Below are 233,248 nucleotides of genomic sequence, written 5' to 3'. Positions count from 1 at the left end.
CCTCACAAGCCACGCCCACAAAAGGTCCTCAGCTCTCCAGCCTTGTCCCGGTCCTCATCCCGGAGCAGACATCCCGGATCACAGCCTGGCTCCATCCTCCTGTCAGCGCTGTCTCCTCCCCATCCCATGTGTTTCTGTCCTCTCAGTGCTGGCCCGGCGCCATCCCAGAAAAGGCTCCGCCCTATCCTAGGGAAAGCCCCGCCCCTTCCAGGGAAGGCTCCTCCCTATCCTAGAGTTGGCCCAGTCTCGCCACCACGCCCCAGAAGACCTGGGGTCATCCCCTTGGCTCCGCGGCTGAGGCGGGCCGAAGCGCAGGCCCCGCCCCATCAACACAGGCTCCGCCTCCTCCGCGCGCCGGCTCCGCCCAGTCCGGCTTCCCAGACTCGGGAGGCTGCGGCGGGACGCGGGGCGTCATGGCGGCCTCGGAGCGCCGCGCCTTCGCTCACAAGATCAACAGGTAGCGAGAATGGCCGCGGTCACGGCCGTTCTGGGAGGGACGGGCGAATGCTGGGGGCTGGCGGGCAGTGGGGGGCGTGCCGGGCTCCCCGAGGACTTCCCGGAGGAGGAAGCGCATCCCAGGTCGGTGCGGGCCGGGCTCGAGAGTGCTAGGCTGCATTCCAACCCTCCTGCGGTCTTTCCCTCCGCCATCCTGAGGAAATTCGCACCCCTCCCCCGCCCAGGGTCCCGGGACCCAGCTGTCTGGGAAGAAGAGGGAGCTGCTGGAGCTGGGGGACAGCTGGGGACAGCCTCTCAGTCTCCTGCCTCAGCCTCTCCCAGCACCGGCTGGGCGTGGAAGGGGGGCGCTGGGGACAGAACCAGCTGGTGGGCAGACAGGGGAGGGGATAGGCGACAGATGCTGGGGGATCCCTTTCCGTGGCCACTGGGTTGTGAGAGAGGCTCAAATCTGGGATAGGCTAGTAATCCTCTCTGGTACCCGATCCACTGGAGACCTGTCTGACCACCCACTCTGTGGGTCCCACCCTGATGGAGACACGAGAAAGTTGCCCGATTCTTGGATTTTCCTACGGTGGGACAAGCATAGATGTGTCAGTGGTGTGATGGGGGAATCTATAAGACAGGAAGTAGGGGTAGGATCGCAATGGTCCACCAGGTATAGTTAAACACAGACCTAAAGGAGAGAAGCTCTCCTGCCCATCATTCAGGGAAGAAGCAAGTGTGAAGGCCCTGGGGCCACAGAGCGACCAATAGGAGCAGATTTTATAGGGCCTTGTAGACCAGAAGGACGACTTTGCCTGTGACCCCAAGTAAAGTAAGAGCCATAGAGAGTTCTGGGCAGAGGAGGGTTGTGACTTAGGGCAGAACAGTTGGGCAGTTCTGTTTCCCCCTAGTACCTAAGTCCTAAGTTGCTCCTAAGTCCTTATGCCTTTGGCTCAAGTGAGAAAGATAGGTCTTGTGCAGGGCCATAGCTGTACAGCCCAGGGTAAGATCCTGGGTCTTAATGCAGTAAGGAAGCCCAAGACTTCCCAAGCAGCCGGTAGACAAGTCAACGCTTTTGCACACAGACCTGAATGTGTAATTCACCTATCCACTGAGTTCGCCCATGAATCCCAGTTGAACCAAACATCAGTGGACTGGATGGAGTCTTGGTTTTACTCTGTTGTGTTTTGTTAGTCTGAGATTGGGTCACGCAGCCCACGCTGACCTCACATGCACGATGTAGCCAAGACCGGCTGTGAACTCCTGGTCCTCTGACCCAGTGCTGGGCATACAGGCGTGCGCTGCCACACTCAGTTTCTATAGTAGCCACATCTGCTGCTTTATTTTGTTTTGAGAAAGGTTCTCACCCTCACCCTAGCCTGGAACTGACTGTATGATCCAAAGTGGCTTCAAAATCCCAGCAATCCTACCTTAGCTTTCTGAGTGCTGGGGATGACTACGTTTTAAAATTACATATCTTTCATTTTACTGTGTGTATACATGTGTATACCTGTGTGTGTGTGTGTGTGTGTGTGTGTGTGTGAGAGAGAGAGAGAGAGAGGATGCTTGTGGGAGCCTTTTCTTTCTACTTGTGGTTTCCTGGGATTATACTCAGGTCATCAGCTAGTTACTACTGAGCCATCTTGCCAGCCTCCCTTGATCTTCTTTGAGGCAGGGTCACTCATTGGGACCTGAAACTGGAGTGCTAGAACTGTTCAGGGAGACCTTGGGGATCCTCCAGTTTGTTATGTGAGTGTTGGAGATCTGGAATATATGCCCGATCAGACACATCAGAAGAGGATACTTGATCCCATTACAGATGGTTATGAGCCACCATCTGGTTGCTGGGAATTGAACTCAAGAAGACTGGAAGAACAGTCAGTGCTTTTTTTTTTTTTTTTTTTAATGAATTATTTATTATATGTGAGTACTGTGGCTGACTTCAGACACACCAGAAGAGGGCATTGATCCCATTACAGATGGTTGTGAGCCATCATGTAGTTGCTGGGATTTGAACTCAGGACCTCTGAAAGAGCAGTCAGTGCTCTTAACCGCTCTCCAGCCCCAGGTTCTGCCTTGTCATCCTGCCCATTATAACCATAGGCCCGGTTAACCTTGCCTGGTGGGATGAGCTCCACAGTTGCTACAGTATCTCTTGCTGCACTTGCCACCTGATCTGTGGAAACCCAGTCAATTCAACTCAGTGTGTTGCCTCTGTTAAGAAATACAGATGTGTGTGTACACAGTATCACAGCGCAGGTGAGAGGTCGGAGGTCAACTTGAGGGTGATGCTTTCTTCCCCCTTTGCAGAGGTCAGAGCCAGGTTATCACACTTGGTGGTGAATGCCCTTACCTGCTGAGCCATTTTGCAGACCATCTCTGTTCTTAGAAATGTCTTCTGCCAGCAATGGTGGTGTATGCCTTTAATCCCAACACTGGGGAGGCAGAGGCAGGTGGATCTCTAAATCTGAGGTCAGCCTGGTCTAAAGATCACGTTCCAGGATGGCCAGGACTACACAGAACCCCATGGGGGGAGGTGTTGTCTATCAGGACACATCTGGGGGAGAAATATCAGCATAATGGTGCATGCCTGTTATTCTAGCATGGGAGGGAGGAGGGTTGTGAACGCAAGCCCAGCCTGGGTTACATAGTGAAAGTTGGGCCAGCCTAGACTGTACAAGACCCTCTCTCAAAAGATGTTTGGGGGTTAGCAAGATAACAAAGTCAGTAACAGCCTTACAAGCATGAGGCCCAGAGTTTAGTACCTGACACCAGAGTATAAGCCAGCTAGGACTAGCAGTAACCCTGGGGCTCTGGGAGGATGGAGAATGGGGACTTCCGGCAGCAGAGGCTGGAGAATGGTGGCTTCTGGGAGCTTGAGGATGGGGAATGGTAGCTTCTGGGAACTCGATGACCGGCAGCGTGTCCTGGTGGAGAGCCCCAGGCCAGTCTCAGACAGTAAGATGGATGGTTCCTGAGTCGACCTCTGACCTCCATCTGCACATACACATCTGCACGCACACACACACACACACACACACACACACACACACACACACACACACACACACACACTGCATGAACTTCTACCCAGTTACTCCCTAGTAATGGGGCACAAGGCCACTGTAGGAATTTAGAACGAGTACTCAGCATCTCCCGTGACTGGGGTTGCAGATCCGTCACTGTTTTCCAAGGCCAATAGCAGTGTCCCACCCTCCCTAGCGTTTTCTACAGCCAAAGAGAACAGCTGGGCTGGGGCCACATCCTGGCCCTGTCCTGGCATCTTTTAAAAAATAATAAACCCACCAGCTCTGAGTGCCTCAGGCTTCAGGGGAGTCTGCTTGGAGGTTTGAATCTGAGCACAGAACCTTCACTTTCACTTTAATTTACTGTGGCTGGAGAGCTGGCTCGGGCTCAGGTAAGCTGACCCAGGTTCGGTTCCCAGCACCCACAGGTTGTCTCACAATCATCCATAACTTCAGTTCCAGCAGATCGCACACCCTTCGCTCTTCCAAGCTCCAAGGGCACCAGGCATACATATGGCGCCCGTACATCCACGCAGGCACAGCGCTCAACCACTTAAAATAAACAACAAATCTATGTTTACTTGTGTTGCTAGGGTCAGTGAGAGGGCCCAGCAGGTGAGGGGCTTGCCACCAAGTCTGACATCCTGAGTTTGATTCCCAGTCGTGGGAGGAGGAAAACAACTCTTGTCAATTGTCTTTTCCTTGGTTTTGGTTTTGCTCCTGTAAACCAGGGGCTTCAGGCATGCAAAGCAAGCAGGTGACTGGTGCTACCCTCCAGAAACAACGTCAGCTGGTTTATTTTGCATGTGGAAGGGGCATGCAATGACACGCATGTGTGTGGGGGTGTCACAGTGGGACCCCAAATTCAGGTTTTTGGCTGTTTGATTTTTAAGACAGACTAGGACTGGGGTGGCTCGTTGTCAGAGCTCTTGATTAGTAAGTGTGAGGAGGGGTCCCCAGCACCCCAGAAACTTACTGAGAAAAGAGTTACTCAGGCCCACAAAAGATGTCCTACCTGCTCAAAGGCACACAGCATCAGGGTGCCTTTCCAGTGCAGCTCATGTGGGTTGGTCAGTCCATGGGGAAGGCTGGGATTCCATCCTGTGCCACAGAGGATCCCTCTCCCACCCTCAGCTGTCCCTGGAGGGAGCAGCTCCCTAGAAGCTGGTGTGAACCAAGGCAATTTCTCTCCCACAACCACTGTCTGCATGTTTCCCCGAAGGGTTCTTGAGGTGGAAGGCTGAAGTTAGGGGTTGGAGGGCAGGGTTGAGGTGCGGCTTGTGCTGGAGCCCCTGCCGTGAATCCTCCAGTGAGGGGGTGTGCCTCAGCCACAGGAGGCCAGAGGTCATCCTCAGCAAAGTAGCCTATTGAACAGCTAGAACCACCGCCTCATTGGCGTCCTCATCCTAGACTCCCCGAGAACGCACACTTATAGAATGCTTACTGAATGTCAGTAGGGAGGTCCTCTGGTCTCCCCTGACCCCTCTGAGGTCAGGGCAGCTGTGAGTGGGTAAACAGGCTGGGAGGCAGGAGCGTTGTGCCAGACCTGGGGGTGCTGGATTGGTGTGCGTGGAGAAGCCATGAAATATGGGGGGAGCATGAGTCCCTCTGGACCTTGATGGGTCTAGGAAGGAGACGATGGGGGAGGAACCTGTCACTCCCTCCGGCCTGGCACAGTGATATTTCCCTGTCCGTGTTTGGTGTAGGGACAGATTGGGAGTGCAGAGGGGCCTGCATCCTGTATCACCTATTTGTTTAGTTGTGCGGTGCTGCCCATGGAACTCAGGGTCAGCCCACTGCCACAGCGCTACACCCAGCTCACTGTTGTTCTTAGTCTGTTTACGTTTGTGTGTGTGTGTGTGTGTGTGTGTGTGTGTGTCCCAAAGTAAGGGGACCCCTTTGGGAACTCAGTTCTCTCTCTCTGCCGTGTGAATCTGGGGTGTTCCTGCTCAGGGGTCAGGGCAGTGCTTTATACCTGGGAGCCTCTTTTATTGTTTTTTTTTTTTTTCTTTTTGTTTTTAAGCCCTTGTTTTTATTTTTCCTTTCATCACCGGAGGTCTCTCCTACAAATAAAACTACCCTCATTCCCCCACCACACCATTCTGAGTTTCCTTGTTTCCCACACCCCCTTCCTGTCTTCCCAGGACTGTGGCTGCTGAGGTCCGGAAGCAGGTGTCCCGGGAACGCAGCGGCTCGCCCCACTCCAGCCGACGCTCCAGTAGTTCCCTGGGGGTGAGTCCCTGTGCAGTGGCTGACAGTCGAGGGGTACACGCTGCTCTGACGCTGCTAGGACCAGTGGCCAGGGAGGAGGGGGTCCTTGTGACATTCACACATCTGCACAGATGCAGGGATGTGTGTGTGTTCCAAGGGTGGCCAGGGGGTGACACCAGCTTCCTGGACCACCCAGATGGGGCTCCAGGCTGGTGGCTGGAAGAGACGTCCTGCCTCAGGGGAAGGGGTGGGGCCTCAGGAACTATCCCAGCCATTCCTTTTACCCTCAGAGTCTTTCCAGACACGAGGGTGTGATTTCCTTCCTGGAGTCCTTGGAGGGAGGCGGCAGGCCCCTAGCCAGCCTGCTGTGGAAAGTCTGAGTTCACCGGCTCCCATAGACCCTCCACAGCCTCGGAGGCTCCCACCACCTCCACTGCAGGCTAATGTCAGCTGGGAGCATATGTCCAGCCTCTCACCGGGGCGCCATGGCCACTGTACTCCAATCAGGTCCCTCTGACGGAGGTCATCGAACCCCTGGACTTTGAGGATGTGCTTCTGAGCCGGCCACCTGAAGTAGAGCCCGGTCCCCTCAGGGACTTGATAGAGTTTCCAGCTGATGACCTAGAACTACTGAAGCAACCCCGAGAATGCCGGACCACAGAATCTGGGGTGCCAGAGGATGGGTGCGTTCTGCACACACACACCAACCCCACTCCCATATTCCCAGGTTCACCTTCAGGCTCTAACACCTGTGTGGCCTTGGGCAAATCACTGTCCCTCTCTGAGCCTTCATTTCTGCATCTTTGAGTAAAAGTATCTTTGTTGTTGTTTGTGGATGTATGTGTGTAGTGTGTGTGTGTGCATTGTATGTATACAGCGTGTGCGTGTGTGTATGTGTGTGTGTATGTATTGTATGTGTTCAGTCGATAGGTGTGCAGATTCATGCATGCACCTGAGCAGAGAACAAAGGTCACCTTCAGGGATTTTCCTCTTTCTTGTTTTTCCTAATATATTGAGGCAGAGCCTCTCACTTGAATCCAGAGCTCGCCAAGTTGGCTAGCTTTGCTAGCTGGCTTGCCATAGGGGTTCCCCGCTTCTGCTTCTGAGTTTGGGATCGGCGTGGGCCACCATGCCCACCTGCTTGGCAGGTGCGGAGGTCTGAAAGGTGGTCTTCATGCCTGCGTGGCAAGCACACCACTGGCCTATCTCTCCAGCGACAGCTTTCCACTTTTTAAAGACTTATTTTATTTCACACGGATGGGTGTTCCACCTGCTGTAATTCTGTGTATCACCCATGTACCTGGAGTTGCCAGTGGTTGTGAGCCACCATGTTGATGCTGGGGACTGAACCTGGGTCCTCTGTAGGAGCAGCCAGTGCTGTTGACCGCTGAGCCGTGTCTACAGCCTCTTGTGTTTTTTTTTTTTTTTTTTTTTAAAGATTTATTTATTTATTATATATAAGTACACTGTCTTCAGATACACCAGAAGAGGGCATCAGATCTCTTTACAGATGGTTATGAGCCACCATGTGGTCGCTGGGAATTGAACTCATGACCTCTGGAAGAGCAGTCGGGTGCTCTTAACCACTGAGCCATCTCTCCAGCCCCAGCCTCTTGGTTTTGAGGCAGGGTCTCATATAGCCCAGACTAAGTCCTGAACATCCGGTTCCCCACCCCTGGGATGACAGTGTGAGGCCCCCTGGTTTATGCAGTGCTGAGACTGGAACCCAGGCCGCGGGATACATGAAGCCAGCCACCAAGCTGCCTCCTCACAGTCTCACACTGTGTCCCAGCCTGGTCTGTAACTCACAGAAATCCTCCTGCCTCAGCGTCCTGAGGTCTGGTAGCTATAGTCCTTTTCTCCTAGGCCTTTGGAAATGTTCACCCTGCCTCTGTTTACCCTGCTTGTATTTTGCTGTAGAAAGTTGGACGCCCAGGTGAGGGCTGCGGTGGAGATGTACTCAGAGGACTGGGTCATTGTACGCAGAAGGTGGGTCTTACCCAGAGCAGCTCAGGGGAGGAGAAGGAGGGTGGAAGGGCTGCACTGTTTGTGGTTTGTTCCTCTGTTTATCCACCCACTATCCCTTTTGCGAGCAGTTGGACATCTTTAGACAAAGGTAAAAGGGGGCGGTTCATCATTCTTCAGAGTCCCCAGCTCCACCCCCTGCTTAGCCCCACCTCCTGCTTAGCCCCGCCCCACTTCCTGCTAGGTACCAGCACCTGAGTACAGCATACAGTCCCATCACTACAGAGACACAGCGAGAGCGGCAGAAAGGCCTCACCTGCCAGGTCTTCGAGCAGGATACCCCTGGGGATGAGAGGACAGGTCTCGAGGATGTGGTAAGGGGCCGCTGAGTGACTGGGGTCACTGAAGGTCAGCCTTGATCCCAGTGAGTGAAGTAAGCTCCATTCAGGAGTGGAAAGCGTCACAATAGTGCACATTTACTGAGTGCTTAGTGTATACTGATGGCTGTCTGATTGTTCTCCTTTCATCCTGTGAGTGGGGCCACAGCCATTATTCTTCTTCACAGGCAGAGAAACTGAGGCACAGCAAAGCTACTAATGCTTATATTTTCATAGTCAGCATTTACTGAACACTTACTGTATACCAATAACCACTGGTTATTACTAGTGTGAATTCCTTTGTTGCTGTAGGATGTATTTCGGGATGTATGGCTTTAGCTCAATGGGAAAGTGTTTGTGTGGATGCTAGGCACAGATTTTATCCTCAGCTGGGGTAGGGGCCAGGAAGGGAGATAAAGAATAGAGAAGGAAACGAGATACAGGAGGGGAAGAAACTGAGGCTGGTAGACAGGGCAGAGACTCAGTCACAGGGCTGAACTGGATTTGAGTCAGGGCTGTGAGCAGAGTTGACTGTAGGAGGTCCTAGGTTAGCCACACGCTTGGCTCTTCCCTGGCAATGGTGAACAGAGTCTCAGAGAAGGCTGATTGGTCCAGCCCAGGGGCCTTACTGGGAGCTAATCCTTGGAGCTGGCCAGTGTGGCCATTTTGAGCTTAGCCTAAAGACAGAGACGTTATTAGATGTGTTCTGATTGGCCAGAGGAGAGTCTCCTGTGAGATGGGGTAGCCTCCTATAGCAGAGGTAAAGAGCTCTCTACATAGAAATACTCCAGAAGTTTCTGGAGAGGCCAGCCAGGCCCCCAGATGGCCCCTGTAGTGGTGACCCCCACCTGGCTTGCCCCTCAGCTTCTGTCCATATAGACTAGATGTGTACGTGAACACACTCAGGAGAACAGGTGCATGCAGTTGGTGATCAGTACTTGCACATTCTCTCCTGCAGGATGACTCCCAGCACTGTTCTGGCTCCCCAGAGGACACCCCTCGAAGCAGTGGAGCCTCAGGTGTCTTCAGCCTGAGGAACCTGGCTGCAGACTCCCTACTGCCCACACTGCTTGAGCGGGCAGCCCCGGAGGATGTGGACCGGCGCAATGAAGCCCTTAGGAGGCAGCACCGGGCCCCCGCCCTGCTCACCTTGTACCCGGCACCTGATGAGGTAGGTGCTCTTTGGCTGGCTCACTGTCCCCAGACCAGAATCCAGCCATCGTTTATTGGCTGCTTCCTGTATACCCATCTTCAGTTAGTGACACTTTGTGGATCCTCGTTTGTCTGACCTTCACTTATTGAGCACCAAATGCTTGTCTCTACAGTTCTCCAGCCTTATACCCACTACACCTACTGTCTTCTTCTCCACTGAACCAGCCAGCGTGCTGACCACCTACCATACCTGCCTCCTTGTCTCTGCATTTGTCTAACGCATACTCTTATGTTTTGTTTAACCATTTATTGAGTGCTGGCTGTATACATGTATATTTATTTAGTCACTATTTACTGGGTATGTAGTGAATGGAGATATTCCTCGGCTATGAAGTTATTCCCCTATAAACGTATTTGAAGTTCAAAGTACATAAGTCAGAAATGCATTCACGCTTGCACAGTGCCTCATACTTATCGTCCCAGCACTTAGGAGGTAAAAGGATCAGACGTTCAAAGTCAGCCCTGGCTCTATAGTGAGTTTAAGGCCAACCAGAACTACATGAAACTGTCTCTGAAAAAAGAAAGAAAGAAAGAGAGAGAGAGAGAGAGAAGAAAGGAAGGAAGCAAGGAAGGAAGGAAGAAAAGAAAACCGTGAGGTGGAAAACCTCTCTTATACTGGTGTGGACCGTCTCGTGTGTTGTATAGAAACTGTCCTGAAGTGAAGTGTGGCTGCTTGGTTACACACCCATAAATCCTCGCAAAGTCACACACTTGGAGACCTAACTGCTAAAAATCAGAGACTTTGTGTACATGTTTGTCCAACCAGCCTTTAGTGAGTGCTTTCCTTAAATGCTGATATTTATCCAAACAAATCTGTTGGCGCTTACTGTATACGATTGAACCAGCAAAGCTGTATGGCTGATACCAGGATTGTAGCTGAGCTGGGCGGAGAAAACATTCCAGGCAGAGATAACATACAGAAAGGCTCAGCAGCAAGTCATTGAATGAAGCTCCACCAGGCTTGGGGAATGGGGCTGGAGCTGGGGTTGGGTGCAGCCCATCTTGGGCTGGGCATCCTAGAGCCTCCCTGAAGGATACATCCCAGAGCCCCCCACCCGCCTTGCAGGATGAAGCTGTAGAACGCTGCAGCCACCCGGAGCCACCCCGAGAGCACTTTGGGCAGAGGATCCTGGTGAAATGTCTGTCACTCAAGTGAGTCAGAGGGTAGCCCTGTGGGTTTCCCTACTGTGAGGGCACCATGGGCTTTTTCTTCCCCTGTCAATAGGCAAAGGTGCCTACATATGCTGCCTCTGCTTCAGCACATGCTGACCCCGACACACACACACACACACACACACACACACTCATTCACACACACACACTCAGCCAGCCCGCTCACTAATAGTCTGGTCCTCCAAGCTGTGCCTGTGCTTCTCTGGGTCCCAAGACCTCCTCCAAGTCTGCGATCCACTCGTGCGTGGTCCTGTGTCCTGTGAGCATTTGCTGAGCGACTACGTGAGCGCATAGCTTTCCCAGCTTCTGGGACTGAGGGCTGGAATGGAGTTCTGTTTCCTGCTCTGATCCAGACAGAAATGGGGTCCAGGAGGGGCCAGGCCAGGCTCTGAGTGCACTTCCTGTTCAGTTCCATTCCCACGCTCTTTGGGCTGACGCTGATGAGCCTTGGACTGGCTGGGTGGTAGCCAGGCTCCGCCCTTCCATCCACCCTGTGTCTCAGCAGGAGGGTGGGCAGACCAGAGACAGACTCTGAGTTTTACAAGTGTTATGATCTCAAGCAGGATTCCCATGTTGTTCTGTGCCTCAGTTTCCCTCCTACACTCATCTGACAGGAGGGGGAAGATATAAGTTAGTATAGGCCTGGGGCTGCCTAAAACAGTGGGGTCCCGGGTGTAGTTCAGAATTCCACCATTTCGGTGATAGAATGTTGCATGCACGAAGCCCTGGGTCCATCCACAGCACTGTGGAGACAGGGTGTGATCCAGCACTTGAGAGTCAGAGCAGCAGAATTAGGAATTTGAGGTCATTCTTGGGTACAAAGGGAGCTAGAAGCCAGCCTGGGCTAAATCAGACCCTGTCCCAAAGGGGAAAGGAAAGAAAGAAAGAAAGAAAGAAAGAAAGAAAGAAAGAAAGAAAGAAAGAAAGAAAGAAAGAAAGAGAGAGAGAAAAAAGAAAGAAGCAGGCAGGCACAGAGTGTGTGACTAACAGCTCTCAAGAGCTGGCCCCCATTTCCCGTAGGTTTGAGATTGAAATCGAGCCCATCTTTGGCACCTTGGCCCTATATGATGTGCGGGAGAAGAAAAAGGTAGGTGCTCCTCCTCCTCCTCCTCCTCTTTTCCTCCTCCTCCTTTCTTCTCACTCCCTCCTCCCTCCTTCCCTATCTCTTTTCAGTCACCCTCCTCCTTCCTCCCTCTTTCTCCTCCCTCCTCCCTCTTCTCCTTCTCCCTCCCTCTCCCTCATCCTTCTCCCTTCTCTCTCTCCCTCCTCCCTCTCCCTCATCCTTCTCCCTCCTCCCTCTCCCTCCCTCCCCCTCTCCCCCTCCCTCTCCCTCATCCTTCTCCCTCCTCCTCCCTCTCCCTCATCCTTCTCCCTCCTCCCTCTCCCTCTCCCTCCTCTCTCTCCCTCCCCCTCCTCCCTCTCCCTCCTCCTTCTCCCTCTCCCTCCTCCCTCACCCTTCTCCCTCCTCCCTCCTCCCTCTCCCTCCTCCCTCCCCCTCTTCCCTCTCCCTCCCCCTCCTCCTCTTCAGTCTTTCTCTCTTATTCCTTGATGGGGTGGCTATGAAGCAGTGTCTCTCAGCTAGCTGCCTCTCATATCCCCAGATTTCAGAAAACTTCTACTTTGACCTAAACTCGGACTCCGTTAAGGGGCTGCTCCGGGCCCATGGCACCCACCCGGCCATCTCCACCTTGGCGCGCTCTGCCATCTTCTCCGTGACCTACCCCTCTCCTGACATCTTCCTGGTTGTCAAGGTGCCTACTGGGGCCCTGCAAAGGGGTGATGATCAGAGCCAGAGTTCAGTGGGACAGCACTTGAAGGCTGAGGCAGGGGGATTGTGAGTTTGAGGTTGCTTGGGCTGCTTATAGAAACTTTGTCTTAAAAGCAAGCAGGAACAGTTGAGTCTTCCTCTGTGGATGGGGTAGGAAAGGTGAACTGGTGCATTCTGGGATTTCTTCAGTCAAGTTAGGTTTCAACAATGGAACAGCTCAAGTACTCTCAGGCCAGCCTGCTGTACTGAGCAGCTGAATCAGATCCTGTCCCAAAAGGGAAAGGTCCTTGAGGTCTAGCTCCTCAACCTGAAGGTTGCAGTGGTCATCATTTTATAGGTGGGGAAACTGAGGCACAGAACAGTTGCTTGGGGTTCCACAGCTCCTAAGGTGTTCATGACTGGAGTTCCGGCCCTGGGGTGCAGGGTCATGGCTTTAGTGTGAACTGACAGAAACATAGCATGTGCCATGGCCAAAGGCATCTCAGCCTAGCTGCCAGGGAGGCCACAGCTTCTGCTGCCAGGAGGAACACCGTGGGGAGAAAGGAATGCACTTCAGGTTACACCTCTCAGGTTGTACTCCATGAAGGGAAGTCAGGTTACACACCTGGAGCCAAGCCTGAGGCAGAGGCCGAGGGGCAGGCAGTGTTGCTGCCGGCTGTGCCAACCTGCCTTCTTACACGGCCCAGGACGACACCACCCACAGTGATGCCTCCCACATCATTCAGTCAAGAAATGCCTCACAGATGAGATTATAGGCCCAGTTGAAGAGAGGTGTTTTCTCCAGTAGAGTTCCCTCTTTCCAGATATCCCTGGCTGGTATCAGACTGACAAAAAGCAGAACAAAGTCTGAGTCCTGTGAGACTCAGTTTCAAAACAAAAATGGAGCCCAGTGTGGCCCGGCAGTCGAGGACCTTCCTAGAATGCTCCAGTGAGGGCCTGGGCGTGTGGCTGGGTAAAGTGCTTAGCCAGCGTTTCGGAGGCCCCGTCCCCAGTATAAGAAAGAAAAAGAGACCAGGCAGTGGTTGCACATACACTTGGGAAGCAGAGGCAGGCGGGCCGAACTTAGTGGGTTGAGGCCTTCCCCGTCTTACAAAGCCAGTCTGAGGCCAGGTGGGAGGACTACACAGTGTGGACATGCCTCAAAACAAGACGTGAACGGTGAGGGGGTGGTGAGGGAGCAAAGTAGAAACTGGAGAGATGCCTTAGCAGTTGAAATCACCCTGTGTTCAACTTCCAGCACCCATGCTGGGAGGATCCAGTGCCCTCTTCTGGCCGCCATGGGCACTGTGCTTACACATGCACAATTAAAAACAAAAATAAAATCTGTTACAGAGAAAAAGAGCTGGTGTAGTGGCATACACCTTCAGTCCCAACACTGAGAAGGCAGAGGCAGGTGGATATCTGTGACTTTGAGGCAGGCCTGGTCTGTGTAGAGAGTTCCACAACAGCCAGACCTAGGTAGTGAAAGCCTGTCCAAAAAAAAAAAGAAAAAGAAAAAAAGAGAGAGAGACAGACAGAGACTGACAGACAAGCAGACAGACACACACATACACAGAGGGGGAGAGATGGGAATGTAGAGAAAGCATGAACGGCTTACAGTGGGCTGCAGGGAAGAGGCTGAGACACATCAGAAAGTGGAGCTGCTGGCAGAATACGGGAATCAATCCCAAGGACCGTGGGAGCCATGCCAACTGTCAGTGTGGCCAAGCGCCTAGGTAGTGATGGGGATTTGCTAGAAGGCAGGAGTCCTAGGTTCATCCCTAGTCTTGAATGAAGTAGGTGTGGGTCGAGGAGGGTCCAGAAGACTGAAAGGGAGCTAGAGGAGTCCCCCTCTCTGGGCCCTTCTACCCTGCAGCTGGAAAAAGTGCTGCAGCAGGGCGACATCAGCGAGTGCTGCGAACCCTACATGGTGATGAAGGAGGCAGACACGGTGAAGGTATGTGTGGGTGAGCGGGACATGGTGGGAGCGCAGGTCCTGAGGGTGCCACACAAGGGAGGGCCTCTCAGCTGGGGGGCGTGTGCGTCTCCCCCACAGAACAAAGAGAAGCTGGAGAAGCTGCGCCTGGCCGCGGAGCAGTTCTGCACCAGGCTGGGCCGCTACCGCATGCCCTTCGCCTGGACGGCCGTGCACCTGGCTAACATCGTGAGCAGCGTCGGGCCACAGGACCGGGATTCCGACTCCGAGGGCGGTGAGGGCGTGCGCTGCTTGCTGGCTCACCTCGGCATTCACCCGTCGCCCTCCCTCTGCCATCAGCACTCTGATCTCTAATTCCTGTTCTGCTCCGCCACCACGCTGTTTCTCCTAGAACGCAGACCCACTTGGGCCGAACGCCGCCGTCGGGGGCCCCAGGATCGAAGCTATAGTGGGGACGATGCCTGCAGCTTCTCCAGCTTCCGCCCGGCCACGTTAACTGTCACCAACTTTTTTAAACAGGTGACCTTGGTATAGGACAAAGGCCTTGGGAGGAAAGGAACACGGGTTTTTTTCCTGTCTTGGGAACTTTCAGCCCCCTTACCTTGGGAACTCTGTATCTGGCAGGAGGCAGAACGGCTCAGTGATGAAGACCTTTTCAAGTTTTTGGCGGACATGCGGCGACCATCGTCCCTGCTGAGGCGATTGCGACCTGTGACTGGTGTGTGGCAGTCCTATAAAGCAGAGCTGTTGCTCACATAGTCATTCAGCAACCATACTGAGGATAATGGGTACTGGAGACCCAACCCCGGGGCATGGATAGGCAGTGGAAGGAACAGGGCAGCTACTGGGCTTTAGTTCCTGATGGGTGTAGCCCGCAGAGGCCTTCAGGAGACAGGCAGAGCCCCCGCAGAAGTAAAAGCCAAGTCCTTTCTCCCCAGCTCAGCTCAAGATTGACATCTCCCCTGCACCCGAGAACCTACACTTCTGCCTGTCCCCTGAGTTACTTCATGTCAAGCCCTACCCTGACCCCAGGGGACGGCCCACCAAGGAGATCCTGGAGTTCCCTGCCCGTGAGGTCTACGCCCCCCATACCTGTTACAGGTACAGCCTGTGGGTTGGGTGGGGCCCCATTTATCCTGTGTGTGCACACGTGCACAATTATGCTTGTGTATTCTCGTGTGTGGGGAGGTGCTCAGGCACATGAGTGTGTCTAAGAGTGGATGAAAGTCAGAGAGCCGTCTTGAGTGCTGTGCTGCTCCTCAGGCGTTGTCCGCCTGGTCTTAAAACCCTTTCTATCACCTCTCTTCATTTTATTTGAGGGAAGGTACAGCATGCAGTCGGAGGAAAACTTGCAGCGTCAATTGTTTTCTACTGTATGGGTTTGAGAATGGGACTCACATTACCAAGTTGGTGGCGATGCCTTTGCCTCTGAATTTTCTCAGGATCCCTTCCTTTTTTCTTTAACTTTTACTGTCATTATTATTATTATTTGTTGAGACAGGGTCTCACCATGTAGCTCTGGCTGTCCTAGAACTTACTGTGTTGACCAGGCTGGCTTCGGACTCATTACCTATGCCAAGACCTGGGATTAAAGGTGTGCATTGCCATGCCTGGCTTTTATTATTTTTAATTGTCTGTGTGTCTGTGTGTGGGGGCACATGCACCTGTGTGTGACAACATGCACCTGTGTGCGAGTACAAGCACCTGTGTGTGAGTACATGCACCTGTGTGTGAGTACAAGCACCTGTGTGTGAGTACATGCACCTGTGTTTGAGTACATCCACCTGTGTGTGGGTACATGCACCTGTGTTTGAGTACATCCACCTGTGTGTGGGTACATGCACCTGTGTTTGAGTACAAGCACCTGTGTTTGAGTACAAGCACCTGTGTGTGGGTACATGCACCTGTGTTTGAGTACACCCACCTGTGTGTAAGTACATGCACCTGTGTGTGAGTACATGCACCTGTGTGTGAGTATTCACACCTGTGTAGGGTGCATGCACCTGTATGAGGTATTGAGTAGACCAGAGGCTTAGGATCCCCAGGTTGCAGGTGGTTGTGAGCCACCTGATAGGAGTGATGGGAATCAAATATGGGTCCTCTACAAGAGCAGGGTGTGCTTTTAACTAGAGCCTTCTTCTCTCCAGCTCCCAGTATTTTTATTCTCAGAAAGTCTGTCACAGCCTGGAACTTGCCAAGGCTGGCTAAGATCCACCTGTCTCTGCCTCCATGAGCTCCTGATCCTCCTGCCTCTGCCTTTCTAATGCTGAGATGGCAGATGTGCACCACTCCGTCTGTGACTGTGGTTCTGTAGTTGGGACCCAGGGCTGTGCATGCTGGGCAGGTGCTATGTTGACTAAGCACCCGCCCAGACGCCCGGTGCTTGCAGAAACAGGCATGGACACTATGTTCATAGATTGCCTCTTTTTTATTGTGGGGTGTGGGGCATAAGGGAGCTCATGTCCTTCTCCAGCCTTCTCCACGGGGGTGTCTTCTGCCTTCCATCCCGCCTGCTTGCTTCTGTCTCTGCTCTGCCAGGAAGCGGGGTGCACCGGCCAAGTCTAGCTGATGGGCAGCCAGCTCTGTCGGCCCTGCTCATAGGCCCGGTGGAGCGCATTCAGTGTTCCCTGCAGCACAACTGGTCCTCAGTGGCATCCAGGTAGTCTCAGGCTGGGAGGGCGGCCATGTGGAGTCTAGGGAGGGAGACAGAGCTCAGTCAAGGCCAGCGTTGGGTGGAGGTGCCCTTCAGTGGGCCTAGGCCACATCCACTAGCCTCCCCAGAGTAAACCCACCAGGCTCACCTCTGCTGGATCTGCCGCAGCCACTGTTGCTGCTCTGCCATCTCACGCTGCTGTCGCTGCACGTGGCCAGTGAGAGCCCACAAGAGGTGGTTCTGCTTATCGGCTCGATCCTGTGGGTAGCATAGCGACTTTAGCCGGGAAGTCTGGGTCCACTCCCATCTCCTGACCACTACAGGTTTCTCTGCCATGTGACCCAGCAAACGTCCAAGACCCTCTGCCTCAGTTTCCCTATTTGTAAGGTGTGTCTAAGATAGGACTTGCTTCGTATAGTTTGTAGATGCATGTCAAACACTACTGATTGGGTTCTTACTTCATGGCACCAGAAGCCAGAGCAATAAGCATCCATTGAGCACTTACTGTATCCATCCCTCTGCCTCTGAAACTCACCTTTGCTCTGAAATGACAGTCACTACTCTTACTTTACTTCAAAGTTTATCTAGCGTGTGTGCATGCCATAGCACAAATGTTGGAAGTCAGGACAACTGTTGGGAGCAGGTTCTTGCCTTCCCCCCTAGGGAGCCTGGGGCTCGGTCTCAGGCCATTGGCCTTGTCAGCCTGTACCTGTGAACTACCTTGCTGATCCTGCATTCATTCATTTACTTCTTCTGAGATTGGGTCTCATGTACCCCAAGCCTAACTCAGATGTCTGTCTAGCCAGAAACCACCCTGGACTCCTAACCCCACCCTTTATCCCCAAGTGCTGGGGTTGCGGGTGTAGCCCCCGTGCCCAGTTATCTTTCTGTTCTTTTTGAGACAGGATATCACCAGGTAGGCAGCTGGCCTAACTTTGTAGCCAAGGCTGGCTTTAACCTTCTCTTTCTCCTGCCCCTGCCTCTGGAGTTCTAGAACCACAGGCGAGCACCGCCATGTCTGGTTCTTACCCTTGCTTGCAAAGGTCACTTCCAGAAGGTCACTGAGGCTGGAACCACATATACAACTGGAGGGTCCTCTAGCCCAGGGTTCAGTGGTGGCTTCTTTCTGGGGAGCAGGGTTGTGCCCCTGGGAGCCCCTTACCTTTAAGTTCTCAAATTCTTGGTGGGCTTGGCCCAGCCAGGCACCTCTCAGCTGCACTTGTAGTCTCCGTACACTGTTCCGCAGAGCGTGCTGGGCCCGGGCCACTTCCCTCAGCGATCGGGCTGTGGCTTCTGCTCGAAGGTGTAAAGTGTCCTCTTCCGCCTGCTCAACAGATGGTGTGGCTTCAGTGAGGTCACTAGGTCAGCTTTGCTCACCCAGCACGTCACTTTCCTTTGTTCCGGGCTTAACTTTTCCTCAGACTCTTGTCCGCCCAGCAACACCCCAGCTCTCGTACTCACCTGAATCTCCGACAAGCTGGTGCGAAGCTCCCGTGTTGCATCCCGGCCCTGATTGACCTCTCTTCCCAGAAATTCCAGTGCTTGGTCAAAGAGGCCCAGGTTGCGCCCAGCTTCTGTCAGGCGAGCCTCCGTGGCTTTGTACACACCATTGAGGGCCTGACCTAGCTGTAGGGCCCCGTGAAAGAGCAGGGTCAACTCTTCATATTGGGCCGGCTCTGGACCACCGAGAGGGGCCACTGGGGCAGGTCGCACTGCCGTTGCTATGGCCCATAAGAGGCAGAGAGTAGGCACAACCATGGTGGACAGTCTCGGGGGTGTGACTCCTGTGCTGCTGTGGCCACCTTTTATTTCCACAGGCTGCCATTAACCCGCCCTGGTCAATGGTTAACCAGCCTCTGTTGCACAAGGGCCTGGCAGAGGCTCAGCCATTGCATCAGGCTGATGTCTAAGCAGGCCATGCTGGAATCACGCTGCTGGAACTCAGGGCCAGCTGTGTGTGGGGGTAGCTCAGACAAGGATCTCGGCGCCAGGGTCTGTATGACTGTAGCGCTCCGCCTTGAGCCTCAGTTTCCCATCTAAGTGCAGACACGGCCTCCATGAACCATGGCTCCCTTCACACCCGACACAGCAGGTCCAGTGTTGCTGGGCCACCCACAGGGCCATCGAGGGGCTCCAGCCCCATGGAGGTTTGGGTCTTGTGATTCCCATTTACGTGGACTCCAGACACTGTGTTATCTGCCCTCCGTGTCTCCTTCCTGCAAACAGCTACTTTCAGGGGCACTGGGTGTGGCTGATAGCCTTGGGGGGAGGGGACCGAGAGTGACTTGATGCCTCCTTCCAAGGTCACTGAGCCTGACTCCCTGCATAGTCTGTGATCCCTGCTAGTTTCGATTTAACTTCCTAGAAGACTCAGGGCAAGTACGGCACCCCCATTTTCCCTACCTAGGGGTCCCATGTGTAGTACTAAGCATTTGTTGAACACCTACTATGCGCACTCCAAAAGAACAGCCATTGCTTTCCTTGTAATTGGAACATTGCACTCTGGAGGCTGAGGCAGAAGGAACACGAATTCAAGGCCAGCCTGGGCTACAGAACTAGATCCTCTCTTATTTGGAGAAAACAAGGGCTGAGGTGAAGCTCAGAGGTAGGAGGCTTGCCCGGCACTCAGCATTCACAGAAAATGGCCGTGGAGTTGTCATTTGAGTCCAGTGCTTGGAATGGAATTTGACACCCAGAGGGTGCCACATGCGTGTTCTGTGGTGACTGTCGTTGTTTTCAGTTGTTGGGACTGTGTTTCAAAGGCAGGGCAAATTCTCCCATTAAACAGCTGGAGCAACTGAGGCCTACGGGGTTAGGGTTTGTGCAGTTACAGTTAGGGAAAAGAGGCAGCACCAGGACTGCAGCCCCAGGTTCTGGTCCTCTCTGTATCTGAAAGACAGACGCCATATATAACACCAGTGGGCCAAGGTGCTAGTGTGGGCTGGGGAGGCCAGTCACGCCACCTGGCTACTGGTAGGAGCACCTTTTGTAAGGGTTTATTTACTGTTTTAATATTTATTTATTGTCTGGGGGCAGGATTGAGCACAGATGTCCATAGAGGTCAGAGGCATCAGGTCCCCTGGAGCAGGCTGCTGTGGTGCTGTGAACTGAACTCGGATCCTCTCTAAGAGCAGTGCCCTAACTGCCGAGCCACCTTTCCAGCCCCTGGGCTACCACTGTAGACCTCCGGCCCTCGGGGCTGGCCGGGGCTTGGTTGGTAGAGTGCTTGCCTAGTGTGCACAAAGCCGGGAGCTCCACCCCTAGTACCTGATATGCCAGGAATAGTGGGACATCCCTGTCACCCCAGCACTTTGGAAGTGGAGACAGGAAATCGAGACTTTAAAGTCTTCCTTGGCCAAACAGCAAACTCAGATTTGCCCTGGGCAACAGGAGACCCTGTCTGGAATGTTCGTTGTTTGGCTTTTGTTTGTTCTGAGATAGGATTTCCCTTCATATCTTTGGCTGGCCTAGAACTTGCTATGTAGACCAGGATGACCTTGAATTAGAAAATAAAAACCGAAACCCAGAAAACCCCTGGCCCTCAGAAGCATCTGAGCCTGGCCTTGTCCCGCCCTGAGTCTGGATGTGTGCATCCAGAGGCTTCACCTACCGCTGTCTGTTTGTCACCTGAGGTCACAGCCCACCCTGTTTCACATGTGTGCCCATGCCTCACGACCATCTCTCCCATGACTGTGTCCCCAGCCCTCTAAAGGGCCCTCCATGCCTCCAATCCCTCCTCTTCCAGGAACCTGCTCTTCGTGTACCCGCACAGTCTCAATTTCAGCAGTCGCCAGGGCTCTGTGCGTAACCTGGCCGTGCGCATCCAGTACATGGCAGGGGAAGACCAGAGCCAGGCCTTGCCGGTCAGTGCGGGGACCCTGCGGTGGAGGGAGGGCCTGGAGCAGCCATGGCTTTCCCCAGGGGTTCCCTCATGTCCCCATCCCCACAGGTCATCTTTGGGAAATCTAGCTGCAGCGAGTTCGCCCGAGAGGCCTTCACACCGGTGGTCTATCATAACAAGTGAGCATGCAGGATTGGGTTCCGGAGGCATGGGCCGACCTTGGAGACTCCGAGGGGGTCGGGGTGTCCAAGCGTAGGGAGGGTAAGCATGAGCAGGAAGAGCAGAGGCTGAAGTTTCCGTGTGCAGATGAGGTAAGTTGAGGCAGAGCGTCATCCCGTAAAAGATCCCTAGCTGACCCCCAGCCCCTGGCCCTGTCTTACCAGGTCTCCTGAATTCTACGAGGAGTTCAAGCTACGACTTCCTGCCTGCGTGACCGAGAACCATCACCTCTTTTTTACCTTCTACCATGTTAGCTGCCAGCCCCGGCCAGGAACAGCCCTGGAGACGCCTGTGGGCTTCACTGTGAGCCACAGCTACCCCAGAGCTTCCTCCCTGCCCCGCCCCCAGGTCCCCCAGGTCCCCCAGTCCCCCAGGTCTCCAGCCGCACCTGACCCTCGTCCATTCTTTGTCTCCCCAGTGGATTCCTCTGTTACAACATGGCCGCCTGAGGACTGGCCCCTTCTGCCTGCCCGTGTCCGTGGACCAGCCTCCCCCCAGCTATTCAGTCCTGACCCCAGATGTATGTGCCTTCATTGCCCTTGGCCTCAGCAGCCTCCTGCCTACCTCCCTTCAGTGCCCCTGAGAGCCTTGCTGGCCACAATGGGTGCCTGTGGGTCCCCTGGCCTCCTGCTACCCCAACAAGAATGTCTGTGGGCGGGCTACTGCATGCCGTGTGTTGCTATACTCCAGATTCTCCCTCTCCTCTCTTTCTCTTTCCACCATGGTCCCCCAGCCTCTCTATTCCTTCCCGTGTGATTTTATTTTTATTTTATTCTTCTATTATTTTTGGGGTCATCCTCATGTGCCATGGGACCTGTGTGAAAGTCAGAGATGGGTTTTGTGGGGTCCGTCCTCTCTGCCTGCCATGCAAGTTCTGGCTTAGAGTCAGCCGTAAGCTTTTACCCACTGGAACATCCTGACAAGGTCACACATAGCCTAGGCAGGCCTGGGATTCTGTATAGTCAAGGATGCCCTTGACCTCCTACCCTTGCCCTGTCTCGAGTGTTAGGATGACTGGTGGGTACCACCATGCCTGGCTCTCCTGCTGCCATTTTGTCCACTCCATCTACCCCAGTACAAGGCTGCCACCATCCCTTTTCCCTTCTACCAGCTGATGAACAAGTCCTGTGGTCCCAAGCTCCTTCTTTTAATGCCCTTCTACACCATTGCTTTTCCTGGTCAATGATCACCCTGTGAACATACTCCGTTTTCTGTGGGTCTCCATTCCACCCCTAGGCTTCTCCCTTCATCCACTGGGAATGGATTCAGGGACAGGGTACCCCGTTGCTCCCTTAGGCCAGGCTCCTCTCCTGGCCGTGGTGTCGCAATGGCTAGTGCCATGGCCACGGCCTGCCTTGGTGGCCTGATGCATGGGGGAGGGTCAGCCTATGTCCACTGTGCCTCTCCCTCCCACAGGTAGCACTGCCGGGCATGCGCTGGGTGGACGGTCACAAGGGCGTGTTCAGTGTGGAGCTCACAGCTGTGTCGTCTGTGCACCCCCAGGTACGGGGTGGGATGAGAACCCAGGCTCCCTGGCCTCTTCCCCTCCTGCTCACCCTGGAATTGAGCAAGACTTACTTGCAGCTGGCTGGAAAAGGTCTGGCCTCCAGCCATTAGACGTGACTTTAGTCCATCTGACCCAGACTGCTGACTAGGGGAGGGGAGACACTCCATTCTGCCTCCAGCTCTCTGCTCACTTCGTGCCCTCCTCTCTACTTAGGACCCCCACTTGGACAAGTTCTTCACCCTGGTGCATGTTCTAGAGGAAGGGATCTTTCCATTCCGGCTCAAGGAGACGGTGCTGAGCGAGGGCACCATGGAGCAGGAGCTGCGGGCCAGCCTGGCAGCCCTGCGCCTTGCCAGCCCGGAGCCCCTTGTGGCCTTTTCCCACCACGTCCTAGACAAGCTTGTCCGCTTGGTTGTGCGGCCACCGGTCATTTGTGGCCAGATGGGTGAGTTGCTGCCGTCTCTCCCCAACCCTGAGTTTCTTCCCATAGTTCATCGTCCTCTCACCTCAGTTTCCCCATATGAAGGTGACCCCAGTGCAGGTCCTTTAAGATCCTAGATGGACCTGTGAGCCCTTATGTTCCCTTCCCTCCTCTGGAAAATGAATGGGGACCCGACAGGCCTTGGGCTGTGGAACTTGACCTTTGTCCTGTCCGACAGTGAACCTAGGTCGAGGGGCCTTTGAAGCTATGGCTCATGTCGCCAGCCTTGTGCACCGGAACCTGGAGGCCGTCCAAGATTCCCGTGGTCACTGCCCACTGCTGGCTGCCTATGTCCACTATGCCTTTCGCCTTCCTGGCGGTGACCTCGGCCTGCCGGGGGGTGAGTGTTGATGGAGAACACTGGGCCACAGGAAATATTATGAGAAGAGCACACTGAGAACAGAGAAGGACATGCACGAAGGGGATGGAGCAGCAGTCACCTCATGGTGATTCACCTCATGTTCACCTCGTGAGGACAGAGAGCCCACTGCTCTTCAAAGTTGCACACCGTGACTTTGAGCAGTCACTAGATTGGGATTGGCTCAGTGGCATGCCTGAGGCACTGGGTTTAAATCCCAGCACCAGAAAGAATTAGCGGAAGGGGCAGAAAGGGACCGGAAAGGAGTCCGGGAGGAACTGGGCTGAGCTAAGCTCCTGGAAGCTGAAGGGTTGAGCCTGCGCAGGGCCTGGGTTTCATCCCCAGAATGGAAGAGGAGAAAGTTAGCTTTTTCCTGTTTGTACATAACGGATGACAGCTGTGAACACAGACACCAGGCTCTGTCCCAGAGTCTTCCCCAAGTCAAATGAAGCAGTAGCCATGTTCAGTTCCTGACTTCACCCAGGGCTGCGCTTTGGGAAGGGACTGGTGTCGTCATAGCAGGTGTTGGGCTAGCAGGCTCCCTCTCTCCACAGAGGTCCCTCCAGCAACTGTACAGGCTGCCACACTGGCCCGAGGCGCTGGCCGCCCCGCCAGCCTCTACCTGGCACGGTCTAAGAGCATCAGCAGCAGCAACCCTGACCTGGCTGTGGTCCCCGGCTCTGTGGACGATGAGGTGTCCCGCATCCTAGCCAGCAAGGTAGGGCAAGCCTCACAGGCCTGGCTGCAGGCTCGGTGCCGATGTAGGAAGGACCACCTGGAAGTCACTGCTCAGAAGGTGGAGTCCCAGCTGCGAGGCCAGATGGAGGCTCTCATAGCTGCAGGGCCCGTCGGGTGTTCTGCACTGACCAGCTGACTAGAGAATGGCGGGACGAGGCAACAGAGTGTACAGTGTACATGATTCAGCAGGTGTGCATGCACACATGCAGCCTGTGCACACTAATATGGAGGAGTGTGTACATGTCCCTTGCACAGATGTACACAGATGCATATGCATGTGTGGCTTATGTGTATATAATCAGTGATGTGTGCACACTGCACATACACATATAACCCATGCACACACATGTATGCACTTAGCCCATGCACAAAGAAGTACATACGCACGGGCCTCATGCCCACACACATATATGACTACACATGTACATGCTCTCCATGCATAGATCCTCAGGGGTTTGAACGCATGTGTAGTCCAGGTAGTTATACACAGCATAAGCACACTGCACTTGCCCAGGCATGTGCATGGCACATATGTGCTTCGGGGCGGTGTCCACACTGCTCTCCTGTACCTCCTTCCCTGTGCTTGGCCCAGGGCGTCATCCCTTCTCTCTGTGTCTTCAGGGTGTCGATCGCTCACACTCCTGGGTGAATTCTGCTTATGCTCCGGGAGGCAGCAAGGCTGTGCTGCGGAGGGTGCCCCCATACTGTGGGGCTGACCCCAGACAGGTGCTCTCACTACCCACCTCACGTGTGTGTCACCGCCTTTGCATGAGTCCCCCACACCCTCAGCTGCAGTGAACTAATCCCTGGGGGCTGCCTGAGGGACAGCGAGGACCCCACATGACTGTCTGGGGCTGCCACACAGGCCTCTGCATGGTTTGGGGTGTGGCTCAGTGGCAGAGTTCTTCCACAGCAGACATGAGGTTCTGGGTTCTACCCCCAGCACCACCAAGAAGTAAAATTAAGATTAAGAAGGGAAGCCGGGTGTGGTGGTGCACACCTTTAATCCCAGCATTTGGGAGGCAGGGGCAGGCAGAGCCCTGAATTTAAGGCAAGCCTGGTCTACATGGTGAGTTGGAGGCCAGCCAGGGCTACACAGTGAGACCCTGATTTAACAAACAAAAAACAGTGAGAGAAAAAACATAGACCTAGCCCCACAAGAGTCAGAAGACCCTGGGGTAGTGTATAAATGGATATAAATCACATGTAAATCTACCCACCTATAACTTCACTGCCCTGCATGGCTGTCCCCACCCTAACCCATCTCTGTTTTAGGGGACTTCTAACCATCCCCTGGCTTACAGAATTCTTAGAAGGGTGGTGAAGCCCTGGACCCCTGTAGCTCCCCAACTGTTCACATACAGTGGTTCCCTAACTTTGCCCTTTCCAGGGACCTAGTATGGGGAGGGGCTTTGCCTGCAGTGGGCCTGGCTCCAGCCTGCCCTGGTTTAGGCCTTGCCCTCTGCCCCAGCTGACTGGCCGCCTCTGAGTCTCCTGTTCTAAGATGAAGTTAGGTAGCACACCAAATTTTCAGCTGCCTGCCTGTAATCTCAACACTTGGGTGGTAGAGGCAGGAGTTCAAGGTCATCCCGTGCTACATAGGAGTTTCAAGGCAGCCTGGACTACATCGTATCTTGTCTCAGCAAAACAAAGCAAACAACAAAACGCTCAGTAAAGTGCTCAGCACCATGGTCTGAAGCCTGGGCATCAGACTCGGTGCAGTCTCCTTAGGAAGAGCAATCCCTGGGCCGCAGTCCGCATCCCCGAAATAGACACCCGTCCATCAAGTGAGCAGGCTCAGAAGTGCTGGTAGAGTTGCAGTCGACAGGCGGAAGCTGGAGCTCAGCGAGTAGAGTGCCAGCCTAGCGTGCACAGAGCCCTGGGTTCCATCCCTAGCACCACACAAAGCAAGCATGGTGGCACATGCCTGTAACCTTAGCCTTTGGAGACAGAGGCAGGTGGGTCAGTGGTTCAAAGTCATCCGTGGCTACATAGGGAGTTTGAGGTCAGCCTAGAAAACGTGAGCTTCTGTCCCAAAAGAAAAAATGATTGGAATGAAGTTCAGTGGTAAATCATATGGCTTCGTGGTTGGTCCATATTGGGCTAGCAATGGGACTCAGGACTCTGAGCAAGCTAGGCAACTGCTCTCCCAGCCCACACCCAGCATTTAAGTCTACACGTCAGATGTGTTTTATGTGCATGGGTGTTTTACCTGTGTCCCTATCTATGCTGCACTTGCCTGGTGCCCTCTAAAGTCAGAAGAGGGCATCAGATCCCCTGGAACTGGAGTTACAGACAGTTGTAAGTCACCATGTAGATGGTGGGAACTGAACCTAAGTCCTCTGCAACAGCAGCCAGTGCTCTTAACTGCTGAGCCGCATCTCCAGCTCCAACCCCTAGCATTTTCATCAGGGTTGCCCTCAATTTCCTGAAGGGTCAGTTAGGACTTAGTGGAGAGCCAAGAGGAGGTGCCGAGGTAGAAGCAAGGTGCTGTCCCTGGCAGGAAGTGGTCTTTATAGTGTGTGGCTAGACCCAGACATGCCGAGTAGCCAGTGTGTGCTGGGCCCCGGAGCCTGCAGGGCACTCAGGTGCCAGTGGCAAAGCCAGCCCCACCATTGAGTCTCTTCTCCTGACCAGGAAGCCAGGCAAGGGACATGAATCCGTTTCATAGAGAGGGTTGCTGAGGCCCTGTGAGGCCCTGGCGAGGCTGGGGCAGGAGGCCAGGCCTGTTGTCCAGGGTGCTTAGCACATACCATCTTCACTGTCTTACCTTCCTTCCGTGCTGTCTGCTGTCTACGCGCCTCCTCCATGCCCACCTGTGGTCCAGCCCTCCATTTAACTCTTGAGCTCATCCGTCCACCATGTGCCTTCCCCTGTCTGCAGTGGCGCCCTGACTTTTGGCCCCGCCAGCCAGAGCCCATCCCCTCCCCGACCCCTCTCCCCACTCAGGCTCTGCTGTGCCCTCTGCACTCACCCATGTCCGCTCACCCCACCCCATCACCATCTTCACTGATAGTCTCGACTCCCTCTCTCCCACTTGCACCCTCTTTTCTCTCCCCAAGCCCTGTGCTGGGGGGCAGAGCCCGGAGCCTTGCACACGGAAGGCAAGTGCTCTGTGCCAGGCGCAACCCCAGCCCTTGTTTTCATTGTTTGTTCTGTTTGGTTGTTGTGTTTTGAGACAAAGTCTTGCTCTGTAGCCCACAATGGCCTGGAAGTCACACCCTTCCTGCCTCTGCCTCCAGAGTGCGAGGTGACAGGTGTGCCCACCACATCCAGCCCCGTCTCCACTCAACACATCTGATTTTAACTGCTTCTGTAGCTCGTCCCCACCGCTCCGTGTCCTCCCTCGGCGCCCTGGTCATCCACGCACCTGTGCATAGAGGCCCGCACCTCTTGCATCTGCCCTTGTTGCTCACGTGCACCCCTCTCCCAATCAGCTCAGGACATTTTCTATTGCTAGAACAACGTACTCAAGACCGGGTCATAACAACAATAACTATTTACTTCACGACCCCAGAGCACAGGCCTGTCTTGCTGTATTTTGTGGTGAAGGATGGTCCATGGTGTCAGGCAGTGAGCTAACTCTTCTCCCCCTTCCCCACTTTCGTCTCCCTCCCTCTTCTCTGCTGTCCTCTCTTCCTTCTTTCCTTCTTCCCTCCCTCTCTCCCTGCTTCTTTCCTCCCTCCCTCCTTCCTTCCTTCCTTCCTCTTTGCTTTATTGTGAGACAAGGTCTCCCTTGACCTGGAACTCACAGTCCTCAGCGTCTTCAGAGGTTGTGGGTGCATTCTCCTTGCTTGCCTTTCTCTTCTGAAAGGTCCCACCCTCATACCTCACCTAATGCTAGCCTCCTACAAAGGCAACCACCAAATGCCATCATGGCCAGCCTGGGCTACATGAGTCTCTGTCTCAAAAAAAACCAAACACAAAATCTCTAATCCGTGAACAAGGTTTCTGGAGATGTATTCAAACCATAGCAGCTTCCTCCTGTGTTCATGCTGATCCAGACCCATCGCTCCTTCCCGTGCCCATGTGGACCGATCCTCCCTCCCTCCATGTTCTTCCTGTGCCCCATCCACATGACTAACTCACTTCGCCATTCCATGCTCTCCATCCCATCCTGTCCTAGGCCATCGACCGCAACTCTAGCCGGGCCTCCTCTTACCTTGAGGCCTCTTCCTCGGCCCTGCCAGCCCCTCAGCCGAGACACACTGTGCAGAAGGTAGAGGGAACAGTAGGGTGGCTGATCTGATGTCTGCCCCACTGCCCCATGGGAAAGGGGTCCAGCGCTCCTCCCCACATCCAGAGCCCAGCAGGGACTGGAATCCACCCTCATCCCATCCTGCATGGCCTCCCGCTGCTCTGACCCCCAACCAGGCTTCGGGCTGCATCCCCCAAGGGATGCCTTCCTAAGGGGTGTGTGGGTGGGGTGGCTTGTGGCTCTTGGTGACCCTAGCCCTACCCACAGCTGCTGCACGAGGAGCTGGCTCTGCAGTGGGTGGTGAGTGGCAGCGCGGTTCGCGAGCTGGTCCTGCAGCACGCCTGGTTCTTCTTCCAGCTCATGGTGAGGACAGCCCCGTCCTGGGAGACCCTTGAGAAAAAGAGCCTTGGAAACTGCAGCGGGAAACCCTAAGAAATGGCCCTGCCCACAGTCCTCAGTGCACCCGCTGGAGTCAGGACCCCATAAGCCCTCTGTTCTAAAGTTCCGCCCTTTCTGCCAAATCCAGATCACCCTTCTGCTACAACTACTTAGCTCAGAGCCACCCACACCCACTTCCTTGCCTGTAGAACCCCACCTGTGGGCACCAGGTTTCCCTCAAGCCCCATCAGTGTATCTGAAGCTCCTCCCACAGCCCTGAAGCACCGCCCACGTGACAGCCCTGCCCACTTGCCTCACTCCCAGGTAAAAAGTATGGAGCTACACTTGCTCCTGGGCCAGCGCCTGGACACTCCCCGGAAGCTGCGCTTCCCTGGGCGCTTCCTGGATGACATCGCGGCCCTGGTGGCTTCTGTGGGCCTGGAAGTCATCACCCGAGTCCATAAGGTGAGGAGGGCTCGAGGCCTCTTAGAGAAGCATGACCAATGCTGTGGTCAAGAATGCAGCGGGCCGCGTGGATCTGTTCATCCATGTCCTCTTCCTAGAGCACCTATGGTATTCATGACCCTGGCCGAATGTAGAAACATAGCCATAAGTAAAACAGATCAGGTTCTTGCCTTTGCAAAGCAGCTTCTTTAGAGGGAGAACTGGAAGATGAAATGGGTGAGGCCTGGGAGCTCCAGGCAGGAGGAGTGTTGAGCGCAAAGATCCTGAGGCAGGTTCGCAGCTGGGCAGTGAGCATGGCTGGAGTGGAACAATCCAGGGACAAATACAAGTTGGCAAGAACCTGGAGGGTGTGGGGCACATCCTTAGCACAGTACAAGTATACAGTAGGAGCATAATAAATAGATGTTGCATTTCTGAGACCCTGATGATGGTCGAGGCTCTAGGATCACCAATTCCAGTCCCCACAGGGATTAGGCAAGCAGCAGTCATGATCAGAGTGTTCTTAGGGAAGCATTTATTGATCGCCTGCTGTGTGCTTCCATCAGGATCCTTAAATCTTACCAGTCATCCATGAAGAATTAATGTTATCTCCACTTCACTGAGAGGGAAACTGAGGCAGAGCCTGGTGCCATACCACTGGAGAGGAAGAAGCAAAAGGGTTTGAATCCTAGTCACTTTTGTAGAGTTGTATGGAGGCCAGAGAGTAACTGTCTCCTCACACAGAAACAACCATTGCGCTGCTCCGTCCAACCCAGGCCCTGCAGAGGCAGCTCCTAGTTTCTTCCTTCTCGTTTTTTCATTTTGCCTTTTTGAGACAGGGTTTCTCTGTGTAGCCTAGGCTGTCCTGGAGCTTGTTCTGTAGCCCAGGCTGGCCTCAGTCCATCTGCCTTCACCACTGCCCCAGCCCCTGCCTCTGGAGTGTTGGAATTGAAGGCATTGACCACCGTTACCCAGCAACTCTCCTGGATTTTAAAGAGAAATGTCACCTGGAGATTTGATAGGAATATTTCAGATTTGGAAAATCCGGCCCAAGTTACACAATCCCATTGACCTCTTGGCTGGTCCAGAGGTCCCAATCTTGGTGTCCTTGGAGTAGTCCCAGGCACTGACATTAGTGTCACTGGTGATGGCACTACCCATTACATTAGTTCACTCCTTTAGCATGTAGTGAGCACAACTGTGTCTGGATCCATATTCAGGGCAGCCCCAGCCAGGCGTGGCGGTGCACGCCTGTGCTCCCTGCACTTGGAGATCAAGACAAGACAGTCACAAGTCTGAGGATGGCCTGGGCTTTCTATGTAATGTCAACTTGTCACTTGTGTCCCTAAGACTCTTGGACAGCAGCCAGGACAATGTGTTTTCTTCACTGCTTTGCACACAGTAGGTGCTCAATAGATGCTCGTTAAAGGTTTGATGACCGTGTCCAGTCGAGCACATTAATTTGCTGGAAGACATGATAGGCATTTAAACAGAACCGAAGTGTTTCTCTGCACATAAGTAGGCTGTGGGGCTTCCAGAGTTTGGCCCAGGCTCTCCCAGATCAGCCGGGGTTTCAAACAATGAAAGAGGGCTTTTCACCTCCTCTCTAATTTCATTGACCAGAATGTGGTCAACTAGCTCTCAGCTGCAAGGGAGCCTGGGAAATATATTCTGTTGAGCTCTGAAGTCAGGATGTAGAGGGTGAGTTACTCAGCTGTGGGTGGGAGGAGAAAGAGAAATGGATTACGGGGCTGGACGTGACATAGTAGTGCAGGCCTTTGATCCTAGCCCTGGGAGGCAGAGTCAGGTAGATCTCTGAGCGTGAAACCACCCTGGTTTACACAGAGAGTTCTAGAACAGCTAAGGCTGCACAGTGAGAACCTGTGAGGTGAACGTCTTGTGAGCGGGTGGAGGGGAGGACGCAGTCAGGAAGAGGACCTGGATCACAGAGCCAGGGCGTAAGGACCTCATGCAGAGGTGGCCTTGTGAGCCAGGCTGGACACTGTGAATATGGACTGACGGTCCCTGTGTCTCCAGGACATGGAGCTAGCTGAACGCCTCAACGCTAGCTTGGCCTTCTTCCTCAGTGATCTCCTGTCCATAGCGGACCGAGGCTACATCTTCAGCCTGGTACGCGCTCACTACAAGCAGGTAGGTGTGCGTGGCAGAGGGGGTGGGGGCGGGGCGGATGACGTGCCACGGGACCTGTGCGGTGTGAGCACGGTGATGCCGATGCCACCGGGACATTGCCTCCCTTGCAGGTGGCCACTCGGCTCCAGTCTGCCCCCAACCCAGCTGCACTGCTCACACTACGAATGGACTTCACCCGCATCCTGTGTAGCCACGAGCACTACGTGACCCTTAACCTCCCCTGTTGCCCCCTGTCACCTCCAGCCTCCCCCTCCCCCTCGGTGTCCTCCACTACCTCCCAGGTAGGCGCCCTTCCCCCGCCCCAGCCCTCTTCCTTTCACCTTAAGTGACACACCTTCAACCTGTTAGCTCCACCCCTGTTCTATTCTTTGTGGGCTGCTGGCCTGGTGGAGCCTTAACCTTTGACCTTTGACCTCTGAGTCTTCACCCATGTCTTCTCAGAGATTTCCTAGGAAAAATGGCCCCTTCTGGTCCCAAATTCAATTCCTAGACTTGCATTCAATGTGCTGTTTCTCAGCCCTTTGAGTTCTGACTCCACGCCCTCCTACTTCGTGGATGGGTTACCCTGACCTCTCACCTCTGACCTTTGAAGATGTATTAATTTTTATTTTATGTTTATAACTTTCATCACATACGCCTAGTGCCAGTGGAGGTCAGAGAGGGCACTGGATGGTTGTAACCACCATGCGGATACTGGGAAATGAGCCCGGGTCCTCTGGAAGAGCCGCCAGTGCTCTCAACTGCTGAGCCGTCTCATATCTCCAGTTCCTGACCTCTGACCTTTAACCCTATGCCCACCAACATGACTATTGCACTGACATTGTCAGCACACAATAAGTGAGCAGAATAATATCGTGATGACACTGTCGTGAGGTGTTTTCAGTTTACATTCGTGTTTATTTAATGGGAGGCATGTGATGGTGCAGTGGTCAGAACAACTTTCAGGATCCCATCTTCTCCATCCACCACGTGTGCCCTGGGGCTCAAATTCAGGCAGTTAGGCTGGATGAAGGAAGAGAGGCTTTCATGGCTGAGCCCCTGGCCGGCCCCTTCTGAGGCACTTTTAGGAGAGGAAAATGGGAAATACGCAGATTTTGGATCTATGTCTCTCCCATCTCAACCAGTCATCTCCAGTATCTTGATGCTATTTCCATGGTAGCCATGGTGGTGACCTTTCACCTCTGATCCTTGACCTGGGCATCCACTCTACCATCTGCAGAGCTCTACCTTCTCCAGCCAGGCCCCTGACCCGAAGGTGATCAGCATGTTCGAGCTGAGTGGGCCGTTCAGGCAGCAGCATTTCCTGTCCGGACTCCTGCTGACAGAGCTGGCCCTGGCCCTGGATCCAGAAGCTGAGGGGTGAGCACGGGGCCTGGGCATAGCCCAGGGACAGTGGCATGGGCCAGGAGCCATGTCTGCACCATGCTGAGCACCCGTCACTCCACAGGGCATCCCTTCTGCACAAGAAGGCCATTACTGCTGTGCACAACCTGCTGTGCAGCCACGATGTTGACTCCCGCTACGCAGACGCTACCGTGAAGGCCAAGGTGGCCGAGCTGTACCTGCCTCTGCTCTCCCTCGCAAGGGACACCCTGCCACGGCTGCACGGCTTTGCCGGTTAGAGGGCTGGGGAAGATGGGGTTTCATGGCCAGATCATGGGGTGTGTGTTAGCCTTAGGGCGAGCAGCCTAGGCCAGACTCCCCATGGCACCCGCATCAAGCCAGTCTCACCGGGAAAGTGAAGCAGTGTTGGTATCCATTATGCTAGAGAACCACGCATTTAGAGAACTATCCTGATATTGGCAGCCCACGTCCAGAGGCCTCCTGATGACGTGTGTTATTCTCTGAGGGGAAGGTGAGGGCTCAGTGGGAAACAGCAGGCAAGAGAACTATGCTCTCACCCATTCATAGCTGCGAGCGGCCCTGCACAGCTCCCTCCTGGGGACAGCCTAGGGTACTGCTTGTGTGGCAGGACCTGTCAGTTCAGGCCTCTCACTAGTGTTTTCCTGCCTATACTTCTCTCTCTCCTCGGCCTCCAGTGACGATGTATGTTAGCGAGTATAACATGCCTGCTGTTTTCAAATGCTTTCTGTTCTCTGTCCTCTGCCTCATCTGGGCAACAGTCTGTTGGTCTGTGTTTAAACTCACCAACTCTTCAATCAACACAATCTATTTAGTTCTTTGTTTCTTCATTTTCTGTTGTGTGTATGTACGCACATGTGTGTAAAATGCATGTGTGTGTATGTGTGCACACTAGTGTATATGTGTGTGCCTGTGTGTGTATGTATGTGTGCACGCTAGTGTATATGTGTGTGCCTGTGTATGTATGTATGTGTGCATGCTAGTGTATATGTATGTGTATGTATGCACGCTAATGTATATGTGTGCATATGTATGTGTGCGTGTGTGTATATGTGTGTATGTATGCATGCTAGTGTATATGTATGTATGTGTATGTGTGCATACTACTGTATATGTGTGTGTATGTGTGCATGTGTGCACGATAGTGTATATGTGTGCGTGTGTGTGTATGTGTGTGCATGTGTATGTGTATATATGTGCACGATAGTGTATATGTGTGTGCGTGTGTGTGCATGTGTATGTGCCCACATGAATGAGCATGTACACAGGCACACTGCATATGCATATGTATGTGTGCACATTAGTAAATATGTGTGCATGCATACTAGTGTATGTGTGTGCATGTGTATGTGTGCACATGGGTGAGCATGCACATGAGCATGCACACAGGCACACTGCATGTGAAGTCCCAAGGTTGATTGATGGCAGGAGTCAGCCTTGACCACTCTGCACTGGGGCGGGTCCTCTTCAGTCAGACTTGGAGCTTGCTGACAAGGACCTGGCCATCTTGCTCTGACTGGAACTACAAATGTGTTTTCAGTGTATGTCTGGCATTCTGTGAGCGCTGGGCTCCTGAACGCCATTCCTCATGCATACCTGGCAAAGGCTTAGCTATGAGCCACCTCCCAGCCAAAATTCTTAATTTCAGACACTAATTTTTTAACTTGTAAAATGTCCAATTTGATTTAATTTTTTCATACTTTCAATTTTATTTCTTTTATTTTTGTCTTTTTTATATTCTTTCATGAGTATGACTTCTGCCTGTGTGTATGTCCATGTACCATGTGCCGGCCTGGTGCCCACAGAGGCAGAGGATGTGTGGGTGCTGGGAACGGAACACGAGTCCTTGGGAGGAGCATTCTGTGCTCTTCACCACTGAGCCATCTTCCTGCTCACTCACACTCTTCTCTGTGCTACTTGGAATGTCCGTGCCACTTGCCCATTTCTCCCTGTCTCCTCACATGTCTTGTAGCTTTGTGCTTTCCTTGGACATGTATGTATCTGAGAGAACCATGGCTGGAGTGGTGCTGCCCTCCCATGAGGGTGCACTTTTTAGTGTCCGGGCACATGGACATCTCCTATCTCCTCAATCAAGCTGGAACCTGGTGCGGCCAGAATTTCACTTAGGTTCATTCTCTCTTCTGTCTGTCTGGGCAGCCAACTGTGTCATAGCACACACACAGAAAACCAGCACTCAGGAGCCTGAGACACACTCCCAAGCCCTCACTGGGAGATTTTGTTGTTGTTTTTCAAGACGGGGTTTCTCTGTGTAGCCCTGGCTGTCCTGGAGCTCACTCTGTAGACCAGGTGGGCCTTGAACTCAGAGATCTGCCTGCCTCTGCCTCTGCCTCTGCCTCCCAAGGGCTGGAAATAAAGCATGTGCCACTGCTCCTGCCCAAAGTGAGGTGCTCACCAGCGCCTCATTCTTGCCATCTGTTCTGCTCACAGAGGGCTCGGGGCAGCGGTCAAGGCTGGCTTCCATGCTGGACTCAGACACAGAAGGTGAAGGGGACATCGGAGGCACCATCAACCCATCTGTGGCCATGGCCATCGCTGGGGGACCTCTGGCTCCTGGCTCTCGGACCAGCATCTCTCAGGGACCTTCAACAGTAAGTCCAAGGCTCATGCCATAGATACCTTTGAAGGAAGCCCGTGTCCCTGGCTGGGACTGGAGCTCGGTTGCTAGCGTGCTCGCCTGGCGTGCACCGAGTCCTGGGTTCTGTCCCTAGCAGCACGTGGATTGGTACACACGTGTGATCTAAGCCCTGGGGAGGTGGAGGTGGGAGGATCTGAAGTTTAACGTCATCTTCAGACTACGTCAAGAGTTTGACACCAGCCTGTGTCCCAAACAAAACAAAAGAGAAAGGAACGCGTGTCATAAGATACAGTTGGCCACCGTTCCCCTTCTATAAGGAAAATAGAAATGGATTCTGTTCCCTCTCTGCACCCAGGCAGCTCGTTCAGGCTGTCCCCTCTCTGCTGAGTCCAGCCGGACCTTACTGGTGTGTGTGCTGTGGGTCTTGAAAAATGCAGAGCCTGCACTCCTGCAGCGCTGGGCTGCCGACCTGGCCCTGCCCCAGCTGGGACGCCTCCTCGACTTACTCTACCTCTGTCTGGCTGCCTTCGAGTACAAGGTGTGACTGGGCGGGTGAGCCTGGGGTGGGCGAGCGCAGCATTCCTCTAGAGCCCACTGCAGCGGAGCCTAGGGAAGGGGCAGACTGTCTGGACACGGGCTTCTGTGAAATGAGGCTGAAGGGTGGACTGTGTCTATCCTCAGCTCTCGAGTAAGGTGTCACATGACTTCATCACCAGACTGTTGCCCTGGAGATGTGCTCAGTTATAGTGTGTTGGGCTAGCATGTATAAGGTTCATTCCCAGCATAGAAGAGAATGAGAAGCAGCGGTGGGGAGTCCACATAAGCCTCTTGTACCTAGCACTTGGGTGGAGGAGCAGGAGCAGGAGTTCAAGATCATTCTTGGCCACATAGTGAGTTCAAGACCAGCCTGGACTCCTGGAGGCTCTGTCTTAAAAATAAGGAAGTTAGAGAGGGAAGGAAGGAGCAAAGAAAGGCAAGCTACAAGGGAGTCTGGAGGCATGGTTTTTGGCTTTGTGGTTATTGGAGGAAGTGAGGAAGGAAGGGAGGAAGGAAGGAAGGATGTTGGGAAGGGAGGAAGAGAATTTAGAGGTGGTGAGATTTTGGAGAGGAGACTGAGCTGTGCTTCTGGCAAAAGGCCCCGGAGATAGGAATTGCCCAAGGCGGAGGTGGGAGGCCTAGGCTGCCTCGGGTCCCAGCAGAAGGAACACGTCACCCAGTTCTCTGCTTCCCCAGGGGAAAAAAGCCTTCGAGCGGATCAACAGCCTCACGTTCAAGAAGTCCCTGGACATGAAAGCCCGGCTGGAGGAGGCCATCCTGGGCACCATCGGAGCTCGGCAGGAGATGGTGCGGCGGAGCCGGGGTGAGCTGACTGTGGAGAGCCGTGCGGCGGTCCCCGTCTGTAAACCCAGCACTCGGGGGATGGAGGCAGGAAACCAGTTCAGGGCCAGGCCTCAGATGTAGGAGAGAAACAGTTCCTATCTCCCTGTCCTGTACATGGATGCGTGTGCTTCCCGTCTGTCTGCACAAGCTGTTTGTGTAGCTGTGGTTTCTGCTGGGCAACCCTGTCCTTAACTCAGTCCCACCCTGCTTAGCCCTCATGGGGGTCTTCCTGCCGGGTGTGTTTCCTTGTGCTGACTTACGGTTGTCTGTCTCCACCCATCTACGAACGGACATTCGGACATTCGCGCGTGGCAGAGAGAAGTCCATTTGGAAACCAAGAGAATGTTCGCTGGCGTAAGAGCGTCACACACTGGAGACAGACCTCAGACCGCGTGGACAAGTAGGTTGAGTAGTAGATGAGTGTCGCTTGTTGCCACGATGAGCTGCCAGAGTGTCTTAGTCAGGGTCTCAGTGCTGCGGCAGACACCGTGACCAAGGCAGCTCTCATAAGGGAAGCTTCTACACTTGACCCCCAAGAGCATAGGAGACCTCAAAGCCCACCCCCACAGTGACACACTTTCTCCAGCAAGGCCACACTTCCTAATAGCGCCACTCCCCATGGGACAAGCATGCACACATTTGAGTCTATCCACCACACTGAGGCAGCCACTATAAACAAAGAAGGGTTTTCTCACAGGGGTGGTGCCGCAGACCTGTATCTGAGTGCAGATAGCGGGTTCAAGGGCATACAGAGCCACACAGTGAGAACCCATCTCCAGAGGAAAAGAAAAAGAGAGAAAGTTGTCCCACAAAACCTCCCTTAGTCCCTTCGTAGGACACGCTCCTAATAACCAAAGACTGAGGAATAGCTAGTTAGTCCCGACCTCTCTTTTCTCTCTTTAAATGGGTCTAGGGATATCAATCCACAGATCTCACCGCTGAGCCATGCTGCCAGCCCCTCACTGGGGGATTCTAGGCAGGGAAGGATGGAGGGGCTCTACCACTGAGCCACTCCGCCCCTACACGCAAGATCCTTTGGGAACGCACTCTGACCATGACATGTGGGCAAGGAATTCCTTGATTTAGACCGGTTTCTGGAGAGCTGCTCCCTCCAGGGACAGCTGAGGATGGGAGAGCATTCCCCTGTGTCACTGGATCAGACTTGAGTGACGTCACAGGCTCTCCCCTGCCCTCCAGGACCAAGGATGAAGTGGAACATGAAGCTCTGGTGGACGGAAACCTGGCAACGGAGGCCAGCCTGGTGGTTCTGGACATGTTGGAGATCATTGTGCAGGTGCGGCCTGTCCAGTGTCTGTCCTGACCTCCCACTTCCTCATGGAGGCCTAGGATCTCTGACCCCATAATCCCCCAGCTTCCCAGACCCCGTTCCATCCCTAGTCTCTTAACGCATGAATTTCTAACACATGAAGACAGTGATGCTGTCAGAGGCCCGTGAGAGCATCCTGGGTGCCGTGCTGAAAGTTGTCCTCTACAGTCTTGGGAGCGCCCAGAGTGCCCTCTTCCTACAGCATGGCCTGGCCACCCAGCGGGCACTGGTCTCCAAGGTGAGCACTCCTAAACTACAGCCATGGTTCACAGAGATGACGGTAGCTCATTTATTGAGCACCTACTATGTGCTGGACAGGGTCATGACACAAGGGCACCACAGCTGCAGTTCTGAGCTGAGACGTGAGCATGGCATGGTGGCTCACACCTGTCACTGCAGCCCTTGGGAAGTGGAGGCAAGAGGACCTGAAGTTTCAGGACTTCCTTGTACATAGCAAGTGTAAGGCCAGCCCAGACTGCCTAGGATACTGTTGCGAAATAAGAACAACCAAAAAGGAAAAAAGAAAACTCTTGCAAAAATATAAACAGTGACCTGGCTTTGGGAGGTAGAACCAGGAGTTCAGGGACAGTCCTGGCTCTACAGGGGGTGTAAACGGCAGCCTAAGCCACATAAAAGACCGTCTCAAAAAGCAGGATGAGATGGGCCAGCAAGGTCGCACGGCAGGTAAAGGCATGCAAGTCTGACAACCCGAGACCTGGCAGCCACAGTAGAAGAGAACTTATTCTCAAAAGCTGTCCTCTGACCTCTACAGACAGGTGGTGGCATAAAAGCACAAGGGGAGAACTCTGGAGGAAGTCACCCAGTGTCACCTCCTGGCTGTCACATGCACGTGACATACACCCATACACATTCTCTCTCTCTCTCCCCCCTCCCCCCCTCTCCCCCCCCCACACACAAATAATTAATTAAAATGAAACTATAGACCATAGGTCAAAATGGCCAAGTCACTTGACAGGGTCAAAGCAAGGGCCTAAACCCAAATCTTACCATTGGCCAAAAGTGTGGCAGCCTGCCCCGCCCGGGCTCCATCTGGGAGCTGCTAGACCCTCCCACCTAGGAGGACTGAACGGCATCTTTCTGGGTCCTGGGGACAGTTTCCGGAGCTGCTTTTCGAGGAAGACACGGAGCTTTGTGCCGACCTCTGCCTGAGGCTTCTGCGACACTGTGGCAGCCGCATCAGCACCATCCGCACGCACGCCAGCGCCTCGCTCTACCTGCTTATGCGCCAGAACTTCGAAATTGGCCATGTATGGGGGGCACCGTCCCCACAAAGCCCATCCAGGACTCCAGTTTCGGGGGCAGGGTGGAGCATTGCCACAGGATGGAGGGGTGATCAGCATGTATCACCCAGTGTCACAGGCCAGGAGGAGGGATCCGAATGTGGGGAGCGTGGATGGGCAGAGGTAGCCACTTATGGCAGCTGAGAGGTCAGCAGGTCTAAAGGATCCTGGTGTGAGCCTGAGCCCTGAGGCTCTCAGGGCAACGCTACCTCCCTGTTCCATCAGAACTTTGCCCGTGTGAAGATGCTGGTGACCATGTCCCTGTCGTCTCTCGTGGGGACAACTCAGAACTTTAGCGAAGAGCATTTGAGAAGATCCCTCAAAACCATTCTGACCTACGCAGAGGAGGACCTAGGGCTGAGGGACAGCACCTTCGCTGAGCAGGTGATGCCAATGGTGGCCTCCCCCGCCGTGGACAGTGTGTGGCTCGCCTTGTGTCCTTTTGTTTGTCTGTTTATTCTATTTATTGGCATTTGTATTTAAAACTGGTATTATGGGGCAAGGTCTCACGCTGTAGCCCAGGTGGGCCACAGACTCACAGCAATCCTCCTGTCTCTGTTACCTGAGTGCTGGGATTCTATGGAAGATCCACCAAGACAAGCCTAAGTGTGTGTGTGTGTGTGTGTGTGTGTGTGTGTGTGTGTGTGTGTGTGTGTGTGTGTGTGTGTGTGTTTGAGATAAGTTTTCTCCCTCCCCTTCTCTTCCCATGACCCCCAAGTCAAGGAGGCCTAGATCCCATTATGTAGCTGAGGCTGGCCTTGAACCTGTGACTCTCCTGCCCCTGTCTTCCATGTTCTGAGTAACTGGAATCTCCATCCCTCCAACTTCTTTGTCTTCTTGTGGACGTCTCAATCTTAGCCAAGGCTGACCTGGAACTCATTCTGTGGCAGTGATCCTCCCCAGAGTTGGTACTGCATGGAGTGCTTGTGTGTACATCCAGCCTGTTGCTCTCCTGGCAACACAGTCACTGTGCCTATGCATGTGTACTTGTATGCACATGCATGTGGAGGGCAGAGGTCAACTGGGTGTCTTCCTCGGTCTCTTGCCACCTTTTTTGTTGTGGCAGTGGGGCTTGTTTTTTTCAGATAAGTCCTTCTATGTACCTCTGGCTGTCTAGCTGTCTTGAATCTTACTATATAGACCAGGCTATCCCCAAACTCACACAGATGGGCTTTCATCTTCCCGGGTGCTGTGGTTAAAGCATGTGCAGTTCTACTGGACCTGGAGCTCACTGGCACAGCTAGTCTGTCTGCCCAATGGTACCCACCCCGCCTTCCCCGCCCCCAACACTAGGATTGTAGCCAAGCCTCACCACGCTTGGCTTTTTGCTTGGGGACTAGGGATCAAGCTCAGGTCATTAGGCTGGCACAGGAAGCACTTTGCCCACTGAGCCGTCTCCCCAGGCCCTCTCCCCCATCCAGCCCTGACCCCGTTGCCCTTGCTGACCCTGGGCATCCCCGTCCTGTAGGTTCAGGACCTCATGTTCAACCTGCACATGATCCTGACAGACACTGTGAAGATGAAGGAGCACCAGGAGGACCCCGAGATGCTCATGGATCTCATGTACAGGTGAGGGCCAGAGCCAGGCCGAGGCGGGCAGGGAGAGCGGGCGAGCACAGAGGCTGAGGGGCACAGGAGAACAGACAGAGACGCACATGCATGCACTAGAGCGCACGCCCAGGGCAGTCAACTTCTAAGGAGAAAAGCTTGGTCCAGGAAGTTGGCTCAGTAAAGATCCAGGCCTGCCACCAAGGCTGAGGCCCTGAGTTCCAGCCCCAGGGCCCACATGGCGGAAGGAGAGAGCCAAACCCCTCAGGTTGTCTTCACACCTCCATACATGCACTATAACAGCACATACGTGCCCTCCTCTCCACACATATGTTCTACATACACGGGAGATAAAACAAGTGTTAAACAGGACCAGAGAGAGGGGTGGGGGGAGGGAATGGGACACAAGCTCATGGTCCTGGAGGTTTTGATCTGTAGCAGTAGGCCTGTAGCTGCTTTGGGCCTGTGAGTGGGCTCCACACTGCTGCAGGAGCTTGTGGTCCACAGAAGCCACTCAGCTCATGGTGAGGAGGCTAGGAGGCAGGAAGAGGTGGTCCCACAGTGAGTGGAAGTGAAGAAAATAGGGAAATGAGTAGTGCCCATGACTCTGACGCAGCTGTGCATCTGTAACAGTTCATCTCTAACAGTGCTGAGAAGCCCTGCTGAGTGCTGGCCACCCCAGCACTCGGGCGCTGGGAGCAGGAGGAGGAGAGGTTTAAGGTCATTCTTGGCTACATCGGGAGTTGGGGAGGGTTCCAGTTTGTTTTTGTTTGTTTGCTTGTTTGTTTTGTTTTTAATTTTGTAGATGGGGTTTCTCAGTGTAGCTTTGGCTGTCCTGGAGCTCACTCTGTAGACCAGGTTAGCCTTGAACTCAGAGATCAGCCTGCCTCTGCCTCCTGAGTGCCGGGATTAAAGGTGTACAGTACCAAGCCGGCTTTCTACTGCTGTGACAGACACTATGAAGAGATTTGGGGAGAAAAGGTTTATGTGGTGCTTATGTCCCAATCACATTATCACAGAGGAAGGAAGTCAGGGCAAGAACCGAAACAGTGGCCAAGGAGGAGCACTGCTTACTGGCTTGCCCAGACCACCTGCCCAGGGGGGTCGTCACTCAGAGTGGGCTGGGCTGTCAGCCATTAATTAGGACAGCACCCCAAAGACTTGCCTACAGATGTTAGGGCTTGTTAGATGGACAGACAGGTAAATGGGTGCAGGGGAGGGTCGAGGCTGGACAAACAGAGACAGGTGCTCACCCCCCTGCTGTCCTGGACTCCAGAATTGCCCGGGGCTACCAAGGCTCTCCAGACCTGCGGCTGACATGGCTGCAGAACATGGCCAGCAAACATGCAGAGCTGGGCAATCATGCAGAGGCCGCCCAGTGCATGGTCCACGCCGCTGCCCTGGTGGCCGAATACCTGGCCCTCCTCGAGGACAGTCGCCACCTGCCTGTGGGCTGTGTGTCCTTCCAGGTGAGTACTCAGGGTGCGTGGGAGGTAGAGGAAGGCCCATCTGGGTGAAAGGTGGCTCTGATGCCACCTCCTCTGCTTCCCAGAATGTCTCGTCCAATGTGCTGGAGGAATCTGCCATCTCTGATGACATCCTGTCGCCTGACGAGGAGGGCTTCTGCTCTGGGAAGAACTTTACGGACCTGGGTCTGGTGGGGCTGCTGGAGCAGGCAGCCGCCTACTTCACCATGGTGAGGGCCAGGGCTTCAGGACACAAGCTAGGACAATGTGGCACTGACAGACAGCTCGCCAAACACTTTCCCGGCCAGGGATTCAGAGTGGGGAGTAAGAGGCAGGCATGCAGTGCATTTGGGACACTGAGGCAGTAGGATTGGAGTCTGTTCTCCCCCAAACAGAACAAAATTCCCCTGGGCCAGGGCAGGGGCTGGAGCCAGGGCTAGGGCTTGGCCCGGGCTGGCATGCCCTGGGTTCTGTCCCCAGCCCCCCATAAACCAAGCATGATGTTGCACACCTATGATCCTAGCACTCACTAGGTAGAGGCAGGAGGATAAGTTCCAGGACTCCACTACATAGCAAGTTCTAGGCCACTCTGGGTTATTGGGAGTCCCTGTCAAAAGAAAGAGGGAAGGAGGACATTCAAAGGAAAGAAAAGAAACAAAGTGAGAAGAAAAACTGAAAGCCGGGCTTTTGCTCAACAGCAGTGGTATGCAGGATGCTCGCCTAACATGGAGCTCAGTCCCATAGGCAGGATGCTTGCCTAACATGGAGCTCAGTGCCCAGCACCACCATGGGGTGGGCTAGAGGTCAGAAACCGTCAACCTGTGGGTGCCTTGAAAATGTGGGGCTAGGAGATGGCTCAATTGCTAATATGCTTGTCAGTCAAGCATGAGTTTGGGTCCCCAGAAAAAGCCGTGCATGACAGTGGAAGCACTGGGAGACAGTGAGGATTCCGAGGGCTTGCTGGCCGGCTAGTCTCCCTCAAATGGCAAGCTTTAAGCTCAGTGAGGGACCCTGTTCGGAAAATAAGGTGGAGTGCAGCAGAGGAAGACACCAGAGCCCAACCTCTGGCCTCCACATACCCTTGCCGTTGAGCTGAAGCCCAGGTTTTGTTTTTTCTTCTCTGTATGCACATCCCCCCAAAGAGCCGGGGTGTGGCTGAGCTGGGAGAGCAGTGGCCTAGCAGGCATAAGCCCTAGGTTCCATCCTCGTACTTCATGAACCCGGCACAGTGGTACACACCTCTGCCCACACTCAGGAGGTAGAGGCAGGAGGATCAGAAGTTCAAGGTCAGCCTGGGCTCACAGAACCAACCTGTTCAAAATGAGAGGAAAGCAGAGAACTGGGGCCTCAGAACCACTGCCGCCTTTCTCTTCATAACCCCTCTCAAGTGGGCCTGTGTGCTTTCTTCCTTTCTCTGTTCTTTCTTCTTTCTTTCTTTCTTTCTTTCTTCCTCTCTTTCTTTCTTCCTCTCTTTCTTTCTTTCTTTCTTTCTTCCTTCTTTCTTTCTTCCTCTCTTTCTTTCTTCCTCTCTTTCTTTCTTTCTTTCTTTCTTTCTTTCTTTCTGTTCTAGGACTTTCAAGGGCACATAAAAGAAGACAGGATTTTGTTTCTGTTTGCTTTTTCCAGCCTTACTCTAGCTATGAAGCCAGCCTCCGGCCTCACTACTGGGCCTTCTTGGACAGTTACTGTTTCTGGGAATGCTGTCTTGGCCAGTTAAGACGAGCTGGGGTCAGCCCAGTGGAGCACCAGGTTAGCCAGGGGCAGCTCTGGGTTCCATCCCAGTGCCACATAACCTGTGTGAGGTGGTTCACACCTGACATCCCAGTCACTTGGGAGTTTGAGGAAGGCTCAGGAGTCCAGGTCATCCTGAGGCTGAGTAGTGAGTTTGAGACCAGCCTGGGCTACATGAGACCCTGTCTCAAACGGAAGGGCAAAGCAACGCAGCACAGTGACCCAGCACTTGCCTGGAGGGGCTCCATCCTACAGAAAAACAAAGTATCAGAGGGGCTACATCCTACAGAAAAACAAAGTATCAAATCCGAGGCCTCAAACAAACCCAACGCCCATGCTTAACAAGACTGGGAAGATCCCCTTTCTTGACAAAATCTTAGAAGCTCCAGCTTCCTGCAGATCCCAGCTCTTGGCCCTGAGCCCCACAGGTGCCTTCCCACACCACCTCTGAAAGCCTTCGGAAACTGGGCACACTGGCACTGCCCACAGAGGCGGGGGCAGGACAGCGCTTAGCAGTAGAGCACATGGGGTAGCGTGTGGGGTGACGGATGGATGCACACACTTATTTGTCTTTCCTTTTAAAATTTTTATTTATTTATGTGGGGGTGGGGTATGCAGTGTGCCTTGGCTCACTATAAAGGTCAGAGACAACATGCCCAAATTGGTCCCCTACCCCCTCACCATGTGGGCTCTGGGAATCAAACTCAGGTCATCAGGCTTGGTGAGCATCCTTACCCACTGAGCCATGCTGTGCTGTGTACAATTTTCAGGTCCCAGTCAAACTGAGTGGGAAGTATAAAATCTGGCCGTGTGTCTTGTTGGGGAGGGGTGCTTTTCAAGTTTTTGTACCAGGTTTTCATGCCAACCCATAATGCACTTTGAGTATATCTCCTTCTCCCATTTTTTCCCCCTTTTCATTTTTGAGAGAAAGGCTTACAATAGCCCAGGCATTCCTCAGGCCCCCTATACAGTGGAGGATGGCCTTGAACTCTCGGTCCTCCACCTTCAGACCACAGGGCTTGCAGGCTTGGCCACCAGACATGGTACTTGCCTTCCTTTTTTTTTTTTTTTTTTTTGGTTCTTTTTTTCGGAGCTGGGGACCGAACCCAGGGCCTTGTGCTTCCTAGGCAAGCGCTCTACCACTGAGCTAAATCCCCAACCCCTGCACTTGCCTTCTTATCCTCTTCCCCCAATATGCACAGCCTCCCCCATTGTCAACACCCAGCGCTGGCTTGTATGTTGGTTCCAATCGATAAAGCTCCATGGACAGACACAATATTGCCCCACCCCCATCCCCACGCAGTCCAGAGTTCAAAGCCAGGATCAGTCTGGGTTCTATACATAGTCTGAAGGCTTTAGCCCACATGCCGCAACACATTGTCCAGAGGCCACTTCCTCAGTCTCTCAATCTGAAAAAGCCTCAAGCAGGAAAATCAGTTACCATTTTTCCTCCTTCCTGGGATTAAAACTACTCCTCCTCTTCCTCCTCCTCTCCCTCTTCTTCCTCTTCCTCCTCCCCTCCCCCTCCTCAGTGTAGTGGTTGGATAGAACCCAGGGTTTTTTGCATGCTGCCAAAGTACTCTACAAACGTGTGTGTGTGTGTGTGTGTGTGTGTGTGTGTATGTGTATGGTGTTGTGTGTATGGTGTATGTGTGTGTGTGTGTGTGTGTGTGTGTGGTATGTGTGTATGGTGTGTGTGTGGTATGTATGTATGGTGTATGTGTGGTGTTTGTGTGTGTATGTGTGTGCACGAGAATGTGTGTGTGTGTGTGTGTGGTGTGTATGGTATGTGGTGTGTGTGGTATGTGTGTATGGTGTGTGTGTGTGGTATTTGTGTTGGTGTGTGTGTGCAGTGTTTGTGTGTGTGTGTGTGGTGTGGTGTGTGTGTGCGGTGTGTGTGTGTGTGTGTGTGTATGTGTGTGTGGTGTGTGTGTGTATGTGTGTGTGTATGTGTGTGTGTGGTGTGTGTGTATGGTGTGTGTATGGTGTGTGTGGTGTGTGTGTGTATGGTGTGTGTGTGTATAGTGTGGTGTGTGTGTATGGTGTGTGTGCCTGTGTGCACGCACATGCATGTGTGTGCAGTGTGGTCAGAGGACAAGCTGCAGGAGTCAGTCCTCTCCTTCTACCATGTGGATTCCCGGGATTGAACTTAGGTCCTCAGGCTTAGTGGCAAGCGCCTTTTTCTGAGGCCCTACTTTCCTTTCTGTTGCTGTGATAAACACCAGGACCAAAAACAGCCTGGGGTGGAAAGGGTTTATTTTACCTTAAACTTCCAGGGAACAGCCTATCTCTGAGGGACCTCAGACAGGAACCTGGAACTGGGAGCTACTACGTTGACTAAACCATAGCTCACTGCTTCCTACATCAGACGGGAATCACAAAAAAATGTCCTAAGGAGGTGTTTTCTCAACCCAAAGTTCCTTCTCAGATTACCTTAGCTTGTGTCAAACCTAAGCAGCCCACCACGGTGCCTTGAACATCTCTTATTTACGACAGTCTCAGTACATGGATCGATCGATTATCTATCTATCTATCTATCTATCTATCTATCTATCTACCCTACATATCTTCTTTCTTTCCTTCTTTCTTTCTTTCTTTCTTTCTTTCTTCCTTTCTTTCCTTCTGTTGTTGGGGGTTTGGGAGACGTCTCTCTACATAGCCCTGTCTGTCCTGGAACTCCCTTTGTAGGCCAGGCTTCAAACTCAGAGGTCTGCCTGCCTCTGCCTCCCCAAATACTGGGATTAAAGGCGTGTGCCACCACAGCCCAGCTGAAATATTTTTAATTAAAAAATGATTTATTTTTGGGTTGGGGATTTAGCTCAGTGGTAGAGTGCTCACCTAGCAAGCACAAGGCCCTGGGTTCGGTCCCCAGCTCCGAAAAAAAGAAAAAAAAAAGATTTATTTTTACTTTACGTGTTTGAGTGGTTGCATGATGTATGTGTGGGAACCATCTATGTGCCTGGTACCTGTGGAGGTCAGAAGAGGGTACTGGATTCCCTGTAATGGAGTTATAGATGGTTGTGAGCCACCATGTGGGTGCTAGGAACCAAGCCCAGGTCCTCTGCAAGAGAAGCCAGTGCCCTTAACCACTGAGCCACCTCTCCACTCCTGGCTTTTTATTTTTTCTTTTCTTTTTTTTTTAAGATTTATTTTATGTATATGCGTGCACTGTCACTGTCTTCAGACACACCAGAAGAGGGCATCAGATCCATTACAGATGGTTGTGAGCCACCATGTGGTTGCTGGGAATTGAACTCAGGACCTCTGGAAGAGCAGTCAGTGCTCTTTTTTTTTTTTTTTTTTTTTTTTTTCCTTTTCTTTTTTTCGGAGCTGGGGACCGAACCCAGGGCCTTGCGCTTGTTAGGCAAGTGCTCTACCACTGAGCTAAATCCCCAACCCCCGAAGTCAGTGCTCTTAACCACTGAGCCATCTCTCTCCAACCGTATTTTTTATTTTCTTAAAACTAACTGTGTGGGAGGTGATGTAGCTCAGTGGCGGAGCCTCTTCCACAGTCTTAACCACCACAAACCTGGCCTCTCTTCCCACCTAGGAGGAGCTAGTGCAGAAGCCACAGCTCTTGGGCCTTAGTAGATGTTTGGGAGAAAGTGTGGAGGCCCCAGTGGGGTTCCTAACGAAGAAGACATGTCCTTTCTGGGGTAGGGGTTGTCAGGGTATTGGGAGATGGTGGGGAGGGGCAACCTGGGGTTCAGGGTAGCACAGAATGTTTGGGGGCTCCTTACTCACTTCTCCTATTCCCCAGGGGGGTCTGTATGAAGCAGTGAACGAGGTCTACAAAAACCTCATCCCCATCCTTGAAGCCCACCGAGACTACAAGAAGCTGGCCGCAGTGCATGGGAAGCTACAAGAGGCCTTCACCAAGATCATGCACCAGGTGGGCCTAGGCCCTGCTGGGTCGGGATAGGCGCTCTCCAGCCCCCCCACCCCCACCCCCGCTCCCCTAATCTTGTCTCCTCTTCCCACAGAGCTCTGGCTGGGAGGTGAGTCTGAGGGAATCCTGATCCCTGGTGAACGGTGGTCAACAAACACTAGGGGGCGCCAGAACGGCATGGCACCCCTCCGCAGGGGCCTGGGCTCAGTGGGTGATGACGCACAGCCCCCTACTTACTCCCTTCCCCCAAGTCCCCCCCATCTCAAGGGCACTGTGAGTCACCCAGCTGGGAGCTCTCCAGAGACACCCCTCCCTCCCTCGGGTAGGACTAGCTCAGTCACCACCAGGGCTGGGGGTGGGGGAGGAGTGGGGCTAGCTCTCCCCCTGTCTGATGCTTTTCCTCTGTCACTGTCTTAGGGCTCCCTCGCTTTCTCTCCATCCCAGTCTCCCCAACTCCCGGCTCTGCCTGCCCGGGACAACTGCTCCTCATCTCTGTTAGGGTGCTCCCCACCAATCCCTCCTTCTCCTTTCTATTTTTAGGCATCTCTCAGTTGAGGGAGAATTTTCTGGCCAAAGATGGCAGGAACCCAGAGCCCTAGGCAGGCTGGGTGGGGGCAAGTGGGTAGGTCCCCGCCTCTCCTGCATCCTAGGTCTCCCTCTCCCTCTATAGAATGATTCTCATAGGGTGGTATAAGCAGGACCCTGGGGGGTACCTCTGACCCCAGACCTCTGACCTCTGACCTCTCCAATGACTGCATCTCTCTCTCTCTACCATCCCTCCGTTCTTGTGTCTGGCCACACAACGTCTGCCCCACCCTATCTGGATCGGCCTTGGTGAGTGAACTTGGAATGATCCCACCTCCTTCCCCATGGGTTGGGGGATGGTTTCTAGGGGTGAAAGGTCTTCCTTCCATATATGGGGCTATTAGCAAAGAGGAGAATGTTCTAGAACTAGAGCCCAGCATCCCAGGACAGGAGGCTGGTCAGTCACAGAGCACCTGCTGGACCTGGGTGCCATGGGTACCGAGGTACAAGCGAGCAACTCCGCCCAAATTTGGTATTGGAGCGCTGCTGATGAGTCAGCAGACGCTACAGAAACTCAAGTTTATGTTAAGCAAGGATGCTGATAGAAGACTGGCGGAGTTCAGAGGCTGAGACAGGAGGATAGCCTAGTCTACATAGTGAGTTCCAGGTCAGCCAGGGTTATGGAGAGAGATCCTATCTCAAATAAATAAACAAACAAACATTTTTTAAGTAAAAAAAATAAGTGGCTGTGGTCTTGGCACGGCCATAGGGCCCCAAGCTAATGCCTTGCAGAGAGGAGCTGGGGTGTTAGGTGTTAGGGGGTAGCCATGGAGTGCTTACCTAACATGTGGGTGGCTCTGGGTTCCCCTGTCATGTTCGTCTGTCTCACTGTCTCTGAGATCTCCGACAGGCTCCTGAGGTTCTTGGGATGCCCCACCCCAATCTTCTTTCCCTCTGTATCCCACCCTGAGTGTGTCTGGGGCAGAGGCCATCTGCAGAGATGCTCCCTGCCAACACCACTGGCCTCTCTCAGCCCAGCGTGTGTTTGGGACATACTTCCGAGTGGGCTTCTATGGTGCACGATTTGGTGACCTGGATGAACAAGAGTTTGTGTACAAGGAACCGTCGATCACAAAGCTGGCAGAGATCTCACACCGGCTAGAGGCACGTCCTGGCACTGGGAGGTGGGACAGGCCATGCGGGTTACAGTGGGGGCTGCCCTAACCGACCACGAGTCAACCCTGTGTCTCTAGGAGTTCTATACGGAGCGGTTCGGGGATGATGTGGTGGAGATCATCAAAGATTCCAACCCAGTAGATAAGCTCAAGCTGGACCCACAGAAGGTGAGAGACACTGTGCAGACCCTGTGTGCAGGGTGGGGCAAGTCCTGATTCTCGGGAGGGTCCTGTACATCCAGTTCCAGGAAAGATCTGGACCTGTAGGTCCAAAGCCTTTAGACCTGAAGGGCCTGGGCCTCTGGCTGGAGCGGTGTCAGGTGGACACCCACTCCCAGCCTCATGCATGGACCCGGTACTCCAGGCCTACATCCAGATAACGTACGTGGAGCCGCACTTTGACACTTACGAGCTCAAGGACCGGGTGACCTACTTTGACCGAAACTATGGGCTTCGGGCCTTCCTCTTCTGCACACCCTTCACGCCGGATGGGCGCGCGCACGGAGAGTTGGCAGAGCAGCACAAACGCAAGACGCTGCTGAGCACAGAGCACGCCTTTCCCTACATCAAGACACGCATCCGGGTGTGCCACCGTGAGGAGGTGGGGCCCCAGACCTGGGCAAGGGTAGTGGGGAGGGCTTCACGTGTGGGAGGGGAGGAGATGATTGGGGGGCTCGAGGTCCAGTCCAGGGGGAGACTTTTCCAGGGAGGAAAAGGCAAAGAAGCCTCACACACAGTGCAGGGACTCTGGATTCAGGAAGAGAGAGAGGGGGACTTAGCAGAATGGGCTTGGGAAATAAAAGGACCCCAGGCTGAGGCTCCAGATGCAAACCTCTACCACCAGGCCTGGAGAAGTGTGGAAATCTCAACTGTAGAGGCCCTAGGCTCAAGGGCAAACAGCTAGTGAACCAGACCAGAAACCCCAACTAGGTCGAGACCCACCAGGTAGCACAAATCCCCCAGCACTGTTCACAGCCTGGGACCTTCCCGGCCCCACAGTTTCAGCTCTTTTGGGCTGGCTTGGAATAGGACGTTGCAAGCCCCAGCATGTGCACCCAGACATGCAGACAGTAGTACTCACAGTACACACCCCACTGACCCCCACAGACAGTGCTGACACCAGTGGAGGTGGCCATTGAAGACATGCAGAAGAAGACACGGGAGCTGGCCTTTGCCACCGAGCAGGATCCTCCAGATGCCAAGATGCTGCAGATGGTTCTGCAGGGCTCCGTGGGACCCACTGTAAACCAGGCATGGCTGGCATTGCGGGGGCGGGGGCGGGGGCGGGAATGCTGGCCACCATGGGCCTCCAGTTGCCCTCATGAATCTTCTCACCCAGTAGGGTCCCTTGGAAGTAGCCCAGGTATTTTTGTCAGAGATCCCAGAAGATCCCAAGCTCTTCCGACATCACAACAAACTACGGCTCTGCTTCAAGGATTTCTGCAAAAAGTACACTGGCTCTTATAACCCTGCCACCCTGACTCTCCTGTGCCCATCCTGACTCTATGTTTAAATTCACCGTCCCTGTTGTGGGTCTGTGCATGATTGCCTCCAGACCCCTCACATGCATACCCTGAAGGAGTCCCCGGCCCCTCTTCTTGCTCTCTCTTGAGTGCCAGTCTCCAGTAGCCTCCTCTTCACCCCTCAGGTGTGAGGATGCACTAAGAAAGAACAAGGCCCTGATTGGACCAGACCAGAAGGAGTACCACCGGGAACTGGAACGCCACTACAGCCGCCTCCGGGAGGCACTGCAGCCTCTGCTCACGCAGCGTCTGCCCCAGCTGTTGGCACCAAGTTCCACCAGCCTCAGGTGCCCACCGTGGGGGCTGCCACACACACACATACATGTGCACTGTGTGTGGTGTCCGAACTGGGTCACGACATTTCATCTATCCTGGTTTTCGGTTATTGCATTTGGTTTAGTGGGGTGGGGCATGTACGGGTCAGTGCATGGAGATCACAAGACAGATTGCAGCCACAGTTCCTTCCACTAAGTAGGTCCCAGGGATTGAACTCAGGTCAAGGCTTGGTAGCAAGTACCTTGACCCACTGAACCATCCTGTCTACTCTCCCCACCCACTCCTGATAGAAACAGACTCCTAGGCTATACACGGGGTTAGTGCCCTGCCACTGAGCCATGTACCCAGCTTTCGGCTGGCCGTCTGAGACTCAGTTTCCACACCTATGAAATAGACGTGATTCCAGCACACTGTGAACCTTCTGGTGGTGGAAAGTAATACAAGTGACTAAAGGTGCTTGCAGCCAAGCTCCAATACCTGGGTTTGAGTCCCCTGAAACAAAAGGTAGAAGGAAAGAACCAGTTCTATTAAGTTATCTTCTGACATCTACGTTTGTGTGCGTGCATGCACACGCGCACGCACACACACACACACACACAGAGAGAGAGAGAGAGAGAGAGAGAGAGAGAGAGAGAGAGAGAGAGAGAGAACAGAAAAAGAGTCTACCCTTCTTGGATGGGATGGGATGTGTGCTGCTAGATGAGGAAGTGGGAAGATTGGAGCTGGGGGTCCTGCAGTCCTGCTAACCTGCCTTCTGCCTCCAGGAACTCCATCAACAGATCAAGTTTCCGGAAGACTGATCTCTGATGAAACACAGCTAAAAGCCACACCCAGAAGACCAGCACCTACACCTCAGCTGCCTGTGCCTTTCTGGAGTCACACCTGCTCCCTCATCCATGGGGTGACCACAAAGTCCTTGGAGCTGGGCCCTCTGTCTGTCTGCACTGATGGATTTCTAAGCTTTGTTTTTATTTGTTTGTTTTTTAATTTAAAGTGAGTTTTATATACAACCTGTGTGGTGTGCTGACAGTTGACACGGTTCCTGCCCTGGGGGTGTTGATGTTCATTCAGTCAGAGAAGAGAACACACACACACAATGTAACATGTCCATGGGAAAGAGTGCTCTGTGTGTGTGTGTGTGTGTGTGTGTGTGTGTGTGTGCGTGTGTGCTTGTGGTCACGTGTGTACACCTGTGGTGAGGGCTTGCATGAGTGCATTTTTCTGTCTCTACGTTATACTCTACTTATAGATCAGCCTGGCCTTGAACTCACAAAGATCCATCCACCTCTCGGCCTTTTCTTACTAAGTGAGGGAGAGATTAAAGGGGTGTGCTGGGCCCCTCACCTCATTTGTGTTGTATTTTTCTTACATTTATTTATTTATTTGTATCTATATGTCTGTGTGTGCATTGTGCCATGGCACACATGAGGAGGTCAGGGGACAGTTTGCAGAAGTCAGTTCTCTCCTTCCACTGTGTAGATCCCAGGGATTGAACTCATACCCTCAGGCCTGGCAGCCGGCTCCTTTATCCCATGAGCCTCTCCTTGGTTGTCCGCTTATTTTTTGAGACAGGACTCCTTGAACCTGGAGTTCATAGATCCAGCTAGGGTCACTGCCGGTAAACCCCAGAGAGCACCCAGAATTGGGCCCAACTCTTATGTAGATGCTGGAATTCGAACTTAAGTCCTGATTCACACAGGCAAGCAATTTACCCACTGAGTCACAAGTGCCTTGTGCTAAGTGGATTCCAAGAAGCTCTTTTTCTTTTTCTTTTTTTTTTTTACTGTTGTTTGTTTTGAGACAGACTCTCCTAGTCCAGAATCGCTGTAGTAGAAGGTGGCCTCCTAGTACTGGCCCCACGACTTTGATGTGCTAGCCATTGTGTCTTCAGAAAGTCCTGTGCAAACATCAGTTCATCTCTGGGCTAGGGTGTAGCTTAGCAGCAGCGAGTCCTGGGGTCCATCCCCAACCCCGCAAAGTCAATAAGCCACGCCCTGTGATTTGTGTCAGCTCTTGAGTAGAATGAAGGGAATTTTCTGAACACACTTATCAGGTAGATCATGTGATTGACCCCATTCTGCTGATGGAGAAACTGAGGCCCAGCTTCAATTTCAGGAGATAGGGATGGGCTGCAATCTCGGAGCTTGGGCCGTCTGTCACGCTATGGTGCACCCGGCCTGCAGCTGGAAGACTTCCAGCTGCCGGCGGCCAACGGGGGAGGGGTGACCTCCAGTCCTGGCCACCGCACCGCCCCGGAGCTGGGCCGCGGCCAGCTCCGCCCCCTGCAGCGCCCAGCTGCGAAGGGCGGGCACCAGGCTTGTAGAAGCAGGGACCCTGCCCGGAGGGCTTGTGGCCAGGAGCCGACTGAGACCCTAGGACGCGCTCAGGCCGCAGCGAAAGCGCGTGCACCCCTGCGACCACCCTTCAACTTCGCCCCCAGCCCCCGCGGCCCAGGCGCCTGGGAGGCTGGAGGGGCGTGGCTTTCTGCTGGGGGCGTGGCTACCGCGCTGGCTCCACAGGCTTGCGGCGACTGAGGCGGAGCGGGCAAGACGCTTGGGACGGCGGAGGCTGCAGCGCGCCAGGCGAGTGGGACCGAGGGCTGATCGGGGTGGCCTGGGGTCTGGGCTTCTCTAGAGGGACTATCGGGATTTCTAACCCACCTCCAACCCTAGGCTGCGAGCTCGCTCACTCTCTCTTAGCTGGTCCCTGCCAAGTCTTAACCATCTGCGCCCAAACTTTGCAAACCGGAGCGTCTGGGTCCCCGCGCTCCTGTCCCCTCCCCAGCCCTGACCTGGGCCCTGCTTCCCTTGCCCCTAACCCACCACTCTCCTTTTATCATTCCCTGCCTCGCTTCCTCTTCTCCGCCTCTTTCGTCTAACTCTGTCCCCTTCCCTTCCCAAGTCCCCGCTCTCGCAGCTCCCGGTGGCCGGACCAGGCCCCTCAACGGCGGGAAGGCATCCGGCGTCCGGCCGAGCTGGGCCTGGCTGCTGGGCGGGTGTGGGGATCAGCAGATGTTTGCCATTAGACTGGGACCCCACAGGCCCCGCCCCCTCCCCGCCCGGGGCGGGGTCCTCCTCACCCCTAACTTTGGGGGCGGAGAGAGTGAGGCAGGAAAACCCCCAGATTCACCCAGGCTGGTGGGGAGGTGCACTGTGGGGAGACCCTGTGGCCCTTCTCTGAAAACTCCCACCTGTTGATTCTCACAGCCTCCTTCCGCCTCTCTCATCCAGGGATCTTGTGGAGAGGGGGGGCCTCCTCTTCCGACTCCCGCCACAGAGTTACCAGCCTGAGCTTAGATAACTGCAGACCCTTAGACCTCAATCGCTGCGTCTGGAGAATAAAATGTGTGGAGTCTGGGGGCACCTTGGGCGAATCTGCCCTGTTTTAGGCTCAAGTCACAGAGATCTGCCTGCCTCTGCTTCCCAAGTGCTGGGATTAAAGGCATGCGGCGCTACACTCAGTTTGCAAGATCTTTTCCCAAAAACATAAGCAGGGTTGGGGATGGAGAACGTGGGGTGTGAAGCCTGGGGTTTCAGCCCACAATATATAGCTGAGTGTAGTGGTGACACCAGCAAGGCCAGAACATGGAAAGTAGAGGCAGGAGGATAAGATTTCAAAGTCATCCCCAGCCACATAGTGAATTTGAGGCTAGCCTGGGCTACAGGGGACTGCCTCAAATAACAAAATAAAACAGTGTGATAATTATTCATTTTATTCATTCCACCTTGGTGCCCCTATCCCAAGTTGCCCCAATTCTGTTCCCTCTTTCTATGTCTCAAATCCTCAGAATATATTTTGGACAGAATATATTTCCTGTCCTTGGAGGGACTGAGACTCCAGGCAGACGCAGAGCCAATTTTAACTACAACTGGGAACTGCATTTCAGGTACTCAAGCCAGCAAAGCAAGCGGAGCCGTGGACAGACACAAACTGGAGGGACAGAGATATGGATGGGAACTGAAGCAGGGGAAAGGAGCATCCTAGGCCTGCCTTGATGCCCAGCAGGTGTCCCACCTAATCCATCCTCCCAGGTACCCACTGCCCTGACACCCACAGCTTAGAATGGTTCACTCTAGAGAGTGAGATGGGTGGAGGTGTCTGCAGCAAAGTGGCTGCAGGGCAGATAACAGAAAGGACCGACCTTGGCTAACCTCCAGGACTGAAGTGGGCCCTGCAGAAGTCTTGATTACAGCCCTCCTGCAGCCTGTTGGCACCCCCCTTTACTTCCACCTCTATGACTTTATAGTCTTCCACCCTACTCTATCCCTACTGTACCCCCCCAAAACCCGGACACATCCTGAGGGGGCAGGAAGTTCTATGTAGCTGGGCAGTGAAACTGTTTATTTTTAGAGAAAATTGTTTCCATAAAGAGGAAGGCTTCTCAGAACTTTTACCCTCACCACTTTTCGGACCCTCCACCGGCCTGGCCTGACTCTCTGCTTTGAGGTCGCTGAGGGGTCCCACCTCCATGTTCTGTCTCTCGCTCCCCCTGCCCTGCAATCCCCCCTGTGTCCCTGTTAGCACCCCCAGCCCTCCCCCCTCTTACCCTGCTCTCTCTGTGCACTTTCTAAGCTGGGCCAAGGGGAGGGGGCACAGGAAGGGTGGGGCCACCTGCCCTGGGGGCCTTGTGGAGGCTTTGGGAACTGCTGGAGCCTGTCCAGGGCTGGACAGATGTGCACACAGGGAGGTTTGGTTTCTTTGTTCTGGGGCTTTCTACAGTCAGGCAGGGGTAGGAAGGGGAGCTTGAGTGCTCAAGTATGTGAGAGGTGCCTGACCCGTACCTACGGGGGTACCAGGCCATCTTGTGAAGGGTGGGTGGCTTCTCCTTCCTTTTCCCTGAAGACTGCCCACCCCTCTGCAGGTCAGCCTCAGCTGTCCGCAGGCGTTGGGGAGACTCGGTTCCCTGAGTGACATCTGAGGAGCAACTGCAGAGAGAGGATGGCCCAGGTCCTGCATGTGCCCGCCCCATTCCCAGGTCAGGGGCAGCTGGGGGGGGGGTTTGAATGGGGAGGACGCTCTGACAATCTGGGTGTGGGGTTGGAGGGGCAGCCATAATATGAGGGCCTCAAGTGGGGCAACAGCTCAGACTGTGTGGCTTGACTGGGAAGGACAACTCTAACTGTGACAGTCTGAGGGAGGGGACAGCACTAATGTGAGGTCTGAGTGAGAGAAGGACACCTTTGTCCTTGGCATCGATGGTTGGTATGGCCAGACAAGCTTTCTTGATCTCCGATGGGCCGCCAACGCTGGCAAATGCCACTTGTGTCCCTGGGCTATCAGCTGGGCAGAAAAGGGAGCAGCAGTATTTAAAGGCCTCGGCTTTCCCCAACTCCAGGAACCCCTGGCCAAGCCTCCTCAGCGGCCTTCCCCAACAAGGAGCCAGACCCGCCATACTCGGTGGAGACGCCCTATGGCTACCGCCTGGACCTGGACTTTCTTAAGTACGTGGATGACATTGAGAAGGGCCACACACTGCGCAGGGTGGCGGTGCAGCGCCGGCCACGCCTGGGCTCCCTGCCACGTGGCCCGGGCTCCTGGTGGACGTCCACAGAGTCGCTGTGCTCTGATGCCAGTGGGGACAGCCGGCACTCGGCCTACTCCTACTGTGGCCGCGGCTTCTACCCACAGTACGGAGCCTTGGAGACCCGCAGCGGCACCAACCCACGCGTGGAACGCACGCTGCTGGATGCGCGGCGCCGACTGGAGGACCAGGCGGCTGCCCCATCATCGGGTGGCCTGGGCTCTCTGACGCCCAGCGCTGCGGGCTCCACCAGCTCCCTGGCAGGCGTGGGCCTGCTGCCTCCCACACCTCGCAGCTCTGGCTTGTCCACCCCAGTGGCACCCAGCGCTGGTCACCTGGCCCACGTGCGCGAACAGATGGCTGGAGCCCTGCGCAAGCTGCGCCAGCTGGAGGAGCAGGTCAAGCTGATCCCCGTGCTCCAGGTCAAGCTGTCGGTGCTCCAGGAGGAAAAGAGACAGCTCACCGTGCAGCTCAAGAGCCAGAAGTTTCTAGGCCACCCCTCAGGGACAAGGAGCCGGAGCGAGCTCTGCCTGGACCTTCCGGAGGCCCCCGACGACCCTGCTGTGCTAGAGACCCGCTCGGTGGGCACCTGGGTTCGAGAGAGGGATTTGGGCATTCCAGATGGTGAAGCTGCTCTGGTAGCTAAAGTGGCCGTGTTGGAGACCCAGCTCAAAAAAGCGCTGCAGGAGCTGCGGGCGGCTCAAACCCAGCAGGTCGACCTCCAGCCCCAAGCCTGGCCACCACCAGACACCCAGGTCCGCGTGGACACCGTGCGAGTTGTGGAGGGTCCCCGGGAAGTGGAGGTGGCAGCCAGCACGGCAGCCGGGGCTCCTGCACAGCGAGCTCAGAGTCTGGAACCCTATGGAGCAGGGCTGAAGGCCCTGGCCACATCTGGGGGGACGGAGAACACCCTCGTGTTCCGAAGTCATGAGGTGGTGGAGACCATGTGCCCCCTGCCCACAGCTTCCACCAGCAACGTGCACACAGCCAAGAAGATCAGTATTACAGAACGGAATTGCACTGGTGCGGCCAGGATGGCAGGTGAGTGACGAAGCAGGGGAGTCCGAAGAGGACCCCCTCCTCATCCTAACCTTCAGAGCCTCTCAGAGTGAGAGGGTTCCAGGATGGGTCTCGGAGCTGTAGGCATTGGGCAGAGAAAGTTGGTGTCTTGGGCCTGGGGAGGTGGCCCAGTTGGTAATGTGCTTGCTATGTAAGACCCTGAATTCTGATCTCAGGCCCCTGTGTAAAAATGCCAGGTGGGTTCATCCCTACTTGCAATCCCATCAGGGAGACGGAGGCAGGAAGATAATGGGGGCCAGATTGGGTTATTTGGTGAGTTCTAGCCTGTGGTAGACCTTGTCTGAGACAACGAGACAGCCCAGTGAGATGGCTCAGTGGGGACGCTGAGCCAGGTGACCTGCGTTGTTCTGTCCCTGGAGTCCACATGGCGGGAAAGCAAACCTCACTCCTGCAAGTTGTCCTTTGAGCTCCACAGGTGCGCTGTGCCACACGTGTGCCCCAGCCCCATAAAAAGATAGACATACCGGAGGAACACCACCATCTGTTTACCTCTGAACTAAACACGTATGCAGACACAGTGCACGCACACACATGCATACATTCACATTCACACTCATGCATGCACACGCATGCATGCATGTCTGCACAATCCACACCTACGCATGTACACTCACGCCTGCGTGCACAGAGAAACATCTAGCACACTGTCTTGTTGTGTTGGGGTGTAAAAAAAAAGAAAAAATCCAGTAAACATGAGCTGTTTGGAGGAGGTTCTCCAAGGCTGTTGGTTTCATAGAAAGTTCCCTCTTTTGAGTGAAGAGCTGGCAGGAATCAAGACACTAGAAAGAGGGTCTTGGGTTGGGGATTTAGCTCAGCGGTAGAGCGCTTGCCTAGCGAGCACAAGGCCCTGGGTTCGGTCCCCAGCTCCGAAAAAAAAGAAAAAAGAAAAAAAAAAAAAAAAAAGAAAGAGGGTCTTGTTTGGGTTTCTGAGGGACAGCCTCGGGCATATCCGGGTGCAGGTGCTCAGGGGGTTCTGTGGTACCTCTAACTCACTGTTCTCTGGGGCCTTCAGATGAATGAGTCTGGAAGGGAGGTGCTCCCTTCCCTCCACAGGTCACACAACACCAGATAAAAATCCCAGGGGTGGCCCTCGATGTCGGAACAACCATTGAGCCTTGAGGGTAAAAGGGACCCTACCTACCCAAGCCCAGTGGCCTTCGGAAGAGGAAGGGGGTGTACCCGGAGGAAGTGCTGAGTCCTCATGCCAGGAAGGGCATATACTGATCGTTAGCTGCCCAGAAGCTGCCAGAGTGATTCACAGGATTAGTGACAGCTGTTCTGTCTTGGCACAGGCCTGGGGTGCCAGCCGCTGTGTTAAGTGTCTCACCAAGGGAGGCTGAGGAAGATGGCCCACAGCCAGATACCCCGGTGCCATCACTGTGTGACCCTAGCTGAACAACACCGCCTCTCTGGGCCTCCATTTTCTTCCCTGTGGCTCGCTCTAATACAGATACACCCTTCCAGAACCCTTGGCAGTGAATGCATACAGTAAGCGCTCAAGCAGTGCCTCTTGCTGCTTCTGCTGACAGTTAGCAGGTTGACCTGATTTGTTTCCTTCAGGTTGCTTGGTTTTGAGTTTTCGTTCCCTTTGGGGGTATGCGACATTTGAGTGCTTGGTTTTGAGTTTTCTTACCCTCTGGGGCTATGTGGCATTTCAGACAGTCTTGCTGTGTTGCGAACTCCAGCCTTGAGCCCTTCCCTTCCCTTTTCTCTCCATCTAACCCCCATCCCTCTCCCAAATGCTGTGCCTCGGCTGGCTTACAGGGCATTTAATCCATGCCCAACTTCAGCTCTGCTTATAGTTGGGGAAACTGAGGCTTAGGGCCAGGAATCACCTAAGGCCCATGGAACCCTGCATCTCCCCCCAGATCCCGGTCATGTTGGCCGCAGCCCTGCTGACTCTAACGGGCACTGGCTGCAGGGCGAGGGCCCAGCTGTGCTTCCCTGTTGTTCCGGCCAGCTACGGAAACCACCACTCTGTTCTGTGTCCATCCAAACACCCAGCCCTGAGGTTCTGGCCCCTGGCCAGAGGCCCGCCCAGCACAGCCTTGGAATCTTTGAGAGGCACCCTCCATTCCAGACATGCCTCCCAGGGCAGTCATGGGGCCTTCTGCTCACAGGACATAGAGACAAAGCCATGTTCACTGCCTGTGGAAAGCTGCCACCCCGGAAGTCCTCCCTCGTGTCTCACTGCACTCCCTGTTGCTGCATCTTGGCCTCGATTAGATAGAGCGGGAGTATGTTCATTTATTTCATCTTGTTCTGAGGATACTTAGTGCTTATTGTCACAGGTACTAAGAACACAGCAAGAGATCATTCCTACCAATGTCCCTGCTCAGGGCCTACAAGATGGCTCAGCAGGTAAAGGTGCTTGCTGCCAAGGCTGATCTTGGACCCACATTTTGTTTGTTTGTTTATTTTTGAGGACAGGGTCTCACTGTATGTCTCACTGGTTGGCCTAGAGCTTGCCACAGAGACCACGCTGGCCTCTAGTTCACAGATACCTACCTGCCTCTGTCTCCCGAATTCTGGGAGTGAAGGCCCACAGCACCGTGCCTGACCCAGAGACTTACATATTGGAAAGAACCAACAACCAACACAAGCTGTCCTCTGATCTTCACACAGACACCAAACCGTGCCTCACACCCTCTCTCCCCCCACTAAGTAAATAAATACATAAATAATACTTTATTTTTAGAGACAGGGGCCTCGTTATGTAGACAAGGCTACTCTCAAATTCACAGAAATCCACTTAGCTCTGACTCCAGAGTATTGGAATTAAAGATGTGTACACCGGCATGCACAGAAATAAGTGTAATTAAAAGGAAGGAAAAAAATCTTCAGAAAATATACAAGAGACAAAGTATCCACATGAGAAATAATGTACTCAGATCAAACCCGAGGGAAACGGGCAGGGCTGGTGACAGCCCTATGGGGACATGGCCGCCCCGTGCCCTCCTCTGTAATTCTGAGCATGCCTTTTAAGCTCTGCGTGGTCTATGCGGTAGCATCCAAACCTCTTCAAACTGCAACACTGTCTGTAAATCAGGTGTCCTGACAGATCACTGTGCGGGGCTGTGGCCCCGTTGGTAGAGCCCCTGCCTAGAATCCCCCAGTGAGGGGGTGAGCGTGGCCCAGTGGTAGACAGTCGGCTCCCGGCTCTCTAGTGTCCTTTGAATATATTCAGGTGTGGTAACACAAGTCCTGCACTCAGGAAGCTGAAATGGGAATCACCTCAGCTTCAAGGCCAGCCTGGGCTACAGAGTGAGTCTCAAAACAGCAAATGCTAAAATAGGAGGTGATGGAGAAGATCAGGCCTTGTGGGCAAAGAGGCGATGAGAGGCTCCAGGCCAGCACACAGGCTCTGGGATCAAGACGAGTTTGGGCTGATGAATGATCTAGAAGGGGGAAGACAAAGAGTTGAGGTGCTGGGGGAATCTAAGCCTCCAAGGGTGAGTGCCACAGACTCCTGAGCTGGGACAGCACTGTCAGAAATGAAATATGGTGTTCAGATGACATCACCACATCATGTCCGCCGAGGTTGGTAGGCCTGGTGATAAATCATGGAGCACTCCTTGGAGGAATAGGCAGGTGTGTGTGTGTGTGTGTGTGTGTGTGTGTGTGTGTGTGTGTGTGTGTCCGTCCTCTTTAGCATCCAGTGAGAGTTGTGTTTCTCAGCAGAGCTGGAATTTACTTTCTCCAGCTAAAGATTTGGGGAAGTCCCCACCTCCACAAACACAGACACATCCCCAGGTTTGAGAGAGGTAGGACTGAAAGACTTGGAGTCAGTCGCACGCACGCACGCACGCACGCACGCACGCACGCACGCACGCACGCACGCACGCACGCACGCACTAAAACAAATCTTACAGCCAAGTGTGGTGGCAACACTCCTCTAATCCCAGCATTCTGAAGGCAGAGACAAGTAGGTCTTTGAGTTTGAGGCTAGCCTGGTCTATGTAGTGAGCGCCAGGACAGCCACAAGGCCCTGACTCGAGCAACGAAAATGTGATTTCTTTGTAGGATTGGAAAGTACAGAAAAATCTGGAATATCAGAAACCTAGGCATAGCTGCTTTCTAGATTTTTGTTTGTTCTGTTTTTCTGAGATAGGGTCCCACTCTAGTTGGGCTAGCCTGGAACTCATGGTCACACTGCGGCCTCAGCTTCTGTGAGTGTTGGGATTATAGGCGTGAGTGACCAGTACAGCTCCTGCCCTTGGCTGCCACATCAGCATTCCACCTTGGGCCATGCTCCAACCCCGCTTCTGAATTTTTATTTTTATTTTTATTAATTTAGAGGCAGTGTCTCAGGTAGCCCAGGATAACCTTGAACTCCTGATCCCCAGTCCTCTTCCCCTTGAGTGTTATGCCGCCATGCCTGGTTCATAGGGTGCTGGGGATGGTACCCAGGGCTTAGAGCAGGCTCACACATGCTCTCCCGCCCCAGCCTCAGTCCTGTGTTTATTTTGTAGGAGTGTGTGTTTGAGACAGTTGGGTTTCGTAGCCCAGGCTGCCCTTGTTGCCTGCCTCCATCTGGCTTGCCAAAGCTGGGACCTAGGGCATAGCCAGTCTGAATCTTTCAAATGCATAAAAGAAAAACATGTTTTTAATATCTGGCACCACAGAGCTGGTGGAAATTATTGTTTTGATTGATTTTGTTTATTTTTTCAGCTGCCGTGGGACCCAGGGCCTGGTGCATCCTGGGAAGCATCTGCTCTTGGGCCAGGCCCTGACCCTGCACTTATTACGTTTTTCCTTGATTTTCCCTGGCCACATGAAAAGGCACTGAGCACAGTAGCACGTGAGCCTGCCAAGCGCATTCCTGCACTTAGGAGACTGAGGCAGGAGGATTGTTGTGAGTTCTAGGTAGTTCTAGGGTGACATAGCAAGATGCCACCTTGATAAAGAGAGAAGGGAAAGGAAAAGAAAGAAAATTGAGAGTAAACACAGTCTTGGGCCATCTTGGCTAGAGTGTGCTTGTCGAGTTGGAGGCAGAAGGATCAATGGTTAAAGGGTGCGAAAAATAAGAAAGAAAGCTTTGTAGTGGGGGCACACGCCTTCAACCCCAGCACTCAGGACGCAGAGGCAGGCAGATAGCTGAGTTTGGGCCAGCCTGGTCTACAGAGTGAGTTCCAGGATAGCCTGGGCTACACAGAAAAACCCTGTCATGCAGAAAACACAGAAAGATAAAGAAGGGGAGTTGTTCTTTTCACTTTTCCTGTGTGCACTGTGTTTTAAGAGAGAATTAAAGGGCAGCTTGGGGTACGTAAGACCCTGCCTCAGAAATACAAATAAAGAAAGACCCAGGCTGGAGAGGTGTCTGCAGTTAGGAGGCTGCTCTCACAGAGGAACTGTTGCTTCTCGGCACCCACATCAGGAGGCTCACAAATACCTGTGACTCCCAATCCCTTGGAGCCTCCCCAGGCACGCTCTTGATTAAAAATAAATCTTAGAAAACACAGATAGAGCTGTCTAACGGCACGGTTTGTGTAGTCCTACTGGGTCCAGCTCACCCACTTTTGAATTTCAGCCTTCATCCCAATCATTATGTATGGTGTTTATTCTTCTTCTGTTTTGTCTTTTAGTTTTCTGAAACAGGGACTTCCCCATGTTCTGAAAGCCACCCCCAGCCTCCAACTCCCGGTCTTCCTTCATCTGCCTCCCGGGCACTGGGGTCACAGATGTCCCTGCCATGCTTGGTCAACATGTTTTACCCCCTTTTGAATTACTTACAAACGTATTTATTTGTTCCGGGCGTGTGCGCGGGAGTGTGTGGATGTCCGAGCACAGCTTTGGGGAGACATGTGTCTCCTACAGTGTGGGTCCCAGCATCAAACTCAAGCCGGCCACTTAGCAGCAAGCTCCCTTCTTCACTGACCCATCTCACCCGCCCCGTCTTCTGCTTTTTGAAGATGATGTTCCTCTGTGCTTTCCTGGCTAGCTACCAAGCAATCCTCCTGCCTCACCCTCTCCATTCCCTGGGCCCTCAGGCATGCGCCACCACCCTGGGACTTCCCTACCCCTTTTAATTGCTTTGCTGCACCCCACCTTCAGCAGCCAGTTTAGATATTCCCTGTCCTTGAGAAACATGCCCTATGCCTGCCGATTTCCTTAAATGGTCTTGTGTTTCAGAAAAACAAGATTCTCTCTCTCTGTTTCTTGTTTTTTTCCACTTAAATTTTTTTTCCCCTCCAGTTCTGGGACAGGGCTGTGGACATCTTGCTAGCCAGGCGAGAGCCACACTGCCGAGTGCCCGCTCCCGTTTCCAATTTCATTATTTAATTACAGTCTATTACCTTTGCGGGGAGGGGGCGGGGTATGTGTGTGGCGGTTAGAGGGCATTTTGGGGGGATCCGTTCTCTTCCACATTGTGGGCCCTGAGGATCAAACTCAGGTCCTCAGGCTTGACAGCAAGCTCCCTTACCGGCTGAGCCACCTCACCAGCCCTGCGTCTAACTCCCCACAGGTCTGGGGATCCGAATTCAGGCTGTGGCTAACCTGCTGAGTCATCACACGAGCCCCTCTGTTTGCTTTGAGATAAAGTCTTACAGTTATGCAGGCTAGCCTCAAACTCACCTGAGCTGGGGCAGGCCTTTGACCCGTGTTCTCCCGGACAACTCCCAGGCGGCAGGGAGACAGGCCTGGAGAAAGGGGGCGGGGGACGCTGAGCATTGCGTGTGGCAGTCAGTGCACAGCTTTGAGGTGGAATGTTTTTTTTTTTTTTTTTTTTTTTTTTCGGAGCTGGGGACCGAACCCAGGGCCTTGCGCTTGCTAGGCAAGCGCTCTACCACTGAGCTAAATCCCCAACCCCGAGGTGGAATGTTTTATCTGCTCCGTTTGCTCCCCCGCTGGCCGAGTTCGGGTTCTGAGGGGTCCATAGCTGCCCTGGGATCATGGACACAAGGCTGTGCCAAGGTTTGGGGATTTGAACTCTGATCCTAAGGCTTGCACTGCAGGTGCTGTGCCATCTCCCCAGCCCTGGGGATTTTAAAAAACTGTTACATTTTTATTTATTGGGGGAAGGGGCATGTCAGAGGCTAACGTTCAGGGGTCAGGTTTGACAGCAAATACCTTTACCCTATGAGCTCTCTTGCTGGCCCTAGAAAAGATTTTTTCCTACTGATATTTTTTGACCTGAAGCTGTTTGAGTGCACGGGTGCAGAGCATGGAGACACTTAGGTCTGCTGTTGCTGCTGCTGTTTTTGTTTTGCTTTGCTTTGATTTCTCCAGAACAGGGTTTCTCTGCGTAGTCCTGGTTGTCCTGGAACTCGCTATGTAGACCAGGCTAGCCTTGAACTCAGAGATCTGCCTGCCTCTGCCTCTCAAGTGCTATAACTAAAGTCGTCCATCACCATGTCCAGCCATTAACTGACGCATTTCAACATGTGAACACCCTGCTGGGGTTGGAAGGAAGCTTTGAAGCCTGGTTGGTTTGTTTGTCGTCTTCCTCTTCTTCACACAGGCCGTTGCACATAAATAGCGCATATACATATGGGCCACACTCGTCCATGTGCCTTCTGCCTCACAATCCTAGCCTTAGAGCCTGGCGTTACAGGAATGAGCCAGCACACAGATGGCGTCTGAGGGTTGTCGCTGTCCCTGTTTTTATCCTTAAGGTGCATGGTGTGTGTGGAGGAGGCAAGTTTGTCTACCAAAGGCATGCTACTGTCAGATGCCGGTCCCCTCACCGTCTTCTCTTGTTTGTTGCTGGTTCCCCAAGCTAGCCCAAGGGCTTCCAGGGGTTCTCCATCTCCATCTTGCCATAGGAACCCTGGAATTGCAGGCTTCCACCACTGTGTCCAGCTTATGCATGGTGAACTCCTGTCATCAGACAAGTTCCCTTACCCCATGAGCTGTCCTGCCAGCCCCCAGCCCCCAGCATTTAAAATCTGGAGCTCTAAGCCAGGCACATTGGGGCCTCCCTGCCATCCCAGCACCCCAGACTGAGGCAGGAGGCTCTTCAGCACAAGGCCAGCCTGGGCTATAGAGAAAGACCCACAAAACCACAACAGCCAAGTGCCTGAGGATGTAACTCGGTTGATAGAATGCAGACTCAGAATCCTGGGCGTGATGGGTTCTATCCCAGATCTTGGGAAGTAGAGGCAGTGAGTTCAAGGCCAGTCTGGGCCACATGAAACTCTTGTTTCAAAAAAGACAATGAGCAAGCTAGGGCCACAGCTCAGTTAAGAATATAGTAATCCTTGGGGTTGGGGATTTAGCTCAGTGGTAGAGCACTTGCCTAGCAAGCGCAAGGCCCTGGGTTCGGTCCTCAGCTCCGAAAAAAAAAGAAAAAGAAAAAGAAAAAAAAAAAGAATATAGTAATCGTGTACACAACTCAGACTCCGTCCCCAGGACCGCAAAACAATAATAATAAGTGAATAACTGAGAAGTTAGACGCGCCCAGCACTGGCTCCTGGCTCCAAAAGTCAATTCAGTTCTCTGTCGGCTGGGGTCGCCACACCCTGGACTAGACACATTTGTAGCCAAGTGTCCCACCCCACCCTGTCCTGTCCACACTCAGCCTGTGAGGAGAAAGCACTTTAAGTTCTTTGCAGAACTTGAGTAGCGCCCAGGAACTTCAGGAAGCAATGACTTGCTTCTGATTTTAAAAAACAAAAAGGTTAGTGGCGGTGCCGTGGCTCCTACCTTTAATCCTAGTACTTGGAAACTAGGGCGACCCTGAGTTTCAGGCCAGCCAGGGTTACACAGTGAGACCCTCTCTCCAAAACATTGAAGTTTTTTTAAAAAATGTAACCATCAAAGAGACCTTCAACTCTTGGCCCCTCCGCAGAGCTGCACCCATAGCTGGAAGTGGGTGCCGTAAGGAAGGAGGGACTAAGAGCTGCAGCAGGATGAGGAGGGCCACAGGCAGCAAGATGAAGTGGAACCTCACTGAGTCCACACTCGAGGCCTGGGTACTGCGCGTCCTTGGAGACTGGGCCCAAGAAGTCACTTGTGTCAGCGCAGTGGCCATCTCAATACTCGTGAGGCAGAGGCCATACACTCCTTGATTTTGGTGCCAGCCTGGTCACATAGTGAGTTCTAGGCCGCCAAGGCTGAGAGATGGCTCAGTGGTTAGTAGCACTGGCTGCTCTTGCAAAGGTCCAGGTTCAATTCCCAGCACCCACATGGTGGCTCACACCATCCGACTCCACAGAACTAATGGTTGTCCTTTCTCTTTTGTGCAGCCGCCAGGATGCACACGGTGCACAGACACATACATGCACAGGCATACATTCTGGCAAAACACTAGAAAAATCTTTTTTTTTTTCTTTTTTCTTTTTTTCGGGGTTGGGGACCGAACCCAGGACCTTGCGCTTCCTAGGCAAGCACTCTACCACTGAGCTAAATCCCCAACCCCTAGAAAAACCTTTAATACTTAGAATAAATGGTGTGTGGAGTAAATGTGCCCCCGTAGTGTGTGTCACATGTGTGTGGGAACCTGCGTGGAGAGCGCAGTGCTTCTTCACGTAAGTCAACTGGCCAGCCATGTCCGGCGGCAAATGCCTTTATCCTCTTGCTGGTAAAGCTCTCTAATGGCCACTCCGGCAGCAGGAAGGGCATTTACATGATCTGCAGTTGATCTGTTTCAGAGCTTTCTTTTTAATTGAGACAGTCTTGTTACATAGCCTTAACTGCCCTGGAGCTTGCTGTGTAGACCAAGCTGACGTCCGTCTCCCAGAGAGCCTCTGCCTCTGCCTCTCTGGTGCCGGGTTAGAGGCCTGCGCCACCGCACCCAACCTACTCTGCTTTTATGTTTTCCAAGTAAAATTTCAGCAGCGTGGGGTATTGATTTGATCGGTCGATTGATGGGGCTGTGGAGATTGGAATCCAAGGTCTCACATGCTAGACAAGTGATCTACCACCAAGCCACACCCAGCCCCTCACTGGGGATTCTAGGCAAGCACTCACTACCAAACTATGTCCTGAGTCCCCATTTTTAAATTAGTTTATAAATGCAAACTTTTCAAAGGTGTGGTGGGACATGCCCCTAACCCTAGCACTGAGGAGGCAGAGGCAGGGGGATCAAATCCAAGGAGCTACGGAATGAGATGTGGGCCAGTGTAAGCTCGACAGGGAGCTGGTCTTGGAGATATGAACTTAAGTTGTAGTTTTTAAATGTTCTAATGGCTCCTGTCCCCTTTTCCTGGTAACTAGAGTGACACCTGCTTGGTATCAAGCAGGTCAAGATAGTCTCCCTCAGATGGCTTAGGCAAGCAAGACACTGTGTGTGTGTGTGTGTGTGTGTGTGTGTGTGTGTGTGTGTGTGTGTGTGTGTGTGTTTTCTTTAAAGAACCTACTAAAGTCAAAAGCTATGCATACATGTATGTGCACACATTTTCACACACTCACAGAGTCTTACATACATGCGCATGTGTGCACACATACACAGATCCAATCATATACCCACAACCACACATACTCACATTCATTCACACAGTCACTCACATACAATCACACACACACACACACACACACACACACACACACACACACACACACACACACACAGATAAACACCAGGAAGGAATGGGGTTGCACACCTCGGAGCCCTGCACTTGGGCAATGGAGACAGAAGAATTCCTACAAGTTCTAGCCAGCCCAGGCTACATAGTAACGCCATGAGTTAAAAGATGCTTTTTAGGGGGTGGGGATGATCCCGGGCACAGAGATGTTTAAGCCTATTGCCTAGGGCACACATCTCTTACATATGAAGTTTGCATCTCTCCTGACCACCACACTCTTGCTGCAATTGCATTTTTTTCTCTAGAAAACACTCAGGGTGACACAGAGTGTGAGAATTGAGTCTGAAGGCAGGACTGTGCGGCCCCCGAGAGCTCTGTCACCCGCAGGATGCCACTGGACAATTCTGTATTGTGTTGCCTAGGATTTCAGTTCCCTGGGCCTTGGTTTCCTCCCTCTATGGCTGTGGGAGTCAGAGGATGCCTCTGGTAGTTCTCACATGCATCTAACTTGGATTTTTTAATATTTATTTATTTATTATGTATACAGTGTTCTCTCTGCATGTATTCCTACACACCAGAAAAGGGGACCAGATCCCATTACAGATGGTTGTAAGCTACCATGTGGGTGATTGGATTTGAACTCAGGACCTCTAGAACTCACTTAGTACAACAAGCTGTCCTGGAACTGCTCAGTAGACCAGGCTGAGCCATCTCTCCACACCAGCCAACTCTTGTTTCTTTACTGTTTGTTTGTTTTTGAAAGATGTATTTACTTATATGTCTATGGAAAATGAGTGCTTTATCTGCATGTACGCCTGCATGCCAGAAGAGGATATCTCATTACAGATGGCTGTGAAATACCATGTAGTTGCTGGGAATTGAACTCAGGACCTCTGGAAGAGCAGCCGTGCTCTTTATCTTTATCTTTTTTTTTTCGGAACTGGGGACCGAACCCAGGGCCTTGCGTTTGCTAGGCAAGCGCTCTACCACTGAGCTAAAGCCCCAACCCCGCAGCCGTGCTCTTAACTGCTGCTGTCTCTCCAGCCACCCCCCCGTTTGTTTGTTTTTTGAGACTGGATCTACTCTCTAACCCAGACTATCCTCCCATTTGTAGTAATCCTCCTGCCTCCATACCTGAGTGCTGGAATTACATGTATACACCACCAGCCCACCCAGTTTGCATGGTGCTGGGGATAGACCCAGAAATTCAAGAGTGCTAGGCAAGCCCATCAAGCCCAGCATTGTGCTTTTTAGAGATAACAGCTTACTCTGTAGCTCAGGCTAGCCCTCCTGCCTCTACCCAATGACAATAGGCCTGGACCAGCACATTAGGCCTTTTTCATTTTTCTGATCTTCTGAGATGCCACCTCTTGTCATCCCAGACCCTCCACCGTCTCCTGCAGAGCCTTCTCCCTCTAGTCCACGCCCTGCTGCAGAGCCTGAGAACCCTGCCCCAGCTGCCGAGGACACCACGGATAGGGAGCTCACCAGGCCTGCAGCATCGCAGGACTCACAAGCGGCCGAGGGAGCAGGTAAGCAGACATCTGTGAGGGACACAGGACCCCAGTCATCCTCAGTGGACTCGGGATCACAGGCCACTTACGCCACATGGCCTCTCTTAGGTGGAGCCTCCGTGGGAGTCCAGTCAACCTTGAAGAGGAAAGAGGTCCCTGCAGACCCTGACGTCCACCAGAGGAACCTCCAGTTTGTGGGTGTCAATGGCGGGTGAGTGGATCTCCAGTGCCCGCTGACTCCAAGTCGTTCATACTGTAGCACGGATGGGTAGGAACCGGGCCCTGAGCTTGCTGCTGTGAGAGCCACGCTCAGCCTGGTCCTCACTGTTGATGCCTTCATAAAAGCATAAGGTGAGGAAACTGAGGTAAAGGAATATATGCACCTTGCTGGGACCTGATCTGTGGCTCTGGAGCCTATGTAGGTCTAGTGGGGGCTGTGACGGGTGCCGCGTGCCACGGTTAGAAATGGAGACCATGGGCTCTGGAATCCCCCAGTGAGGGGCTGGAGTGTGGATTTCAGACAAGTACTTACCTAACAAGTGACTTGCTTTACCCCCAATATAAAATGTGGAGAAACCGAGGACCAGAGAGGTCACACCAATCCCTCCTACACCATCCCCATCGGTGTCCTTCCTGTCCACCCTTAGGTATGAGTCCTCCTCGGAAGACTCCAGCACAGCAGAGAACTCCGAACACGAGAGCACAGAGAACGAGGCCCCAGAGCCTCCGGCGAGGGTTCTGAGCACAGCTGAAGGCCCTCAGCTCAGGCCTCCGGGGCCTGCAGTGGGCAAGACCAGTCGGGAGGAGCGTCAGCTCTCTCAGGAATCCCAGCGTGTGCCTGAAGCCAAGGTGGCCCCAGGACCTGACCCCGAGGAGGAGATTCGGTCAGTTCTCTGGGTCGGATGGCATCAGACAGGGTGATGGGTAGCTGGTCTGCTGCCTGGGACCCAGCTCTGCAGGCCTCCTCCTCTCAGGGATTCCTGTCAGTCACTCACTATGAGCATCTCACCTGACCTTCTGAACGTTTTTCTTGTCCTTTTGAGACTGTCTCACTTTGTAGCCCTGGCTGGCCTGGAACTCACTAAGCAGACTATGTGAGCCTCAAACTCAGAGCTCTGCCTGCCTCTGCCTCATGGGTACACATGGGTGCCTCATATGTGTGCACATGTGTTTGGGGATGTATGTGGGTATGTATGCGTGGGAAGACTCCTGGTCAGTGTTGCTTCTTTATCTTTCATTTTATGTGTGTATGTGAGATGTGCATATGAGTACCGTGTGTGCATGTGTGTGCATGTGTGTGCACATGGGACCATGCCTTTGTGTCTGTGTGTGATGTGGGTGCACGTGTTTGTGTAGGTATATGTGCACATGTGTGTGCATGGGAATGCCCCCAAGACTGGCATTCGGTGTCTTTGGCCATCACTCTGCACTGTATCGATTCAGTCGGTATCTCTCCCTGACCCCGGCTTACTGTGCAACGCAGTTAGCTTGCTGGCTTGTTCTGCAGATCGCCTGTGGAAGACATAGGCGTGCTGGGCTTGCAGCTCCTTGCCACATACCCACCCAGAATTTCTGTGGGTTCTAGGAATGTGGATTCCTGCAAGGCCTTGTCTACTGAGCCATCTTCCCAACCCCTCCCTTTTAATTTTGAGATATAAGGTATTATTAAGTTGCCCAGGCTAACCTTGAACTCACTCTGTAGCACAGGATACCTTGAATTTGTAGTCCTACTACCTCCAGTTCCTGTGTGTTAGGATTACAGACAGGTGTAACCAGCCTAGTTTATGGGGTGCTGGGGCTGGAACCCAGGGCCTCAGGCCTATTAGGCAGTCTAACAACTGAACTTCATCTCATGCCCATTTCCAACCCTCAAGTCCACCAGCCATGGCATTGAACATGCTCTCAGGAGCTATCCTGAGACACATGAGACCATGTCTCAAAAACAGGGAGAGGGCTCAGAGGGTGGTTCACCAGTTAAAAGCATGAACTGCTCTTCCAGAGGACCTGGGTTCAATTCTCCGCATCCATATGTGTTGTGAGACAAAACTTTCTCTGGGAAGACACATTAAACGGCAGCAAGGGAGCCCATGACAGATATACCACCAAAGTCCAATTTGGTCAACCAGTGAGTTTTATTGGGGTTACTTACAGGAATATGGGGAGGTTACTTAAAGGGTCAGAAATGACTCAGAGACAGCTGCATCAGCAAGGTGCACCCCAGCATGAACGACAGCTCACAAAGCTGGGAAACTGGAACACACTTCATAGCTTGCAGGCAGCTCAACAGTTTGGAGAGTGTCTGTTCTGAGTTACTCTGGTCTAAACCTCCTCTAGGCAGCTTGGCTGGTCTGAGAGTCTTCTCCACAGCTCGGCTTCCCTTCCTCTGTTGGGACTCTCAGCTTTCATTGTTTACTGTGGAAGGAAGAGGCCTAGTGAAGTTGGTCGGTTTCAGGGACTTCCTGAAGCTACTCTGAGTTGTTTATTTCCTGCTTAAGGAGCATCCTTCAGAATGGTATGCTTTAGTCTTGGAGGAAACTGTTAACCCACAATGTGATAGCTCACAATCATGTGTAACTCCAGTTCCAGGAGATCCAAACCCTCTTCTGGCCTCTTCCAATAGGGCACACATGGTGCACGGACAGACATGCAGACAAAATACTCATACACATAAAATAACAATGAATAAATCTTTTTTTAGTTTATAATCTGATAACATTTCTCCCTTTCTCCTCCCATGTATGCTATTCTGTTCTCTTTCAAATTCTTGGCCTCTATTTTCTTTTTACTAATTGTTACTGCGTGCATCTAGGCATATACCTATATATTCCTAAAGTTCAGTCTGTGTGATGCTACCTGTATGTGTATTTTCAGGATCGACCAAAACTAAATCTTTTAAAAGATAATGATGATGACACCTTTAATCCCAGAGCTTGGGAGGCAGAGGCGAACAGATCTCTGAGTTCCAGGGCAGCCAGGGCTACATAGAAAAACACTGTTTAAAAGAAAAAATCCAGGGGTTGGGGATTTAGCTCAGTGGTAGACCGCTTGCCTAACAAGCGCAAGGCCATGGGTTCGGTCCCCAGCGCCCAAAAAAAAAAAAAAGAAAGAAAGAAAAAAGAAAAAAAAATCCAAAACAGTGATGACTATGGTGGTAGTGGTGAGGAGGAGGAAGAAGATGATAAAATGAGGGCCCCCCCTGTCGGGTAGCTCCTTACTGCCTATAACTGCAGCTCCAGGGACTGCTACCCTATCACCTCCACAGGAGCCTGCAGTAAGGTACACAGACACACAGATAGCAACATACAGTTTTTAGATTTTTGCTTTAGTTAGGGTTTTACTACTGTGAACAGACACCGTGACCAAGGCAACTCTTTTAAGGACAACATTTCATTGGGGCTGGCTTATAGGTTCAGAGGTTCAGTCCATTGTCATCAATGGCGGGAGCATGGCAATGTCCAGGCAGGAATGGTGTAGGAGGAGCTGAGAGTTCTACATCTTCAAACTGAAGGCCACTAGGAGAAGACCCAACTCCCAGGCAGCTAGGACGAGGGTCTTAAAGCCCACACCCACAGTGACACACCTACTCCAACAAGCCCACACCTCCCAATAGTGCCACTCCCTGGGCTAAGCATATTCAATCCATGACAGATATGTTTATTTTACTTATGCATAAGAGTGTTTTGCCTGCGTATAAGTATGTGGACCACATGCATGCTTGGTGCCCACAGACGTCAAAAAGGGATTCCTGGGACTGGAGTTACAAACAGTTCTGAGCCTCCCTGTGAGTGCTAGGAACCAAACCCAGGCCTTTTAAAAAGTGCTTTTAATTACTGAGCCATCTCTCCACCCCCTTAAACATAAAAGTAAATAAAGGAGCTGGAGAGATGGCTCAGCAGCTGTGAGCACTGCCTGCTCTTCCAGAGGACCCAGGTTCAATTCCCATCACCCACATGGTAGTTCACAGCTGTTTGTAACATTAGTCCAGGGGATCTGACATCCTCACACAGACCTATGTACAGGCAAAACACCGATGCACGTTAAAATAAATTTTAAAAAATTATTTAAAAAAATTCCAGGCAGTGATGATGCATACCTTTAATCTCAGGAGGCAGAGGCAGGCAGATCTCTGAGTTCGAGGCCAGCCTGGTCTACAGAGCAAGTTCTAAAACAGCCAGAGCTACACAGAGAAACCCTGTCTCAAAAAACAAAAACAAAAACATAAAATAAATAAAGAGCTCTAAAAGATTAACAAATGAGTAAACTTTCAGAAAGTAAAGCAACGTAAGTTCACTCCTGTCTGTTTCTGGCAGGATGGATCTGAGCCCTGACCTCATATCAGCATGCTTGGCCCTGGAGAAATACTTGGAGAACCCCAATGCCCTCACGGAGCGAGAACTGGTACGAAGGACCCTGGGCACACTCTCATACCACACCGCAATGCAGGATGTCTCTGCACCTACTTAGAGGCGATCCAGACACAAGGGTGTAGCTTGGTGGTGGGTGGGGCTTCAGTGGGTGGGGCTGAGTCCCAAGATTGTGGTGGGGTCCACTGCTACCCGGAGACACCTGGCTTCATGTTCTTGTTTTTGGGATGTTCAGGAGATACTTTCGTTTTAGGAGCTGTGTTAGAGTCTGTGGGGGCAAGCAAACATTTTAGGGGCTGTCTCTAATTAACTTAGAATGTAGGCAAGCATACACTACATTCCAGAGTCCTACCCTCTAGCACGTCACTGTCACTGTGGCTGAGTCAAGGACAACATTGTTTTGTTTGTTTGTTTTCATTTTGCTCATTTTGAGGCATCATTTAGCCCAGGCTGGCCTTGAACTACTTGTGGCTGAGGATGACCCTGAACTCCTGATCCTGCCTCCGACTCCCAAGTGCTAGGATTATACGTCCACGCCACCTCACTGAATTTGTTTGTTTTCTGAGACAGGGTTTTCTCACTAGGGTAGCTGGATGTCTGTGTATGCCTGGCCTGAAACTCCTGTGTAAGTCAGGCTGGCCTTGAACTCACAGAGATCCTCCTGCCTCTTCTTCACGTGTTTGTGTTCAGACAAGTTCTCAGTGTGTAGCCCCGATTTGACTTGAACTCTGGATTTTCTTTCCTTGGACTCCTGAGTGCTGGGATTAGATAGGCGCTACCTTGGCCAGTCACAGGAGCTGCTGGATGGGGACTCCCTCTTCTGTTCTTGTATCTTTGTGTAGAAGGGGCTGGGGATCCCAATCCTCACTCCGTCCTCCTGCCATCTCTATGCAGAAAGTGGCCTATACCACGGTGCTTCAGGAGTGGCTGCGCCTGGCCTGCCGCAGTGATGCACACCCTGAGCTTGTACGGCGACATCTGGTCACCTTCAGGGCCATGTCTGCCCGGCTGCTGGACTATGTGGTCAACATCGCTGACAGCAATGGTAACACTGCCCTGCACTACTCCGTGTCACATGCCAACTTCCCTGTGGTTCGGCAGTTGCTGGACAGCGGTAAGCCTCCAGGGAGGACCAGCCTGATGGTCTGATGGGGGAGGCATAGGTTCCCAAGCTCATGAGAGAGTGGTTGCCTTCCTGTTCTAAAAGTCCCTGCTCCCTTCACAGTCTGATGGAGGGTTGGCGGTCAGGGATTGCAGTGTCCCAGTCTGATGGGGAGGCACCATGTTTTCCATGTCTGAGGGAGCTTCCACTCACTTGATGTAATAGAAGCAATGCACCTTCTAAGTTGGATGGGGCAGAGTGTCCCCTTCATTGACTGATGAAGGAGGCTTTGCCCTGATGAAGATACTCTGTCTCCTAGAGGATTGTAGCCAGTCGGGTGGAACTCAGTCTTCTTAGCAGTACAATGAATTCCCACTAGACACTACGAACGGTACCTGTGTAATGGATACTTTCACTGTTATGGATACTCTGTTTCCAAAGCCCTTGTGTGAGGGAAGGCCTAGGCCTCTGGGCTGGGGATTAGGCAGTAGACATAGTATTCAGTCAGACAAGAAGAAACCTGTCTTCCCTGGTCTGATGGAGTAGACAGAAGCTCCCAGTCTGAGGGAGACAGAGCCTGCTTAGAGAGCGCCAGGATACAAAGACTGGTTATAAAAAGAAAGAAAAGAAAAATCTGGCAGCTGAGGAGATGGGCAGTAGAGAAAGTGCTTTTCCTGTCAGCATGGCCATGGTTCCGTCCCCAGTGCCCAAGAAAAGAAAACAAAAAGCAAATCTAGGCACGCGGTGGAGTCAGGTGCCTATAACATGACCCTTGGAAGGGAGGAGGTGGAGACCAGAGAGTCGCTGGAGTTTGCTAGCTGCCAGCAACAATTCAGTGACAGATCTCCTGTCAAGAATAAGGTGGAGAGCAGTGAAGGAAGGTGCCTGTCACCCTGTCACTGACCTCTGACCTACACACGCGCACACACACACACACACACACACACACACACACACAGAGGCAGCTAGATGGCTGAGTGGGTGATAACACTCCTGACAACCTGAGTTCGATCCCTGGTCCCACACAGTGGCTGGAGAGAGACAGCTGTTGCAAGCTGTCCCCTGATTTCCACAAGATGTCAGGGCAGGTACTCCCGCCCCAACTAACTAAATAGAGGTAAGAGGTAGATTAGACAGCTGCAGAGATGGTTCAATGGTTAGAAGTGGGTACTGCTCTTCCAGTGTAGCTCCCAGCACCTACAACTGTCTATAATCTACCTACGACACCCTCTTAGGGACTCCAGGGACGCTCGGACTCTGGTGCACATATATGTGCATATACACAGACACACAAGTTGAAACATAGTAAATCTCTTTTTAAAATAATATATATATTTTTTTTTAAGAGAGACCAGACAAACAAAACGAAACATAAACGGAGGTACCTGGCTCCCAGAGACACTGTGGTTTCCACAGCGCATGAACAGTCCACAGAGACCTACTCAGCTATGCCTAGACAGAGGGAGGGGCACAATCCCCAATGCTCGCCCTGGCGGGCGAACCTTTAGTCTGATGGCAGAGGCTCATGCCCACCCCACCCCTCCCCTCCCCACACAGGCGTGTGTCAGGTGGACAAGCTGAACCGTGCTGGCTACAGCCCGATAATGCTCACTGCTTTGGCCACCCTGAAGACCCAGGATGACATTGACACCATCCTTCAACTCTTCCGCCTTGGGAATGTCAACGCCAAAGCCAGCCAGGTATGAGCCTGCAGTGGGCCTTTATTTACCTAATTCATTTACTGGGAATGGGCGAAGGCCTGGGGACTCTTTTTGAGACTCGCAGGTGGGCCCCAGGTCATCAGACTTGATGGCAAGTGCCTTTATCCACAGAGCCACCTCACCTGCTCCCTAACCTCCTTTATTGACTCCAGGCTGAGGGCCAAGCCTGGTCTATTATTAGGTATTGAGACTCAAAGCAGCAGGATTATTTCTTCAAGACTGGAGGCAAGGAGTTGATGTCTGAACCTGATTGATTCAGCCTTAGAGCAAGCTCCAAATAACTGGCATATGGTGTGTGTGTGTGTGTGTGTGTGTGTGTGTGTGTGTGTGTGTGTGTGTGTGCATGTGTGTGTGTGTGTTTGGTCCAGAGGACCAGCATTTTAAGACATGTTTCTCACTAAATCTAGGGCTCACACAGACTGGCTATCTAAGATCCCCCTGCCTCTGTCTCCCTGGTACTGGGATCACAGGCTACATCCCTGTGCATGGGCTTTCTCTGGATGGAACTTGGGTCTATTACCTACTTGCTACAAGATCTCTTCACCTCTCTTTTTGAAACAGTGTCTGTTACAGAGTACCCCAGGGTGGCCTCGAACTCACAGAAATCCGCCTGCCTCTGACTCCTTAGTGCTGGGATTAAAGGCATGAGCCATGTGCCTGGCCCCTATTTACCTCTATTTATTTATTTATTTATTTGGTTGCTTGCTTTGGTTTTTTGAAACAATGTTTCTCTGTGTAGCCCTGTCTGGTTTGGAACTCACTCTGTAGTCCAAACTGACCTTAAATTCTAAAGAGATCCCCCTGCCTCTGCCTTCTGAGTGCAGGGACTATAGGCACAAGTCACCACGTTCTGCTAAACCTTATTATTTATTATTGTTGGAAGACTAGTGATTGAGCCCCACACATGTGAGGTAAATGCCACGCTATCTACAGGGCCCACCTCCCTATTCTTCCTCTGTTGTTTTTTTTAAGATTTATTTATTATTTATTTTTTGTTTGTTTTGTTTATGTAGCCCTAGCTGCTATGTAGACCAGGCTAGCCTACAATTCAGAGATCCCCCTGCCTCTGCCTCAAGTGCTGGCATTAAAGATGGCGCACACGCTGTCTGTGTTTTGCCTGCTTGTATGTGCCCCTAAGAGGGCATCGGATCCCCTGGGACTAGAGCAGCAGGTGATTGAGAACCACAGTGTGGGTGCAGGGGACCAAACCTCTGCCAGAGCAATGGGCGCTCTGAGCCCCTGAGCCACCTCTCCGGCCCACAGCTCTCTTCTTACGTGTAATTTGAGGAAAGATTCCACTGAGTTACCCAGGCTGGCCTGAACTGTGCCAACAGACCCTGAGCATGAGGCCCTGTGGTACCAGACCCCCACCCCTTCACGTCCCTTCCCCTCTTCCCTTCACCGTCTCTGTCTACAGAGGTGACACGTGCCTGTAATCTCAGCACGTGACAGAGGCAGTAACACAGGGGTCAGTGTCATCTTCAGCCACATCAGGTTCTGGGCCAGCCTGGCCTATGTGAAACCCGATATTAAATAATATTAATAATAATATTGATGATGAAGAAGGCCCTGCACTCACTAGTACACTCTCTATCCCAGGACCCTGCTTGCTCTGGACTTACTGGGCACGCCTTATTATTTATTTTTTTTTTGGTTTTTTTTTTTTTTTTTCGAGCTGGGGACCGAACCCAGGGGCTTCCTAGGCAAACGCTCTACCACTGAGCTAAATCCCCAACCCCTGGGCACGTCTTATAAATGGAGTTACAGTCCCCTAAATGTGAATCAAAGCGTTAAACCTCTGAACTGTCAGCAGACTAAGACAAAAGTGTCACGGGTTCCAGTCCATTCTGGGGGCTCTGCAGTGAGGCTCTGTGACACCAAAATAGACACACACACACACACACACTGTCTGTGATTTCTTTTTTTTTTTTTTTTTTTTTTTTTGCGTCTTTAAATTTTTTTGTTGGTTCCATCAATATTCTGAATAACGTTTCTTGTCATGGCTGAGTAGTATCCTGATGTATGACTTGACGAGGTTTGCTTTGTCTCTTCATCCTGTGGTGATCACCAGTTTGTTTGTTTTTTTTTTTCTTTTTTTCGGAGCTGGGAACCGAACCCAGGGCTTTGCGCTTGTTAGGCAAGTGCTCTACCGCTGAGCTAAATCCCCAACCCCGATCACCAATTTTTTAACCACTTGGGTGTAACTACTATGTAGAAATATCTCTGCTGGATATGTTTTTTTTTTGTTTACTTTTTTATTCACCTTTGACAAGTTTTTACATAATTGTCCACCTATGAGTTGGGAGCTCGTGGTAGGTGACTAGAACCAGGCTAGCCCTTCTGAAGAAGACCAGTCTATACTGAGACCTGACGGAAGAGAAGGAGCCAGGAGAAGGTGGGCCCAGTCTGTGCACCCAGTCAATGTCAGAGGGGAGCCGCGGGACATCCGGGAACATCAAGAGCAGAGGTATGATGCCACCGGGCCTCTGTACTACAGCCCTATTCTGTTGTCTCAGGCAGGACAGACGGCCCTGATGCTGGCGGTCAGCCACGGGCGGGTGGATGTGGTGAAAGCGCTGTTGGCCTGTGAGGTGGATGTTAACATGCAGGATGAGGACGGCTCCACGGCCCTGATGTGTGCGTGTGAGCACGGACACAAGGAGATCACCGGGCTCCTGCTGGCTGTGCCTAGCTGTGACATCTCACTGACCGACCGCGTGAGTCCCCACCCGGTGCTCCCTGGTGCTCCCTGGGAGGGTGGCTGCTCCTCGGTGCCCCCGGTGCTCCCCAGGAGGGTGGCTGCTCCCTGGTGCTCCCTGGTCCCCGGTGCTCCCCAGGAGGGTGGCTGCTCCCTGGTGCTCCCCGGTGCTCCCCGGGAGGGTGGCTGCTCCCCGGTGCTCCCTGGTGCTCCCTGGTGCTCCCCGGGAGGGTGGCTGCTCCCGGGCCTTCTTTAGAGCTGTATGTGTTTTACAGGACGGAAGCACAGCGCTGATGGTAGCCCTCGATGCTGGGCAGAGCGAGATCGCATCTATGCTGTACTCACGCATGAACATCAAGTGCTCCGTGAGTCCTCTTCCCGGCACAAGAGGGTGGGATTCCAAGAAGCTTTGGGGTCAGATGAGCTAGGCAGGTTCCACCCCAGCCAGTGCTAAAGAGTTAAGTTTGAGGCCAGCCTGGGCAGCTAGGTAAGACTTAATCTCAAAATGAAGAAAGAGGAGGGCTGGAGCTCAGTGTAGAGCCCTTACCCAGAATCCCCCAGTGAGGGGCTGTGGTATAACTTAGAACCCTCCGCATTAGCATTCGATTGCCTCAAACAGTATTTTGGGTTTTGTTTGCTTTTCAAGGTAAGTATACGTGAGTGTATTACGATCCTCCTCCAGCTGGGTTGTGAGTTTGGGCAAGCCTGGACTACATTGTCAGATCCTATCATATATGTGGAGGGGAAGTGGGCCACTGCCTCAGTAAACCAAGTGGCTGGGATCCCGTGACAGACTTTCTCAAACCCCTCCAATCTCCAGAGCCTCCACTCTTGCCCTTCCACAGCTTGGATTGCCTTTCTCCGAAGGGCGCCCTGCTTGACCTGGTGCAGGGGTCAGGGAAGAATTCTCCCTCTCTTGTCCCCGGGCTCCACTTTGATTCCTTCCCATGCAAGGACAGGGTGACAGCCTGTCGCTGTATCTGCTGTGTTGGAAGGCAGGGGCTGCCCTCTTTCCCTTAGCATCCGCAGCAGATCGCCTCAGAGGGATTTGAAAGTATGCCAAGCAAGAATTCTGCCTCTCCTCACTTACAGTTCGCTCCCATGTCAGACTACGAGAGTCCGGCTTCGTCTTCAGCTGAAGAGTGAATACAGGGAACCAGTGAGTCCCCAGGACCCACCAGCCACAAGCCATGGCAAACCGTCCGTCCTCAATCCCTGTCCCTTTCTGCCTTGGCATTCCTCAGCCCCGTTCTCCACAGCAAACCCCCTGCACTTCCCTAAGGGAGCTCTGACATCTACCATACTCCAGCCTTTCCCAGCACCGTGGGTTCAAAGCCAGAAAGCCAAGCTACGTTCTCCTCCCAGTTGGCGCCAGTGGGCGACGCCCGGGTGTGGGTTTCTTATGAAGAACAGAGAGAACAATCAGCCGGCAATTATGGGAGGAGTGGGGGCAAGAGGGGAAAATACTGTATTCTGGAGTCATTGTTAGGGGATGGGAGGGGCCAGAATTCAGTTGCTAAATTTGAATGTCACTGGAATGTTACAGTGTCCTTTGTCTCTACACTACAGCAGGTCCCCACAAAGCCCGCTCAACACCCTTTGTCACCTCTTTTCATTGTCTAGTGTACAATAGGGTTTGTCCACTGCCCTCCACCTCTAGACGGTTTCTTTAGGGCCAGGGGTGTCTCTCAAAATAAGACTCTGTCATCACTTAGCCATCTGCCTCCCGCCAGAAAGCAGTGTTTTCCTTTCGCTGTCACACACACACACACACACACACACACACGCATGCACACACGGGGCTTGTCACCCTGCAGCTGATGTTCTTGCTGTGACTTGGAAATGACTACTTACAAGGAGAGGTTATGCAGACCTCCCTATTCCCCACAGGGAGGGCTTGGGACAGGAGAATGCTCCTAGAAAACCTTTCAAACCTACATACAGACACAAAAAGAAAAAAATTTCGGAGCGGCTCCCAGCATCCCAGGCAGAGCCTCCCTCCTCAGAGCGTAAACAGAGGATGTGATACTGACCAAGAACAGGCTCTCGCTCGGAAGCCCATGTGTTCCTGATTAAGAGCTGGCTGGCCTCAGAGCACTCCCAGAACTAAGCTTAAAGTGCCAGGCTTTGCCGAAATCCAAAGGGACAAATGAGTAGTTTTATGTTTGTGTGTTTGTTTTTAATGCCCTAGAGCTCCTGCTGGTGACAGGGTACAGACAGGCTGCACTTTTCTCTTACTGGGTTTCCTTTCTGTCCCCAGAATCTCAGCGTGGTTCATAGGGCGGTTGGATCTTGTTGTTTTTCCCTGTTTCTTTTCTCTTCCGTAAAGAAAGAAAAAGGAAATGACTTCTCGATGTGCCTTGTGATGGGGAGGACATGTCCTCTCAAGTCTCCCTGTGTTATCCAGGTCACAGCTGGACCCACTGGGCCTTGGAGCCAAACCTCAGGAGGGCAGAGTTGAGGCTCATGAACTAAAGGAAAGTGTTCGTTTCTCCTCTAGACAAGTAGGTCTCTTGGTTTGATGGAGTCTTACTCCGCTTGACTTTTGTAGAAGGGGTTTGACTAAGGCATAGAGGCTTGGTTGGCATGAGAAAATAAGATGGATGGGTGGATGGATGGACGGATGGGTGGATGGATGGATGGATGGACGGGTGGGTGGACAGACGGATGGATGGGTGGGTGGACAGATGGACGGATGGGTGAGAGTGGATGAACGGAAGGATGGATGGATGGGTGGGTGGACAGATGGATGGACGGACAGACGGATGGGTGGGTGGACAGACAGATGGATGAACAGACGGATGGATGGATGGATGGATGGATGGATGGATGGATGGATGGATGAGTGGGTGGATGAATGGATGAGTGGCTGGATACATGACTAGAAAGATGGCAACTTAATGGATGGGTAGATGAGTCTGTGGACAGATGAATGAGGGGTGGTTGAATGAATAAATGAGCAATGGATGAGAGACTAGGCAGGGCTGGTGGACGGATGTCATGATGGAGTCTTTGCACGTGTATAAAACAGAAAACCAAACTGTAGGACAGCTGCTGGTGTCTCCGGACGCTCACAGCCTAGGGTACATTTATAAGGCTGTGCTCTGAGCTGAGCCCCGAGTTCCAGCCTTGTAGCCAGCAAGGGAGTTTATTTAAGGTTCTGGAAGCATCAGCTATGACCCCAAAGCACACGCTCCTCAGAAAAGCCCCTGTCTGTTTCTGCCACTGCTGCTTTCTGTGTCTCTGTGTGGGGGCCACCAGGGCCAAACACCGGTCTCTCCTCTCCTTTCCTGTATACTCAAGTTGTATTTCTACTCCGTGACCACGGTACGTCCATGAAGACAGTGTTACACGTAAATGAAGTATTCTTTTCTTGTAATCATGTTTTAGAAAGTAAAGGGACTTAATAAAGCTGCAAACAAGCGTTGCGTGTCTATTTTTCCCCCTGTTTTTAGGCTAGCCTTGAACTTCTCATCCTTCTGCCCTCTCTTCCCTTCTCATATACTTGATGTTGGCAGTATAAACCGATGTGCTGTGCTTGCTAGGCTAACTGAACCACAGCCCCACCCTCTGCATTGTGTTGTCTCTTCCCATACTTTGTGTGTTGTGGCTCTGGGAATTGTGCACCCAGACAAGTGCGGTGCCACTGAGCCACGCCCCCAGCTCTTTTTTTTTTTTTTTTTTTTTTAATTCTGGGATAAAGGGAGTTTATGGGGAAAGGGAGAGGAGGGAGGAAGACCTGGGGAGGGGTGGACAGTCTTCCTGCCTACCCTCAGCTATCTACTGAGTACCAGGGAAGCCTGGTCTATTGGGGACCCTGTCTCAAAAGACAGAACAAACAACAGAAATGTAAATAAATCCTGGTATTTATGTAAAAATATTCCAAGATTTGAAAAAAAAATATCTGAAGTTCATAACATTCGTCTCCACGAAGACCTTGCCGTTCCTGTGGTGGTGGTGATGGTGTTTTGTTTTTGAGGCACGGTCTCGTGAACCCCACTACAAAGGTAAGGATGACCTTGAACTCCTGATCCTTCTGCTTCCGTCTCCCAAGTGCGGGGTTATAGGGCTGCACCTCCACGCCGGGCTTTCTTCCCTCTGAGGATGAAAGCCCGGGCCTTGAGCATTCTAGGCAAGCACTGTGCTTGCTCAGTGCCAGCCGCAGCCTGAATCTCCTGTTGCTTAACTTGTGCTTTTGCGCAGCAGTTGTGTGCACAGGGGACAGTGCCACGCACGTGGCAGGAAGCCTCTGGGGACCCACAGTCCAGCCTTCTCCAAGCAGCAAGACCTTCTACCAGCTCCACTGAATTCTGAGAACGGATACTCAGGCCCTCCAAAAGGGCAGCATGCCACACGGTCTTAACCACTGAGCCATCTCTCCAGCCCCTCTATTGATTCATTTATTTTGGTTACTCTAAACAGGGTCTCATAGTCCGCGCTGGCCTGGAACTGCTGCCCCTCCTGCCTCAGTCCCAAGCATAGGCTTACAGGCTAGCCTGGACCACCAGCTGTGGATTCCGGGCTCCTGCTGATTAGTGTTTTTGGTTTTTGGTTTATTTTGTTTCATTTTGTTTTTCAAGACAGGGCTTTTCAATGTAACCCTGGATGTCCTGGAACTCAACTCTGTAGTCCTTGAAGTCAAAGAGATCCTCCTGCCTCTACCTGCTGACTACTCTAGGTACTCACAGAAGAAGGCATGAGGGGACCTGCTCAGTCCCCTTACTCCCTTGGGATATGATCTCTCACTGAACCTTGGAGCTAGGTGGCAACCAGGAAGACCCAGTGAGACTCTTTCCTCAGTATCTGCATTATATGGTACAACCATGTCTGGCTCCCTCATTGGTACTGGAGATTTGAACTCAGGTCCTTGTGCTTGCACATTGAGTCCTCACCCAGAGCCCTAGTATTTTACCTTGAAGTCCAGGATGACCTTGAACTGCTCCCACCTCTGAGCTCTGGAACTTCAGGTCTGTACCACCACAGTTTGTTAAGAACCTTTAGATTTATTTAGTTTATTGGTGCGTGAGTGCTTTGTCTGTGTGCATCACACGTGTGTGAGCAGGGAATTGAACTCAAGTCCTCTTCAAGAACAACCAAGCTGGGGTTGGGGATTTAGCTCAGTGGTAGAGTGCTTGCCTAGCAAGCCCAAGGCCCTGGGTTCGGTCCCCAGCTCCAGAAAAAAGAAAAGAAAAAGAAAAAAGAAAAAAGATGCCAACTCTGGTGTGCTCAGGTCTTTGGTAAGAACAAGTGCTTTTAACCACTGAGCCATCTCTCTCTAGCCTATAAAATTTTTATGAAACGGAGAAAAAAATCCACATGTATATATAATTGGACACAGTCCACATATCATTGAATTGACTTTCATTTTTCTTTTGGTGCTGAAAGCGAGCAACACACAAGGCCTCACACAAGCTAGATATGGGCTCTACCCAGAGACCCAGTTCCATCACCTGCACCATTTCGAAGTACCTAGTTCAGTGGCACTTAGCTCGTTCACTGTGTTGTGTAACCATCTCCAAAACTACTCAGCTTGCAAAATCAAAACTCTGTCCCCACTGAACACTAACCCCATACCCCAGGCCCAGCCACTGAAGCCACAGCATCTAAGGGCCTCCAGGTGTGTGTCTGTGTGTCTGTGTGTCTGTGTGTCTGTGTCTGTGTGTGTCTCTGTGTGTGTGTGTCTATGTGTCTCTGTGTGTGTGTCTGTGTGTCTCTGTGTGTGTGTGTCTATGTGTCTCTGTGTGTGTGTCTCTCTGTGTGTGTCTGTGTGTCTGTGTGTGTGTGTCTGTGTCTGTGTGTGTATATGTGTGTGTGCCTTTGTGTGTGTGTCTGTGTATGTCTGTGTGTGTGTCTATGTGTCTCTGTGTGTGTGTATCTGTGTGTGTGTGTCTGTGTGTGTGTATGTGTGTGTGTGTCTGTGTGTCTGTGTGTCTGTGTGTGTGTCTGTGTGTGTGTCTGTGTGTGTCTGTGTGTGTGTCTATGTGTCTCTGTGTGTGTGTCTATGTGTGTGTGTGTCTATGTGTCTGTGTGTGTGTGTGTGTGTCTGTGTGTGTGTGTATGTGTGTCTGTGTGACTGTGTGTCTGTGTATGTCTGTGTGTGTCTATGTGTCTCTGTGTGTGTGTCTATGTGTGTGTGTGTCTGTGTGTGTGTATGTGTGTCTGTGTCTGTGTGTCTCTGTGTGTGTCTGTGTCACCTCAGAGATTGACATAGGTGTTTGCAGAGACATTTATTTCAACCTCTTCTCTACTTCTATCTTGAGACACCGTCTCCTACTGAGCAGGAAGCTCTCTGTTTCGGTAGAACTGAATGAACAAGCTGCCTGTCTCCCACCCCTGGCATTTGGGGTGCAGGTCTTTGTTTCTTGCTTGGTTATTTGTTTGTTGAGACAGAATTTCTCTGTGTAATCCTGGCTGTCATAGAGCTCAGGTTAGCCTCAAACTCACAGGTATTCTCCTGCCTTTGCTGTTTTCCTGCCTCAGCCATTTCTGAGGCATTCACACTGGGGTCTCTTTATTTAGACTGGAGCTTGGACTCACCACTGACCCTGACACAGCAGAACGGGAGGTTGAAGCCCCAAGTCCAGTTTCAAACAAGCATTTATAGGGGCTACAGAGGCGAGCAAACAAATTAAGGGGGTCTCTAGCCTGTCACACATTTGATTGCCCTTTAAAATAATTGGCTGGTGCTGGGAGCCAAACCATAAACTTTACCTCTGCTTTCCTCCTGATTGGTAGTTGTCAGGGAGTGACTTGGAGGTGCAGGCTTGTTAGTTAACTTGAATTCAACCTTAGGTCAGGTTGGAGTCTGAACCCAAGATGGAGTTGGTTTGGTCTCTCACCTTTATTTATTCCACAAGAGCTGGGATTAAAGGCATGCATGTCCGCTCTGCCTGGATTTGATATGGGGCTGGAGATTTGAACTTGGGTCCTCCTGCCTGCACACCATACACGTTTTCCACTGAGCCACCTCTTTAGTCCTTGTGCTGTTTCTATTGTCCCTTTAAGATTCTTTCTCTGTGTGTGCATGTGTCTGCATATGCAGGTCTCCGTGGAGGCCAGAAGAGGGGAAGGGATCCCTTGGAGCTGGAGTTACAAGTGTCTGTGACCCACCCAACAAGGGAGCTGGGACTTGAACCCCAAGCTCCTGATTGAACAAAAAGTGCTCTTAACCACTGAGCCATCTCTCCAGCACTTTCTGTTCTGTTTGTTGTTTGCTGTTTTATTGGTTTGGGTTTGGTTTTGAGACAGGGTCTCACTATGTAATCCTGCCTGGCCTCAAACTCCCAACGAAAACCAAGCTGACCTTGAACTCACAGAGATCTGCCTGAGCTTCCTAGCTGAGATTAAGTAAACGTGTACCACGGTGGCTGGCCTTTTATTCTGGTTGTCTCCTTGTTTTTTGAGAGCGGGTCCTGTGTAGCCCAAGCTAACACTGAACTTATGAAGTAACTGAGGATGCCCTTGAACTCCTAATACTCCTGCCTGTACCTCCCAAGTGTTGGGATTGCAGATCTGTCTGTGCCACCACTCCCAAATCATGCAGCACTAGGGAGTGTCCTGCGTGCCAGGTAAGCTCTCTACAAACATCCCACACCTCCTGTTTTGAAACAGGATCTCCTATAGCTCAAGTTGTCTTCAACTCAGCTCCTAGCTGAGGCTGATCTTGAGTCTGATTTCACTCGGACCCAGGGTCGGAGCTCAGTACTAAGCAAGTGCTCTGTTGTTCCCCACACCTCAGCCATGTTTCTCTGTCTGCTAAGGCACCTGCACTGCGTCCAGTTCTCCCTCTACACTTTGCGGCCTCAATGGGTGGGCGTCAGCCCTTCGGTGTCCCCAGTAATCAGTACTTTCCTTCCCAGGTCTTTTCGGCTGTGTGCCTCTTGCTGGACAGAAGCTCTGGCCAGGACTGGGAGGTGGCACACCCTTTGCTCCTAGATGGGAGGTGGGTGGCACTTTGGGCACTTATGTCTGCTAGGTCTTGCTCAATCCCAGTAGTTACCTCCTGACCCTCCCCTGCTGATAAGAACAGGCTATCTTTAGCCCCAGGGTTTAGAAAGATCTGCTAGGAAGCTGCCAAGGTCACAGGCACGAGTTGCATAGCTAGAAACTGAACTCTGGGTCCCCACCCCCAGTGCCTTCACTCAGGCCACCTGGGTGCTAAGCTAGCACTTTCTCACTGACCCAAGGCCTGGGCTCCCTTTAAAAAAAAAAAAAAAAAAAAAAAAAACTTGCACTGTTATGCAATTTACTGACTTCAAAGAAGGTGGTTGGCCTGACAGAGTCACCCAGCAGCAGCCAAGTGGAGATGAGGCAGTTTCTACTGTGAGAGCTCAGGGGCCCAGCTCTCATCCAACCAGATCAAGCCAACTGCCCTCCCTGCCCACCCCTCCACCATCGTTCCCCAATTTTCACATTCTCTTGTTTTTGTTTATTTGATCGCTTCAGATTTTCAAAAATCCTCTTTATTATTAGTGGGGAGGTGGGTGCAGGGTGCCACTGAGGCATATGCAGGTCAGAGAGCAGATTATGGGAGTCAGTACCGGTCTGTCTGGGTGTGGGCATTTAAGGAGACAGGGTTCAAGCAGTAGTTCAGGCTGATCTGGAACTCTGAACTGGAGGCTGGAATCCCATGAATGGCAAGTTCTCTTCCTTAGCCTCCAGAGTGCTACGGGGCCAGGGATGAGCCCCATACTTATCTTCGGGGTTCGTTGCTTGTGGTGCAGGCTGGCCTGGGATTCCCCTCCATCCTCAGCTCCCACCACCCGAGTACTAGCATGCATGCTAGACTCCTCCTTAAAGATTTTATTTTAGGGGTTATTGGCTTATTTTATTTTTCAAAAAAAAAAAAAAGATTTTATTTTATTATTGGCTTATTTTATTTTCTGAGACAGATCTGTTCATATAATCCTGGCTCTCCTAGAGCTCTATCTGTAGACCAGGCTGGCCTCAACTCAGAGATCTGCCCGCCTCTGCCTATCCAGTGCTGGGATTAAAAGTGCACACTACCACACCAAGCCCCTATTGAAACATTTCAAAAATACAGAAGGAGGAGCCTGGGAAATGTAGCTGTGATAAGCAGCATTGGCTGTTCTCGTAATGAGATGAGGGTTTGGTTCGAGCACCCACATGATAGCTCCCAACCATCCGTATCTAGTTCCAAGTGGTCAGACGCCCTTTTATGACCTCTGCTGGCACCAGGCAAGTACCTGGTTCACATACATAGATGTAGGCAAAACTCTTTCCCGTACACATAAAATAAAGATAAATAAGTCTAAAACAATATAGAAACGTGACGATCGTGGTGGCACGAGCCTGTAACCTAACCACTAGGAGCAGAGGTAGATGGACCTCTAAGCTTGGTCTACAACAAAGAGCTTCAGGACAGCCAGGACGACACAGTCTCAACAAGCTCACACATATCCCAACTTGCTTTCCCACACCCCCACTTCCACATACCCCCCAAAAAAACCCTAATAAATCCCGTTTTTATGTGTAGTTAAAATATTTCTAAAGTGAACTTTAAAAAAAAAAAACCTCAAGCAAAGACAAAAGCCATCCGCTGCTTCGCCCCTAAAGCAGTGCCTGCTACCTGCAAACTTCTCTAGGATCACACAACTTTCCAGTCTACGCATGCGCAACAGACTCTTACTGAAGCAGCCTCTTCCCGAGCTCAGAGCGGGAGAATTGACGCACGCGTACTGGGCCAAACGCGGACTGGCCACTCGTGGCACGCCCTCCCTACGATGATTGGTCCTCACACCTGAGTGACAGAAGGCGTTTCGCCTGTTCTCCACAAAATGGCCGCTCCTTCCGAAGCGCTCTGTCCACTCGCTGATTGAGTCCTGCAGAAGACGGACGTAGGAACGATCCAATGAGTCTTAGGCTCTCTGGGAAGGGGGCAGGGGCCACGGTGAGACAAATTTGCGCGGGTTCGGACTAGGCGGTCAGTCATGGCGGCTTTCCGTGACATGGAGGAGGTGAGCTACGGGCTACTGAGCCTGCTGGCGGCCAACCGCGCCGAGGCGCAGCAGCGGCGGCTGCTCGGGCGTCATGAGCAGATGGTGGAGCGGCTGCTGGAGATGCAGGACGGCGCCGACCAGCAGCTTCGGGGTGAGGGCCGGGGCCCAGCGCTCCAGCCCTGGGGGACTTCTCGGTTGGAGCTAGCACTCCTGGACCTCAGTTTCCCCACCTGACATTAGCCATCGCCCAGAGGCGTCCAGATAAGTGGTAGAGCTCATAATGCGCGACTCTACACGATCTTACTCCGTAGCTCAGGAAGGTTTGGAAGTCAATTACGATCCATCCCTCAACCCCACCCTTGCTCTCCACTCTTGAGGGTCTTCCGAGGGGGAGCGTCGGTTTCTCCACTCGTGAAACCGTTGTCATGATAGTGGATGTCATCTAGGGACTTAGAAGTAAATCTAGGAGTTAGCGGGGCCCGACCCTTTATGAACTTTCCAAGACTCAGTCTTAAATGTAGTTCTGGCTAGTGTAGCACTCTATAGCTGAGAAATTCAAAGAACCTTTACTGTCAGCTCATCAGTGCCGTGGTTACAGGTGTGAGCAGTCTCCCATCTCAGTGTCCTTCACTGTCAGAGGTTGGGAACTTTTTTAAAAATGTTCATGCCTTCCCAATAGATTGTTGTGAACAGAGCCTGCTGTAAGCTTGGCCTTGGGTGACTGCAGGGAAAAGCCCTTGGAGGCTGGCATCCTACTAGAGAGGAGACAGGATAAACATTTACACTGCAGTGATGGATTGAGGAGACAAGTCCTTTCTGTTATGAGGAGTGGTGACATGGCAGGACTGGGCAGGGCTTTCTGCAAAGATAGTGGGGAAACCTGGAGGAGTTGAGGTAGCAGGGATATGGTAAGGGTTTTAAAACATTTGCTGCCAGGCGGTGGTGGTGCACCCCTTTAACCCCAGCAGGCTCAGGACAGACAGAAGAGGTTTTTTTTGTTTTTTTTTTTTGTTCTTTTATTTTTCGGAGCTGGGGACCGAACCCAGGGCCTTGCGCTTGCTAGGCAAGCGCTCTACCACTGAGCTAAATCCCCAACCCCTTTTTTTATTTTTATTTTTAAAGAGTATTTATTTTAATTTATATACTGCAGTTGTCTTCAGACGCACACTAAAAGAGGGCATCAGATCCCATTCCAGATGGCTTGGCTGTGAGCCACCATGTGGTTGTTGGAGACTTGAACTCAGGACCTCTGGAAGAACAGTCAGTGCTCTTAACCACTGAGCCATCTCTCCAGAGAATTCTGTCTTAAATAAATAAGGACAGACAGAAGAGCTCTGTCTCAGGCAGACAGACAGACAGGCATGCTGTGAAGAGCTAGAGAGTCATGACTCAGCAGTTAAGAGCACATACAGTTCTGGTCTGTATAGCAAACCCCAGGCCATGCAGGCTGCACACGAGTCCCACCTGCAAGTAAGGGAGGGGAACCCATAGTTTTATCCAGGATACTTGGTGAACATCACCCAGACATTCACCTTATACAGAACAGAACAGCCATGCAAGAGAGCTGGGAGGGGGTGGCCAGAGAAGGGGTGGGAGGTCACATCTGCACTGGAGGTCCTTCCTCGGCCCTGCTCAAAAACTGCCAGGAACAGGGGCATAAAGGAAGTGTTTCGCCAGTGCCCGAGACAGCAGCCCAGAGGGGAAAGTGCCTGAGATACCAGCTGGAGCTCAGCAACTAAGAGAGCACAGTTCTTCCAGAGAACCTGAGTTTTTCCCAGCGCCCATGTCAGGCAGTTCCCAACCACCTGGGACTTCATTTTCACAGAGATGTGACACTTCTGGTCTCTGTGGACATCATGCACACATATGCATACAGCTAAGAGTAAGGATTAAAATAAGCTTTTGAAAACCCAAGCAAGAGGGGCAATGGCTGTGGTTCAGTTGGTGGAGCGGTTGACTGGCATGCATGAAGCCCTGGGTTCCATGCCCAGAGCTGCATTAGACAGGCATGGTGGAAGGGACCTGTCAAACCAGTGTTCCAGAGACGAGCAAGAGGGTCAGGAATGAGACTGGAAGGAATTCAAAGCAGCCTAGTGACAAACACAAGACCCATGTCAAAGGAACAAAAGTACAACAGGAAGTGCTAGGACTTGGAGCAAGCAGTAATAATGGAGTAAGATCTGGGGGCCGTTGAGATGGCTCAGTGGGCAGAGGCCCTTGTTGCCGAGCCTGGCCATCTTAAGTCTGATTCCTCAGAGCCGTGCAGGGATCGCGCTGACTCCTGCAACTCGGCCTCTGATCTCTACACGCAAACATGCTGCTTTTTATTTGAACAAGTCTTGGTGCTTGAACATATAATCATAAATTTTGAGATACCGGAGCAAGAGGCTGCTGAGAATTCAAGGCTAAGCTCAGTTACGTAGAATTTCTGGCCAGTATCGGCTACAGAGAAATCCTATGTCACCCTCCCCCGGTTCTGCCCCACACAATTTTTTTTGAGAGGGGTTCTTGCCTAGCATGTGTGAGGGAGGCTCTAAATTCAAACCCAGTGCCATAAAATAATTAAAACTAAGTAGCTCAATGGCTATACATTGTGACCTTCTGTAGAGTAACTTGGGAGAATAAGACAGATGGATTCTTTGAGTCCAAGAGTTTGTTTGTGGCCAACTTGGACATCATAGTGAAATCCTCATCTCATCATTCAACCTTCCTCTCCAAAAACCATAAAAATTATAACAAAAGCTGGTGAGAGAGCTGTACACTGTACACGGACCCTCCCAGCATTTGGGAGATAAGAGGCCAATCTGGGCTACCTAAGACTACTTCCCAAACAAAAGACATCAAGTGCTGCTTTGATGGGCAAAATGCCTGCCTAGCACCCAGAAAGTCTTGGCTTCCACCGCCAGCACCACACAGAATGGGCATGGTGGATAACTTAGGGGCGCCCCCCTCCCTCTACCAAGTGGGTCCCAGAAATGGAACTCAGCACCTTGTCTGCTGTTACTGAGTCGCTGGGGGCCTTGGCACAGGGTCTCTGAGTTTCTCCTAAGCCGGAGAACTCTGCACCCTCCTGCCTCTGCCTCCTGAGTCCTGGGTTACACTCTCAGTATTGCCTGTGTTAGGCAGAGCAGGGGCTGGGCCCAGAGGCTGGGGAGTGCTGGGGCGGGGAGCAGAGTTCTCCTGGGCAGAAGACAGAACCAGAAAGACACCCGCTTCTGTCCCATTGCAGAGACTCTGGCTGTGGAGGAGGAAGTGGCTCAGAGCCTCCTTGAATTGAAGGAACGTACGCGCCTGGGAGGCACCGAGCTCCAGCAGCTGGAAGTGGAGCTCCAGAAGGCCAGCCAGGAGGATTCCTGTCTGCAGGCCAGGCTCTGATATCCTTTACTGTGCCCAGCAGCCTCTGTCAGAGTGCACTTGGGTTAGGCTGCAGCTCAGTGCTGAAACCCCTGCCTGGGATCCCCTGAGATCCTGCCTGAGAGATGGGAGTGTGGCTCAGTGGTAAAGCCCTTCCTAGACTCCCCCAGTGAGGGGCTGGGATGTGCTCGGGTAGAGCCTGCCTAGCATCAGGTCTTGAGGTGATTGTCCTAGCTCTCAGCCTTGCCCTTAACTGACTGCACTCAGCTCACCGCAGAGCTGCAGGAGCTCAGGGAGATGGAGGAGGATCTCCAGCGACAGGAGAGAGACGTGGATGAAGACAACACTGTCACCATCCCCTCTGCAGTGTATGTGGCGCAGCTCTACCACCAAATTAGTAAAATAGAGTGGGATTATGAGTGCGAGCCCGGGATGGTCAAGGGCAGTATCCTTTGAGAAGTCGGTGTGGGCTTGGGGGAGCACCTGGGGAAAATGGGTACACCCTCCTCCTTTCTCCATGCCCACCCCAGCACTTCGAAGGCAGAGGTTGGTGATCTCACGGGAGATTGAGGTGGCCTGGTCAACTAGCTAGAGTAAGTTCCGGGACAGCCGGAGCTACACAGAGAAAGCCTATCTCCAGAAAACAAAAACAAAGGAGAGAGAGACAGAGACAGAGAGACAGTAAGCACAGACTTCTGGACATCTGTGCCCAGGAGTAGAAAGTGGGCTCGTGAAGAGATATTGATCCGTTGTACTCATGGGGTGTTATTCCCCACATCCAAATGCAGACAGTGTCTCAACAGATGACGGGTAGAGGGAGTCCGGTTTATCTGTGGCTACAATAGTTTTCAGCTTTTAGGGCCGTGTACATGGAAGATGTGAATGTAGTAGCTTTGCTCAGCATATAGGTGACCTGGAACCTATGTGAGCTCCAGACCAGCCACAAGTCCTTGGTGGACCTCCCAGTTCTGTCTCAAGTGCTGGGACTGTAGGTGTTTGCCATCACATCCAGCAACTAGACCATTTTTAATTAAAAAGAAGTTGCGGGGGGGGAGTTTGGGGATTTAGCTCAGTGGTAGAGCGCTTGCCTGGCAAGCGCAAGGCCCTGGGTTGGTCCCAGCTCTGGGAAAAAAAAAAAAAAAAAAAAAAGGGGGGGGAGGAAAAATCCATGGCCAGGGGGGGGGGGTTTGGGGCGGGGTCGGAAACACAAGGGGGTTCGGTCCCCAGCGAAAAAAAAAAAAAAAAAAAAAAAAAAAAAAAAACTGATGCCAAAAAAATAAAAAAAAAAAAAAAAAAAAAAAAAAAAAAAAAAAAAAAAAAAAATCAAAAAAACTTTAAAAAAAAAAAAAAAAAAAGAAGTGGGGTAGCTAGGCAGAGGGATCAGTGAGTAGGGGCTCTTGCCCCGAGCCTGATGATTGGAATTCAATCTCCGGGACCCACTTGGTAGGAGAACACCAGCTACACATTGTCCTTAGCGCACAGGGACACTGACGTGTTTGCACTCAACACACCCACAGAAACAAACAAACATAAAAAGGCACCAGCCTGGTACCCAGCACTTGGGAAGCCGAGGCAGGAGGAATCACAGTTCAAGGTTAGTGACAAGCTGGGAAGACTGGATATACTTTCCTTTCATCTTGCCCTCAGTTCACCACGGCCCCAGCGTGGCCCAGCCTATCCATTTGGACAGTGCACAGCTCTCACAGAAGTTCATCAGCGACTACCTCTGGAGCCTGGTGGACACCGCATGGTAGCCAGAGCCTTGACCTTGCATAGGATTGAGGTTGAAGGGGCCAAGAAAGGGATCACTGTAAAATTAAATTCTATATGTAAACGAGTTCGTCAATCTATTCGCTTGCTTTGAGACAGTGTCTCGTTGAGCCCAGGCCGGCCTGGGACGTCTTCCTTTTTTTTTTTTTTATTACATTAAAAAATCATTACTAGGGTTGGGGATTTAGCTCAGTGGTAGAGCGCTTGCCTAGGAAGCGCAAGGCCCTGGGTTCGATCCCCAGTTCCGAAAAAAAAAGAACCAAAAAAAAAAAAAAAAAAATCATTACTTTTACTGTATGAATGTTTTGCCTGCATGTATGACTGTTAGCTATGTGTTCCAATGAGGTCAGAAGAGGGCATCAGATCCCCTGAAACTGGAGTTGTGCGAGGTTGTGAGCTCCCATGTGGGTGCTGAGAATCAAACCTGGGTCTTCTGCAAGAGCAGCCAGTGCTCTTAACAGCCGAAACGTCTCTCCAGCCCCTGTCCACCTTCTTTCTTTGAGGCAGGGTTTGAACTCCCAAGGATCTGCTTTCTCCACCTCCCCAAGCAGTTTACCCAAGTTTTGGGTTTGGCCTCAGGTCCTCCTGTGTCAGCAGTCAGCTAGCAGCTACCTCACCCCTCTTCCCCATTTATGAGGTCCTGACACCAAGTTCTTCACTGGGAGATTGGGCCCAACTCCTGAGCCACATCTAGAGCCCGGTCACTCCACCTCACCTAGTGACAGCTGTCTGAAGTCTTAGCTTTTGGGGACACCATCCCTGACCTCACTGGATTCTGGGAGTGTCCTGACAACAGGAAGTGTCCTGAGCTGTGACTGAGTGTCCTGGGGGAAGGTCACACCACTAACGGCTACTGGACTAGCATTAGCCCACATTGCCTGCTGAGTCACTGCTGTGGACTCGTCTTTTCATACCAGTGTGGAACAGTTGCAGGATAGAGCGCTCACCCAGCCCGGGCGTTCTTTCCTCTGGCTCTACACAGTGACCTGCAGACCTGGTGCCTGGCAGAGACGGCCATGGGGTTCAGGGCTGCCAAATAGCCAAGCCAGGGGACTGGAGGTGGCTCATGGATAAAGGTGCTTGCCACCAAGTCTGATGGCCTGAGGCCTCATAGGACCCTAGGGCCCATATTTGCCCTTACCTAAACAGCACCTGCTCTCTTCCAGGGGACCTGGGTTCAGTTCCTACCACCCATAGAGTTCAGTGCCTTTAAGCGAAACACTCAAAGTACACAAATCTTAACAACAAAAAAACCCAACAGCAGCAGGAACCAACAATGAGGCTTCACTCTGGTCCCTGTGGAGAGGAACTACCTTGCTTTGCACAGGAATGGTGAGTGCCTGGCTGCTTGAACCCCTGAACCTCCTAGCAGTTGGACCTGCCTGTGTCTACCCTGCTCCCTTCACTGGAGGAGCACCAGGGGCTGACTCCAGGGCCCAGTGAGTGAGGATTGTGTCCCAGCGTCCTGGAGAGCCCCCAGCTCTCTGCATGCCTAGGCTCTGAGTCACTACCTAGCACTGGCTGGCTGCCCGGGAGATCCTGGGGCCAGGCCACAGCCTCCTGCCCAAATTCCTACCCACAGCCTGGCTTGCTCTTTCTAAGAGAACCAGACAATAATTTTTAGGACCAGCCAGAAGGAAGAGCAATCATGAGTCTAGTTTACAGATGAGGTAAACTGAGGGACAGTTCCGCCTGGCCATTTCCCTAAAGTCCCAAGACATCATATGAAGTTCAGGGGTTGAGCCATTCACCTGTGCTCTACTGCCACCAATGGGCAGTGGCACCTACAGCCAGGTGCCCCCTGAGGTACATAATGTCTTCCTCTGAGGTGTCACCAGGATGAGGTGGTTTGTCAGGACAGTGGTGAGAGCACCCAACGGGTAGCCAGCCTATTTTTCCAGTCTTTCTATCTCCTCTTTCTGTCTGGGTCAGCTGTGGTTAGAGCGTCTCCACCAGGCAGCCTCACTAAGCAGGAAGGATGCATAGGCCAAGGAACTGAGCAGGAGGGCCCAGGGGCAGCCAAATTGGAAGGCCGTCTCCTGACTCAAGAGCTGGGCTGGTGTTGGGGACAGAGGATCCGTTGTGGGTTATGGACATGACCACACTTGGGGACTGAAGCCTACAGGTGACTCACCTCAACCTGTGACCCGCTTTGTTGTTCGGGCCGCTCTCACCTCGGTCTCAGGACCTCTTAACAGCCCTTTTTACTGTGTATGGAGAGACACAGTATGGAGGGAGGTAAGTGCAGGCCATAGGGTGTGTTCATGCTTGTGCAGAGTGAGAGGGTCAGTTTTCTCACCTTGATGAGGATTCCAGGGATCAAACTCAGATCATCAGGTTTGTGTGACAAGCTCCCTCAGAGCCATAGCCCAGTCCCCCAGTGGCTGAAAGTCCTGCCCACTCAGAGCTATGCCTGGCTGCACATTGTCTGGAAAATGAAACTAAACCTGGGCTGGAGATTGTCTCAGGTTTCGCACCTGGTAGCTGTCTGAGCTCCCAGGTGTGGGTGGGGGGAGGGAGGGAGGGGGAGGGGAGTGGGAGGCTCTCAGTCTCCACCAAGGGATGAGGCCATGGATGAGGCCATCACACCCAGGGATAAGGAGTTGCAGGGGATAAAATGCTGTGGGAGGTAGAGGTCTAAAGGGCCTCAGCACGGGGACAAGGGTGGGAGGGTGGAGGTGGTGACACAGAATAACAGCATCTAAGCTGAGAGAAGGCCAAGCGTTGCCGCCAAGCAACCTCAGAAGGCACCTTGATCAATCTGGGTCTGCAGTCCACAGTATAGGGGAAGATTTTCCAGATGGCCAGCGGCTTGTCTGAGTAAGAGACTGATCTAATCAAACCCCAAGTTTCTCCCATATACTCCCTAAGACAGCCAGGCCAAAGAGAGGGTCAGGGAGGGAGGCAGGAAGGGGAGGGTGTTGTTCCTCCAGGGCAGGTAGCAAATGCCAATAGGGGTGTCAGACAAGACACGGGAAGTGTAGGGAAACTTTCCCAGGTAGGCTAACTGGGGGTGATGTTCCTGAGAACTTAATCTCAGAAAACCACACTGGGGGGAGGTGGAGCAGCATGCTGAGCAGAGCCTCCCCCCCCCCACCGCCTCCCTCCCGCTGGGCTCCAAGCTGACTCACCACAGACAGCTGTGGTCTGTGATACTATGAGTTGGACGACAGCCTGGGGGGCTGGTGGTCAGCGGGGAACAGCAGTCTATGTGTCAGAAATCAGCTTCTGCTCGGCATTCTTGTCCTGGACAGAACTGAGTCCACAGAGACAAGACAAGCAAGACCACCCTTACTTGCCCACCCTGGGTCAGATAGATACTGCACACATTGGGGTACCCATCCAGGTCTTTCACTGATCGCCTTTCTGAGCCCAGAGAACTTCAGGCAAAGACAGGAAAGGAGAACCCTGACTCAAGTGTCTCCCTTCCCCTTGTTAGGCAGGCACTGCACAGTGAGTTAAACGCCAGCCCTTCCTTCGTGCATGTTGGTATGTAAGGTGTTTGTCTTTGAGACACGGTCATCGACCCCAGGTTGGTCTTAAACTCACTATGTAGGGAAGGATGGCTTTGAACTCCTGATCTTCCTGCCTCCACCCCCCGCCCCCTAGTGATAGGGTGACAGGTATGAGTGAGCATGTTTGGCTTTTTTGGGGCCCTGAGGGGAAAAAAAAAACTGAAGCCAAGGATCAGAAACCCCATCACCAGGTTGGAGAGATGGCTCAGCGGTTAAGAGCACTGACTGGGGGGCTGGGGATTTAGCTCAGTGGTAGAGCGCTTACCTAGGAAGCACAAGGCCCTGGGTTGGTCCCCAGCTCCGAGGGAAAAAAAAAAAAAAAAAGAGCACTGACTGGGGTTGGGGATTTAGCTCAGTGGTAGAGCGCTTGCCTAGCAAGCGCAAGGCCCTGGGTTGGTCCCCAGCTCCAAAAAAAAAAAAAAAAAAAAAAAAAAAAAAAAAAAGAGCACTGACTGCTCTTGCAGAGGTCCTGAGTTCAATTCCCAGCAACCACATGGTGGCTCACGACCATCTGTAATGGGATTTGATGTCCCTTTCTGTTGTGTCTGAAGACAACTACAGTGTGCTCGTATACATGAAATAAATAAAATAAATCTTTAAAAGAAAGAAAGAAAGAAACTCTAACTCCAATGAGTGGTGGAACGCGACTTTAATCCCACACTCTGGAGGTAGAGGTAGGCAGATCCCAAGTTTGAGGCCAGCCTGGTCTACAGAGCGAGTTCTGAGACAGCCAAAGCCAACAGAAAAACCCTGTCTTTGGAAGAAGAAAAAGTCAGCCTATCGCCTTCCATGACGACGCCCCATGGGAGCCCCACACCTGCTCTCCAGTGTGTGTTAAATCCCAAGCCATGGGAATCCGCCATGCTGTGTGTCACACGTGCCAGCAACAGGACTCGGTGCAGCAGCCCTTGAAGGCCTGTGCAGTGCAGTCAGAGGCTTTCCAGGCCACTTCTCAGCGTTCTCTCCCACAGGCGGTTTGGCCCTAGCCCCAAACAAAGGGCAGAAGGAATGGCAGATGCGCCATCCTGTGGTTGGAGAGGAGATGACAGGTCTGGGCAGAGGTCCCACCACAATCTGGCAGAAGGTGGGATTACCCAGCAAAGCTAAGGCTCTGAAGTGCACAGGGTCACACAGAAAATTACAGCAGAGCCGGGGGCTGAGCCAGTTGCTTCTCTAGTGCGTCTCCATTGCCGTTCCATTTCCCAGACTCTTTCCCGGAGTTTCTCTTACTGGGCTCAACAACGGGACTAGAGTGGGAGATGGGTAGAGGTCCTTTTCCTCCTCCACTCGCTCCAGCAAGATTTCCTAAGGATGCAGCGTGTTTCCCTGCAGCAGTTCACTCCGGGTGTTGGCATTTAGTCTAGGCTCCGCCCCACAGTTGCCTAGCAACAGCCAGGCGTGCCTGACTCATTATAAGAGGGTCCGCTCGCTCGCTCTTGTTCTCTCCTCTTGCCCTCTCCCCCAACCCTTCTCCCCATTCCCCTCCCTCTCCATGTGCTCATGACCGGCTTCTACGCCTCTCTCCTCTCTCCTTCACACCTTCACCACTAACACTTGGAAGGCAGAGGCAGGTGAGTTTAGTCTGCGTTCTCTCTTCGGATGAAATAAACCAAGTCAAGCCTAATTAAAGTTTATATAGCAGGTTGGTCGGATCCTCTTCTCTGGCAGGTTGACTGATGTCCCAGGCGGAGGTCAGGGAAGTCCCCTTGCAGACAAGCAAGGGTGGGGCAGAGAAAAAGGTGCACAAGACATTCAAGAGCCGCTGGGGAAGAGGAAGCCCCGCCCCTGGGCTGGAAAGTTCAGGGTAGAGTGTGGGGTTATGCCAGCCATGCCCTGTAACAGGTAGGGACCGAGGGATGCTGGGAGAACCTGGAGGCCAGGTCTGCTTTGGTTTATATAGGCACCTCAGCCACTTGTCCTGGGTCTCAAACCCAACGTGGGCTACACTGTGAGATCCTGCCTCAAAAACTACCAAACGGGCTGGAGAGATGGCTCAGCCGTTAAGAGCGCTGACTGCTCTTCCAGAGGTCCTGAGTTCAATTCCCAGCAACCACATGGTGGCTCACAACCATCTGTAATGAGGTCTGATGCCCTCTTCTGGCCTGTAGGCGTACATGCAGGCAGAAAGCTGTATGATGCATACATAATAAATATTAAAAAAAAAAACCAACAACAACATGACAGCTTTGACTGACAGGCTCAGCAGCTGAGGACGCTCCCTTTGTAACCAGGGCCACACTGCACACTCCAGCACAGCTTAGCAAGATGGGGGTCCTCTGAACACTTGTAACCCCAACTCTGAGCAGAGCAGAGCCAGGCAGGACCTTGTTGACTTTAGACAAAGCTGAGGGAGCCTGCGGTTCAGCCCCTGTCTCAAAGGAATAGTTGGGAGTTTTGGGACACCCAATGCCCATTTTTGGCATCCACAGAGAGGCATGTGATCTGCATATGCATGTGCACATCTGCTTACAGACAGACAGACAGACAGACAGACAGACAGACAGACACACACACACACACACACACGAGTAAAAGTGTTCTTGGCACAAGCCTGAGTTCCTGAACCTGGGTGAACATAGAGAAGTGACTTCACAAAGCTGTCCTCCAAGCCTCCAGACGCCTCCTCTGAATGCCACACCTCCCATGTACGCACACATCAAGATGACAAAGTTTTCAAAAAGGAATTTAATCCATCACAGCAAGACATTCTCAGCCTATAAAAACATCCGAACAAGGGTTTCAAAGCAGTTCCCACCCCCAAAGCAACACACACAGGACAGGCCTGAGATCAGTTCATTCAAATAATCTTTGTACGCAGAGCATCCCAGAGTATCACCCCAGCCTAACCTGGAGAAACGTCACCGACAAGTGCAGCAGTCAGGGTCAGCAAAATAAATAGAGTTAATATATATGTGTGCTATCCTTGAATATACAGTGAAGACCGGGCCCGGTGCCATAGCACAGAGCTCCTTACAAGTGTCCTAGTGGCTGGACAGTGGGCACCCCAGGTACCCAAGCAAGGGTCACCCGTGTGACAAATCCACAGCCATTTCTAAGTATTCTTCCAAGTTCCCCCAAATAGCCTGGATTATGGGATTTCTTTTGGTTTTTAGATATATGAGGTCTCACTATGTAGCCCAGGCTGGCTTGGATCTCAGTTGTGTGTCTGCCTCTGCTTCTTGTGGATTAAAGCAAAGTGCTACCACACCTGGCTGGCTGATTAGGGCTGAAAAACCATGCATGTCTGTCTGTCTGTCGTCCGTCCGTCTCTGTCCATGTCCCTCCCTCCCTCCTTTCCTTTATGTCAGCCAGGCTGGCCTATTCTGGCAACCCACCTGCCTTAGGCTCCCAGTGCTGACAGGTATACCCCACCACGCCCAGCCAAGCCAGGAAAGAGAGTCTCTTGTGAGAAAGACGCGTTGAGTCACTGTTACCAGAGGAGCGGAACAACTCTGCAGTTCAATCAGAAACTGCCAGGCAGAGGTTTAACGTAAACAAACAAACAAACAAACAAACAAACGAGGCCCTGAGATCTGCCCAGCACCGGAGAAGGCAATGGGTGCTTGGGGCCTGGCAATTGTCTTCTGTAGTGAGTGATTCGGGGCCACCTCTGGCCGGAGGTTCCATCCAACACACCACCAAACAGTGCAACCTAGGAGTACAGACGCGGGCCACGTGGGTGCCCAACGGGAAAAGTGCGCAGAGAGACGTGAAGTGCAAATCTCCCATGGACAGCAGGGGCTGGGCACGAGGCAGAGGTCTCCATGGCCACCCCTGAGCAGGACACTTACACGGCACAGGCCAGGACTCCTGAGCAAGGCAAGCAGATGTCTCAGGCACTTCATAAATATTAAGGGGGAATGGCGGCTCAGGCTTGTCCCTCCAGGAACGGGTGACGTTTTGGCAAAGGCATGAGGAGGCATCAGTCATTGGCAGCTGCTGACCCCAAGATCAGTACCAAATGCCACAAGTCACTTTCCTGGCTTCTGCCGGGGGTGGCAGAGTCAGGCTCTCGGGGTGAAAGTCAATGCAGGTAGTCCTGAGTTTAGGGATTGGCTAAGGTCCCTGGGACCCTGTCACTAGTACCTGCTGTCTCATATTCAGAACAACACCCTCCTTCTGGGTGGGTCTCTTCTTCCTCGGCGTTAGTGTTGAAAAGAGGAGAATTCCAAAGCTGCTGGGGCAGCCTCTTTGTCTTCCAAGGAAAGAAAGATCGGAATAAAAAAAAAAAAAAATACCAGGCAGAATTCCCATCTGGAGCATGGCCAGTAGCCTTTTCTGTCCCCAGACAATAAATATATAAAACAGGACCCGGGGCAGACAGGCCGCTGGGCTTGGCCCCAGCCCAGTTTTGCTCTTATCTTGCTTTGAGCAACACAGAGACCACTGAGGTGGAAGGACCAGTGCAGGGCGGGGAGGTGTGAGAAAGTGTCCTTCCTGCCTAAGGGTGGCAGCGGATCCCGGAAAGAGATGGCTTCCCCCAGCTGTTCATGCCACATCATCCTCCAGGCTGACCATCTGTCTCTGTCAGCAAACCGGAAACACAGGAAGCAGTCAGACCAACGGGACTACACACACGGCCAGAACCCACCCTTCCCTCCTGCTTCAGAGTCCCCCACCTTCTGTCCCCTGCACAGCCACCAGAAGTGGCTGAACACCTAAGACTAGGTAAATGCTCTTGTGAAGAACTTGCCTAAGGTGTGTGTAGGGTGTTTGGTCTACACTAAAGTCGCATGTGTGCCTGAAGTCTAGGAAGGCCAGAAGGTATCGGATCCTCTGGAACTGGAGTTGTAGACAGTTGTGGGCCACCATGTGACGGGACTTGAACCCAGGTCCTCTGGGAGAGCAGTCAGTGTTCTTAACCACTGAGCCATCTCTCCAGCCCTTCCCTCGTGCTTCTTGATTAAGCACATTATGCCCAATCTTACCACAATTTGAAATCTTTGCAGTGGACTGATGCCTCTGTTATCCAACCCCCACTGAGGAGACCTCTCCCGCTCCACGCCCACAGAAGATGGAGAATGGACTCCATGCTACCCTGTCTCCTGGGAGTCGTGCCCTAAGCCCTCACAGGGGTCCCTAGGCAGATCCCACCACTGAGCTGTGCACGCCCCTGGTTTAGGCTTCCTCTGCTGCTTCCACCCCACCTAACTCCTGTCCTTGTTTGATGTCTCCTCTCCCCCCACAGAAGGGTGCACTCACCGAGGGGTAGGTGTAGCCATCCTGGCTTCGGCAAATGTGGATCTCGTCCTCCGTGGTCTTCTGGTAGACTGGGTTGTCAAAGTTTATGCTGTTAATGTTCCTCAGCCGCCAGTTCCTCCACAGGAGGATGGCCCCGAAGACAAGGAGGGCCACCAGTGCTGCGGGGGGGGGGAGAGGGCTTGGTCAGGGGCGCCCAGGAGACCCTGTGCCAGCAAAACCACCGGGAATTGCCATCCTGGTCCCTTATGTGAGAGGGATGTGCTCTGAATGTAAAATTCTACTCGCCTATCACACAAAGAAAAAACCAAGGGAGGGTGGTGGTATAGCAGCCACCGGAAGCCTGGCACCTCAGGAGGATGAGGCAGGAGGATGCCGGCTTCTGAACCAGCCTGGGCTCCGTAGCCTGACCCTGGTTCTATCTTCTCAGATTCTCTGTCAACTTCGCTCTGTTTGTTCTGTTTTTTGAGACAAGGTCTCACTGTGTAGCCCTGGCTGTCCTGAGACTCACTCTGTAGACCAGGCTGGCCTCAAACTCATTGACCCTCTTCCGCTGCCTCCTGTGTGCTGAGATTTAAGGCACGGAGCGCCATGATTTTTATTTTCACACAGAATCACAATTATTTTTTGAGACAGAAACCCACTGTCTACCTCCCTTGCTGGTCTAAAAGTCTGTATGCTGGTCTCAAAACAACCTCAGTTCTGTTAAAGTTGTGTGCATCCACCAGGGGCACTCGATCTATTTGTAATGAATGAAAAGGGGGATTAGAGGCCTGCAGGGCACCCCGCAGGCAGGGCACCCCGCAGGCAGGGCACCCCCGCAGAACAGTGCTGCGGCCCAGTTGGCTAAGCATGGAGTCAGGAGCCCTCGCAAGGTCAGCAGTGCAGACAACACTTACCAATGGGGAGGAAGATGGACAAGAACCCCACACCGTGCCGCTGCACCGCATCCCCTCTGCCAGCCATGTCACCTTGGACTGCAGTAAGGAGAAGGATAAAGTGAGGAAGCTCAAAGACAGACATCAGAGAGGGGGTGTGGCAGGACATGTCACACGGTAGAGTGCCTGACATGTCTATTGTCCTGCTAAAGTTCTGGGGGACCTAGGGGTGTTACCAAGGTTCCTACATGTGGACTGAATCTGGCAGAAGCCGGCCTCCAGTGTCCACAGGGGACAGTTCCGGGATCCCTAGGGATGCCAGACATTTGCACAAAAACTCCCCACACAAACACTTATCACAGTGGGACCAGCAAGAAGGCTCAGTGAGTAAAGGAGCTTGCTGCCCAGCTTGCCGCCCTGAGTTTGATCCCAAGACCCACAAGGAAGAAGGACAGAATAGACTGCCACAAGTTGTGCTTTGACACCACAGGCAGAGTGGCCAATTCCCCAACCTCACTAAATACATCACTGTAATTTTAAAAGGTCAATCAAACGAAGGGTGGGCCTGATTGTGCTGTTACCTTGGGAGGACACTGTCACCGACTCTGCTGTGCTGAGCTCTGGGGTATCCCCAGGCTGCCTAGAGGCGCTGGTAGCTGAGGGATCCTCCTTGTGCCTGGTAGCTGAGGGATCCTCCTTGCGCTTCAGCGACACAGCAGCTGATGTGGTGACCACAGGCCCAACGGTGGATGTCCCCTGGGTGGTCGGTACAGTGTCGACTTCTGATGGGGCAATAAGTGTGTCGTGAGTACCAGGGACCGGGTGCCACCGACACCTCTGCTCTGGGCGGAACGCATGTCACCAAGTTCCTCGGCATCAGGAATTGAGTGAGAGCAACGGGTCAGCACCTGGTGATCCTGCTCCTTGTGTCAGTCCTGAGGTTTATTCCAGGAGGACCTCAAACCTGTGATTCCCCTGCCTCAGTCTCCAGATTATCCTGTTCTTGCAAAGGTTGAGTATACCAAGGTTGACCAAGTCCCCAAGATGGTGAGGATGACCCCAAAAATCCATGCTGGAAACCTAACCACGCAAGTCTTACTGCTGAGAGATTTTATTTTATTATCTTTGTTTGTTTCTGAGACACGGCCACACCATAGAGCCCTGGCTGTCCTAGAACTCACTGTATAGACCGGGCTGGCCTCAGAGATCTGCCTGCCTCTGCTGCTGCATGCTGGGATTTAAGGTCATCGGCAGTCAGAACAAAGCCCGGTAGTCAGTCTTTCCTTCCACCAAGCAGGTTCGAAGGGATCAAATGTGGGCAAACACTTCATTCAGGAGCTGTCTCGAGGGCTCCTCGTGTCTGTCAGGAGCTGTCTGTCTGTCTCAGGGGCCCCTCCTGGGTATGATACTTGGCGGTGAAACCTTGTGGAGGTGATTAAGAGTGAATAAGGCCAGCCTGGCAGTGGTGACACACACCATTCTGAGTGCGAGGCCAGCCTGGGCTAAAGAATAAGTTCCAGGACAGCAAGGGCTACCCAGAGGAACCCTGTCTTTTTTTTTTTTTTTTTTAAAGATTTATTTATTTTTTTTAGAGTTTTTTTTGAATTGTACCCTTGCACACCAGAAGAGGGCATCAGATCCCATTACAGATGGTTGTGAACCACCATGTGGTTGCTGGGATTTGAACTCAGGACCTCTGGAAGAGCAGGCAGTGCTCTTAACCTTGAGCCATCTCTCCAGCCCAGGAACCTTGTCTTAAAAAAACACAATGACAACAAAAAAGTAGACAAGGTGGTGAGGGTGGGCCCGAGGACAATGCAGACGGGAGGCATTACAAGACCGAGGTCTGGGAGTGTGGTTGTGGCACAGCGCTTGCCCGGCATGCCGTGTGCTGGGTTCAGTTACAGCAATGCATAAACCCGGGACAGTGAGCATCTCTGCAATTCCAGCACTCAGGCGATCAGAAAAGATCTTCCTCAGGCTACATAGTACTTGAGACCAGCCTGGGCTATGTGAAGGAAAGAGAGGGCCTGAGTTCAATCCCTAGCCCACATGACAGAGGGAGAACTGACTCCTATGAGTTGTCCTGACACATGCAACCATGCCTTTCTACCAAAAATAATTGTCCTTTAAATCAACGAGAGCAACTGTCTCCCAGATGCTGGAATCACGCTCTGAAACCTCTAATGTCCAAAACCAGGAGCCACATAAACTATGCTTTATAAATTAGCCAGCCTCAGGCAGTCTGATCTAGCAACAGAAAACAGACAACTCCAAACTGAGCCCTTCTCAGATGATATCAGCAAAAAGGGGTCTTCTTACTCCATACCCTGCTGAAGTCAGACTACGTCCACACAGAGCTTAGAGACAACTGGACCCCAGAGGGAACCTTGGTCTAAGGGTACTTAGAGAACCTCATTCATGGGTCCCAAGACAGTTCGTGTCTGGTCAGCCTTGGCAGGCCCATGCACGCACACCTCTGGGGACTTGTCCCCTACCTGGGAGGCAGCTCCTCATGTCCTTGGCCAGCAGCATACCATCAGGGCAAGCGCAGGTGAACTTGGGTGAGTGGGCACTGATCTGAGGGGCAGGCAGGCACATGTACTGGCAGCCACCATTGGGGAGAGCCGTTGCCTCACACCAGTTTACCCCTGGGAGGAAGAAGAGAGAAGTTCATAGAGAACGAACCGATAATGTCTGACGACTGGGATAGTCTAGAAAAATTCTAGAGCAATGGACATTTTTATTACCGGGTACAGGAAGGGTGTTGAACCCATCTTCAAATAAGCCAAATGAATGTAAGTTCTGGGATCATGGCAGAGAAACTTGTCTGAGTGCAGGGGTAGAGCTCACCTCTAGGCTGGGTGACGTTGTGGAACAGGACAATGTCCTCCGGGGACATGAGGTTTTTAGCCACCAAATTCACATCTGAACCCGTGAGGCGATTGGCACTGAAAATGGCTTCATTTAAGACATCTGTCCAATACACTTTGTCCTACACAGGTGGTATATATGGAAGAGAACAGCCCGTTACCCCCTGCAGTAGCACACACCACCATTCACCCCCCCAAATCTCTGGGGTTCTCAGAAGCAAGGCTGGCTGTGGTAGAAACGCAGAGAAACAAACATAAAGTCTCCCATTCTAACCATTTCCTATGTATATGCTGTATGTGCATACATGTGTTCATGTGCTTTTGCACATGTGTGTGGGGTACATGTGAAGGCCACAGTTGAGGTCAGGTGTCTTTCTCAGTCAATTTCAGCCTTTATATATATATATATATATATATATATATATATATTTTTTTTTTTTTTTTTTTTTGAGTCAGATTTTCTTCAGAACTAGCTCTGCAGACCAGGCTGGTCTCAAATTCAGAGATCTGCCTGCATCTGCTTCCCGGAGTACTGGGATTGAAAGTGTGCACCACCACCCAGCTCCTCCACGGTAATTTTGAGACAGTCCTCAGTGACCTGGCTCACTGAGGCCACACTGGCTGGCTGGTGAGCACTGGCATTTTCCAGTCTCGTCAAGAACTCTGGGTTCCACTCCTAGCACCACAAAATAAATAAAAATAAACAAAACAGTTCCACGAAGTAGCTGTAATTCTAATACCCCTCTCTAGAGCTCTAGGCAAGAGCTTTTACCCAGTCTTGGCTTGAACGGACAAGACAAACCTATGGCGGGACCAAACTCCCTCACAGTCCCGGGGTTCACCTCATAGATGGCCAAGGAGAAGGGGTGAGCTAGCTGCTTCTCATCCTCCAAAATGGTTTTCCGACCACCCCCATTGACATCGATGCTGGAGATGGAGTGGAGTTTGGAATCAACCCAATAGAGGCGGCCACTGGGAAGATCTAAAACAGATAAAGAAATACGGAAAGGCCAGAGTCAGAATAAGATTATTCAATTCGCCTAAATATTCCAGTATGTTCTTGAAGATTCTTAAATGTTCCAGAAAGTTTCAAAACATGCCAGAGAAAATTCAGGGCACTCCATTAGTGTACAGGGTACAGCTTTGGGGGTGCTCTCTACCTACGGATGAACCTGAAGGCCACACTGTAGCTTCTGCCTTAACCCAGTAACCCCTCCAGCGGTACAGGAAGGGGGTACTGCCAACCAGGTATTCTCAATTATGTACTTTGTTCTCTTCATTGTGCCCACCCCAGCAGGCTAGACCACCCCTCAGATGATTACCTAGTGTGATGCCATTTGGCCACTGGATGTCCTCGGTCACCAGAGAGTAGATGTCTACACCATTCAAGCCCCCTTTCTTGATCTTGGCAGGTGTCCCCCAATCTGTCCAGTACATGAAGCTGGAAAAGACAACAGGAGATGAGGCCTCTCGGGTGGCAGGCTCCCGCTAATGTCGACAAGAGTTGGTTCTCAATGTGGAACCACACCTCTTTGTTCGTGACTAATGAGGATCGAACCCAGAGCCTCAGGCTTACAAGGCAGCCACATTTTCTCTTCACACTCCACCCTTCTACCAACTACAGCTTCTCCGGGGTTCTCACAGGCCAGGGCTGCCACCTGGATGGTCAGCCCCTCTCTGGAAGGCCAGAGTTAAGCCAGACGTGGTAATGCACACCAGTAACCCCAGTCCTTTCAGAGGTACTAGAACAACGCAAAATACAAGGTATGCATGAAGCAGACACACTATGAAACTACTCCCATGTGGACACGGATGTGGCCATAAAGGGGCAGAACATACGAGGCGGAGGTGGGAGGTGGGGTGAGCCTCCCAACAGATACTGTCCAGAGATGCTCTGTGTGGGGGGCCTTGAGCAGTCAGCAGAGAGATCTTATAGACCCGTCTGATCTCCGTGGTCGGCGGGAGGAGGAGGGATTCTGTATATCGTGCGTGCGTGTGATGTAAGTGGACCACAGAACAGGGTCTCAGCGATGCCCTCCGATGGGCCAGCAAGATGACTTGGCCACTCAAGGCACCGCTGTCAAGCCTGACAACCTGCGTTCAATCTCTGGAACTTACAAGAGAAAGGCGAGAAGTGACTCCTGAAAGTTCTTTAGAAGCCTGTCCTAGCCTGGGACATTTGGGTACAAAATTAAGTGGCTAGCATCAAAAGTTGTGCACCACTGAGCCCAGTTTGTTTGTTTCTTTCTCACACTGGGGGTGGAGCCCAGAGCCTCCTGCAAGTTAGGAAGGTCCACCAGCACTGTGCGCCACCGCCAGGCCAGGACACTGTTTTTGACAATGTCAACTCACTAGTTGGTTTCCAGCACGTTTTAACTTAGACCCTCCTCCTCCTCTGTGGCTGGAATGCATGACCACGCGTGCTTTTCTGTGCTTCTGAGGCAGAACCCACATCCCCATCACCTTCATTTTATTTAACATTTATTTACCCATCGTATGAATGCACACATGTGTGTACTCACGCACCACTTTGGGGGGCGGCGGGGTGTCCCCGGGATTAAACACAGGTTGTCAGGATTGAAGGCTTTTTTAATCCACTGAGCTAGGCTTGGCTTTCTTTTTAAGATTTTATTTTGCAAGGCAGTGGTGGTCACACCTTTTATCCCAGCACTTGCGAGGCAGAGGCAGGCAGATCGCTGAGTTTGAGGCCACCCTGATCTACAGAGCTAGTTTTAAGACAGCCAGGCCTACAGAGAAACCCTGTCTCTCTGTAGCCACCACATTCACACACACACACACACACACACACACACACACACACACACACACACACACACACGAAAAGATTTTTTTTTCCAGAGCTGGGGACCAAACCCAGGGCCTTATGCTTGCCTAGCAAGCGCTCTAAATCCCCAACACCCAAGATTTCTTTTTTTCTTTTTTTTTTTTTTTGGTTCATTTTTTGGAGCTGGGGACCGAACCCAGGGCCTTACGCTTGCTAGGCAAGCGCTCTACCACTGAGCTAAATCCCCAACACCCAAGATTTCATTTTTAATTATGTTTATGTATCTGTGTACCTGTGTGCCATGCCTGATGAGGCCAGAGGCATCAGCCCCACCCCCACCCCATCCATCCCTTGCTAAGCCTCTTCTTTGATTTTTATTTTATTTTATTTTATTTTATTTTTCTGAGATAGGCGTTCTCTTTGTAACCTGAGCTAGCCTGTAACTCAGCCTCCTCAGGGCTGGGATTTCAGGTTGGAGGCCCCGTGCTGCTTCCTGGGTCTTTCACTGACACCCCCGGCCTCCACTTCACTGTCATCTCTGCAGCTTGGGGGACCATCTCACATTCCCCTGAGGCCAGCTCTGGCTGGACCCCACCGTGGGCCATCCTCTCGTTCAGCTGAGGACACTCACCCATGCACAGGGTCCACTACGATGGCTCTGGGTCTGGACCCTTTCTCTCGGAACAGAGTTCTCCTCCTGACACCCTTGGTGTCGGCCACGGAAACGGTGCCCGGAACTGAATCCGTCCAGTAGATGTTGCCATGGATCCAGTCTACCGCCAGCCCGTCAGGGGCGTGCAGGTCCCCACTGATGATGGCATCATAGGACAAGCTGGGGCCCTGGTCCATCACGGCGCTGAGGCGGAGGAAAGGGGTCTCATCAGAGTCTGGGGTCTGGGCCTCACTAGGGGACGGGGTGTCCAAAGGGTGATGGGGCTCACCTGTAGATCTTTTTCTGGGACAGGTCCGACCAGTAAATTCTATTGTTGGCCACCTCAGTGTCCAGCGCCACCACATTCTTCAGGTTGGGGATCAGGCTGATATACTCGCTGCGGTCCAGGGTCATCTTCCGTACCTCATGGCGGTTGGTGAAGAGCAGAAACCCTACGGAACCTGGAAAGCCACACAGGACAACGGTGAGGGGATGGACGCCAAGGCTTCGCCGATGCCAAGCAAGAACTCCGCCTACCGTGTCCCTGGAACCCGTTTCTCTAGTCAGAGTAACTAGGGAGGTTAAAGAGGCTCAGGTCACACTTTGTACCTCTTCCCGTCTGTCCGGATGTGAAGCGGGATAGGCAGAGTTTGAGCAAGGATAAATATGGGTGAAGGCCCCGTGTTTCCAGGTCCCCACTGTGCAGCTCCCCACCAGCCAGAATCCTAGAGAGCTACCATTCCCAACTAGGGAGAGGCTTAACCGTTCTGAACCCCAAAAAGGAGCACCCATCCCCACCTCGGCCTCCCAGTGCTCACCCACAGCCTTGCAGACCCTGGTGTGAGGGTCCATGTGGAAGCCGGCCCGACACTCGCACTTGAAGCTGCCCTCCAGGTTCACACAGAGCTGGCTGCAGGTGTCTGGCTCCTGACACTCGTCAATGTCTGTGTATCAACAGAGAAAGGGTTTTCTCTAGGGGAGAGGAGCCCTTTCTACGGGGCGACAGGAGAACAAAACATGTGTCCTCCAGTGGCTGAGGGAACGCATGCTCATGAGGGAGGCACGGGTTCGATGGGTGGCTGGATGAACCGCAGACCCACCTTCACACTGGTGGCCGTCCACCAGCCGGAAGCCGCTGGGACATAGGCACTCATAGCCAATCTTGAGGTCCTTGCAGATGTGGGAACAGCCACCATTGTTGTCCAAGCACTCGTTGGTCTCTGCGCGAGGTTGGGAAAGCACCTTAGACTAGAACAGCCACTGGAAACACTATGACATTGCAATGTCTCTGCAAAGCACTCCGAAGATCATTCATTACTTTTATTTTTAATCATGTGTATGAGTGTGTCCGCATATGGTTATGAGAACATGAATGCGGATGTCCTCAGAAGCCAGAGGCACTGGAGGCCAGGAGATGGATCCTCTGTAGTTAGTTATTCTGAGCCTCCTGACTTAGCTGCCGAGAACTGAACGTGAGTCATCTGGAAGAACAGCCAGCGCTTTTAACTGCTGGGCCATCTCCAGCCCAAGAACATATAGTGCGAGGGCTCTGAATCAGGTCCTCATCTCCCGGTGCCCCTCCCCTCATGCCTGTCCTGTCCTGCCCTGGATGACAGGAAGTGGGCCTTGTGAATGCTGTGGGGGTGCTGGCTGGGCTCACGGTCCCACGGTGACTACATGCTGATGCCATGCTGGGCTCCCCAAACACCCCACTCTGCCCAGCTCCCCAACACTCACTGCACTCCTTGATGGGCTCATCCGACCAGTCTCGACAGTCCCGGGCGGAGTTGCACACCTTGTCCAACCTGATGCACTCCCCACTGTGGCACTTGAATTTGTCAGGGCCATCGCACTGTGTCACTGAGAGAAGCAAAGAGAACGGTCAGGAGGGCCTGAGCCACGGGCTTTGCCTGCTCTCTCTAAGATAACCCTTCAGAGCTGGAATACGGGACTCCCTGGCACAACCCCTGCCTCCCAGTGAGGGTCTGGGAGCAGGTGACGGGCAGGTCTGCCCGAAATCTCACTTTGTAGCCTTACTGGCCTTGAATAGTGTCCAGGACACTGGAATTTAAGGAGACCCTCCTGCCTCAGCTCCCAAACACTGGGATCACAGAGTTGTCCCACCATGACTGTGGTAAGGAATTTCCCGATAGTGTTTTGTTTTCTCTCTCTGTGTACAGGAGAGCCAGGGCCTTGTGTGGGTAGACAAGGGCTCTGTCACTGAGCCAAGCCCCTGGGTACAGGTCGCTGGGGGCTCGGCCGGCAGCTGGGAAGTTAATGTTTAACAGAACAGAGTTTGTTTAGACTCTGCACGATCAAACAAGTCTTGGAGAGGGAGTTCAGCGATGGCTGCAGACATGTGAATTTTTGGTCAAATTGGGCTTCTTAGGTTGAATCGGGTTTCTTAGCAAGAGGTCTCAGTATGGTCCAGGCTGGCCACAGCTTTGTGTGCTTCCTGCCTCAGGCTCCGGACTGCTCGGATCATAGGCCTGTACCACCATGCCCAGCATGGCACCGTGCAGACACCATGCCCAGCATGGCACCGTGCAGTTAAAAAGCAACAAGTAACTCTTATCCTAGCAATGGGAAGCCCTGAGTTCAACGCAAAAGAACAAACAGCAGGGCTGGAGAGATGGCTCAGTGGTTAAGAGCACTGACTGCTCTTCCAGAGGTCCTGAGTTCAAATCTCAGCAACCACATGGTGGTTTGCAACCATCTGTAATGAGACCTGATGCGTCTGGTGTGTCTGAAGACAGTACTCATATACATTAAATAAATAAATCTTAAAAAAAAAAAAAAAAAAAAGCAAAACCTAACATTAAAAAGAAAAAGTGTTGGTGTTTGTTTGGAGTGAGAGCTGCTCTCAAATTCAGTGTGTAAGCAAGGCCAGCCTTGACCTCCTGCCTGCACCTCCCAAATGCTGGGGTTACAGACGTGTGCCACCACCCTAACCCTAACCCTAACCCTAACCCTAAGAGGCAAGGGCTCGACCAATGGCTCAGCCCAGACTACATCATTTATGTTATGAGCATTTCTTCCAACTTGCAGGTCAGTGAGGTGGGAAAAGTGTCACTAGGCCGGATGACGCGAGTTTGATCTTGGGAAACTCATGGTAGCAGGAAGGAAATAGCTCTCCTCAGCTCTGGAATGTTCTTTTCACGGAATGGGACTGTATGTACATCACTAGGGTCTCAAGGGGAAAACAGCTTCTACCGGGAATGTGGCTCCTTTGGTAGAAGCTGATATGTAGCAGGCAGGAAGCCCTGGGTTTGATCCCTTGCATAAACTGAACCTAACAGTGGACGTCCATGATCCCAGCACTCGGGAGCTGGGGGCAGGAAGATAATGAATTCAAGACTAGCCTCAGCTACATAAGACCAGCCTGGACTACATGAGAGCCCGTCTCGGAAATAAACAAATAGAAGTACCGAAGCAGGGGATCCCATATTGCAATCCAGCTAAGTAGAAGGAGGTTCAGAGGGGGGCAAGTAACAGGCGGAGCTCTGTGAGTTCGAGGCCAGCCCGCTCTACAGAGCAAGTTCCAGGACAGCCAGGACCTCACAGAGAAACCCTGTCTCGAAAAACAAACAAACAAAAAGAAAATACGCTTCCTAGGGGCCTGACCCCACTCCCTCACCAAGACCAACAGTACCCCCAACTTTACAGCAAGGCACTGAGAAGGGGGAGGAGGAAGAGGAGCCAGCGAGGAACCAAGTTTACCATTGATGCAGCCAAGCTCGTCGCTCATGTCTTTGCAGTCATGTTCACGGTCACACTGGCGGCTACCGTGAATACAGGAGCCATCTGCACACTGGAATTCGTCAGGTCGGCAGGTGGTCACCGCTGTGGAGGACAGGGTGACCGTCACAAGAAGCACGGATAAGCTGCTCTGCTTAACTGCAGCTATGGGGCTGGCAAGCAAAAGCAATTGCCAGCAAGCCCAAAGGCTGAGCCAATCTCTGGAGTCTTCACAGTGGATGGTGAGGACTCACAGCTGCCCTATGACCTCTGTATGTGTTCCCACACACATGTATCATGTACACTAATAATTTTATCTTTAAATAAATCACGCAGGGGGTTGAAACCTGGGACTCATGAATGTGTGGCATGGTGGTTTGAAGGAGAACAGTCCTGATTGGCTCCTAAGTTTAAAAATCCTTGGCCCCCAGTTGGTGGAACTGTTTGGGAAGGATTAGCAGGTGTGGCCTTATTGGAGGAGGTGTGTCCCTGGGAACAGGCTGTGAGAGTTCAAAGGAATCTCACCCTTCCCAGTTAGCACTGTCTCTGCCTCACGCTTGTGGATCAGATGTAAGCTCTCAACTACAGCTATGACATCATGACCGCCTGCCTGCTGCCATGCTCCCACCATGGCGGTCATGAACTCACCCCCGAAACTGTAAACCTCACCAAACTCTCTCTCCTCTATTGCCTTGGTCACTGCCCGTAGCCACAGAAAACTAAGACACTTAGTAAGTGAGCCACAGACTTGGCCCTCTTAAAATTCATTGTTCCAAAGAAAGAAAAAAAAAAATATATTTTTTTTGTTCTTTTTTTTCGGAGCTGGGGACCGAACCCAGGGCCTTGCGCTTCCTAGGCAAGCGCTCTACCACTGAGCTAAATCCCCAACCCCAATATATATTTTTTTAACTCATCTTTGGTTGGTTTTTTAAAACAAAATTATTTCCTTTGGTTTTTGGAGACAGGTTCTCTCTACAAGGCCCTGGCTTTCCTGGAATTCAGTGTGTAGACTAGGCTGGCCTTCAACTCACAGAGATCAACCTGCGTCTAAAGGTGTGTGCCACCAGACCCAGCCCTTATCTTTGGTTAATTTTTAAAATTTTATTGCAGGGCTGGAGAGATGGCTCAGTGGTTAAGAGAACCAACTCCTCTTCCAGAGGTCCTGAGTTCAAATCCCAGCAACCACATGGTGGCTCACAACCATCTGTAATGAGATCTGATGCCCTCTTCTGGTGTGTCTGAAGACAGGTACAGTGTACTTAGATAAATAAAATAATTAAAAAAAAAAATTTTATTGCACAGTATGTGCTCCCGTATTCTGGCTGGCTCCTCCTCCTCCTCCTCCTCCTCCCTCCTCCTCCTCCTCCCCCGAGTCTGGGTCTCTCAATGAACTGGGAGCCAGGCTGGTAGCCAGCTCCGGTCTCCACATCCCACAAGCACTGGAATCACAGGCTCGAGCATGGCTGTCTGCAGGAGATTTGAACTCAGGACTTCATGCTCTGGAGACAGGTGCTCTACCCACCCAAACAGCCCCTTACCCAAAACAAAACTTCCTCTCTGGGCAGTCTGGCTATTTCTAAGCCCCAAAGCTCCGCATACAGGGCCTGGAGAGCCATCATCCATCCCTCCTTCCCAGGGCCTTACCGCAGTTCTCCTCGTCCGACTTGTCCTTGCAGTCGGCCGCACCGTCACAGACCCAGCTGCGATGGATACACTCACTACTGCCACAGTGGAACTCGAGGGAGGAGCAGGGGCTGCTGACCGCCTCAGCGGCCGTGTCTCGGCCCCCGCAGTTCTGCGGCCACTCATCGGAGCCATCGTCACAGTCCCGGTCCCCGTCGCAGGCCCACAGGCTGGGGATGCACGAAGAGGAGTTGCAGCGGAAGTGAGCAGGACCACAAGTGGTGGCCGCACAGTGGGCCTCGTCAGAGCCGTCCAGGCAATCCCAGTCTTGGTCACACACAAACTGCCGGGAGATGCACTTGCCATCCTGGCAGCGGAACTCGTCCAGGGAGCACGTCTTGGGGGCTGTGGGGGGTGCACAGGGAGGAGAGCGCCCTGTCATGCTACGGCTCACACCACCACACACCAGCCCTATTCGCAGACAGGACCCTGTGCCTCAAAAAAACATGGTGGTAGTAGGCAAATGCCCAGGAAGCTACAACACACCTGTCTCTGCCTCAGTTTCCTTGTTCATACGGTCAAGTATCAAGCCACTCCTGTACCAACGAGCCCCTCATTGGGGTGGAGATTCTAGGCAGGGGTTGATCCACATCTTAGCACTTTAGGTTGTGCTGTGAACTGCTTACCTTGCTAAATATATAAATCCCACTCTATTGAGGGTATGTAGGTATGGGGAAACCCACATTACATGGAGATAACATTCAGGGTTTGGCACTCTCACGTCCCAAGTCTGCACTGTGGATCGGCACATAAGAGGTATGACATCATGACGCACAGCTGATAAACACGTTGGCGGCTAGTACGTCAGCTCTGACTGGACTCCGAACACAGCTCAGCCTTCCCGCCAACGTGGGCACTTAAGGCAGGGAGGCAGCCTACAAGTGGGCTCCCTGGTGACAGTCATCAGAGCTTCCCCCTCCATAAATGCTTCTGATGTCCACGGAGGAGGCGTCATCTCTCAAGGTGGGATTTAAGCCATAGGAGCAAGCACACCCCAGAACTCAGGTGGAGTCCACTCGGGAGCGACTGTTACATCCCGGGGCCCCTAGGGGACTCTTTAGTGCAAGATGGGCCAGCGTGCACGCGCGCGCGCACACACACACACACACACACACACACACACACACACACACACACACGCCACATCCAGGGGGGGCTGAGCGTCACTTACAGCAGTCTAGTTCATCCGAGCCATTTTCACAGTCGGTCCGCCCATCACATCTCCAGGAGTCAGGAATGCATCGGCTGACGCGGCCTCCACAGCTGAGCTCATCGGATCGACAGGTGATAGACACTAGGGATAAAGAGGAGCCATCACTCAAAAGAAACACGATTTAGTTAGGCCAGGTCCATCTCGTGTGTGTGTGTGTGTGTGTGTGTGTGTGTGTGTGTGTGTGTGTGTGTGTGTGGCAGTCACAGGACATATGGGACATTCTTTCCTTCTACCATATGAATTCCAGGGATCAAACTCATATCATGAAGGCTGACCCCAAGCGCCTGCTCTCATCTTAACAGCCCCTAAAAGCAATTCCACACAGCACTGTTAACGGACTGTTGTGCCTGCAAGGCACAGCACGAGGCCGGGTGTGAAACCTTCCGAATCCATCATCACAGCATACGAAATGCTTTGGATTCTGGATATTTGGATTAGGGATGGTCACTCTGAGCCTTCTTCAAATTGAGGATTGAACTTAGGGTTGCTGGACTGCTCTGGCAGGATACAAACTAGGAGAGCGCTGGGGGAAAGAGCCCCTGACTAGAACGTGAAGGGCCATGGGCTCTGTCTCTACAAACACCCACAGTCGGAGGCGACTTACTGCATGTCTCAGGGGACTCATCGGAGCCATCCGGGCACTCGCGGCTGCCGTCACATACCCACTTGCTGACGATGCATTTTCCGTCTCTACACTGGAACTCGTTCTTGCCACACGAATCTTCTGCTGCAAGAGCAAAAGGGAAGGAAGGGTGTGGTCATCAGCACAGCAAAGATGGCCACATCAGCTAACCGGGGAAGGCAGCAGAGGTGGCCAATGTACCCGAGAGGGCAGCTGAGGATCAACAAATAAACACAAAGAGGAAATCCGTTGGGTGTTAGGACCGACTTCTGGGCTGTTGAATAAAGTATGAAAACGTATCGGGCTTAATTGGTTATTTTTAAAACTTATTTTGAGACGGGTTTCCACCGTGCAGTTTTGGCCGGCCTTGAACTTTATATACAACAGGATGGCTTTGGTCTCACAGGGATCTGCCTGCCTCTGCCTCCTGAGTGCTGAGATTAAAGTACGGCTCGCCTGACCCCCTGATATGCTGGTACAGTCGAGGCACAAAAGTTGTACCAAGTAAACAGCTATCAGATCCTCATGAGAGGGAACCTGTGTCTGACACGCCACCATGGCCGAGAACCTGAGATTAGAAAGGGATGGAACTAGCGGGAGAAGCAAGTACATTCTGCTAAAGGAACCCAACAGCAGAATGACCCCCGAGAGGATTTGTATATGCTCAGCCCAGGGAGTGGCACTATTAGAAGGTGTGGCCTTGTTGGCGTGCGTGTGTGGCTTTAATACCTTCCTCCTAGCTGCCCGAGAATCAGACTTCTAGCAGCCTTCGGATGAAGATGTAGAACTCCCAGCTCCTCCTGCACCATGCCTGCCTGGATGCTGCCATGTTCCCGCCTTGATGCTAATGGACTGAACCTCTGAACCTGTAAGCCAGCCCCACTGAAATGTCCTTATGAGACTCGCCCTAGTCATGGTGTCTGTTCACAGCACCCCTAATGACATTCCGCTACACTCAGAGATCAGTGCCTTGCTCAGCCATCAGCAAAGAAGCGCCCTCCTGCAGTGGATGGGAGCACACACAGAGACTCACAGCCGTGTTGGGATGACCCACAACCACTGCATTTATTGGCTATGAAAGAGTATGTCCCTGTGCTGCTAACTGTTAATTGCTGGGTAAGTGGAACACTTAGTACTAAATAGGACTAAATCTCTCGCCTCAGGGCTCAGGGAACCCTTCTGCCGAATGAGGAGGCGGAACAGACAGTTGCGAGAGCCAGAGGGTTGGAGGAGACGGATAAAGCAAGGCCTTCCAGATACAGCCGGACTGACACACGTGAACTCACAAACACTGTGGCAGCACACGCAGATCAACACAGGTCCAAGCCTGACAGGGTTCCAGTCCTGAGAGGGTAGCTGGACGTGAGAGCCCGGCCCTAACTCAGAAGCTATCTATGGACCTTTCTCCGTTTTTTCCCCTTAACTTTACTGGTCTTTTGTTTGTATTTTATTGTTCCGATTAATGGTGTGTTTTTATAGACTTCGCAAGTATGTGTCTTGAATGGGCGTGCTTCTTTTGCTTTCTTTTTCTTTCCTGCTCCTTTTGTTTTATTCTTATTTATTTATTTATAATATTTACTTTGTGTGTGTGTGTGTGTGTGTGTGTGTGTGTGTGTGTGTACACTGTAGCTGTCTTCAGACAGCACCAGAAGAGGGCATCAGATCCCATTACAGATGGTTGTGAGTCACCATGTGGTTGCTGGGAATTGAACTCAGGACCTCTGGAAGAGCAGTCGTCGGTGCTCTTAGCCACTGAGCCATCTCTCCAGCCCTCTTTTTAAGTTTTAATGTTATTTATTTATTTACATCCCAAACGGTATCCTTTCCCAGTCTCTCACCTCCCAGACTCCCTCCCCCAAACCCCTTCCCCTTCTCCTCTGAGAGGGCAGGGCCCCACCCTAGTGCTCGAATTCTCTGCAATGTTAGGAGCATCCTCTCCTGGTTTTGTTGTTTTCTGAAAGAGTTTCTCTGTGTAGCTCTTTGGCTGTCCTGAAACTGACCAGACTGGCCTTGAACTCAGAGACCCATGTGCGTCTGCCGCCACCCGGTGAGCCACTCACCACTGTCGAGCTTCAAGAATCTGAAACTTCATTAACTGAAATTCCACACTCCAGGGGTCCCCTCTGCTGTTCCCGTGACCCCCTCTCAAGTCCCAGTACCCTGCTTGGCTACACTGTAATTCTTTCTGTGTTTTGTTTTGTTTTCCTTTAAACAGTGTAGCACTGAGTACCTCCGGCTGGCCTGGGCCTCTCAAGGCTGTGAGTAGCAGGAGCTGCGGACCTGAACAGGTGACTCACTCACCCAGCATCTGGCCAGGAAAGGAAGTGACTCATCCGCTTCTCTCTGATGGCAGATGGTGCTGAGCAAGGCCACTAGAATTCCAGGAGTGGCTGCATCATTACCAAAGGAAGTTCAGAGGGGCACTGGCAGAGAGGAGTCACCCCATCAGCCGAAAGCCTGGTGACTGATCAACACTCCACTTGAATGACACACAAACCGGGATGTGGGTGTGGAAATACCAGCCGTACCCAAAGCCAGTAGGGCTCTGGTGGCAGAGACCTTCCCAGCGCGTACAAAGCCAGGTTAACATCCCCAGCAATGCATCAACCTGGCAAGGGGTACAACCCTGCTCTGCCTGTCACTCAGGAGCTGGAGGCAGGAGTATCACCACCATTTTGAAAGCAACCAAAGTTCCATGGTGAGACCCTGACTCTAGAATAAAAAACAAACAAAAAATTACAAATGTCTGAGGGTGCACGCCCTAGACTAACGGCAAATTGAACGTCAGCCTGGGTTGCACAGGATAGACCCTATCTCAAGCAAACAAAAGAAATAAAGAATGTGGGGTTGGGGATTTAGCTCAGCGGTAGAGCGCTTACCCTAGCAAGCACAAGGCCCTGGGTTCGGTCCCCAGCTCGGGAAAAAAAAAAAAAAAAAAAAAAAAAGAAATAAAGAAGGCCTGTAGGGTGGCTCAGTGGTTAAGGACTGGCCACCACTCATCTGAGCTTGATGAATGGAGATCCCGCTCTGTCCCTTGTCCCCTGAAGCCCATACATACACAAAACAGAGAAACGGATGTCTTGTAAAGATTTAAAAGCAAGCCAGGTGTGGTATGCCCACCTTTAACCCCAGCACTTGGGAGGCAGGATCTCTGTGCGTTCCAGGGCAGCCAGGGTGATGGACAAACGAATCAAGTAAAGGCCAGTCAACACGCACACACTCTGGAGCCTTGGCCTCAGCTCTCGAACGTCATGAATGACGAATCCTGAACAAGGCCACAGAAACTGCAGAGGGGGGCAGTAGTGCAGCTGTGGAGTTTTGGTTTCTTTGAAAAACACAGAAATAGTCTAGGAATATGTTTCACTTTAATCCCATGGAGTTCCTTGGAGCAAGTCCCCCCCATCCTTTTTTCTCTTCTATCTAGTGTTAGGGGGTTTTAAGGGTGGAGAAGGGTGGAAAAAAAGAACGCACAAAGTAGCAAATGCCAGCTACAGGAATTGCTCCATCCTGCTTCCCTCACACGGATAAGGTGCTCAGTGCTTTCTAGGTGCCCCCTCTCTCTCCTGATGGAATGACAGGGGTGTGAGCGCCAAGCTAAGGACAGATGTCATGCAAAAAAAACAAAATAAGCCGTGGCTGGCGCCGCACACTTTTAATCCCAGCATTTGGGAGGCAGAGGCAGGAGGATCTCCGTGAGTTTGAGGCCAGCCTAGTCTACAGAGTGAGTTCCAGGACAGCCAGGGCTACGCAGAGAATCTCTGTCTCAAAAGGCAAAAGGAAACAAAAAGATAATAAACCAAAAATAAAGGAAGTTAAAATACCATCAACAAGGGGTTGGGGATTTAGCTCAGTAGTAGAGCGCTTGCCTAGCGAGTGCAAGGCCCTGGGTTCGGTCCCCAGCTCCGAAAAAAAGAAAAAAAAAATACCGTCAACAAAAGTGCTTGTCTAACACACAGGGTACTTTGGGCTCCACCCACACCAATGAACAGCAAGCCAGGTGTGTTAGCTTTCACCTGTAATCCCAGCATTCCAGAGGCTGGGGCAGGAGGGCTACAGTGAGTTCAAGACCAGCCTGAGCTACACGGTAACTTCCATGCCAGCTGGGCTATATAGGGGGACCCTTCTAAAATATAACAGTGGGTCATGCTGGGGATGTTTCCAAGTGAGAAGTAGGGAGTATGCAGGGATTAATGTAGGGAAAGCCCTCTACTAGGAGGCAGTGACTGGGTCCGGCTAATGCACAAAAGGGCACAGCCTCACACAGAATATTTCATTTATGTAAACCTTGGGCTCACAGGTTCTGCACACACTCTGCCATCCTTAAAGCTCTGTTAGGTCTTGACCCCAGGTTACACTTTGGACAATTTAAACAAGAGGCAGGAGACCACAAATCTAGTCCCTTGGGCAGGTGAGAGTTACAAGCAAAAACACTGCCAGAATTGTTTTGAAATACAGTGTTCTTTTCTAAAGGCTGTCATCCTGGGTCATCTTGCCCAACTGCCAAAATTCTCCTTCTGATAAAGACTTAACGGTGGACCAGGACTTAATGACAGTTGTCACCCCGAGTCCCACCTAGAGCTGTCCATCAGAGGTGTGTTTTTTGATGTCGGGAGGGGCCTAATGGCTGGCTCTAAGTCAGGGCTGTCTCCTGTTGTTATGGGAACGAAGCCCAACTGGAGGTCAATCCTGGTGAACAAACATTTACAAAAGTGTTTTCATAGCAACCCTAAACATGAGGGGCGGCACCAGTAGTTCCAACCCACCAACGCACCGGCTGTGCCCATTCTACCGTGGGTAATGCCATCGGCTAAGCAGGGTGTGAGTAAAATAAATCCTCCGTAGCATCCACGGTGGCTCAGGAGCAAAAGTGCTCGCCGGCCTCCTCGCCAGCAAGCCTAACATGAGTTAGGGACCGCCAACCCCTGCCGTCTCCATAAGCAACCAAAGCTGATTTGCCCCACATGCCCAGAGGGTGCAGATGCTGCTGACAGAATTAACGCATCAAAAGCTTGGTCAAAGGAGCCAAGCATAGAGGTGGCCAGAGTCTTATCAGGACCAAGCAGGGAGATAAGAACCCTGAGCGGTCAGAGTCAGGAGCATTGCCCTCCGGGTTTGTAATTTCAGGGATGCTCAGGTAAGAGGCTCCCAGGGCTCAGGAGTCAGAGGCAGGGCGCTACCCTGTACAGTGAGACTCTACTTAAAAAAAAAAAAAAAAGGCCAGCCTGGGCTACATAGTGAATTCAAGGACAGCCTGGGCTACAGAGTGAGATACTGTCTCTCCAAAAATAAATAAACAAAAAGAACAAGAGGGAAAAAAAATCCAACCCTATCCAGTGGTTTACCAGTTTTACTCAGCAAGGAATGTGACAGACAAATGAAGCTGAAGCACCACTGTGGGCAAACAGGGCGTGCTACAGACGTCTGGCATATCCGACACCCCTCACACGACTGCGGGCTCTGTGTGTGTGGAGGCCAGAGTTCCCAGTCGAATGTTTTCCTCAGTGTTCCTCCTCCTCACCCTTCACCCGGAGCTCACCCTCAAGTCCAGGGATCCTCCAGAGTGGTCATTTCAGGCTGCCCCACACATGGCCATGTCACCAACTGACTGAGCCACCACCCCAGCCCCCAGATCTGCTCTTGAGCCATCTAAAGATGTGTGCACAACAGATCTTAAAACAGACAAACCGTCCAGTTAATGCACTGAAGCTTAACCTAGAGCAAGCCGTAGTGTGGCTGCCCGGAGCATGAGAGCGACAGGGATGCAAGAATCTGGCCAGGCCAGCACCCGGCGAGGCCAGCACGGGCCCCTCTGGCCTTCCTGTGAGACGGGAAACTTCAGCTCTTGCTCAAGACTTTGTAAAATGATTTTCTCCTTTTTGTTAAAGAGAGCAATGACAGGTGAAATGGAAGCTGAGCAGGGTATCTGGTCTACCCTTGTTTGCAATTATAGCAGGATGGCTGAGTGTTTGCCTCAGTGTTCAATTACAGCGCTCTCTCTCTCTCTCTCTCTCTCTCTCTCTCTCTCTCTCTCTCTCTAGAGGTTCACTTCACTGTATAGCCCTGGCTGTCCTACAACTCACAGGGCCCCACCTGCCTCTGACTTTCCGGTGTTGGGATTAAAGGTGTGCCCCAGGATGCCCAGCTCCGCCAGGCTGTCTCAAGGAAGCATCCCCAGGATTGACAGTCACACACAGCTAGCTAACTCCTTCCAAGCTCCTGCCTGGATCCCATGCATGGCCCCAGGTTCTATCCATGGTATCCCCAAATCTAGGTGCTGTGGCACATACCTGTCACCCTAACACTCCCAAACTGAGGAAGAAGAATTAGGAGCTTAAAGTCATTCTAAACCGTATATATAGTGACTTATAGGCCATCCTAGGCTACATGAGACCCTGTCTATAAAGTAAGGGAGAGGTGGAGCATTTGTCCCAGTGTGCAAGGATCTGAGTTTAATCCCCAGTGCTGCAAAGAAGTCGTGGGTGAGATTATAACACCATCTAACTTCCTGTCCAAATTCCAGCACTTCTCCTAAAACTAAAGTCCACTTGATGGGGCAGCCCAATTCAACACATTCAGAGAGTGGGAACAAACCAGGCCAGCAACAGTCCTCGCCAGATCCCTGGCTCTCCTTGACTGATGGTCCCGGCCACCAGGGTCTGGGTTGCCAGAGGCACAACTATGAAGCTGACCAGAGAAGTGTGGACAAGGTAGTGAGTGACTCACACGGGGGAACCGGGGCGGCCGGGATGTGTAGCCCCACCCGACCCCGGAGACTCACGCAAGCCACGCCCCTGCACCTCATCTTCTTCTTCTATTGGGCGAGGGGAGTGGCTCGAGTCTCGCCTGTTCCGGCTTTACCCAATAGGAGCTCGGGGGTGCGGTGGGAGGTGGGGTTAGGGCGGAGTTTTCGGGCACCCGGCAGCAACGGGGTTTGAGCGCATCTGTGTAGACCCCTCAAGTCTATACCTACGACTAGTGACCCCAAAGTTGAACAGCTGAGCCTGTCTCTCCCTAGTCCTTTAAAACGAATGATGGGAGCCCTCCTCTTGGACTCCCTCACACATAGCTCTGAAGAACACCGCTAACTCGAGAGAGCACCTACTCGTCTCCCCCCAAACCTACTCTGACTCCCTACAACTCTGGCATCCTATTTCCAGAACAGCTCCCTCCAGCCACGTGGGAAGGACATCATCCCAAGTTCGCATGAGTGATTCTATTTCTCGTCCAAAAAGAAAACCACTCGGGGCTCCCCGAGTTCAGAGCGGCTGGCCCTGGCCCTCGGCAGGCTCCTGGAATAAGCCTTACCTGCAACTCCAGCAGCAGCCAGGAGCAGGGCGATGGCCCAGCGTAGCATCAGATCCGCGGTGCTCATCCTCAGCCTCTGCGTCGCGTCCCCACTCGGATCACAGACCCGAAATGTTCCCGCTGCAAACACAGGATCACGGGTCCCACGGTGTCTCGGCTGCGAAACCTGGGTCGCAAGCCCCACGGTATGCGGGCTGCAATCCCACGCCGCACTGGGTCAACTGGTGACTGACTACCCGCGCAGAGCCAGAGTCATTCTCAGCCCTAGGGATGAGGTTTCCAGAGGGGGAGGAGTCTGCAGTGGGGTGATTTTCAAAAATCTACTCCTCACTGTGCGGGGAGGAGCTTGGAACGGCCGATGTGACATAGGCTCTTTAACCCCTGAAGCTCCCTTAGCCTTGGGAAGTTCCTCGAGTTCCTCCTTCAGAATTTCACCAGTTCCCAGATGCTTAGCTGTGGACTCAGCTGTCTCACTGTTCAAAGGACGACCCACATCCTTCCACACCCTGGGTCGCCTTCTGACGTTTTCCTTTCCACCTCCAAAGGAAAACAGAAGTATGGGACCCCCAGCCCCCAACTCGTGCGCGCGCGCATACACACAGACTCCTTGCAGCATTTGCTCTCCTTTCTACTCTCCTTTCTAGGAACGGGCACATAGATTTTTGACCCAAGTACAGTTGCAGGTTTTAGATGGTTATTCGGATCCGACCATAAATAGCACTCAGAGAGGAATGTAAGTAAAATCAACCAGAAGTGCTACCAAAACGTGACGTGCAGATGGGCGAGTTGGGTCAGTGGGTAAAGGCGCAAGGGCCTCAGATTCCAAACCTAGCTCCCAGCAAAAGACACCGGGGCTAGTGAGCTGGCTTAGTGCACACAGCCGAGCCTGAGGACCTGAGTTCAAACCCGAGGACCCACAGGAGAGGCGAGAACTCTTTCTGTGACCTGAGAACAGGGCAGGCTGGACTGGGTTGGTAGAGTATCTTAGTGGGTTCCATCCCCAGCATCACATCAACCGGGCCTGTTGTCACAAGTGTGTGGTCTCAGCACTCTTAGGGCGGAGGCTAGCCTTGGCTACACAGATAGTTGAAGACAGAAACCAAAAAGATGTAAGAAGCTTCTTTTGTGAGTTGATTTCTCTCATTTTTTATTTTTGAGACAGGGTCACTCTATTATCTAGCTCTGGCTATCCTGGAACCCACTATGAAGGCCAGGCTGGCCTCGAACACAGAGCGATCCATCTGCCTGTCAAGGCATGTGCCACCACCTGCCCAGTTTATCTCTTCCTCTCCTGGGTTTTGGGGGGCTTGTGTGTGTGTTCACATGTATATGTGTAGGCCAGAGTTCAGTGTCAGGTGTTCACCTCAGTTGCCTTCCACCTAATTAAAAACCATCGTATTGTATTGTGTGTGTGTGCTCATGTGCTCATGCCTGGCAGAAGTCAACAGGTCAGTTTTCTCCTTCCACGGTGGTCTCAGTCCCAGCCTAACTCGCATGGCCACACGTGGCAGCTCCCTCACTTGGCAACAGGAGACTCACTATTAATAACCCACAACTCCTGGGTTCAGTGATCTCTTTTCTTGGCCTCCTGAGCAGCTGGGACTGCAGCATGGAGCAGTTTGGGACTCCCCACCCCTGCTGTGCCCTCCTTAGAGTCACTGGGAAGGAATCTCTTCCCAGAAGTCGAGCTGTGTGCTGGGCTGGGCAGAGCTGGTCAGCACCTTCCATGAGGTCTTGGAAGGGCTGCTTCTCTGCAGTGCTCTGGCCAGAGCTGGTCCTAGCCAGTTTCCTCAGATCCACACCTGCCTGCCAGATCTCCAAGCCTCTGCTTGTCCCCGCTGCTGGGTAATGGCCTCAAGTCAGATACTGGAAACAACCCACGCTGCTCCCAGCTAAAAGAGCTGTAACTTCCTGATGGCTATGGGGTGTGTGTGTGCGTGCGTGCATGCGTGCGTGCGTGCGTGCGTGCGTGTGTGTGTGTGTGTGTGTGTGTGGTGTGCATTCTGTATGTGTATGTATGTGGTATGTGTGTATGCTATGTGTGTGGTGTATGTGTATGGTGTGTATGTGTGTATTTGTATGGTTTGTGTGTGTATGGTGTGTGTTGTAGGGTGTGTATGTGTGTGTGTAGTATATGTGTGTGCTATATGTGTGTATGTGTGTAGTGTGCATGTGTGTCCCAGACCATCCTAATGTGCTCACTGTTGGAATAAAGCAGTCTCAGCCTGTCCGGATTGGAATAAAGCAGTCCCAGCCTGTCGGGGTTGGAATAAAGCAGTCTCAGCCTGTCGGGGTTGGAATAAAGCAGTCTCAGCCTGTCGGGGTTGGAATCTGCATCTCTGACTCATTTCTCCTTCACCTGCCACCTGTGCTCTCTCCTGAACCGCCCTGGGCAGCAGTTGCTCCAGAAAGTTTCTGCTTCTGTTTTTCTTCCATTCGCTTTCCCATTACTAGCTTGAGAGAGTCTGAACGTGACCAGAAGTGTTTGGTGCCGTTTTCCACCCCGAAGCCACACCAGGAATGGATCTGGCAGTCATATTTTCTGAGGTCCTCCACCTTTCACCTCCTTCCCTCCACCCCATCCCTTTCCTCTTCCTCCTATTCCCCTCCACCCCATCCCTTTCCTCTTCCTCCTATTCCCCTCCCCCTCATCATCCCCCTTCTTCCTCCTTCTCAACTCTAGAAAACACCTGCCCTTTTCTGCCCAGAGCAAGGAATGCACATCATTTGGATTTTAATTATTTGGTTTGAATTGTGTGTGTGTGTGTGTGTGTGTGTGTGTGTGTGTGTGTGTGTGTGTGTGTGTGTTCGCACGGGCCTGTGCACGAGGCAGCCAGAATTCTACACCAAACTTTCCTTGTTATCTGTCCACCTTATCTTTAAAGTTAGTCTAAACCCAGAACTCACTGATTGGATAAACTAAATGACTGGCTAGAAGCCACAAGAATGCCTTGATCTCTGCAGGTGCACACCTCCCACCCCACCCCGCCCCACCCCGCCCCACCCTGCCCCACCCCACCCCACCTGGCTCTTTTCTCTGGGCGATGTGTGTCCAGCCCAGGTCCCCAAGCTTGCACAGCAGACACTATACCAAACAGAGCCATCTTTGCTGCTAGTTTTGTCAATTGGACAAAAGCTAAAATCATCTGAGAGGAGGGAACATTAACTGAGAAAAATGCCTTCGTAAGAACCAGCTATAAAGCATTTTCTTTTTCTTTTTTTTTTTTTTCCTTCTTTTTCTTTTTTTCCGAGGTGGGGACCGAACCCAGGACCTTGCGCTTGCTAGTCAAGCGCTCTACCACTAAGCAAAATCCCCAACCCCAAGCATTTTCTTAATTCGAGATTGATGGGGAAGGTCCAGCCGACTGTGGGTGGGGCCATCCCCGGCCTGGGGTTCCGGGTTCTATAAGAGCCATGAGGCGCAAGTCACTAAACAGCGCCCCTCCCCAGCTTCTGCTTCCACTCTTGCATCAGCTCCTCCCTGGGTTCCCACCCAGGGTGAGTTCCTGCTTTGGCTTCCCTCCCAAAGCTGTCTTTGTTACTCCCCTCCTTTCATCTGTTTTTTTTTTTTTTTTCTTTTTTTTTTTCCGGAGCTGGGGACCTAACCTGGGGCCTTGCGCTTGCACAGGCAAGCGCTCTACCGCTGAGCTAAATCCCCAACCCCTTTCATCTGTTTTATGACAACAATAGTAACCCTAAGACCGTCATCGGTCTAGTCCCAGGGTTTTTGTGTTTTTGCTATGTTTTTGTGGTGGTGGTGTTGTTCTTTTGTTTTTTGAAAGAGTCTCTATGTAACCAGACTGACCTGGAACTCACAGAGGTTCCCCTGCCTCTGCCTCCCAAGTGCTAGATCATGCCTGGACCAGTTTTGATTTTTTTTTTCTTTCTTTTTTTTGGAGCTGGGGACCGAACCCAGGGCCTTGCGCTTCCTAGGCAAGCGCTCTACCACTGAGCTAAATCCCCAACCCCTTGATTTTTTTTTAAGACAGGAATTTACAATGTAACCTAGTCTAGCCTCAAACTAACTATGGATCCAAGGTCGGCTTAAATTCCTGATGCTCCAGTTTCAACCTCCAGGGAGCCAAGATGCTAGGCATGCACTACCAACCCCAGTTACTGGGGGGTTAGGGATGGAACAGGGACTTTCAGCAAGCTAGACAAGCCTCTAGCGGCAGTCTATTTGTCCTTTCTTTCTTTTTTTTTTTTTTTAAAGAATTATTTATTTATTTTTTATGTATGAGTACACTGTAGCTGTCGTCAGACACACCAGAAGAGGGCATCGGATCCCACTACAGATGGTTGTGAGCCACCATGTGGTTGCTGGGGATTGAACTCAGGACCTCTGGAAGAGCAGTCAGTGCTCTTAACCATTGAGCCATCTCTCCAGCCCCTATTTGTCCTTTCATGCCGTGTGTGTATGTGTGTGTGTGTGTGTGTGTGTGTGTGTGTGTGTGTGTGTGTTTCCCTTGTTTATGAAACAAGGTTTCCTCAGGCTGCAGAAAACTTTCCCCTTCCCTTCCCTGTTCCTGAGATCACAGGTCACAGAAATTATCAAACCCCTCTCTTCCTGTGCAGGACCTGCTTGAAAGAATTATTAATGACTAAAGGGTATTCTATTTTTTATTTTTTCGTTGAAATAAAAAAGTATAGTGTGTTCAAACTTTGGGTGTCACTGACAAAGACTTGGTTTGTATGGTCTGGGAAAACTTTCTCCGAGTTTAGCAGGTTAACATAGTAAGAAAAGAGCAGGCCAGATGGCTCAGCTGGGTAAAGGTGTTTGCCACCTGGTCTTAAGACCAGAGTCTGATCCGGGGACCTTCACAATGGAAGGAGAGAACTAACTCTTACCTCCACACACACTGTGGCTAGAGCCCTACACCTCCGTACTTGATTAACTAAACGTGATTCTGAAAATAAGTCAGGCTGTGGTGGCACACGCCTTCATTCCCAGCCCTGGGAGGCAGAAGCAGAAGAATCTCTGAATTAGAAGCTTGCCTGGTCTACATACATCTACAGAGTGAGTTCCAGGTCAGCCAGGGCTACACGGAGAAACATTGTATCAAAAAAACAACAAAAAACAAATCAAAGAAGAAAGAAAGAAAAGGAAGGAAGGAAGGAAGAAAACGTTTGTGTGTTGGGGGAGGAGGGGTATACCTTTAATCTCAACAAATGGGAGGTAGAGGAAGGCAGGTCTCTGAATTTGAGGCCATCCAGGTCTAAATAGAGAGTTCCAGACCAGCCAGGACCACATAGAGAGACTGACCGGCTGGAGAGACAGCTCAGTGAGCACTGGCTGCTCTTCAGAGGACCCTGGCTGAGTTTCCAGTAACCACAGGGCAGTTCACAACTGCCTAAAACTCCAGGTCTGGGGGATGTGGTCTCCAGGAGCACATATACATGATACAGTGACCCACACACAAAATAAACATTTAAAGAGGGGTGCTAGTGACACACGCCTTTAGTCCCAGAACTTTGGAGGGAAAGGCAAGAGGATCTCTGTGATTTTGAGGCCAGCCTGGTCTAGACCAAAGTGAGTTCCAGGACAGTGACTCTCTGTCTTAAAATTAAACAAACAACTACAATTTTAAAGATTTTTTTTTGTTTTGTTTTTGAGACAAATTGGTTGGTTTTTTCTGTTTGTTTTGTTTTGTTTTTGTTTTTGTGTAGCCCTGGCTGACCTGAAACTCACTCTGTGGATCAGGCTGGCCTGGAACTCAGAGATTCACCTGCTTCCTTCCGTCCTGGGATTAAAGATGTGTACCACAAACCACCCAATTTAAAGATTTATTTTAAAAACAATTTCGGGGGGTTGGGGATTTAGCTCAGTGGTAGAGCGCTTGCCTAGCAAGCACAAGGGCCTGGGTTTGGTCCACAGCTACGAAGAAAAGAAAAAAGAAAAAACAAAAACAATTTTGGTACTGGCAAAATAGAACCAAAATATATTATATGCCTAAAATCTCAAATAGTTAAAATATTATTTAATTAAGAAATAAAAAAGGGGGGTTGGGGATTTGGCTCAGTGGTAGAGTGCTTGCCTAGGAAGCGCAAGGCCCTGGGTTCGGTCCCCAGCTCCGAAAAAAAGAATTAAAAAAAAAAAAAAGAAATAAAAAAGGGCTGGAGAGATGGTTCAGTGGTTAAGAGCACTGACTGCTCTTCCAGAGGATCTGAGTTCAATTCCCAGCAACCCCATGGTGGCTCACAACCATCTTTAATGGGATCTGATGCCCTCTTCCGGTGTGTCTGAAGACAGCAAAGTGTACTCATATAAATAAAATAAATAAATCTTTAAAAAAGAAAGAAGAGAAGCCAGGCATGGTGACGTGTACCTTTAATTCCAACACAGAGGCTGCTTTATTTTTTATTTTTTTTCTTTTTTGGTTCTTTTTTTCGGAGCTGGGGACCGAACCCAGGGCCTTGTGCTTCTTAGGTAAGCGCTCTACCGCTGAGCTAAATCCCCAGCCCAGAGGCTGCTTTATTTTTTAATTTTATCTTTTTGAGGCAGGGTTCCTCCCTGTATTGCTGCTTGCTCTGTAACTCCTAAAGCACTCGCTGCTTCTTTCTTCTGGTGTGGGATTAAGCACCACATCTCCACGCTAGTCCTCTCCTTGTGTTCTATGAAATAGTCTCTCCCCAGCCTGGGGCGTCAGTGAGGCTGGCTGGTCAGTTTGCCCCAGAGATCTACATGTGCACCTCCATTGAGCGGGGCGCTGGTGTGCTACACCGTCAACTGGGTGTATTTATATCTAGGCCCAAGGGCTTGTATGGTCATACTCTACCCCCTGAGCTGTCTCCTTAGCTCCTTGCTTGCTTTTCTAAGACAGGATCTTCGTGTGCTGTGTGTGTGAGGGATATTCCTGTGTATATGTGAGGCTGTACACACTTGTGTACCCACAGAAGCCAGAAGAAGATACTAAGTGTCCTGTTCTGTCTGGTTTTCTGAAAGAGTTCCAGTACAGCAGTGGCTACAGAGAAATCCTATCTTAAAAAATAAAAAAGGGGGCTGGAGAGATGGCTCAGTGATTAAGAGCACTGACTGCTCTTCCAGAGGTCCTGAGTTCAAATCCCAGCAACCACATGGTAGCTCACAACCATCTGTAATGAGATCTGATGCCCTCTTCTGGTGTGTCTGAAGACAGCTGCAGTGTACTCATAATAAATAAATAAATAAATAAATAAATAAATAAATAAATAAATAAATAAATCTTTAAAAAAAGAAGGAAAGGGGGTTGGGGATTTAGCTCAGCGGTAGAGCGCTTGCCTAGCAAGCGCAAGGCCCTGGGTTTGGTCCCCAGCTCCAAAAAAAAGAAAAAAAAAAAAAAAAAAAGAAAGAAAGAAAGAAAGAAAAGAAAGTGGCCTTTTCTGATGCTCTCCCCTTTACTTTCTCGAGACAGATCTTAACTAAGCTTGGGGCTAGGCTGGTAGGCAGCAATTCTCCTGCCTCAGCTCCCACATTACTCTGTGTGTGTGTGTGTGTGTGTGTGTGTGTGTGTGTGTGTGTGTGTCTGCCTTTTCACACGGGTGGTGGGTATTTGAACTCATGATGGCACAGCATGCACTCTGACCCATTGAGCCATCTACCTAGCCCCAAGACGGGTTCCTCCTAAGTAGCTCGAGATGGTTTCAAAGTCCACAACCCTGCTCAGCCTGCCCCGTGCTAGGGTGACGGGTGCATGGTGCCATGTTTAGCTCTCTTTTTAAATTTCTTCTTGGGCTAGGTGTGGTGGCACATGCAGAAGCAAGTGGAGGCCAGCCCGGTCTACAGAGTGAGTTCCAGTACAGCCAGGGCTACATAGAAAAACACTGACTCAAAACAAAAACAAAAAAGTAAATAAAAATAAACCAAAAATCTGAAAAAAGTAATATAAATAATTTTTTATTCTAAGTGGTGGGATTAAAGGCTTCGTCCACTACAACCATCTATGATTCTTCATATTTAAATTTTTTTTATGAGGGTTGGAGAGATGTCTCAGCAGTTAAGAGCACTGGCTGCTCTTCCAGAGGACCGGGGTTCAATTCCCAGCACCCACATAGCAGCTGACAACTGTCTGTAGCTCCAGTTCCAGAAAATCCAACACCCTCACACAGATATACATGCAGGCGAAACACCAATTCACATAAAATAAATAAAAACTATTTTATGTGTATGATTATCTTGGCTGAATGTGGGTGTGCCTGCTGGGTATATGCCTGGTGCCCTCATAGGTCAGAAAAGGGTAGTAGGTCTCCTGGAGCGGGAGTTGTAAACAGTTGTGGGTGCTGGGTATTGAACCTGGGTCTTCGGGAAGAGCAGCCAGTGCTCTTAACTGCTGAGTCAGCTCTCCCGCCTGTTTTTAGTGGGCTTCCTTTCTATGCATCCCAGCCTGGCTTTGGAGGCTGAAGCAATACTGCAGCTTCAGACTTCTGAGCGGCCACCTCGGATGACAATGTAACAAGTTGCTCATGGTTATTACTGTGTGTGAAGAAGCAAACGCCACAGCATGTGGGGGGTCAGGGAACAGCTTTATGAAGTTGGCGCCTTTTCTCCTTCCATTTTATGTGGGTTCCAGGGACCAAGGCTTGTGCGGCAGCACCTTGATCTGTGGAACATGGACGCAAAAGCAGCTGTGAGCTGATGGGGGCCTGGCCTCACAGAGGTGAGGTCAAAGGGGAGAGATGACTCAGAGTCAGGCCAGGCCCCAGGGTCCTGGCTTTCTTCTGCATTTCTGCCTCTGCGGAGATAAGGATTTTTCCCCCTTAGGATAGAGGGCGGGGGAGGAACTTCCTGGGACCTGAGAGGTCAGGGAGCGTTAGCTGGAGGGAGAAGTGAGGGACTCTTTCTGCCTGGATGTGGGCAAAGGCGGTTTGAGGAAAGAAGGGTTTACTCTGGCTCACTGTTGAGGCGAGTCTGGGAGAGGACATGATGGCAGGAACGTGAGGTAAATGCTGCTTCTCAGTCGCCTTTTCCTTTCTATTCAGTCCAGGACCCCAACTCACAGGATGGTGCCACCCACGTTAGGGTGGCATGTTCACCTCAGTGAACCTAATCTAGAAACACCCTCATAAGCACACCCAGAGATTTGTCTCCAAGGCGAGATTTAGACTGTCAGGTTGTCTGCCTCAGTGGAGAAGGCTGAAGGGAAATCAAGACTTCATGCTTCTGTGTCCTAAGCCCTGACCTTGCTGGGAAGAGGTGAACAAACACCAAACCTCAGCCCCCAACATGGCTGACAACAGATCAAAGAAAAGATGCTACCCAAGTCCACCCATGGGGGTGGGGGGGGGTGGGGGTAGAGATGGGGGTGGGGTGGGGCAGGGGGTGGAGATGGGGGTGGGGGGTGGGTGATGGAGATGGGGTGGGGGTGGAGATGGGGGGGGGTGGGATGGGGTGGGGGTGGGTGCAGTGGGGTGGGGGTGGAGATGGGGGTGGGGGTGGGTGGGGGTGGGGGGGTGGGGGGTGGAGATGGGGTGGGGTGGGTGGCAGTGGGGTGGGGTGGAGATGGGGGGTGGGGGTGGGGCAGGGGTGGAGATGGGGGTGGGGTGGGGCGGGGGTGGAGATGGGGTGGGGGTGGCTTCAATCTAGACTAAGGTGGGAGCCATGGAGGGTTCCCCACAGAAGAGAAACTGGCAGGGTACTGGCTTGGTGCCTCCTGTGGTCTCTGGGGAACACAGTGGGAGTGGGAGCCTAAGGAAGAAGTGAATGGCTGGCTAGGTGGGAGATGCTGTGGTCAGAGTAGGAAGCTGACAGAACTCAGACACTAGTGGGTCAGATGTTGCTTTAATAACTCCCTGTGGCCTGTGAGTGCCCTGGGCTGGAGACTTTGGAACCCTAGAGGTGGATACCTATTTGCCGCATGCTACTGGTGATGGGCTAGAGGGCCAGGAGGATGTCAGGCTGTGTGCGGAGTCCTATACAGGCCATGCTGTATATGGTCACGCATGGCCAGTGGGACTGAGAAGGTTGAAGCTAGCCAAACCCAGGACATGAGAATGGTTATGTGTGTGTCTGGGGGTGGAGGTCCCAGCCATGTTCCTGCATGGACGTCAGAGGACAACTCTGGAGTGTCTGTCTGTCCTCACCCTTCACCACTCAGTTCTGTCTTGGCAGCAATTGCCTTCACCCACCTTGGTTAGCTTGGCACTAATGCCCTGGAGTGTGATGGTTCTGGGTGCCCACCAGATGGTCTAACGCTAGAGGCCAATGCTCAGTTCTTATCTAGAGTCCCATAGATAAAACGCAAAGAGGACAAATGAGTCCAAAGCAGAGAGAGAGGGAAGGAGGGAGGGAGAGAGAGAGAGAGATCCTGGGAAGCATATGAAAGTCAAGGTCACCAGAGCCTACCCAACAAAGATTCATGGGTAGGTTGCCATTTTGATTTTTTTGTTTTTTTGTTCCCCCTGAGACAGGGTTTCTCTGGCTATCCTTGGAATAATTCATTCTGTAGACGAGGCTGGCCTCAAACTCAGATCATCCTGCTTTTGCCTCCCAAGTGCTGGAATTAAAGGGGTGCACCATTACCGCCTGGCTTGTTTGGTGTTTTTAAAGGTTTATTTTGCGGGGCTGGAGAGATGGCTCAGTGGTTAAGAGCACTGACTGCTCTTCTAGAGGTCCTGAGTTCTATTTCCAGCAACCACATGGTGGCTCACAACCGTCTGTAATGGGATCAGAAGCCCTCTTCTGGTGTGTCTGAGAACAGCTACAGTATTCTTATATATAATAAATGAAAAATTCTTTAAAAAACAAGATTTATTTTGCTCTCTCTTTCTCTCTCTCTTGTTTCGTGTGTGTGTGTGTGTGTGTGTGTGTGTGTGTGTGTGTGTGTGTGTGTCCTTGAGCATAAGAACAACAATGCCAAGCAACCAGAGCTCCAGGGACTAAGCCACTACCCAAAGACTATACATGGACTGACCCTGGGCTCCAGCTGCATATGTAGCAGAGGATGGCCTTGTTGGGTCACCAGTGGAACGGGAAGCCCTTGGACACCCCCCCCCCCGTGTAGGGGGGAGGGAGATGGGATAGGGAGCTTATGTATGGGAAACCTGGAAAGGGAATAACATTTGAAATGTAAATTAAAAAAAAATCAAAAAAAAAAAAGCAAGCAAATAGAAGACTCCCAACCCCCCCAAACAAACAAAAACAAAACGTCAGAACTGGCTTGTAACCAGCCTAGGCTACTGAGACCTTGTCTCAAAAATGAAAAAGGAACAGGAGAGACAGGCTCAGTAGTTAAGAACACTCTTTCTTTCTTTCTTCTTTTAAAAATTTACTTATTTAATGTATATGAGTACACTGTAGCTGTCTTCAGACACACCAGAAGAGGGCATCAGCAGATCTCATTACAGATGGTTGTGAGCCACCATGTGGCTGCTAGGAATTGAACTCAGGACCTCTGGAGGAGCAGTCAGTGCTTCTCTTTTTTTTTTTTTTCGGAGCTGGGGACCGAACCCAGGGCCTTACGCTTGCCAGGCAAGCGCTCTACCACTGAGCTAAATCCCCAACCCTTGCAGTCAGTGCTTCTCAACCGCTGAGCCTTCTCTCCAGCCCCAACTTTTATTACTTCTTTTTTTTTTTTTTTTTTTTTTTTTTGGTTCTTTTTTTTTTTTTTTGGAGCTGGAGATCAACCCAGCGCTTCCTAGGCAAGCGCTCCACTGAGCTAAATCCCCAACCCCTCTTTTATTACTTCTAAAGAAATATATTTTTGGTGTCTTCTCAATGTTCCCCACTCTTCTCTGCTTACATGGACCAAGGTGTATAGAGATCAGAATACAACCTGTGGGAACCAGTTTTCTTTTCCCACCATGTGGGTCCCAGAGATTGACCTCAGGTGGTCAAAGTTGGCAGCAAGCCTCTTTACCTGTCTTAGCTATCTTGCCAGCCCCATTACTGTCTTTGAGACAGGGTCTCACTATGGAGTCCTGGCTGGCTTGGAACTATGTAACCCAGGCTAGCTTCAAACTCACAGAGATCCACCTGCCTCTGCCTTCTGAGTGATGGCTTTAGAGTCACCTTGTCAGGCCCAGAGTGCTTTCCCCCCCTTTTTAAATAATAATTTTTCTTGTTTTTATAATGTGTATGGATGTTTTGTCCGCATGGATGTCTGCAGGGTTTCTCTGTGTAGCCCTGGCTGTCCTGAACTTGCTTACTCTGTTGACAGGGCTGGCCTCAAACTCATGACATTCACCTGCCTGTGCCTCCTAAGTGCTGGGATTAAAGGTGCGTGCCACCACAGCTGGGCTGAGAATTTTGCTTTAATCAAAGACTTGTGTTGGGTGTGTGTGTGTGTGATGAGGCCGATGGGTATCAGAGGACAGGTTTACGTAATGCTGGAGTGGATCCCGGGTTTTCATGCAGGAAGATGAATGCTTTAAACACTGGATGGCACACCGGCCTTGCTGACCTGCACTGAGCAGTTTGTTGCTTCTGTGACAGTGCTGAAACCTGCTGGGATTCAAGGGAAGAAGGAACTGGAGACTTCCCTACAGTTTGGATGTGAGTTTTGGTGGAGTATGTGTCATCGGTGAAATGGACAGTCCCTCAGACTCTGGAATCTGGAAGGCTCAGGCACTGAGTGGGGCCAGCATAGAGGAGGAAAAGGCCACCATTGGGCAGCAGGGGTGGGGCAGGGAGGGCCTGTCACCAACTTCAGGCAAAGGGCAGCTTAGGACTAGTACCCTGACCTGTCATCCCACATGGCCCATGTCCCTGTGACACCTGGCTGTGCACATGGTGCTCAATCCAAAGTATGCTGGCCTGTGTTGGGTCACTCCACTTTTCCCTAAGCCCAATTCCAGCTTCTTGTCTCTCAGATGAGAAAGGACTTACGTCCTGGCACCGCAGAACGGCCATTCAGTTGTCCAGTCAGCAGCACAGCTGGACGTACGGCTGTTTATAGTCAAATTCAGACACAGGAGCTGCTTCCTGACACTGAAGCAGCGCTCCAGCCTGCCTGCCTTCCTTTCCTTTCTGGTTTTTCTAGCCAGGGTTTCTCTGTCTAACCCAGGCTGTCCTGGCACTCAGCTCTGTAGATCAGGCTGGCCTTAGACTCAGAGATCTGCCTGTGTCTGCCTCCTGGGCGCTGGGACTAAAGGCCTGCACCACGAGTTCCACCAGCTCTCTCCTGACAGCAGAGATCAAAGGTCACATAGAACCTGTTAATTTTGGACTTTTTTGCTGTTTATAATGAAGTATATTATTATAACCACTCTTTGGCCTACTTTACCTTCCCTGTAAAGGACTCACTTTTACATGCATGCACATATGTATGGACGTATGTATTTAACTCGTGTAGAGGAGAAACTTAAGCGAGTCAATTGTCCCCTCACCAACTGGGCAGCCCTGGGGACCAAACCCTGGTGTCAGTGTGCTGTCTCTTCACACCAGCTTGCCCCACTAAACTAGAATTAAAAAACCATTCACTTACTCATTTTACTTTATGGGAGTTACTCTCCATGTGTACCATGTGCATGCCTGGGGCCCAGGGCCAGAGGCTTCAGTTCTCATGAAACTCGAGTTAGAGGCAGTGGTGAGCTGTCATGTGAGCTCTACAAATGACCTGGGTCCTCTGTGGGAAACGCAAATGCTCTTAGCTACAGAGCCCTCTCTCCAATCCAAGACCCGTATTTTACATTCCGTTAGAGATTGTGTTCATAGTTCAAGAACACCCAGACCAACTCATATACATTAAATAAAAACAAATAAAGTTTTTTTGAATTGTGGTCTAGCAAGCTGGCATAAAGGCACAGAACAGCTGACAATAGATTCAACCTGACTCCTTCCTCTACTTGGACTCTGCAAATCAAACTCAATCTGTGAGGCTTGGCAGTAAGCACGTACCTGCTGGGACAAGTTCTCATCATAGTCCTGGCTGTTCACACACTTGCTGTGTGCAGTAAGTGACCCTTGAATGCAGAGATCTGCCCACCTCTGCAGGACTGAAAGTGTGCGTCACCAAGACTGGCTCTGGGGCTCACTTTTGGTTTATGGCTTTGCTATGTGTATCTTATATACTATGTGCACGCACTGTCCAGAGGCCAGAAGTGGGCACTGGATCCCCCAGGCCTGGAGTTACAGATGGTTGTGAGCCTGTGTGGGTGTTGGGAATTGAACCTGGATCCTCTGGAAGAGCACCCAGTGACTGCTGAGCCGCCACTCCAGTCCCTATTAACGCTTTATTTTTTCACCCAAGACAGTTTCTCTGTGTAGCCCAGGCTGTCCTGGAACTTACTGTGTAGACCAGATCGGCCTTGGACCCAGAGATCTGCCTGCTTCTGCCTCCTGAGTGCTGGGATTTAAGCTAGGACTCATTTTTAAACTGGTTTCTCAATCCAGAATACTACAGAACAAAAGAATTGGCAAATTGTTTCTCTAAACATTCACGATAATTATTCCAGAGCATTCAAATCAGCGCTAGCCAGGTGTGGTACAGGCCTGTAATCTCGCAGCATTTGGGATCATCATGAGATATCAGCCAGCTGCAGCTACATACAAGGACACCCTGGGCTGCATGCTGGCCTCAGAACAATTTAAAGCAGCCAGAACACGGAGGCCTGCTGGTCTACACAGTTCCAGGACAGCCAGGGCTACACAGAGAATCCCTATCTCAAAAAACTAAATAAATGAATAAATCCACCTGCCTCTGCTTCCTGAGACTAAAGGTGTGCTGGGATCAAAGACGTGCCTGTACTGAATTAGTTCCCCAGAACTAATTCTTCATTAACTTTTTTGAGACAGGGCCTATGTATGAATTCTATGAGTCCTGGAATTCACTACACAGGCCTTGAAATCAGAGACCTTTCAGTCTCTGCAGCCACTGGTGCTCTTGGATTTTTCCCTCCCAGAAAGTCTCCTGTGAGGTGTGTTGTACAGTGTGTCTCTGTGGTACTCCTTGGTCCCAGACTTCCAGGGCCTTTCCCTTCCGAGCTGTAAGACTCTGGGAAAAACCTCCCACTCTGGAGTGGAGCAGAACACTTCCCTTGGGGCACGGATGGGCAGAATGAGCAGTAATGGAGCCGGAAGGCAAAAGGGCTGCAGCCAGAACCAAGGCAAGTCTTCCTTTAAAAGAACACAACTTTTTGGATGGGAGAAATGGCTCAGTGGTTAAGAGCACCGACTGCTGTCGCTGTCACAAAGGACCACCGTTTGGTTCCCAGCACCCACACCAAGTCACGTGTGCTTCCAGTTCCAGATCCAATGCCCTCTCTCGATCTCTGCAGGCTCTAGAAACATACTTGGTGCACATATATACACGCAGGCAAAACTTCACACATAACATGTCCAACACACACACACACACACACACACACACACACACACACACACACACACACACACACACACTCTCAAATGTGAAGGCATGTGCATGGCGTTAAGAGGTCAATAGTGGGTGTGGGCTCTGGTTCACTTGACGCAGGGTCTCGTCACTGCCTGGCATGCTAGGTGGAGAGCCAGGGGTTCTTCCCTGTGTCTCCCTCTTAGCACAGGACTGCTGGACTACATCAGAGCCTGAGCTTGCGCTGGTGACTTTGTGCTAGAGGCACTTTCACCTGTGGTGGGACTTCCCCAAATGACGGACAGACAGCCTCCGTGTGTGTGTGTGTGTGTGTGTGTGTGTGTGTGTGTGTGTGTGTGTGTGTGTGTGTGTGTGTGTGTGTGTGTGTGTACACACGTACATTTGCACATGAAGGCCAGAGGTGGATGTTAGGCATAATTTTTTATTGCTTTCCATCCTATACTGAGGTGGAGGCTCTCACTTGGATCCACAGCTTACTGACTGTGGATGTGTGAGTGGTAGGGATGCAAATCCCAACCTGTACCCCTGGCAAGGCCAGTACTTTGCCATTAAGCTAGGCCCAGTTCCTAAAGGTCTTTCTTCTCTGAGGCCCCAGGCCCTAATACTGACAGCAAGGAGTCCAGAGAGGCCAGTGATGGTTTGTCATTGGTTTAATTTATTACTGTCTGACTCCAGTGACACTGACATACCCGCGGGGCCTGTGAGCCTCCCGGAGAGTCGGCCCTGTCCAGTAAGATACAGTACAAGGAGTGGACGGCACGCGCATGCATCCACACTGAGCTACAGTGACTGGGGCCTGGGGAGGTGGATGGTGCTCCCAGGAGGTCCCCTCTCTAGACAGTTAATGCTGGTAGAGACTCGAGGCCAGACCAGGGCCAACAGACAGGCCTATACTTCTCTGCCTAAAAATGTGGAAGGTTGCATGTGTACAGTTCTCCAAGTTCGAAACTACATCTGGTGCTACCCATCACTGCTAAGGGCTACTCCATCTTGGCCGGGACGAGCGCCTCAGGGTCAGAACTCAGGAATGTCTGGTTCAGTCTTCCTCGCTGCCACTTCCTGAGCGGTCCTGAAAGAACAGGGCATATATCGTTTGTGAGTAGGGTGCTGCCTAGGTGCTCTCCGATGCCACAGTGTTTTCAATGTTGTGGAAGGACCTTGGATCTTAAGGGATAAATTCTCTTAAGGCTGCAAAAAGAAAGCTGCATCAAAACTTGGACCCTGCTTTGTGCCATGATAGTTCGGTTACCACTGGGCCTGTTCTATGGGACAAACAGGCTTGGGGGTGAAGGACGGGCCACCATGGAACGCCACAAGAGGCAGCCAGCTCATTACAGCCATTCTTGAGAATGAACATGTTGTCTTCTGACTGCCACTTTGGTATCTGTCTAATAGAGCTCAGATTGGCCTCGCACTTGCTAGGCAACCAAGGGTGGTCATTACCTCCTGATCTTCTTGTTCTCCCTCCCGAGTCCTGGGACCAGAGGTGCTCAGGTGCTCACCACTATGCCCACAGCTGCTATTGTAGTACACTTTATTTTGAGGGCTGGAGAGACTGCTCAGTAGTTAAGAACTGGCTGTCCTTATAAAGGACATGAATTCCTTCCCAAAAACCCACACAGTGGCTCCCAACACCCTGGAACTCTAGTTCTAGGGGGTCCAATGCTCTTTTCTTGCCTCTATGATCACTAGGCACACATCCATACATGCAGGCAAAATATCTATATACAAAGACAACAGTTAAACCCCAAATAAATAAACAAGAAAGCCCTTAAAAGAAAAATTAAGAATCTCTATATAGCCCTGGCTGGCCTGGAACTTGCTATGTGTACCATGCCGGGTCTAAAACACAGACAGTTCCCTGCCTCTGCCTCTGACTGCTGTGAATGAAGGTGTTGGACTATGATGGTCATACTTGGCTTATTTTATTTTATTTTTACTTATGTAGTGTATGGACATATGTCTGTGTGCATGCAGTGCCAAGGAAGTCAGAGGCCCGGGATATCCTGGTGCCTGAGTTACAGGCAGTTGTGAACCACCCACGTGAGCGCTGGGAACTGAACTCTGATCTTCCACAAAAGCAGTAATGCTCTTAAGGACTGAGCCATCTCTCTAGCCCCTCCCCATTTTTGTAAAATTATTTTGATGTGTGTATTTTTTTTGCATGTATGTTGTGTGTCATGTGTGCCTGGTGTCCACAGAAGCCTTAAGAGGGTACTGGACCCCCGGGACAGGAATTATAGATGACTATGAGTCTCTACGTGTGTGCTGGGAATTGAACCTGGGTTCTGTGGATGAGCAGCCAGTGCTTTAACCCCGAGCCATTTCTGCAGCCCTCTTTATTTTTAATTCACTGGTCTTTTGTGTAAACTGCCCCATATAAGACAGAGCAGAAGCCTGTGGACCCAGCCTGTGTCCCATGGCAGAGTAGAGCAGAAGGCTTCTAGTATCCGGTGGCCCTGCCTTCCTCAGACACAGACACAGACCCATCCTGTCCTGTCCTGACTAGCTACTCTGCTGGCTGCACCAGGAACCCAGAGCCTAGGTTACAGAACGCCGAGCCTCAGTTTACCCATCTTTAGAGTGGCCTGGATCTGGGACTGGCTAGGGTGAGGATGGCTGCAGTGCTCTTACCTCCTCCTGCTCCTCATCACTGTCATCGTCACTCACGACAGGCTTGGCCCGGGACCCCCGGCTTGGCCGCCGCCTGCCCCCCTTCAGTCGGTCCTGGGCCTTCTCCTTTCGACCCAGCTTGATCTTTACCTTGACAGAGCGAGCTGTGGGGCGGTAAGGAAGCCAACTGTTAAGTAAGGCACTGGTGGAGGCATCTTGGTCAGTGGTGGCTCCTGCAGCAGCTCTGCCCTTCCCCCTTACTCACACTCAGACTCAGAGCCTTCCTCCTCGCCCTCCTCCTCCTCCTCGCTTTCCTCGCCTTCACTGTCATCCTCCTTCTCGATTTTCTGCCGCACGCTGGTGAAGACAGACTGCAGGACGATGGAGTCCTCGTAGATCTGCAAGGACACGGGGCCTGTGACCCTCCTGGAGCTGCTGCTCAGCTGGGCCACCCCACAACCTTCCCCAGATGAAAAAACGCCCTGAAGAGGGGAGGGGCTGGGAGGGCTGTGCTGGCCGGTTTCCCTCATTCGGTCTACTTTTCAAGGACCTGATGTCTACAAAGAGAAATGGTGCTAGAAACATGAAATCCTGTGGGCATGGTGTTTGCTTGACCCAACAAAGCAAAACCAATCTCCTGGAAGCCACCCCTCCCAGATGTGAGAGGAATATGCCAGAAGCAGGATGGGGACCACTGCCAGCTACTTAGTCACAGAAAGGACACCTAGTACAGGGTGCCTTTCAAGAGCGTTGAGAGAACTAGAGATAACACAACTGCAACGTGGGCTAGAGAGGAAGCTCAGCAGCACTAAGCTCCCGCAGAGGCTGCAGGCTGCATTCTCATCACCCACTCAGTGGTCCACAGCTCCCTGTAACACTCCACTGCAGCCCACCCCTCTCCTGCCTCTGTAGACGCCAGTCACACATGTAGTGCAGAGACCCTGCTGGGCAGCAATGTGTGGCCCCTAGACTACTCCTCTCGGCAATAGTGCAGCAGCCCAAACTGTGCAAGTTAAGCACACAAACCCCACTAGTTGCAGAGGAATGAGAGTCGTGTGGATGCTCACCAAGGAGCCCTCGAGGTTGAAGGTCTGAGCATTCTGGCACAGCAACATCACGTCCTTCTCCAGGTCATTGAGGCTGCGGTACTTGTGGTTTCGGATGCGTTCCTGTGGGGAGAGAAGGAGGGAGGGAGGCCTAACTCTGGGCACCATGGCCTCCTGCCCACCCATGTTGTCACTTTGACCTGGCCGTCCTCCCACAGCCCCAGATTCTCAGCACCCACGCACCTTGATCTTCTTGAAGTCCACAGGTTTCCGGATGAGCTCATAGTACTCAGGAAGTTCCTTGCGAGAGGGGAGCTGAATGAACACCTCACTGAGCTGACGTCCACTACTGCTGCAAGGTGACATAGTGTGTGTCACTCCCGGGCATTAGTCCATCACCCCAGAGACACACTGTACTACTACACAAGGGCAGAGGATGCGAATTTAAAGACCTGGTAGTTCCTCATCTTTCTGAGAAAGTGTTTTACTATGCAGAACAGACTGGGCTCAAACTCAAGAGAGCAGCCTGTCTCCATCCAACTGCCGGGATTGAAGGCAAGCACTCCACGTTTGCTCTGGGAGTTACTTGAGTATCTGAGGTCTTTTGACTGTTAGTACATCCCTGACAGATAACAAGGTCCACTGGTAGCATGTGTGTGAAGTCCAGTGACATCTCTAAGTCCAGCCGTGGAAGCAGTGCACACTGCCATCCTCAGGAGGGTGCGCATACCCAGGCCACTCTTCTTACCATCAACAGTTTTACTCTGTAGACCAGGCTGGCCTTGAGTTCACAGAGACCCACCTGTCTCTGCCTCCTGAGTGCTGGGATAAAAGGCTTCTGCCACCACAGCCATCCCATCCAACTTTCTTTCTTTTTTGTTCTGTTTCCTGTACTACGGAAACCACACTTGCTTGAACATGAAGAACATGACAGGTATCTTCCTGACGTCACAATGACCAGGGACGCCACGGAGCCAGGGTATTGGGAACAAACCCCAAGATGGAAGAGGATGAACACAGCTGTGTCCTAGGCTCTCCACAGGGACAGCTGCTACTTCCCACAAGGATGGAGTGTGTTTGGGGCTACCCTGGCAGCCGTCCTGGCCTGTTCCCACAGTCCTCACCTTAATGGTTCCTATGGTAAGCAATGTAAGCAGGCTTTGCACCTAAGGAGCGGGTAGAGCCACCACCAGCAGAGCAAGCGAACCAGGCTTCCTAGGCTCTATGAGTGGCTGGTGCAAGGGGCCAGGGTGTACCTGTCCCCTGGTCAGTCACCTGACCTACAATCGTCCAGCACCTCAAAGACCCCAAATGGCAGGACAAGCAGTGAATAGAGAAGAGGAAGCCATGCCCACTGGGGTCAAGAGGCTGGGCTCTGAGGGCAGGAGGGGTCCTTGCGGCACTGAGTCCTGACTCTCGTCCTTTCTCAGGTGGCCCAGGGTGGACTCTGACTGGCTGTGTAGTCGAGAATGACCTCGACCTTCACTCTCCCTCTTCTTTAAAGTCCTAAAGTCTGCCGGGTGCTGGGGGCACACATTTTTAGTTCCAGCACTTGGGAGGCAGAGACCGCTGGATCTCTGAGTCTGGGGATAGCCTAGTCTACAGAGTGAGTTCTACAACACCCAGGGCTATCCAGAGCCTGCTCCAAAATACCAAACCAACCACAAAAAACAAAGTATTTCCCTAAATTCAAAACAGGCTGAGGTCATGGTGTACACCCTTCATTTTAATGCTTGAGAGGCAGAGGCAGAGGCAGAGGCAGAGGCAGAGGCAGAGGCAGAGGCAGAGGCAGAGGCAGAGGAGAGGACTCCTGTGAGTTTTGAGGCTAGCATGGTCTACATAGGCAGTTTCAAGCCAGCCAGCCAGTGCAACATAGTGACACCTTATCTCAAAAATCCAACCAACCGAATATCATGTTCCAGTGGACTCCATACTATTAGTCTATGGTCAGCACAAATTGGTCTTGGTGGATTATAAAGAAAAAAAGGGGAAAAAGTTAGGAGGTAGAGGCAGACAATGAGTTAGTGTGAGAAGTAGGCAGTGAATATAATAAAAATCCAGAAAGGGCTGGGGATTTAGCTCAGTGGCAGAGCGCTTGCCTAGGAAGTGCAAGGCCCTGGGTTCGGTCCCCAGCTCTGAAAAAAAGAACCAAAAAAAAAAAAAAAAAAAAAAAAAAAATCCAGAAAAGTACATATACATTTTCAAGGGAAATTCTAAATGGCTGGACCTGATAGAACTCATCAGCAGAGTGTTTGCCTAAGACCCTGGGTTCCACCCCAGCACCACAAAAAAACAAAACAAAAAACCCCAAAAAAACCAAAACCAAAATCAAAACAAACAGACAAAAAACAAAACAAACCAAGCAAAATGACCTAGCAGACCATTCACCAGGCCCCATCCTGGTATTCTCAACACAGCTCATTTCTGGAAACGGTGACATGGGAGTTTTGCGGGCTTGTCATGGAGGCTCTGACTCTGAGGCCATGAGGGACAGGCCAGTCAAGTGCCTGCTACAGGCTGCTTCTGACCTTGTGCTCTTCTCCGTTTACGTAGGCCACAAGGCCCCGAGGTGGACGAGGGAGCCCCTTGGCCACAGATCTGACAGACAGAGGTTTTGTTCCTGCCTGGCACACCCTCGGAGCGGCTGCCACTGCACCCCAGCATCTGCTCACGTCTGTGCTAGCACTGTGCTGAGAAAGCTAACGTGCTTGAGTGGCATCAGCATCTCTCTGCTCTTCACTGTGGATGTGACAGGACTACATCCTGTCTTGAGTTTCCTCTCTACGAGGACAGAACGTCTCTGAACTGTGAGGAAAGGTAAACTCTTTCTTCCTCAGTTTCCTCTTGACAGGGCATTCTATCACAACGACAGAAATGAAACCAGTGGTGACAAAAGCTGCTGCAGCCATTATCCTGGAATTCCATGGGAGTGGCTATCCACCTAACCTTCCCATTATTAATACAGTTTCCCTCATGCTGTAGTAACCCCAAACTGTAAAATTATTTCGTTGCTACTTCAGCAATGCAATTTTGCTACTGTTATGAACTGCAATGTAAGTACCTGGTATGTGGTTCCCAAAGGGTCACGACCCACAGGTTGGGAACCAGTGATCTAGAGAAACCTGCCTGGCACACCCTCGGAGCGACTTAGTATGCTCTGCCCAGCACTTGGTGACATCTTTCATGGCTAAGTCCTGTTGTCAACCTGACATTTACTGCCATCTATCTGATCCTAGAACTCTGGCTGTACACAGGAGCAACGCTGACCAAGTTCTGGGTCTTCTAAAGATTTTTTTGTTTCTCTAAATACCCTTGTCTGGCCTGCAACTCACTATGTAGCCCAGGCTGGCCTCAAAATTTCAGAGTTCTTCCTGTCCACGAAGCCCATTTCTTCTAGAAAGTTCCAAAGCAGCGGCTGGAGGTCATGGCTGACAGTGCATGCTGGGCCATTCATGTCTGTGCTATCACACGGTGCTCAGCGCCACCTTGCCTCCTGAGATGAGTGGTGAAGGATGCTGATGGCAGTTGTATTTGGATAGAAAATTCTGGGTTGAACAAGTCAAGCTGCAGTCAGCTAAGGCGCTGAGATGGTAAGGAGCTCTGGCACAGCAGATGCCGTCAGTACTTTGGGGCTTTCACACTGTGATGCAATGCTACACCAGTTCCCTCCCAGTCCTCAGGCTCATCTGCCAAGTGTCACCCAGTGAGAGGTGAACACACCACAGCCTGTCATACTTCAACAGCCTCCCAAGCCCTTTCAGATGTAACCTCCCTGAGCCGGCTGGCCCAGAGTGCTCCAAACTCCACTCACACATTTCTCGTGACGTTGGTGCTGAACCAGCCTTACATATATAAATCAATGCTTAGGCACAGAGCTACACCCAAAGGCCTATAATCCTGACATCCCTGTGTCCCAGAGTGGCTCTGGATAATGGGATTGGCTCAGATTGGTCTCTTCAAGCGCTCTGAGGCCTGCCCAGTCTAGCCTCCTTCCACTGATGTAGCTTCACAGGTGACATGTCCTGCTACTGCTAACAGGCACCAGGACTGTGTCTATTCAGTATTAAGAAGTCAGCAGTTGGGGTTGGGGATTTAGCTCAGTGGTAGAGCGCTTGCCTAGGAAGCCCAAGGCCCTGGGTTCGATCCCCAGCTCAAAAAAAAAAAAAAAAAAAAAAAAAAAGTCAGCAGTTGGGGCTGGAGAGATGGCTCAGTGATTAAGAGCACTGATTGCTCTTCCCGAGGTCTTGAGTTCAAATCCCAGCAACCACATGGTGGCTCACAACCATCTGTAATGATAAACAATGCCCTGCCCTCATCTGGTGTGTCTGAAGACAGCTACAGTGTACTCACATACATAGAATAAATCTTAAAAAAAAAAAAAAACAGGGGTTGGGGATTTGGCTCAGTGGTAGAGTGCTTGCCTAGCAACCGCAAGGCCCTGCAAGGCCCTGGGTTCGGTCCCCAGCTCCAAAAAAAAAAAGGGGTTGGGGATTTAGCTCAGTGGCAGAGCGCTTGCCTAGGAAGCGCAAGGCCCTGGGGTCGGTCCCCAGCTCCCAAAAAAAAAAAGAACCAAAAAAAAAAAAAAAAAAGCCAGCAGTCGAGGCCTGGTGTGGTAGCACACACCTTTAATTCTACTACTTCCAGGGCTTGGGAGGGTCTCAGGAATTTACGAGGCCAGCCTGGTCTACATCATAATGAAAGCCTGCCTCAAAAACAAACAGACAAACAAACCGCTAGATAGTGGTGATGAACACCTTTAACCCCACTGGTCTACTGAGAGAGTTTCAGGACAGCCAGGGATACGTAAAGAAACCGTATCAAGAAAAAACAAGAAGCCAGCAGCTGTGGACACTCAGGTTTAGGGGCCCGGTTTTCTGCAACACTGATGGTTGAGCATGTGTTCATTCAAGCTCTGCTCTGGATTGGGTATGATGTGGCTAGTTGTCAGGGCAATGGAGATACCATGAGGACGACACATATTAGGGAAGAAGCCCTTGGTCACAGGAAACTCTCCCAGGCACTCAGCTGGCAGCGGATGGATGGGCCAGCACCCTTTCCCAGTCATGGTCAGAACCTGGCTTTGCTCAGGGGCTGGAGGGGGCTTGTTTGACACGCTCATTTTAAACCCTTTCCTTCTCTTTACATTACGGTGTTTGGGCTGAACAGATCTTAAGTCATTTATAGGGCCTTACTGTCCTGTTGCAGGAGCATCGCATAGAGACATGTGTACTTGGAGAATGTCCCCACCACTCTTCACATCACCAAGTTAGAACTGGTCACCCTGACACGATGTTCTCCCCAGTTGTGAGCATTTCCACCCTGTCTGCCTGCTTGTGTCCCCATGCGCAGCAGCAGGCTTCAGAGTCACATACTCACTGCTGTTCACAACTTAGTCATGTGAACAAAGTCTGATGAGATAGGCACAAAGGAGCAAAGACAGACCCAGGTGGCTGAGGGGCCTGCATTGTCCTTGCAAACCAACTTATAACAAAGACAATCTACTGTAGAACTAACTCCCTGCAGACTCTGTGCCTACCCACGCCCTTTGTGGATGAGCTCTGACAAATGCTTCTGTGGATGAGAACAGAAGGGAATGGAACCTGAAACTCTCAGGGCCTGGATGGTGTGACCAAGCTATGAGAACCCGCTGTCAGCCGGGACACAGGAGTGAGGGTGGCGGCCATAGCTTCCTGGTTGGGTTTCACTGCTTTAGTAATAGCTAATGACCTGGGGGCAACAGTTAGGGACAGAGTCACTGCTGTTTCCTCATGCACTCTGCTAGAGCAGAGACTACCTCCACTCACTCCCTGTCGTGTTTCATCACAACAGAAAGGGATGCAATCTAGAGTCCAGGGTTCAATTACTGAGGCCCTGCCAGAGAAGTCCTTGAATTGGTTTACAAGCCCCCTTGGGAGTCAGCAGCCTGGATGGGGCCCCTAACTGTGTTGCCACCACATGGACAGGGCATTCCTCCACACCAGCTCAGCTGTTAGAAATAGTTACTGTCAAAGTCTGTTCCTTTCTTTCTTTTTTTTTTTTTTTTTTTAAAGGTTTTTTTTTTATTAAATTACCCTGTAGCTGCCTTCAGACACACCAGAAGAGGGCATCAGATCTCATTACAGATGGTTGTGAGCCACCATGTGGTTGCTGGGATTTGAACTCAGGACGTTGGGAAGAACAGTCAGTGCTCTTAACCACTGAGCCTCCAGCCTTTTTTTTTTTTTTTTTTTGAGGACAAGGTTTTCTATGTGGCCCTGGTTATCCTGAAACTTACTCTCTGTAAACCAGGCTGCTGAATTCAAGTGATCCATCTACTATCCCTTCCTTCTGAGTGCTGGGATTAAAGGCATGCACCACCAAATCACCAATTCTTTGATCACGTGACAGAATCTCATGTGCCCCAGACTATCCTGGAATTAACTTCTGATCCAACTGCATTTACTTCCTGGATGTATGTTGGGGCAATGGTTGTGCACTTCCAGTGCTGGGATGGAACCCAGGCCATGTGTACACTAGGCAAACATTCTGGCATCAATGCACAGACCAGTCCTGGAAACAAAGTTCTTATGGTCTTATGTTGGTCAACAATAGGATCTGAGCCTAAGGTTTAATAAGCCTGGGAGACCCTATGTGGAGTCCAGTGCTGCACCAGACACAATTTCCAACACCTCCATTTGGTGAAGAGATCCTGAATATGGCACTAGAGGAGCCAGGCTGAAATGGAACAGGTGACTACAGGTTCAACAGGTCCATAGTAATGGCAAGAAATCATCTGGGGTCTAGGGAGTAGATGCAAGTGGACAGCAAGCTAGCTGAGGCTAGAGGCAGATGGAGGATGCCCAAGGACTGTCTGCAGTACTGGGTAGTCTTGGCCCAGACTGAATTTGTCAGCAAACAATCCATTTGTAGCAACCTCAGTGTCAAAGGACACCTCAACCTTCATTCTGAGGCATCAGGGGGTGGTGGGTATTTTGGTATAGGAGAACAAATGGGATGGAGAGTTTGGGGTAATGATGTGGAGATCATGCCTCAGAAGGGTGGCTTACACAGCACATGCAGAGGGATGGAATGGGATGGGAGGTCTTCCCAGGGATACAGATGCTGCTGACTCTAGGAGACAGCCAGGAGGCAAAGGGTCTAGCACCCCAGACTCAGCACAGCTCCCCGTCATAGTCCTGCCTGCCTGTGAGCTATGGACTCATCATTGCTCTCATCCTCAGCTGCCTGCTTTCCTTGGTGTGTAAATGTCTGACCCAGGGCAAGAACCTGAAGATGAAATCTGTCTCATAACCAGAACAGGTGGAGCTTTAAGTAGATTCAAAGGTGAGCCTTAGGTGGAGAGACAAGGAACTAGGTCAGGGCGCCCCAACTGAGTTGCACAGTGAACTCTGCCTGTGGCCTGGCCTGCAGCTCGCTCCGCCTTCCTCTGGTCAAAGTCTGCTGCAGCTTCTGGGCCAGGTGCTAAGCAGATGGATTTGGCCACAGACTTGGAACCACCTAGCAGCATGCCCAGATGTCATTCAAAGGTTGACAGGGTGAAAAGCCCAGGGCAAATTTAATTTGCCCATCTGTCCTGAGGGTTGTCTCATGGCCCCTTTACTTGGGAGAGCAGATTTGATTGTAGGAGTACCTCAGGCACAGGGCCACAGCTTGTCTGCAGGCATCTTCTCCCTTCCCCCAGCAGTGCCTCTCTCTGCTAAAAAACATCTGCCTGCTGCCTCTATACACTGAGCACAGGCTAGAAGACACTGGGGTCTGCTGAGAAGCCACAGGCAGTGCTAAAATCTCTGGTTTATTCCTGGGCCTCAAACTTCTCCCTACTCAGCGGTCTGACCACTCAGCTTGTTTCCTCATTTGGAAACGGAGGCATAGGGTTAGAACATAATTCTAAAATTTACAACTTTCAACCTTCCAGAAGGTAGAGACAGATACGCTCCGCCTGGCAGTGTGGATGCTTGTCCACCACCTTGGAGTGTCAAGTACTGACACCATCCATGCCCTGTTGTCCTACAACGGCATGGCAAAGGGTACAACTTGAGTCATCATGACTTCAGTACAATGGGAACAAGGGCTCTGGAAGGTCTGCAACCTGGGGACAGTTGAGGGGTCCAAAGACCTTGTTTGCCTGGGCCAGTTGGCCATGATGGCGCCCTCTAGTTCTCTGAAATCTGTTCCTATGCATTTGAAAGGTTCTCTTGGTGCCCTTGTTTTAGGACAAGGTATATACCCCAACTCCTGAGTCCATTCTGAATGTTTGTTTGTTTGTTTGTTTTAAAGATTTATTTATTTATATGAGTGCTCTACCTGCATGTGTGCCTGCATGACAGAAGGAGACATCAGATCTCATTACAGATGGTTGTGAGCCACCATGTGGTTGCTGGGATTTGAACTCAGGACCTCTGGATGAGCAGTCAGTGCTCTTAAATGCTGAGCCGTCTCTCCATGTTTTGATTTCAAAGTAAAACCTTCTATCCCACCTCACTTGCACAATATGGCCTTTGGCTGGGGATGGTGCTCAGGGCTACGTGTGCATGGCACAGCTTTACTCTTGGGCTAGCAGCTCTCTAACATGGACAGAAGACTGCGACTGCAGAGAGAGCAGCTCCGCTTCAAATAGGTGGGTAGCCAGAACCCTTATAGATCTCAGTGAGTTCAAGGCCAGTCTGGTCTACAGAGTGAGCTCCAGGGCAGCTAGGGCTATGCAGAGAAACCCTGTGGGGTAGGGTTGCGGGTGGGGAGGAGAGAAGCAGTTCCAGGTTTAACTAGGCTTGCTGCATATCTGAGTAGATGGCTTTCGGAAGCAATCTGAAAAGATCCCAATCTGTAACCCCAATGGTTAGAAGGCCGAGGCAGTTGGACTGCCTTAAAGTTGAGACCAATTTAGGCTATAAATAAAGCAAGTGCTTGCCTCAAAAACAATAAAGGGGATTGGGGGAGGGGCTGGAGAGATGGCTCAGAGGTTAAGAGCACTGTCTGCTCTTCCAGAGGTCCTGAGTTCAATTCCTAGCATTCACATGATGACTCACAACCATCTGTAATGGGGGATCTGATGCCCTCTTCTGGCCTGCAGGACTATATACAGGCAGAAGACTATATACATAATAAATAAATCTTAAAAAAAAAAAAAAGGAAAACAACAAAAGGTCCAAATGTTTTTCTTGAATATTTCATTTGATGGTGCAGAGTGACCCAGGTTCAAAATTCCCAGCACCTACATGGTGGCTCACAATCACCTATAACTCCAGTTCTAGATGATCTTATACATTCTTCTGGTCTCCGCCAGGCACACACATGGTGCACAGACATACATGCAGGCAAACATTCATGTACATTAAAAAAACAAATAAAAAACCAAAAGTTTGATGCTCACCAAGGTTATACAGCCAGCTCCTGTCTAAAATAAGAAGCAAAACTGAAGTTTGATGCTACAGTGTTATTTTCCCCATGTTCTCTCTAGCTACCTTACAACAAGGTAAGCCTCACTGGACCTGGCTTGTGAATACTGCCTGCCATGTCAGAAGCCAGTGCTGGCTCAGAACCTTCTGGATGACGCATATGGCCTCTGTCCTCAGGTGCTGCAATGTGATCTATGAGCCCTTGAAATGCCACTCTGGGTAGGAGGTAGGGCTGTGATTTAAGCTGGTGCGTCTGGGTCAGGCTGACCAGCAGAGGCGGTGGATACAGAGGTCAGTCATGGGAGTGGCCAGCTGTGAGTACATAAGAGAGTCCCAAGCAAACCCCTGGTGCCCAGGCATCCTTGACTGTATCACCAACATTTGCATGGGAACACCAGGAAGGGGGAGAAGTGAGAAGATCCTCCTTGAGCAATTGCAAGCAGGACTTCCTGGAAGCTGCTGCTACTGAGGACAAGGTACCATTGCTCCGTGACCTTCCGTTTATTATCAGAATTATGGATGTTCTGTTAGCTATGTCCCTTGGCCATTTTCATCACCACCTCTCTACCACAATGAAGCCAGACTTTTACTTAAGTTTGCTTCGCTTGCCTTCCAAGTAGCAAATTTAGTTGTGTCAAAAGTATGTACAAAATGAGTCACTGTTGTACCTAAACATCATTTTTAAAATTTTTAACAAAGTAAGGTAGGTATCTGACCAGAAAAATGAGGCAAGGCTGTCTTTCCTCAGGTGACATGTGACTGTGGCTATCAGAAACCCATGCTAGAGTGACAGGACCTGATTCCAACAAAACCAAAGCTCATCACCCCCTCAGAGACTTCCTGTGATGATCCTTCGCTCTGTAGAGTATGGCTTCCTTGATACTGTCCATTTTAGTTCATTTTAGTTAAGGTCACACAGAAACCAAGTATCAAGCCCCAAGACATCTGGTCCCCCAGGGTTCAATATGAGCACAGTCACTGTCCCACTAGGTGCACAGCATCAGCTCTCACTTTTACTACATAGGAGTCTGGGCCCTGCAATAGAGCCATCTTGAGAAACCAACTTGGAGAGAGAGTGTTCACCTTTCTAACTGCACTGTGATCACGTCCTCTGTGATCTGCAGACTGTTCTGTTCATGCTGGGTGAGTCATCTGTTACATCCTGGACAATGACATGAGGTGAAGGACGCATTTTCAGTAGGGTACAGAATGCACAAATGACAAAACGGCTCCTCTGAAAGTAACCGGGGCCGTGGCATTTGGTTCTTCATGGTGAAAGCAACAAATCTTTCACAGGTACTGCTCCAGATACACCACATCCAGTGAGTGCACACACTGTCGATGACCTGCTCACATCCAGGAAGAAAGGTTCAGCACTCAGGCCCCACAGGAGGGCACTGCAGCTCACTGCCTAGCACAGTGGATGGGTCCGGAACGTCACCCACGCTGAAGTACAGTGCTCTGTAGGTAAAGGCCTGCTAGACATCAGCAGTAGCTGTGCCCAGAACTCTCACACAGAGGATATTACAGCGGCCAGGACTTCACTCCCCGTCCAAGCCTTCCTGTCCAGAAGAAGGAAACCCTGCTGCCGTGGACATGGGCTGGGCTCTTGGGTTGAGCTCGGCTCAGGGTGAAGCACAGTTGCTGCACAACCTTGCCATCAACTGCCAAAATTTTGGATATCTTGAATGTCTTTCAATTCTTTAATTAAAAAGTTAATGTAATGGCTCAGTATGTTGTTTTTTTTTTTTTTTTTTTTTGTTCTTTTTTTTTCGAGCTGGGGATCGAACCCAGGGCCTTGCGCTTCCTAGGCAAGCGCTCTACCACTGAGCTAAATCCCCAACCCCTCAGTATGTTTTTAAACACTTATTGTGTGGGAGCTTACAGCACAAGTACACACATGGAAGTCAGAAGACAACTTGTCAACCCTTGTCTACCATGTGGATCCCAGGTAGCAAGTTCAGGCCACTGGGCTTGGTGGCAAGTGCCTTTACCCATCAAGGTATTGTTTTGTTGTTTTCTGAGACAGGTTTTCACTATGTAGTTCAGACTGGCCTCAAACTTGTGATCATCCTGCCTCAGCCTTACCCCCAACTCCAAGACTGGGCACCAGCACACGGAAGTCACTCTGGCTTCGGTGTGCACTTCCTGAGATTGTGCTGTGTGCAGGAATCCTGACACTCCTTCCCATGGTGGCTGGGTCACAAGGAACCCCCTCAGGAGGTATGTCTGCATGCCTCTTACCCATGTTTATATCAACTCATCTTTTCACAGGACGGCAAGAATCTGCATTATCGAAAAGGCTCATCATGTGGGGACCTGATTTTCTGAACTCTAGCTTCCCAGCCATTAATGATAGATGGATTCTGGATCCCATTGAAGGGACAATGGAAGATGGAAGGGTCTTTGCTGGTGGTTTCTTTTAAACTACTGTTTTACCCTTAAGAGTTTTACAACTGTCATCTATTTTTAAAGGAAAAGATGCTCATGATATGTAAGAGGGGTCAGGGGTTGTCTTCTCAAGTGGCTATCCCAAACCTCAGGAGGGCTCACTTCAAAAGCCATCTCGTTTTCCCTCTGACCTTCAAGTTTCCCTCACTTTAGTTTGTTTCTCTAAAGAACACTGTAGGAAAGGGCAAACACGTGAAAGAACACAGCCATACTCACAAAGACGTAATGGAACAAATAAGCCAGAGGCCAGTTATTTCCAATGGATTTTTACAACTCTACCTCTAAAACAAGTATTGAAAGAAAGAAGTCACTCTCCCAACAGAGTAGTCCCCCACCTACTTTCTGTGTGGAATCTGCCTGAGGTGAAAGCAGCAAATTGGAGTTGACACTTGTTTTTAAACCACTCTTGCTACATTTTCAGCTGAGGATCTGTGCCAGAACGGACTTGAGGCAGGGAACAAGTGGGTCCTGGGGGTCAACTGCAGGCCACCAGTCTTGGTGGCAGGCAACAGAGCTATTTACTTTCCAATTTGCACTCACTGGTTTAGGTACCATAACCACCCTAAAACTGTTTCACTTGCTGACTCTTCCCAGATGTATGTGCCAAGACTCACAACTTGCTATAACTCTTTTCTCTGGATGACAAAACCCTTTCATAATTTGCTTACTGAGTCACAGAAAATTGTCACCATAAAAACTCCATTAAGGGGCAAGCCTCAGCCAATGTGTGCTGGAAAGGTAAACTAAGACAGCAAGCACTGGAAAGGTGAGCAAATCACAGGTTTCGTGCTTCCCACCTTAGGCTAGTCAAGGCCTGTGTGGGAACCACTCAGCATCACTCACAGTGTGATGCCAGCTTTGATGCCTCATGTGTGGCCACTCCAGGAGTAAGTAGAACATGGTGAGATCCACAAACCCTCAACTTCTAAATGACCCTTGACACAGGGAGAGAAAGAACTACAGAAGTGCAGCAGCAAGAACAAAGGCAGCAGTCATTGTCTACACAGCCACAACTAAGCACCCATCACCATACCAACAGTTGCATCTGCTGCTACTGCTGCTGCAGGGCACGCTCCTTCAGACCAGTCCCTCCTCAGACAGAGCACCTGTCACATGCTACCTTTGCTGATACCTACACAGTGCCTCTTTATTCTGCCACCTGCTCTTTGCCTGTCACGGTGGAAGATACTGTGGGCACCCCTGCTTCAGACCATAAGCCACCCTAGGACAGGCAGGAAAACACAGACCTTCAGTGTGGCTGAGTACCAGGTCTTGCTCTCTGCTTCTCAATCACCCCCAGGAACCCTTCCGCCACTGCCTCAGCTTACCTGTCTTTGTACTTGATCACAGCATCCACGATCTTCTTCATCTTCTTGGTGAGGTTAGGTGGGTTTGGGGACAGCTTCTCGGCAGGTGGCCGCCCACGTTTCTTCTGCTTTTTGCTCTCCTCGTCCTTGTCACGGCTGCGGGTGCTGGTGGTCGGGGTGGAGGAGCCGGCCTCGCTGTCTCGCTTACGCTTACGTGAAGATTTCTTCTGCCGGACCTCCTCTTCGATCTCCTCCAGCGTGCCCTCCTCGATAGCCTTCAGGGTCAATAGTGGTAAAATAGGACAGCCAGCACCCAGGTCGACAAAGAGAGGCCGCGATACACACTCTTGGGGCCCGGCTAGGGAGGGAGGAAGCCCCACACTGACATCCTTCCAGCATGGCTGGCTCAGGACACAATATCTACTGGGAATCCTGACTTCTTTCCTGAAGGTAGGAAAGGCTGGTGCTCCTTTACTTTGATGCTCCACCCAGCGCCCATTCAGAAGACTGACCACACAGGATCATAAATGGGCCAGGTAAAAGCCCAGCCACATCAATACAGACACCCAGAAGACCTTGCTCCAGGCTCTGTCACCATCTAAAATTCATTTATATTCATGGACTGATTGACTGATTGTGTGTGTGTGTGTGTGTGTGTGTGTGTGTGTGTGTGTGTGTGTACATGTGTACACATGTAGTCGTAGGAGTGGAGGTCCTATGGAAACTGATTCTATCGTGTAGCCCCTAGAGACTGAATTCAGGTCAGACATGGTGGTAACAGCCTTCAACTGCTGAGCTACCCCACTAGTGCCCCAGCTAGTTTTTGAAATTGTGATGAGCTGTTTTAGATGTTGATTAGGATGGAGTTACAAGTGCCCACAGAGCCTAGCAGCCATCACTCTCAGCACCCTTACTCAGGCCAGTATGTGAGCCTCAGTGCAGCTTACACAGCTCAAGCTCACGGTGTTAAATGTTATCTCCTGTCACTTCTACTAATATTATTGCTGCTTATTTATTTGTTTTGATTCAGGGTTTCATGTAGCTCAGGCAGGTCTTGAACACCTGATCTGCCTGCCTCAATGTTCCCACTTCTGGGTAAGGCATGCAGCATCACGTCCATTCTTGTCCTTCTCTACAATGTCATTGTCTTCCTTTTCTCACTCTTTGTGGTGCTGAGGATGGGATTCAGGTGACAGGTAGCAGCTTGGCAGTGTCCTGATGCACAGCCCGTCTGCTGTGGATTGTTCAGTCCCATAGCTAGCTGCACTAATTTAATTCCAACCAGTCCTTGAACACTTTAAAGTGTTTGTGTGTGTAAGATTTATTTATGGGGTCTGGGGAGAAGGCTCAGTAGTTAAGAGCTGGCTCCTCTTCAATTTCTAGCATCCACATGGCAGCTCCCAGTGGTCTATAATCTCAATTCCAGAGGACCTGACACCCTTACACAGACATACAGAGGAAAACACCAATGCACATTAAAAGAAAGAAGACATTAAAAAAAGAAAGAAAAAAAAAAAGATTTATACTACTCTTTTGTGTGTGTGTGAGAGAGAGAGAGATCCTATAGAGACCAAAACAGGGAGTCATTAGACTGCCTGGAGCTGGAGTTAATGGTAGTTATGATATGGGTGCAGGGAGCTGTAGTGGGTAACTCTGAAAGAATCAAAGCCCTTATCACTGAGCCACCTCTCCAGCCTTGTCCTGCTGCAGTGCTGTGAGTAAGACCCAACTCCTTACACAGGCTTGCCAAGGCCCTGGCCCCAGTTACAAGCTCCACACCCTTCCATTGCTGCTAGAGCTGGGGAGACTGTCAGCCGACTCTCCTGAAATCAGCTTCCTCATGGTGAAAGTACTGAGGTGAAGGACACATTAAACAACAATAGTTAACTTAAAAGAATCCTCTAAGAGAACTTGGGATCAGGGGAGGAGCCTAGATACAAAACACCTAGCAGTTCAATGTTTCACACCTAAGGCTCTCAAGACAGTCACACAACACGTATGGTCTGGCCAAATCTCACCAGAAAGTGACAACTGAGCTTCAAGCTGAAGCAGGATAGAGAGGGGCAGCATCTGGATCAAGAAAGCAGCATTCGGGACATGTAGTAGTAGAAGAGACACAACTGTGGGCTCCTCTGCACACACAGGAATAAGCAACTGTTCCCCAAATTCATATTTACCAAGAACTGCAAAAAGTGCGTGCCTTATATAGACATGAGGTCCGTGTCATCAGTTGCTGATTTTGTTTTGGCAGGAGCAGTACTGACTGAATTCTGGACCTCAAACATGCTGTCCTAACACAGAGCAGCAGCTCCAGCTCTTGTTTTATAATTTAATTACATGTGGGAATCAGATCTCCTGGAGCTGGAGATGGAGGTGGTTGAGGGCCGCCTGATGTGAGTGTTGGTAACTGAACTTGGGTCCCTCTGTAAGAGCAGGACATCCTCTTAACCACTAAGTCATTTCTCATGCCCTCCAGCCTCTTATAAGATTGTGTGTGTGTGTGTGTGTGTGTGTGTGTGTGTCTGTCTGTCTGTCTGTCTTGGGGAGGGTAGCTATTAGTAAGAGCTGTTGGAGCCACAGAAACTAAAAGAGCCAAGGATATTGTCCAGGGTCTCTGAGGGAACAGGACCCTGCTGGCAAATTGCCTTCAGTATCCTGGTTCTCCGCAAATGTTTCATAATTACGTTGAGTGGCCCAATCATGGTACTTTATCTAAGCAGTCTGAGAAAGAGAAGACAGGCCTGGGTAGTGGTCAGGTGAGCTAGAATATCTGGGCACCCAGAATGACCAGCCTGAAGAGTGTCACTAATCACATGTCCACTAGCACGATGGGAGAGGACCAGCTTTAGAGGTTTCATTAATGTAAACTAAATGTTTTAAAAAGCAAGGTCTCCAGTAATCCAGGGCAGCCTTGAATTTTAGATCTCGTACCTCTTCCTCACAAGTGCTAGGGTAATAGGCATGTGCTACTATACCATACCTGACTTTATAACCGTAAATTTATTACAATTTAAGATGTGCTCCCTGTGAAAAACGTTCTCTTCAGCAAATGCTGCCAGGACAGCTGGATGTGCACATATAGCATTCATTTTAGACCCCATTCTCATACTATAGAAAACGTAAAACAAATCACAGAACTTAATGTATGAAATAAAATATGAGGACTGGGAGATATCTCAGCAGGAAAGCCACTGCTGTGCAAGCTGAGGACCTGAATTTAGCTCTCTAGTACTCACATAAACGCCAGGAATGGTGGCCTGCATCCTTAGCCCTGGCATGGGTATAAAGAGATGTCCTGAGCTGGAGAGATGGCTCAGTGGTTAAGAACACTGACTGCTCTTCCAGAGGTCCTGAGTTTTATTCCCAGCACCCACATGGTGGCTCACAACCATCTGAAATGAGATCTGATGCCCTCTTCTGGTGTGTCTGAAGACAGCAACAATGTATAAATAAATAAATAAGAAAGAAAGAGAGAGAGAGAAAGAAAGAAAGAAAGAGAGAGATGTCCTTGAGTTTAATGTCCAACCAGTTTAGCCAATAGTTAACACCAAAAGGGCCAGAGAGAAGGCTCAGTGGTTGAAAGCACACGCTGCTCTTCCAGAGGGCCTGGGTTCTATTTCCCACACGACCATCTCTAACTCTAGTTTCAGGAGGTCTGAAGCCCTCTTCTGGCCTCTGCAGGCACAGATATACAGGCAGGCAAAGCCCCCACATACCTAAAGTAAGTCTCTAGGGAAAAAAATACCACGAGACACTTGTGAAGTAATATTTTTTTAAAGATGTATTTTTTTTAAATAAGATATTTTTTTAAAATTATTTATTTATGTAGATGAGTACACTGCAGCTGTCTTCAGACACACCAGAAGAGGGCATCAGATCCCATTACAGATGGTTGTGAGCCACCATGTGGTTGCTAGGAATTGAACCCAGGTCCTTTGCAACAAGTCTTGTTGGTTAACATTCAGCCAATTCTCTAGCCCCGAAGTGTTCTACTTTTAAAAGAAGTAAAACTACAAAACAAAAGGCAAAGCCAGGCCACTGGGGCACATCTGTAGTCCCAACACTGGGAGAGGGAGGCAGGAAGATCACCATGAGTTTGAAGACAGCCTTGGGAACATAACTATCAGGCCAGCTAGGGCTGAAACAGCAGACTACCCCATAAAGTATAAAGGAAATCAAGACAGAAAATAGGGATAAATCTTTGTACCTAGAATTTGGCAAGATTTTTGTTTTTGTTTTTTTTTTTCCTGAAGCTGGGGACTGAACAGGGCCTTGCACTTGCTAGGGCAAGCGCTCTACCACTGAGCTAAATCCCCAACCCCGAATTTGGCAAGTTTTAAATATGCACCAAAGCATAAATAAGATAAATAGCACCAGGATGGCTCATAAGAGCTCACCACCAAGCCCCAGATGGCATGATGGAAGAGAACAGTCTCCTGCAAATCCTCTGACTTCCACATGGCATGGTATGTGTGCTGGCACTCATATCCAAATACGTACATACAAACCGGTCATAAATAACTTTAAGGGGAGGGGCAGGAGAGTGACTCAGGGGTTAATAGCTCAGACTACTTCTGCAGCGAATCTATTTCAATTCTTAGCATCCATGTCAGGTGGCTCAGAACCTCTACCCCTGCCCTGCAACTCCATCTTCAGGGGTCAGATGCCCTCTTCTAAACTTACTGGCTGTGAGCATGGACAAACGCACACAAATAAAAAACAAAATAAATATAAACAATATATAAATAATATAATAAAGAAAAAGGAAGAGGAGATTAAAAGGGAAACAGAGGGCTAAAGAGATGGCTCAGTGGTTAAGAGCACTGACTGCTCTCCCAGAGGTCCTGATTTCAAATCCCAGCAACCACAGGGTGGCTCACAACCATCTGTAATGAGATTTGATGCCCTCTTCTGGTGTGTCTGAAGACAGCGACAGTGTACTCATATACATTAAATAACTCTTTAAAAAAAAAAAAAAAAAAGGAAAGCAGAGAAGGGGGATCAACCTCTAAGTGTATTTATGATAAGCAACTTTAAAGATATATTGGGGCTGGCAAATTGGCTAAGCAAAGGTAGCTTGTCGCGAATCTGATGACCTGAGTTTGGTCTTCATGATGTACATAGTAAAAGGTCAGACGTGCCTCTTATCAAGTTGTTCTTTGACCTCCACATATGCCATGGCTTGGATGCACCGCTCCACAGCCCCCACATATGCACATTTCAAATAAATAGAAACATAATTTAAAATTTTTAAAAAGAGAAAGTAAGCACTACTGTGTGTTTATAGTTCCAGCTACTCATGAGACTGAGGAGTAGCTGAGCCCAGGAGCTGGAAACTAAAATGGGCAATGCAGTAAGACTATCTTCTCAAAGGAACACAAACAAACTTTTCCAGAAGATACAGGAATGGGTAAGAAACACAAAAAACACACAGCCAAGGCAAGCTGTGACAGACATTAGTGAGGACCGGCACCCATGTGGCTGGCCATTTGTTCTACTGATACCACTCCCAGGTACCCATAAGGCAAGCACCCACGGTCACTGTACATCACCCAAGACAGTCCCTCAAAGGAGGCAGCCCAAACACCCACCACCTGGTGAACAGAAAGATAACGAAGTGCTCTCCAGAACGCTGCATTAAGGTGCTATGCTCACAACGGTTACGTGAGTGGAAGGGTAGCGTGTTGCTCGTGTGTAATGAGAGGACTTGGACGGGTGGGTAGAACACAGCACGAGAAGAAGGCTGGAGAGATAGCGCAGTGGTTAAGAGCACTGACTGCTCTTTCAAAGGTACTGAGTTCAATTCCTAGCAACCACATGGTGGCTCACAACCACCTGTAATGGAATCTGATGCCTTCTTCTGGTGCTGACAGTGTGCTCACATATATGTAATAAATAAATCTTTAAAAAAATTTGAAAAAAAAAAAAAAGGACAGCCTGGGCTACACAAAACATGAAAGTATGCCAATTGGTCAACTAAAAACATCTAAGTAGTGCTCACTGTTGGCACACACACCAAAACTGGAATAAAGAGGCTTAGTATGGCCCCGGCCAAGGATGACACACAAATCTGCGAATATTCCATATTTAAAAACAAAACTTGCTAAGGGCACTAGTGGCCACCAGTGTAATACAACAGAGGAGTGACAGAAGCAAGCAGGAAGAGTGGGGCTTTGGGGGATGATGCGGCTGCTCTAACCTGACAGGAAGGCTGCCTGACTCTAGCAATGGACCTTCAAAGGGATCTATGAGTGACATGGACATCCCACCTCAGAAACCTGTACACAAAACTCAGCAATGTGACGACTTGAATAAAGCCTCCTAGTGCTTTGTAAATGCAAATCAGGGGACAAGTCCTTTAGGCGTGCCTTACCACACAAAGGACTATCTTCCTGGAGTTCCTGTCCTAGGTTCTGGAGAATTCTGAGGAGTGCCCCTTCCAAGCCCCTTTCTTTGACTTCATAGCAGGTTCTTTTCTTTGACAAGGTCTTGTCATGTAACCCAGGTTGGCCTTGAACTCTTGCCTCAACCTCAGAATTAGAGACTTCACTATCACACTGGCTTCTCTGGTGTGCTCTAGATGAGGCTCTTCTGAGCTCCCAGGACTACCTGGCCACACAGCAGGACCACACAGATCACCCTTGGATTGCCACCTGCCTTCTTATAATAGCTACTTCTGGGCTGTGCTCACAACATGACCTTAGGGCTAGATTAGGGATCACTAACGCCAATGCAGGCCCTGATGTCAGACCTCAGGTATTCTTCAGCTGTGACCTCACTCACCATCTGCAATGCTGGCTGGACAGCTGCTATGTGCTCTCCCCTCTGTGTGCCTAGGGGCAGGCAGCTTAGCTGTAAGCAGGGACCTGAAACCTCAGTCCTCTCCAAAGCCAGGCTGGGAGCCTAGCTCCTTGCTACCCCCAGGGGAATTTGCTGATCATTTTTATAAGGCTCTCTCATCAGTTAACCTCGTAAAAAGGTAAGCACCTACTAAGAGAGCTCACAAGAGCTGGTAGCATACTAATTGCTGGCTCCTTCTAGTGACAGCTATAGAGATAGAAACTAATCATCCTATGTCCTGTTGAAAGCCATTCAGTGGTGGATACAGCCTACAGTCAACAATGTGGGAGGGTATCAGTTTGGATGACCCAACAAGGCCAGCCTCTACTCCCAACCATGCCTGGCACAGTCTGCGGCGCACAGCCCTCTCAGGCATGTACCTTGAGCCACTGCTTCTCTGTCAGTGAGTCGCTGTAGTCTACCTCCTTGCGGTGGCGAGAACCACGGCCGAACATCTTTTCCTCTTCCTCTTCACATGTCAGCCGCTCTACCTCTGCATCATCCTTGATGATCCAGGATGGAAGCTCATCCTCTTCCATCAGGCGTGGCTTCCGCTTGGGGTTGCGGGCTTCTTCACGCCGGCGGTCCAAGTCCATGCGCTATGATGTGGGTGGTGGGCAGAGGGTAGAATGCAGTTAGCACAGTAAACAAGAGCCCTCAGAATGGGCCTCGCAGGGACGCTAGGTGATGAAGAGTTACACAGCAGTGCTTCACTCTGGGGACCGTGGAACACAAGAATGTCCACAGGGCAGCCTTAGTGGAAAATACCAGGCCTTCTGAGCTCAGATGGAACTGAAAAAGCTCCATCTAAATTTCACACTAGCACCTAGCAGCATGGGGGAATATCTGTAGCCCAGGCCCTAGATAGCCCCTCAACTCCTCTATAAAGAGAGAGAGCCTTTGGGCAAGCAGCCCAGATTCTACAGAAATGGCAGTGTGGTATCCCTCGCTATCCCTACAACATGAGGGTCAGCTGGAGGCTTTAGGAAGCTGTTTGAAGAGGAACATCAGCTCCAGTAGCCACAGAAATGCCATTATCATCACTGTCTGTGTGGTCCCAGTCCCGGTGCTCACCATGAAGAGGTCAAACTCTTCTTCGTGCCGGGCAATCATCTGGTTGACGGTCTCATCATCAGGCACCTCATCTTCCTCCTACAAGATTGCAAAGCTTTAGTCTGACTGTGGTGGGGCTGGGTTGGGTGGTGGCCAGGCTCGAAGGCGAGCGGCGGAATCCGTCCAAAGATGAGCTGATGAGCTGGAGGTCCCAGGCTGGCTGCGGTGGAGGAGCCCACGCGTCAGCAAGAGGCACACACATTCGCACAAGCACACGCACGTTTCGTGGGGTCAGGCCCTTGCTGGCCAGTCTCAGCAAGAAGCTGAGTTGAGTGGGCGTGGAGACTGAACTACCCCTCTCACCTTTAGAGGTGGCTCCTCCAAGTCGGGGTTGACGCCCGCTGGCGGAGGGGCAGTGTGGGCGAAGCTGGCACTGCCGCTGCCCGTGCTGCAGTGTCTGCTCTGTGGATAAATACAGGACTTCAGTCTCCAGGGCTGTCAATGCGGCCGTCTGTCACCAGCAGTTTAGAAAAAAACCCACTTCAAAGGGAAAGCAAGTCGCATCCTCTTTCTGCTCAGCCCCACCTCCCTTTACTCCAAAGGACGCAAAAAAATAAAATAAAAACCAAAAACCAAAACAAAAACCAAGAGTGCAAAAAGGTACAAAACCGAAAACGAAAGCCTCATGCATCCACCACTCACGCTGGGCCAGGCTGGCACCATGCTCACCTCGTCCTGCTCCTCGTGCTCCAGGATGGCCTGCAGGAAGGCACGCCTCTCATGGCTGGAAGACTTCTGGTCAAACATGCCTGCCTGGATGACCTTCTGATCCACATTGAGTTTGTATTTAGCAGCAGCCAGTATCTTCTCTTCCACACTGTTGACGGTGCACAGGCGAAGCACACGCACCTCATTCTGCTGCCCAATCCGATGGGCACGATCCTGTGCTTGCAGGTCCTTGAGAGAGGAGGTGGGTCAGTCTAGGGATTCTAGACATCTACCTTAGCCTTGGCCTGCAGCTTCATAAGCCAGGAACCCCAAGTGGACCTGTGACTTGTCCCTAGGAGCCTGGAGGGGACTTGTACCCATAACAGACATCTGCTTTCCTGGGACCCAACGAACCCCCCACCCCTCTTGTATTTTAGTTTGTGTGTGTGTGTGTGTGTGTGTGTGTGTGTGTGTGTGTGTGTGTGTGTGTGTAAGTACCCACTGGGCACAGAACAGGGTGTTAGAGAACCTGGAACTGGAGCTGCTGGGTGCATCTTGGTGCTCTGCACGTGTATCTGCTGAGTCACCTCTCCAGCCCGGGATACTTTTTTTTTTTTTTTTTTTTTTTTTTGAAAACTCCTAGGGCAACACTCTAGGGAGCCATTGTCACAGCTCCACAGCATGGCCATGTCCCAGCTGTGGACTTTGGTACTGCTGTGCATCTGGGCCCAAGCCAAACACTTATGAACCTACTACTGATCACAGAAGCTCTCTCAGCTTCAGTACAGATGGAGCAGATGGGTGTGAGGAGGATGGAATACGGAATAGAGCAGTCAGTTCCTGACAGTGTGGCAGTGAGGCTGCCAATGGAATTTCTGCCATTTCTAGCATAGACTGTCTGAAATTCTCTTTGGGCCAGGAGCTGTGTAGGCAGGCTGAGTGTCAACAATGTTCCTCAACTTGAGACTCATACCTGATCATAGGAACAAAAGGACTTGTTTGACAGTTGGTCTGAGTACATCAGGATGCCTGCTGTCATGGCTGGCACTGATGTTGTGCTCCTGCTGGCCCTGCACTGGCCTCTGCTTGACTGCTATTACCTAACCACCTCTTAGGAAATGGCCCATCAGTAGCATCTGGGCAGGAACTACACTGATATTCATTACAGTGACCACCTAGGCCACTGGCCATCAAATGGATAATTACTACTAGATGTGCCAGGCTGGAGCAAGGACATGCCAGAGATTGTCAGTGTGAGTGGCCAGCTGCACGTAAGTGGTCAGCATGTGAAGATAATTCCTCACTACTGTGGCAGTCACTTATTTTAGTTAGAGCTGATCTGACAAGCAGTGTCTCTCAGTCTTCATAACGTTGAGACCCTTTCATACAGTTCTTCATGTTGTGGTAACCCCCAACCATAACATTACATTTGTTGCTACTTTAGAACATTAATTTTAATACCGTCATGAATTATACTGTAAATGTCTGTGTTTTCTGATGGTCTTAGGTGGCCCCCAAGGTGTTGCAACTCACAGGTTGAGAAACCGTTGGCCTAGAGGGACCTTGTAAAAGTGCCCTAAGAGCGAAAAACTAAGTTTCTTTGAGACTAATGGTCATTGAATAAACAGAAACACTTGCCCATTAGGCTGGAAGAAAAAAATGTCTCGGATCTGCTAGACTCTGGAACACCTTGAAGCAGAGGAACAGTCAAATAGCTTTCTTTACTATTGTCTCCTCTGGAGAGGTGGTGGGCAAGGAATGATTGCTAAATGGGACAGGAACATACCAGTACACAGCAAACACGTCATCAGTGTGTGGCTGGCTGATGCAGAATGATGGTCAGAGTGGGGACCAGCTCACCTTGTGTCTTAGCATGTGCTTTACAAACGAAACCCATACAGTATAACCAAATGAGACAGTGCAAATCTGCTACTCAGCTTCAAACTGCTAAATGTACGAGTCAGCACACCACAACAGCTTTGGCAGAGGGGCCTTAGGGCAAATGTGGCCGGGAACCAAGAAGAGGTAATAAACAGAGCTTGCAAGGGCCTGGTTCTGCTGAGTAGGAGTGTGTGGGACTTAGGACAGGTCTGGAAGGGCTGCACCCCCATGACGAGTAATCATCAACACTGTAGACTAGCTTGTTTGCTACTTTTTTCTCAGCTGTGAAATCCAAGAACCATGTTATTGTAACGTTAAGGATGGAGCCTGGAGCCTCATGTGGGTGAGACAAAGGCTCTATCCCTGAGTTGGCTACTGCCCACATATACCAAGAAATAAAAAGACAATCATTGGAAAAATAGCTCCTCAAACCAGGGTGAGGTCACTTTCACTTTGAAAAGACGGAGGGAAACATGACCACTGTGGAACGCGGTCATGAATGTACTTCTCATGGCTCCCAGGACAGTGAGAACATCAAGGAGGAAGTAGACACTAAGACAGGAGATGTCTCCTCTCCTCTGCCAGTGCATTTACCTGGTGAGGATTCCAGTCACTGTCAAAGATGATCACAGTGTCAGCTGACTGCAGATTCAGGCCCAGCCCCCCAGCACGGGTACTGAGTAGGAAAATGAAATACTCAGAGCCAGGCTCATTAAAGGTTTTCAACAGCATGCCCCGGTCTTCTGCTTTTGTGGTTCCTGATAGGCACAGGAGAAGAGGGTTAGAAGGGTGACAGGGATGGGAGATCCAAAGGAGCTTGTGTCCTGGCATCAGGGATGGTGTCGCAGGTCTCAAGCACCAGAGATGTACTTTACGGAGTGTAAAGGGTTAACCAGACAGTGACCTGGAGGTACAGCTTGTCTTTACTGAATGCTACCACGATCAGGAGATTAAAAAGGGGTAGGGGTGGGTCACAGACCAGCTATCTCTGTATGACACAAGGCACTGGAAGAAGATGATGCTGGCAGACTCCTGGGCTGCCATCTCTAGGTGCAATGCTTCCTGACACTTGTTCACTCTGTCCTACATGAGGAGAAACACCACACAGCTAATAAGGCTGATGACATACTCTGACGAGGAGCACAGTACGTCAGCATCAGTGGCCTAGCATGATGAAATGATGAAATGAACCACTAGCTACAGGGCTGGCACTCACCCTTAGCTCTCTTGCAGTAAGGTTGCCTAGTTTTAAGAAAAATCTATACAGAAGAGCTATAACCAGCACCACCTTCCCTGGGCTCCTGGCTCACAGAGGGTAATAGGCCTACATCTCATACTTGCCACACTGTGTTCTGTGACCTATTGCCCTGCTCCTGGAGCAGCTATGCCATCAGTCTCCTTAGTGACACATGCAATACACACAGCAGAAACCAAATAGATAAAAGTCCTTAGGCTCCTTCTCGAGCAGACAGGGACCTGCATAAAGTAGGACCTGGTACTCACAAGGACAGGAGAGGCAGCTGAAGAGGTCCAGCCATTTGAACCTCAACAGTGTTTGGCCAGCACTGAGATATGTGAACATATAGAACAAGATATTGGTTTAGCGGGGTTGGGGATTTAGCTCAGTGGTAGAGTGCTTGCCTAGCAAGCACAAGGCCCTGGGTTCAGTCCCCAGCTCTGGGAAAAAAAAAAAAAAAAAAGATATTGGTTTAGCAAAGGTGGCCCTGGAGCATTCTAAGGAGAGGCTAGGGCCAGAGGGATGTATAGGAGTTCTGGTCAGCATGTTCTAGAAGCTCCACAGAATCAGACAAAAAGATAAAGCAATCAAGCACAGATTGTTAGTCCCTGAAACATCTTTAAGATGCAGTATAAAATTAAAAGGTTCAGGGCTAGAGAGATGGCTCAGCGGTGAAGAGCACTGACTGCTCTTCTAGAGGTCCTGAGTTCAAATCCCAGCAACCACATGGTGGCTCACAACCATCTGTAATGAGGTCTGATGCCCTCTTCTGGTGTGTCTGAAGACAGTTACAATGTACTAATATATAATAAGTAAATAAATCTTAAAAAAAAATGAAAAAGTCCAGGGTACAGGGAGATGGGTCAGAGGCAGAGGTCTAGAGTAAGACACACCTAGCAAGCCCAATACAGGCTCTGCAAGGAAAACAGAAAGCTGCTAAGTCTCGTTGGTTCTGAGGTCCTTAACAATGTTGGCAATGGGACACTAACTTCAGGGCTTCCTCGATCACTTGTTCTGTTAACAATGCTGGCCCCCTGAAGTATCTTTTGGAGAGCAAGGAAGGTGGAAAGACATACTGTGGCAATTGGTACACAGAGCCTCTGGGGCAGCTCAGGACCTTGCCTGCAAGCAGGTCAGGGTCCTGTTGCAACTGATCGTCATTCAGCTCTGGGCCAAGCCTGTTAAGAGGCCTTGGCAAAGCAGTGCAGGGCAACAGGTGGCTGGGAGCTGAGTGAAAGATTGGTATTTCTGTTGCTAACACTGGGCAGTGGTAGAGCCACTGTAAGGATGAGGCCAAGAACGGAGGAGAGCTGCATGTGGGTGCATCTCTACTGGACAGAGAACTCTCCAAGGTTCCCTTTTAGCAGGGTTCTTATGTTCGTGGCCATGTGACAACGATGTATGTAACTGAAGCTGAAACGGCACTGTCAGAACCCATAACACATACTCCAGCACTCCAGCGAAGACGAGCAAACAGGAGACTAAACACCTTCAGTTCAGGCCTCCCCCAGGTTCTCCTCCTTGTTCCAGGAAGCTAGGATGTTCTCAGATTCAGTGTATATACCGGACTCCATTCCAGATAACCAGGTCAGGAAGGAAGACCTCATACACACTGTCGTCTACTCACCGTCAAGCCTGAGGTATTTGAAGCCACGGTATGCAAAGTAGTCTTCCATGATGGTCATGAGGGAGGTCATTTGGCAGAAGAGTAGCACTTTATGGTTTGTTGCACGGAGTTTGGGTAGAATTCTATCAAGAAGTTCAAATTTCCCTGAGGCACGGTATAGGTCCAATCTAGTCCATGGAGGGAAGAAGAGAAACATTGAGTCCCTCCGTCACAGGCCTGTGAGGTTACAGATATGTGTGCTACATCTAGGATGCTGGGCAAACCTAAGGAAAGAAGTGGCTTCCCAAGCAGACCTGCCCACAGCTACACGCAGCTGAGGTCACTCCTGGCAAGGGGTAGTGCCAGGGACCACATATCTACATGCCATCTCACCAGATCACACGGAGAATAAAAATGTGAGATCAGACATGATGCCCAGTGGGCTGGGGAGTTAAGTATTTGTCCCGTAAGCTTACTGACCTGAGTTCAGGCCCTAAAACCTATGTAAAGGGAGAAAGAAATGACTCCACAAAGGAACAGTGCTGAGGCGAAGCTGCTCTGAGGATGGTGGGTCTACCTGCCACCATATGGTTAGGACAGCTCACGCTAGGAACGGACTATGGTAAAGAATCTGCATAGGATAGTGAAGCACTTGTCAAGGACAGAGAGTGAGGCCCTGGGCCCAATCTCCAATGCAGCAAAAAGCACTGCCACCATCTAATCATGTCCTTCCAGATCTAACTGAAGGGCTGGAGATGAGGCCTAACCAGGAATGTCAGAAAAAGGCACACGGGGATATTCTAGAGATGGCATCTAAGGTCAGCACCATGAGCTGGTATCCGAGCACGTGAAGGGCTGAGACACAAGGGCTCCAACTGTTTCAGGAGGAAGATGACACAGTTACATAAAAGCCTAGGTTACACATTGTGACCATGTCCCACCCAAGCGAAAGAAGTGAAGCCTGCATTGAAGCTGCAGGAAAGGTGGTCCCAGGGCATCAAGTGTAGAGTGGGTGGACTGAGGCTCAGGCAGAACAGAAGCTGCCTGGCATTACACTATGGGCAGTGGAGCTAAGGTCTGGAGGCCTCGGCTAGCAGATAAATGCTAACCATACCAACCAAGACTACAACCCCCTCAGCAGACTGCTACCCATTCTCAGAGCTGGGAAGCTTCTCACCCTTGCACGATGCCACCGGTGAACCCCAGGTGCTCAGAGAAGGACTCCTGCAACAGGACAAGAGATGGATCAGTGCCAAGGCAGGAAGGAACTGCCCAGTCAACCCATTGTCCAGACAGCTACTGCAGAGGACTGAGAGGTCACCCTGGTAGTTATCTGTGGCCTACAGTGGCACAGAGTACAGATGTGGATGTCCAGCTTGGACTCAGTGCACCAATGCCAACCCACATGTTTTTGCTGTGAAGGGTAGGAAGAAGGCTATGTGACATTAGGCACCAATGTGAACATCTCCGACTACCCTGAAATGGAAGGCTAAGGCATCAGAGGTCTTGAATGACCTTGAAACTGTACACTAAGAATACAAACATATGCTTGCTTTTGGGGAGCAAAAGACTGAGGTATGGACTTGACTGATGTCGTCTATGCAGCACTTCATAACCTGGGGTAGGAAGCCCTGACAGACATTTGTGACCTCAGCTCTGGGAATATTTCCCCAAGGAGGCGCCCCCAAACCCACAGAAAAGACCTACAAGGTGACTTGTTTAAAGAAATGTTTATCATGTATACAGTGTTCTGTCTACATGTATGTCTGTAGGCCAGATCTCATTACAAATGGTCATGAGCTACCATGAGGTTGCTGGGAATTGAACTCAGGACCTCTAGAAGAAAAGCAGGTTCTCTTAACCTTTGAGCCATTTCTTCAGGCCAGAGGTGACTCTTGAGCAAACAGTTTTAGAGACTTTCATTTTCAGTCTCATGATGGGTCTGCTAAGCACCAGTGAACTGGGCCCACTCCAAATCTGAACATGTGTTTCCTTGTCAAAGGCCTAGGTAACGCTGCCCAGTGCTGACGGATGTGCATCCCCCCCTTCCCCGCCTAAATACTAGCAAAAGGAAATTTTAACAGATACAGATGTAAAGACAGTGGCTAGTAAAAATACCTTAACCCTTTTTAGTTAGCATGTTTCAAGACCGGTTTCCCTTTCTCTGTGTGGCCCTGGCTGTCCTAGAACTTTTTCTGTAGAGCAGGTTGGCCTTTAACTCAGAGATTCACCTGCCTCTGCCTCCTGGACCATGCCTGCTGCCTTTTTTGTTGTTTTGTTGATATGGGGTCTACCTACTTAGCCTTGGCTGTCCTGGAACTCAAAGAGGTCCACCCTGGTCTGCCTCCTGAGTGCTGGGACTAAAGTAGTAGTTCACTATGCCCAGCTCCTTAGCCATTCTTTTTTTTTTTTTTTTTTTTTTTTTTAAGATTTATTCACTTATTATATAAGTACACTGTAGCTGTCTTCAGATACACCAGAAGAGGGCATCAGATCTCTTTACAGATGGTTGTGAGCCACCATGTGGTTGCTGGGAATTGAACTCAGGACCTCTGGAAGAGTAGTCGGGTACTCTTTTCTTTTTTTTTTTTTTTTCGGAGCTGGGGACCGAACCCAGGGCCTTGCGCTCGCTAGGCAAGCGCTCTACCGCTGAGCCAAATCCCCAACCCAAGTAGTCGGGTACTCTTAACCGCTGAGCCATCCCTCTAGCCCCTCCTTATCCATTCTTAAGAACATCTCAAGGACTGAGGAGACTGATACCTTTGTCCCTCAAGGCCCTGCTGTACTCATGATGACCTGAGTTGGATTCCTGGCACTTAGGTAGAAGCCAAGCTTGCTGACGGATGTGGAGAAAAACAGATCTGTGGAGCTCATTCGCCATCATGTCTAAAAAGTTAATGAGCTCCAAGTTCAACAAAAGATACTATCTACAAAACGTAGGCAGAAGTTAGGAGAGGGTATCAACCTCTGGCCTACACATATGTGCACACACACATATGTGCACACACATGCCCGCAGGCATCAGGGACAAGCGGCCCAGCTCTGCCACCAGGAGCCAGGTCACTGGGCTGTGGCCTTACCTCAATGTGCTGGAACATGTAGGGGTGGTTGCAGATCTTGCGCAGCTGCATGATAGTGTTCATCAGCGTCTTGGTGCCACCTTTGCCCTGCAGAAGCACAAGAGATGGTCCAAAATGGAGTCCTGCCTTTGGGGCAAGATGGAGGTGAGCAGGGGACTGGGCAGGGTGGTGGTTATCTTTGTGACAGTTGGGAGAGGCAGGTGTCTCTGAGAAGTCCTAAGAGACAAGCTGGCACAGGGATGAACGTAAGCAAATGTGGCAGCCAGGGGAGGGCAAGCACACCCACTCTCTGCGGCTACACAAGGAAGGGTGTGGTGGTCTGTACCAGAACAGAAGCAAAGAGCACAGTGCTCAATGCACGGTAAGAAAGGGGCTGAACAACAGAGGCACACTGAAGGCTATGGCTGGGTGCTGGGTACAGACTGCAGGGACAGGCCCAGGCCTGCTTAAAGGAGGTGAAGGATAACACTCTTGAGTGCTCCCAGTAATAGCAAGAGGAAGGGCAAAGAGGCCATGACGGATAAGGTGGCTCTTCAGCTGCTGGGTAAGTGGAGCTCCAACTCTGGATCAGTTAGCCCTATGTCTCCTGCTGTCACGAGGAAGGCAGTTTCTCAAACAAGGGAACTCCAGAAAGCAGCCCAATAAGCATCCTCAAACCAGCATTCCAGACATGGCTGTCTGAATGCCCGAGGGTCCAGGGCCAGGTGTGGTCTCCTGGGAAGAGTGCGCACTCCTCTGAATCCCTGCTGTTCTTGATTTACCCTCCTCCTCTCAGACAATCGTCAAATAGGGGAGAGGAACCTGGAACCAACCTTCTTGTCCTTCTCAGAGCCGTCAGTCAACAGCACACCTTTGGCCTGCATGTGACGGTAGAGCACACGCTGCAGGGCTGACATGTCACATTTGATGACATATTCTACCTGCGGGGAAAAGAACATTCTCAGGCCATATAAGCTTAGACTGGGCTGCCTGTGCCAAGTGGGTGGAGTCTTGTGACCAGCTCTCTGATTAGGACATTGGGGTATGAGGGAGGAGCTCTCAAAGTGGGGAGATCTGGGAAGAAGAAGAGATTCTGAGCTACAGTGGGCTACATTCTGGAAGGCTTTCCAAGGCTTGTCAGAAAACAGATGGTGAAGTGAGCCAGAGAGGCAAGCCAAGTGTGGGTGCACAGAGCAGCGGGTGCACACCACTGACACTGCTCGGCAGATCCAACCTGAGCCCTAGCCTCTATCTGGGGACAGGAATCTGGGCAAGGACACAGCAAGTGTGAGTGTGACAGGGCTCAGCTCTGCACCAGGCCCTGGCTTGGCTGCACTGTGGTGTCAGTCACCAATCCCATTCTGTGGAGCAGGTCCAGGGAAGGATCAACTGATTGTGCTCAACCTGGGAACAGCCCTGCAAATGGCACCTGTGGCTTCTGCCAACACCAACCTTCTCAGGGAGCTGGGCTTCAACTTCCTTCTTGAGACGCCGCAGCAGGAAGGGCCGTAGCACCTTGTGTAGACGACGAATAATGAGGATGGTCTCCTCCTCATTCAGGTCCACCTGGGAGCCAGACAGTAAGTAAATCGTTACTACTTCCTCCAAGAGAGGGAGGCAGGCATGGAAGTGCAACTGAGTCATGGACAGCAGCTATTATCACTTGGTACCTGTGTGCCCTCTGGAGAAGAGGAAGATCCTCACCCTTGGGAAACTGAAAATCTGCTGCCTTCTGTGTAATTTATGAACTACCTAGGGCTGGAGAGATGGCTCAGTGGTTAAGGGCACTGACTGCTCTTCCAGAGGCCCTGAGTTCAAATCCCAGCAACCACATGGTGGCTCACAACCATCTGTAATGAGATCTGATGCCCTCTTCTGGCATGTCCGAAGACAGCAACAGTGTACTCATAAATAATAAATAAATAAATTAAAAAAAAAAAAAAAAAGACATGCCTAATGGCCAGGTACCATGCTTACATTATGCCTGAGCCCCACTCCAAGAACACATATGACAGTTGGCTGCTGGGTCTCTCCTATGTATTACCAATTTGGTACTTACAACCACAGCATCAGCTGACTAAAGTCAGGCAACGTGGGGCATTATAAGCTTGTCTGATCAATGCCAAAGAATGCTGTGACACCAGGGGCCACACCTTCGTCTCTCAGCCTCAGAAGAATTATTGCCTAAGAAACACTGCTTATCCAGGGCACTGCTCTCCGGCTTCAAGGCTACATTCCTCAGCATTTAAAATGGTTTTTCTTTCCTTATTTGTGTTTGGGGGTGGAGACACCCAGAGGAGTCACAGCTGGTTCAGATTCTACTTTGTGTGTCCTGGGACTCAAACTGAAGACATCAGGATCGGTGGTAAGTGCTTTTAGCTGCTGAGCTGGCTTGTTAGCCAGGGATCTACTTATTACTGTTGACTGGTTGGTTTTTCCATGCAGGTTTTCACTGTATGCAGCCCTGGCTGGCCTCAAACTCTGAGATCTGCCTGCTCTGTGTCATCAAGCCCAACCCCTAGAACTCCACTGAAGTGAAAACCAGGAAGGAGAGGCAACTAAGATGGCATAGGCCTGAGCTCTTCAGCTGTGCTCTGGTCACCCCTTTTAGAGCTTCGGCCTAGAGGAAGAGAAACAAATATATAGCTTTGTTCTGTAGCTCTGGGAATGGAGCCTCAGAGAAGAGCCTCCTTCGTTATATGGGTTGAAAAACAAACAAACAAACAAACAAACAAACAAACAAAAAACCCCAGAAATGATGGCCCTTTTACAAGGGCTGTTTGCCTCAGCATGTTTCCAGGGAGGACGGGGAACTTGTGGATAAGAGCAATGGATACCTTTCTAAGACCTGAGGAGGCATGAAGGGGAACAAATACCAAGGCTCAAAGGCTGTTTAACCCCTTCACAATGCATATGGCTTGCTTCAAAACCCACCAACACCAGTACTGTGGACTAGAAGCTCAGATTCTTCACCAGGGAGACCTCACACAATATGGAGAACATGGCCTTGGACAGAGTCCCACCACATAGCACCTGTACAAGATGATAACTGAAGAGCTCTTTTTTTTTTTTTTTTCCTTTTTTTAGGAGCTGGGGACTGACTCCTAGGCAAGCGCTCTACCGCTGAGCTAAATCCCCAACCCCCTGAAGAGCTCTTTATAATAAACAATGTCATAGCCTGGCCTCACAGATATATTAACTAAACTTTCTCAGCCCTTGACACTCACAATGGCGAGACCTGCTCCTTGTGAAGGATCCCTAGTTCCCACAGAGACATCTGGTTTCTGCCCTGCTGAAGTCTGGGGTGCTGCTTGCTCTGACAGCACACTCTGCTGCTATGTGGCCAGTGGGCACTCATGGTCAGTCCCAGGGTGGCTGAGCCTGGAATGGCTCCTCAGAGGCCACTTTCCACCCCAAACAAACTCACCTTCTCTCCAGTCATGGCAAAGGGTGCATTGAACCACTGTTCGAAGGTGCTGCAGCTCTTGAAGATAGTGGGGAGCAGGAAGTTCAGCAGTGCCCAGAGCTCAGGGAGCTTGTTCTGCAGTGGCGTGCCTGTGAGAAGCAGGCGCCGAGGGGCCACGTAGTGTGTATTAAGGACCTGTGTCAACTTGCAGTGGTGGTTCTTCATGCGGTGGCCTTCATCCACAATCATGTACTTCCAGCGGATCTGCAAGGCCAAGAAAAGGTGGTGAAAGGAGGTAGCAGGCCTGCAAAGTGAGCAGCATGTCCAGCAGAACCACCAGACACACACTCCCTAACACATGGAGACAGATGGGTGAGGAGCTGAGCTACAGCTACGCTGGCTTTCCAAACAACAGGAAATAGTGCTCAGCACCTCGTCCCCAGGGAGGCACCTGGAACATTGGCCACAAGCAGCCATGCTTATGTAGCAGGTGGCATACAAGCAATCTGAATATGACTTCCAGGAAGGGGCAGTGCCAGGCTTTTCCTCCCCAGAGTCTGCCAGTGACCCCAACGACAAGGAGAACAATGTTAGGCTTCAGGTAGAGCCCCAAGGAGAATTCTCAGTCAGTTCTCCTAAGGCCATAAGGACTTCCATCTCTCAGAACAGGCATTTATGTCGATGTGAATCACTGCCAGCAAGCAAGGGTGTTTTCAGGGCCCCATGCGTGGCTCGGGGTGGATGTGGTTTTGTACTGCAGTAGAAGTCGTGTCATGTAGATGGATGGCCTATATGTAAAGACTATGCTGGGCCAACTCCTTGGACCTCTGTACACTCATCTGTCAGCCTAGGCCCTGCAGTGAGTGCACACATTATAGGCACTGTGCAGGAAAATGTCACCATGGGAGAGGGCCTGATCCTCAAGTGACCTCTTTAACTAACACTCCGTTGGAACACCAGCCAGGGGGCCCAGTCCTGCCCCTCAGCTTCCATCCCAGTCCACGACAGGAAAACAAGCATGGGCAGAGGAATTGGGTAACTTCATGCTACTTACAGCTCTCAACAGCATCAGGCAAGGCCATGGCCTCCATGGACAGGGGCCCCATTCCAGCCCAGCACCCACTCACTGCTCATTGTCAATTGCTTCCCCAAGAGTCCTCCAGAACCCAGTCAATGTTCTTTGGGCCCAACTCCAGGGAGAGGCCCACCATAACATACAAAGCCTTGCCTCAATCTGATAGGTCACTCATGATCAGGAGACACTGTGAAGAGTCTCTCTGCACAGAGGTCCTGGGAGATGGGTGAGGGACACTTATTCAGGTCCTGTGGGGGATCCCAACCTGAACTGGGGCCCACTCAGGATGCTGAAGGAGCCAGGGCATAGCCTTCCTTATACAAGTGCATACCAGCTATGTTTTTTTATACATGTAGACAAAATACTGAGGCTATGCAAGGGGCTATGACATAGGTAAGACATCAGGCATTGAGATCTGTAGACAGCCTGAGCCCTAGGCCTGCTGTGTTTTCATGAGGACACCTACCTTGGCCAGGATATGTTTGTCTTTGATGATATACTCGTAGGTGGTCAGTAAGACATTGAACTTGCCACTGCGAAGCTGGGGGACGAAAGCTCGTCTGGCAGCTGGAGAGCCCTGTAGAGACAGGATGTAAAGAGTTTTGACTTGGGGCTGGGGATTTGGCTCAGTGGTAGAGCGCTTGCCTAGCAAGCGCAAGGCCCTGGGTTCGGTCCCCAGCTCTGGAAAAAAAAAAAGAAAAGAAAAAAAAAAAAAGTTTTGACTTATGAATAGTACTCTTGAAGGATACAGCTGTGTCTTGCCAGAGGCAGCCCAGGATGATGCTGGGCAAGGCTGTTAGCATGCGCTGACCAAGCCACATAGAACACCAGCTGCAGCAGAGTAGTGGGCACAGGACACCCTGGGAAACTGCTGCCTACACCATCCTTAGCCACATTCCTAGGCTCTGATCAACTTCCCTCTTCCTAGGTCCCAAACCATTACCCTGGAAGATAGGGCCCCTCTTTCACCTGGCCAACAGCCAACATACTCACTTTGGCCTTCTCACTGCCTGATCCTTCCTCATTTCTAGTCTCCAGTCTCCTCCATGACTACTTTCTAGACACATCAAGCTCTTGCACATAGCAACAATGTCCTTATATCACAGGCACAGGATAAAGAGCCTGAGGCAGAAGTAAATGGTGGTATGTATGCACTGGTGGACTGGTACCCTGTCCACCTCAGTTTCCAGTGCCCATACCAAGGGCTGCAAGCCCCTTCCTAATGCATTGAGCATCTATCTGCGTTGGGCCTGATGTTTGGCACAAGCCTGGCTAGGTACTCAGGACACCAGAATCATGTCACCAATGGTCTATGTTCACTCTGTCCTCATACAGAAATGGGTTTAAACCACAGTTCTAGTGAAGACAATCCTCCAGTAAACACGTCCATGTCTGTTATGTATATTAAGATATATACTGTTGAGACAATGCTCACAAATAAAACATTTGATTTTGACTTAAAATAAAAAGTATGCCTCAAAATAAGAAACTACCCATTCTACGTTACTACTAAGACCCCTTGTGCACCAAATAAGCACCAGGCCTAGGAGCCTTGTGCCTCTAACACACCCTGGCTTCTCTTTTCATGCACCTTCCCCTCCTTTGGTCAAGACTGTCTGCTAACAAGTTGGAGGGCACTTCTTTAGCCTGTGACATACCTTGTAGGAAACCTTCACCACAGAGGGGGCCCACTTGTCAAATTCATATGCCCAGTTTGACAGCGTCCTGAAGGGAAAGGAAGGGATAGTCAAGTTCTACACTAGGCAATAGTGAAGCCAACAGGCCTGGTCTTTAGAACTGCCACAGTAAACTCCATGTGTCCAACGGGAGCTTTGTGCACAGGAGTGGAGAGGGTTGCAAGTGGCAGCAGCCAAAGAGGAAAGACACCCTGCTCCAGGTGGGAAGAACTGACACACACACAGATATGCACTGGGAGAGCTGGCCCAGGGCAGAGCCAGGAGTGGGTCTTAGGCAGCCAGCCCTAGTGGGGATTCACAGGCACCTTGGTGAGTGAATATGTAAGACACTACAGATGTGCTAAGCCATGTGGCTGGCCTCCCAGTGCCAGCGAGGGATTTAACACATGGGAATACAGGGGACAGGGTGATCCTGTAACCACCTGAGACTGAAAATGGAAGCTACAGATGACCCAGAAGGAATAGAAGAGGAGAACAAGAGGTAAGCAGGGGCCAAGACCTTTCTCAGGACAGGTCTTGAGGACCTTGGAGAACCCTGGAGCTGCGAAGGGCAGAGAAGCAGCCATAGCTCAAGATAGAGCTTCCTCCCCACTCTTGATTTTCTTCCCAGAAACTCCACTCCTAGACTTTCTGGCTACTGCTTAGCAGAGTCCCACCTAATGGTAGTTCAAGTTGCTGACATCACACTGGCAAAGGTTAACGTAGATCCTTTACTCTGCCATCCTGGCGACCAGGGGAGATGACAGAGACAGTATAGTCACCTTGAACCCATAAGGCAAGTAACCTACAGATGGCTGTCACTAAGAGGAAACGAGAACACTTAAAGGCGTTGGTGGCACATGCCTTTAATCCCAGCACTCAAGGGGCAGACACAGGCAGATCTGAGTTGGAGGCCAACCTGGTCTACAGAGTGAGTTCCAGATCAGCCAGGGCCACACAAAAAAATTCCGTCTTTAAAAAGAAAAAAATTAATTAAAAAAGGAAAGAAAAAAAGAAAATAACAGAATGCTTCAGGAGCTTGGATGCCTAAAAGCACTGGGAGCTCCTGGCCCTAGACTATGCCCAGCTCTGGAGCTGCCCCTCAGGGAGTAGCAGCAGAGGCCTGGCTGAGCACTTGGTATTATTGCCATTGCAGAGAAGGAAGGCTTGAGGGATACAGAAGACTTGCAGCAAGCCGGCATGTCATGTTTAGCTTGGGGATCAGGGCAGGTACAAGACTATAAGGCAGGCAAAGAACTCACATGGGAACAGCAGAGCCGCAGGCAGGATAGGAAAGCTGGGTATTGAACACTAAGACTCCCTAGGGTATAGGGAGTGCTTCTAGCCAGGAGGGGTGGGATGGACAGCATGAACATGTCTGGACGGGAATCATGAGAAGAGGCTGTAGGTCGGCCCAGTGTTTGAATGAGCTCACATATTTGAATATTTGGCCTCAATAGCCGGAACTGTTGGGGAAGGACTAGGAGATGTGGTCTGTTGAAATAATGTTGTATTTCAAAAGCCACCCTATTTCCAGTGTCGTTCTGTGCCCTGTGTTTGTGGATTAGTATATGAGCTCTCAGGTGTTCCTGCCACTATGCTGTTGCTCTGCCACCATAAACTCTAACCCCCTACAGTCCTAAGCCAGTTCATAAGTTGCCTTGGTCATGGTGCTTTGTCACAGCAACAGTAATTAAGTAACTAAGACAGGTTCTCTGTACAAGCTGTGAGCTTCAGACAAAGCAGCCAGCCTAGGAATCAAATGCTTGTAGTGACACAAGAGACTGTTGCTGAGGACACCAGGAGACAGACAGCCAAACCAGACGAAGGTGTCTGATCTCCTCCTTTACCTACAGTTCCATGCAGCTGGAAGTGGTCTCATTTAGTTATTGGGAACTGAACTCTGGTCCCGAGTCTTCTCTCTATCCTCTTCTTTCGTGTTTCTTGCAAAGGGGCCTCATTCTATATTCCAGACATGCTTGGAACATCTTGCTGCCCAGGTTGGCCTCAATCCTGTAGAAAGCCTTCTGCCTCAGCCTCATGAGTACACAGTATAGTTTCTAACACTGGGCTCCTTAGGGAATGAACTGATCCAGAATTGGGGCAGGAACTGGAAAGAGGTGCCAGGGGAAATCAGCTGGACAAAAGCAAGAAGTGCTCTAACTTCAGGCGGAACTTGGATAGGGATGGCAGCTAAGAGCCCAAATTAGATCAATGGGAAAATGTGTGGAATGCTAAAAGGGAAGGACTTCATCCACAGCCCCAAGCACTCAATACAACAACACAGTAGAAAAAACCACAAGCACCCAGCAGTGAACCTGCCGGAGTAGCATGTCAGAGTTGCTATGGGCATGATGTGGACACAGAAGGAGAAAGAGGGTACTTCACTTCCACAGCTACAGGACTACAGCTCTATAGTCATGAGCAAACCTTAAGAATGGAGCAGGAGCTTGAGAAATATACGTCAGCACCGGCCTGGAACGTGGTGCAGGCCTGGAACGTGGTGCAGCAGCAGAACACTGGCCTAGCATTCCAAAACCCTGACTCCATACCCAACACCAAACATAAAATAGTGAAGAGGCTTTCAGAAAGTTGAGGCAGAATCTTGACCTCAAGGCCACCCAGGGATAAATACAGGTAACAATCAAAATGTGTCAAAGTCAAAATTATGGCAATAAGGAGGACCACCCATGAGAAGCTGCAGGCCATAAAGGAGCCATAACAGCCACTAAGCCTGGGCAGGGCAATGAACACAGTGCAAAGCTAGTGGAAGTAGCTGAGAGTAAGGTGCATTGGTCCCTCAACTGTGCTGCATCTAAGGAACAAAAGATAAACCACGGGCAAGAAGGAACCATGGTGGCTGCGATGTGTACAGTAACAGAAGAAATTGGGCATTAGCTAGAGCTGGGAGGCCACCACTAAACACTTAAAGGGGAATCCAAGCCAGGAATGGTGGTACACACCTGTAATTCTAGCACTTGCAGGCAGAAGTAGGGTTCAAGGCCAGCCTGGTCTACAAAGCAAGTTCCAGGACAGCTAACGCTATATCAAAACAAAACAACCCCAAACAACAAAAAACCAGGAAGACAGAAACAACTAACCTGGACCCATGGGGCTCTGAGAGACTGAATCACTAAGCAAAGAACATACTGGGCCTAGACCTTCCCACACAGAGGTATTGGATATACAGCTTGGTTTTCGTGTGGGTACTGAAAAACTGGGGTCGGGGCTAGCCCAAAAGCGCCTGCATGTGGGATCTGCTCTGGCTGGACTGCCTTGTCTGGTCTCAGTGGTAGAGGATGTGCCCAGCCTTGCAGAGACTTGAATGCCAGGATGGGGGTATCCCCAAGGTGGCACTGGCACTCAGAGAAGGGGATGGGGCTTGGGGAAAAAGTGAGGGTAGGGGGTGATAGAGGGCAGTGAGTGGGATGTAAAGTGAGTAAGTAAAAAATAAATTTTAAAAAAAGAAAAGGAAATTCTCAGTTTATAGGCTTTTGTTGACTCATGGAGAGGGTGGAACACAACCCCAAGAGACTTCAGATAAACCATAACCTTGAAACAAATGTCGTGCCTAGGCCTCAGATGTGACAAGCTTGCAAAGACTGAGATTTGGGACTAATGGCTCTGGTAGTGAGCTTAGAGACTGCTCTAGGATGAGGCCCAGGCACAGAGACAGCAGGAACAGATAACCCCTAAGCAAGAAACTGACTCGGCCAGAATTATAACCTGGGTTATACCAATGAGAGCCAGCATGGGGAGGGCTGAGGTAGATGAACTTTTTTTTTTTTTTTTTAAATCCAACAGATTTCCAGAACTGCTGAAAGTAAGAGGCCACTGGAACCAAGAAGTAGTGGATACTCTGCGAGATGCCACACACACACAAGTGTGGGCACCTGTGCTATGTATACCAAGCTGAAATATGACACAAGAGGACATTGGGCCCTATGCAGGGCACAATGACTACAAGAGAATACAACAGTCTTTGCTTAACAGAGCCAAAAGTAGCCCTACCAACTGCCCCAGTAGGGCTATTAAAGGAGCCATTAAAGAAATCGGTAAGAGTGACTCATAGAATATGAGTGAGCTCCACACTCCTGCTCCTCCAAGGTAGAGGCAGACAGCAATGGGTTGATGTGTCTCCCAAATGCAGACACGACTGAAGCAAGGTCTCATCCTTAAGAAACAACCAAGTAAAGACAGACAGATGGTAGCCACGATGTGAAGACCATGTGAAAAGAAATGGAAGGTGGTCACAGAGAGGCTCTAGACTAACCCTATGCCACACTCTATAGACAATCCACTTCTGTCCTGCAGGAAAAAGAAACCCATGTAGCAACCAGGCTGGGAATGGAGTTGTGCTCATACATACGAGAGAGGAACGATGATGAGGAAGGGCCCATTGATGCGCTTGTGCTCCATGAGGTACGTGATGAGTGCAATGGTTTGGATGGTCTTTCCCAGCCCCATCTCATCAGCCAGGATGCCGTTCAGGTTGTTGTTGTACAGGGACACCAGCCACTCCAGACCCTTGATCTGAAAGGGCAAAAGGGTCAGGACCAAGTTCACACAACCAATATGCTACCTGTGGCTACCCTACAAGCTACTATGCCTGGACTACCCTATTTTTCCTGGTGTGCTTATGCCCAGCCACACTTACTATGAAAACACTGGGGACCATGCTAAGAATGACTTTATATGGGGTTGGGGATTTAGCTCAGAGGTAGAGCACTTGCCTAGCAAGCGCAAGGCCCTGGGTTCGGTCCTCAGCTCCGGGAAAAAAAAAATAAAATAAAAGGGCTAAGAATGACTTTATATAACATTTTTGTTTTACTTGCTTATTTTTTAATGAAAGTCATGTAAATAGCATTACTATCACCTGACCATAATGTAAAAGCAATCAAAAGACTACGGCTACATGTTTCATGACATGTTCCCAGCAGCAACACCTTTAAACTGCTACCGTCCGCATGTCCCGCCTCTCCACCTCTGCCAGCTGGAACACGCTCCCTGTTTTCTTGCCTTTGCTACAGATTGTATCTCTTCTGCACCATGTTCTGTACGCATACAAACAGTAGCCCAATCCTCACTGCACATTCAGTCACTCACAAAACTCTCTCAATTCCAGATCTTCTCCGAGTGTCTGAAGATATGGCTGGTGGCCTCACTATTACATGCTGGCTCAGACCAAAGCATAACATGGTAGAAGTCACAGAAACCACACAAATGAGATGCCACCTCAGAAACGGACCTATTTTTTACTAAATATATTTTAATTGTTTTAGACTAATTTATCTCATTATTCTGTCTGAGTATTTGGCCTCTAGGTGCCACAGGTGTGTCTGGTGCCCATGGAGGACGTAAGAAGGCATTAGATAGGACACTCTTAGACTGCAATTAGAGATTTAAGCCACCACAGTGGGTGCTGAGAATCAAACCCAGGCTTAAGAAAAGCTTTAGTGCACAGATTAAGCAGAGGAAAGAGAGCTCAGAAGACAGGCGTGTTAGGCAAGAAGACCTGAATGGCTCTCAAGTATAGGGTCACCTAAAACGCCTGTTTTTAGTGAGTATAATGTACAGGTCATGTATGCCTGTACATATGTATGTGGAGGCTAGATATTCTTTATCAGTGTTCCTTGATTACTCCCAATTTCTTCAACATTTACTGAGGCAGGATCTCTCATTCAGAGCTCTATAATCTGGTTAAGTCTAGCTAGCCAGCTTGCCTGGAGATGCTGTCTTCACCTCGAGTGCTAGGATTAACCGAAGTCATATCACCGCCTCGCTTCCACGTGAGCTCTAGAGATCTGAACTACGGCTCTCTCTGTCTGTGTCTGTCTGTCTGTCTGTCTGTCTGTCTGTCTGTCTGTCTGTCTATCTATCTATCTATCTATCTATCTATCTATCTATCTATCTATCTATGTGAGACAGGGTTTCTGTATAGCTCTGGCCATCCTGGAACTCGCTGTATATACCGGGCTGTCCTGGAACTCAAGAGATCCGCCTACCTCTGCCTCTTGAGTGCTGAAATTAAAAGTGTGCACCACCACTGCCCAGCTCAGATTTCTTTTTTTAATGGAGGACTTTCCAAAGCGTGGGAGCTTTCCAACTGAATATAACAAGGAAAGAAAGTTTGTACATTCTCTTTACAGAGTCCTCAAGAGAAGAGACAGGACTGTAAGACATGGAAAAAGGACATTTCCCAGTCAATCTGGGAGCAGAGCCATGTGTGGTCTTTTCACCCTCATAGAAAACCCTCCCATGGGAAGGACCATTCCTCTGCTCCCAGAAGGAAGTCAGAGTTCCAGGTAATTTCAGATCTAACTCATGTTGCAAAGTATCTCTGAGGCCCATGCCTGTACAGAGAGGCTGTGTGAGGGTGCCCAAGTCCTCTGTGCATACAATGCCCCCGTGCCTGGCACCTGGCAGCTTACTCAGGTTTTAATGCCTTCTGGTGGCCAGCATAGCTGACCACAGCTGCTTTACATAAGGCAACTATCTGGGTGTAGTGTCATACACCTTTTATCAGGCAGAGACAGATGAATCTTTGCTGAGTTTGAGGCCAGTTTGGTCTACATAGCAAGTTTGAAGCCATTCTAGAATACACAGTGAAGACCCTGTCTCAGAGGAGACAAATCCAAAACCAAAACCAGATGGGAAAATTGTGGCTCTTCAGGAAAAGTAAGTGTTGCCTAAGTCCAACCACCAGCCATCCAGCCTCCCAACTGCCTCTTGTCTTACCTGGTACTGTTTGAGGACACCGTTGACCATGAGGGCTGACTGCTTATCTACTCTCTCTGTCACTGCATGGGCCACAGCATAGTAGGACTGCAGACCACGAGCAAGGGCCTGGGATACACCGTACTCATCGTCCACATCCTGCTTGGCATTCCTGGAGGGAACACATGTGGTATGAGGACACAGACACTGTCTGAGACAATGTACTGCCACTAGCTTGCATTGGCGACCTCTGCCTGTGACTTATAAACTGCAGAGGACATATGGGAATCACAGCACAGGGGGCAGTCGATTCTAACCCGAGAAGGACCAGACGATCATCCCTGAGACCACACGGGCCCCAAGCCCATCAACAAGGGCTAGTGTGGGTCCTGTCACTGCCCGTGACAGAATGCACTGGTGTTAAATGAGCAGCTGCTCACCTAGCACTGAGCTGCACAGACACCAGCACTGTTCTTACACTGGACACGTCTGAGACACAGCCTAAGCTCACTTGGCTGCTGTTTTTTAAGATTATCTTGATCTTGAGACATGGTCTCAATTTGAATCTGCCATTCTCGTGTGAGCTGGTTCTTTGCTTCTTCCATGTGAGCTTGGGGGACCAAATTCAGGTTATCAGGCTTGGCATCAGCCACCACTGCCAGCAGAGCCAGCTCACTGGCCTTCACTTCCTACTTTGTTCTCTAAAGCCAGGGTCTCACTCTTGTAGCAGTGAATGGTCTAGAACCAGCCACATAGACCACAGGCCTTGAATCCTGCCTCTGCCTCCTAAGCACTGGAATTACAGGAATCTACTTCATTCCTGGCTCAATAATTGTTTTTCTTTTTCTTTTTTTAAAGATCTGATTTTTAATTATGTGTCTGTGTGGCAGAGGGGACTGTGTTTATGAGGAAAGATTTCTTCAAAGGTCAAAAGGTAGTATTGAGCTACCATTACAGACAATTGTGAACCAGTTAGTACTGGGACTAGGAACCAAAACCAGGCCCTCTGCAAGTGTGGCATATACTGAGCCATCTCTCTAGACCCTTACTTTCTTTTTTCCCAGACAGGGTTTCTTGGTGTAGCCCTGACTGTCCTGAAACTCACTCTGTAGACCACGCTGGCCTCGAACTCAGAAATCTGCCTGGCTCTGACTCCCAAATGCTGGGATTAAAGGTGTGCACAATTACCGCCCAGCAAAACCTCTCTTTTCCTCACAATTATAAATTTAGTGGTGTATAAGGGATATATACATGGTGTTTTGAGGATTGGCAGTGTCTTTACAAGAGAAGCCATCTCAACGGCTATTTATTTCCCACGTAAAAAGTCATTTAAACTGTGTGGCATGGTTGCATTCACATAGAACTCCTGCATTCAGGAAGTAAAATAATTTCAGGAGTGAAACCAGCCTTGGCTGTAGGATGAGATCAATCTTAAAATTAAAAATAAGGGTTGGGGATTTAGCTCAGTGGTAGCGCTTGCCTCAGCAAAAAAGCGCAAAAAGGCCCTGGGTTCGGTCCCCAGCTCTGAAAAAAAAAAAAAAAAAAAAGAAAAAGAAAATTAAGTCAGGCATAGGGGCACATGTCTATGATCTCAGCACTCAAATATTTGCTGATATGTATGTATGTGTACTATGTGTCTGTCTGGTAGCCATGGAAGTCAGAGGGTCCCCTGGAGCTAGAGTTATAGGTGGCTGGAGTCACCAGGTAGGTGCTGGGAACTGATTCCAGGGTTCCAGGGCCTCAGCAAAGGCAGCAAGTGCTCTTAACCTTATTAAACTATCTCTCTAGACCCTGAGATTGAATATTTCTTTTTATTTTATTGCTGTTCTTTGAGAGAGGGTTTCTCTGTATAGCCCTGATGTCCTGGAACTCACTCTATAGACTAGGCTGACATTGGACTGCTGGGATTAAAGGCATGGGCCACCACCAGGTTGAACATTCTTATCTGAAATTCTTATGTGTTAGAGATTTTGGAGTTTTTCAGTTGGTAGAGTATCCACAGTGATCCTCATTTCACAATTCCCAATCAGAAAATAATAACTGCTGTGAAAACTGAAACATTTGGAATTTGGAGTATTTCAGATTTAAGTAACTCAAGTCTTTTATCTTATTTCTCTATAATGGTCTCCCATCAACTTCTTAGCACAAAGATTAAATCAACACATTAATTTTGAGTTGTGGTTTCCAGAGCAAAATGTCTGCATGCACAGCACCTGGGGTGAGCAGAGAACAAAGAGCAGACAGAGCATGCGGCTCTAATACTGCCGTACAAGATGGGAGCAACTGTCTACATCTGCAGATGCTTGGTGAGAACCACGCACACCACAATGCTTGGATGTATGTGTGCAAACAAAAAGGAAAAAGAATGCAGCTACTCTCTCTGGAAGTGGACACAGTACCAGACACAGGTTTCTTGGAGGAAACAGTGGGAGGTCCCTGGGAACAAGGGCAGATGGGCGGATCTGTGTTGTTGGCTGTACTTCAAAAGCTTATGATGAGCAAGGAATCATTTTCTATGTCAATCACTACAGAGACTAATGATGGCTTTAGGAAACAAATATGGCCCTTTGGTGGCTGTGTCAGTACTGAGAATGCCACCTAGGGAGAGGACAATAATCTCAAGTCTGAAGCCATCTGGGACTGTACAGTAAGACAGACACAAAGCACAAAGAGCAGTGAGTGGCTGGGGCTTTGGCCACTTGTTCTGGTGCCACTTAAGAGAGCTTCAGATGAGGACACATGGGGACCCCTTACTCAATAATGTGTCGAGCGTCCACCTCAGAGACATCATCGCTGTCTGGGTCTGGAATCTTCTTCTTTTCTTCCACAGGCAGTGTAGGGGGCTGTGCGGGCTGAGGCTGCTCCTCTTCCTCCTCCTACCAAGAGAGGTGCCATGTCACCTTGGTTCCCTAGTGTTTCCTAGCAGTCCCAGGGAAGAGCCGCTCGCTCCCAGTGCAGTGGTGTCTGCCTCTTACTGTGCTTCCCATTGAATTGCCCCATGCATGCCTTGAGCCTCCCTAGCAGACTGCACAGTCTTGGCAAGGGCGTCTTAGGCCATCTCTGTAGCTGCTGATCTCCAAGGCAGCCGCCACACCTTTGCACTCTACCAACTCAAACAGCTCTCAGTTTCACAGCTGACGTCGCTAAGACGCTTGCTTTTGCTCATCTAGAGACAACAGGCATCTTAGCTTACACAGCCTTTCCCGTAAACTGACCGAAGGTTATTTCCTCAAAGGGCCTCCGTGTGTTTACTGAGCAGGTGATCGTGCTCAACAAATACACAGTAATGATTTCTCAGTACTGAGCACTCTTGTTCGCCTATATGAACCTTGCAGGTCCATCATAGATTCTTGTCAACTATCACAGAATTGCTAGAGAGATTTTAAAATTCTGTATGTAACTGCCACATGCCTCTAACCCCGGCTTATCAGAGACCTGAGGAACACAGATTATAATTTGAGTAATCAAGACAATGTAGTTGGATCTTGTCTTGAATAAAAGTTAAGAACCAGGGATACAGCTCAGTGAGAAAGTGCATGTGGCAAGGTTCAACCCCAATGGTACAAGATGTGTTTTTCATAGCTATTTGTTAAACAGTTCTAATCAAACTCTGACAAAGCTTTCCCTGCACCGTGCAACACAATTCCAGATCACTGTGAACAAGGAGGTCACTCCCATCAACAAATGCAGAGAAGCAGCAGCTATTTAATGAATTACAGCATGGCTAGAATTAGACAGGCATGGGACAGACACTGAAGATCCTCTTTCTAGAAGATAAAACTCAACAAAATTGAGAAAAATGACTACTCAAGCTGCAAGAGATAGGGAGAGCACAGCACATTCATCTTGGAAATGCTGCTATCTTCTGGGAAAAAGCAGACTGCAGTTGATTTATCTAGAGGCACTCCAGTCCAGCCACCCACAGTGTGAAGTCTATTGTGTTGGGAGCCATGGAAGCAGACAAGGCTGGCAGGTTCTGTAACCAGTCTAGCAGAAATAAAGCTCTTCTCAAAGCAAAACACTGGTTTCTATATTTGACTATTGAAACAATAGACTCCAAAGAAATGGCGATTTTCCCAGAAATCTCATGCTAGAAGGAAACAGTACCAGCCACAAGATCAACTTGTCTCTCAGAAAGAGATCTAAAACAATTCTAATAATTGACTGATCACCTGACAGGATGAGACTAAAACCCATGCAATGACGGGTCAGTGGGATAGGACCACACCTTGATAGGCTCTGATCGATAAGCACAACTTTGGTCCTTTAAACTCTGGTCGCACGTCAGGATCCTGGAGACAGATTTGAGGGGGTTCCTAGTTCTGTTGTCCCTCTTCTGAATGTGGCCACATTGAATAAATCCTCCTCTCCTTTTCAGTTTTAACATGGTTCTTTTAATTGGCATATTGAGAATGGGAGGCCAGAACCAACTTGAAGTACAGGTTATGACACCAAGTTGAGAACATTTCAAACATTTGGCAGCAGTGGTGGCCCTGCCTACCTCAGGGCAAAAAACGATATCAATCTCAGCCAAGTAGTACATGCTACTACTACTATTAGTGAAGATAGACTGGGGGAGCTGTACACATGCAGAGAACAAAAGGGCCCTGCGAATACACTATCTTAGGCAGACATGAAAACAGCCTTTATCTGGAACGAACTTCCTTGTACAGAGCCACAACAGGACACACATGGCTCACTGGCTTGGCTGTTAGCCTATTTTCTGCCACATTGTTAAAGGATCCATCACTCTTAAGTGGCAGCTAAATAGGGTCTTTTCATAGGGAACCAGGGCTGAACTAGGAAGATAAACTGAGCCAAGTCAAAAGTGGCAATGCCCACCATGAAGAGAAAGGAGAGTCCCTAGGAAGAACTCAAGGTGCCACTCCTTTGACATCTGCCACTCTGCTGCTTAGCCTGGGACAACCTGGCAGCAACTAGAGACACCATGGGAAAAGATACCATCTGAGGTGATAGCAGACTGGCCTGTGGCCATGTCTGTGGGTGTGTTTTCTTGATTACTGATTGATGTGGGAAGGCTCAGCCATTGTGGGTCATGTCACCCGGAGGACAGGTGGCATGGAGGTGGTGCTGAACAGTAGCCTGGAAGCAAGCCAGTAAACAGGGATCCTGCTTCAGTCCTCTGAGCTCCCACCCTGAATTCCCTCAGTAATGGGTTGTGGCCTAGGAGTTGTAAGATCAAATAAACCCTTTCCTCCTCAACTTGCTTAGGTCATGGTGTTTGCTACAGCAACACAGAATTCTAACTAAGACAGCTATAGTCCTAGATGGGGAGGGGTCATAAACCTTCAAAAGAGCTAACTGGGAGATCTCCGAGTTTGAGGCCAGTCTGGTCTAAATACACAGTTCTAAGCCATCCAGGGATACATAGTGAAACCCTATTTCAAAAAAACAAAATAAAATAGAATAAACAAAGAACTAAATAAGAAAGAAAGAAAGAAAGGAAGGAAGGAAGGAAGGAAGGAAGGAAGGAAGGAAGGAAGAAAGAAAGAAAGAAAGGAAGAAAGGAAGAAAGAAAGAAAAGGGCACTCAGCTGCTTCTGCCTCTTCGGATGTTGAAGGTGTTCCAAGCAGGAGTATCCATAATGTGTGTACAGAGCTATTGAGGAGTTCAAGTCAATGAACACGGAATCACAAAGCACAACCAGATTATCTGTCCACAGACACAGTGGATGCACAGCAAGAAGAATAAATATCAAGACAGCTTTGTGTGGATTCTACTGAAAAACCAAAGACAGATAATAGATAATCTATAAGGCAAAAGAGATAAACAAAACTATCAAGTAACAAAGAAGGTAGTAACAGGTGACTGAAATCTCATCTGAAACAACAGGCCAATACGGAAGGTGCAAAAAGTCCTGAGTAGTTAAGAGCATATACTGCTGCCCTTGCAGAAGAACCAGGTTTGCTTCCCAGCACCCATGCCACACAGCTCACAATGGCCTGTAGCTTCAGCTCCAGGGGATGAGCTATCCTCTTTTGGCTTCTGCAGGTAGCTGCACTCGTGCCTGGACGTAAGAGACAAACAAGCATACAGAGAAACAAAACCAAACTGAAGTAAAAGGGCCATAAGGTTAGATTCACGTGTTAAAACTGCCAAAAGGGGAGGAGAGGGACAAAGAAAGAGGAACATTAACTAAGTCTGACACATTCAACTAAAACTGTTCTCCCAAAATACAAAAATACCCCAGAAAAACAGACCGAGGAGCACCTGTTGCTGGTAGACATACGGACTTTTATGACTTTTTCACTTACTACTCTCTATACTAACATCTTCCAAATGGTTCAGAGTACATAATGCATTAAGTTGAAGAATCTCAATGTCAGCACTCAGGAAGTGGAGGAAGGATGATCCTGGGTTCATAATCATTGGGGGTGTCGTACTCCCTGTGGCTAAACCATTAGGACCCTATCTCAAACATCCAACTGAGCTGGCAGTGGTGCACACGTCTTTAATTCCCGCACTTAGGAGGCAGAGGCAGGCGGATCTCTGTGAGTCTAAGACATGATCACAGAGTGAAGACAGAAAAACCCTGTCTCTAAAAACAAACAAGCAAACAAAACCAACTTTAAAATATGTAATGGAGGGCTGGAGAGGGTCTTGAGTTCAATTCCCAGTAACCACATGGTAGCTCACAGCCATCTGTAATGGGATCTGATGCCCTCTTCTGGTGTGTCTGAAGACAGCGACAGTGTACTTATATACAAAAAATAAATACATTTAAAAAAATACGCAACGGAGTAAGATGCTTACTGTATCTATGTGATCATAAAGAAATTACTACCTAAATGTATAGCCCCAACAAACATTTACAGAAAAGGTAAGTCAGCAAACTGAAGAACAAAACCCACCATACCAAACCAAACACAGCAAAAATCATTTTAACAGAAAAAGACTGTACATGGGAAAGGATGAAAAGAAGGAAAAAAAAAAAAAAAAGGAAAAAAAGAAAGGAAGGGAGACAGGGTAAAGCCACACTTCTGGCTGGAGGATTGCTATGAGGTCAAGGCAGCCTGGAATACAGAGCAAAAGTGCCTCAAATGCTCACCTCTGCACACATTCATGCGCAGAAAAATGAAGGAAAAACAAATTAATAACCAATAGCACAGTGGCATTGTAAATGCTACACTATCCTATAATCCAAGTATTATTTCTGGAGTCCAGGGCAAGAGAGGTCTGACTCCTGAAAGATATCCTCACATCTCCTCACTGCACACACGCCTACCCTCACTCACTCACTCACACATACACACACACACACATGTGATAACAGACTTTAGAAGAAGTTTTAAAAGAGTATTTCAGATTGGACGACCACAAAATTAAATTAAAATATTAGGATTCTAGGTTTGGATCCCCTCTGTACATCATGTGTACACTTTCGTTTTCAATAAAACACTCCTGAGTGCCAAATTTATTTATTTATATATAAAATAGTGGCTGGAGCTAGGGCTCAGTGGTATAAAAGAGTACTTCCCTTGATTATGTGAGACCCTAATTTCAACACCTAATTAAAAAAAACAAACAAAAACAAAAATGACAAAACAACAACAAAAAACCCCCCACAAAAACCAAAAGCCAAAAAACACTGGAGCAGGTGGATCTCTGAGTTCAAGACCAGCTTGGGCAACAAAGTCAGTTCCAGGACAGTGAGAGTTACATAGTAAAAAGAACTTGTCTCAAAAATATCAAAACAAAACACACAAACACCCCCCAGCGACAAATAAACAAACAACAAACCAAACTCATTAAATTTACTTAGTTCACTACTGCTTTTCTAGCAAGTACACTGCTCAGGTTTTGGGGGGGAGGGTTAAAAAAGTAACATTTATGAAGCCAGGTGTCATGGCACACAACTATAACTACTAATGCTTGGGAGGCCTACGCAGGAAGATTTAGAGTTTGAGGCCATCCGGGCCTAACAGTTCAAGGCAAGCCTGAGTGATATATAGTAAGGAAAAAAAATCTCAGAACCAAAGTTTATGAGATGTAGCCTAAGCATGAATAGTGCAAAACATATAGGTTTTGGGCTTAAGGAGATGGCTCATCTGTTAATAAGAGCACATGCTGCTCTTCCAAAGGATGTGAGTATAAATCCCAGTACCTATGTCAGGAGCTCATAACTGCCTGCAACTACAGCTTCAATGGACTCAATACCCTTTTCTGGCCCCTGCTGACAGCAGCCAACATAAGATATACACACATGAATAAAATCAGTAAGTTTAAAACCAACATCATTTAGGTTTAAACACTATTCATATCCAAAACCAAAAGCCTTATGTACTGGCTAGTTTTGTATATCAACTTGATACAAGCTGGAGTTATCACAGAAAAGGGAGCCTCACTTGTGGACATGCCTTTATGAGATCCATCTGTAAGGCATTTTCTCAATTACTGATCATGGTGGGAGGACCCAACCCACTGTGGGTGGTGCCATCCCTGGGCTGGTGGTTCTTGGTGCTATAAGAAAGCAAGCTGAGTAAGCCAGGAGAAGCAAGCCAATTAAGTAACATCCCTCCATGGCCTCTGCAACAGCTCCTGCTTCCTGACCTGCTTGAGTTCTAGTCCTGACTTCCTTTGGTGATGACTAGCAACTTGGAACTGTAAGCTGAATAAACCTTTCCTCCCCAACTTGCTTCTTGGTCATGATGTTTGTGCAGGAATAGAAACCCTGACAAGACAAATTGGTACCAGAAGTGGGGCATTCCTGTGACAACTTGACCATGTTTTGGGGAGGACTGTGGAAGAACTTTGGATTTTGAGCTAAAGAGCTATTGGGATGTTAAGAGCTTCTGTAGGAGCTTGGAAGATAAGTTGAGAACAGTGCAGAAGATGGAAGCCTGGCTTGTGAAATTTCAGAGAAAAGATTAAAGACTCTTATCAGGGTCATGTTTTTCATTGTGATGATTCTGTGGTTTTGGTTATCTGGGGCTGAAGAATCAGCTGTGATTAACAAGATACCAGAACTACTAAAATGACTATTGATGCTGGTCAGCTGGAAATTAGCAGTGATTAAGAAAAGACCAGCATCATTGAGGTGAAATCTTCTGAGAAGTGTTTGAGAGCACAAAGAGGCTATGTTCCAGAGATAGCCAAGGTTGTACCTTGTACTGTGGCTGGACTTGGCAATGTGTAAGAGTCACTCGGGTGGTAACTAGTTTTGAAGGCACGAAGGGATCATGAATAGCAGCTGAGGCTCAGCACTGTGAGAGGCCATGGAAGGCCATTGGTGAAGGTGCACCCTCAGTTGCAATTGATGGCCCAGGACTGACTGAAGGGGTCATGCAAAGGAGTTGAGGCTTGGCACCATGAAGAGAGCCTGTGAGAGGCTATTGGGGAAGCCTAGTTGCAGCGGAAGACAGCATTTTGGAGATGCTAGTACCATGAGATGACCACCAAGAACAACAGCAGCAGTGGAGTACAGGCATCTGAAGCCTAGAAGACAAGGTGTGTGCTACAAAGGGTAGAGCTGGAGAAGTGAACCAAGCTCTTGGAGGAGCCTAGAAGATCCTGAATGGATCCTAGACATTGGATGGTTGGAGTTTGATTTTGCTTTAGATTGTGACACTGCCCTGATATTTTTCCCTCTTGGAAGTTAGAAAGTATTTTAGTGGAGTCCACAGATAAGAGACTTTGAATTTTAAAAAGACTTTGAATTTTAAAATGGATTGACTGTGTGACTCTTAAAGTTATTTAGATCTTGGGGATGAATAAGAAAGTAAGAGTTGAGGCTTAATAATGATGTATTTGTGTATCAAGTTGACAAGGAGTCAATTGTACTGGCTGGTTTTGTGTGTCAACTTGACACAAGCTGGAGTTATCACAGAAAAAGGAGCCTCAGTTGTGGAAATGCCTTTAAGATCCAGCTGTAAGGCATTTTCTCAATTACTGATCAAGGTAGGAGAACCCAGCCCACAGTGGGTGGTGCCGTCCCTGGGCTTGTGGTCTTGGGTTCTATAAGAGAGCAAACTGAGCAGGCCAGGGGAAGCAAGCCAGTAAGTAACATCCCTCCATGGCCTCTGCAACAGCTCCTGCTTCCTGACCTGCTTGAGTTCTAGTCCTGACTTCTTTGGTGATGACCAGCAACTTGGACGTGTAAGCTGAATAAGCCCTTTCCTCCTCAACTTGCTTTTTGGTCATGATGTTTGTACAGGAAAAGAAACCCTGACTAAGACACCTTACTTCAATAATTTAAGCCTAGATCAATCAACGAAATGAGACAAATCACTAAAGTACCAAAATCAAGAATACCGGAGTGATCACTATGACCCTACAAAAAGATAAAACAATAAGAAATCACAGAACACATGTTGGGAGCTGGGGAGATGGCTACGTGAGTGAACCACCTGCAAACAAGTGTGAGGACCTGAGTTCAATCCCCAGAAGCAACATACCACCAGGTGCAGTATTGTATGTCTGTAATCCCAGTGATTCCATGGTGAGATAGGAGGCAGAGAAAGAAGAATCCCTAGAAGCTTGTGGGCCAGCTTGCCTGAAGTATGGCAGTAAACAGAGCCCCAGGCTCATCAAGTCATCAAGGTAGAAGTAAGAAAGGACATCTCAGGCTGTCCTCTGATTTCTATACACACACACACACACACACACACACACACACGAGTGAGAACCAAGCAGACTGGGAGAGGATATTTACAAATTACACACTGGGTCAGAGGGGTGCATCGAGAATAAGTAAGGGCTGAGAGCTCCTTAGGACAGCAGCCCAATTAAGACCAGGCAAGACTCGAACAGACCTCCACTGAGGAAGATGCTGGATGGCGCACATGTGCACATGAAGATGCTTGACAAACTACTTACTAGGATAATGCAGATGAAAACCAAATGAGATGCCACCACACATCCACTAAAATGGCCATAAGCAAAAGAACAGACAATACCAAGTGTTGGTGAGAACGTGAAGAAACTGGAGCCTGTGAAATGGTAACAGCCACTTTGGAGAACATTTGGGCAGTCTTAGAAAGTAAACATAAACTTACCACGTGACCCAGCAATTCCACGCCTAGGCATCTACCCAAGAAAAATGAAAACATATGTCCAGACAAACCATGTTTCCAAATGTTCACAACATAATTATTCATAGTAAAACCAGAAATAACAGTGTCAACTGATGGTGGACAGGTAAACAAAATGTGGTATATTAATACAATGGAACACAAAGCGGCAATAAAAAGGAGTTCTTAATACGTACAACGCATGAAAGAACCTCAATAACATGCCACGCACTGGCGCTCTGACTCATCTGCACATGTCTACAATGGCTAACGTGGAGATGGGAAGCAGAGTGGTGAGTGGTGTGGGGTGCACTGCTGCAGTCCTAGTACTCCTGACTCGAGTTAGAGGACACTGAGTTTGAAGCTAGCCTGGACTATACAGAAAGACTCATCCAACAAGAAATAAAAACAAACCAGAACACCAGTTGTGTGGCTTCCTGGGTGCACAGGGGAGGGGCAGCAGACAGCCACTGACAGCTTACAGGTTACTTTCTGGTTGACTACCACATCCTAACACTGGTGTGAGGGGCTGATCTATGTGAGCTAAGAAACATCTACACTTTCCAGTTTAGATTTCAATGAAGCTGTTTAAATTAGAACAAAGCGTTCTCTGCAGGGCATGGCAAGGAGCAGGTATAACTCTAGCATTCAGAAGGATAGGAGGATGCATGTCTGAGCTTCAAGCCAGAATGTGCAAAACAGCAAGACTCTATCTGAAACAAACAGGTTAAATATACATAAAACTGACTCTTAAGGAGAGAGGTGGCCTTAAGACTCCAGTGGTCATAAAAACCACAAGTCCTCTTTCTAAAGCAGAACTCAACAGGGAAGGCTTGAGTAGATGGCATTCCATCAGCCTAATGTGGGGAGAGGAAGGGGAACGCAGAGCCCAGGGAGAAAGGGATGCAGGCAGGAGCCATCAAGAGGCACGAGCAAGAGAACACTGGGTGGCGGCCGCATATACAGGGCACGCATTCATGACTTAAATCACAGCACTGATGAAGAATGGGCAAAAGCAGCAGAATATTCAGAGGAGGGATGCTCAGCGCCTGAAATGTGGCCAGTGCAACTGAGGAAATGACTGAAACTCGACTGTCCTAAATGGGAACAGCCCACGAGTCAGCAGAGCTCTGAAGCACCACTTCCAGGCAAGCCCCGGGCCTTGGCTGTCCTGCCAGACCATGCCCAGCCAGCACACAGGGCACAAGGGCACAGCCCACAGCGTGACAGCCACAAACAAGGTGGAAACCCCAAAACAGTTACGATAAAGTGGCCTCTTACCTCCTCCTCCTCTTCAGAGCCACTTTCTTCACTATCTGATCTGGGAGCTACTTCATACCTAGGAAAAACAGCAGTCTTTGGATGCAGCTCTGCCTGCACGCAGTAGCTTGCCTTTCTCTAGAACCTGGTGTGCCACCCAAATGCAAGTACCACTGCCCAATGCCAAGTCCCATGGAGGAGGCATTTAACTTACCCTGGGTTCATCTCAAGCCAGGCTTCCAGCTGCCCAGCCTTTGGGGCATCTGTGCCAGTGAGGATCTTGCCACTCTCCACATGGATCACCTTCACAGGGAGGTCACTCATCTGGCTGGTCTCATCCAGAGGCTGAAAGAGAATGACTGCCATGAGCCAAGACTCCCCAACTCCCACCCTGCCACCCAAATGCAGAGATCACCAGGAAGAGACTGGTCTGAGCCACAGCATCAGAAGACGAGGGGAGAAGATGAGACGCAGCATGCACATCACTCTACCAAGGTAAAGAGAACCAAAGCACGGTACTTTCTCTACCCAAGAATTCGGATTAAAATGCTCGGGCTGAGTCTCAGTTATCTTGTATTTTTTTTTTAAAGATTTATTCATTTATTATATATGAGTACACTGTAGCTGTCTTCAGACACACCAGAAGAGGGCATCGGATCCCTTTACAGATGGTTGTGAGCCACCACGTGGTTGCTGGGAATTGAACTCATGACCTCTGGAAGAGCAGTCAGGTGCTCTTAACCGCTGAGCCATCTCTCCAGCCCAGTTATTTTGTATTTAAAAAAAAATTTTTTTTTGCTTGTATATATTTCTGTTTATTAAGTGTGTGCCTGGTGCCCCAAGAGGAACCCCAGAAGAGGGCATCGGATCCCCTAAAACTTGAATTATAGACAGTCGGTAGCTGCCACATGCATGCTGGGAATTAAGTCCAAGTCCTCTAAAGATCAGTCAATGCTCTCAACTGCTAAGCCATCTCTCTAGCCCCTCATCTCAATTTTCCACAGCCACACAACTATAACTGAAGAGTGTGTGAGGCTGGGGACCAAGAACTTAGAAGAGTGAATGCTACAATGCTGACTCAGCCCCATTCCCTAAAGCTCACTTCTCTGAGGCAAGACTGCTGCCTCAGACCCCCACATGGCTTAGAAAAGCGGCTGTGCTTCAGGCACAATGGCTGAGACAGGGTGCCAGCCTCAGCTAGACAGTAAGACTTTGTCTCAAATGATAAAAATAAACAAAATACTATAAACTCCACAGTGGCTTTGTGCTATAATATAGCAATCCACATTCTTTTACAATAATTCAAGAGAACACCTAGTTCTGGTTAGTGTTTTGTCAATACAACAGAAGCTACAGTCATCTGAGAAGAGAACTCAATGAGAAAATGCCTCCCTGGTATGTCCTATGGGCAAGCCTGTGAGCATGGTCGGCGCTGATGACTGATAGAGGAAGCCCACTGCGGACGGTGCCAGTCTTGGGCACCATGACAAAGTAGGCTTCCTCCAGGCTTTGCATCGCTTGCTTCACCCGAGCGCTTGCCTTAAATTGCTGTCTTAGCTCCCTTGGTTATGTGTATGTAACCTGAGATGAAATGACCATTTCCCTCTCCAACTTGCTTTTGGTTGTGATGTTTTATCAAAGTGATTGAAACCTTTAGATAATATCCCATTTAAATCCCCCGGAATGGCTAGTTCCAGAACTGTCACCACAGTATGCTTGGGGCCAGCCTAAGATACGAGTCTGCCACTGCTGATGGCTTCCTGAAATGCTTGGGAGGAAGCACTTGCCTCAGAGAACAGGACTAAGACAAGTCCCCTGGGGCCGTAATGGAAGCAAGACTGATGATGCCTGTGGGGTTAGCTTAGCTCAGCTGTACACCATGTGCTTAAGAGTGTACAAAGCTCCAACTTCCATTCCTGGCAGAAACCTAAAAGCTAGGGAAAGGACACAGCAATTTTTCATGCTTTTTCCTTTTCCCTGTCATGAGAACATAGACAGCATGTGCGATGCTTCAAAACTCAGGAAGAGGGGGTTGGGGATTTAGCTCAGTGGTAGAGCGCTTGCCTAGGAAGCGCAGGGCCCTGGGTTGGTCCCCAGCTCCGGAAAAAAAAAAAAAAAAAAAAAAAAAAAAAAAAACTCAGGAAGAGAGTCCTCTCCCAAGCACCCAGCACTCAGGCACCTGAATTTTGCTGTTTCTATCTCTAGAACTGTACAGAATGCTGCTCATGCCCCCAGTAGTAACCAACAGTACTTGGCTACTGCAGCCTGAGCTGAGCAAGACATCAACTATATAGGGCACAACACACTCATAACAGAACAGGGCAAAAGACCCTGAAAGGACGTGGATATAAAAGGCTGACGTGGTATCAAAGTTCATGAAGTGGACATGGGCATGGGGCATGCCTGTCATCCTAGCCCTCAGGAGGCTGAGGAAGGCCGGAGGTTGTGAGTTCAGGGCCAGACTAGACTATATAACAAGAATCTTATATTAAAAACAACAGCCAGGCACAGTGATGTATGCCCTTAATCCCAGTATTGGGAGGTGGTGACAGGTGGAGCTCTGTAAATTTGAGGTCAGTCTGGTCTACATCAAGTTCTGAAATAGCTCCACACAGAAAAACCCTATCATAAAATGGGCGGCGCGGGGGGGCGGGGGGGCCCTGGAGAGATGGCTCAGTGGTTAAAAGAACCGGCTGGTCTTCCAGAGGACCTGGGTTCAATTCCCCGCACCCACATGGCAGCTTACAACTGTCTGTAACTCCAGTTCCAGGGAACCAACAATCTTCTTTTTTTTTTTTTTTTTTGGAGCTGGGACCCGAACAGGGCCTTGCACTTTAGGCAGCGCGCTCCACCACTGAGCTAAATCCCCAACCCCGGGAACCAACAATCTAACAGAGACATACATGCATGCAAAACAATGCTGCACACTGAATAGATCAGAAACAAACAAGCAAACAAAGAAGCCACTCAGGGGCCAGAGAGATGGCTCAGTAGTTAAGAGTACTGTTGGGGTTGGGGATTTAGCTCAGTGGTAGAGCGCTTGCCTAGGAAGCACAAGGCCCTGGGTTGATCCCCAGCTCGAAAAAAAAGAACAAAAAAAAAAAAAAAAAGAGTACTGTTGATCTTGTAGGATCACTTCCCAGCACCCACATGGCAGCTTACAACCATCCATTATTCCAAGGACATGACATCTTCTCTGGACTCTGGGGAATAAGGCACGCACATGGTACAAAGAGATATGCATAGGCAAAACACTCAAAAATATTAAGGAAATAATTAATTAATTAAAACGGTTTGTCAACACGGTGGCCAGGAGGCAGAAGCAGGCAGATTTCTATAAGATTGAGACCTAGTCTATCTACATAATGAGTTTCATGAGTAACCAGGCATGGTTACTCAGTGGACCTTGTCTCAAAAGGACTAATTAATTGGTTAATTAAAAATTTTAATTAAAAAAGGGAAGAGCAATACAGTAGTCTACCCATACCTGTACTGCCATAACACTGTAGTGGAAGACAAGGGGATCAGATATTCAAGGTCATCTTTGGCCAAATAGAGATTGCAGGGTGAGCCTAGGCTATTGAGAACCAGCTTTGGGTTAGGGATTTAGCTCAGTAGTAGAGCACTTGCCTCGCAAGCACAAGGCCCAGGGTTCAGTCCTCAGCTCCGGAAAAAAAAGAAAGACAAAATAACAAAGAGATCCAACTTCAACAGAAGATAAGGGTAGAGTGGTTGCTTCACAAGCACCTGAGTTTGATGTACAACAAAAGCCAGGCCACTAGTGATGTCAGTACTGGGGGCAGACACAGGGGCTCTCAGGGACCTGCTGGCCAATCTCCAGCCAAGCTGTTGTGTTCTAGGTTATAAAAATATTGTCTCAAAGGAAGTGGATTGGGTTTCTTAGGACAAAACTCAAAAGTTGCCTTTTAGCCTACACATGTACACACACCTGCAAACTGACATATATACGTGAAACAGAAAAAACAAACAAAAGAATCCAAAATGAACATTACGCAGAGGTCCTCAGTGAGGCATTTTCCTGAAATTAGCCTACCATTGCATTGAACATGCAAGTACAGTGAAACAAAAGGTTCTTCTATTACATCTTCATAGAGAGCTTGCCCAAACACCCAGGAATGAAAAGCATCCAAATTTGTCTGTGGAGGAGGCCCCAAAGCCTAGGACAGTGGTTCTCAACCTGGGGTTCGAACGATCCTTTTACAGAGCTGCCCACAACCATTAGGAAACAGAGATATTTACATCGCAATTCGTAACTGTTGCAAAACTACAATTAAAATGAACCAACAAAAATATTATTATGGTCAGGGGTTAACTACAACATAATGAACCGTATCAAGGGGTCACAGCATTAGGAAGGTTGAGAACCACTAGAGAAACCTAGAATGTTAATCACACGGGCTTATTGATTCAAGGGAAGGAATGAAAAATCTTATCAGCACAGAAGCTGAAGCAAATACTCTCTCTCGCCTGCTGACCTTTGCACTGTCTGTGTGACCAGAGACTTTTCAAGCATCGGGCCCTCCCCCAAACCCTTATGAATTTATTTTTCTCAGTCAATCAATAGAACCTATCTTTATGGACTTTACAAGTAGTTCTGATGTAATCACGTCTGATCTGCCTCAGGAGACTTATGTATGCTTTGTTGTACATGTGGGACTGAGTTAAATTGTTAAATTATCCCCAGAATAACTTTGCTGTGCTGTGCTGTGTTGTGCTTAAATATGCCTAAAATAAACCACTGAGGTCAGACTCCTGAAGTTTGAACCAACATGGACTACTGAGACGTGTTGAGAGCCAAACTGCCTTCTTGTCCCCTGCTCATCACTCTGCTGGCTGTGAAGGTCAGAGAGCCCTGCATGTCTACATGGCCCAACAGTGTGCTTGACTAAAGAGTATTTTGAGTTTTACCACCAAACACATGCCTTTCTAATAACTGGGGAATAGCAACTTCTCAGGGAACAGAACAGTAGGCATGTATGGGATCTAACTTAGAAAGGTATGAACTAGCAGAAATCCTGGGGCCTGCATAGAAAACACAGGAGGCAATACACTAGTTGTGAGGCAGGGTTTCTATCTGAGAAGGACTTCAAGGTTCCTTTCAAACAATGTTTTATACTTCTGTAATTATCTTTTGAAAAACAGGATACTGCTATATGCCCTTGAACTTAGGGTGAACTTTCACTTTTGACCTCACATGCTACATTTCCCGGCAGATGTCACCACGTCTGCCTTCTGCTGTTTCTTTTGTCACTGAGTGCTGGAATGTAGTAGTAGACAGGCACCTCCTTACTACGCAGAAGGTGATGGGTTTGACCCATAGCCAGTCACTACCATCTCCCCAACACACATATAATGAGTGCACTGAATAAGACTGTGTGTCTTGAGGAAGTGAAAAAAGTAAGTATAGTGTCCGCTCTCCAAGTAGACAACACTGCCTGCTGACTTTCTGCAAGAGCATACTAATAAAAGCCCACGAGTAAACTGACTGAATGACAAAAATCAGGAGGAAGGCACAAGTGAGAGGTCAGACAAGAGACTCTGAAACACACTCCCAACCAAAGGTCTGGGAGCAAAGGCTGAGGCGTAGCTGAGACTTCCCACAAGAGCATTGCACAGGCCTGCAGAATGGATGTCCCGTGTGCCCTAGAACTAAACAAATATATAAATCCATGACAGCTGCTGGAAGTGGACTACTGATCATCTGAGCACAACACACGGCTGCAGTCCCAGCTGCCTAGGAAGTGCCTAATGCACATTTGAGTGCAGGCATGTGCACAGACACAAAAATATAATTAAAACACAAAAAACCAACTAAGTGGATCCATCCACAGTGTCCACACTTGTAAGTCCATTATGGGAGGTGGAAGCAAGACAATCAGAAGTCCCAGGTCAGCCCTGGGCTGGCAAAATGACTTATTGGGTAAATGTATGTGAATGCCACCCCAGAAAGAAAGAGAAAACCTTCATCACTGCCCCCACTACATAAAAATGTGATTTAAAATATTTTTAAAGAAACAAACCAAAAGAAACACATATCACAGGGCCAGCTAGCATTTCTGTAAGAAATACCCTATATCTCACCTCACCGTCGGGTCCAATGGCAGGTGTCTGCCCTTCAGCATTTTCTGCCTTCTGCAAATAAAGAGAGCAAGGTCAGACTGACCCTACAGGCCCAGGCCACTAAGTGTGCAGCCAAGCCAATTCCAAGGGGCGCCTGTGCTTAGTCAGGCCCAACGAACCTTCTTTTTCTTTTTCTTCTTCTTCTCCTTGGCTACCTGGGCAGCTTTGTGCTGCCGCACCAGCTCTGTGAGGTTGGCCACATACTCATCTGTCTGCTGCAGGAGGTAGGCCAGGCGCTTGTCCTTCTTCTGGTCAATGAGCTTGCGGTAGCCCTCCTCGTCTTCAGCCTACAAAACCAAGGCAGGGTGAAACCCAGTCTTGTGGGGGTGTGTGTGAGGACTGCAGAAGCTCACTCATGACTACTACTGTACCACTGCCCAACACCATGCTGAATCTCCAGGGCACTGCCAGACAATGCAGGTCTTGTCATGAGCCATTCACACAGGGCAGCAGTGGCTTTACTCCTAGCACTCAAGAGGCAGATGAATCTCAGTGAGTTCGAGAGCAGCCTCAGTCTGGTCTACAGAGCGAGTTCCAGGACAGCCAGAGCTACACAGAGAAATCCTGTCTCAAAAACAAACAAACCCAAAGGGAATTCTAGACTCTCTCTCTCTCTCTAAAAACGTGTCACAAATCTCAACCTTTGTACCTGATCTGGGCCCTGTCACCAAGAATCTCAACCCCCTCTTTCTACTTGATCTGGGCCCATCTCCACAAACCTCAGCCTTGAATTCCTTATATCCTTTTACGAACAAATAAAAGCTGGAGCTGAGCAGAATGTGTGCCTGTAATCCCAGCACCTGGGAAGCAGCAGCGGGTGAATCTTAAAGGAGTTTAAGCAGAACCTGGCTTATACAGCGGTTAGCCAGGTATACTGAAACCCTGTCTCAACTAAAGCAAAACCTACTACACAACAGATGCATTCCCTGGGCACTCGTTCAGTAATCTAGTCCTCTCTTGATGGCCTGCAAAGTCCCACCTGATGCAACCTTGCAAGCTCTAGGACCCAGTGTCCTGTTGTCCAGCACCATGAGGTCTAAGGCCCCAGAGGCCACTGGCTATACCTTGCATTGGTGTCCCACTTCCTTGCCCTTCTCTCCTTCTCGGACTCTCTTCTCCCTCCCATGCTCTGCCCTGTGCAATGAACTCACCCCCAGCTTCTATCCAAGTCAGTCTAACATGCCTAGTCCTAGGCCTGCCACATCCTTCCTACCCAATTATACTAGATCTGTTTTGTTGTTTTGTTCCTTCAAGGGCAAATAGGAGCTCCAGGAAGATAGGGATTATTCTGCTCCCTCTGGGTCTCCACTATACCTGCTAGGGGCAAACCCAGAGCGGGTAACAGTATCTGTCCAGTTAGCAACTCCCCCAAGATGAAATGCCAGTGAGATTCATCTGGATAGTCTTCATTGTACGTTCTGTGGCGCTCATGAGGCCCAGAGCAGAAGGGAGTCAGAGCTGGCCTACATTTATAGCCAGAGGAATAAAGGTGAAGGCCCAGACCCCCACCTCCCAAATCCATGTGTCACTTCCTTTAGCTCCACGTCTAAGCCAAGCATCGAGCATCTATGTACAACCCTGGGGTGAATAACCCAGCATTTGCCACATCCAGCACATACAAGGGATCAAGAGCAAGAAAACTGGTGTGTACCATAAGCCTCCGCATTCGTTCCTTCTCGATGCGCTCATTTTCTTTCTTTTGCTCCCGCTCAGTGTTGGCATGGTAGGTGGCCACAGCCTTGGTGAGTTTCTGGAGTTTGCCTGTGACTGATCTGTGATACTCCCTGAAGTCCTTGGCATGCTGCAGAATGCTGTTGAGGTACTCCTGCAGAGAGACGATATTGAGGGCTGAGGCAAAACTGCACCCACAGCTGTTTACAGACAAAGGAGCACTGGGAACCCACTCAATGGCAAGGCATTCCCTAGCATATACAGTTCCTCAAGGGAAAAGGGCACTGTCCACATAATGAGGCTACCGTGTCACCTTTGTTCATGACAAACTCTGCTGCTAGCCCCTGTGCAATGACAAGGGCCCTGGATACAACAGTTGGAGTACCAAGTGAGCCTGTCCTTTTTTGTTGGGGAAGAATGAAAGACAAGGTCTCACTATATAATTCTGGCTGTCCTGGAATTCACTGTGTGGACCAGACTAGCCTCAAACTCAGAGATCTGCTGCCTCAGTCTCTTGGGTGCTGGGGTCAAAGGTGTACGCCATTTCACCTGGCTCAAGTGAACCACTCTTGCCAGAGGCAACTTGACCCTATCAATCAAGTTCTAAACATGTTTCCTATTCCCACCCTGTGTATAGCTGTGCCCCTTCGAGGAACTTATCCTGACATAGCAGTGACTCCAGGACTGCCAGGGTAATTTTTAATTATGAAATGTAAAAAACTAGCCCCAAGGCTGGGTGTGGGGTGGTACACACCTATACTCCTAGCACTTGGGAGGTAGAGGCAGGAGGATCACTGAGTTCCAAGCCATCCTGAGCTAAGAGTGAGAACCTGCCTCAAGAAAGTAAAGAAGTTATGGTGTGTCCCAAACAGGGGTATAGTGACAACATTTATAGTATTTAATGGTAAATACTGCATAGATGAATCATAGATCAATGTATTTGAATTCTAGTGAAATGGTAGGCAGTTAACTTTCCAGAATCACCCTAAGAGCTCTGGTATTTAACGATTCATTAGTATGCACATACATAAAGAAAATGGAATGGTAACTACCAAAATGTTAACCATGATTAATACTGAGCATTGATTTTTGTGTTTTCTTATGTGTGGAGCTAGAAATTAAGCCTATGACTGTGTGGTGTGTGGTGGGCAAGTATTCCATCAATGAAATACATCTTGGGGGTTGGGAATTTAGCTCAGTGGTAGAGCGCTTGCCTCTTAAGCGCAAGGCCCTGGGTTCGGTCCTCCGCTCCGAAAAAAAGAATGGAAATACATCTTGGGCTCAGGCTGCCCGTAGACCTGTATTTCTGCCTTCGTTTCAGAATAAATACACCACATCCTGGAATAAACAGTCATTGTTTTTAAAATGTGTAAACTGTACATGAGCAACCGAGCCCAGCATGGCGATGCCTGTAATCCTAGCCTGCAGGACGTTGAGGTACAAGGATTATGGGGTCTGAGGACAGTCTGGGTTATACAGAGAGGACCACAACCGTCAGAGCTCCTTACCAAGACTCTGTTTCAGAAAACAAAAAACACAAACACACAAGGCTGGAAGATGCCTGAGTGGTTAAGTGCATCTTTTGCTCTTGCAGAGAACGTGGGTTCAATTCCCAGCATCTACATAGTAGCTAACCACCATCTTTAACTCCAACTCCAGGGAATATGATGCTATTGTCTTCTGACCTTGTACTGGGCATGCAGGTGAGGTGCAAGTAAAAAATAAACAAAACAAATGAATACATGAGCAGACTGAGTCATGAACAAGCCTATCTGACAACAGACTTTCATGTCCTTGATGGACTTTGTAAAAATCGAAGTCTCTTGTGGTTTCCCCTTGCTCAGAGCAAAAGCCCAAACATTGTCTGTGGCTCACTTTGCCAACTACCTCGTCCTCACTTCTAGATGACACATGGGAGCATGTTCCAGCCCCAGCCCCTCCTCAGCACTGCACCCTTGCTCAAGTCTCTCTGCTCTGCCCCTCACAGAAACCTCACTGAGCTCCATCTGTCCAAGGTGGATTCCTCTTTAAAGTCCCCGCTCCTCTTCTCCCACCTCTTGAAGCTGCCTGATATGATCCCTGCTCCTCTTCTCTTACCGTTTGGTCTGTGCACTGGCACACTGCTGTGCCCAGGACACTCTGGCTTGCAGGGAGACTCAGCAGAGTACACCCTGCAAGGCAAACACACCTGGTGCTTCTGACGACGCTTGCGTTCCTGTTCAATCTTCTGCTGCTTCTCCAGCTTCTCAGTGATGCGGGCCTCCCGCAGTGACTGCCGTTTGCTGCGCTTATAAGCCTTGGCATTGAGGGCTGTCTCTAGGGCTGTGTCTCTTCGCATGCACACCACCACCTCCTGGCGCAGCTTTTGGGGTGGAAAATGAGACACTGGCATTAAGGCATGATGGGTTTGTGCTGTCTGTGGAGATGCTCAGAGTGATGAGCACATGCTGGGCAGATGAGCCTACAACAAACTGTCTGGGATGCAGAGGATGCTTGGGAGACAGCAGGTAGAACAAGCGAGGAACAGAACATAAGAGATCAGGACTTTTCTACACCCACACATACAGTTCCTGAGGGGATGTGTAAAAGCATAGTACCCTCAGGAAGAGACTCACCAGGCCTTAGCTGCCAACTGCAACCTCAGGAGCCCATACCCATGTAGGCACAGACTATGCATGGCTGGGTCTTACCAAAGCATGAGCCATGACAGTAAACTAACTCTCCCAGAGTCCTGACTGCTCCAACCATGCAGGTATCCCAGATAACACCCCTCAAAGCACTCTTGGAGCCCAGCATCCCCACTGACCCAGGCCAACAGACCCACCTGCCTCTGGAAGTTCAGCAACCTAAGGGCCTTGAGTTCGATGGTTGCTTTGGTTCGAAGGTCCCCAGCCAGGGACCCAGGGAGGTTTTCAAGTTCCTGAATTCTGTGTGCGATTCGAGCCTGCAGCCTGGGCAAAGATAGGGAAAGAAAGGTGGTGAGGACTATTTGTCTACAAGAAGTCACCTGGTCTCTATCTTTAAAGCCAGAGTCTATAAACAGTCTGTCCTTCAAAGGAGGGGACTCTTCAAAAAAAGGACATCAGTTACCACACAGAACCTCACAAGCGGCTTCAGAGTGCTTTTGAGAACAGGCCTGCTGGGACCACAGCGAGCCTGAGACTTGACAACTCTCCCGGCTAGATTTTATTGTCAAGATGACACAACCCTGAATCATCTGGAAAGAGGGGACCTCAAATGCAAAAGTTGCTTGAGCAGATGGCCAGCCCAATGTGGAAGCATGAAAAAAATTTTTTTCTTTTCCGAGACAGGATTTCTCTACGTAGCCCTGGCTGTCCTGGAACTTGCTTATAAGAACAGGCTGGCCTCAAACTCATGAAGATCCACCTGCCTCTGCTTCCTGAGAGCTGGGACCAAAGGCATACACCGCCGTGCCTTGCCCTGACAGCACGATTCTGAGAAAGGTAGCTCTGAACTACATAGAAAAGCTGGCTGTGCATGAGCTGGAGAACAAGAGCAGTGTTCCTCCCCAGCCTGTGCTTCAGGTCCTGACTTGAGTTACTTCCCTCAGTAATGGACTGTTATCTGGAAATCCATGGGGAGATAAACCCTTTCCTCTCTAGACTGCTTTGGTGTTTCACCACAGCAATAGAAAAGTAAACTAGAACAGTGATTTAGCCAGGTGCTAATCCCTAAGGGCAGTGAGAGTTGGCCTATGCCATTAGGCAGCCCAGCTTCAGCATGAGACCCAGGGCTATGGAAATCTGCAAAGCCCACGGGCAGCATCAATGTGTTATCTACAGGTTAACCCTCCCAGTAACCTATGTGGAAAAAGTTCCCTACTTTACCTTCCTATAGTTATTTATGGAGCACCTACTGTGTGCCAAGGCAGTTTCTCATATGGAATCTTTGTTCTCTTGTGGCTCACATCCCATTAGAAAGGATACAGCAGTAAGCACTGGCAGCAATGCAGAGCACAAGTACAAGGCAGAGAGGGAGTGGGTCCAGGGACCACAGAAATGGCCACCACCTCACTTGATGGCTAGAAGGTGTGGCGCAGCCTGTGCAAAGGCTCTAGAAGGACTGAGCCCAAGAAGACCACACAGAGCATTCCCTGTACCGTGAATCAACACTGGCAGTGTAGCACTTGGGTGCTCACCTGTACTCCCGCTCCTGTAGGATCTCCACAGGGTCCAGGCCCCGGGGCTTCTGGATGGGGGTGATGCGGCTCTGCTTCTGGTGCAATGGCACCAATGGAGCAGGCTGGGCTGGCTGCCCTGGGGACTGTGTTTGTGGTGGCATTACAGGTGAGGCAGCAGGCGGGACAGCAGGAGGTGCAGGTGAAGGGCGGCCTGTTGGTTGCGGGGGAATCAGCTTCTGTGGGGTGCTTGTGGGGGCAGCAGCATTGGCCATGGGTCCTGGAGAGGCAAGTGGAGTATGCTGCTTGACCTCTGGGCCCCCAGGACTGCCCTTCCAGCCACCTCTCACATAGGCCAGAACCCAGACACTCCTACCCTCCAGGTCAGTTCTCCCATAGCTCTGCCCTAACCACAAGTGTTTGGATGTTCTGTCTGGCTTCACAGCGACAGCGGGCCCCCATCTTTCTTCTATGCAAGCTCACCCCTCCCCTTTAGCAGCTTCACCTCTGACGTTTCAATTGCCCTTGGTCAATGGCAGTCTAAAAATATTAAATGGAAAATTCCAGGAACAAATGATTACTGTCTTAATAGTGTGCTGTTCTGAATAATTACACTCAAATTCTACTTCTGCATAGTGTAACTGCTTCCTCACAGCAGCATCGCAAGGGCAGGTTCGGTGCACACTGTCCTCAGACCGTTTCTGCTTAATCTATCTTGGCCGATGAGGTTTTTTTTTGTTTGTTTTTTTTCTTTTTTTCGGAGCTGGGGACTGAACCTAGGGCCTTGTGCTTGCTAGGCAAGCACTCTACCACTGAGCTAAATCCCCAACCGGGCCGATGAGTTTTATCATTACTTCTTGTTACTCTGCTTGATAAACAGTGTATGAAGGAAACAAACGGCATGCGTGGGGTTTGCTGCTTTCTGCATGTCACGTATCTACTGAGGGTCTTGGATAGTTTCTCTCTCAGAGAATGACTCTAGTTCACATCCAAACAAAGCAGATTTCAATAAGTAATGATTCACCTCAGACCAAGAAGATAGTCAAGGTCCACTGTTACAACTCAAATGAAGACCTTGAAATATCCAAATGAACTTTCCAGAAATACGTCTCAGAGGACATGGCCAAGGTCACATGCAGTTAGCAAAGTTGGCAGGATACTGAACTATTTTGCCCTCTATCTACCTCCACTGGGGATGTTCTCTAGAGAAAGGGACATGCTAGACCCCATCTCCCCAAGCTCAGGAGCCCCTTATCCTGAGTAAGCTTGCCTGTAGTCACAGCTATAACCAGCCATCTCCTTGAGCCCCATAGTAGACACATCCCCTGCAGGAGACTGCAGGATTCCTACCCATAGGACAAGGAAGATAAGAAGTACCCTGCGGACCCCAGCTGAACCCCAGAGAATTCCACCGAAAAATCCGAGGTTTCTGGGGTGAAAAACTGTAGCCTAGGGCTGGAGAGATGGCTCAGTGGTTAAGAGCATGGACTGCTCTTCCAGAGGTCCTGAGTTCAAATTCCAGCAACCACATGGTGACTTACAACCATCTTTAATGAGATCCGATGCCCTCTTCTGGTGTGTCTGAAGTGACGAATATATGATAAATAAATAAATCTTAAAATAACAAAACAAAAAACCCAAAACAAACTAATGAACAAACAAACAAACAAAACAAAAAACTGTAGCCTAATTTCTGGAGTCCTGCATAGTTCAGGTTCATGACAAGAAGTAGAGCATGTCACCAATAGAAAAGAAACTTACCTTCAGGCCATGGCTTGGGAGGACCTCCAGGAGGCTGACCAGGCATCCCGGGGGGCACACCTGAGGGTCCTGGAGGAGGCATGTTGGGCCCTCCCATACCTATATTAAAGGAAAGAAAGCACCATAAATACAACTATGTTCAAACCTGCTGGCCTACTCCCATATCAGCTCAGGGAACATACCCACCCACCACAATAATTATTGGCCAGAGTGATGAATAAATGGCATTTAGGTAGACATAACCGCCCACCCCCAACCCATCACAGCAGTCCTAGGTACCACTAGCTGGGAGCCAAGGTTGCCTGCTATTATCATACACATTAAGCATTCTCCCCACTCCAGGGGCAGGGATATAGGTCTTACCATGGGGTCTACTGTAATTCGGAGGGGCTGGTCCTGGACCTGGGCCAGGGCCAGGGCCAGGGCCGGGTCCAGGTCCTGTGGCAGACACTGAAGGTGGAGGTAGTGTTGGCATCTGCTGCTGCATTCCAGGCATCGGCCGCTTGCCTTGAACGGCCATCTGCAGGTGGTCGGGCAATGGCTGGCCCCTGGCCAACATCTTATAGGCCATTATCTGAGCTCTGAGTTGATGCAGCTGGTTCTGGTTAAATGGGGTTGGGCCTCTGTTTTGCTGCCCCAAGGCCTGGGGGTCAGAACCATCTAGTGGGGCCCCTCCTGGCCCAGAGGACATCTGAGGGCCTGAAGATGGGCCGCTGGCCGGGACAGGACTGGAGGCATGTTCAGAGCCACCTAAGGGTGAGGGGTAACCTGCAGGGAAAGACTAGTTCAGTGGTCACTCAGCAGCATGCATCTATAACAGCTAAATCACATCACATCACCTGGCATCCCTGGAGAGGTAACTAGGCAACATCATTCTCCTGAGTCAAACAAGAAGCACCCAGAGGTAGGTGGCTGACTCAGAGCCTCAGCCCAGCAGCTAATGTGGTCATGACACAAGCTAATGAGCTTGGATACATGCTTCAGTGGGGTACAGTTAATCAATTCAAAAGGTAAAAACTGCAAACCAGGCCCCATCAAGCCTGCCCTCTGTCCAGGTCAACTTCTCCATTGTCATTCCTATGAATCCCAGGACCCAGTACCTTACTTACTGCCCCTAGTGACAGGGGGGACTCAACAAGTCATCTACAGTATCAATCATCCCCATGTAGAAAAGCCAACTTGCCTAAAGCAGTGGCCTAAGGCACCACTGGAGTTGCTAGCCCCAGCTCCATCATGCTAATCCCTGACCTCAAACAACATGCTGACCAATCATTTCTGTCCCACCTGTTCAGTATTCGAGACTGCTCCAAGGCAAGAGGGCTATATAGAGAACTAGCCACACGTCACCAGGGAGGCCAACCCATAGCTCAGTTGTACTTGAAATCTCCACTAAAGAAAGCAGATTCTGAGCTCCAGGCACATGAACATGAAACAAAAACCAGCCCAGACTGTACCTTGAGAATGCTGGTCCATGGGACTAGGCGGAGGTCCCATACCTGTGTGGGCTCCTGATCGCATGCCCATCCCTTTCATTTGGTTGTATCGTGGGTCATCAGGCATGCCCTTCTCGTGCATGGACTCCATAGGCTGTAAGATGTACAAGGACACAGGTCAGCCAAGGACAAGAGGCAGCTGCGCAAAGCTCAAGAGGCAAAGCTGAGAAAGAAGACCACAGAGGTCCACCCAAGGGGGCCAGAGGGCTAGCTCTGAGGCACACTCACCATACCTTCTGGGTGTCAGGACAAACACAAAACCAAACTACTGGAAAAGGTAACTACTTAGGCAGTGGAGACATGGAGCTGTCTTTCAAGCCAGTGAGAACCACAAAGAAAGATGTCCTGGTCTCTTGCACTTTGTGCCAAGGAGACTTGCTGCAAACCTAGGGCTGAAGCCCTCACCCTTGGAGACTATAAATCAAGCAGACTACAAAAAGGTCCGCTGCATATTTAGACTGGACTACAGTGAGACTCCCCACTGTCCTCAAGGCCTCAGCAGCTGCCAGCTTAGGAAGGAAGGATGCAGAACTGTCCCACCACTGAGACAGCACAATGTTAGCAGGATGCTGGCATATGGCACCTGTGAGAGTAGGCATGACTCCCAGGGAAACGGCTAGCGCGGCCACTGGGAGAGATTACCTAAGACCCTTCTGTGAGCTAGGACTGGTTATCAAGCATTGTGCTCAGCAAAAACTCACAGGCCAGCATGTGATGAAGGAGAGTGACACCAAAGCCACACTTAGTATAGCTGTAACAAAGGAAGCTGAGACAGGGGCATGAGGGCAGCTTCCTGTGGGGCCACTACTCTGTGCAGGCTCCCCAAGACTGTTTATGGTGAGCAACAGGGTTGCCTACAGCATAGAAGAGGCTCGGTGAGGTGTTATCCACCAGGACTCCAGTACATAGATTTCTAGATACATGGTAGGTGTCCAATGGGCAGTAGCATGTGTGAGCAATGCTAGGATAAGGAACACAGGTAAAAGAGATGTAGTTTGTGGCACATGGAGGACCCTGTAAACCAGACAGTGGGCTCATACATGTGACCCAGAGCTTCCTTTATAGGAAAGGAGCAAGATAAATGCTCTAAGATGACAGAACAGTTCGGGAACTGGGAAGCCAGAGATGGAGGTGTCTCAGAAGCAGAGTACAAGGACAACCCAGGCAGAGGAATGAGAGAGGCGTGTGAGGGAGCGCCTTCCTCATTTGTGGATAGGGAACACAACCTAAACTTGGAAGTCTGCAGGGGTAGGAAGCAAACACAGGAGCAACCCTGCAGGGAAGAGGAACAACTGACAGCGCCACTATGGTAAACCCTCCTGCTGTCTTCAACTACATCTTCTTACACCCCAGCCTCTGTGGGCCCAGACAAATGTTGACATTACTCCCGGCCAGTCCTAAGAGGAAGACCAAGGCCTCAGGACAGGAGAGATGCTTGGCAGGCTGAATACTCTCCATGTGTGTAGGCCACCAGTACAGCCAGAAGAGCCTCCTTGGAGGAACTTGGGAATTCCTTATAACAAGAGAAGGTACAAGGAGTATGGAGAATGTAGGGTGGAATGGCTGCTCAGCCTCCTGGCTCAGGAGAACAGCCTGATCCCTTTGTTCAGAGGAATACACTATAGGGTAGGAATCTGAACCAATCCAAGTCACCTCCATAAAGATCTCTCCTCTAATGTAGGGAGGCTCCTGCAGCTTTGTATGAGACAAAAAGGCAAGTCTCAGGAACGGAGTACAGGAATGAGATCACGGGATGCCTACCTTGTGCATTTGATGCATGTTGTCCTGGGGGTACCCTCCAGGCCCCTGGGTGGGCATGGGATGTCCTGCTGAAGGAGGTCCTGGGCTTGGCCCCATCATGCTGTGGGCAGAACCTGGTGAGGGGCCAGGGCTAGGACCCAGCATTGCACCAGGTGAAGGACCAGGGCCTGGGGAAGGACCAGGCCGAGGGGTTCCACCCAGGGGTGGGTCTGGAGTAGACATCTTTTCAGAAGCTACAGGCAGTGGTCTCCTGTTGGAAAGAAATTCTGGTCATTCTAGAATCTGGGACATGGGTTTGGTTATGTCAAGAACAGCAAAGAAGGGCCCAAAGGCCAGTCAGTTCACCCAGCCCACAGTGCCCCATCTTGCAGGCCTTATAACAAACTTTTGTTCCAAACCTTTTATTCTTCTTGGAGAAAACAATGCTACCTCAGGAAAAGAAATCAGCTCAGAAAGCAGAAGATGACGGTGCAGGCCCACCACTCCAGTAATAGGGAGGCAGAGGATCTTTTTTTTTTTTTTTTTTCTTCTTCTTCTTCCTTTTTTTTGGAGCTGGGGACCGAACCCAGGGCCTTGCACTCACTAGGCAAGCGCTCTACCACTGAGCTAAATCCCCAACCCCGCAGAGGATCTTTTAATTTGAGTTCAGCCTGGTCTACACAAGTTCCAGGCCAGTGAGGACTACATAGAGAGACCCTGTCTCACTCCCTACCACCATCACTGAATTACTTCTGGGTATTGACCCAGCCTTATCTAAATATCACATGGTAGTTAAAGTAACAGACTGGTGAAACTGACCTCATGGGTGTGGTCAATGACCATGCTTGGAAGCTACACTGTGGTCAGAGGGAGAATATCCTCCCATTACCTCCAAGATCAACTAGGTCCTCAGGGGACTGTGGGCAACTCTCAAATCGTCCTTTAACTGTGTAGTCAGCTGTTCTCTTGTTCATGAAGGTCATGGAGACAGGACTAACAGACACAGACAGACAGACAAAGACAGACACGCACAGAGACAGACACAAGACAGACAGACAGACAGACACACACACACACACACACACACACACACAATATCAGTGAGCTCTAATCAGTGTCCAGTCCACAAAGAAGGTCAATGTGAAGAGAAACTCCCTCCATACTTCCAAGAAAAGCCGCAGTCAAGCCCTTTAACTTGTCTTTACAGAGATAGACAACTGGTAAAAGAAAGGCTGGAGGAGTCAAAGGTTCTCTTAGGAATCGTGACCTTAACTGGCCTTGTCAGTTAAGAAAGAAAATGAGTCCAGGCATGATGGCACACACTTTTAAATCTAGCAGTGGAAGGCAGAGGCAAGTGGATCTCTGTGAGTTTGAAACCATCTGGTCTACACAGACTTACTTCCAGACCAGCCAGGTCTCAAACAACAAACAAAAGAACAAAAACAAGAATGAGGACAAGAAGAAACAAAGAAAGAAAAGAAAAAGAGAAAAATCTGCCTATATATAAGACTTTAGACCTTGATTCACTGAAGCATCTACCTACAGCCAAGAGACAAGTTGGCTATTCTTTTAACCTAAAAGTTAAATGATAGCTAAACTACTTACCTCTCCTGCTCTAGAAGTCATCTGGGAGGAAGGAACATCACATGGTTCTAGCCCCTAACACACAGCTATCAAAGTCTCTGAAAGCCTATCTTGAATCATTACTCTAGATCACCTTAGGAACCCCAGAAAAACCAGGAGCCAATGGATGGTAAGGCTACTATGAGCCCATCAAAAGATTCTAATGGGGAGGAGAGTGTGTTTAACAAGGTGGAAGCAAGGGGCCAGAAGTTCAAGGTCAACCTTGACTACATAGTGATCTCCAGGTTCATCCTGGGTTACATACAGTATCTCAAAAACAAAAATAAGCCTGGTGTGGTGGCTCATACCCTTAATCATAACACTTAGAAGGCAAACAGGAACATGTGAGTTCAAAGCTAGCTGGTCTACATAGAGAGTTTCTGAACAGCCAGGGCAACACAGAGACCTCATCTCAAAACAAAATAACAAGTAAAAAAGACAGACAGACAGACAGACAGCAAGCACGAGAGCGCTCAACCAACCAATTGGATCAGTGGACTCCCCCAGGGTGAGGACATGGATGAGACCTACCCTTCTCCAGGCCATCTTTCTGATCACAATACAAAGAGCTGAGGAATAGAGTGTTAGTCTGCCCTTCAAATCCCTTAAGGCTTACTGACCTTAAGAGAAAGACCAAGACTCAAACATGAAATTCTACTCCATAAATTCAACAGAAATAAACTCTTGAGCTGAAGAGATAGCTCAGTGGTTAAGAGCACTGGCTGCTCTTTCAGAGGTCCTTAGTTTAATTCCCAGCAACCACATGGTGGCTCACAACCATCTGTAATGGGCTCTGATGCCCTTTGCTGGAGTGTCTGAAGACAGCAACAGGGTGTGCACATACATAAAATAAATAAAATGTTTAAAAAAAGAAAAAAAAAAGAAAAGAAAAGAAGTAAACTCTTAGCAAATGACACAGCCTTTCCAGAGAAGGCCATGACATGAAGATACCATTAAAATTTGGGGCTGGGAGCAGCTTACTGGTTAAAGTACCTGTCCTACACATAGGAATCCAAGCTTTGATCCTCAGCACTCTTGAACAAGCTGAACACAACAGTGCCCATTTATAACCCTAGCAATAGGAGTACTGCTGGCTGGTCAGTCTAGCGGGGTCACACGTTCCAGATTCAGTAGGAGACTGCCTTAAAGAACAAGGGAACAACTAAGGAAAGAGAGCACCTCTACACACACACACACACACACACACCAACCACACAGAGAGCTACAGCAAGAGCCTATCTCAAAAATGGGGGTTGGGGTGAAGGGACTGGCAAAATGATTCAACAGGTAAGGGCACTGGCTGCCAAGCCTAATCTGAGTTCAAATTACAGGACCCACACGGTAAAAGAAGAAAACTGAGTTTTACAGACTGTCTTCTTCCAGACGTGTGCCATGACAACACACAAGCCCAGGGACTAGCACATACTCAAATAAAGGAATGTATGTTGTGTGTGGAAGCCAGAGGATAACCTTGGGTATCTGACATTTGAGACAGGATCTACGTACACAGTACATAGATTAAAAAAAACACACACAAAAAAATAAAAATAGAATATAAAGGGCTGAAGAAACGGCTCTGCGGTTATGGATGTTTGCTGCTCAAGTGGGTGTGGTAGCTCATGTCCTTCATCTCAGCACTCAGGTGGCACAGGCAGATGGATCTCTGTGAGCTCAAGATCAGCCTGGTCTACATAGCAGGTTCCAGGATAGCCAGAGGTACACAATAGAGACCCAGTCTCAAAAAAAGATAAAAAAAGGAAAAAATAAAGAAAAAAAGGGGGGGCTGGCTACAGAAATGCAGAAATGGCTCACAGGTTAAGAGCTCTGACTGCTCTTCCAGAGGTCCTGAGTGCAATTCCCAGTAACAACATGGTTCATAACCATCTATATAATGAGATCTGGTGCCCTCTTCTGGCTGCAGGCATACATGCAGGCAGAACACTGTCTATAAAATAAATAAATTTTTATAAAAGAAAAAAAAGTGATAGCTGCTCCTCTGTAAGACCTGAGTTTTGTTCGCAGCACCCACACTGGGTGGCTGACAGCCCTGTAACTGCAGCTCTAGAGTATCCGATATCCTATCCTGGCTTCCACGGGCATTCAACTCAAGCGCGTGCACATACACATACAATGAGAAATAAAAAAACAAATATATATTTGTGTGTGTGTGTTTATATATGTACGTACACACACACACACGCACACACACACACACACACACACACACACACACACACTTTTTTTTGTAATGTTTTTAGACAAGGTCTTACTATACAGATCAGACCATCCTGGAACTCAAGCAATCCACCTGGATTAAAATCATATGCCATGGGGTTGGGGATTTAGCTCAGTGGTAGAGCGCTTGCCTAGCAAGCGCAAGGCCCTGGGTTCGGTCCCCAGCTCCGAAAAAAGAAAAGAAAAAAAAAATCATATGCCATGATACCCATTCTATACAGTAGTAGAATCAATATCTCTCTCTCTCTCTCTCTCTCTCTCTCTCTCTCTCTCTCTCTCGGGGCTCAATGTGTGATTGAGTGGAATAGCACATGAATAGCATACATGAAGTCCTAGGTTTACCCCAGGACAATAAAAGATCTCTCAAAGGTGAATGGCATTTCTAATGACACCCAAGATTATCCTCTAGCCTCCACATGCACATACATGCCCTTATGCTAAACCATAAAGAGAACTGTGAGGGCTCATGAGATGGCTCACACACATATACATAATACAAACATATGTGTACTCAACAACAACAAAAAAATTAATCCATGGGAAAGTAATTTCTTTGTAGCTATCCAGTCCAAAAGCATTATAACAACTCTGTAGTCTGAGACAGGGTCTGAGATACAATTCCCATATCTAAATCACTTTCCTGATGATGTCATAATATATTCTTTTTTTTTTTTTTTTCTCGGAGCTGAGGACCGAACCCAGGGCCTTGCGCTTGCTAGGCAAGCGTTCTACCACTGAGCTAAATCCCCAACCCCCATAATATATTCTTATCACTAAGAAATACAGAAACAAAAAACAGAAATCAAAAGTCATTTGTGATCCCAAACCTTGCCTTCATTTGGTTGAAGAAAACACTGTATCTCAGGCAGAGAAATCAGATCAGGGTATGGTGGCGCAGGCCTATCATGTTACCACAATCCCAAGGATTGACCACTGTAGTGGGAGAAGGGGCTGGTGGTTCCTCAGGGTATCTAGGCCAAAAAGCTGCCTGGGCCTCCTGGAGTACCCTTCAAAACAGTATTTCTCAGCACTTAATGGGCCTGCTTTTCTACAGTTTATTTCCCTATAGCTGATTTTATCAATTAAGTCTTCAAAACAGGAACGTGAAACCCTGCTAGGCCAGCCAGGGCTACATGGTAAGACTGTCTCTCAAAGACAAAGAAGCCCACTGGCTATGCAAGCACTGAAGCTCTGAACTCCATTCCTCAGCACCCATGTACAAAGCAGGGCATGGTTGTGTTTGCCTGTAATCCCAGGACTGGGACATGAAGACAATCCTTCAACCAAAACAAGTTTCAGGTCCAGGGAGAGACCCTGCACCAAAGAAGATCAGAGCTCTTGAGGTTTCACAGACATTTGCTATTAGCCTGGGAAACTGTCTTCAAAAAACAAAAACAAAACAAAACAAAACAAAAAAAAAACTGTAAAACTTTTTTAATCTGAAAGGAGGAAACAGTTTTCTAGATAGAAAATTAAAAGTCCAAACTGCTGCTGGTTCCAGGGTAAGAACAAGAGCACGGGCTGCTCTTCCAAAGGAACTAGGTTCAATTCCCAGCACCCACACGACAAGGAACAATTGTTCTAGGCGATCCAATATTATCTTCTGGCCTCCACACACAGGCACCAGTAACAAAAGTGGTGCACAGATACACCATGCAGACAAAACACTTAGGGACATTGGTTTTTAAAGTCTAAACTATTTCCATTCGGTTTTAAGGCTAGTCAGAAGAAAAAGCAGAGTAGGTGGGTGGGAGACGATCAGGTAGATCTGATTTCAATGCCAGCCTGGTCTACAGAGCTAGTTCTAGGATAGCCAGAGAGCTACACAAAGACACCCTGTCTCAAAAAAAAAAGGGGGGGGGCTGCCGACTAGGAACCTGAGTCCAGTGAACAAAGCTATAGGTGCCTGCTACCTGCAAAAGCTTTAATCTTATCGGATCCTCTACTTCCTAGGCAGCTAGAGATAAAGCTGAGGCAAACCTGCAAGCATCACCAGAAAACAGTAGTTCATCATCTCCTTACAACCCCAAAGCCAGTACAAGCCAACGCCCCTGTCAATGAGCTGAAAGCAAGGGCATTTGACTGCTATAGCCTCTGCTCAACAGTACTCCTGAACTGACTTCATTTTGTTTTTTAAGAAATTATCTCAGGCTAGATCTCTAGATTCTGCTGCCCTTAACTTCCCATTGATAAGGTCACACAGGTGCCCCGGCATCCAGCTTAGTATCGCCTTTAAGGACAAGGCCTGTTATCATAGCCTTTAATCACAACACATGGAACAGCAGTAGGCAGATCTCGAATTAAAAGGCCAGGCCAGCCTGGTCTACATATTGAGACAAATGTCCAGGAAAGCAAATGTTCCACAGACTCTGTCTCAAAAAGAAAAAAAAAAAAAAGACCAACTTTTGAAGGTTCATTCGTTACTCATTTTCCTGATAAAACACCATGACTATAAAAGACAATTTAAGGAAAAGAGACTATATTCTGGTTTAAGGCTCTAAAGAACTAAGAGTCCATCATGTCTTTGTGGAAGTATAGCAGCAAGTGGCAGGCACAGCAGCAAGAACAGGGGGCTGTGAGGTCCTATCTTCAGTCACAAGCAAAAAGAAGAAAAAGTAGGGTAAGGCTGTACACTCTTAATCCCGACCTAACTGAGCTACTTCCTCTAGCAAGGCCGTCCGAGACAGCACCACCAACGGGGGCTCAAATGCTTGAGATTATGAGAACCAAGACCATTTATTTAAACCACTACATAAAGTACAAGAGGCTCTTGAGAGTGTCACTTGGAGGCTGGAGCAACAGCTCTTCAAGAAGGCCAGAGCTCAGTTCCCAATGCATACAAATCCAATGTCCTACAACTCCTGTTTCAGGAGCTCTGACACCCTTCTGGTTTCCCTGGGTATCTACACACATGATACATGCATACAAATATAAATAAAAAACAACCTATGGGTTGGGAATTTAGCCCAGTGGTAGAGCACTTGCCAACAAGCGCAAGGCCCTGGGTTCGGCCCCCAGCCCCGGGGGAAAAAAAAAAAAAAAAAAAAAACAACCTAAAAACAAAAACAGCACTTGCTCTTCTAGCTGCTGCCTCTGAAACATCAGGCTGCAGAAAAGCCAGCAAGTGAGCAGAGCCACCATCAGCTAGGCAGCCTACCAACACTGGGGAAGAACAAGGGAGCTCTGCACAGGGAACAGAAAGGAGTGCATCTAGGTAGGCAGCTTCACTACTGAAACTCAGGGGTTGGGAGGGGGTTCAGTGAGCAAAGAACTCCCTCTGAAAGCACCAAGGCTGAGTAAAGCACCATGTGAACACTAACTGCCTGTGGCCACCACAACAAGGGGCTAAACCAACCAATGCACTCTGTTTTCAAAAGCTCAAAATACAAGGCAAACAGCAATTAAGGACGATGTTCATTGTTACCTTTGGGCCACCAAACACGTGCCTACACACAAGGTTTTAAAAAAAAGCCAAGGGGGCTGGAGAGATGGCTCAGCGGTTAAGAGCACCCGACTGTTCTTCCAGAGGTCATGAGTTCAATTCCCAGCAACCACATGGTGGTTCACAACCATCTGTAAAGAGATCTGATGCCCTCTTCTGGTGTATCTGAAGACAGCTACAATGTACTCATAGACATAAAACTAATAAGTCTTTTTTAAAAAAAAAAAAAAAAAGCCAAGGGCTGGCTCATCGGTCAAGAGCACCACTGGCTGCTCTTCCAGAGGTCCTGAGTTCAAATCCCAGCAACCACACAGTGGCTCATAACCATCTGTAATGGGATCTGATGCCCTCTTCTGGTGTCAGAAGAAAGCAACAGTGGATGTATGTACACACGTACACACACACACACACACACACACACACACACACACACACACACACACACACAAATTGGACTTAGAAATTGTGTGTGTTGCTAAGCAGCGGTGATGCATACTTTTAATCTCAGCATAGGCAGAGACAGAGGCAGGGACAAACTCTTTGAATTTGAGGCTAGGCTGTTGACAGAGCTAGTTCTAAGACAGCCACGGATAAACAAAGAAACCGGTCAAAAGAAAAGAAAGAGAGCTAGGAAGGGAAGGAGGGAAGAACGGAGTGAGTGGGTGGGGGGGTGAGTGAGTGAGTGAATGGGTGAAAAGAAATTGTGCATGGATTCTGGGATCTTGCACCCTTCTATTTTCATTCACTTGAAAATCACTTAAAATCTCAGCACTGTGCGCTGGAGAGATGGCTCTGTGGGTAAGAGCTGGGCTGTTCTTAGGGCCCAGGTTCAAATCCCAGCACCTACAATCATACAATCACAACTGTCTGTTAATTCCAGGTTCCAGAGGATCAGACACCCTCACACAGACATACATGGAGGCAGAACACCAATATAATTTTAATAATAATAAAAAAAGGATCTCAGTACCACAGGCCCTGAGAGTCAGATAGACCTCACCATCCTCAGGGAGTTTTATGAATTCAACAGTGATTGGGGGCGCTACAAGGATATAGCCCACTTAGCCTTTCTACCCCTGGGATGAGCTTTTCACCACTGGCTAGACTGTGCTAGTCCCCACATCTGCAGTAAGGTTACACAAATCTGTTCTGTCCATATCCTTTCTCTTGTTTAAGGTTGGTTCCACCCCAGTAGGCCTCTCACTAGCTCCCACTAGCCTAGTGTATACACAAATAACGTAGGTGGGAGAAGTTCCCACCAGGGGCACAGAAGACGATGAATGACAGAGAAGCAGGGAGCGACAGCAGAACAATACCTACAGAGGTCACTGAACCTCTCACAGGCAGAGGGTGTACTGGGAAGTAAACAGCATCACACATGTCCACCTGGATTCCAGATTAAATTCCAAGGGCACAGTGGGATGATGGCCCACAGTGCAATTCTCCTGAGACTTTTAGGACACACACAAGAAGCACATCAGATGTCCTTGACTGACGCCTCCCACTGTCACAGGTGATGCAGCAACTGTCATGTAGCCACCTGCTTCCTGAGCCAATGAGGCATACCCAGCTGGCAAAACAACTTAAAACTGACAGTCGCCACAGTTGAAAATGAATGCACTGCTTGTTTTTCTGTTGCTGAACTTGAGAATTTTGTTTGTGTTTTTGGGATACAGACTCACTATGTAACCCCAGCTGATCTGGAACTATATAGATAAGGCTGACCTCGAATTCATCTACCTCTGCCTATCTTTGTCTCTTGCTCTGGGATTAAAAGCATGCACGACTACACCCAGCTAAACCCTGGACTTTTTTGATCCTCATGCCTCTACCTCCCAAGTGTTGGGTTCACAGGCATACACTACCATGCTGGTTTCTGCAGTATGGAACCCAGGACTTCATATATGTATGTCAGGCAAGCACTCTACAAACCAAGCTACACCCCAAGCAATTTTAACCACATTCACTGGTGAACACACAGGGCAAAAGACAAGCTGTTAGCAGACTATGGTGGCACACACACTAACCTTAGCACATAGGAGGGTGAGGCAGAAGCATCCAAACGCCAAGGCTAACAGGAGCTTCATTTGAGTTCCAGGCCAGCGAGATAGATAATAAGATCTAAACAGTTCCCATCCTACCCCTCAAAAAAAAGTCAAACAGTACGTATATCCCACACCCGTCATCCTAGCACTTGGGAGGTAAAGGGTGGTGTTCAGAATCATTCTCGGGCACAAAATGAGTTTGAAGCCAGCTTGGGCTGCCTGAATTCATCTCATAAGCTCTAGAAACCAGCTTGGGGTACAAATGGCAGGAAGGGATCAGGGCTGGTCTGTTTGCTAACATCCACTTGCTTATTTCTGTATATATCGCCTTCCGGGAGGAAAACAAAGGGAAGCCAACAACAGCCCCTTCTTTCATGCAGCTATGGAAATGTCAACCCCTAGACAAAGTCTCCCAACTCCACATACAGAAAACTTCATAGCAGCAGCTGCAGGTACACAGCAAACAGCAAACTCACTAGTTACCTTAATGAGCTTAACACTTCTGCTAAGATATGAGATCAGTAAGATCTCATGGCCTTGACTGACAGATCCTTGACATATCCCAGACAATACTGCCATTTTTTTTTTTTTCCGGGGCTGGGGACCAAACCCAGGACCTTGCGCTTCCTAGGCAAGCGCTCTACCACTGAACCAAATCCCCAACCCCAATACTGCCACTTTTATTCAGAGCTTTTAAAGATTCAGGGTGTAGTGTGACTGACTGAACCCAGGAGTAAAAATGCTAAGCAAATGCTCCACCACAAGCCACACTGCTATTCCATTTTATTTTCTGTATTTTAGGGTCTGAAGAGATGGTTCAGCATTTATTGTTTTTACAAAGAATAGAGCTCACCCCAGCACACATGCAGGATAGCTCACACCACCTGTAACCCCAGCACACATGCAGGACAGCTCACAACACCTGTAACCCCAGCACACATGCAGGACAGCTCACAACACCTGTAACCCCAGCACACATGCAGGACAGCTCACAACACCTGTAACCCCAGCACACATGCAGGACAGCTCGCAACACCTGTAACCCCAGCACACATGCAGCACAGCTCACAACACCTGTAACCCCAGCACACATGCAGCACAGCTCACAACACCTGTAACTTCAAATCCAGCCAGAGGACTCAACTCCTGACTTCTCTGGCTTCCACAGGTACCTACATGCATATATCCATACAGGTACACATCATTTTTAGATGCTATTATTTTTAATTATGTGTATCTGTGTGTCTGTGTAGTGGGTATACACACATAAGCACAAGTGTCCAAGAAAAATCAAAGATATCAGATCCTCCTGGAACTGGAGTTGTAGAAATTAGGTAGTTATGGGGCACCCAACATGAATGCTGGAAACCAACTTTGATCTTCTGAAAGAAAAGTATGCAATCTTTCCAGCAGAGCCATCTCTCCAGCCCACTTTTTAAAAAATCATTTATTTATTTATGTTTATGAGAATGACTAAACTGAGACATTTTGTTAAGTAACAGTAAATATCAAAGAACAGCTTCATACCAGGCAGGGGTGGTGCACAGGGGAGGAAGAGGCAGGTGGATCTCTGTGCATCTGAAGCCAACCTGATCTACAGAGTAAGTTTCAGGACAGCCAGGGCTACACAGAGAAACCTTGTCTCAAAAAAAAAAAAAAAATCAAACAGGAACAAACAAAAACAGTTTCACACATGTTTCCATTGTTGTAATTATTGTTTCACATCTGTGGGTGTTTTGCTTGCATGGGTATTTGTGTAATTCCTATGTGCAGTGCCCATCGAGGCTAGAAGGTGGCACTGGATCTCGCAGGAATGGAGTGACAGACTGCTATGAACCACCATGTGTCTGCTAGGAATGGAACCTGGGTCCTCTCAAAGAGCTGACAGTACTGTCCTAGAACTCTATCTGTAGACCAGGCTGTCCTCAAACTCATAAGAGATCCATCTGTCTCTGCCTCCTGAGTGCTGTGATCAAAGGCACCACCACCCAGCTGAGCTGCCAGTACTCTTGACCACTGAGCCATCTCTTCATTCCTCCAGACCCATGTTTTCTATAGACTGTGTCTGTGCTTGTGTTGACTGGAGATAGACTTTAGGGCCTAGTGTATACTAAGCTACCACTAAGCTAGATCCCAGCCCCAAATTCTTGGTTAAAAACAAAATAAATCAAAAATCATTGAACTCTCAAGTATTTTTCAATGCTACTACAGCTTATGAAAGCACAGAACCCTTGCTAGCCACTCAGTGAGAAGCTATGTACACCTTGTGATGAAGTCGAAAATGAAACAGCAATGCCTTGAGCCAAGTGTGGTATCCAAGCCTGTAAACCCAGTCCTGAGAGGCTGAGACAAGAGGATTGTCATGAGTTTGAGGTCAGCCTGGAATATGTGGTAAGACCCTATCAAAAAGGAAAAAACAAACAGTAATAGGTCACCTTCAACTATATAGCAAATTCCAGGCCAACCTAGGCTATGCAAGAGCCTGTCTCAAAACAATAATTAGGGTAAGGTGATGGCAATACATACCTCTCATTCCAGTACTTGGGAGGCAGAGGCAGAAGGTTCTCAAGGAGTTCAAGGCCAGCCTGGTCTACAGATCAAGTTCTAGGATAGACAGGGCTACACAAAGAAACACTGTCTTAAAACAAACAAAAAGTTAGGAGCAATCAAGATGGCTCACGGTTAAAAGCATGTGCTGGCTGGTCTTACGCCAACTCAACACATAACTAGAGTTATCCGAAAGGAGGGAACCTTAACTGAGAAAATGATTCCATATGATCTGGCCCTAAGGCATTTTCTTAATAAAGATTGATGGGGAGGATCCAACCCACCCAGGGCGGGGCCATCCCTGGGCTGGTAGTCCTGGGTCCTTTAAGAAAGCCAACTGAGCAAGGCATGGAGAGCACCCCAGTAAGCAGCACCCCTCCATGACTTCTGTGTCGGCTCCTGCATCCAGCCATGTTCCTGCCCTGTTTGAGTTCCAATACTGACTTCTGATGAACAGAAACATGGAAGTGTAAGCCAAATAACCCCATTTTCCCCCCAACTTGCTTTTTGTTTCAATGCAGCAATAAAAACCCTAATTTAGTCAGGGCACTTGCAACTTCGCCCAATGATCTGAGTTTGAACCTTATAACTCACTTGATTGAAGAACCAGTTCCTGAAAGTTGACCTCTGACCTCCTGACCATTTTATACACACACATACACACACAATGTAAAACAAGGCAGTCTTGAGCACTGGGTGTGGTGGAGCACTCAGGAGGCAGAGGCAGGTGAAACTCTGTGAGTTTTAGGCCAGCCTGGTCTAAGCAATGAGTTCCAAGTCAGCCCTGCTACACAATGAGACCCATATTTTTTTGTCTTTTTGGGTTTTTTTTTAAAGCAAAAACAAAAACATGCCAGCCATTTTTGCCTATTCTCTATGCTGGCATCCCTTTCTGCAAAAGCAGTGTATTACAAAATGTCTCACTTCCAGTAATTTCTTGCTTTACAAGGATCTTGTTTCCCACAGTGAGAGACAGAGTGATGTCCTCCTCTCCTTTTTTTTTTTTTTTTTTTTAAAGATTTATTCATTTATTATATCTAAGTACACTGTAGCTGTCTTCAGATACACCAGAAGAGGGCATCAGATCTCTTTACAGATGGTTGTGAGCCACCATGTGGTTGCTGGGAATTGAACTCAGGACCTCTGGAAGAGCAGTGGGGTGCTCTTAACCGCTGAGCCATCTCTCCAGCCCCCTCCTCTCCCTTTTACATGTGCACATACAAAATAAACTTGCTAAAATTAAATACGCCCTAGAAAAGACTGACAATCAATAAACGAGCTAATAAAATAAAAACAAAATTCTTTCTTGAACTACAAATGGACAGTAAATATTTTAAAAGTGTTCAACATGAGATCCGGGAGGAAGGTTCAGAGGTTAAGAGCCCTTGCTGCTGTTACAAAGGACCCAAGTTCAGTTCCTGGCCCCCAATCTACCACGAACATAACAAACAATGAAAGACTAACCTAATGGTAAAGCACTCCCCACTGCTGTGAAGACACCAGAGCCAAGGCGTTAAATCCGGGCTCCTGCTCACAGTTCCTGAAACTGAGTCTGTGAGCTTCACAGCAGCAGGCAGGCAGGCAGGCAGGCAGGCAGGCAGGCTCCCGTAGCAATAGATGATAGCTCACATCTGATATACAAGGGGGCAGCACAGAGAGACTGGGCCTGACATAGGCTTTTGGCTCTCAAGCTCACCCCCACTGAAACACCTCCTCTAAGAAAGACACATATTTTAATCCTTCCTAAAACCAGTTCTGCCAGGCTTTCAAATATATGAGCCTATGAGGGCTATTCTCATTCAAACCACCACAGCTACACTATGGAAACTCTGGGTGGTCCCCAGCACCACAAAAAAGAACTACTAGAAATGAACCCAGAATATTAACTGTAACAAAGAGTGCCCATGCCAGGCAGTAGTGGCTCACACCTGGAATCCCAGAACTCTGGAGGCAGAGGCGGGCAGATGGAGACCAGCCTGGGCTACGCACAGAGAAACCCTATCTCGAAAAACAAACAAACAAACAAACAACAAATAGTGTTCACTATAGTTAGCAGATTCACTCTATTCAAGCCTATCACCAGGTACAGTGACATCCCAGTGTACTTGTTTTACAGGTGAGTGCCAGGACTCAGGGGGCTGCATAGGAATCAGAGAACACTGAAGAACTAGCACGCTTGACAGCAAGAAGGATCAGCAGAGAAAAGCATTTGCTACCAATATGATGACCTGCAATTCAATCTCCAGGACACACGTGGTAGGAGAAAATCCACTCCTGAAAGTTGTCCTCTGACCTCCATATATCACACAAAATTAAACAAAAATTTTTAAGTTCAAAAAAAAAAAAAAACACCTTTCACATCCAGCCACAAACAAACCACCAAACCAGGACCCCAGACTTCACCGGTGACTTCATCACTTTCAAAGCAGTGACATCTGGGGCTAGAAGAGCAATGGCCTGGAAAGTTCAAGGCCAAACAGCAGCAACAAATATTTATTGCTTTGGATCTTGTACCAATCGCCCAAGTTCATCCTTCCCAGGACCCTCCTGTCCTGTCTCACTACTGCCTGCTCCAACTGCACTGTTGCAGACCAGACAGACAGAGCAACAGCTCTGCAGGCACCATTCCATTCTCAGTGTGTGGGGTGGGGAGACACATCTTCCCTGATTGTAAATGAAGGGTCCTCCTCCATGCAGCTTCTAGACTTATGCCCACCACTGCTCCCTCGGGCAACCACTCTGTCCTGTCACATGATAGGTTGTGAGGCTTAAATGATTGGGAAGAATATATCATGTCTAACATGCAGAAGGCCATGGATTCCAGGCCCAACAACACCCAAAATGAACAAACAAGAACAAAAATATCCCACATTCATAAAAATAAAAAGATCAAAACCATGCTTGGGTACTGGCTTGTGGTAGAACATTTCCCTAGCATGTACAGGATCAACTTTGATCAGCACCACAAAAATTCAACACACTTAGAGCTTAGGCAGGAGAAACGACTCAACAGGTAAAGTACTTCACTGAAAACTGACCACCTGAGTTCAATCCCAGGAACCCACATGATAGAGGGGAGAACTGACCCCTGAAAGTTGTTCTCTGACCTCCACACACAAATAAATAAGGAACTGCAACACTTTAGTGAATCCCAGCACTCCCAGAGGCGGGGGCAGAGGCAGACAGATCTCTGAGTTCAGCTAGAAGCCAGCCTGGTCTACAAAGCAAGTACCAGGAGAGTCAGGGGTACACAGAGAAACCCTGACTCATAAAATAAACAAATAAAATCTATTTAATTAAAAAAAAAAAAAAAAACAAAACACAAATGGACCCAACGGCATGGCTAAGCAAGAGTTTAATCCCAGCACTCAGAGGGCAGAGGCAGGCAGAGCTATGTGAGTTTGAGGCCAGCCTGATAACAGAGTTTCAGGACAGCCAGAGCTACACAGTGAGACCAGAAAGGGGGAGGGGAGGAGGTCAAAACAAACCAAGTACTTCTTCATGAACCAATACTCATGCAGGCCAAGGAGTAATGGTTCCATTACAGCCCATTCCCCTACTAAGACATGTAACACAAAGTAGGAATTCAACTATCTGCTGGACCAGTCAATAACAGTGCAGGAAGCCTGGCTGAATATGCTATCCCAGCACTTGGGAGGTGGAGGCAGGAAGATGAGGATGAGCAATTCAAGGCCAGCCTGGTCTACATAAGAAGGTGGAGGGCAGCCTTGGTTATAAGATCCTGTCTTCAAAATCAGAATGATGATAATGATGCAGGAGCTATTTGCCTAGTTTTTCCCAATCCTATCAGTGAAAGTGATTCCCTTGTACAAAGGAGGAAACCAAGAGGTTTGGAGAGATTTAGCGATTTCGCCTAAGGCCACACAGCTAGCTGACAGCCAACGCTGGGCATCAAACTCAAAGCCTGTCTGTCAATTCAAACAAAAAATTTGTTTCCAGTTCCTGAGGAGTCACTAGAGGTAAAGGGGATCAAGAAGATGCCCTCCGACCCGCACAAAACAATTGCCTTCGAGGTTTTAAAATAAAAAGCCCTATCTGAAAAACTGGGAAGAGCCAAGAGACTCAAAAGAAAAACAATGCAGCCGTGAGCAAACGTTCCCAGGCATCTTTCACTTTTTAGGCAAACATTTTGAAGCCACGGAAGAAATTTAAAATCTGCAATGATGAAATTTATCAAAAAGTAAAAAAAAAAAAAAAAAAAAAGTGAGGTCTGAGGACCGAAGAGGGCTCATGACTGTGCCCAAGCTACACTGGGCATCAATATCTGAGGTAAAATGTTGCTCCCGACGCCCGACCACAGGGCATTAGAATCGCACAAACGAGGCCAGAGAAGCCCACGACACCTAGCCACTGTTCAAAGTTAAGATTCACAGAAATTAAAGTGGGGGACCTGGATCTCTGGAACGCCAAAAGGAAGGAGCTTTGTCCCAAGACCCCACGAGAACGCGCGCGCGGCCTTCACGCAGACCAGAGTCACCCGCCTCGCCGGCCACAGAGCCTGGAAGCAGCCGCGGTCTCGCTGCACTGCGGCCTGAGCAGCGCGCGCAAGGCTTCTTGACCCTCAGGCGCCGCCGTACCCCGACCCCGCTCTGGTCGCCCAGCTGCCCCCTCCCCCTCCCGGCGCCTCGGCTTCATTCAAACCGTCTTCCCCAAGCCCCGGGAGTCTCGTTCCGCCCGGGAGTCTCCATTCCTTACCTGGAGGTACCGGCGCCGTAACCTTCCTGGCGCCGCCCCCAACCCTCCACGAGGGGTCGGGGACAGAGTGGGCGTCTCGCTTCTCCTCACGAAACAAAGAAGCCGTCGCCGCCGCTGCCAAGCTAGTGGGAAAGCCTCGCGCGCGTGCCCGCTCGGCTTCGGCTGGCCGCCCCCCCCAGCACACACGCAGCCCGCGCGCCCGCTACGCGCGCCCCCGCCTCCCTTTCTACCCAGTCCACTTCCCCTGCTTCCGCTGCCCGTCCGGCTTCGTGCGCGCGCCAGCCCACCCTTCCGCTCTCTGTGCGCATGCTCAGCCATTCGTTTTGCGTATGCGCACCGGTCCTTTGAGGTAGTGAGAAGATGGGCGGGTCCAGAGGCCGCACGAGATCCTGGTGCACCGCCCATATTGGGGGGGGGCTCTGGGCGGCTCTGCGCAAGCGCACACTTATGTTCAAGACACGAAATTGGGCCTCGAGCCGAAGGGCATGCGCAGAGGGGGCGGCACTGCGGCGACGCTTAGATGTTGGGGGAGGGGACTGGGTCGTCCAGATGGGAGATAGTAATGATGAAAGGGAAGTTCTTAGGCTCGGAAATGAGCACCCTGGGAGGAAAGTGAAGCCGAGAGGTGGCCAGACTGCCCAAGGACGGGACAGAACCCACGCGGGGGTAAGGGCAGGCCTGGGAAACGCTTTGATCCTGGCTCTGGCACGGCCCTGCCTGCTCTGCAAGGCTCTGCCCTGGCCACATTTCCTGCAGAACCTGTTGAGGCCCAGTAATTAGCTTTCCAAATATTTATTGAGCTGCCATCGGCTACTAGCCGTCCTCTGGTTCATAAACCAGATGAATAAGTAAAAGCACAGGGTGTGAGGTAGAAACAGCAATGGTCACAATTTTCCTTATGATTTC

The 233,248-nt window shown here is 50.2% G+C and overlaps 6 protein-coding genes across 12 annotated transcripts; 3 read left to right on the top strand and 3 right to left on the bottom strand.

Annotated features, from left to right (window-relative positions):
* The first annotated feature begins 374 nt into the window (after positions 1 to 374).
* On the top strand, positions 375 to 52,162 carry Dock6 (dedicator of cytokinesis 6). Of its 4 annotated transcripts, XM_032909699.1 has the most exons (50): positions 375 to 457; positions 5,609 to 5,696; positions 6,183 to 6,358; positions 7,596 to 7,664; positions 7,885 to 8,014; positions 8,976 to 9,188; positions 10,296 to 10,381; positions 11,423 to 11,489; positions 12,004 to 12,153; positions 14,026 to 14,106; positions 14,206 to 14,359; positions 14,477 to 14,604; positions 14,710 to 14,803; positions 15,024 to 15,186; positions 20,484 to 20,601; positions 20,688 to 20,758; positions 20,963 to 21,101; positions 21,217 to 21,318; positions 22,215 to 22,301; positions 22,519 to 22,750; positions 22,965 to 23,126; positions 23,699 to 23,862; positions 24,504 to 24,608; positions 28,009 to 28,101; positions 28,348 to 28,443; positions 28,783 to 28,923; positions 30,940 to 31,053; positions 31,164 to 31,334; positions 32,273 to 32,412; positions 32,501 to 32,670; positions 34,864 to 35,024; positions 35,367 to 35,549; positions 36,245 to 36,371; positions 36,707 to 36,791; positions 37,589 to 37,685; positions 37,822 to 37,956; positions 38,834 to 38,986; positions 39,245 to 39,403; positions 40,488 to 40,588; positions 41,844 to 42,036; positions 42,120 to 42,263; positions 47,525 to 47,656; positions 47,748 to 47,762; positions 49,217 to 49,342; positions 49,432 to 49,521; positions 49,718 to 49,954; positions 50,461 to 50,604; positions 50,696 to 50,802; positions 51,002 to 51,163; positions 51,917 to 52,162. In XM_032909699.1, exons 1-50 carry the CDS (start codon positions 414 to 416, stop codon positions 51,957 to 51,959), a joined length of 6,342 nt encoding a protein of 2,113 aa, XP_032765590.1. In that variant the 5' UTR covers positions 375 to 413; the 3' UTR covers positions 51,960 to 52,162. The 4 variants fall into 4 exon arrangements, with proteins under 4 accessions (XP_032765590.1, XP_032765591.1, XP_032765592.1 ...); XM_032909700.1 differs by lacking the exon at positions 28,009 to 28,101; XM_032909701.1 differs by lacking the exons at positions 24,504 to 24,608; positions 28,009 to 28,101.
* Angptl8 (angiopoietin like 8) lies at positions 16,498 to 18,546 on the bottom strand. 2 transcript variants are annotated; one of them, XM_032909698.1, is made up of 4 exons: positions 18,200 to 18,546; positions 17,901 to 18,062; positions 16,887 to 16,996; positions 16,498 to 16,778 (listed from the first exon to the last, which is right to left on the bottom strand). In XM_032909698.1, the coding sequence occupies exons 1-4, from the start codon at positions 18,494 to 18,496 to the stop codon at positions 16,751 to 16,753; spliced, it is 597 nt and encodes a 198-aa protein (XP_032765589.1). In that variant the 5' UTR covers positions 18,497 to 18,546; the 3' UTR covers positions 16,498 to 16,750. The 2 variants fall into 2 exon arrangements, 1 of the variants encoding a protein (XP_032765589.1); XR_004388772.1 differs by having other exon boundaries at positions 16,887 to 18,062.
* A 3,854-nt stretch (positions 52,163 to 56,016) lies between the features above and the next one.
* On the top strand, positions 56,017 to 81,571 carry Kank2 (KN motif and ankyrin repeat domains 2). Its single transcript, XM_032910584.1, has 11 exons — positions 56,017 to 56,127; positions 56,488 to 57,714; positions 69,623 to 69,765; positions 69,865 to 69,944; positions 70,381 to 70,617; positions 74,044 to 74,131; positions 74,992 to 75,211; positions 76,757 to 76,899; positions 79,437 to 79,637; positions 79,894 to 79,983; positions 80,711 to 81,571. Exons 1-11 carry the CDS (start codon positions 56,091 to 56,093, stop codon positions 80,762 to 80,764), a joined length of 2,520 nt encoding a protein of 839 aa, XP_032766475.1. The 5' UTR covers positions 56,017 to 56,090; the 3' UTR covers positions 80,765 to 81,571.
* A 7,838-nt stretch (positions 81,572 to 89,409) lies between these two features.
* On the top strand, positions 89,410 to 94,824 carry Spc24 (SPC24 component of NDC80 kinetochore complex). The gene is made up of 4 exons (XM_032911192.1): positions 89,410 to 89,728; positions 92,807 to 92,951; positions 93,195 to 93,299; positions 94,579 to 94,824. The coding sequence occupies exons 1-4, from the start codon at positions 89,569 to 89,571 to the stop codon at positions 94,793 to 94,795; spliced, it is 627 nt and encodes a 208-aa protein (XP_032767083.1). The 5' UTR covers positions 89,410 to 89,568; the 3' UTR covers positions 94,796 to 94,824.
* Positions 94,825 to 100,883: 6,059 nt separating this feature from the next.
* On the bottom strand, positions 100,884 to 125,463 carry Ldlr (low density lipoprotein receptor). Its single transcript, XM_032909545.1, has 18 exons — positions 125,165 to 125,463; positions 117,842 to 117,964; positions 117,196 to 117,318; positions 115,986 to 116,369; positions 114,324 to 114,446; positions 112,341 to 112,463; positions 111,704 to 111,823; positions 111,422 to 111,547; positions 110,893 to 111,064; positions 110,583 to 110,807; positions 108,489 to 108,607; positions 108,009 to 108,148; positions 107,147 to 107,288; positions 106,792 to 106,944; positions 104,875 to 105,075; positions 104,315 to 104,392; positions 103,419 to 103,576; positions 100,884 to 102,740 (listed from the first exon to the last, which is right to left on the bottom strand). The coding sequence occupies exons 1-18, from the start codon at positions 125,229 to 125,231 to the stop codon at positions 102,705 to 102,707; spliced, it is 2,613 nt and encodes an 870-aa protein (XP_032765436.1). The 5' UTR covers positions 125,232 to 125,463; the 3' UTR covers positions 100,884 to 102,704.
* A 15,599-nt stretch (positions 125,464 to 141,062) lies between these two features.
* Positions 141,063 to 232,617, bottom strand: Smarca4 (SWI/SNF related, matrix associated, actin dependent regulator of chromatin, subfamily a, member 4). 3 transcript variants are annotated; one of them, XM_032911080.1, is made up of 35 exons: positions 232,343 to 232,617; positions 215,756 to 216,005; positions 213,956 to 214,088; positions 212,865 to 213,269; positions 212,502 to 212,600; positions 210,762 to 211,020; positions 209,427 to 209,553; positions 208,791 to 208,964; positions 206,583 to 206,756; positions 205,051 to 205,218; positions 204,893 to 204,943; positions 199,005 to 199,135; positions 198,812 to 198,869; positions 189,255 to 189,376; positions 186,522 to 186,672; positions 184,153 to 184,316; positions 179,766 to 179,832; positions 178,574 to 178,684; positions 177,054 to 177,296; positions 175,079 to 175,192; positions 174,460 to 174,567; positions 173,648 to 173,734; positions 171,745 to 171,791; positions 170,589 to 170,755; positions 168,319 to 168,482; positions 165,865 to 166,092; positions 165,499 to 165,597; positions 165,157 to 165,234; positions 164,463 to 164,681; positions 157,264 to 157,517; positions 144,333 to 144,441; positions 144,111 to 144,212; positions 143,309 to 143,441; positions 143,065 to 143,207; positions 141,063 to 141,499 (listed from the first exon to the last, which is right to left on the bottom strand). In XM_032911080.1, exons 2-35 carry the CDS (start codon positions 215,975 to 215,977, stop codon positions 141,467 to 141,469), a joined length of 4,944 nt encoding a protein of 1,647 aa, XP_032766971.1. In that variant the 5' UTR covers positions 215,978 to 216,005; positions 232,343 to 232,617; the 3' UTR covers positions 141,063 to 141,466. The 3 variants fall into 3 exon arrangements, with proteins under 3 accessions (XP_032766971.1, XP_032766969.1, XP_032766970.1); XM_032911078.1 differs by lacking the exons at positions 189,255 to 189,376; positions 198,812 to 198,869; positions 199,005 to 199,135; ... (9 more) ...; positions 215,756 to 216,005; positions 232,343 to 232,617 and having other exon boundaries at positions 144,333 to 144,438; positions 157,264 to 157,526; positions 186,522 to 186,676; XM_032911079.1 differs by lacking the exons at positions 189,255 to 189,376; positions 198,812 to 198,869; positions 199,005 to 199,135; ... (9 more) ...; positions 215,756 to 216,005; positions 232,343 to 232,617 and having other exon boundaries at positions 144,333 to 144,438; positions 186,522 to 186,676.
* Between the last annotated feature and the right edge of the window lie 631 nt (positions 232,618 to 233,248).

This window comes from Rattus rattus, chromosome 8, assembly GCF_011064425.1.
Source record: "Rattus rattus isolate New Zealand chromosome 8, Rrattus_CSIRO_v1, whole genome shotgun sequence".
In the NCBI taxonomy this organism is placed as follows: domain Eukaryota; kingdom Metazoa; phylum Chordata; class Mammalia; order Rodentia; family Muridae; genus Rattus; species Rattus rattus.
Note: the sequence above shows the minus strand (reverse complement) of the source record. Positions and strands in the feature narration are given on the sequence as shown.

Coding starts and splice junctions, on each gene's coding strand:
- Dock6 (XM_032909699.1), top strand. CDS start 414: ATGGCGGCCTCGGAGCGCCGCGCCTTCGCTCACAAGATCAACAG. Junction 14,107..14,205: donor AGGAGGCAGACACGGTGAAG/GTATGTGTGGGT, acceptor TCTCCCCCACAG/AACAAAGAGAAGCTGGAGAA. Junction 37,686..37,821: donor TGTTGGAGATCATTGTGCAG/GTGCGGCCTGTC, acceptor TAACACATGAAG/ACAGTGATGCTGTCAGAGGC.
- Angptl8 (XM_032909698.1), bottom strand. CDS start 18,496: ATGGTTGTGCCTACTCTCTGCCTCTTATGGGCCATAGCAACGGCAGTG. Junction 18,063..18,199: donor CCAGCTTGTCGGAGATTCAG/GTGAGTACGAGA, acceptor TCTGTTGAGCAG/GCGGAAGAGGACACTTTACA. Junction 16,779..16,886: donor CTGCGGCAGATCCAGCAGAG/GTGAGCCTGGTG, acceptor CTCCCTCCCTAG/ACTCCACATGGCCGCCCTCC.
- Kank2 (XM_032910584.1), top strand. CDS start 56,091: ATGGCCCAGGTCCTGCATGTGCCCGCCCCATTCCCAG. Junction 69,945..70,380: donor TTTGTGGGTGTCAATGGCGG/GTGAGTGGATCT, acceptor GTCCACCCTTAG/GTATGAGTCCTCCTCGGAAG. Junction 70,618..74,043: donor GACCCCGAGGAGGAGATTCG/GTCAGTTCTCTG, acceptor TGTTTCTGGCAG/GATGGATCTGAGCCCTGACC.
- Spc24 (XM_032911192.1), top strand. CDS start 89,569: ATGGCGGCTTTCCGTGACATGGAGGAGGTGAGCTACGGGCTACTGAGC. Junction 89,729..92,806: donor CGCCGACCAGCAGCTTCGGG/GTGAGGGCCGGG, acceptor GTCCCATTGCAG/AGACTCTGGCTGTGGAGGAG. Junction 93,300..94,578: donor GTCACCATCCCCTCTGCAGT/GTATGTGGCGCA, acceptor TCTTGCCCTCAG/TTCACCACGGCCCCAGCGTG.
- Ldlr (XM_032909545.1), bottom strand. CDS start 125,231: ATGAGCACCGCGGATCTGATGCTACGCTGGGCCATCGCCCTGCTCCTG. Junction 106,945..107,146: donor CAACGTCACCCAGCCTAGAG/GTGAGCTCTACC, acceptor TCTTCCTCCCAG/GGGTAAACTGGTGTGAGGCA. Junction 102,741..103,418: donor ATGGCTACACCTACCCCTCG/GTGAGTGCACCC, acceptor GTTTGCTGACAG/AGACAGATGGTCAGCCTGGA.
- Smarca4 (XM_032911080.1), bottom strand. CDS start 215,977: ATGTCTACTCCAGACCCACCCCTGGGTGGAACCCCTCGGCCTGGTCCT. Junction 211,021..212,501: donor TCCCAAGCCATGGCCTGAAG/GTAAGTTTCTTT, acceptor TTGCCTCTCCAG/GACCCATGGCCAATGCTGCT. Junction 143,442..144,110: donor TCAACCTCGAGGGCTCCTTG/GTGAGCATCCAC, acceptor GTGTCCTTGCAG/ATCTACGAGGACTCCATCGT.